This window comes from Hoplias malabaricus, chromosome 7 (assembly GCF_029633855.1).
Source record: "Hoplias malabaricus isolate fHopMal1 chromosome 7, fHopMal1.hap1, whole genome shotgun sequence".
Lineage (NCBI taxonomy): Eukaryota > Metazoa > Chordata > Actinopteri > Characiformes > Erythrinidae > Hoplias > Hoplias malabaricus.
In genome coordinates, this window is record NC_089806.1 from 18,356,480 (window position 1) to 18,634,473 (window position 277,994).

Consider the following 277,994-nt stretch of genomic DNA (forward strand, 5'->3'; position numbering starts at 1 on the left):
TCCTTCATTGCACTGTTCACTGTACCTCTGAGATTTTGTATTATTTTAAAAGTATAAATTTTTTTTTATTATTTAAAAAATAAATAAATAAATTGGCTCGTGCATTCCACTTGGTCTCGCAAGCACTTTCACTCGCTCTTGCGCACATTCCACTTGGTTTCGCGAGCACGTTCTCACTCTTGCGTCTTCGCACAGTTTTGTCATAATTGGCGCTTCATCAGTATCAGCTACAGAAAGCACCGGTACCATAGGTGTGTTGGAAATGGCCCACTGCTGACTATTCCATACATGTAGTACACAGGGAACTTTTCGGGACACACACATGAAGCAGATACTGATGCGCATGCACGCCGCTAGATGCAGCTCAATTTAAAGTTGAGATTATAAACAGACTGGGTATTTCACACTACACAACTGTTTTTATCTAAAACTGTTTTTAGATTTTTACTGAGACTGGAAATATCTCACACACTACACGACCCCAAACTCCCCAACCAAATATGCAGCTCGCATTTCTTTAGAGACACAGATAAATACAGAGGTACAACTTGCTGTGGTTACTGGTTGTGCTGCTATTTGTGTAGATCCACAGAGAAAAAAACATGTAAAAATGTTTTGGGTCATAGATGGGAAAACAGTCAGCGTGGTCTCTACACACTGCAGCAGGAGTTGGAGATTAGTAGCACATAGTTGTGGCTAAGTTTTATTAATAGTTAATGGTTCAGAAACAGCGCCATAGCACGTGCCAGTTTGCGTCATTTAAAGTAGAATGGCATGTTTTGTGGCTCACTATGTTCTCCTACAGGTAAAACACATTATTAGGTGACACATGCATCCAGCACTATGTAATATATTGTAGTTTTCGTGATTTTACCGTTTAATCAATTCTGTTCTCTGTTCTCATTGGTTGTTGAAGGGGCTCGTTCAGTCTAGAGTTGGTGGGGAGTTTACACCATGCGACTATGTTCAAGTTCGGGTGGAAAAAAATCAAACGTTTGATATGCTGCAACTGGTCTGAGAATATATTTGAGTTATTCAGTTTTCGGGCTAAACTTTGTGTAGTGTAACTCCAGCTTAAGGCATGTCAAAGAACACTGACGTCATTCAAGCAACCACAAAGAAAAGCACACTAACACCAGTCAGCAGCAGTCCTTAGAAAATGCATTTCACAGTTGTGACAACTATCCTCAGTGCAAAAAGCTGTTCAGTCAGGCTAGACTGTCTTCCTACTTGTAGTGGTTACAGCTTTGTGGAAATATTGATTATTTGTTTTGTTTTTCATGGCTCTAAAACTACATTTTTAATGTGCAGTTAATAAAGAAGTAAATGTTCATTCAAGCTTATTATATCTTATTAGCGATACAGAACACTGCTTTAACAAAATAAAATCTGTAAGTATAGCAATATAAATATAAAGATAGAGTTGCTATTGATACTCTGTACTGGCCGATACTTGAACGTGAAATATCGATATTGTATCTGAAAGGAAAATGTGGTATCGGTGCATCCCTAATTTTAATTATATTCACCTTCTAATCAGTAAGCTGTTTGCTATTAATGATTTACCTTTGGCTGGATTAACAGTAGTTACATGTGTATGATACATTCTAGTAAATGCATAAAGAGCACACTAAACAAATTTTAGATTCAAATGCTTTAGAGCATACTGGTTTTTAATGTAACCACATTGTTTCCTGGATAAAAGTCATGGTGAGAAATCCTTATCTGTCAGTTCCCTGCCTGAATGAATAATGCTACAATAATTATTTACACATTTGTTTTAAAAACACCGGTAATGTTATGTAACTATTTTGGTAATGCTTTAGTAAACTTACGATATTTGAGTCTTGTAGTAATTATTTAGTTGTTGCATAACATGTAGTTAATCAGAATATGTCAATTCTCCATGCACAATTTCTCACTCAAAAAGATTTGGTAGGGATTAAAAAAATGTGGACACCAGCATCTGCCATGTGTACTGGCCTAAATTACAGGAGGACACAGATCATCTCTACAGCTCAGAGGAGTGTTTGACTCATCAGAGTAGACTCATCTGAGAAGAAAGCCATTCTTTAGCGTGTCTTCATTCTCCAGTGTGAAGCTCGCCACGCCGCTGTAGAACGCATGACCTCCAACCTCAACAATTACTGCCTTGAAATTCCCACACACTGTCTCCTGAAAACACAGGTTAAATTCACTTTGGTAAAGATACATCAATGTACTGGTTAAACATTGCTGACATGTTTAAATTTAATGTAATCTGTCCATATAGTTTACAACTGTATCAGATAATGGTTAATTGTGTATTAATATGTGACAGATATTGAGGTTTTTGGAAATTATTAATATCACAAAAAATCAATACGGCTGAGTTTACTATTCTCTGTATTATCAGCAATACCTTCAGGCTAATGAGTAGTGACCATGCAGTCCCTGATTGATTGATAGCGTACCTGTACTGCTTTTCCTGTAAATACAGCTCCAGTGGTTCCACTCTTAAAGCTCCTGGTCTGGTTCAGTGGGATGAGACCTTTGTGATACTGCAGAGCAATGCGGGCAGTCACACCTGACCCAGTGGGGCTCCTGTCCACCTGAGAATACAATAAACAATAAGTTACTGATAGAGCCTTAAAGTTTAGTATCAATTCAGAGGCATGTATCAAATAGTATATCTAATAGAAGACTGGGATGCAGTGATGGATGGAGAAGGAGGTCTCACCTGAGCATCAGCAAATACACAAATGTTGGTGCTGGGCTCATCTGAGAAGGCATCTTTACCATCAGTGAGGATGGTGCCGTAGAGGAAAGCTAGGTCTTCACTAACAGGATGGTGTAATTTCACCTGTTTAACAAACACTGAAGTCAGCTTGATACCAATCTAATAATGTTAGCCCCATTTCCACTACGCTAGTAATGTTGCTCATTCCTAGATTGTGTGTGTACCTGAGATTTGACTGCATTAGTCACAGCAGTAGCCACATCCACTAGATCTCTAGTTCTGGACTTACTGACATTGATTCCAAACCTTTCAGCATTCACAAATGCATACAGAGCTCCCCCATAGCTTATGTCTACTGTTATTTCACCATATCCAGGTACAGTCACTTTCACGTCTACAGAGAGAGAGAGAGAATAACATCATTCAACCCTTTCTAGATATGAAAAAAAAACAAGGTAAACATAATATAACTTGTAAATATATTTGATAAATTATTAAATGATTAGAGAAGCTATGACATACATTTGCCCTTGTGTTTGAATTATTTTAGAATTTAAAAAAAAAATCCTATTGTTAGTAAATATTTAGAAAACAAAATGACTGCAGGGACTATTTTTTTTAACTATTTGTTGCCCTTTCAAAATTAGGAGCTTAACTACTTTATGATTCTGTAAGCTGTTTATAACCTAATTAAGATTGTTAATTAACTTTATTTCCAGTTCTGGGGTTGGAAATTGTAGGTCTTCACCTGTACTGAAAACAAAAGCTGGTACACTCTGAAATCTTACTGCTCCTGTTTTGCCATTGGAGTACTCCACAAAGGCCTTGACCAGGCCACATGGACAGTGTATGTTTATCTGTGTCTCTGGTGAAGTAGGGTTCTTGACCAGGCCATAGTCCACAGCGAAGCGCCCTAGGGCAATGACAGCGTGACCACACATGGTGCTGTAGCCCTCATTATGCATGAACAGAACCCCAAAGTCTGCCTCTGCAATTTCACTCTGGGTCAACAAGGCTCCGTACATGTCGTAGTGACCACGCGGCTCAAACATCAGCAATTTCCGCAGATGGTCAAGATGTTCTTGTGTGTAGCGCCGTTTGTCCAGAATGGTGGCCCCGAGCACTTCTGGATACCCACTCACTATGATGCGCAAAGGTTCTCCTCCTGTGTGCATGTCCACCACGCACACCACAGCTCCGTCATGAGGAGGAAGCTTTGGAGAATCCATAAGACCTTTAACAAATCATAAAGATGTACATAAAGAGGCTGACAGTAACAGACTTCTACTCTTTACACTGTGTCTGATATAAGAAACAGGGCTTTAGTTACATGTACTGAGGGATTTGTTTGAAGCATCTAAGCTGCCAAAGTAGAAAAAATTGGTGAAAAAACCATGGTCATGGTCTCTTACTGAGAATACAATAAACAATAAGTTACTGGTAGAGGCTTGAAGTTTAGTATCAATTCAGAGGCATGTATCATATGTCTTTTATATGGGTGTTTCCTTACATTTGAGACACCCTGTACATATATTTGGAGGCTGTAAGGATCTGAGGCTGTTTTATCAAATTAACAAAATATTCTATCAATATAATAAATAGTTCCCTCGTTTTAATACCCTCCTTTAAATTATTATGCTTTCTCAATTGAATAAATTGGACCCTCTGTCTGATAACTGGATCTCTCACTTTAGGGGTGTCTGACTTGATTTCACAATTCATTCATTATCTGTAACCGCTTATCCAATTTAGGGTCGCGGTGGGTCCAGAGCCTACCTGGAATCACTGGGCGCAAGGCAGGAATACACCCTGGAGGGGGCGCCAGTCCTTCACAAGGCAACACAGACACACATTCACTCACACACCTACGGACACTTTTGAGTCGCCAATCCACCTACCAACGTGTGTTTTTGGACTGTGGGAGGAAACCCACGTGGACACGGGGAGAACACACGAACCTCCTCACAGACAGTCACCCGGAGCGGGAATAGAACCCACAACCTCCAGGCCCCTGGAGCTGTGTGACTGAGACACTATCCTGCTGCACCACCGTGCCGCCCAATTTCACAACAATGTACATTTAAATTAGGTTCTCCAACTGTAGGGGGAGCACATGAGCAAAGATATTACTTTTGACCTAGTATTCCTTTAAATTTGCTGTTGAGCTCTCACCAAAACGCGGGTCCAGCACTGTATCTAACTGACAAACCCAGGCAAGGAAGGAGTTCTTATGGAGTTCAGGCAAGGACTTCAAATGTTCTTAGGCAGCCCACAGCTTTTTGCTTAACAGTTTGTGGGTTGGTGGGCTCCAGATCCACAAACACCATGCATGTGCACTGAAAAACTATTGTAACCTCTGACTAGAGATGATGCATTTCGCTTTAGTGCTGAGAATATTGCAAGGCAGTTGTATGTACAATCAGGGGTGTGCACTAATGTGTGTCAAACCTTTACATTTGTAAAAGCAGTTATTGACCAATAATTTAACATAACGTTTTGTCCTAAAACATGCAGCGAGGGAAATATAACATTTGGAAAAAAACGGATACTAGTCATTGTTTAATGTTTAACAGAGAAAAAGAGAATTCCAGACTGAAAATAACAGCTTGAATAGTGACAACACGGAAAACACGTCTACAGAAAGTTACTGTATAGTTTTTTTGTTGACTCCTGCTCCACACTGTGCACGGACTGTAACGGTTAAAAGATTCACGACCGTTTATTGTCTCAGAGAATATGAATTCCAACGAAACCGGAGAGCCGCAGCTTACCGTTAAATGTGAAGAGACCTCGGTGGGGTGTTTAAACTTAAAGATACCGGTAGGTGCAATGATTTTAACTTCAGCATAAACTCGTGTGTGTGTGGTTTGTTAGTCTGGAGCTGAGAGAGGATCATTACCGCCCCGTACTGGCGAGGACACACACTGAGGGCCCTGACTGTCAGCAGCGCAGTGACCTCTAGTGGAGGAACTACACACCGCACCTCGGTCATGTGCCAAACTGTGACAGCGATGTTCTTTTAACATCTGTAGTTATTTCATCACCTCATCTTTGTTTCTACACTCACTGTCCATTCTATCAACTCCACTGACAATATAGGGGCACGTTGTAGTCCGATAATTGTATATTGTAGCCATCTGTTGCTCTGCATAATTGGTTTGTGGTGGATCATTCTCAGTGCTGCATTGTCGCTGATGTGGTGGTGATATGCTAATGTCTGTTGTGCTGGTATGACTGGATCAGACACAGCAGTGCAGCTAGAGTTTTTAAACCCCTCAGTGTCACTGCCAACAGTGTCCCGTGGACAGTCCTGGGTTCACTGATGAATGACTAGAAGACGATCAACACAAACTGTGCAGCAATAGATGAACTACTGCCTCTGATTTTAAATCTACAAGTGGACAGATGTATGTGCATCTAACAGATAGAAGAGTGAGTAAATAGAGTTTAAAAAACGAAGCACAAAGAAACAAGCAACATTGAGGACCATACAAGCAGTGGCCAGCCAAGAAAAAGCCAGGAAATACACATCATCCTTACTTCCCTTCAAAACAGTAGATTTCCAGCAGTAGCAGAACTAGCAGAACACAATAAGACCCTGTTACACACACTTCAGAGAAATCTGTATTTCAGGGAAAAAAGGTATACCTTCAACATGGAAATGAGGCCAAGCAACTCAATAAAACATAGTGACTGGAGTGAACAAAAAATGGCAGCAGATCCTTTGAATGGATGAGTCCAAATTTGAATAATTTGACTGTAACAACAGAGGTACAAAACTTAGTCTCTGCAGGCAACAGTGAAGCATGGTGGAGGTTTTCTTGCAGATTGGGGACTGCATTTCAGTAAATAGAGGTTGGGATTTGATCAGGATTAATAGTGTCCTTGATGCTTAGAAATATGGGCAAACCTTATCTATTGGCTCCAAATTTATTCTGCAGGAGGACAATGAGCCGTAAGTGTGAGTGTGTGTGTTGCTCTGTGAAGGACTGGCGCCCCCTCCAGAGTGTATTCCTGCCTTGCGCCCAACGATTCCAGGTAGGCTCTGGACCCACCGCGACCCTGAACTGGATAAGCGGTTACAGATAATGAATGAATGAATGAATGAGGAGGACAGTGCCCCCAAATTGGATTACATTGAGAGAGTGATGGAGATAAATTATTTAAATATAGAAAAGGTCTGATTTAATTTTTAAATTGAGATTATTAATTTAAGTATTAATTATAGACATCTTCATAAAATAAGTGTAACATTGAAAACACATACACATTACATATATATATATATATAGAGAGAGAGAGAGAGAGAGAGAGAAGGATCTGGCAGCTCGTATCTACATAAAGGTATTTTCTAATGCTTGACAGAAATGTCACAGGTGGAAGGCTGTTCTTGAAAAATAATGATAAAGAGGTTCAGAATGTCCGTTTTCAGAAAGAGGTGTCATCCCAAATTTTGGCATGCACGTGTTATATTTAGGAGACGGTGTGTAAAGAAGGAGGGGCAACTGAGCCCTAAAAGACTATATGTAAGTGAAGTGGGAATGCTACTTTTTAAATCATTGTATAAATATTTTGTAAAATGTTATATATTTTCTGATGTGCCGTGCTGTGTCAGATCCACTCATACCAGCACAACACTTACTAACACATCGCCACCACATCAGTGTCACTGCAGCACTGACAATGATCCAGCAAGCAAACCACACCTGCTCTGTGGTGGCCCTATGGTCCTGTGGGGGTCCTGACCTTTAAAGAGCATGGTGAAATGGGGATAATAAAGTATGCAGAGAAACAGGTGGACAACATTCCGTAATTCTAGAACTACAAAGTGATACTTTATGGTCAGTGGAGCTGATAAAATGGACATTAAATGTGGATCCAGCGACTGTTCCGTATAATTATATATCTTAAAAAAGCTTTTATTGTGTAGAGATCATGAGATCATGTAAACTCAAATGTTTCCACATGAGATAGTTTATAAAAAACTCAAAGATGCTTGTAGGTCTTGTAGATGGCCCAGTCATGTTTTTATGACAAACGACTGGTTGTATTTATGCTGTAGATGTTGAGGTCCCTGGTACCTTTCCATTCACCACTAGTGTAAGATCTTAATATGTGACGCTGGAATGTTTTAAAACCAGGAATTGGTTGCCATTTAAGATTTCTACTTTTTCATGTTGAATACAGTTCGTATTTTCCCTCTAAATTTAATTAATCACATAGTTAATATGTGTATGCACTCTACAACAGGTCGGGGAGGACCGCCCCATTAATTTGGCTCCGCCCTCTTTGGGATGTACTCTGTAATGTGTTCCTTCTGGAGCAGAATTTTCCATCTTTTTCTCTCCGTTTAGGACGTGCTTTCCTGTTTTAAACTCTTTCAAATTGGTCTTTGAAGCTCTGACCAAAGGCTGTCCGGCAGAGGGAAACCAAAACAGTAGCAGTCCACCGGAGTGGCGCATCAGCTTTTTTCTTAGTTTCGACACGCCCCTATGCGACCTTGGTTGCATTTTATTAATTCGCTTTTTTCTTAAGTAATAAATATATTTTGTAATATGCTTGTCGGTTTATGTATAAAAAAAACCGATGACTCACCACAGTGCAAGAACGTAAAATATGTATCTCGGCCTGGACGGAGTAAAGTCTGCCCCGAGGAGGGACCCTGCTCACCAATCACGGCGCAGAGAGGCGGGTATTTTTCACAATGTGGGTGGGGTTAACCGCGTCTGTCATTAAGGGGGCGGGGTTGTGTTTGTAGTCGGCGCGCTCGTGACAGCGCCGTGAACGCGAGTCCGTGCTCTTGTCCCTCTCCGCAGGATTTCAGCAGGAGTTTGGAAACAAGTCTCCCTCAAAAACAAACCCACAGCGCGACATTACTGTAAGTAGCACTGGCTCCTCCAAGGGTACGCCCGTATAGAATGCTCTTTTAATGATTTCTGGTTATGTTTTGGTAGGCCTAATTCTGGTGCTGCGCAACGTTAGACTTTCGGAGGCTTGTTTTCTCCTCCACGAGGTGCGTTTAGCCCCTGCAATGGTCTGTTATTCATTCGCAGACAAAATTTCGTTTCTGCGAATACTGAACCTCACAATTTGCCTCACAGGGCTTCAGTCAAGCTTTAGGATAATCTCCATTAAACATCTCTGTCAACACCTCAGCATGAGAAAGCTGAATGACATTGAATGTACTCTAAAGATTGATTTATTTTCAATGAATGTAGAAAAAATGTAAATGTACTATCTTCCAGGTTTTAAAGACTATGTGGGTTTCATAAAGTGCCATTACATCTCTTTTTCCAGAAGGAAATGTGAATATGTGTACGTTTTCATAACAGCATGTATACAATTATTATTAGAGCAAGTAAAGAAAAATCCCAGAGCTGAATGTAAGAGATGTAAGAAATAAATGCAACTTAAAAATCTAAAATTTGATATGATACAAAGTTGTTCACTGATTACGGTCCTGAAGATGGACTCTTGAGGGAACCACTAAAGTGAAAGTTATTCTTGACCCTTTGATTCTGCTACTGGAGCTGGAAAAACAAGCATTCTTTAATTCTGTACTCAGTTAAAGCAATACTAAACAGAATGTGTGTTGAGAAATTGATAGTCAGAAAATATTAACGGTGAATGATTCAATCCTGTTTTAGTAATAACATTTGAAAAACATTGATTTATTTTCCCCAAATCTGCTGAAATTGTGGTGGACAAATATTTTGAAAGTATCCCAAGGGTGGAAGATTGATGCTTGTGTTTATTATTGTATTGCACCTGGCATTGTTGCTGTACAGGGTGACATGTTAGTGTTAGTGTCTGCAGACATCGGTAGGATTTTTGCTAATATAATGTTTGTTGTTTGCAATTACCGTTTAATCAAACCTTTACTGTGGCCTGTTAAAGTCTGTGCTCAGTTCATACCTGACACTAGAAGACTTATAATTGTGCCCCTTGGCCTTGACCTGTCAACTGTAATTTGGTATGGTTATGTATAATGAAGTCATATCTGTAAGGGAAAGTGGGATGGAATGTCTACAGAACACTAGCTCATGGTATGTATCAACATTAATCGGTCATTAACTTCTAAGGAGGGAAAATGGTAGAATTGGCAGATGCGTTGTCAGTTGCGAAATCTTTTACATTTAGTTGTATGTGTTGTTACAAGCCTGCAGTTTGCAGAAACAGGCCCATACCCAGTCATTTAGGCGAGTAATGTTTCTTTTGTGGCATGATAATCAGTCTCTTCTCCACCCATGTTTAGACTGAGCTGCACCTAAAAGAATTTGGTGTAGTCTTGTTTTGTAAAAGACTGTCAGCTTTTAATAGAGACATTGTTCTAGTCCGGTAGTTTGCATGGTATTGTACACAACCCCACCAAAGATGTGTTCAAGCATAGCACAAGTTGGAAGGACTACTGCAAAGGCTAAAACATTGCCAATAGATACCTTTTTTTAAAAAGGGAACACCAAAAATGCAATTGTAACTTTCATCTCCAGTGAGGAGACTAAGACTCCATTTCCCGTATAGAGCTGAGGGCCTGAAATGCAAACTGTCTCTGAATGAGAGTGCCAAGAGGAAAGATGAAATAGCATCACAAAAATGAAAACCCGCTTCACCTGGAGCAGTGTGATCAGATATAGTTTCACCCTTGAGCAAAGGCTTTAACCATGTTAGTGTAGTATTATTGGACAGGATTAGTTTTACCTGTGGAGAAGTGTCTCAATGATTTTAGTCCCATCCAAATAATAGAACGTTTCAGTCGCTTTTTTGGAGTGAGTGCTCCAGTATTAGGAAAGATTCCAGAGCCTTTTACCTACTGTAAAATGAGCAGTAAAAATGATTAAAATCAGGAAATTGATTTCATTCATTCATTCATTCATTCATTCATTCATTATCCCTAAGTGCTTATCCAGTTCAGGGTCGCGGTGGGTCAAGAGCCTACCTGGAATCATTGGGCACAAGGCGGGAATACACCCCGGAGTGGGCGCCCAGGTGTAGAATGCTGCACCTCACTGAAGACCACGTGACTCATAGGAGTGACACTTCTGCCAGCTATACACAATGGCAACCTCCAAACGTGATATAAACATGTATATGAATCATCAAGTTACTACTTTTAAACAGTTTATAACAGCAGTTATAATTTTGTGAAGGATTATGATTGAGTACAATAAAGATTGAGTTGCTATAAAGTCAATCATTTTATTATGAAGGACTAGAAGATAAAGTTATTGAGGGCTGTATATTGTAGGTTGGTGGGCTGTTCTCACAACAGCATGTGTCAGTCCACTGGCAACTCCCATTTGCTATTTACACAAAGATTTTTTCTCCAGTGCGAATTCATCAATAACGTCAATGATGACCTGTGGTAACTGTTATTGAATATCACACCTGTTGCATAATGCTAATGTAAACACTGGGGCTATGTAGTTTCCAATGTAATAATGTGGGGAAATTGTACAGCTACTCTCAGGTTCATATTGAATAGTGCCTTTGACTCTTGTTTTAATTCTTTAAAATACTTAATTCTTAGTGTTAATCTTCCCAATACAATGGTGTTGATATTGAGCAGCTTTGTGATTTACTTTCCTGTCACTGTGTTATTGATGTGCAGTCATGTGATGTTTGGGAATACTTGCTCAAATGAAGTTTTGCTGTTAATCAGGAAATAAATTGTTCACTAAATATTACAGATTCTGGCAGAGCATTTTCCCCTAGTTTCAGACACCAGAATGATGTCTTAAAAACATTAAGACAAGGTTCTGACCACAGATTTTGTTTTTAACCTTACTGACAGCCGGGTTAAACCCTTTAAAACATATGCTTTAAAAGTCTTGGCTGTACAGCTTACACGCACATTTCAGCATCACATTGCTATGCAGTCAAACAATGCACAATACGGTAGACATGCTTGCTAAAGGTAATTAGGGTAAGTGAAGGTGATCTAGACTCATAACACACACGTACAGCCACAACAAATGTTGCCTGCCACTCAGAATCTACGTGGTAGATCAGTGCATCCTATTTTCAGACACCCAGATTCCTTCCAGTCCTCTCTCTCTCTCTCTCTCTCTCTCTCTCTCTCTCTCTCTCTCTCTCTCCGTGTGTGTCTGTGTACATGTCATTTTGCATGTGAATGTTAGAGGGTACATGATCTACAAGTTATGATCACTGTGATGTCATGGTACTGGCCCTGAACTCTCACCCGAAAGTGTAGACTTTCCCTGTTCACCTAAGACCTTACAGGACCTTTCCATGTTGGACTGGCAAAGACTGGAGTTTTAAAATCCCTTCTCACAAAAGGTGTGTGTGTGTGTGTGTGTGTGTGGGTATGTGAAAGAGCCAGTATTATTGATCATGACTACATGAAAGTATTAATCTATTACATGATAATAACGAATAACCATATACTTGGAAAATAATTTATCTGAAAGAAATGGTAAACATTAAATATAAGGTAATGTAATAACATATTGTTCCATTTTCAGTTTGTACCATTTATATTAGTGTATTTGCCTTTAATCTTTCATTTACTGGAAGAGCAGATATAATAATTACAGAAAAAAAATATTATGAAAAATTTAAGATTTTTTATTTATTTATTTATTACAAATTATGTAAATGTTTTACAGCTTCCATTATTTCCAGTAGAAATCCATTATTGTATTAAATCCGAAGCATGTTTATGCTGGAAGTTTTTTTCAGTTCAGTCTTTGAAGTAGCTGTTTTGTGGTTACTTTTGCATAATCACCTCTCTCCTTTTTGTCTGACTTTTGGAATTATTGGTCTTGACAGCTACACATCCTTTCAAACCCATTACATTATATTGTCTTCTCAAAATGGAAGGATGTAAATCAGATAAATAAAAGGTGGTTAATGATTTTTTCACAACTGTAGAAAATATAATGTGAGAGAAGTATAACTAAAACACACAGGCCATTTGTATGTTAGATAAGAGCATTTGCAAATACTCAGTGTTTACCAGTAAGTCTTATAATGTTGTTTCCACTCACTGGAAATGTATGCTGACATTTGTATACAGTAGAGTTTATAGTAAAACCCTTAGAATGCTAGTTGTATAGGATTATTCCCATAAGGCTTTGTGGAGTTCAGACTGGAGCCAACCTCACACTTATCACACACAATCACAAGTGAGGTATACAAAGTGCTCCTGTTTAGCAAAGTGCTTTATCAGCACTGCATTTATTACAGACTGCAAAGTGTTTCCTAAAATACAAGGATATAGTTCTTGTGTAAACATTTAAAATTAAAAGAAAATTTTCTTCATACTTCTACCTTTCAGCCTTCCACAACTCTGCTAAAGTTTTGTAAGAATAGACATGGGGAGATGTGGAAGATCTGCTGTTATTTGTGGTCAGATATGCTAAGGCTTTCTTCTTTAAGTGTTTAAACATGTGTAGCAACGCAATGGTGGAACAAGCAGAACTATTGCGTTTTTACTGCCTATTTTAAGGAAAGGAAATGCCCAGTGCCCTGATCCCAATGGCACATAGTTTTGCAACATTGCCCTATTTCAATTTGCATAGGCCATAGAACTGCAAAAAAATAACCAAACTCAAAATATTATGTCCTTAGGCTATTGTGTGAAATATGAATTATAATAATTACACCTTAACTGGCCCATGTCCTTGATTTTTTTTTCAAACGCAACCCTCCCTATCTGTAATTATTACGTTTAAAACATAATTCAGAGTGGCACAGTGGTGCAACACGTAGTGTCACTGTCACACAGCTCCAGGGTCCTCGGCGACTCAAAACTGGCCATGTGTGTGAGTGTGTGTCGCCCTGTGAAGGCACCCAGGGTGTGTTCCTGCCTTGCGTCAGTGATTCCAGGTAGGCTCCGGACCCACCGCGACCCTGAACGGGATAAAGAGTTACAGATAATGTATGAATGAATGACTAAATGAAAACATCATTTATTTTTCCTGACCTTACCCTAACTTTCTTTCTGCTCTTTCAGTCTGTTTTGTTTGTTAGGGGACTTTCCTACTTTCTAGTGAGAAAGATTAATCATTAAAAGGGGAGGGGTGCAGTAATAAAACAGAGATGCAAACACACACATGTACAAGAGCTTTTTTCTTTTGTTTGAAAAATTATATGTAAATTGTCTTTATATGGTACTCAGAATGTTTTTAGTTAGACTTATATTTTCTATGTGAGCCTATATCTTATGTAAAAAATGAAAAGTTATAATGTATGTTTTGTGTTTTCATTTCATAGACTCCATTTCACCATGCATGGACTGAAAGACTGAGTGCTCCTCAAGAGAAGAGATGGCATCTGGGGGAGACCCTGATATTCCCCCTGGGGATGGAAAGGCTGTCCCTTTGGATATTGATGAGGTCCACATGCTTCTACAAGGTCAGCATTGTTAATACTCACAAACAGCAAATTTACAATTAAGTCATTTGGGCAGACACTCGTATTCAGAGTTACAGATTTGGGTAAATGTTGCAATATCTTACCTATAGTATGATGTTTCTGCTAGAATGGTGAATCTAACCCCAGTCGGAAGGACAGCTGTGTTACCCACTATACTGCATCTGTTGTTTGTAATAGTGTTTCAGTTAAAAAATCCAGAGAATGTGATAAGGTTATTTACAATCTCAAGCCTCGTTTTATATGTCTCATAAAGAGCCAAGCTTGTGTTGACCAAAGGTTATTTGTTCAGAGGTCAGTAACTATGGACTTGTCTGATTCTTTAATTCACCTCCTTTTAATTCACCCTCTGTCCATTCATTTTGTATCCTTCAGACTCTGCCATGCTGTGTTTTCAGAGTGTGGGAAGTGCAAACTGCTTAAACTGCTGATTCACTGCTCAAGAACTCATTAAACAAAACACACTGAGAGGGTGTGGCTGCAGTGTGGTCTTTTGTCTGTGCACTGTGTGGTTATGTTGTTGGCCTCCTGTGGTTAGTGTTCACTTGGTAACAATCTTGTCATTGTGTCTGCACTCTTACCAATAAATTTGCCAACAGAGTTGTTCGGAGCCCTAAAATGAAGCTTTTATATATATGAAACACCTGATAGAACTTGCTTGAAACTCACTCACTCTCATACATACAGGCTCTCTCATGTTGTTCTATCCTTTACATCAAAGACCATATGTGTCCTTGTTAAAATTTAAACAACTCAATTTACATAATTTAAAGGTAACATTCACCTTTTGGTCCAGTATGCTAGGCATTTGGAGTGTTTAGACAACGGAGAGAACTCCAAACACTGAAAAGAAGGAACCGAGATGAGCATATTATTTCCTCAAACATACTCTTCCACTTTAAAAGATGTGGAGCTTCTGAACATAAACAAAGAAGAGAGAATAATGTTTCCCTACATTCCTTTAAAGGATATTTCAAAAATATCAACCAAAACAACAAGCATTAAAGATCATTACTTTATTTGCTGAATACAATAAGATCATCCCAAAAATACTTGATAAGAGCACAAAATTCATCATTGCTTATATTACTTAATTTATATTTAATTTACAAAATCTGTAAATTACCACGTGAAGGTACATTACCACATTGTTACAATGTTACCATATAAATGTAAATGTAACCTTATAAAACACTAAAACAACATCCCTTTTACCACAGTTATTTTGCAGTGATGTAATATAATTACTGTGTTGACATGTTACAAGGTCATTGCTGAACTAATCATTTGTGCTTTATAGTACAAATTAGATCTGTTTTGTTTGGTAGGAACAGATCCTCAGACGGCTCATGTAGCCATATTTTTGTGTTATTAGTCTCCTAACCCAATAAATTAACATCTGTTTGATTCTCTCTTCCCCTCTCTCTATTTCGGCATCATTTCCGAGCTCCTCAATAGCTATTTTTAGACAAGGAACAGTTCAAGTGTCAGTCACGGGTGATATGGACCTGCATGCTGAGCTGAAATTGTATTTATGGCTCCAAAGCTAGCGTAGCTGTGGTTGAGTCAGTGCAGTCATGCTGTGTGTGTGTCATGCTGAACTTGGGAATTAGGTCATTTTTGTAATAGAGTGGATAAAATTTCATTAGGCATTATTAAATATCAAGAGAACTCTTGAAATGCAAAGCTCAGCCTTTTCTGTATTTTTTATTTTTGTTGCATAAAGAAAGACTTAGTCTTTAAAACGTATACTCCAACTGGAAATTTGTAACTCCATTGCCCTGAGTAATACGTTACAAAAGCCAATTCCAAACAGACACCCTTGCCACATTTGGACTTGATGTCTGTCTCTACTGTGAAATTGTGTAGGCGTCATTTGTGTGTGTCTCTTGTATGTTGAAGTCTGTTAGACTCATCTGTGAGAGCTAGCTGAGGTCTAGAAAGACCTGCTTTTTGGTGTGTGGTATTCAGGCTGGAGACTGTTTCTTATAACTACAAAAGAGTAAATGACAGTGGAGTCTTCTTGAGTCATGGTTGTCTCTGGAGTGATATTTTATTGGTAGCTATAAGATATGATGCTATTATTACAGCTCTAGTGGAGGTAGGTCTTTAGCTGGGATTTAAAGGCAGAAAATGAAGAGCAGAGACGAAGACTTTGCAGTAAAGAATTCCAGAGCTTGGAGTGCCATAACACTGAATGATCTACCGCCAGCGGTAACTAATTTGAATTTGGGTACTGGCAAAAGACCGCTCTCAGAGAACCTCAGCGATCTTGTAGGACAGTAGGAGTGTAAAATTTCAGAAAGGGTTTGTATGTGAGCAGGAGAACTTTAAACTGAATATGAAGTGAGACAGGTAACCAGTGGAGCTGATGAAGAACAGGGGTGATATGAGCTGATTTTTTAGAATAAGAATGGACCCAAGCAGCAGAGGCCTGAACACACTGAAGGGAGTGTATGGTCTTAGAAGGAAGGCCAATGAAGAGAGAATTACAGTAGTCTAAACGGGAGGAAATGAGTGCATGGACCAGACTTTCAGCATCCTTAACAGAAAGCAGGGGACGAAGGCAAGCAATATTATGTAAATGGAAAAAGGATGTTTTGGTTTAGGCCTTAATATGAGGTTGAAGGACAGAGAGAAGTCAAGACGTACACCTAAATTGCGAACAACTGGAGAAGATTTTACAGCCACACCATCAAAGTTAAGTGTGATATCAGAAATTTTTGATAGAGTGGACTTGACTGTATTATAATTTGTTTTGGCTATTAGTTGAACTCAGTGGACATTCTATGACAAATATATCTCTGTCAATATTAATTCACATTGTGCTTCATGACCTTCCAGTTTTAGCATTAAAATGGTGCTTGATTTGTGACAATATTTTTAAAAATATATTTTTAAAAGAGAACGTTTGCACACATTTAGTAGAATTTTAGATACAGTCAGAGAAAGAGACTCCCCGGGTTTGAGAAGTGTGCCAGGTGTGTCTGTAAAGATAGTTTCAGGACCCGCCCATGCAAATAACCTGTAATACAGGAATCCAGGTGTGCTGAAAAAATATACTCAATTCATTTTCATAATGTTCTTTTGTTAGAGAAAATCATTTTCTCTATGATTTTTCTTGATGTTTCTTTTTCTTGATGTTTTGTACTTGTGAGCAGTCTTACACATGCTGAAAAGTGTACAATGAATGTTATAATCACAAGTTTATTGGAGCTATATAATCTAGAATACACAGTTACAGAGAAGTTGGTTTAAATGATAAGGTTTAAATTATGAGGTTTAAATTAAAGTTACATGTTTTTACCTCACACCATTGAATGTGTTGGAGTAACATACACCTAAGGTGCTTTATGAGGATTTTTTGTTGTTAAATCCTGTGTAAGATCAATGATATATTAGAAGAGACATTTCTAATGTTGTGGCATCAAGTCTAGCACCCTTCAGGTTTGCTGTGCTTCTCAAAGTGACTCACCCTGTTCTGTCAGAAAGCTTCAGTATACCCTCGAGTCAAGGATTCAGTTTGCCTTGCAAAAGATGAATTGTTCAACCCATACAATACATGTAACAACCTATGGATGAATACATTTACTGGAGTGCTTGAGTGTCACCTAGGAAGTGAAGTCCTTGTAATGTTGCAAGGAGAGAAACTCACTGAAGCTACAACTGTGTGAGCAGATGTGCAGAAAAAATACCTAGTTCTGTAATGAAACCAACTTTTAAACCCATTTGCTTTTTAAAAACTCTTAAATTGTGCCAGCTTTCTGGTGGTTGAGCCATTTCTGTATAGAGCTTAAAATAGTCAGGATATGCCTGAAATGTTAAAGGATTTTATCTAGGAAACCACAAAGCTCAGTTTTGGCAAGATATGTACATATTTCTGCGTGGATGTATTCAGCTTTAGTGCCAGAGGAAAGCTTCCCCTGACTTTGAGAAATCAGAGAGAAACCACTTAGCATGTTGAGAGTTCCCAGTTCAGGCCTCCTACACTTTGGGTTTTATGTAAACTAGTCTTTTTTGTTCCTCATTGTGTCCGAATGTACATCCATAATTCCAAACAAAGACAATATATTTAATGTTCAAACCGATAAACGGTTTGTTTTTTGCAAATATTCACTCATTTTGAATTTGAGGCCTGCAACACGTTCCACAAGAGTTGGGGCGAGGGGCAACAAAAGACTGGGAAAGTTGAGAAATGCATAAACATTGGAACATTCCACAGGTGAATTGGAAACAGGTGAGTGTCCTGATTGGGAATAAAGGGAGCATCCCCGAAGGGCTCATTCGTTCACAAGCAAGAATAGGGCGAGATTCACTACTTTGTGAACAACTGCTTGAGCAAATCGTCCAACAGGTTAAGAACAATGTTTGCAAGGAATTTAGGGATTTCATCATCTACAGTCCATAATATCATCAAAAGGTTCAGAGGATTTGGAGAAATCTCTGCAAGTAAGCAGCAAGGCCAAAAACCAAGATTGAATGCCCATGACCTTCGATCCCTCAGGCACTGCATTAAAAACCGACATCATTCTGTAACGCAGGGGTGCACAACTCCAGTCCTGGAGGGCCAGTATCCAGTAAAGTTTGGTGATTCCTTTGCTCACACACACCTGATTCAACTCATCTGTTAATTGACAGGTTTAAGGATTGTGTTTTAGCAGAGGAATCACCAAACATTGCAGGACTGGAGTTGTGCACCCCTGCTGTAATGTATATTACCACATGGGCTCAGGAACACACCATTGTCAGTGAACACAGTTTGTCGCTCTGTCTACACGTGCAAGTTAAAACTCTACCATGCAAAGTGAAAGCCCTATATCAACAACACCCAGCAATGCTGTTGGCTTCTCTGGGTCAGAGCTCATCTGAGATGGACTGATGGAAATTGGAAAAGTGTCCTGTCCACATTTTAAATTGATTTTGTAAATCATAGACTTCGTGTCCTCCAGGCCAAAGAAGAAAAGGACTGTGCGAATTGAATCGATGCAATGTTCAAAAACCAACATCTCTGATGGTATGGGGGTGTGTTAGTGCCCATGGAATGGGTAACTTGTACATCTTTGAAGGCACCTTTAATGCTGAAAGGTACATACAGGTTTTGGAGCAACGTATATCCAAGCAACAACTTTTTCAGGGACATCACTGCTTATTTCAGCAAGACAATGCCAAGCCACATTCTGCATGTGTTACAACAGCGTGGCTTCATAGTAAAAGAGTGCGGGTACTAGACTACCCTGCCTGCAGTTCAGACCTCTCTCCCATTGAAAATGTGTGGTGCATTATGAAGCGCAAAATATGACAATGGAGACCCAGGACTGTTAAGCAACTGAAGTTGTACATCAAGCAAGAATGGGAAAGAATTCCACCTACAAAGCTTTAACAATTAGTGTCCTCAGTTCCCAAACGCTTATTGAGTGTTGTTAAAAGGAAAGGTGATGGAACACAGTGGTAAACATGCCCCTCGCCCAACTCTTCTGGAACGTGTTGCCTCATATTAAAAAAAACAATAAAGTTTTCCAGTTTGAACATTAAATGTCTTGTCTTTGTAGTGTATTCAATTGAATATAGGTTGAAAATGATTTGCAAATCATAGTATTCTGTTTTGATTTATGTTTTACACAACGTCCCAACTTCATTGGAATTGGGGTTGTAGCTTTGTTGTTTCTTGTCTTCTGCAGTGGAACAGGAGCAAGTTCAGAAGAGGACCTTCACAAACTGGATCAATGCTCAGCTTTCAAAGGTAAACGAACAAAATCTGCAAATAAGCTGCAATATATTCGTAGGCATACATTGCCACTTGGTTTGTCCACTAAGCCAGTGTTAGATTATTTAAAAAAATGCAGTGACCCTGGGCAAAATACTGACTTGCTGCCTGGTGTGTTGTCAGCTCCTGCTGCCATAAGGTCTTCAAGTAAATGAGAGGGTTTATTTATATTTATTGAATCCAGGCAGGGGCCTACTTTGATGGATTGTAATATAAGATGATGGCCTCCTCTATTTCAGCTAGACCCAATTTCAGCTGACTGTGTGTGATAATGTATGCATCTGTAGTAGTGCTGCTTCTATAAGTTACTTATTATTATTCTTTCAAAGCATTAGACATGACTGTAAACATAAAATACAGATATAATCATCACATGAGACAAGATGTGATGAGACGAGATGGGTCAGACTACTTCTTGATTGCTCATTGACTGAGAAGTAATCACTGCAATGTTATATATTTGTCTTCCAGAGGAACTCTCCATCCTTTGTGCAGGATCTCTTTACAGACCTTAGTGATGGAACTCGATTACTGGACCTGCTGGAGGTCATGAGTGGCCAGCGCATGGTAACTGTCAAAGCATACATAATATGAGCAAGACACATATAGCACCATTTTTTTGGTCATCATTTTTCTATTTTACTGTAGGTGAGTTTTTAAAGCGCTACATGACACACACAATCTTTTCTTAAAATGTAGTCTCTTTAACGTGGCTTTGATACACTGTAGATAGCTTTGCTTCTTTTAAGCATCATTTTATGTTATTTCTTGAATTAAGAAAATGATCTGCCAATGGAATTAGACACTTTCTGTAGATAAAATTATTTAAAACAGGTAAAAATAAGTTAGAAATAAGTTGAATAATCTTATTATAATCTTACCACAATTTCCAAATGAGTAATACTAGATATTTAGACTAGATTTTAGTACATTTTACTTGCTTAGATTTCATTTTTGCAGTGTTCCAAGTTGACATCCCACCCAATGTCAGATCAATTCGACTTTATATTCAGGTGTTGAGTTGTGTCATAACATTTCTGGGGTGTGAAATAACAACCACATTGACACTGCTGAGGGGGTGAGGACAGGTTTTATAAACAGTAGAAAGAAACTCTACCTAAATGCTACAGGAAAGGCAGACTCCTCCAGTCAGACAGATGTCATACTAATAACATTACAAAGATAGATAGATAAATAGATAGACAGACAGACGGACAGACAGACAGACGGACGGACAGACGGACAGACGGACAGACAGGACAGACAGACAGACACACACACACACACACACACACACACACACAAACACACATACACTTACTTACTTACTTTATTGATCCCCAGGGGAAATTCAAGGTCTCAGTAGCTTACATACATCACATACAACAATCACTAACAGCAATGGACTAATCAAGTAAACAAAACATCACCATGTTCAGTGACATACACTGTCTTTACTCCCCAGAATGTGACATGACATCCTAATGTAAGAAAAATATCACATGACATAGATATGTCAGCCTGAAATCATGCCAGTTTGAATAAGGGTTTTAAAATGATTTATATAAATTAGTTATTTTGTGTGTATTCTGAACACCTCCCATGAGTAGGAGAATCTTTCAGTGCTGGGTGATACTGAGGTTTTTTTTTTGGTCTCCCCACAGAAACGAGAGAAAGGCAATGGACTTTTCCAGCAGAGAGGCAATATTGAAACGGCCTTGAACTTCTTAAAAGACAAATCAGTGAGAGCTTTGTGATATATCTGTAGAATCATATTACTGTAGATTTTCTGTGTATGTGAAAGGATGAAGCCACTTTGGAATAATGTATAATATTTCCTGAACTTGTTACATGGTTCTTATCAGATCAAACTGGTGAATATAAACATCCCAGACATCATAGAAGGGAAACCTTCCATCATTTTGGGCCTGATATGGACTATCATCTTACATTGTCACGTGAGTATCCTTTATGATTTTAGTCAATTTTACCTAAAGGGCTGCTTAGTGTTACTCATGTTTCTTGTGCTTGCTGTAGGGTGTATTCTAGTCTCGCTCTATTTGCAGACTTATATATCAAATATCATTGTGCCATTTAGAGAAGCGTACGTGTTATTTTATTCAGCGATCTAGGTTGGAATCCCCTGTAGAAATGTATGCTTTCACTCTATCAAAAGGTTTATTGTGAAAAATATCTTTGAGTGCACTGTGAATAATCTGGGTCAGGACACTAGGGATAAAATTGGTTATTCTATTCATTCTGTACAAAGAATATATGCTTGTTTTGTGAAAGCCACAGCAGGGGCATTGTAAAAAGAACAAAACATTGCTGGTGTCACATTAGCATAATATTATGGATCATGTTGGGTTTTTTTTTTATTTGTCTTTGTTTAAGTTGCTGAATATAGTTAAAGAAGTTTGAGCCTAATAAACTAACATGTATATCATTCACTGTGTAGATTTTTAAAAGCGACATTACCCATATAAATCTCTGTTAATTTTGCAGATAGAGGAGTTAGCCAGCACTCTCTCCTTTGGCTCACGTTCCTCCTCTCTTGAGTCTTTGTCCAGTCAGGACTCAGCCCCTGGGTCCCCTGCACGAGGAAGCCCGGTTCCACGAAGAGCTTCACCCCTCCATGCACGTTTTCGTCTCACTTCTAAAAAGGCCCTGCTCCTATGGGTGCGGGACCAGTGTCGGAAGTAGGTCGCTACCAGTTAATATTTACAGTCATAATAAAAAAACTATATTTGAATTTGTTATATTTCAGGTACTGGTCAATGTTATATGAATTTATGCCTTAACAGATCTTTTTACAGTGTTGTGCAAATGTGAGAGACCACACTTCATTTAATTAAACCTTTTTAAACTTATTTATTTTTAAAAAACATAGTATGTTTATAATTATATTTATATATTTCTATTATATTTATATTGTTATATTTAAAGTAATTTATTAGGTAGGTGTACAAATACATTTTAAAGCATTTTGTAACAAAATTGTTATTTGAAATAGAAAAGTTCTCCCGCTCTTTTGTCATTTTATGGTAACTGTTGCTTAGTATTTAAAATTACATTTGTCATTTTATTCAACAACAACAGAAAAAAAACCTAAAAGATTTGTCGTTTGAAAATGGGAAGCCAGAAGAACATATTCGTCACTGCATATGTTATGAGTTCCATCAAGTTCTTTGAAAGCATATGCATTGATTTGTTCTAGTCTTGGGATAATATTGTATCCAAAAGTGCATGTGAGTGTAATTTTTAAAAAAAAATTAAATATTACATAACAAAATAACAAAAGAGCAGGAGAGTGATTTTATTTTGAATTTTACACTTAATATACAGAAGCCGTAACATCTAATAACTTATAATATAATATATTTAGTACTTAGCGTGTCCATCCATTGTTTTGCTGTCACATATATATATATATATATATATGATACACTATTTTATTCCAGTTCAGTTTTGATCATTTCTACAAGAAATGTCCAGACGTTATGAAGGGTAGATGGTATTTTAAAATGGTAAATATTTAAAAAAAGTTATGATATGACTGTAATAATTTACCTTTCTTTAACATTCTGTTTGTAGAGTGGGCTGTTCCGTTCGAGTAAAAGACTTTAAGTCAAGTTGGAGGAGTGGGGTGGCATTCCTGGCCATTCTCTGCTCCCTGAGACCAGACCTAGTGGACCTCTCCCTTACAGAGACGAGGAGTAACCTCCAGAACCTGGAAGAGGCTTTCCATATAGCTCAGCAGGAGCTGGGAATACCCAGACTACTTGAACCTGCAGGTTGGTGTCATGTAACACTGTGTGTTTCTAAAGTTAATTTGTATAATTTTAATATAATTTATAAATGCTAAAATGTTATTACATATTACACAATATGTTTTAATATGTCTCTTTTCTCAGATATTGATCTTAATAACCCAGATGAGAAGTCAATCATCACCTATGTGGCTCAGTTCCTGCAATATTCCAATGATCTGCCTTCAGGCGCTGATGATCTTGAGGTATGTTTTTGATGCAGGTTTATGACAAAACTATCTAAAATCTATGTTTTCATTTGACTGTACAGTTCAGCATGTGCCTAGGCAAAGTAAGGCAAGTTTATTTTTTGAGCACCTTTCGTACACAATGGAAATCCCTAGTGCTTTACAAAACAGTAGAGCAACATTACAGTAGAAGAATTAAAAGTGCCCAGTGAATTGTTAGTCTCTCTCAATATCTCAATAATTGTTAGCTCCAGTGGTGGGAAAATAAAAAATAAAAATCCATTCCAGTTTCCTGGCTTCTCTAAGCATCTAAAAGTTGCCTCAGGGCAGTTAAAAATATAATTCTGGGAAGGATTTTTTTCATTTCCGGACCTCTGGTAAGCTCCTCGTCTTTTCCCATATGCAGCTGCACTTTTTCTTATTGTTTTCTGTTCATATTTCCTCTCTTCCAGGCTTTCGACCTTTCAGTCTTACCTCTAACATGTTCTGTCACTTCTTTTCTACATTTTGCTTGTTATTTCTTGACTGTAGCTCCAAAATCTACTTTCTCCTTCGTACCTTTATCCTATCAACCTTCCCACACACCTCACACCTGCTGTGTTGGCTTCTCCCTTATGTCAGGTACCGATGTAAATCTGCATGTGTTTTTATACCTCAAAGTCAAATTATGGTAAACATTATATCATATTAAACATTATATTATAATGTAAATATTTTGATAAATATCTCTCATTCTCTTTGTTTTAAATCCACTTAGGTATCACCCAGTGAGAAGGTCAGAGAGATGACCTGCTGGCTTCAGCGAGCCTATGAGGAACTGCTAGATGTGTGGTCTTCAACAGAGGGTGACGGGTACACAGAGAGGTACCAGGTAAGCCCAAGCACTGACAAGATTTACACGGGATATTTTTTTCTCAGTACATAAGATTTGTGGTTGATGTGTACTTTGCTCTGTTATAGGTATTCCAGACTTTTTTAGGCTCATTCTATGAAAAACGACGGCCTGTTATGTCAATGCTGAGTGCAATGAAGCGCATTGCAAATCTCAGCGAGGAGCAGCTTTCCTTGAAAAAGGCATGGGACCTTATGGAGGAGAGGGTGAGCACATTTAGAAAAGCATTTGAAACACTTAGGGCTTTTAAATAAATTAAAAACCATTAAAATGTAAATGGAGTGAGAGGTATGTTCTTATGAACATTTTCCATGAGCAAGATTTGAATTTGGATTGTTACGTTTTATATCAGTTTACATGCAAAAACACTAAAAACCTTGTAACAATATAGAAAATTTAAATGAGGACATCAGAAAGGAAAGACGGCAGAGTTCTTCGAATCGTAGTTTTTGTTATTAGAACTTAGTGTTTAGTGGCAGAAATATGTGTTCTGTCAGTGTCTAAACATGTAAAACATGTTGCGTTGTTGTTTTTATTATTAATTTTTGTGTGTGTGTTAAGTAAAAGCCTGTCCATTGCAGATACAGCAGTACAGAAATGAACTGGATGCAGCTTTGCCAGCTCCTCTTCAAAGTCTGAGTAAATGGCTACAGAATATGGAGAGAATATTGTCTGAAGAAGAGAGAAACTCTGAAGATCATGGAAGAGCAGCCAGAGATGCCAAAGAAAAGCAGGAGAAACTCAAGGTTTGCAAAGCTACTATTTGGAATTAGTTGTTAATTACATCAATGCTGCATAACTGAAACACAGACAGACCAAATATAGACTTCATTTAAAACAATGTGTACAAACACATCAGTTTGAAAACACAGCACATGTTGGTACAATGAAAACTAAACTGTGCTGTGATACAATGGCAAAAGTATTATGATAACATAATTAGCTACTTTACTGGCAGTGACGCTTTAGAAAAGCTAGTGAAAAGCACTGCCATTAGAAAAGGGTGTTCTACTGTATAGCAGTGACAGATGAGGATATGGTCATTATGCCCAAATTCTAGTGTCAACCAAAAGGGTCTAAATGCTCAAAGCAATGGAATTGCTTTTGAGATCCAGAGCTGTTTATCCAAGAATCAACACCTGAACTTAATAATGCTTTGTAATTCAGTTCAGTCAAATGCTGATGTCCTGTAAGTTTACAGACTTTTGCTGTAGTAAAGGGAAAACAAACTCCCTGTTAGTACCCTTGATTACATGAAGAAATTTTGGATGATCATATGTCTGCAGACTTTGCAGTATTTAATACTTGTATAATTTCGATTCCCTTCAGGAGTTGCTAGGGGACATGAGTAGACAAATGGACACACTTCAAGAGTTCTGTAGCACGGAGGATGAAAGCACCTCTCGAGTCCCTGCTAAAAAACTTGATGAAATGAAGAGACGGTATGCATGTCATTTTTACAATTTTAATGGCTTCTGAGTATATATGCCTTTTTGTACACTCACATAAACTGTCATCTCCATAGTTTCACCAATACTAGGGTGACAGCAAAGTATCATAGCATCAAACTGGAGTACCAGGAGCAGTGGCACCATGTGCAGGAGATCTTAGGCCATCTAAAATACAAGTTGAAGATCTGGAAAGGACCATACGGCTCTCAGGAGGCTGTACTCTCCCTGATGCAGGACTGGCACGTAGGTTGCTCTGCAAAAATGAAAAGTTTTTATCCCCCTATATTTTGTGAGGTAATGGTTAACTCACATAGGGCAGGTTGATTAGTCAGAGAGTCTTACAATTTGAAAACGTTCATTAATTCATTCATTCATTCATTGTCCATAACTGCTTATCCAGTTCAGAGTTGCAGTGGGTCCGGAGCCTATACAGAATAATTAAGTACAAAGTGGAAACTCACCCTGAACGGTGCAGCTGTCCTTCACGGGGCACCACACACTCAGTCACACACTCACACCTATGGGCACTTTTGAGTCGCCAATCCACCTACCAACGTGTGTTTTTGCACTGTGGGAGGAAACCGGAGCACCAGGGGAAATTCATGTGGAGATGGGAGGAACACACATTTGATTTGCTAATAAATGCTAACTGGCTGTTTATTCATTTCTATAATAGCTTGCTACCCTCATTACTTCACTTTGAAAAAAATATTAAACAAATTTCAGACGCCTAACATATTTGTGCCAATTCAATTTTGGGGAATATATTCATGCAAATTTTATTTATAAGTTATTATTTTGTGAATTTATTATTATTTAACGATACATGTGTTATTCTGTTCTCAAGAGAATGAATGAAAATCTCTTTAATCATGTTACATTTTTAATGAGTTTTAGTTATATTTATCAGTTGATATATTTTTTGTTGTATGTTGAATCAGGATAGTATCAACACACAAGACTTGCTTTCCATGCTAAAGTCCACTTTCCATAAGCTGCAACAGACTGCCAGCATATACACTAACAAGGCAGCCCTGGGTAAGTAAATATGCTTAAAAATATTGAGAACAATGTCATTATGAGATACTATTCTATGAACATGTCAGAGACCACTCTTCATTTTTTACAATTAAGTTGTTTCTTTCCATCTACCAACTGCGAGAAGACCATTGAGGGTCTGAAAAGATGTATATAGATTTCAAGAACATGTAATTGACAAAAAAAATAATATTATGACAGACATTAAATAAATATGGTGCTCTCTGAATTGTGCAATCTTCTGTAGGAAAGTTTATGTACTGGTGCCTTTCTCTTTTTGTGCAGCAGAGGACTCTGGGACAGTGAGCAGGAAGGTGAAGGAGGCTGAGAGGGAGATAGAAGTGAGCTCAGAGGCAGCTGTTGCTGTGAGGTACACTATGGGCCGTGTGCTTGCTGAATGGGAATGCTACAAAAACTGCTTAAACTCACTACAGATCTTCCTGGAGGGACAGATGCAATCTGGGAAAGAGGTACTGAGTCAGCTGAATAGACAAGAACGACACAGTGTGTGTTTAACACATCTTGGGCTGATTACTCAACGCGTGTGCTTTCCATGCAGTATTGGTGGATGTCTGGGAGCCAGACTGGTTTATAGTAGAATTTAACCATTATGAGCCCTGGAATAGTGTATATGTGTTGGAAAACTAGCAAACCACATGTGTACCAGATGTGGAAAAGTTCTTATTAAATGTTTGCCATGCTGTGCAAATGTGTGGTGAGCTGTCCTTTCTTTTTCCTTTTGTAAAAATGTTAATGTTAATGAAGGTGTTGTAGTTTAAAGGTATTGTGCAAAGGTCCATGACCAAATCATTTATTTTATTCCCAGTCAAAAATGCTATTTATTTTTTTGTCAACTGCGTGTTCTTTTTTAAGGAAAAAGAAATCAAAGAAAATCAGAAAGTTACACATTTTCTGTATTCTATTGTTTATTGTTTCTTAGTTCTTTTCATATGTATTAGATTAATTAAAGATGATTGGTTTCATTTATCTACTGTGTCTTACTTCTGTGCATTACATTGAATTAAATTTAACTAATTAATGCGTTTTTTGTATTTAAAATGAAATTTGTACTTGTGTCTATTTTTTTGTGTGTGTGTCTGTTCTCTCTTGCATTAAGGGAAGCAGGCTTTGTATCATGCCCAGGCATTCCCTAGGCCTGAGGCCGCTAACAATTTAGGCTTCTGTTGAATTGATCTCTTTTTTTTATTTATATATCTATGTTTTGTGTAATTTATGCCATCAAGGGATTTACCTTTTAAAGCACTTTTTAGGATTATGTTTTTTTTTATCTCCAAGTTTCTAATATCAGATTCAAATTTAGGCTCAAAATAATCAATTTTTGGTCATTATTTTCTGATTCATTATTATTTCATTCTTAGTTTTTCAGGTACAACTTCCTTTAAGGTCCATAATGTAGAGTTGTGTTCTTAAAGTAGAAGGATAGACAAACCCCTGTGGCTGTATTGACTGGAAGTTTTATGAATTTATAAAGTATGTTCTCTGAAAATGCAGGATACCTTTCTATATTATGGAGTTTCCATTTGTCTTTTTTAAAATAATAAACAGAACACACAGTTATAATAAACAGTATTGTTATTATCCCATAAATTAATGGTAGGTCTAAATGAAAGGTTATGCTGTTAAAGTGCTTCTGTTGTATCTGTTTTTCAATCAGCAGGCCTCCTGTGATCTGTCTGAATGGAGCTCCTGTCAGGCCAGGCTCAATGAAGCAGGCAACTACCTGATTGATGTGACAGACCACTCTACAAGCCACTCTCTGGCAAATGAGCTCAGTAAACTCAATATAAAGTGGGCTGACTTCATCAAGAGGACCAAGTTTGTGAGTACATAGAGACAGGCATATCTTAAAGCTCCCTTCAAGAGGTTTTGTCCAATAGAAACTAAATTAAAGGTGCAATATCTAACATTTTAAACATTAGAAAAGCAGCAAACAACTAATTTCTGTACAAGGCAATAGTGGAGTAGAGGCATCCCGAGCAGAGAATGAAGTCACACACTTTGTGTTGTGCTGTTATCAGCTCTGTGTTTTCATAGCTGTGACATGTAAGTTATTCCCGTCCTGTGGAAATTTGGACCCTCCCTTGTTCAATTTGCTCTCACCAGGTAACAAGTCATAGCAATGTGCATGAAAAATGGCAGAATGCAGCATGAAATTTTCAGGTGAAAGAGACTGCCTGGGATTCACATACTTCAGCTAAAAACACCTTTTGACAGAGAATGACCCAAGACAGTAATCAACACTGGGCTGGCTTTTCTGAGAAAGAGAACACTAAGAGCGTTGTTACATTGTATGCATTTGAATGTGTAATATTTGGTTTATACTGCAGTTTAGTGAATGCACTAAAGAATTAAAGAAAATATTTGTTGTGTGTCTGTTTATTTACCAGCTACTTTTTCTCAATTTTAGTTCCAATTTATAAGGCTGCACTTGTTACAATGGTTCCACCTTAAAAGCCTGTACTCGTGGTATTGGTCCCAATGTAAATGGCCAAAATTTTGTATTGGTTCGAAAAGGCTGATCTATTTTCATTATCTCTACCTTAAATGGCCAAACCCCTTGTATTGGATACAAATTAAATGGCTGAACACTTTGTACTGTCTGGGTCTCAAACAACATGCACTTACACTTTAAGATTTAGACTGCTGAGTACTCTTTTGATAATGATGCAGTATTCTAAAACCCTATGTAGTGTGCTACTCTTCAATTTGGAAAATAATGCAATGGGAATTGCATTTGTTTAAATTTTACTTTATATTTATGAGATTGGAGAAAGGTGTTATATGTTATTCTCCCTGGTATACAACTCTGAATGTTAAAACATTCACAACTACTGAGAAAAGTATGTTCACTGTGGACGCAGTTTTCGTTTAAGCATGGTATGGTTATGGTAACAAATTTACAGTTAAAGTAAGGGTTTTTACATGTTTTCGACACGTTTACATGTTTTACATGTTTTTTGAGGGAAGGCAGTGAGTAAATTGCCTCATCATGTCCATCCCAGCCATTTATACTTCCTCAACTTCCTGTAAGTGGTCCAAAAGACTGAACCATACCAAAAATAGTGCAAACATTTTCAGTCTTGTTCCTTTGGTCCAGACTATGCTCCAAGGCAGCTTTCATGCCTGCTGTTTTGTTTCAGACCAAACAAAGTAGATGTTAAAGCACCCTAAGCACCTGCTGAAGGCCTCCAAGATAATTCTGAACTGCCATTCCTTCTCCTCGATGTGTACCTTGATGGCTTAATAAGTTTCCATGTCTGTTTTAATGACTGACTGTCTATAGTGGGCGTGATTTCTTGTTGTTCAGTTCAGTGCAGTTGTCTGCTTGAGGGGAACAGGGAGGCTTGGCTGTATATGAAGCCTTTGTTTTGATCTGACATTCTGGGGCTCTGACAAAAGTTTGTTTATTGCACCTTTAAAGATTATATCACTAATATAATGTTTTTATTTGTTATTAAGTGTATACACAGACAGAAGATAGGTAAATATGGTTTTAAAATTGATGTACTAATTGTCTGTTGCCTGGATTCAATAAAATGGCAGAATTTGAGAAATAATGTAAAAAGATTTGGCCTTCTAAGCATTCATAGTGTTTTAGTTTAGTTTAATATACTGCTTATTTTTTATCTGTTGACATGTCATAATGGTAACCCAGACAACATTTAGATTTTTAATAGATGTTTGTAAAGACATTAGAATATGAATTCTTTACTATATTCAGAGATATGTGATTCTCTTCATTTTAGACATGTCTACATAAACATGTGCTGATTGATATGATTATGCAAATATATATAATTGTAGGGAAACGTGACCAAAATAATTTGATTAATTGAGTACCACATTTATTTACACACTGTAGGCAGTAGCACCACAGCAGCCTACCTCTTTAACGCTGTGTGCACAGGCCACACATACGCTGCTGCAAGAATCTAGCTGGACCCTAAGAGAGGCTGTGGAAGTGTCCTCTGGAGCTCTGTGCACTTATAGAAAAAGACTGCAGGTACACTATGCCTTCATTATCTCACATACTTGAGCTTAACACATAAATTATTTACTGTAGACATTCCAATATCTGCATATAACATTTAAATCTCTTGTTCTTTTTTCACCCTCTGTATGTCTCACATACACACATCAGATGATAGTAAAGAAGATATCAGAGTTAGATTTGGACAGTTTATCTGCATCTCCAGAATTCAGTGAGGAGGCACTGCAGAAGCTCAGACACACTCTTCCAGAGGTAAAAGCTTATGCTTCTCAATAAAACTACAGTTTTAAAACTACTCACCCTACTACAGACCACTTAAAATATTATTCCTAACCTACTCTCAGCCTTAGACACTATGCCCAGAAATAGACAGAGAGTGTAATATATTCAGTTTGTTCAGCAGGCCTCACAGTCAGGATTCTACCAGATGCCTTATGATTAGCTATCTGTACATGTATGTGTATGCACTTTTGTGTATCGTTTTGTACTTGATCTGACACTGGTCAGACACGAATCCTAATCTTACACACCAAATAGCACAACAAATACCAAAATAGCAGACTTGAGATTGGTCCTTCTGGGTGTCAGTCAGATTTATTTTCCTGTAGTTGTAGGTGGTTCTTGGCCACAGTAAATGGCGAAAGGTCCAGACTGATCCAAACCCTACAAAAATCTGATTATTCATGCTTGGTTTTAGTTGCATTTGAATGGATTTGGACAATCTATTTCTAAACATTTGTTTATTAAAAAACTTTATTGTCATTTGTCATATTGTCATTTACTGTGACAGTAATAAAATGAAAATGGCACAATTGTACAATGTCAATAAAGTTCTCTCCAGCCAGATTGCGATTTGCCAGTTAGGATTGTCCTAGCCTGCATCCCAAATTTGATGGCCTTTGAAACTTTCAAACTTAATTCAAACTTAAATTTACATAGGTGCTAATAAAGATTTATTTGTATTTCTTTTAAATTTTAGCTAATAATCTGATATTATTAATCTGATATATATAAAATTTTAGCTAATAATCCGATCATTTTAGATTTATGTAATTTACTTATTAACTTATAGTGTTCTTAGGCTAGTCATTTTTAGACAAGATATGGTCAGATTGTGATCGGCTAATTTTGCAAATGTTGTGTCAGTTGTGTCAGTTCAATGAAGAAAGAATTAGGATTAAATAGAAATTTTAGCTATAAAAAGTGTTTACATTTTTATTAAGCTATGTGTCCTGTTAAAATGAAACATTGTGGGTATGTGACTGTGAGCAGATGAAGGAGACTCTGGGAAGAGTGGAACAGGCTTGTGAAGGGTTGCAGAAGGGGGTGTCTCTGCTGGAATGCAGGCTTGCTGAGCTGAGTCACTGGAGCACAGAGGCTACGGAAGTATGCTATCAGCTGAAAGAGTGGCAACACAAGCATAAGGGGCCTCACCCCAGAGCCAAAGTAAATATGAACATCAAAACATTTTAATGCCAAACTTGTTCTCAGGTCTTTCTTCCACAATATAGAACAGATTCTGGCAATATTATATTCTGTTTGTAGACCATGATCAGCAGAGGGCTGCAGTTGGAAGGCCAGGTAATAACGGAGGAACAGAATCTACAGTCTCTGCTAGAAACTATGCAGAAGAGCATCTCTCTGCCATGGCTCAGCATATCTGCCCTACAGGACAGAACCAAATGCACAGTCAAACACTACCAGGTAACCATTGGATACAATTGTTTTACTCTGTTAAACCCTAGAGCACAGCCTTAGTGAGGTGTTAGAGTTAGGTTAGAGAAGTTAGCTTGAGGTCAGAGAGTTGTTGGCTCAAGTCCTAGGACAGGCAAGAGAAAGTTAATTCACAGCTGAAATGCCCTTGAGCAAGGCACCTACACCCCAAACTGCTCCCTGGGTGCCAAGGTGGTTGGCAGCCCCCTGCTCCAGTTGTGTGTGTTCACTGCCACGGATGAATCAAATGCAGATAAGCAATTTCCCTTATGGAAACAATAAAGTTGCTTCTCCTTCTTGTATTACATATTTATTTGTCATATGTTTATTTATGTGTGTGATTGAAATATTATGAGGGCTGTCCCAAATAACAGGAAGGATTGAGTATTCGTTTTGTCATCATTCATGTTTTCATGCAGCATTCCAGAGCTTTGTGTCTGAGGCTGTACTCTAATACTCTGATGGATTTAATGTTTTGATAATAGTTTTATTCATTTTATAATGGCTAATTACACATTTAAATATATTAAAATTGGAACCTACTTATGTATCATTTGTAATATCTTGGTTTGCAAAAGTTGTTCTGAACTAAATTCTCATCAAATGAAATTACATTGTAGTAAATCTGTCTTTAAGCATCTTTGGGACAGTTATTGTAAAAAGGCACAAATTAAATACTGGAATGTTTTATGCAGTGAAAATGTGCAATGTAATTATTATTATTATTATTATTATTAAGGCTAATATTGAAAGCTAGTTTTCAAGTACAACCACAATTGCAGTGAAGTTGGGACATTGTGTAAAACATAATATGATAATTTGTACATCCTTTTCAACCTATATTCAGTTGAATACACTACAAACACAAGATATTTAATGTTCAAACGGATAAACTTTATTGTTTTTTTGCAAATATTCACTCATTTTGAATTTGAGGCCAGCAACACGTTCCAGAAGAGTTGGGACAGGGACATGTTTACCACTGTGTTCCATCACCTTTCCTTTTAACAACACTCAATAAGTGTTTTGGGAACTGAGGACACTAATTGTTGAAGCTTTGTAGGTGGAATTCTTTCCCATTCTTGCTTGATGTACAACTTCAGTTGCTCAACATTCTGAGGTCTCCATTTCTGGGTGTTGTTGATATATGGCTTTTGCTTTGAATGGTAGAGTTTTAACTGGTACTTGTAGCTGGATGTACAAACTGTGTTCACTGACAATGGTTTTCTGAAGTGTTCCTGAGCCCATGTGGTAATATCTGTTACAGAATGATGTCAGTTTTTAATGCAGTGCCTGGGGTATCGAAGGTCACAGGCATTCAGTGTTGGTTTTTCGGCCTTGCTGCTTACTTGCAGAGATTGCTTCAGATTCTCTGAATCTTTTGATGATATTATGGACTGTAGATGATGAAATCCCTAAGTTCTTTGCAACTGTACGATGAGAAAAACTGTTCTTAAACTGTTGGACGATTTACTCACGCAATTGTTCAAAAAGTTGTGAAACTCGCCCCATTCTTGCTTGTGAACGACTGAGCCCTTTGGGGATGCTACCTTTAATCCCAATCATGACACTCACCTGTTTCTAATTAACCTGTTCACCTGTGGAATATTCTAAACTGGAGTTTTTTATGCATTTCTCAACTTTCCCAGTCTTTTTAGTTGCCCCTGTCCCAACTCTTCTGGAACGTGTTGCAGGCCTCAAATTCAAAATGAGTGAATATTTGCAAAAAAAAAACCCAAACAAACAATAAAGCTGATCCGTTTGAACATTAAATATCTTGTCTTTGTAGTGTATTTAATTGAACATAGGTTGAAAAGGATGTGCAAATCATCATATTCTGTTTTTTTTTATGCTTTACACAATGTCCCAACTTCACTGGATTTAGGGTTGTACATGTTTAGAAACAGTAGTAAGTATTTTAAAACCTATAAAATACTGTCTATGCCAGCCCTAGAAATTAAAGTCTGTTACAAGACCATGACAAATACAGGCTTATATAGTCTTTCTAGTTAAATCTACGTTGGCGCTCTCTCCATGGTAAGGCCTTTAAAAAAATGAATAAAACAAGCACGCAAAAAAATCTTTTCAGTTATTCACTTTATATTTTATGAATTACATAAAACTACAGGAATGCAAGTAATAAGTTTGAGCCTGATGATTTGCTGTGTGAGCCCACATGTAAGCCATTAAGGTAACAATTCTGTTAGTCAAAGCTGTGTTTTAAATAATAATAAAACAAATAATGTTTCTCTTTCTCTCTCTTTAGGAGATTATAGAGACTTTAAGCTGTAAGGGACTAAAACGTGAGGGAGAGACTGAAAGCAGTCAACCCCCTCCTAAGGTTATTGTTCACACGTACTCCGCACAAGAGCCACAGGCCCGACCTTTACAGGAACAAGAAGCTCAGTCTTGCAAAGCCCCTGAGGAGACTGTTAATCAGACTGAAATCCAACAGAGATATGGCTATTCTCATGTAAAGATAAAAATGAAAAACAAACCTGAAACACAACCACAAGAGCTTCAGAGAGATGAAGACATCCAGCTGAAAACCCAAACAGAGCTCTCTTTATTTTTGGGAGAAAGGAGCCTGAAGGAGGGTGAAACTGAGGTTCAGGTTTTAACTATAGACCCAGGTCAAAGCAGGGGATTATTGAAGACACCTCAACAGTCTGTAGGCTCATCCATCACTGACAAAAGCTTTCAAGACATGTCCAGTGTTCAGCCAATGGCTTCAAAACAAAAACATACCAACACTCAATCCAAATCCAAGCCTCAAGCCACAACTACTACCCTAAATCAGCAGCATAGCCTTCAAGCAAAGACTCAGCACTTTCCCCAGTCTCTAGAGATATCGTGTACACATGTCAAAACGCCACCACAAGCCCAGACCAAGCTGCCCAAGCAAGGGGACACACCCACACACGCCCAGCTTGGTATCTCAATCCAAGCTTCAAAACAAGCCCAGGCCCAGCCAAAAACTCCAACTCAGAGAATATGCCAAAAACAACATGGCCAAGTTAAAACTTCAGACCCTGCCAACATCACTGAGGTGTGCCCTAGAGAACAGGCCATGGCTAGGAGTCAGATGGAGAAGGCCAAAAAACATCTGGATGAACACATTAAGGAGGTTATCACCATCTTCAGCAACAAAGTAGTATCTGAGAAAGAAGCCAGAAGCAAACAGGTTAATCCACATGTTTTGATTTCTATCATTTTTGTGTTTTTTGTTTTAACTATTATTAGTTCCAATAGTGATCCAAGTGCTCAAAATGCATTGCAGGTTGCTGTTTATGGGGCTACATGCCCATACTGACACCTTCACTCCGTTGCACATCATTGATCACTGGTTATGCTTCCTTTGATGACTTTTTAGTAGTTACAGTTGTGTTCAAAATAATTGCAGTCCAATATGACTAACCAGATAATCACTGTTTTTGGTATAAATTATATTACCACATGACAAACAACGTAACAGTTGGTGCAGTAGATTCTTAGAAAACCAACAGACTCAGCATTCATGATATGCGTGCTCTTGAGTCTGTGTATGTGCATAATTAATTGAAAGGGGTGTGTTCAAAATAATAGCAGTGGAGTTCAATTAGTGAGGGCAATCATTCTGTGAGGAAACAGGTGTCCCTTATTTAAGGGTGAAGCCAGCACATGCTCTACATGCATTTCTCCTTGAAAGCCTGAGAAAAATGGGCCAATCGAGACATTGTTCAGAAGAACAGCTGTTACCTGTGAGTACTGTGACAGTTAGAAGACACCTGTGTGAAGCTAATCTATTAGCAGGAAGTCCCCGCAAAGTCCCACTGTTAAAAAAAAGACATGTACTGAAGTGGATACAATTTGCCAAAGAACACATCAACTGGCCTAAAGAGAAATGGAAAAACATATTGTGGACTGATGAAAGCAAAATTGTTCTTTTTGGGTCCAAAGGCCGCAGACAGTTCGTCAGACGACCCCCAAACTCTGAATTCAAGCCACAGTACACTCTGAAGACAGTGAAGCATGGTGGTGCAAGCATCATAATATGGGCATGTTTCTCTTACTATGGTGGTGGGCCTATTTACCGCATACCAGGGATCATGGACCAGTTTGCATATATCAGAATACTTGAACAGGTCATATTCCCTGAAGAGGAAATGCCCTTGAAATGGGTGTTTTAACAAGACAACGACCCTAAACACACTAGTAAACAAGCAAAATCTTGGTTCCAGCCCAACAAACCAAACCAAATTGAGGTTATGGAGTGGCCAGCCCAATCCCCGGACTTTAATCCGATAGAAAATGAATTGTGGGATGTAGTCAAAGCATCCTGGGCTGGAATACCAGTTGACAGGTGCCAGAAGTTGGCTGACACTATGCAACACAGATGTGAAGCAGTTCTAAAAAACTGTGGTTATTCAACTAAATATTAGGTTAGTGATTCACAGGAATGCTAAATCCTAAAAAAGAGTACATATTTTGAGTTAGTAAAGACAAATGCAGATAATGCTTTTGATTTGGAAAACAGTATGCAATGTTCCCAATGCATGGAAATAAAAACTACTATTAAGATTTTGTGCTTAACTAATGTTTTTAAACACAACTGTATTTATTTTGAATACTGTATTTATTTATTTTGAACACAACTGTACTTACCACTGCATGCAGGCAAGACCTCACAAAACCTGTTTTTTGAGATGATTTTACCACAACCTAAAGGCCATTACAATTTGGCCTTTGTCAAAGTCACCTAGATACTTGCCTAACTTGCTTCCAACACATCAACTTCAAGAGCTGTCTTTTCACTTTCTGCCTGATATAATCCCAGCCCTTGGCATGTGCAATTGGAATGAGAAAACCTGTTTGTTTTACTTGAGTTGATTTAATTTGGTTGCTTATCATTATGTATTTTCACCTTGTAGCAGTTGTACATTGGCCCTTACATACTGCTGCTGCTACTGTTTGTATTTTAATTGAATTGAATTGAATTGAATTGCATTTATTGTAACATACAAAGTTATACAACTACAACTTGCGGCGAAATTACATTTCCATCTTTCTAATAGTATTTCTAATAGTGTTCACTATTAGAGCCCTAATGTTATCTGAAAGTTCTTCAAATCTTTACAGTTACTTTTTTCATACACACAGGTATTTTTCCCTGCACTGGAAATTGTTCTCTAATACATCTTTTTAATTAAATTTATTTTTCAAATTAGACTGAAACATTTTGCCAAATATCTCTGTATAGTGAAGTTTAACATGATTTGATCTTTTCTCCCTGTAGAGGGCACTGCAGAAGCTAAATCCAGCAGTGTTAGAGGAGTTTCTGAAAGCTGTAGAAAATGTAGGAGCCTTCTGCTCGGAAGCCCAGCTCAGAGACATGGAACGATCCTGTCTGTCTGTTAGAGCCCAATGGGAGGTAAATAAAATAACAATTTGCACCTCACTCAGCTTTACTTATTTACATGATGTACATTAGTTCTAATCCTTATAAGTGTTTTGGGGTGATGTGCACATATCCCTGAACTGATTGGATTCCAAAGCATCAGTGGATATTAGTGATTGGTTTAGGCTGTTTTTGCAAATAAATGTTATCATTCTAGTGCACCCATTACTGTAAAATAGTTGTGACATATTAAAAGTAACTAAGAACAGGTTAGTGCAAATTTACTATCCATATCACGGCTGGATGTGGACATATGCACAAAAATCATTTTGCTGACATATTAACCTAGCAGAAGCATGGCATGATTTGCTTTCATAATTATTCATGTCAGGTGGATTCCGAGGTGAATCTGAAAAATTCTACTGTGTCTTACTGCCTAGGCTGTGCGTTCAGCAATAGAATCCTTTCTGCCTGATTTGTGGCGAGAGGTTCAGCGAAGGGAATCGATTAACGTGGCTGTTTTGAAATGTGAACTAGACACTAACAATGCCTGTGCTCCAGACCAAGTGCACGGTGATCAGGTACTTAACACTGCATGTCCTCATCTGCATGCGCCTCATCAGATTGTTACCAGCACCACTGTTTCTGCTTACTTTTCTCTAAGTAAAGTAAAAGTGTCTACCACAGTACCACATTACAGTATGTCTACATGACTGACAAAGATCTGTTTACAATTTTAACCACATATTCCAATAGAATAGACAAGACAGAAAAAACAGATAAAACAGCAATAGGATATACATTTTTGATCCAGAAAAGAACATACTGCAAATAGTGCAGTATACAGTACATGCAAATTAATTCCTGAATGTGAATCAATAGCTCAGGGAGTTTTTGAAGCTGGAAGGTATGTACTTTCTCAAAAACTGTCTCTGTGGGGGTAGCTTTTGCTGTCACTTGGTGGTGGTACCCTCCATCTTCATTACTTTTAGTTAAGGAACATAACTGTGTGTACATGTGATGTCTATATTTTACTACAGAGATAAAGAAAATGATTAAAAATGACTAAATATTTAACATAGCTTATTTTATAATTAAGAATATGAGATGTTACCTATCATAGCAATGTAAAATTAAAAACCAACACCATGGGAAAAAATATAATGTTCCTTTAGGGTATTTCTGGAATTCCTCCTGACTGTAATTACACATTTGGTAGCAATGCCAAAATCTGTCTTTTTGATCATTAAGTTATTCAGAAATGGGCTAGTGCAGTTGTCGTACATACCTGCTGTGCTTGTCTGGGCAGATTTTAGGGCGTAACACCTTTGCGTCTTTTCATAAGTATGAAATGAGCTTTGCTGTCTAATCACATATGGTTTGCCACATTAGCAAGTCGTATTAACTCTAATGAGATTTTCACCTCACTTTCATAATGACTAAGGTACAGGCACCTCTGCACAAAGCCCTGAGTGAGCTGATGTGCAGCTGCTTGCTATAAGAATGACACATTTCAATAGCAGTTTACTGAAATGTTCTGAAACATCTTGTTCATGAACCTTGATTTGCAAACCGGGACCTAGACAAACACATTTTCTTTATAGAGACCCTCTACTGATTATACTGATTTCTTTTAACCAACCACTAGGATTTCAGAATGAGATGTCTCCATTGTTTTAACAATGCTTTGGTAAATGTTGTGCATTTACAATGGTTCTTATAGTGTAGCAGTTCATAGCGATACATTTTTGCAGATTTAATTCTTCACTCAGGCAAGAACACCACACTATACCAATGAGGGCCTTTGGGCAGGACTCCTTTCTGTACACTCCACTCAAGATTAAAATCCCTGGTCAATTCCTGAATGTAAAAGTAAATGTATCTCCAGGCATGTTCCTCTATCGTGGAGCCTGGGGAGCGTCTACAGGCTCTGCAGGGGCTTAGAGAGACGCTGAGACCTCCAGTCAGCTCCTATGTGGCTACCACCAATCTGAGGGAGAGCAATCTGAAGGACAGGCCAGAGACTGTTCAGAATCAGATTAACACAGCCAGCAGCATAGAATCACACCAATATGGGTAAGGCATGGAGTGTTGATTCATTTGTATATTGTGCAGTAGTGGGCCAGGGAACTAATCCACAAAGCCCAGTAGGAATGTGCCACTTCTTCCATTAGGCAGTTGTTCAGTTTCTGAATGTGCAAAACTGTAAAACATGATTTGTGATAGTGTGTATGTGAAGGTATAAGTTGGGCCATTTTCTTTAATATTTTGACTTATTACATAATTTACAGCTGTAGTGATAATTAATATGTGCCTTGAAAATCTAAATATTTTGAAATATGCTTTTGCACATGCTCTCTCATGCAGTCTGCATGAACCTGATGACCTGGCTCATTGATTTGGTGTAGGTTTATATGTGTATGTGTGTGGGTTCTTAGCAGGGGGGAACAAGCCCAGGACAGCACCCTGCTGTTAGAGTCCGGACTGCCTGCTGACCAGTCATTAAGCCAAGTACACTCACAGGTACATGTGCCTAGACATGTCTATTTGTGTGTGTGTGTGTGTGTGTGTGTGCATGTGTGTTTGTGTGAAAGCATGATGCTACTTTTGAGACAAATGTTATATTTCCAAAATGATAATCAATGTAATGTAAAAAAATAATGTTTCACAGTGAGAATATTCTTCTATAAAGCATGTTAAAGACATTGCACTTACTTTTCGTACAGTTTGCATAACTAAGTAGTTGATTTGTAAACAAAGTAGTGTGGTTTATATTTTGGTATTTTTAAGATCTATATCACAGAACATTATTAAACATAGCAGTTACAGATCTGTTGTGTGATGTTAGACACTTTACAGTAATTTTATGAGAAGATTTTGGCCTAAACATTTATTTAAAATACATTCATAGTAAAGAGACCTTTGCAGACCATTGTAAGTCAAAGACAGCATTAACAACAATGCCATTAAAGTTTTTCCCCTTTTTGTTTCCCCTTTTATGGCAGCTGAAAGTATTTGCATGTGGTGTAGTACTGTGTACACATATTTCAGTGTTTACATTCCACGGATGAGTAAATGTGCATGTACCCATGCTTCATAATACCTGATGGTCCTTACAAGAACCTGCTGTTTCTGATTGGCTGAGGTTGACCCTCTTAAACTCAGCAGCAGCTTGTTGAAGTTAATCCACTGTAATTGGATAGGGTTGGTGGATAGTACACTGGTTTGGTTTGGATGTTGGTGACCCTGTATATCAGCCTCACCTCATCCCACTCCCACAGGGCATCACCCAGGCTGACATCGAGGAGACGCCTGGCAGGATTGTAATTCACACTGGTCAATTACTGGAAGAGGGGACTACTTCACAGGAAGATCCCAGCAGGTAATTCCATTTTGTATCATCCTGTATGAAGGAAGCCTTTGTTATATTTCTAAATGCATTTTTGATTTATTAACCCCTCTGTTGAAAAAAGCACTGATTCGTTGTGATGAAAAACAAAGCAAATATTTTTAATCTGTGCATTACTCAGTATAAGTCTTTGGCTTTGCTGCAGTGAGATTTATTTGTTTGTTTTTATTTCAGTTACACTGCTGACCACTCAGCTTTCTGCCAGCAACTACAGATGAATAGTGAGAAGTTGAGAACAGAGTTCCCCACAAGCTCTACCCTCACACCTGCATTCTTAAACACTCACCTCCAAGAACTTCAGGTTCTCCCTTAGTCATTGTGAAGTTTTCTTTGGCAGGTTTTTATTTTTATTTTGTAATTTATTTTGGCTGTTTAAATACAAACCACATTTCCTGAAATGTTGGGATTCTGTGCAAACTGTAAATAAAAATATAAGGCAATAATTTGCTAATGATTTAAAGCTTATATTAAATTAAAAGTAATACAAAGAAAATATTAAAATTTTGAAACAGGTGGGCATAAAATCACTTTGATGGTGCACACACAATCACTATATATATATATATATATATATATATATATATATATTCGTATTCTAAATCGTAAATTTAGTTTTTAAATCTGATTTTTTTTTTTTAGTTTTTTTTTAGTTTTTTTTTACTATAAGGTGTGGATTTTATGTATTTTTTCATTATTTGGTTCTGCTGTGTTCTATATAGGCACTTAAGCAGCAGACAGAGGCTCTATGTTTGGAACTTAAACTCCATAGCTCTTCCGAAATGGAGGATGGCTGCAAAGTTGACTCTAAGAGAATGCAACTCATTCAGCAGTGGAGGGGGCAACAGATCTGCTTTCAGGACAGGTAATGTACGTACATACACATACACACACACCAGTTCAATTAAACTGACACTGCAAGCTAATTCTTTTCCTCATTCAATAGGATAAATTCACTAGAGAGTGCATTGGAGCTGTCGGAACCAGTTGATCTTCGTATCAGACTGCTTTCTGATCAGTTGAACCAGCTGGCTCAGAAACCTGTGAACATCACTAACTTTGCCCTCACTGATCCCAGAGCTGTTTATGGAGACATAAAGGTATATATAATTAACTTGTTATTAATCTTGTGAACTTGTTATGCAGATATTAACAATGCAACCTGATATTGCAAAGCCATTTAGGGACCAAATTTATTTTATATGTCAACACTATTTCGATGTCCAGAGTTTGAATTTGAAGTCCATCTTCTGCCAACTACCCCAAATAAACCTGGTTACTGCTCCTACCTACTGTTTTCATCTGCCTCCCCAGCTTCTCAGTGAGCACATCCAAAGAGAATTGAAGCTCCTGACTGAGAGAACGGTGTCCAGCTCTTCAGGTCTGACTGAGGCTGAGCTTCAGGCCCATCTGCCACTGCAGCAAACCATTCAAGCCTGTACACATCGCCTACTGCATCTGAACCATTGTTTGGTAAAGGTACAGTCAGCTCTGGAGGCTCTGGAACAACATCTACCCAAATTCCAGTGGTTGAATGAGGAGCTTTCAGTGACATCGAGTAAACCTCCATTAGGAGCATCGATAGAACAGAGGCTTCAGCAAGCCAAGAAAGATGCTGCAGAATTGGACAGATTGCTGGAGGATGCAGGGATGAGCATAACAGTGGACACTATGAGAGGCAGCTGTCAGGACATGGTGTGTACCCTGGTCAGGCAAGCAGCAGAAATGGAGTCATTTGCAGCTGAAAGAATGAAAGGAGCAGAGGGAAGAGCTCAGGGAAAAGAGAAGGAGGAGCAAAAGGAGCGAATTTTGAGGAGAAAGGGGAAGACGCTGCTGGCTACAATCAGGGAGATGCAGGGAACCTTAGCGAGACAAGGTCTTAAAGAGCCCACCCGGCCTGCACTTCAGAACAGGTGAGAGATGTAGTGTCCATGCTATAGTTATTTCATCCTATTGCATTAAGGGCGGCATGGTGGCGCTGCAGGTAGTGTTGTAGTCACACAGCTCCAGGGTCCTGGGGTTGTGGTTTCAAGTCCCGCTTCGGGTGTCTGTGAGGAGTTTGGTGTGTTCTCCCTCTGTTCGCGTGGGTTTCCTCTGGGTGTTTAGTTTCCCCGAAAACAAAAAAAAAAGTCCAAAAACACAAGTTGGCAGGTGGATTGGTGACTCAAATGTGTCCATAGGTGTGAGTGTGTGTCTCTCTGCAGGGTACTGACTCCCCCTCTGGTGTGTCCCGCATTGTGCCCAGTGGTTCTGGGAGGACTCCGGGCCTGACGCGACCCTGAACTGCATAAACGGTTACGGACAATGAATGAATGAATTAACTTTACATTAAGGAATTCTTATTAGTTACAAATTATGACTTGTGTTCACATAGCTTGTATAATTCAGAATGCTGAATACAATCCTATTCTCAAAGAAATGTTCTAAAATCTTATTTAAAAGCTACAGAGAAGAGATGCAGCATCTAACCCCCTATTAATACTCTTGATATCAAAAGCAATCTTGGATGAAGGAGCAAACACAAATTTGGCCAATTCTTATTTTCTTATTTTTTCACCCTTCTGTTACATTTTTTGTTATAACATGCCTGCAGGGGTGGCATGGTGGCGCAGCAGGTAGTGTCACAGTCACAGAGACCTGGAGGTTGTGGGTTTGAGTCTCGCTCTGGGTCTGTGAGGATTTTGGTGTGTTCTCCCTGTGTCTGCGTGGGTTTCCTCCCACGGTCCAAAAACACACGTTGGTAGGTTGATTTGGCAACTCAAAAGTGTCCGTAGGTGTGAGTGTGAGAGTGTGTTGTCCTGTGAAGGACTGGCACCCCTGCCTTGCGCCTAGTGGTTCTGGGTAGCTTCCGGACCCACCTGAATTGGATAAGTGGTTTCAGACAATGAATGAATAAACATGCCTGCATTCTCTCTCTCTCTCTCTCTCTCTCTCTCTCTCTCTCTCTCTCTGTCTATGACATTGTTCTTCAGGGTGCGTTTTTTGACAGATATGGAGAGTCAGCTTGATGCACTGCATTCTGAAATCCAGAGTCTACAGGATGCATCTGCAAATACAGGGGGTCTTACAGAACTGGAGACACATTGGAAGGAGACATACAGAGCTTTGATTGAAAGGTAAGAATAAACCAAGGAAAAAAGTGGAAAAAATAATTTCAGTTTGAATACAGTATGAACATAAAATCCTTAATTTCAGTGCTGTAAGTAAATAAGGAGAATACATGCTTTTCTTGTTGCCTGTAGTCGAGAGGAGTGCTTTTCTCTGATGGAGCTGCTGAAGAGGTTCCAGAGCTGCCGCGGCCATCTGGGCGGCACCCTGCAGAGAGCAGAGCAGACCATCAGTGAGCAGGCCTCATATATGGGCAAAGAAAACCTTCAGCGCCTCTTTGAAAGAGTATGGGCTTCATCTTCACACATTGCTTGAGTGGCTCGAGTGCAGTAGATGGCAGCATTTGCCACTTTATGCTTGTTATTTCGTCCTAGTTCATTTGTACACTTTGTCTCAATGCATTCCCAGTTATGCAAACTATGTATAATGCAAGATTATATTTTAGATGTTAATATTGAATCTAAAAAATGCTAAAAACTGATTATATATGATACTATATAGAAATAGATATTAGATTCTATATTCTATTCCTTTCTTCAACAACAAGGCTTTACCAACAATATGCTGAACTGAAAAAAATCTGAATAGTATTAACCAAATATGAGCTGAAATCAGGCTAGAAGTAGAAAGTTTTCTGCACAAATAAACGTATATGTTTAAGTAAAAATAAAACTTCCCAGAGCTGATCAATTGAACATTTGTACCTTGAAACCGGACATAAAACTTCACACAGCTGGATATTAGAGTGAGATTTGAAGTGTGGACACATAATCTTTTGTAACTTAATGGGGTTAAAATGAGTAGAGAAATACTGGTTGTGTAATGCTGTCAGTGTTTTATGTGTTTGTGTGCAGGTGAGCAGTATTAAATCAGAGCTGAGTGCACTGGGAGATGGGGTGGAGGAATTCAGGGCTGTGTGTAGGCAGCTTCATTCTCAAATGAGGAAGTTTCCAGACTGTCCAGATGCTTCTTTTGAAAGCGAGGCAGATGCACTCATGGACTGTTGGCTTGATGTATGCTGTTCTACTTTGTAAAAATGTTGTTGTTATTTGAAATGACATTTAAAGCCACACCCATATTACTCATTTTCCATTTCACTTTGCTGAAAAATAATATGAATTGGTATGTGATATTTCTTTCTCTTTATTTACTCTCAGGTGACAGAGAGAACAGATAGTCATTTGGACAACCTGCAGGTCGGTTTGTCCCTTTGGGATAAGCTCCTCCTTCTGGCTGGGGAAGTGGATGCTTGGATCAGCTGTAAGCTAATGACACTTGCCCAGTCACAACCTTTTCAGACAGAAAAGGACATTGCTGCTTTGCAGGTAAAATTACTCATGGACTCATTGTTGACAGATGAACTGTATTTGTGCCAACTTCATACCATTTTCTTGATATTAATTTCACCCTAGCCAAACTTGAAACTACTGAAGCATTTCCTTCAGCTTCCAAAACTTACTACACAGGCTGTAAATGATTACATGCTTCAACAGTGTGTTATTTACTGTGTAGAAATTGTACTCTACATACATCACCTTAAATTAATACGAATGGGACACATGAAATAGGTCTTACTTTCAAATGTAAATTAATTTTAAGGCTTTTTTGTACACAACAGCAAAATCGTGCTGTATAAGGGTGAGCACATAGTGGTAGGTTAGTGTGGGCATTTTCTTCTAAACTAAAACAGCTGAGATTGGCCGTATGGTTGTATGTGGGAAGTGATTTTATGAGGTTACTTTCTGGATCTCCACAAAGTTAAATGTAACTGTCATTTCCAAATGCCTTATTTAGGAAGAGCTGAGGATCCAAGAGGAAAACGTAAACCATTTCCATCACAGGTTTGCTGAGATCCAGGAGCTACTGCAGAGCAAGGAGCAGCCTTTAGAGTTACAAGTAATTACAGAAACAAAGGGCACACTTGCTACTGTTGTTATTACAGCAAACGGCACACTTTTTTTGTACTACATGTATTTATTCTGCTCTGGTTTCCAGGTGATTGAAAGCCAGCTGAGAAAAAAGATGAAAGAGGTGAAGGAGCTTTTCTCTGAAACCAGTGATGTTTTCAGGCAGTTAGAAGCTGCAAAGGCCCAGGTGGCAGCCAGAATGGCAGAGTGTAGCTCCTCAGTACACACAATACAAGATGCCTTGAATGCACTCAATGCTTCTGAGAACCCACAGTTTTTACAGGACATTCAGGTGATTCAAGATATTACATTGAAAAAAGCTTTTTCATCTAAATGTGTAGCATTTCAGCTGGGATATATCCAACATTTTAAACATTAATATAGCAGCAAACAACTAATTCCTGTTTAAAAATGAAGTGGAGTATAGGTTTCCTTATCTTACACTGTCTTACTCTGTGGAAAGATTTGCCCTCCCAATGAGAAAAGACAGACTATATATACTATACTATATATATATATATATATATATTTAAATAAAACATATATAATAGTTCAGGGGATTAAGTGCAACATGCTTTTGTTATCCTGATGAGTACAAGACTTGGATTAATTATTGAATTTCTGCTGTTGAGAACTCATGACTATTTATATTTACAGTGTTTATCTGAGAGACTGCAGGAAAAAGCAGATGAGGCAGATGCTATCCTTCATTATGTTGCCATGTTGGCCAATGTGGCAAGCCTAGAGAGCCTCAACACTCTGGGTGAGGCTGCAGCTCATTTGCAAGAAAGCATCTTCACTGTCAAAGAAATGATTGTACTGAGGAGAGAACAGGCAGAGAGTCTTAATATATCACAGGTGAAAGATGCTGAAGATGTGCAGAGACAGGATCTGAATTCACAAGGCTCCAAGACCCAAGAAATTCCACTCAGGCAACATAACCTCAGAGACACTCGGCATCCCCAGGATCCATCGTCTGTATCCTCTCGCAAAACAGAAGTGTCACTTGAGGAGAGCTCTGACCATAATCAGCAAGATTTCGAACATCTGCCAGAAAGTACTACAGCCTTGGCAAGTGGACTGCAGATGGACATTCTGGAATCAGGAAAAGAGAAGTCGCAGGCCAATCCTGAGGTGAAAGGGAAAGGACTGCAGGCAAGAATTAAGTTATGAACATTACAATATTAGACTATACCTTACCAGCTTCTGAAGGCTAGAACAACAGAAGAGTATGCTTTGCTGTATTTACCTAGATATCATGAAGAATAGTGGATGTATTATTGACTTTTGGAATTTTCCAATGAAAATGCTACAAGCATCATTATTTGAAATAGTTGAATTAGTTCTAGACAATATATATACATATAATGTTTCAGTACAAATTATATGATTTTTCATACACATTTTCAATATTTCAGTATATATACAGCATCTGTCACTGGCTTCAGTTAATTGCACTGAATTTTAAAGTTCATATAAAAAAAATGAACATTGAATATTGACAAATCTAGGAGGTTTTTGTTTGATGGTGATGTCATGTAGCTTTCAGTTCTTGGCAGTTTTTCTGTGACTTTTTTATTGTTCATATCGATACTGGAATCATATCGTATTGACCAAAGTTAAGAAATATATTGTGATATAAATTTTGGCCATATTGTCCAGCTCTAACTTCAAATTACACACACAAACTATCAAGCCTTCTTTGAAGGCCTAAAAGACTCTGGTGGTTCTCCATTATTGAAACTTGAGCATCACCTTATTCTAATATACACTGAACGAACATTCGATTAAGGACACATACATTGTATCTAGACTCACTGTCCATTTTATCAGCTCCACTCCTCAGTTCTACAATTACAGACTGTAGTCCATCTGTTTCTCTGCATGTTTTCTTATCCCCATTTCGTCCTCCTCTTCATTGGTCATGACCCATATAGGACCACCACAGAGCAGGTGTGATTTGGGTTGTGGATCATTCTTAGTGCTGGTATGAGTGGATGAGACACAGCAATGCTGCTCAATTTATTATGGCCATCAGTGTCACTGCTGGACTGGTCTTTTTCTAGTTCTTTAACTATAGTTCTTTTCTAGTTCTTTTTCTGGTCTTTAACTATAACCTTCCCACATGCAGTTCTTTTTTTTCCAAGCATCTCAGCCTATTAGCCTTTTCTTTCCCATAGTCCTGACATTAGCCTTGCAGCTCTGATTTATTTTATCTTGATCGTTCAAGAAGACCTGGAAGTACCTGTAAGAAAGGCGTGTCAGAAATGTCTCATTTTGTAGCTCAGAACATGATCATCTTTATACTAATCCTGTTAAAATTGATTTTCCAAGATTGAAGACAGCAGTACTGCTTAACAAATCATCAGTTCTGTCAAATAAATGTTTTAAACTATGTAATGTTTTTGTTTAATCAGGGCTCTTTGGTCCTGAAAAATGAAGAGAGCAGTGCCTGTAAGGAGGTGAAAGTCAAAGGTCAGACTCTGCTCCAGAAACAAGGTGTAGGCAAAAGAGATGGCCAGGATGTCCTACACGTACTCAGTGACAGAAATAAACAGAACAGGTACAGTATAGGCATAACTTAAATTATACTCAAATCTACTGATCACGACTGCAAGCCTAGCTTGACTTTCACTGTTTCTTGTATTTGCATTTAATAACATGCTTGATAAAAAGTAAAACACTGCAAAACTATAGGTCCAACAAATGATCCAAAATATGTGTCAAACTTAATCCCTTGTGAGATGATTAGAAAAATAATTGCTCCATTTGCCCTCAATGCACCTCAACTGTTACATAAATGTATGGGAAATTTACACCACCTCATAATTTGTATCAATTTTTGACATTTTTAAACTATCACAATTACATGACAAACAAACCAATATGTTGCCTCCACTGACCTGTTTCATACTTTGGAACAGCTTTTGTTTTGTTGCCTGAATGTATCTGAAGTTCTGTTTTAAAAATGGACGTCCCTATGTTGTGGAGTATAAACTAGATAATGCAGGGACATCAGGAACTGCACGTTAAAGTTATTTTTGCAAATAATAAATAATTTCTTTCATAAAATTGTTTCATAGTTTTGAGAGTTAAAAATGAATGATTACTCTTTAAATGTTCACTTATATTTTTGGTGTGAGATATGAAAATTTGAACCCTCAGGACAATATTTTATTTCAGATATAATAAAAACTATATATCATCATCAGCTATGAATCTCAGTAAATACATTCCAGACCACATGTATTAACCCATCCTAATATCTATACCCTCCATGTGCTAGACTCCTGCAGGGTGAAGTGGGACATTCCTCTTTCTCTCATGACCAGTTGCAGCAGGTTGAAGGCAGGTTGCAGCAACTGCAAGAGGAGAAAGCAGGGCTGCCTTTTCTTTTTCCCTGGACAGGACTGGTGGATAGGCAGAGAGCTTTGGAACAGGCTAGAGGCTTTCTGGAAGCAGCCAAACTCCTGGGTTTTGAAACAACAAAACTGAGATGCCAGATGAAGGAGCAGACTCAGCTCATGGAAGACGCTAGTATGACTGAGTTGCCCTGGGATAGTCTGGAGAACCGTGTATCTTGTCTTATTCAACAATTCAGTGTAAGCACTTCTGATTAAGAATACGTCAAATTTGAATCCTTCTGTAGTTATGCCATGCCCATATTAGGAATTCTAAGTTTAGAGGTCTAAGTTTGTTTTATGAGCACCTTAGGAGGTCTGTTTGGTTTATGAATAAGTGTGATATCAGTTCAGTGGACAGAAGTAGTAGTTTGCTTGTAACGTTTTTTCACAGCTAAACAACTGTGTAATTTATATTCAATAGAAAAATCCTGTATGTATCCACATTGAGTTTTGAACTGTATCTAAAATATGATGTAACAGCAGTCAGTTGATCCCCTTCATTATCATTAATTCCTCTGATTTATAAATTACATGTGAACCCATCAAATTAAGGCATGACACTAACTACAGGGTACAATTTCGGTGGGCTACAGTCAACCCAGTATAACCTTTCATAACAACCAATATAATAACCAGCATTAACTTTACATAACAAGAGTGTAACCTGTTTCTGTCATTTAAGATCATATATGTGGGGTTTTTTTTCGTACAGGAAATGTGTGAAGGCCTGAATGAGAATATTGAGAAAGTCCAACACTGCAGCCTCATTCTGAAGCAGTGCAGTGAGGTCTTGGACAGCTTGGAGAGGAGAATTAAAGAAGAAGTCTTCATAATCTCACATGGAAAGGGCAAGAAGCCTGATCTGGAAAGTCTAGAGGTAAGGATGCTTGTACAACGAGGGTTAAACCTCAAGTTATCAGCTAGTATTGCATATGGTTTCCCATGTCACATTTTTCAATTACTATCCCAATCCAGCTGAGGCTGTTAGCTGAAGACCTGTTTATATTTTGGCATTAACATCTGATCACAATTATCAAATGATAATTCGAATTAAGGCACAGTTCACATTTTCAAATGTAGTTTTGTATCCAAATTCAGACTGAATCTTTTTCAAAACATTTTCTTGCAACAAATTTAAATTAAATGCTGTGCTCCACAGCCAGTTATGTTCCATCTTCTTAGCAAAAATGAAAGTGGTGAAAACAACATTTGAAGAATAAGGAGGAACTCTAAAACTAAGTTTTGTTTGTACACACATGGATACAATCACAGTGCAAACTCCACTATATTGGCATTAAGAGCTAGATCACAATTATGGATAAACTTGTCTTTAAATTCATAGTTGGGCAACATTCAGATATAGGCTGCATCTTATTTTCAAATGTAAGCACGGACTGAATATTCAAACGTGAAGAAAGAAATAAATGTGACCTGGCAGAGGGCTCTGCTTCAAATGTTTTTTTTTCATAAAAACAATAAATTGATCTATCAATATAGGCCATGTTTCAAGCTGTGGGTCAGGAGGATGGCCATCTTCAGGAGGCTGAAACTCTGGCTACTGCTCTGCTGAGGAGCTGCACTACAGAGGGTCAGAGTGTCTTGTCTCAGGACCTCCGGACCCTGCTCAGTAAGAGCCTGATGCTAACAAAGTCCCTTTATGAAGAACTTGGCCACCTGAAGTCTGAGAAGGTTAGTAAGAAGTTTTGAGTTAAGCAGTGAAGAAACACTTCTATCTATGACACAGAACCAGTCCAGGTTTTTTGCACAAAACAATTACAGTGGGCCGTAGCTAGAACTGACTTGCTTTTTTTTCTATGATATGAATCTAATGCTGTTACATTCATAAGGCATATGATGATTCTGATTTGCTGTTTGAAACATTTTCATTCAAAAAGCCTATTTCTACACTTAAATATTGTATTTAATTTTAAAACATACTGAATATTTCAAATATCTGTCTCTGAAACTTGCTTGAAATTGTTTGTTGTCTTCCCTCCTCTGACACACCTGATTCAGCTTATTTGGAATGGCAGATATTGGAATCGCCAAACTGCACTGTGTCAGAGTGTCATTCATTTCTCACAATGCAACTAATCTCAAAACTTCAGTTATATATAGGTTCTCTGATGGCCAGTCTATTGTTCTGAGGACAATGTCTATTTCTGTGTTTGTGTACAATTTAAGTAATAGCTTCTTGACAGCTACACATCTTTTCAGATCCGTATATTTCACGGTGGAAGGATGCACAGAAACAGATTTTTAGCAAGTGCATGATTTACTCTCTCAAAAACAAACATCTGGTTTTTATCTTTTTTGTCTTATTATCATAATAGTTATGGTCCACTAGGCTTTGTACAGTTATGCAATAATAATTAATAATTTTTTCAACTCTGATTTTGTAAATTCCTCTTAATTTGATTTCCACTTCTTTGTGTTAGAATCTTAAACCTAATACCTCCTCCAGATACATGTTTTGACTGTAAATTAAATAATGATGCCTGACCTTTGCAGAGTGCTGTATTTATAATTTAATTATAGGGCCATGTAAGCTGCTTTTTGTTTTTCTTCACCAGACAAGCAAAGAGAACAAACAGTCTCAGAGTTAGTTTGCAGTGAGCCTATTATGGTCTGACAACACTGTTACCATGGCAATGTGTGAAGCACCCAACATAATAAGAATAATGCAACCAGTCTGAATGAGTACATCATGTTGCTAATATTTGCAAGCAGTTTCTGAGTTTCACTGATTAATCATGTTAATTAATCATAGAAAATAATTTTCAATTGTATTTTTGATGTCAAGTGAGCCAATCATTTAAATGTATCTGCCTGTTCTGCTAACAGCATTCTAGTTCTTTTCATTCATTCATAAGTTATAGGAATGTTTCAGCCTGGAGTTTCCTAACAAGCCATGATTCAAAGAACAAGTTAGAAAATAGAGACACTTTACATTTAAATATGATTCATTTAATATTTTTCTTTATCTGCTTCATCCTAATCAGCCTGTTTAATTCATGATCATATAATAAAGAATAATGAGACAATCTGCAGTACAGTTAACTGTAGGATACGGGTATTTTAAAAACTGAAATCAGCTTAAATGTTATATATATATATATGTTTTTTTTTTTTTTGTTATTGGATCTTATTGAGAACTCATGTGAGATTAAATGTGTTGTAACATTGAAATGCAGATGTCTGCTGATAGTTTGAAGAAGAACGTGGATGCAGATAATGCCCTGTTCAGAAAGGAACCACACGAGATGTCTTCTTCAAACCAAACCCTGCATTCATCTGTATTGAAAGACGTGGCTTGTTCTGCTGCTTCTCCACTTCAACATCATCCTGGTGCTCAAGTGTCTGACTCCACTATAGTTCTACACCCTGGTCTTTCCAAAACCAATCAAGAAAAAACAGTAAAAGATTCTGTGAATTCCACTACTCAGCCAGATGTGTCTGAATGTACTTCTTTTCCAACTTTACAACATAAAATCAGAAAAACAGGAGAAGTGCAAGAATACAAAGTCACCACCCACAGTGTTGATGTTACAGCAAGCCAACAGTCTGCTAAAAGCTCTTCTGATGAGTCAGCTCCAAAGAAGGTGGCAAAAATTATTTTAGATTCTAGTACTTTAACAAATCTACCACATTTTAAACCAGACCAGCAGGTGGGTCTTGTTGAAGTTGAGGAGTCCAATTTTGAAAAATTGCCTAGTCCCTCCTACTACGCTAAAGCAGAAAGGACAGAATCTGAGGGATCACAGTTTATACAGTCCTCAGATATTCCAGAGGGAATGCACTTGGCCATGCATGCAAGAGTAGTGCAACCAGTGCAGGATGAAAACACTTGTATTCAACAAAATCTAACGAATGTTTTTACAAGAAGTTCCACTGAAGAAGCTGAAGTACTTGAAACAAGTCAGTGGTACACAGACAGTCTTCAGACTAAGAATATTACAGAAGAGGATATACAGACAAATTTAAGAGATGGCAAAACAAGTTCCCAAGATTCCAGGTCTGTTTCCTATCAGCATATTCTCATATCTGATACAGTGATCCAGAATGACAGGATAAATGAACCAGACACTGACAAGGCAAAAGCTCCAAATAGTGAGTATTCCAAGCCCTCTGTTTCTGGAAAGTTGAGTATTTTGGACACTACTGAGAAAAACATTGACGATGAAAGGACAAACCAGACATCTAGCTCCAAACAGACGGTATCAGCCAGCTCAATGTATTCTCCTACAGCTAACACAATGTGTCCAAAATCTACAGACACTGCATTGACTACATCCACAGAATTCAGCCAAAAAGATAACGCCGAACCCATGGACATATTAATTACAAGCAGTCACCAAATTGAGGCATACAAAGAGATAAATGACCCAGACAGTGGTCAGGCAAATTCTCAAAATATCAAGTGTTCTGAGCCTTCCAATACTGGAAAGTCAAAGATATTGGATTCATATGAGAAAATCACTGAAGATAACAGGACAACAGAAACACCTAGCTCAGAACAAGTGAAAACAGCCAGCTCAGTACATTGTCATATAGTTAACAGAAAACATCCAGACCATACAGACTCAGCATGGACTAGGTCTACAGAAGTCAGTTGTAAAGATACAACAGAAACCACAGCTGTCTTAGTTACAGACAGTGAACAAATTGAGGCAAACAAACAGATAAATGAACCAGATGCTGGCCAGACAATAGTTCAAAGTAGTGAGTGTTCAGAGAATTCCAATGCACTAAAATCAAGGGTTTTGGACACAAATGAGAAAACCACTGAAGATGACAGGACAACAGAGACATCTAGCTCAGAACAATTGTGTGTAGGCAGCACAATGCATCATCATATAAATAACACATCACATCTGGACACGACAGAAACACTCTGGATTGTGTCAACAGAATATAGTTATAAAGGTACTGCAGAAACAGAGGCCCCCCAAAAGATGGACGCTAAACTAGAGATATATGTGACAAATGCACCAGGCTCTAACCAGGTGGAAATTCAAAGTACTGAGTATTCAGAGCCTTCTAATACTGGAAGGATGACGACTTTACATTCAATACAGAAAATCAATGAAGAAGGCAATTCAGTGGAGACATCTAACTCCGATCAAATAACTGCAGTCAACTCAATACATTATCACACAGCTAAAACAAATGTTCCAGGCAATACAGACACGACTTTGGCTGCATCCACAGAATTCAGGCAAAGAGATGCCGTAGAGGAAAAGGTTTTCTTAATTACAGATGATAAACAAGTTGTGGCGAAGGAGACCCCACAAAAAGAAGTGGTAAATTCCCTACAAATTGAAAATACAGGAAGTCAACCTACTGCAAGTTCTTCTCACATGGACACTACACATGCCTGTGCCATAGGTGTTAATTCATCTGATATACAATCAGCAGACTTTAAACACATCATTAAGAAGAAAGTTCCTGATTCTGTGACAATGAATCGACAGGAATCTGAATCAGAGGTTACTACTACATTGACATCACAGTTGGAGTTCCTTACAGAAACAAGCTCAACAGACCAGTCTCATTTAGACACCAGTGTTTACTCACAGGTATCTGCACATTGATTGACATTCATATTCCTGACATTTTTATTACTCCTATTAAACAGAACTGGCAAATCCTGATTTTTTTATTATCCATTGTTCACTGTGCCATGTCACAGCTTGTATGCTCAAGTCGTCATACCGAGTAGTTCTTAGGGCTTGTCAGACTCAATTCCACAGTTTCAAGTTCCCTGTTAAACAAACCAAAGAAACAGGTGATTTTTTTGCAGCTTTACAGTACAAAAATTTAAAATATTCTTTCTGGCATATAAAGGTAGAAAACTGTCCTCTTACAACTTTGACATTTTAAAATGTTTTAAAATGTATTTTTAGCAGATGCTATTGTAGGTTTAGAAAATCTCTCTGAAAAGGTCATAACAGGAAAGGCATGGCATTTTGGTGTTTAGAAGTAAATTAAAACAGACCTTTGATAAAACCACACCCAGAAGAGCTTTTCTGAGGTCAAAGGGGCTTTTTCTGCTGCACGCCTTCTTTGTAAATCTAAGGGGAAAACATATGTAATCCCTAATTCTAGTATGTCCAAATAATCACATCTAAACTTGAGAGAATGGATACATTCTTTTAAATAACCATTAATTAATGGTGTAACAAGTTATTTCATATTGATATATAATTCACTGCACATTGTATCAAAGCTATTGTAATGTGTGTTTTCACCTTAGAGCCCATGGGATGATGTTTTGATGATAATTTTTGTTTTTTTGTAGTCTTGACATTTCTGCGTGTCTGTATTCAAGTCATTTTAACTTTAGAATTAAACATCTGTCGGGTTAGTGGATGAGCTATTTCAAACCAATTCCACTGCGTAGTCAGCAGCTGCTGAACTTGAGTGAGTTCCTAGCCTACTCCAGGGCATTTAGGTACACCACGCCCCCAGAGGGAAGGCCTATCTCTCAACCGGCCTGCATTCCTACTTCAACTGCCACCAGGACTTACTCTTGCTCACACGGGTGGAGATATTTTTCTCCTGTAAAACAGTCAGCTCTAATATTTGCTGCAGATGTTTGTATAAACGTTTCTGAAGTGATCTTGTTTTTGTGCTATAATTCTTTAGAACAAGGAAATATCCAGATCCAAGTCCAATTACTCAGGAGATGCAGAAGCTCAAGGTTGGGAATCCAAAGACAAGGGGAAGGAAATGAGGAGAAGCAGCAAAGACAAGCCAACTGGAACAGGAGAGTGCATCGCGTTATTGGATATCATCACCAATGTTCAGCCACTAATGGACACCAGCAGTCTTTCCACAGTGAGTGTCAAAAAAGTAAAATAAAATACAGTGTTTGCAATATTGCATAAAGAAGAAGAGTAATTTTGGTTCCATGAACAGGCTTTCAGTTAATAGTTCTTTCAAAAATTAATTTTACATTTGAAAGAAGCTTCACATAAATTAAAAGCTCCAAAAATACATTTCATTTATCATAAGTCAAATTAATGTTAAGACAAAACTTATCAGGTTCTGCTACAGAATAAATTAAATGTTAAGCTATTTTTCTTTTTTTTGTAATTTTTTTTTTTCATAGAGCACTGATATTTTTATGTTCTCAGAAAAGTTTAATAAGAGTTGGCGTCATGCTGTAGTTATCAGATAATGCTTATAGGCTTTGAAGTGACAGTAATGTTGTTGGCTGTTGGAAACTGCACAGGAAGGAAGCTCAAGCCAGTGGGATTTCCTGTGCTGTCCTGGGATGCTTAATTTACTCAAGCTATCATTTCAGGCTTTAAAATGTCATGTCTACCATATATTCCATGTCTTGTCCTTTCCATTTTTTTTTAATTAATGAATTTATTTTGTTTATAAAAGAGTCAACCCAGAAGTGCAACATGGTTCTTGGAATACTCACCATCAGACTCCGAGAAAATACTAGAGCAAACTGTGCTTAGGGTTCTGAGATGTCGATACAAACCAGCCCAGCTCAACACTGAACTTATGACCCAGCAACTTCAGGAAGCTGAGGTAAGTTTGTTTATGGTGCTTTTCATGTTAATTAAACAGTAAGATAAGAAAAGGCCTTAGGGTTTATCATAATCAATTTTAATTGCGATTGCTTGGGTTGTTATAAGCAGAAAATAACCACAGACCGTCCTAAATTTAGTCCTAAATTTACAGCACAGCTGAAGTGCTGCTTTTTTTGTGTTCTGGTGATGTGAATATTCAGGCTCTTCAATATTTGCTTAATTTTGTATTGGACGATTGTAATCACTATAACTTGAAACTCAGTTCCAAGGGGCAAGGTAATACTTGAAAACAAGGGATAGGGATAAAATTATGTCCCACAATAATATGTAATGAAATATGTAATAAATAGTAGCACATTATATAATAAACATTTGTGTACTGTGCTCTGTTTATTTTTGAGGCTTCTGTGTAATAGGTGTTAAAGGACCTTTTTTTGACTCAAAAGTAGCCTGAATAAATTTTATGGATTGGTCTGCTTGGGCAATACCATTTCGAGTGTTTCACACCAGGTGTGTGAAGAAACATTGTATTTTCCATGTACAATATCATATATTCATGGGCAAATGATGCAAATATCCATCAGAGATGTTCTGATTTTTATTTCTGTAATGTTTATATTGTTAATATTTTGTCTATTACCCCTTTCAAGTGGACCATGCAGAGATGTCTGCCACAGTATGTCTTTATATCTCTTTCCACCACTTAGCAGCCATTGCTGGCAAACAGAGTGTGCAATGGTGCCACAATCCCTGTGGAAAAAATATTTTTACTTGAAAAACATTCCTTCATTGTCTGTAACAGCTTATCCAGTTTAGTGTTGTGGTGTGTCCGTGGCCTACCTGGAATCACTGGCCGCAATAAGTTAGAACGAGAGGAGGAAAAATATATATATTTTTAGAAGAGTGTGTGGACTATTTAAAACAGGGCAAGAAATGTGTACAAGGCCTTCAGGAGGTTGCCTGTGCATCCTCTGATAAAATCTGAAGCTCAAAATTATCCACACATGCAAAGAAAGGGTCCCAAGCCCTGTGAAACCTATTCATGGAGCCCAACATAGTAACCGTGATCTTTTCCATCTTTTCCAACTGATGTTCTTCAATATCCCAGTATCAGATGTTTCTCTATAAGGGCAACTGATAAATATTTCAAACCAGCAGTTTGAGAATAGAGGACTAGAAAATCTGAAGTGAAGGGCAAGACCAAAATATATTATATAGATTAACTGGGGTTAAATGACATCTGTCACACCAGGGAAAATACCATTACCAAAAATCTTCACCAGTTAAGCCTTTTTACATTTTCATTTGACCATGTGCATTGAATGTTAGCATACCTAGCACTATTGGAAGAGGGGTGAATTTGGGTTAGAATTTCCTGCCAGATTATTTTGGTGTGGATAAAGTTTGTGTGAATGCGTGTGTGTTGCCCTCCAGGGTGTATTCCCGCCTTGCGCCCAATGATTCCAGGCAGGCTCTGGAGCCACCGCGACCCTGACCTGGATAAGCGGTTACAGATAATGAATAAATGAATGAATATAACAATCCGCATTTTGGTTCATGCTTTTGGAGTTCTCTCCATTGTCTAAAAAAAGAGTGAGTGAGAGAGTGAGAGAGTGAGACTTTCATACCAGACAGAGCCAGTTTGTTTATTTACTCATTTACACTGTTCATAAACACATTAGATGCACGCAAACAGACTGGAAAGCAGCAAATGGCGAGGAAACATCATCTGAATTTTATAAAATGTGTTTGTTGATTACAATCGTGAACTATGTCATACTATGACCATAAAATCTGAATGTCTTGTTACGTTTTCATAGCTGAAAGATTCTAGATACCCCAAGTTATAGAACATAAACATAATTTTCCTAAATCTTATTCTGTGTCTTCAGAGCTGCAGACAGTGTGTTGTGGAGCAGATAGATGCACTGTCCCAGTGTGTAAGCAGTGGTCACTCCCAGCACAGTCAATGGATGGAGGGGAGATGGAGTGCAGCACTGCTCGATGCCTCAGCCACTGTACAGGTTAAAGAGGCCCAGCTCCATCAGGTTTCACAGTATCATCAAAAAAAACAGAAACTACAAGATACTCTAATAGAACTGGAGGCAAAGCTGAATACCCTTAGTCTGTGAGTTAAAGCACCCACACTATCAACCATAGCATTATGACCACCTCTTTGTTTCTATATTTACTTTCCATTCCCTCAGCTTTACTGACATGTACTTTGTAGAAGCACTTTGTATTTCTACAATTACAGACTGTAGTCCATCAGTGGCTCTGCGTACTTCATTCCCACACCACTTTTACCCTGTTCTTCCGAGTTCAAGACCACTTCAGAGCATTTATGTGGTGGATCATTCTCAGCACTGCAGTGATGCTGATGTGGTGGTTTGTTTGTGTGTGTTGCACTGGTACAAGCTGATCAGACACAGCAGTGCTATTGGAGGTGATCATAATGTTAAGGTTGATCTTATTATATCTGTTTTCACTCAGAGCCTATGCGTATATTTCAGAGAGTTATAAACTATACATTTTGAAAAGATTATACTGCACTGAAATAAAATGGACTCTTCTCTCTGCCCTGCAGGGATTCTCTGAAAAGCAGTGCTGTCCAAGCAGAAAATGTGCACGCATTCCTTAAGACCATGAAGAAGAAGAAAAACTTGTTGGAAGAATTGTTGCAAACATGCTGCCAGGTATCAGTCCATCTAGGAGAGGCTGAAGGCCCAGTGGCTTGCCTACTCCCGGTGAAGAACTTACAAGAGAAGTGGCAGATTTTAGAGGCAACTGCAGATCAGAATCTGAGATACACTGACATTTGTATGTCAGAAGCTTCAGTACTGCTGAAGGATGCCAGTGTGCTTCTGAGTGATCTGAAGAATCTGCAGATAACTCCATCACTCACCTCCCAAACACATGTTCAATGCCAAAGTGCCATACAGAGAATTGTCACATTATCTGACTTTGTGGAAATGAATGAACGCTATATGTACCTGCATGAACTTCGTCAAGCTCTTTTTCAGTGTCCACTGGGGGAGAAAGAGAGGGAGGACATTGAGCAAGCCTTACAAAGTGTAAAATCTCAGCTGGATTGTACTCATGAGAAGCTTGGTACTCACATTGCCAATTCCAGTGATGACTCCATGACAGAGATCACTGAGATAATGAAAGACTATTTCACCTGGGCAAAACAAACAGAGGGCAGACTGACCAGAAGAAAGAAGTTATCTCTCTTTTCTGAGGAGGCTAATCAGCAGATTAACAGCATGAAGAAACTCCAGGGAGAAATATCATCCAGGAGATCTAAGTTTGCTTTGGTTGTAAAGAAACTGAGAGAGGAGATTGCTGGATTCAATGAAGGGGATTCCTCGGTAATGTTTTCTGCACTCGAGACCATGGAGAACTTGTACAGTAAGATTGCAGAGAAATCAGACTGCTCATCTTTAGAACTCAACCAAATGTTGCATGCACGGCAGAGACTGGAGAGTCAGATCATGGATAATAGCACTTGGCTGACCTCACTGTTAGACAAAGAGTGTGGTAAAAGTGCAGCTGTAGAGCTTGGAAGCACCATTGCAGACCTAAAAGTCCATCATCAAAGGCACCAAGCTATCTTGAATGAAGCTCAGAAACGTTTAGTTACCATTCAGACACTTCTGGACGAGATTAAAGACATGACTCTTGGTCTTAGTGTGGCAGAGAGCCTTCACCTTATAGAAAAACTTGCCTTCTTGCGAGCAGAGATCAGTGGGGTTATAAGACGTAAGCGAACCTCATGCTGGGAGCTAGAGGAACTCTTGCATGCCCAGGAATCTTCTGCAGAAGAATTTGCTGCCATTCAAAAACATTTACGTCAATTGACCACAGACTTTGAAAGGCAGAGGTATCCTGTAACACGAGAATCCCTTTCAGCTTTTGAGCCTATCAGACATATGCTAATGGAGCATCTGTCTCAAGTGCAAGAAGCACAGTACTGCCAGGGACATAAGAGGAAAGATCTGCTACGTACTATCTTGAATTTAAAGGGGAGAGCAAAGCTTTTGGACCAGCAGGCCAAAGAACATGAGGAGTATCTGAACTTTAAGATGCGTTTAGATACCTCCTGTGAGACAATAAAGAAGACAGTTCCTCTGGTCTCAGATACAAGCATCGAAGCCAGAAAGCGTTTCAGACTGGGCCAGAGTCTGCTCGCGGAATTACCAACATTGAAGATTTACTCTCAGGAGACTGCTGACAAACTAGAGGCTCTTTCCAGTGATCTATATCCATCCCAGCTTAGTTCAGAGAGGCAAAAGATCCGCAGCGTAGTTCAAACCCTTGCTACCTGGGAGCATGTTGTTTTCAATGAAGTTAAAGACCTTGAGCACTCTCTAGTGGAGGGTGTCAGCAATCCCATGGAGCCAGCTGCACTAACTGAACAAATTATGAAAACAAAAGATCAGCTAAAGCAGAGCAGTGGCCTGGAGCCTGATGACCAAAATATTACCAAAGAACTACGTAAGTGCTGGACACTTCAGAGGACAGTGGATTCTGGATTGAGGATGTTGGAGGCACACAAAGATTGTACACCAGTTGATAGTTACAGAAAAACTTTTGAAAGCGGAAGAAACATTTTGAAAGAATGCAAGTTACATCAGGTAAGTGCTTTTACTGTCAGATTTAAAGTTATTGCCAGTCTTGACGATACCGAATGAAATCTGCGGTGAAGTATCATTTAGTGTAACGCTGGCATCAGTTTCACAAAGGTTAGCAAATAATGTTTAGCAGTTATTGAATTTTTTACTTCTAAACTGACAAGCATGCAAAATATTCATTTATTTTACATGTATTTAGTATTATTGTGTAATTTGCATACATTAATATTTGTTTGTCTAGGAAAACCTGCTCCAAGCCAAAGAAGCCCTGAAGGGATATCAGTGGGCTGTCCAGGCAACTGTGGGCTTCCTTCAGCAGATCGAGCTCAAACTACTTATCCCTTCAGCCAGCTTTAAAGATCTTATGGAAGAACAACAGCATTTTAAACAAACACTTGCAAGTCTATCAGAAGGATTCCAGACTCACATGGCTGAAATCCAGTCCCAATTGCCCAGACAAGTGTGCTTTTCTTCCAGTCTTATTGAGAAACTCCACATCCAAGTCATCAGCCAGCTTCTTGTGAGTGATGCTGTACTGGAAGCACAAGCTCAGCTTAAACTGAAAGCCCTTCAGAGGTAACTAGGACCTTTAGATGTGTTCTTCTAACAGCAGTGTTTTTTTTTTCATATGTAAATAAAATCAGCATAGGAAACGGAACCTCCTTCTGATGTCTCTTAAATTTGTGGCTTATTAATTAATCTTTTTGACTCTGACCCTTTTTTCAGGTGCTTAGCCAAGCAGTCCAATCACAGTAGACTTCATGATGAAGTGATCCAGTTTCTGAGAAATTCTGACTCCAAACTCTCTGAAAGCTTCAGTAAAAAGCCAGCTTTTTTGGAAAAGTGCAAAGAACAGCTCCAGGAAATGAAGGTGCGTTTGATATTCAAATTAAATCCAAAAGTTTTATTTATTATTCTTATTACTAGTAGTAGTAGTAGTAGTAGTATTGTGATTAGGACATTTTGACACAGATTCAGTCTTCCTAATTATTTTCATGTACACAATTTGCCTTAGTTGACTAACTGATACAATTAACATTCTTTATATATAGGAGTTTCAGAAGGAGTTAGAGGGTATGGGTAGGAGACTGGAGGAGCTAAGAGAGAGTTGCGCAGTTCAAGGCTGCAGTGTAGCTGCTGATCGGACACTGGGGAATCTGTGGAGACACTGGGCCAATCTGCAGCGCAGACTAGATGCCTTCAAGTCGAGAGTGGTACACTCAGAAACAGAATGGAAGGAAATTACGTTAAGGGTAAAGATGTCACTGCATCATCTATGAATTGTACTGTTTCATATCTGTATTTTGACAAAGTGCTGTTGATACTTTTTTGTCTGATAGATAACCAAATCCAAAGAAGTTCTTCACCAACTTCATGGTAGACTCACTGATTTCTCCAAAGTGGAAAGATCTCTGAAGAACCTTCAAGGGATCCTATCCCAAACTGAGCAACTTCAGGATATGCTGGACCAAGAGCATTTTACCCTGGTCTCTCTACAGCGCTATGGACCAGGATCAATGCAGGAGCTTAGCACGCCCACTGAGATGAGTCAGGAACTGCAGTATCTTCAAAGTCACTGTCGAAGGTATGGAGATGCACCCTTTCTGAGCTTTTTATTCCTGCTGTGCATGGGTGTTTAACTCCGGACCTTTAATAGTTAATAGCCTTGACAAGTTTTGACATTGTAAATGCTTGCTTGCCTTCACCATCTGATCAAACAGGATGGACACCAAATGTTATTTTATATAAATCATTTAGCATATATATTTTCTTTTTTTCAAAACAATTTAAAGAGGAAAATAGATAAAAAAATATAAAGCAAACTTGACTGACCACTTAGTGTTTTATAATAATGATACACTGTTACTGATACAGCTATGAAATAGTGCTGTTATCAAATATGACATGACGGGTAGAAAGGTTTCACAGGTCTCACAGGCTGTTAAAAATGTTATGCATCTAAATTTTCAGTGTGTTTTTGTCCACAGCCTAAGGGAACAGATCAGTGAGGTAAGACGTGGTGTGTTGTCAGAGCTTCAGGAATGGGGTCGTTTACAAGAGGAGCTGAAGGCAGTACAGCAGAGGGTTCTATCACTCCTGTCTATCCTAGAGAACCAGTCTGAAGCCTCACACCTACAGGTTCGTGTTTATCTTGCGATCAGAGAATGACAGATTATATTGCATATTTCTACACTCTTAAAAAGTATGGTTCTTCAAGGGTACTTTATTAAAGGTTCTATATAGAACCCTGAATGTTTGCAGAACATTTTATATGATTAAAGGGTTCTTTGCATCATGAAGGGATTCTTCAGATTGATGGAGAATGTGCTATAGATGGATCTATACATGACCTTTTAGAAGAAGGGTTTTATATGACACCAGAAACAGTTCCTTTATTTTCACAATGTCAAGCTTTGTACAATAATGGAACCGTTTTTGGTGTCATACAGAACCATTTTCTAAAAGGTGCTGTATAGATCCATCTATAACACATTCTCCATAAATCTGAACAACCCCTTCATGATACAAAGAACCCTTTAATCATGCAAAATGTTCAGCAAGCGTTCAGGATTCTTTAAAGAACCATTCAATTAAATAAGGACCCTGGCAGAACCATCATTTTTAAGTGTGTAAATTACTTGAATATGAATTACTTGGGTATTTGCTGTGTGAATATTGTTTTTGAATGACAATCCCAAAAGCAGTGTCAGCTATTTACTCAGCTGTAAGTGAAATATACCATTTTTGATTTAGCATTCACTGTCACCATGACAGTGATATATGTTGTCTACATGCCGTGACATCATGAACAAGCCATGCATTATCTCTTTGATCTACTCTTAGGAGATGAAAGTAGAAGTGGGCTCTCAACAGGCAAGACTGCAGGAGATAATGAAAAAAGTGAATGAGAAGAGCAGTGAGCCACCTCAGGAGATTCAGAATCTACACAAGGAAGTCAGTCTCTGTCTGCAGAATGTAAAGGAGAAGGTATATAGAAGTCTTGATTTTATTCTTCAGATATGTGAATACGACCGTACAACTGGTGGAATTTTGGTCTTCGTCTAACATCCACAATATATAAATGTACACACAACAGTTTTGTATAGCAATACTCACTGGATAATTAGAGCGAGTAGATGCATTTACTCATTTGTGTGTGTTTTAGGTGAAGCAGGCAGTGGATCAAGCTAGTCCTCTACACAGAATGAGTGAGCAGCTGGGTGAGGTGACTGTGGGCTTAAACTGTGTGCAGGCACTTCTTCAAAAGAAATGTTGCACTGTACAAGAAGCTGAAAACACCCTGAAGGTGTGTGTGATTTAGAGATTTATTCATATTAAACGAGCAGTATGTCATTTTTACCACCAAAAAGTAGTATATAGTATGTGTAAAGTTAATTTTTAAATATTTTTTTTTCTAAATGAGCTATTCGTGTAAGATGGAGAATCAAACTACTTTGTAGCCTCTGAACTGAACAGATGTATGCTCCATAGATTCTGTCCCCCACATGGTGGCGGTATGTTTATCATAGGCTTAGTACAGAATCTCCTGACACAGTTCAAAACGTGTATTGGAATGTTGATTGGCTTATGCAAAATTGACAGTGTGAGTGTGTGAGCATCCCAGTCACTGGAGGTGCACACTCTTGTGCACTAATTGTGCTGCTCCCAAGCCCAGATGAATGGGACTGTTGAATTCAAAAGGGTATCCTGTGTAAAACTTGAGCCAAGTTAAGTGTGTGGACTGTAATGATCCACTTTAGTGGCCCCTAACAGCTGAAAGATGAAACTGTTGACAGGATCCCTGATACATCCAGGCCACTAGGTGACAGTATACTGTAAAAAAAAAAAACATTTGAGAAAATGACAGATTGTTCCTTTAACACTCTTATAGGAAATTATTATACTTTCACTTTTATATATTCATATATATAAATCTGCATGCTTGAATTTGTGTGTTTTTTGCACGTACAGCGAATATGGGACGAGTTAGACCAGTGGCACTCTCGGATAACAGAGCTAGAAGCGGAGGTTCAAGAACTGGCTGAAGAACAGCCAGAGAGGGCGCATATGCTCATGGATGACCTCACCAAACCACTGCAGTTCTACCAAGCTGTATCCAAACAGGCAGAGCAGAGGACCGCCTTCATTAGCAGAGTATGTCTAGTGCTATTGTGTTATTTTAATTTTATTTATTCTTTTACATTTTTTGTTCATATAGCACGTCTTGTGTTACTAGTAAACTGCACCACTTTGTCCTAGTCAGACTCATGTTTAAAAAAATTCTAAATTGTTAAAAGAAAACTTGAAAACAAACTACAAACATACCATAAACAGTACATAAAGTTCTTTTCTTTTGGGGGGTTTATCATCATTACCCTGGATGTTAAAGCTTGTCCGCATTTCTAGTGTTATAAATGTGTAAATGGCATTTCTACATTTCTATTCTTATTTTTTGCATTTAGATTCCTCCATGTCTACAAGAGTATGAAGATATTCTCCACAGCTGTACACGCTGGCTGGCTGAGGCTCAGTCCTGGCTGGCCACCCCTCTTTCATACACCACTGCCAAGTGCCTTCACGGCCATGCCAACTCTTTACAGGTCTCGTACACTGAACACTCTTTTAAATGGACTACTGACTAAAGTACTTACTGACTAAAATCTTTCCAGAAATGATTTTACATAGGCTGTCGTTTCCCAGACAGGGACAATTGGTTTGTACATGTGCCATAGTGAGCAGCGTTTACTCACCGTAGCTTGTATTAGTTATGTCTGATGTCTGAGAGGCTGTTTAATGCTGTTTGATGCACAGATGGTGCTGGATGAGTCAGAAGGGATACTGGGTGCTCTTGAAGCTTTTGGACCTGCACTGGAGGAGATCTCAGTAGTGTGTGACACCAGTTCTCAACAGCAAAACATTCTGCAGGTCCACACCAACATCGTCAAAATGCAGCAGCGTGCTCTGGAGCCACTCACCCAGCTCCAGCATGCAGCAGCTGTAAGCACCCGATCGATGTTGCTAAATATTTGGCATGTGGTTTCCATCAGAGACATCACTTTTATATACATTTTCTATAGGAGATGGACGCCATTGAAGCAGAGGTGAAGGCAATGGAGAAAAATGTAACAAAGATCAAAGCCATCTTATCCACAGTGGACACAGATAATATTTCAACAGAAGAACATCTCCAGAACAGACAGGCATGTTTAATTAAAACTAGAGTCATGTGAAATTTTACCAAAGACTGTCTTTTTTCTTGCTGTGAAATAACATTTGAGATATTTTTTCATAAATATCTTATTTTGGTCACATTTCACAGGTAATCCTGGACAACCTTCAGGTGATGAAGAGGACCATTGCTGAGATTGAGAGGTGCAGGGCTGGCCTGGGCCTGCCTGCAGGAGCAGAGCACACCTTGTCAGCTTTTCACAGAGCACAGCAGCTTCAGCAGCCCGTTCAAGACCTACAGCAGCTAACTGAAGAACAAAGGGCTGCACTCAGGGTCTGTATTATTATCCAGTTCACTTTGCTTATTTTAGATTGGTAGTCATCTTGTGGCTATTACACTGACAGAAAGATAATTTGTTTGAAGACTACCTCAGTTAATCTTTCTGTTTGCACACTGTGAATCTTAATAAGGACAGTTTTAAAAAATGTGAAAACAGGGTTCTTTTTAGACAGAATTTTCTGTTTGATTTAAACAATATAGAGTACTAGAAATGAAACAATGGAATATCAGAAATGAAAGACAATTAGGTGTCTGTAGCTTGTTAAGTGAATGGAAATATATCACACTCTTTATTTTTATTTCTTTATATAACAGTATGAAGCACTCATATGATTATGAATTTCTGACAAATTAATACCATTTTATGCCTCCTGCCTGTTTAGCTGTTGGGGGAATTTCAGACAGATGAGACTGGCAGCTCCAACTCTAAGATTAATAATCTGAAAATAAACTAAAATATAACGCTTGCGTCTCATTTTTCAGGCTGCTGTTGGTCATCCTGTGGATCTACAGTCTCCCTCTGAGCAAGAAGTGTCATCCAGCCAGTCCCTTCATTACCCTGGATATGTGAGAGTGAGTTTAACACCCACATTTAATACATATTCAATTGGACAGTTGTTTTTCCCATATGCAAAAATATTTGACATGATTGATTTCATCACAGAAAGATAGATTTGAGTTCAGTGATGGCACTGACTTCAAATGAAATGTTTGAAAATGTTTGAAATCTTTGGCCTTACAAATCCCTGCAACTTTGAAACAGGAGTCTGTGGAAAAAACCTGTGCTGAGGAAGTGGAGGAGGAAGATTATTATGAGGATGAAGCCAGTCATTCTTCTTCTTCTGAGACTCTCACCTGCAGTGTTCCAGAGGTAGTGAAGACACATAATTTTATCTTCAGTGAAGTGTCTCGAATTTGTGACCTGCTAGAAATCTTTGGTCCCAAATTCCTTCCGCTCTTTGGTCTTTCCAAACAACAGACATATTTTCAAAATACAAGCAATTCCAACACTTGTTAAAATTTGTAGGTTCTATTTTTCATTGCTTTTATTCTGAATGGAATATAAGAAATTAAAGACAATGAGGTGTCACTAGCTTTTTAAGTGGCTGTAAATATCTCACCCTCTTTTTATCTATTTTATTATATAACAATATGAAGTGGGCAGCAGGTAGTGTTGCAGACACACAGCTCCAGGGACCTGGAGGTTGTGGGGTCAAGTCCCGCTCCAGTGACTGTCTGTGAGGAGTTTGGTGTGTTCTTTCCATGTCCACGTGGGTTTCCTCTGGGTGCTCTGGTTTTGTCCCAGAGTCCAAAAACACGTTGGAAGGTGGATTGGCGAATCAAATTAAATGTGTCCCTAGGTGTGAGTGTGTCGCCCTGTGAAGTACTGGCACCCCTTCCAGTGTGTGTTCCCACCTTGCACCCAGTGATTCTGGGTAGGCTCCGGACCCACCGTGACCCTTGACTAGATAAGGCGTTACAGACAATAAATAAATAAATAAACAAACAAACGATATGAAACACTCATATGATTATGAAGTTCCTACAGATTAACACTAATTTTATGCCCCCTGTCTGTTTAGCTGTTAGGGGATTTCAGACATTTTAACTGTATATCTTTAGTCTCTGGCATTTTTATAGCTGTTGATAATGTTTGAGTTGCTTATCTTTCATGGAAATAGATCTGAAAGAAATGACCTTCACTGCTGTTTATGGGGAGATATTAAGGTAGTGATTAATGAGAAGCAGTGAAGCACATCTCCGAAACTAACGATAACTACATAATTGTCCTGGAAACCTGTTAATTAATGTCAGAATTATACATTGTTTAAAACCATTTTGAATAATCTGAAGCCAAAATATAGGCAGCCTTTTCTGTTAATAGTTACTCCCTTGAGAATTTCTTATCTTTCTCATGTCCCTGGCTCTATAACTGTGTTGGACCACAGTTCATCATCTGAGTAAATGACACTGAACGTCTTAAATCTTACACCCACATGACCTTATGTTTTGCTCTCCAACTCTTTTATGTCTGTTGGAACAAAAGGAGTTGACCATCCCTTGGGTTGAGAGTTCAGTGAAGGGAATCTGTGGGAGCCATCTCTGCCATGGCTAAAGAATCTTACTTTTTTGCTACACCACTTATTTTCTGTCCATCCTGTCTACAATGTGACCACTGATTAGTAAGGCACAATAACCAATGGTTTTACCAATCAGAAAAAAATATATAAGCATACTGCTGTATCAGTGAGTGTCTTTTGGTTAATTCTTAAAGTAACCCTTAAATCATGATTCATGATTCATTTTTTTTAAATCTATGTGCAAAGTTACATTGTGAATTATTTTATATAGTATTTTTATTCCCGAAACATTACAGGTGTACAGTAACAAATGAGCATAAGTATATTCCTGGAAATGTCTATTTGCACTGTTACAAAAATTGTATTCTCCATGTAACCTTTGATAAGTGGGCGATGCAACCCACTGTATAAAGTTCTGCTAAATACAGCCTAAGCAAAGTTCAGCTCCAACTATAAGATTAATAATCTTAAAATAAGCAAAAATATAAAGCTTGCGTCTTATTTTTCAGGCTGCTGTTGGTCATCCTGTGGATCTACAGTCTCCCTCTGAGCAAACAGTGTCATCCAACCAGTCCCTTCACTGCCCTGGCGATGTGACAGTGAGTTTAACACCCACATTTAATACTTATTTAATTGGACAGTTGTTTTTCCCGTATGCGTAGATGTATTTGACATGATTGATTTCATCACAGATAGATGAAATGACTTGATGAATTTAAATGATGTAGTCAATGTTTGAAATCTTTGGCCTTACAAATCCCTGCAACTTTGAAGCAGGAGTCTGTGGAAAAAACCTGTGCTGAGGAAGAGGAGGAGGAAGATGATTATGAGGATGAAGCCAGTCACTCTTCTTCCTCTGGGACTCTTACCTGCAGTGTTCCAGAGGTAGTGAAGACACATCTTTCTATCTTCAATGAAGTGTTTCTAATTTAAGTGACCTGCTGGAAATTTTTGGTCCATATTTCTTTGCTTTTTTCCACTTAATACAAATATTAATGTGCCTTAGTTTTTTCCTCCTTTCTCCTCAATGTATACCACTCACCTTCAGATCATCGCACCTTCCAGCTCGACTAATAAAAAATTGCAATAACATAATCAACAATTTCTGCATCTCTATATTTTAGTAATTTTCTAAAAATGCATAGTCTCACTAATGAAAGAAAATGTCAGTGTCACTGAAATAACTTTAAATGGGTAGGAAAAATGGAGTTTGCTTATAACAGTGAATATTAGAAAATGCATAATTTAATTTTCAACTATGTAACTAAGTAAAAGAGAATTACTCCAATGTTTCAAATGTAGGGTCAATCAGAGTGGCTTAATGCAAAATGGTGTTTTGTAGAGAAGCTTGATTTCTTTATGCTATTGATAACAGTCAAGGGTCATACTACAAAGCCAATTTTATAATTTTATTTATGTTCCAAAATGCCAGGTTTTGCCTCACGATGCCCCGAATGAACCTTTCATCTGTGAATAGATTTTTAAAGTATTTTTCAGACTAAACCTGGTTTCAAAACGGCCATAAAACTAAGAGATCTAAGAGAAAGAATTAATAATGTATCAGATTTCTGGTTCTTTTATTATTGTTGCTAACATTACCAGTTCTCTAATCACTCTGAATAATTTTGTTTACATATTAACAGTTTAATAAATCAAACACTTTTTAAAATTTTTGTTTTATTTAAAAACATAATCCACATACAAATACAACAAATCCACATTCAGCAATCCATATCAATCTGCAATTCTAAATGTAACCTACTTGGTCCTGTCAGATCCAGCTGACTACTTCACCCTTTACTCTGAAACACCATCTCTCAAATCCATCCGATCTGTTGTTTAACTCCCTGTTCTCATTCTAACCCATTTATACCAGGACCCAGATTGTACTCTAATGGATGAGGAGCAGGATGAAACTATTGCTGCCACTGTGGTGCAAGTGTCTATCACTAAGGTAAGATTCACTTTTCCTTGTAAATAAATTTTAGTTAAATAGTTTTTTTCATTTTTCAGCCAAGGTCCCATGTGCTCTATGTTCTTACTTTCAACACTTGACTCTGCAGGAAATGTCTGTGACAGAAATAAAGAAGCCCATGGAGTGTGTACCCTTGAAAACTAAACTTGAGAGTACCCTTGAGACTAAACCTAGAAGTTCTGATTCACCTACACAGCTTTTAAGATCCATTTCAGCTACCACAGATAGTAGCTCAGTGCAATATATTGATTCTATTCCTGCCATCGCTACCCAGCCTGAGTCACTGATACCATTGACTACGGAGTCTACTGTACAGCATGAAATTAGTCATAAAGAAAACAAAGAAATGCTCAAAGACCCCAGACAAGCAGAATCAGTACAGGAGCCTGCGGGACCGAGAGAGAGAGATTCAGTTAAATCAGAAGAAACATTTACATCTGCTGCAAGTCTTGATGTGGAAAAGAAAGACAAGATGGCCACTGACATGAAGACCCAGCCAGACACACAGGAGAATTTAACTGACCAACATGAAGGGTCCAAAACCAGAACCACAAAGAAAGAAGACACATGCACATCAACCAATGAGGTCCAAAAGATATCTACTCCAGTCAGTGAGACATTGGAGACTACAGTACCTGTGCTAGTTCTCTCTCATCCAAACACAGAGACTGGTCCACAGGACAACACAGCGCTGATTGTACAGAAATCGTCTCTAGTAGAAATACCATGTTCCATGGACTCTGTGCTCTTGAAAACTGAGACTAAAGCTGGAAATACTGTTTCATCTGCACAGCTTACAAGTTCCATTCCAGTTCTCACAGATAGTAGCTTGGCTGCTGAAAACACTGGTCCTGTACCTGCCATCACTGCCCAACCTACTGAGCCATCAGTGCTATTGACAGTGGACGCTAATTTACATCATGCCATAGCATCTGAACTAGGTAACAAAGAAATGCTCAAAGACATCAGCCAATCAGAGACAGTGGATCAGCCTGTAGAAACTGAGAGGAAAGTGAGAGATTTAGTAAAATCAGATGAGACTGAGACCTCTTTAAATCATGAGGAGGAGGATAAAGAAAGGGAGGCCACTGACAGGACAACCAAGTCAGACGCACAGGAAATATTAAATTACCAGCTGGAAAGGTCTGCATCCAAAGCCAGAAACAAGGAAGACACATGCACGTCAGTCAGTGAGGGCCAACAAACACCTACTCTGGTCAGGGATAAAGTGGAGACTACCGTGCCAATGCTCATCTCCTCTCACACAGACACCAAGAGTAGTCCTCAGGACAACACAGCACTGATTGTACAGGAATCGTCTCTGGAGGAAATACCAAAGTCCATGGACTCTGTGCTCTTAAAAAACGAGACTCAAGCTGGAAATACTATTTCACCAACACAGCTTACAAGTTCCATTCCAGTTCACACAGTTAGTGTCTCAGCTTCTGAAAGCACTGGTCCTGTATCTCCTTTTCCTGTCCAATCTACTGAATCATCAGTGCCATTCAAAGTGGGGGCTATTTTACAACATGCTGTAGCATGTGAACTTGGTGAAAAACAAATGCTGAAAGCAGATGCACAAGCAGGAAAATTAGATGAACCTGATGGACTGAGAGAGAGAGATTTGGTTAAACTAGAAGAGACATACTCATCTACAAAAATTAATGTGAAATATAAAGACAGGGAAACCACTGACACAAGGACAGAGCCAGACACTCAGGAGACGTTCAGTGCACAACAGGAAGGGTACACCTTAAAACACATAATGAAAGAAGAAGACACACTAACATCAGTCAGTGAAGACCAACACACAGCTACTCCGCTCAGTGAGAAAATGGAGACTACTGGTCCCCAGGAATCATTCCCTGTAGATAAAAGAAAATCCTTGGAGTCTGTGCTTTTGAAAAATGACACTAAACTTGGAGATACTGTTTCACCGACACAGCTTATAGGTTCTGTTCCAGTTCTCACAGACAGTGACTCAGCTGCTGAAAACATTGATCCTGTACCTGCCCACCTTGCCAAGGCTGCTGAATCAACAATACCAGTGATATTGGAGTCTACAAGCCAACAAATTATGACATCTGAAATTATTTACAAAGGAACTAAAGATATCGTTAACAAGATCAGACTAGCAGAAACATTGGAGAGGTCTGAAGGACTCATAGATTCCATTAAACCAGAAGAGAAATCTCCTGATACAGAAGATATAAATAAGGAGGACACTGACATGATGTCTCAGTCAGACACACAGGAGATATTAACTGACCACCAGGATGGGTCCATCTTCAAACCCATAATTAAAAAAGACACATGCACGTCTGTCAGTGAGGTCCAAGACATAGCTGCAGTGGTCAGCGTGGGGATGGAGACTACAGTGCCTACGATAGTCCGGTCTCACACAGACACAGAGATTGGTCCTCAGGACCACAATGCACTGGTAAAATATAACTTTATTCAACAATATCAATGTGTGAAAATAAGTTCTACTGGGTTTATAGAGTTGTTTGAAATATGCTGCAAGTATTCTGGAATCAACAGAAATAACTATGTATAGATTATAATTATCCTGTAATCTGAGGTCTGAGACTTGCCTTGAGATTTGATCACATTTATATATAAGGCAATCTAGATATTAACCTTGTTGATAACTTAATTAGTTAGAAATGTCATCCAAATATTTCAGTCATTTTTCAGTCATAGCTAAAATTATTATTGATTTTAGATTAACCTCTAGTGTCCTGCTTATTTTTAACTTCTGACATTTAGAATATTATCATTCTTTTGTACATTTTTCTACAACAAAATGTCCTGATACATCAGACTGAGATACTAAGATACAGAGTGATACCTGTTTTTCTTCTGTAAAGTAAATGTGGTGCATTTGGTTAATTTTTTCTTTTACTCCAGCAGGTTCAGAATGAGCTGAGAAGGCACAGAGACCTGATTGAGGCTATTGCTCGCCACGGCAGTAGCTCTGATCTAGAGCATGAGGAGAAGACAGACGCAGAAACACATGTGGGGTAGGACACATTTCATTATTTCATAACTTTGCTTGTCATCATCTCTCTTAATCAACAGTGTTTTATCATATAAAAGCAGACCAGGTTTTCCATGTCCAGTGTCCAGTGAGGGACCTTTGATAAACATCCTCAAATTAATGGTGCTCCTCATTCTTTAGGCCAAGTGCTGTAAGTCTCTCTGATATCGGACTGCCAAGGGAAAAAGCTACAGCCAGAGAAACTTGGACTCAACTTCTTCTCAGACTGCAAGCTTTGCAGAATTCATTAAAACCGGCACAGGACATAAATACATCAGAGGTAATCAGAGAACTCAAAAGCTTATTTAGAAGAATTTTTTCTTCCAATGTAAACAGAATGATTCTCATTATTATTAGTTTTAGTGTGAATATAGGTATAGCCTTTTTATTTACCATTATACAACTGTTAGCCCTAAATGAATTAAAAAAGGCAAAAAGATTTTAAGCCTGTTTCAAGCATGAATTGAACGTCTGTATGCATAGATAGGCACTACATTTTTTATTAAGTTAGGTTAGGTACATTTGAAATAAGACCAACACAAATGATTATGTTTTAACCATAATAATAATAATAATACTAATAATAATAATAATAATAAATAAATACAATTAAGGGGCAGCACGTTGTGGCAGCAGGTAGTGTCACAGTCACACAGCCCCAGGGGCTTGGAGGTTGTGGGTTCGATTCCTGCTCCAGGTGACTGTCTGTGAGGAGTTGGTGTGTTCTCCTTGTGTCCGCTTGGGTTTCCTCCGGGTGCTCCGGTTTCCTCCCACAGTCCAAAAACACACGTTGGTAGGTGTATTGGCGACTCAAAAGTGTCCGTAGGAGTGAATGTGTGTGTGTGTCTGTGTTGCCCTGTGAAGGACTGGCACCCCCTCCAGGGTGTATTCCCGCCTTGCGCCCAATGATTCCAGGTAGGCTCTGGACCCACCGCGACCCTGAATTGGATAAGCGGTTACAGATAATGAATGAATGAATGAAATACAATTAAAATCTTAAAAATAACCCTTTAAGCTTTAAAGCTATAGACTGCTGTGTTTTGTCGCTTCTTCTTTTTCTCTACAGGTGGCCAGAATATCTGAGTTTGAGGTGGAGTGTGATTTAGGGCCTTCTCATACACAGCAAATGCAAGGATATGCTGACCGACTCCAACATATTTGTCAAAAAACACACAGCATGGGCACTTCGGTGAGCTTGAGACTGCTGCATGATGTCCTGTCCAAACACAGAACAATGCTTCTTAAATTCAGCCTAAGTTAAATACAGCTGAAGCACAGAGCCATGCTGAAACCTGAATTCCATTTTAATAGTTGTTATAAGTAATTCAGCATGTTTTAAGGTAGTTGATGACTTAGGGGTTAGTGCATTCTGCAATACTACTATGGGGCTTTTGACTCTAAATTGTTAAAACTTTGAATATTCAACACAAATTCACCAGTGCTTTATTAACACTATTAGTGTTATATTAAAACTGAGAGTGTTTAAGAGTGTAACACATAGTGTTGAAGACATATTTTGTTAATTTGTTTGTCATACAGTTCAGCTGCTGTTCTGTTCTTGTCCAAACCATTGCATAATAATCTTTTGTTTCCATGTCTTCCTATCTTCTTGTGATTCTATTCAGGCTGATGAGGTGGAGGAATGGAGAGCTATCAGTTTTGAATTATGTGATATTCTGACCGGTCTGAGTGACTCAATCACCAGCATCACTCACACACTGCACGCTCCATCATCGCGAAGCAAAGAAGGCTGCCAGCTTCAGCTGCTGAACCTAGAGGTATCAAATGAAGCTCAATAGGGTTCTGGTGTACCGTCTCAACTCAATGTTTGATATTCTTTTCAGAACATCACTAACACACTTACTGTGGTTTGACCACATTTTCTCCTTCTCGTAGTGTCTTTCATCACAGCTGGCTTATGTAGGCAGTGCGATAAGCAGTATGGGCCCAGAAATCACTGAGGCATGTGGTCCAGAGGCAGCTGATGTGTCATGCTGCCTAGAGTGTGTCAATAGCTGTATAACCTTTACTCAGAGAGCCCTATCATCCCACGAGCTGCTGCTAAGCACACAGCTGGGTCATAGACATCAGCTTCAGGTTATTTTCTATTAATAAATATAATTATTGGTAAAATAATTTGTGACGTTTTAGAAAATGTTAATTTCAGTGGCAAAAATTGTCAGCACTAAGTTTCCAATAAACAGTAAACTGCACAAAATAATTAAGTGTGATTAATTATTTAAAATATCTCTCACCAGCCTTAAAATTAAATATGGTAATAATAAAACTACAGTAATCATGGCCTGACACTATATTTAAAGATACAGATCAGAGTACTATTTTTGAATTGTGAATAATTAGCACAGACATGAACCGTTTTTTTTTTCTTTTACCTTTTGCACAGACTGGTAAACAGCTGCTTGAATATCTGTTGTCTATACTGAAGGCCAAAGAAACTCAGCAAGGTGACTCAAGAAGCTTAATTCAGGATGAAACTAGTCCAAAGGTAAATTGTATCCTATATTTTATCTCATTTACCAACAGGCTACAGTTGTTAATTGTTATTGTAATATTAACCTATTGTAATATTGTGTAGTGCTGAAATTATTAATACATTAACATTTTGTGCTATGAGCAATCTGACCACCTTTAGATGTCCAAGGATACCAAATCCATCTTGGGCACTGTCATATGTGTTAACTTTCTTCTGTGCAGGGCAATGTGTGGAGTTCTATGAGAAAGCTGCAGGGATCAGTGACAGAAAATCCTGCACAACACCGCTGCTTTCAGGCTGTTTTGCAAGACTTAAAAACTTTAATGGAGTTGGGCTCTGAACGACTGCAAAGCAGCCAAGGTGTAATTCCTCAAAGCTGCAGTGAAATCCAGGGTTTCCTCAAAGGACACAAAGTATGTGACCACAGATAAGCTTCTGTCACAACCAAAATCATTATTAAAATGTAACTGACATTTCTGCAAAAACTTTACTGGCCCTTTATCATTGTCTAACGGCAAAAAGAAAACACAAGCACATTCAATCATGAGCAATACAGATATTGGGCAGAGACTCTTCAGATTATCATACAATATGTGTGGCTAAAATCAGACCCACGTTTATGTGTGTTTGTGTCAGTCATCTATTGATTTTATTTATAAGTCTTTTAATTATTGTGCTGACAGAATTACTTCCAGAAGTTTAAGAGCTACCATATGTTGATATTGCATCTGTCTGAGAAGCTACCTGAGGAGATACAGCAGGGTCTGGGAGAAGTCGAACAGTTGGTCACTGAGTTACTCTTAAAGGCTCAAGAGCAAGGTGTTCACATGCAAAACAACATTCAGGTGTGTTAGTGACAAAGCCTGCAATTTTTAAGTTCTATTTATTGTTACCCTGTGAATTAATTATATTTCAACTGTTTTAACACCATTGTTCAATTTACATTCTTAGTTGATTTTCTTAACACATACTGTACTATACTGGGAAAAAAGTATTTAAGGCATTTGTGAGTAGATGTTGCGTAAGTTAAAATTAAATTATCTAAATATAATATATTGTATAATAAATAAATATAAACTGTAAAGTATTTTTTCTATGATGTTTAATTTAGCCATATAATAATGCATGGCATTGCCCAGAAAATCTGGCAAAATCTTTAATGTTTTCATTTATAAAATAAACAAAATTTTTATTTTTACTGGGGATGCCAGAATTCAAACTGTTCAGATCTGAATTTGAATTTAAAAGTCATTAATAAATAATTTTTACTTTTGGAAGTTTGGAAGGGGAAAAACAACAAATAAAAAAACATGACCATATCATTTTATATAATTAATGATGTATTTAATAATCAAAGAGTTGTGTGCAGTATGAACCTTCATTCGGCTGCTATATATTGTTTTCAGGAGTGGTCTCAGTATGATGAAATGAGAGGAAGATTGTGCAAACTGCTGGAAGAGCTAGATGCAGCAATGCCCAGTGAAGCCGTGGACAGTGAACCTGAAACACTCCTCGAAGAAAGACTGCAAGCCTACCAAGTAAGATCTACTTCTTAAATTTGTTCAGTTTTAAAAGTAAAGTTTGAAGCCGATTTTTTCATCATTTTGTTCTAGATTGGGTCTTACATGTGTGGGATTATGTGTTCTGCATGTGCACCTTAATTACCCAGTTTTGCTTTCCCCTTTGAGTGAGCGTGATGGCTGCTCTCCTCTCATTGCCTTCTTATCAGGTTTTGCTCATCTATCTGTGCGCCAAGCTCATTAGACTCAGTGATATGGAGAACATGAGGAGGTCCATCCTGTTCAGACAAGTTATTTGGCAAGCCCTCTGATGAACTAGCACAAGCAGCTTTGGTAGATGAGGCATGAAGGAGATGGGGAGGAGGGCTTTCTCCTTTGTTAAGGATTCATTGGCTGTGGGTTGCATGGGACTCTTTTCAACACACTCTATTCCAAATCAAATTACTGGGGAATATGGTTGTCATGTCTGTAGAACTCCATGTTCTGCTGGCCCGCTTTGGCTGCTCTTGTACTATTTCTTTCCTCACAATTACGGAAGCTCATTTCTCAGCCCAATTGACTCATGCAGAACAGTGAACAGTGCCTATTGGATGGGGGTAATAGATTTACGCAGAGCTCATTCCCATTCCATAGCCTGGTCTTCAAGAGGTTGAAGTGGTGGGGCTGATGTTGCCATAGCACTGAAGGGGATGGCTTGGATGCAGGAGAGTGAGGTGTGCAGCTAGGCCTGTGTAAAGGTCCTGAAAAGGCAGTTTTTCTGTCTTTGTTGCTTGCTTACTTTCTTGGCTGTTGTTTTTCATTGTTACATTCTCTCTGAATTTCTTTTCTGCTTTCTGTAACTCATAGGGGTTACAAGATCTCCTAGAGGACAGCAGGCCTCAGTTAGAGCTGCTTCAGGACTGGGTATGTAAGAACCAGGGCAGATGCTGGGAGCAGGTTGGACTACAGGCCAAGTGGTGGGCTTTCCGAAGACGATTGGGGCATGAGATCCAACGCACACAAGACTTGAGACTCAACTATGATAGGTGTGGCACAAATGCTTAAAAAGATAAACTAGGTTTAGTGGGTCATAATCCTGGATCCTACATGTACCTCATATATTTGTGTTTTAAAATAAGTACATGTTATATGATTTCATAGTTCAGCACAGTTTAGTGATTTCCCTGAACAAATTTATGTACCAACTTCCTGAGTAATGTTTTATGTTTAATTAGGAAAACCACCTAACTGTGTTGGAGTTAGACCCTCCAGGACCAATGCTGAAAACACCAGACTCAGTTCATAAAGGTCTTGATAGCTAAGGGGTTGTTTAAATATTTTCTCTTAAACAGATTCACAACAAAAAGCAGGTAACTGGAAATGAAATGATTACTTTAATAAGTCTAGTCAAAGATGGTATGGTAGTGTTGAAGAAAGTCTGTACTGCTATATCAGTAGTTTCCAGTAGACTGTACTTCTATATCAGACATTTACACCACAAGTGTAAGAAAATTAAGTATATTTTGTAGTATACTTGAAACTAATCTGCATTTCTCAACTGTATGAAAAGGATCCTTCAGACTGAAACAGAATTAGACAACCTAATGATCTAGAAATCAAAGCAACTTAGACTTCAGCATTACATTGATCAATATAGTTCAACAGTAACTTGTAAAATATTTCAGTTGCATGTTGAAAGCTATAGAAATTAAATTATTTTGCTTGTATTTGTTGTGTTGGGAGCTAGAGAAGATTTAAAATGTACATGACAATGGTATTCCAGGAACAGAATTGAGAACCTCTGCAATTTGCATCTTCATATGACTTTATATACTAATTTGCACTCATGATTTTGTAAATGCAGCTTTCATGTGTGTGTCTTTGCTTTGTAGGTTTCAGAGAAGCTCTGCCGAACTTGAGTCATGGATGGCTATGGCACGTCCACAAGTGCTGATGTGGACAAACATATATGATTCTAGTCCTGAGGATTCAAAAATCCTTCTGCCCAAACTCTTGGTAATTGTCAATCTATCTTCTATTCAAAAGAACAGTTTGTGTGGGGAAAAATATTACAGAGATAGTTAGATTGCTGACATAATAGTCTTTACTTTTGCATTTGAGCTATGAGGCTAACTAAAGTGAACTAATACTGAGAATTTTATAGATGTGCCACCATCATATACACTCAATCTGACATACGGTTATCTATACAAATAAACACAAGTATGTGGCTACAGCTAGCAGTAATAGTAGCCATCTTATGCCCTAAAATGGAATTGTTCTCATTTAATAGATAATGTATCATACGTTGTAAGAAAACACATAAGAAAATATTTACTTAAATGCACAGTGTACATTTTCAATGCAATACACTCTTTGTAAAATTCATCAAATATTTGTTCACAGTTTGCTGGTTCTCTGTGTGCAAACTGAAAAAAACGTCAGGTGACCTGGCTCCATGCAAAACAAACAAATAGGCTCAGACCAAGGAACAGCATTATTTCAGCCAGTCTGCAACAGGGAGTGTTTATTCTCATGAATATATTGGAGGGAACAGAGGGGTACTTCCAGTAACATTACCTTGTCAATACACATGCATGTATTGTTTCTTGGGGGAGGGGAAAGGGGTGGAGTTTCTGAAATAGGACTGAAAGAAGCGTTGTGCTTATTCAAACATAAATAGTCATTCTCCAGAATCATAGACAGCACCTTTAAAAAATCAACATGAAGACTGTGACTAATGATAGAAACAGTTCATTTGCACAGTGCTAATTAGTAGCTTATAACTTTAATTTATTACTACATTAGACTCCAGTGTGGCCTTAAAAATTCTTTGAACACCAAGCATGTCTTCTGTGCTCTAAAATTATTATTATTTTTTTTTTTCTGATCGACTCAGTAAACATAGAGCAGAAATAATGTGTAACGGAGTTTGAAATGTGGTGTGTTGTAGGAATTCTACAGGGAGTTGGAGAGCAGGTCTTTACAGAAAGCTGCTGCAGTGAAAGCAGGTACACAGCTCCTGCAGCTTTCAGACAATAAGGCTCCTGAACTGCACAAACATTTAACTCAGCTTGAGCAAGACTGGGCAGAACTCCATAATACTCTACCTACTATTCAGAACACAACGATAAAGGTAGGCCTTTCTCTTCTCTTCTCTTCTCTTCTCTTCTCTTATTTCTTTCACTCTACTCCTTTCTCTTATAAGCTTCGTTCTCTTTCTAAGCTCTCTCATTAAAGCTAAATTAACCTTTTCTTTCCACCACACCCTCCCTCCTTCTTATTTTCCCATCTCTTCTTCCCCCTTTTTCAATTTAATGCCTTCCATACCTTCCTTCTTTTAATTCTTATTTTCTACCTTTTTCTCAGTTTCCTTTCTGATATCTCCCACTCTCTCTTATGGCGTCAATGTTGTCTATGTATGTTTTTTAATGTACATAATTGTCCAGGTGCTTGTATTGTATTGTTTGTATGTTTTGTGTGAGATTAAAGATGATGTAAGTGTTACATCTTCACTCCAGCAGTAATTCTGTGGTAATTATTGGGCAGGAAATCAAAAGTTACAGCTGCTGTTAAAAAAATGTTTGTTCTGCACCTGCACTAGCTTTTGGAAGTCCTGGACCATGGTGAGGTCATAGCTGAAATGACCTCCTTGCTAGAGCAAATGGAGGGTAGACTTGAGGAGGAGCGCTCCAGAGAGCACTATGTCCTGGATTCCTCTGAGCTCACCATGCTTCTGCAGCAGATGAAGGTATTCCTCTCCTCATACATTCAACACCTTTTTTTCTTTTACTTCGCTTTATGATAGAAGCTTTCCAGCTCATTCAAAGTGATGAGAGGAAAATGTGGAATTAAAGTCATAGTTTGGCAAAAACCCAAATGAATATTTAAAAATCGATGAGTTTTTAAAATAACATTTAAAACCAGTAGTAAAAAAATAGTAACAGCACCAATTGTTATGACAGTTGTTAAGATTTGTTTTATTTTAAGATATGATCATTTACATATACAGTTTCCTTTTATATGTTAGTTATATTGCAGGTTTTGTAGATTCAGTCTAAAACAGAACAATTAAAAGTTGGATGACATATATGTAGGCTGAGCACTGAGAAATTTAAAATAAAATTAAAATATAACAGTTAATAAATAATAAAATAAAATTACATTTGTCTGTCTTCTTCAGGACTTTAAAACAGAAATTGCATGCCGGCAACCATGTATAGACTTCCTCAACCAATCTGTGGAGGATGTGGGCTTTGTGGACAACCCGGCCAATTGCAACAAGCATTTGTTCCTCTCTGAACAGCTGGGAGTCCTCAATCACTACTGGATTTGCCTGCAGGGGAAGATTGACAGCCAGGTAGGAACTGCTTCATTTATTCTTTTAGGAAATGCTCCTGTCTTGTGACTTACAAGATGTGCATGAAGTGGAACCCTTACCAAACACGGAGAAAATCAGCATATATTTATCTTATAAGACATAGCTGTTTCACAGCTGGATCTAGTTAAAGGAGTGTCCCAGTATAAACATCTGTAATATGTTATTTGTTAAGTATGTACTAATCGGTAGCACAACAATATGAAAATCAAACTGACAGAAAATTATATAAATATGTAATAAAATTTATTTTTATGTGAATTGTCAATTTTATTTTTTCCAATTTTCATTTATAAAAAAAACAATGTATAGTTGAAAATGACAGATGTCAAAATGACACGTGAAGGTTTATCTGTAAAATGTTAGTGTCCCTTTAAATAAATCCAAATTTACAGCATATGGCATTTTTACACCAAAAAAAAAATTATAAAAATAAAACTCAAACTTTAAATGTAGATATTGTTTGTGTTTGTGCACTCATATTAAGTTTTTGCTGTTTGTCTACAGATATATGAAATGGAACACAAAAAGCAGGACTGCAAAACCAGAGAGAGAGGTCTGCAGCAACTGCGCAACTGGATCTCAGAAAAAGAAAAGGAAGTAAAAGCTAATGAGAAGCCAGCTAGCTTCACAAATATAGAACAAACCTTAAGGGATCACAAGGTTTGTATGAACCTTCAATTGCATAGTAATGAATAGCAGATTGAGAATAACTTTTTACATTGTTAGTATATCATTAATGTGCAGGTGCTTATGAGAAAAAAAAAGAAAACATGTCACAGTAAGTTTGTTTGCAGATGGAGGAGGAGATGGTGATGCTGAAGTCTACTGAGCTGCTACAGTTCAGAACCCTTCATGTGCTGGGCCAGAAGGATGGGCAACACCCTGGAGATCAAGCATTCATCTCACAAGTGGAAAACACCATTCAGCAGTGCCAAGTTTTGAAGCAACAGGTAGCTTCTCATTTTGACACCACACTTCAACCTGAAATAATTGAAAAGTTTTCCAAATGCTAAAACACAACTCAAACTCCGAGGAGCTGCTCAGTCTGTGAAAAATGTTTAATTGTGAGTATAAACAAATCACTCACAATCAAATCAAATCAAATGTTTGAGCAGGGAAATCACCAAACAAGGCAGGACTCAGGACACAGATTTTAATTCTTGGCTGGTTATATAATTTTATTTGCTGTTCTGCCTAAAATGTTCTAGGCTTATGTTTTATTTTTATTATTTTATATGTAAAAATGTGACTTAATGTCTGAAAATCTGTATGTATTTTATGTAGTGTGTTTCACGGTACGGTTTGTTTGAACAATGTTAGACATGTGCATAAGACATAAATATAAGAAGAATATACTAAAAATATATAGGTGCAGGTCCAAAGTGATCTTTGTTATTCACTATAAAAAATTGCAATATTATGTGACTGGAAACAGCAGCAGATAGAACACAAAGATTCCTCAGATTCCACATATTTATACATTTTATTGTGGCTAACATATATGCACTCAGTTGCCTCTTACTACTAAGGGATCAAGTAAATAAAACACATAAATAAATGATGATCTTTTTCATCATTTATTTATGTGTTTATGTACTTGATTATATATATATATATATATATATATATATATATATATATATATATATATCCTTTTCTCAGGTAGCCATTATTTTCCTAATTCTGTATGACAATATTTTATTTTCCAGATGTGTGCTGTACAGGCTACTCTGGTCTTGTTAAAAGAGCAGTGGGCTTGCTTTGACACTGAGCTGAGAAATGCTGCTCTCCACATGGCCTACATGAGCTATAAGCTTGAGTCCAGCAAAACACCCCTGTATTCAGTAAAGCAGAGCAAAGAACATGTAGAAAAACTTCAGGTGAGGACTTTTATTAGAGTTTAGCTCAATGCAACAGGAATTGAGCTTGACCTCTTCTCCAGTTCTTTATCTTCTTCTCATTTATGCACCATTATTTTGTAAAAAAGTCCAATACAAATCCCTTTCTCATTGTAATCCTGACAGTGATGCCTGAGTTTTGTTTGTTTGTTTGTTTGCTTTTTTTTGTCATGTGAAACTGGTCTGGTCTACAGGAGCTTCAGATGGAACTGGAGAATTCTGAGGAGACTTGGACTAAATTATCCAGCCTTCACTGTGACCTGAAAGACAAACTGCACCCTCGTACAGCTCTGTGTCTGTCTGAGTGTCTTGATAGAGAGAAAACAAGGTCCGTAAGCTTTCCTGCAGCACAGTAACTTCTGCTTTGGGTATTTCAGGCAAGATCAAAGAAAACATATCCACACAACTGAGCAACCATTTCAGACAGAGAAAAGACTGAAAGCCAGAAACTGAGAACAAGACACAAGCTCAAATCACAGAGTATAACAGACAGAAAAACACTAAGTATGCACTGAGAAACACAGGAGCAGTACTTGGTGAAGACAGGTTCACAGTATTGCTTGTGGATAGTACTCTGGCAGATTTGTCAAGTAGAGGCAGTGAGACTCCTTCAAGAGCATGCTGGGAAATGTATATAATAATAAAATATTTTCTACAAATGATCATAGAACAGTTTGGTATCAGCACATTTAATGGAATTCATTCAATGATATCAGCATCTTTCTGAAACAAAGATACAGTAGAGATACATTATTGTCACTAAATTACAAACAATGTCAGTGTACCATTAAAGGTACAACAGTGGTTTTAAATCAGCAATTCTAATTAAAAATATCATATAGCAGACAAACACAGTGATATTTGAGAAGTGAAATGAAGTTTGTAGGATTTTACAGAAAGTATGCAATAATTATTTAAACAAAATTAGGCAGGTGCATACATTTGGGCACCCTTGTTGTTTTATTGATTTGAATACCTTTAGCACTAATTATTGGAACACAACATTTGCTTTGTAAGCTCAGTGAACCTTGATCTACATACACAGGTGAATCCTGATCAGAACAACCAATGATTTATAAAGGAAAATTCAGAAAATTATCAGGGGTGCCCAAACTTTTTCATACCACTGTGTTGTCAGAGAAAGAATCACACAGATGCATTTCAGGTTTTAACTGCTCTCAAAATGTCACATTTCATTATTTTGACATATTACACACAAGGCTAAACCTTAATAGACCTGCTCACACAGAAGGCATAGAAAGTGAGAATAAATACGTGGGTGGGAAATTTAAATATTGTTCTCTTATGCTGAAAGATCAGGAGAAACATTTTACTAAAAACATTTACTACAAACAGGACTCACTAGTATGGCTCCAACCTTTCAGTTTCATTATTTGATGGGTAAAATATGGTTGAAAAAATGTAAGAAATTCAAGCCCTCTCTCTTCTTCTCCATGTGCTGAACCATGTTTTAGGAGACGCTGGATTTTTAGGATCTCCTGAAGTATGTGTATAAAGAAAATGTCAGAAAATGAATTTAGCATGAACACATCAGAAGTGAATAACCACTTTTTTAAACCTATGCATAAATATAATCTTATCACTTATAAAAGTAATAAATATTGCTCAGAGTAAGGACACATTTCTGTGGATGATGCTGTAGTAAATGTCCATAGGTAGATATTTTTTTCTTTCTGTGATTGACATCGGCAGAGGTGAGAAGAGAAATTATGTGCTGATAGAAAGTGTCTCTGTGTGTGCATTTAACAGGTGGTCTGTGATGGTCCAGGAGCTTGGGGGGGAGTTGCAGAAGGCTCAGACATTGCTGTGTCTCTGGCAGGACTACAGGTGGCTCTATGGAGACTGCTTTGGGAGCTTGTGCCTCCAGTGGCAGCAATATGAGGTGTTGCTCAGCCTCTCGGACATAGAGGAAAACAGCACTGAGCTGCTTCACCATAGGCTCAATGCTATTAATGTGAGTGATTCACCAGCACTCAGGAGGCACACCAGGAAAACAACACACACTGGATAGCAACACGAACACAAATACAGTCTAAAAAATACAAGCTGTTTTATGCTGTTTACAGATACCAGTAGTTATAGGTAACTAAACGATGCTTTTAAAGTTGCACAAAAAATTTGCGTAGATTAAAATTAATTGATTTCTGCAAAATTATTGCTAGATCATAAAGCACAGGTTTGCAATAAAAATAACTTTTTGTTTTAAGACCTCAAATATTTTTGGGATATAGTCTATTATTTTAATAAGCCATGTTTCTTTTAAAACTCAGGGAACATTGAGTTCTGAGTTAGAACATGGCATTTCTCAGAGTGCTAAAAATACCTTCAGGTGTTATGCTCTGCTTCTCTGGAGCTAACCCTAGGTAGCCCTCCATCTTTTTTCATAAAGAATGAGAGATTACTTTAATGCAGATCATTCACTTCCCTATGAACTGAGTTCAAATAAGCATTGTGACTAATATCAAAAAATTATATGCTCTTTTGTTATTCAAACATGGTCACATGGAAGCATTTTTTAAGAGAATGAAGGTTAAAAAATGTATAAATAAGTACAATGTTTTTGTGAAGGTGTCTCAGAAATTATTCCAAATACATCTGTATCTGATGACGCATAAAAGAGTAAATATAATACCATTTCAAAAATGTTTGAACACTGGGCAAATGCAATGATGTGCAAATCATTTAAATCCTGTATATAATTGAAAATAGTACAAATATACAGGTTTTTAATGTTGAAACTGTGAAGGTTTATTGTATTTAAAAAAAAAAAATATTAGCCCATTTTGAATTTGATGCCAGCAACATGTTCCAAAAAAGCCATTTGGACTATATTGAAAGTGAATGAATAAAAGATTTGAGCTATTCCACAACTCAGGGACTCCATTATAGTATTTCTTTATTCCATAATGCATAAATTGTGGTCAATGGATGACAGATCTGGACTAGTTTAAAACCTGGAATATTTATTATTATAGAACCATGCAATTGTAATCCATACAGAAAAGACGCTATGTAAGTTGGCAGCATATTTCTCCAAAACCTGGTTCATCTTCCAAAATAATAATTTTACTGGTGAAGGAAAAAAACGTTCAAAATTTCAGTGGAAGGGTGAGTCAAAAGTCGCAGGGCACACTTTTATCTGAATACCTCAGCTAGTAATGAGGGAAAGGGCCTATATTTTAGGCTATGTCCGGAACATGGCCGCCATCTTGAAAGCCACCAAATTGGATCAAGGGCGTTTTTCCAATGGGAATGTGGTCATTTAGCAAATCAAAGAAATGGAAGGGTGTCCGATGACTTTTGACTCACCCTGTATAGCAATTTTATTCCAATTTATTTTGGAGCATATCTATTGGTCCATTGATCATGGATTCTTCATAATTTTTGATGTATTCAAATAATTTAGTAAACTAAACACTGACAAAAATGGAGATACAGGTTTTGAATTATACAAAAACAAGATGCTCAAATCACCCATAACATTATGGAAGCTGGCTTTATAACTGTCCAATGATCCATCTCCTCTTTAGCCCACTGTAAACTCAATCATATCACTGACCACTTGCCAGTTAAGTTATTTTATGATGGCATTAGACAACTGTACAAGTTATTTGTTTCCCTGTCCTTTTTTTAAACTGGGTTGCAGGTAATTCAAAATGGGCAAATATTTTCTAAAAAGAGTAAAATTTATTGGGAATATATGGTTTAATTGCATTGATATTATTTACATTTTATCCAATATCCGAACTATCTGAGGACCTACATGAGGTTTGTAGATATATTCAACTTTATTTTCATTACAAGGCAGTACAAGGCGATTATACATATAGTTATACATATATCAACTGGCCTTCCAGGCCATATCCAGCCACACTGGGACTGTGAATATATGCTCAGTGCTACCAGTTTCCTATGGGATTTACATACAGCACACAACAGCCAACAGCACACAAATCAGAGCTGCCCTCACACAGCCCAATACAGAAGATCCATACTAGCTACCCTAGTGGCTCTGGCCAGTAGTGAATGTCATTTTCTTCAGGATAATAGCTCCACACTTGTTTGTATTTTCTTTCCAGTCAAAACAACTAAATATAATATAAAACATTTCTACATTTATTGCATCCAGATATGTCTTTATAACAGTGTCCATTATTTTCTGATGAGATGGTGTTTTTTAGTCCAGTCTTAGAAGTTTGCACCTTCCATATATTTTTTCCAGGTTTTGGAGAATGAGATGGAAGCCTTGCAGAATACTGTTGCTGAAGTAATGGGGGCCTCTAAGCTTCTCATTGCGCAGATGGAGTCCCAGGCAGCTTCCCTGATCCAATCAGAGACTAGGCTGCTTTCACGTGATCATGTTCTTCTGAGCCAGGTGTTGGATAAGAGAAGGAAAAGGCTTCAGGTGATGCTTTTATGCATAATAACAAATACACATTAATTAATGTATATTAATTACAAAATCCGTGAGGCCTGGATGTTGTAAAACCAATAGTTTGTATGACTTTTCATGATATGTGTTTCACAGGAGAAGCTAGAAGAACATACCAGGTTTAATAATGATTTAGAAGCACTAGAACAACATCTGAAACGCTATGAAAACTTAATTATCTCAAGTTCTGCAGACAGAGAGTGCCTAAAGGTGAACCAGTGTTTTTATAATAACAAGCCACATAAACAGTTATGAATGAACAATAATAGAAATTTTTTTATTTTAAAATATAAATTTTATAAAAAAAATATAAATTTTTTTTATTATTTTTTCTCTCTCTCTCTCTCTCTCTCTCTCTCTCTCTTTCTCTCTCTCTCTCTCTCTCTCTCTCTCTGTTAGTTGGCACTACTTGAACAGAGTAGTTTATCACTATACCTTGGCGATTTGAATAATCTTAGTCTCACACTGACCCTCAGTGCATGTGAGGCCAAGCACCTGCATGTCCTCAATACAAAGTGGGTTCAGGTCTTCTCTCGGGCCACAGCCAGACACAGGTGCGTGCTGATAAGGTTTATATATTCTTTAAAGCAGTAGTGATCAGTTATTTTAGTCTTATTATTTCCAGTCTTGTCATTTGAGATGGTTGTCAAGAAGACACCAGGCCTAGACTACCTATGCATCTTTGGATTGCATTTGCTGTTTTTACACAGTTAAACTTGGCTAAAAGATCTATGATTATATTCTGGTTCTGTTTTGAAGAAGTGTGTAATAATTTGTTTCGTTTGTTAGGGAGATGTACAGTGAAGAATTGTGTACTCAGAGTTTCCAGAAGAAGTGCCAGGCGTGGATGGATTTATTGGAGAAAGTGGAGTCTGGCCTGTCCAATGAGATTTCTGGGAATGATTCTTCAATAAGAGAACAGCATGCTCTTCACCAGGTTCATTTTCTCTCTGTCCTCTTTCAGATATACAGTATCTAGGAAAAGAGAGTCGGTAATTCTAAAAGACAATATTTACATCAAAACTAATTGCTAAGATCAAGTTCATTTCATCCATGCCCATTTCTGTATACTGACACATAACATGACTGTACATTATCTCACTATTTTATGTGTGTCATTTTAGAAGCTAAAGATGGAAGTTCTGGTTGGTCAGCAACTCTTGGATATTGTGGTCAGTGAAGCTTTGAATCTTCTGGAGAAAGGTCGAATAGTAGACAGGTGAGAAACAAAGGAAACCTTGCTGTATTAGAGTGAGTTTTGTCTGCTTTTGCTTAGAAATGAAAGCGTGAGATACTTCAAAGGGATTTCATCTGTAGCAATTAAAATAGTGGTTTTCCAGCAGATTCTTTCCAGTGAAACCTAATAGATGGATCCAGCTGAGACCATAACTCAAGGAGCAGGAGTGCCAGGGAGTTTACCTCTGAAACAAACTGAATTACTTTCAGGAAATTAAGCAGTCTGTTGCCAGTAAGGACATGAGACCGTCATACTTGATATGTTTTAGTCTGCTGGTGAGCAGCTGCTACAGATTTTAGGTAAAAATACATATTTTGGAGTATATCTCGTGTGTCCACTCTTTATTAACATTTATATAACTATGGCTTCAATCCTTCCCTGGACATTTGCTGCAGGAACTTTTTTCAAAGTTCAGCCTTAGAGGTTGATTCCATTTCCAGCTTCTCACAGTGAAGTTATCCGCCATGATGTTGTTATTTATGTTTTAGCTGCTCATCTTTTCAGAACCCCAATTAAGTTATCACAGAAGAAGGATCGATTGAAAATTTATTTTTTTAATCTAAAGCAGCAGTGGTCCTTGATTTGCTCCTGTTCACAAAGATGAACGTGTTAATTATTGTGCATGTGATATGAATTTGAATAAGTAAAAGATGGTCTTTGCCTTTTGGGTATCAATCTAAGCATGACTGCCAACTTTGGTCAGAGTACGGGAGGGACATTTTCTGGTGTCAGGCGTGAGACTGGAGTGAGATTTTCAAATGGGCTTTCATGCATGATGAGACTTAGAATTATTCACTTCTTTTTTTTGTTAATTTCATTTGTTCATATTCGTTTGTAATAGTATTTGTAAAATATGCTGGCAATATAGGCCTGGCCCCATGGCTATTAAGCTTTTTTTAATGTTAATTTTATTCTATATGCATTCATTCATTCATTCATTCATTCATATTTTGTTCGGAGCCACTTATCCAGTTCAGTTTTGCGGTGGGTCTCGATTGTACCCAGAAATCACTCGGTGCAAGGCAATTTTATTTGTATTTTTTCTGTAAAATAAACTAATGAAAAAGGTTGTTTTTGCACTCTCAGAAAAAAAGATACAGTAAATGCACAATGCCCCCTCCAGGGTGTATTCCCGCCTTGCGTCCAATGATTCCAGGTAGGCTCTGGACCCACCGCAACCCTGAATTGGATAAGCGCTTACAGATAATGAATGAATGAATGAATAAATGCACAATATTTGTCACTAAAGGTACAAACTGTGTAAAGGTACCTTTAAAGGTACAACAGTGTTTAAAAGTCCAGTTTTCTTCCTTAAAGTTACATTACATTCTTTTCTCCAGAAAGAGATATACATATTTGTAATCTTTCATTATAGAACTGTGTCATATTAAAAATCATATTATAAGTTCTGGAGATGAAAGGGAGCATATGAAATCAACACCACAGTGACAAATTTTCTGAAAGTGTATGTTTAAATGATCCAGATAAACTAAATTTATCTAGAGTTTATTACCACTGGCTATAGAAATGCTTTGTTAACAGTATTTAAACACCTACACCAATGAAGTTGCTTGAGCTTTTTAAAATGATTGGACAGTCACTGTCCAAACAGAGCTCAGTCATATGTATGTAACGTTAACTGGACATGAGAAACAACCAAAACCCAAAGAGTTGCCCTGTTCTAAGTGTATGAATATGCTCATCGTTACACCAATAATGTTTTGTGTTGTTTAGGAGAGACCTGATCATGAGGTTGACACAGTTAAAAGAGCGATGGCATGGCACACTATGTAGGGTCCAGCGGCGCAGCAGTAGTTTAGAACACTTGACAGATAAATGGAGGCTTTACAGCACAAGCCAGAAAACACTGTGGAAGCTTTTTGGAGACTTAGAACCTCTTCTGCCACCTGCTGGCTTGGCGCTTTGCAGCCTTAGGCAGATCCAGCAATCTATTCAAGACTATAAGGTAAGAATATAGAGTAATAAGTAAAATAAATAAATAAATATATAGTTTTATGTGAAATAAATATATTATGCTCTAAGTATGTTGTTTCACTTCGTTGTGTGATGCCAAGAATGACATACATCTAAATTGTATTGAATTGTCTTAAAGGGGGCTGAAGATCAGCTGAATTTCCATGAAGAACTCTACACTCAGACCATACAGACAGGCAGACAGATCCTCCCTCTAGCAAATGCCCAATGTCAGGTGAAACTGAGTGCCGAGCTGGAGGCATTGAGAGATGCCTGGGAGCAGACTTGTGCTTTGGTGGTGAAGAGAAAAAATCTTACAGAATCTGTCATTCAGGTGTGTGAATAAACATCATGCATTGGTGCTCATTGTAGGCTAGGATGCTGCCTAGACAGAATTACGTATGTAAAGACAATAATGTAAAATTAACTCTCTTAAGTGTTTTGAAGTATTAAATAAAATGAATCCAAATACATACTTCACCTAAAATGTCAGAGCAAATCAAATACATCAGGGCTAGACATCTCAGACACAGCAAGACTTGCATCAACCTCATTAACAGTGATACCACTCCCTGCATTGGAAATCCACCATTCAATCCTTTGTTCACCCTGCCACTCTAATGGTTTCCATGGAGGACTTGTTTAGCTGCCTTTGACCTACATACTCAATTTTACTGCATTTGTAGCAGTTGGCAGATAGATCAGACATAATCCATATATGAGGCAGCTGGGTTCTGTCACTCTGTGAGACTTGTGGAAATGGGGAGTTATAGACAATTGTAGCAAGCCAGCATTTTAATGTGTGTGGCCAACTCATGCACCTGCAAACACTTCAGCTGAGTGAGATTTAGAACATAATAAATAATCCTCTCTAAGCACAGTACACTTTCAGAAACCATTTTAGACCTTATTCTTGACAGATACACTTTGTTTCAAAGCCCAAATTGAGTTGTTCTTTCACAATTGAAGGATGGACTTAAATTGGAACAAACCTGGAGCTCAATTTTCACTTGTCTCTCAAAGAAAGATGTTTTAAGTATTCTTTATATGATGGTGGCAGTTTGGGAGGTTTCCGAAGTCTGTACACAATTGTTTGGAGTCCCTTTATTTTCATTTTTTATGTTGTCCTTTTTTAATGCATGTTGATTATCTTATATGCAAACTCTTCAGAAATGTGTTTCTTTCACTTAATGGCTAATTGATTGGTAATTAAATATAAGACAATCTAGCCAGTTACCAACTTCGGACAGATGCCTGGAGTGACATTTTCTGGAGCTTATATATATTATTTAAAGATTTATAGATATTATAAATTAATTGTAACACCAGTATAAGCAGTGTAATCTCAAACTCACACCAATAGTTCATCAAAATGAGAAATAATTAAAAAATACTGAATAAAATTCAAATGGATTTTTATTCTCAAATAAAGGAATTAGTTTCTCCAGAAAAATGGATTGCTGAACACACAACCCAGATCTCAACATAATTAGATGTGATTAGGATTACTTGGATTGTAAGATCCCAGGATTTGTCTTTAAGAGCCTAAAATTAAAAGCCTCAGAGTAGGCTTTTAAACTGTAATAAAACAAGTACTAAATGTTCATGGAATACAGAAATATTTCAGTATTCTATTTGTCTATTTATGTTTTTTCTGTGTAATTTATACTATGATTTTATTTCTAGTGATTGCAGCATAATGACTGTTTTCACTTATTATTAAATAAATAAATAGTGGCCTCTGACTACTGCACAGTATTTGATCTGCTTCATGGTAGAGGTGTAGTGTGCTGTATACTACTGAGGTTAAAAAGGCTGGTACAGTTTACAATAATGCTTCCTGGTGTGTCTGCACTGTGTAGGACCTGAGTTGCTAGTTGAAATATGAACCACATATCCCTTCTGCTGTAATTGAGTTGAGCTGTAGTAACCCTCTATTTGTGAAGCCTAAATGTGGCAGTTATGATGTTTACCATGTCAAGGCCCCCTCAAAAAATTTATCTCTGATTGGCTTTTAGGTTTGAGACAGTGTTTAGCAAGAATGATGACCTAACTCGTGTTGACTGTCTGTGGGTAGGGCATTGACCTGGGGCTCACCCGAGTTGCCATAACCTTACAGAAACAACAGATTATTTCCAGGGACAGCAGCTGAGTCCAAACAATTCATGAAATTCCTCCTCTCAATAGTGGGATCAAGTCTGAGAAAACACTGGAGCACTGGCACACCTAAAATATAGCCAGTCCTGCTGTATCCTTGTTGTTAAAGTGGTTAAAATAATTATCGTGTGACACAATCTTTTAATAAGCATTCTTTTTTTTTCCTGTGTTGTCCCAACTTTTTAAGAATTGAGGTTAGGGTTATGGTTAATTAATTCATTAATTTGAATTTCTCTTGATATGTTGCAGAACTGGAATACCTGTGAGGCTCGACTTTCTGACAGCTCGATCAGATTGAGCAAGATTAATATCAGACTAAATCAGCCACTTCCAGACAACTTAGAGCTTCAAGAGAAGCTCTGTAAGGTAATTGAGGTCCAAATGAAAAAGTATATTAATACATTGTAGAATACTAGACACTTATGTACTGGTATGCTCTAGGGTTTCAACAGCTAAAATAACATGACGTTATATTAAATAGCAATATCCAGTACTTATTAGCGGTGATGAGTAAGACAATTTGCACCTCTTCTATTTGGTGTAAAGCAAGTATTAGATAAGTGTTAGCACAGAGTGCCTCCAATCAGAAAACACCTGATTTGATGGAATTATGCAGCTTTGGAACTGAGCTAATCTCATTTGGGTGCTGTGTTGATCAAGTCATTAAAAGGAGGTGCTAAGGCATAATCTGTCATTTGAGAAATAACATCAAATCAAGTGTTGTACCAACAAGTTGTGTTTCTCCCCCATCTGCTATACAAAGCTATTATGGTTGTAATCCTAGCCCCTCCCCTTTAAACTCCACATTTTTACTCTGCCCCCTTTTCCCCCTCTCTGCCTCCTCCCCATCCCCCGTTCCAGCCAGCAGGCCTTAATCCTGCTGCTAGAGAGAGAGAGAGAGAGAGAGAGAGAATACCGGTAGCAACAGAGGGGGCTTGACTTTGTGCTGGCTGATGTGTTATGCAGGAGCACGAGGACTCTCTGGAGCTGTGGAAAGAAGGGCTGAGGGATCTGGCCATCATGAAGGCAGACGTATCCCAGTATGTTCTGCCCACAGACACTGCATTGCTCCAGGAACAGGTGGAGGAACTCCACACACAGTGGGAAGAACTCTGCCTGAAGGTGAGTGAAACTAGAGTGGGGAAAATGGAGGGAAAGGGGAGGATGAGGGCAGGGGGCTGGTATTCAGCTACACAATACTTTCATCACCGTGTCTTTTGCCTCTGGAAATGTGGGGGAAGCACTTTACATGGCAACTTTGGAGGGAAAAAAAGGGTTGTTAAAAGCAGCTAAAATTCAAACTTTGTGTCATTACCTAGAGTATAATGTGGGTTGTTCTCTCTTGTATAAAACAGTACTTAAGGATAATTGTGATATTAACAATTCATATGACGTAGAACAATAGCATATACCATGCTGACAAGTGTTGGTAAGGTTTGGACAAGTGAAGAGTGTGTAAAGTTTCTTTTAGTAGCTTGTGAAGTTTGTTGTGCATGGTGCTTATTCTGTATTTATTAGACCGTTCCAAGTAAGCAAAACTGGAACACAGCACATTTAATTGCTAATACATCCATATTGAGAAGTTTGGATTTTGATGTCAGTCAAACTGAAGAGAAGAATTACTCTGATTCTGTGTGAATTAACTCTTTTGTATTGTTTTACCTTTATATAAAATAAATTTAAATACATGTTTTTATCACTCTTAAAGGAGTACACTGCCAGAAGATGCTTTCCATTAGTATCCAAGTCATTTTGGAGTTTTCTGTTGCATAATTTCTAAACATTATATACGTTATATTTCTACACATTGAAAAGGACAATTGGTATTTTCTGTTAAAACTAATTAAACCAATAAAAACATACAGCTAAAAAGCATTGTTCTAAGGCTATTTCATTTTCTTAATTTTAACTGAGAAGAAAATTCATGAATACTTGTGGGTTTGTTCAAGCACAGACACATGTTTTGACAGTAACTTCATTTAAAGGGCAGGTGTCCATACAGCTGGACCATGTGTGAATAACTCAATATCATTTGAATGCAGAGGAGACACTTGAAGTAGAAATAGATCACTGGAGCAGTTAATAGAGTAAGGACACAGTGCTCAAGAGGCCTTCAGGCCTGAGTTATGGAACCTCTCAGTGGATAACATAAAGGCTTTTTCTATAAACGATATTGCTGTCAATTGTTTAGCTGTCGTGTTTTTGGCTTGTGGGTAACCATGGCCTAAAGCCACATTAGTGTGTTTATCAGAGGACAACAGGTTGCAGGTGGAATCAGTCACTGGAATGGGATGGCAGATGGCTAGGCAGGGCCATACTCAGTCTGTTAGGCTCAGATCCATTGTGTGCTTTGAGGGAAACACAGGTCCTCCTGAGCCTTCAGGAATCATAATAGAACTCAGAGTCCTTGGGGAAATAGTTAACTACTATGTTAAATGCTGTGGCCCCTAGCTCATCAAATCGCTGTAAAGGCCAGAATGATTAAAACAGTGGGTGTGAAATGAGCCTAGTTCTTTGACCTTTGTGAATAAGGAGACTCAATTTACTAGGCAGTGAGCCATTGTAAAAACTTACCTGCTAAATTTTAGTCATAACATGAATTCCTTTGTGATTCCCTTCAGTAGCCCCCAGCTTGTAAATACTATGCCTGTCAAACTGTCATTTTACTTTCTTTTATATATCAAGGTGTGGAGTTAATGGAACTATGAAAAAAGGGTACACTCAAGCCCTTACACTGTCTGACAGACACTGGGGCCAGGGGGAGTGTAGTGAAAAAGCTTCATTAATGTCCCCTACTGTGCTATGGTGTTTGGGCATGTTAATAAAGGAACTGTCGGACAGTGCTTGTGCTTTACAGCCATATAGTCTATACCTTTTATTCATAGCTTAACACTTCTAACTCACCATGCCTCATATATAAGACACTTTTGGCTTATTGTAAAAGTTAGGACTCACACCATTAAGTACAGAAATGCTCTGAAATGTTTGATTGTGTAACTCACATTTGAATTGGTTCAGTGCTTTGACCTGTCTTCTCCAGAGCCTTTAGCACATCAGTAAGTGGTCCCCCTTAGTTCTTTGTATGAGTCACTCTCTCCCCCAAAATATCAGGGCCTGCAAAATTGGGCCCATTCATATTTACTGACTGAAATCCATGTAGTCCAACTCTAACATAATACTAAGTGACTGTGATGCTCTTGGTATTAAAGGGCTAAGGATTTAAGTCTAAGTTATTAAAAATGTGTATTTCTCTAACCTGCTGCTGAATGTCAGTTCTGTCTCATTTCTTTTCTCTGAAGGTGTCAAAGCGTAAACAAGAAATTGCCGATCGTCTGAGCGCATGGATTATTTTCAACGACAAAAACAAGGAACTTTGTGAGTGGCTTGCACAGATGGAGAAAAAGGTTACCCACAGCAATGAACATCTTAGCATTGAGGAGATGGTGGAAAAACTTAAAAAGGTAATGGTGCCTTTGTTAATATATTTTTTTCTTTTGCTATTGCTTGCTGATAAATGAAATATTGTAGAGATGGGGGATGTGTAGGCCTTTCACAATCTGGAAATTTTAATTGACAGTTAAATTCAGTTTAGCATAAGCACAGATAACAATTTATTTGTTCTTTGGTTTATTATATGCAAATATTAAATCTCAAGCCTAAAGGCTTTGAACTGGCTGATCTCCTAGCTGTCAGCACTTGGTAGATGTAGATCTCAACTGAAAAAAGATAAAAAAATAAGATTCTGAGTAACAAAACTTACTCAGTGCCACTGTAAATGTCTTTAGCAGGAGTCAGTGATGAAACAATGAAAACACACCAGTTCACATTCTGTATGTTGTGATATAAATAATTAATTGTAAATGCTAACAATATTGTGCAGCTTTCAGCTGAGGGACTTTTCAAATAATTCTGAATCTGGTGATTATATAATAAATGTTGACAAGCATTAAAATGGACTTTAGATATACAACTCTAAATACTATTTGAGAAAAAGTGCTTGCTCTGTTGTAATCTCTCAGGCGGTTTGCATGGCATGTGAATGAGAAGGATATTAGGTCAGCTGTGCAGTATTATGAGTATCCATGTAAGGATTATGAAGGGACCCAAATGAGCAACACATCAACACTTTCCCATGTGAAACCTCACATGCTACATTTCTGGCTACGTTATTAAAAATACGTAATTATTTGATATTTTTATCTGCTATGTAGTACAAAAGCCAACTTAAGGGAATTTAGTCCTCTTACACTTTTTTATTATTTCAGATAATGAGTGTGAGATTTTTCATTATAATTATTATTTATATTAGCATACTATTTATATTAACAGACTATAGTGTATAGGGCTTAACCGTTTATTTGTTTACCCCTTTACTTAATAGTACAGTTACTCCTTTATCATTTAATAATGTTTCAGCCTACAGTGCACAGTAATTAGCACACCGTTTATTTCTAAGAGTTTTTTAGGTTTAAGAGTGTTAAAATAATTATCACAAACCACAAAAAAGCGACTATTGTTTTTCTACATCATTATCATTGTCGTCTGCCAGTGGCTGGTTGAAAATAGTGAGTTGGGTCAGAACAAATAGGTGAAGCCACAATAAAAGCTTCCTTATTTCAGAGGGAGTCTTTGCCCCTCCAGATTCAAGTGAACAAAAACGCTGCCCTGAAAGACACCTCAAAAAGTGCCTGGCTTTTAAAGAGGGACCCTGCTGAGTGCTAGGGTATGGTTTTGACAGCTGCTTTGCATACAACAATACAATGTGTGGTTAGTCCAGGGTTTTGTTTGAGGTAGATGTGTTAACGAGTAAAACATGCAAACCGCTCCAGCTGAATTGATGGAGCACATTGTTATTGTCTCTGTAGGACTGCATGGAGGAGATTAACCTCTTCAGTGAGAACAAGAGCCACCTGAAGCAGCTGGGGGAGCAGCTCCTTTTGGCTAGTGACCGCGCCAAAGAGGCTGAGATCCACGGGGCGCTGCATGATGTCAATGAGCGTTGGCAGCACCTGTTCGACCACATTGAGGCCAGGTGAGAAAAACAGGGAGTCGGGCACGTGAGTACAAATGGATTTGGACTGGCTTGCTATTATGGACACTTTTCAGTTTTGTAAACAAAGTGCTGGGGTCAGTTCTCCTTTCATCCTTTCAGCAGATACCACTATATTTCAATTGTTCTAACAGCTGTAGCCAGTATAGGTATCATTGTGATTATGGTGAGAGGGTTGGAGTCTAAAAAGAGGAATTTTTGTAGCTTATTTCACAAGAAGTAAATGTCAATTTCTACTGGACATAACCTATGAAAGGAAGGTTTTGCTAAGGTAAAAATGCTATATTTTTACTTTTATATGAAGGTTACTTCTTTAATAAAAACAAACCCTGGCTTATTTTTGTGGTGCTTCAAATTAATTATCACTTATTTACTATACAGTATTGTATGTTTCGACATTTGATATTGTCTATATGAATGCATGTGTATGCATGTGTATTCAAGTAGCTCTTGTTGCTTGCTAGGCTACCATTGTAAATAATGACTTGCCTGGTTAAATTAAAGGTTAAATAATAATAATAATTAAAAATGTTAGTGCGGGTTATATTCAGAGTTCAGAGTTATTACGTCCTAGGGTACTTTTGTTTGGCTTTGACTTTTGTTTATATTCTTATTTTACAATACTGGAATATCTTATTTACAAAGTGATCTAAAGCAGAATATTATAAGAGTTTTTCAGGTGTGTCTGTCTTTTAAGAGTTTTACACCTGAAACTCCTCAACAAGGCTGTCCTATTCCATGTATATCTTCATGGGTAAAGCTCAAATCCATGACATGGACAGAGACAGGCAGATGGTGCTAAGAGTAGAAGCAGGGGGATTTAGCTAGCCCTTACTAGTGCTGGACACTCTGGCTTTGCCATATGGCCAGTAAGAATGTAGCGGCCAGTAATCAGCCCTTTGTACAGCACACTTGCTTATGTGTGTATGTGTATTGTGGGCATTGGTTGGGGGGGTTCTGTCATCTCTCATTAGCCATCATGTTAAGGGACACAATAGGGTCAGGCGGTCAGTGCAGACCCTGCTGCACAGTGGTCACGGCAGGCTGCCTCTAGGTACGGCTGGCCTGTACACTCATGCTGTCATTGCTCCTCCTAACAATAGGATGAACGCCTTGTGATTTTGTCATATAAATGATCTGCATAATCCTTGTGTAGGACAAAGCATCTGTCCACAACCAGCATCTGTCTTTTGCTTTCATGCGAATGGAGATGATAAGAGTTTAGAGACAAGCGTAGCGTGGTAGATTTTTTTTGCCCTGTTATAACTCATGCAATCAACCTCAATTTCCCAAAGAAATATTTAAAGAGAATAAAATTTTACTTCCTAATGTTGGTGTTTTTCAATTCCTACCATTTATCAAGAGAGATAGAAAAATAGAGACATCTTTAATACGAAAAAATGTTTTGTACTATGCTTTATGTGTATTGTACAATGTATTTAACATAATGGAGCAATTAATGTACATATTTCTTGAAGTAAAATAAGTGAGTGCAGACACTCTTCTAAAAATATTATTCATGCTTCAACATCAAATTCAAGAGAAGGGAAGTAATGTAAAAAATATTTTACTTTTATTATTTAATACTCTAATAAATGTATTCCAACATTTATTGTTTTTTTTTCACTGAGTGGTGACCAGAGCAGATGTCTTATAACATCATCCAAACAATGGAGACCAGGGCTTATTTCCTACTCAAAAATACCATCAGAGAGAATCTTTGGGCAGGAGGTCTAATGTTAGATTAATCTGCCACTGTAAATAGCTCTTAGTAAATAGCTCTAAGTCTGAGGAACAGCATGTAATTACCAGGAGTAATTCCAAGTTATAGATCCATCAGTCCCATTTCTAAAGCTTTATGTATGTATAACATCTGCAATCCATGAAATGATTGTGACAGCAAAATAGCTATTTATGCTCTTTTTAAATTTGTCTACACTATTGTCCTACTATGGCAACTTTTTTCTGTGGTCAGTATCTGAAGTGAGGTAGCTATGGTTACTTGTTTAGAGAAGGGTATTCACAGAAGTGTGTTACCATGTTACCATGGTGACTTTTGAGAGATGGGTGAGATACCTTGGGGTGCGCTGTAAGAGATGAAAGCTTTTTAGAAAGACAAGGGGTAGAGAACAGCAATAGAGAAGCTTTAAAATATACCTTCCTTTAAAACTGCATTTACTTGACATTAGGAATTGTAAAGTCAGTGGATGTGTACAGTAAACATTTTCATTTAGTAAAATAACTGTACTTATACATAGATGCTGTTCAGATGCATGTTTTTCTTTGAGACACAAATACAGTAAAATACATTATTTATTTAAAAATGTACCTACAGGTTTGTGTATATATCCGTGCTTGTGTGACTATATGTTTGCGTCATTTCTCACTTCTCTGTGTTCAGAGTGAACAAGTTGAAAGAGACTATGATCACAGTGCAGCAGCTGGACAAGAACATGAGTAACCTGCGAACCTGGTTGTCCCGCATCGAAGCTGAATTTACTAAACCAGTGCAATATAGCATCTGCCATGCTGATGAGATCCAGAAGAGACTAGCAGAGCACCAGGCAAGCAGCTACTGGATTTTTATTAAAAACAAAATTGTGATTACAAAAGTAATTTCTTGTATTAACTCATTCATTACTGGCTATTATTTAGCTCTTAAATCTGAGGATTATTATTGCTTTTTTAAGTTTAAGGCTTATTATATATTCATTCATCCATTATCTGTAACCGCTTATCCAGTTCAGGGTAGTGCTGGGTCCAGAGCCTACTTGGAATCACGGGGCGCAAGGCAGGAATACACCCTGGAGGGGCCGCCAGTCCTTCACAGGGCAGCACACACACACACTCACTCACACCTACGGACATTTTTGAGTCGCCAATCCACGTGTGTTTTTGGACTGTGGGAGGAACCCGGAGGAAACCCATGCGGACACGGGGAGAACACACTAAACTCCTCACAGACAGTCACCCGGAGCGGGACTCGAACCCACAACCTCCAGGTCCCAGGAGCTGTGTGACTACAACACTACCTGCTGCGCCACCGTGTCGCCCCGCTTATTATATAGTTACTGTTTAATATACTCAGTAACTGCACTCTTAAATAATATTGGCTAAGAGCTATTTTATGTACTTTATTAATTTGATGTCACAGCATAAATATTGCCATTCGTATTGTAATTACATATATGTATTAGAGTAAAAATCTAAAATATTTCTAAAATGTTATTAAGACAAACCACATATATATGGACAGTCCACTCTCTAATCTCTTCTAATTTAATAATATTAAGTAATAAAATATTAATGTTGAATCCAACATTTTAGATTCCTAAATAAAAAAAAGTTTAACTCCCAATACGCCACATTTATGCAGCACTGTGCTTTATTTACAGAATGCAATCAATTTCTGTTGTATTTCTACAGTAAAGGATCATTTTGATTTCTTAAACTTTCAGTGGAATATAATAATTGTAAATCAATGTGTGAATGCAATGAAGCATATTGAAGTTAAGAAACAAAATACATCAAATTGTTCTTGACAAATTAAAAGTTATTTCCTAGAACTAGACCACTTACTTATCTGCTATGAATCTGTCATTAATAGGAAGTAATTAAGAGAGAAAAGGAAGCCTGTACCCACTGACAGATCATTCAGGACGTTAACACTGACTACAAAACACCTGGAAGGACTGAAAAGGTTAAGTGTTATGGTAGTAACATGTGGTTGTGCTTTTTTTTGTGTTCAGGAGCTGCAGCGGGACATTGAGCAGCACACTGAGGGTGTAACATCGGTCCTCACTCTGTGTGATGTGCTCTTACATGATGAGGATGTCTGCAGCAGTGACAGTGAAAATGATTCCATCCATTTGACTACTCGCAGCCTTAATCAGCGCTGGAGAAATATCTGCTCCATGTCCCTGGAAAGGAGGATGAGGTACATTTACAAACCAACCAAAAATAATTTACAGTGACAGATGGATGTAATAGTAATTGCCCAATACCATGCAAAATGAACTGTGATATATTTAATAGCATTGATATAGCATCAAACAACTAATTTCTGTTTAAAGCTGTATAGGAGCAAATATGTCCTGAGTAGAGAATGAAGTCACACATGCTCTGTGTGCATTGTTCTCTGCTCTACGCCAGCATTTTAATCACACTTTGCGGAAACGCTGGCCCCACCCCATGTTTAATTTTGCCCTACCTTAGAGACAGGATAATGACCAAGCACAGCATTGTACATGCAAAATGGCAGAGTGCAGTACAAAGCTTTCAGGTGAAAGCGACCAACCAAATATGCCTCCACCTCAAAAAACATGTTCATCAGCTAAAAAGGCCTCTAATTAAAAGTATCATTTCTCAGTTGTGCTTAGCTGTGTTTAGCAGGTGCATTCTCTAGACACCATTATATTTATACCTGTATAGCATGAAGAAGTCTGCCCTGCTGTCATTTTGAAGTTCAAAAAAGTGTGTCAGCCTGATGCACAATACAAAGCATCCAATCAGAACTAAAGACAGTACAGTAACAGTACACAGACACAGTACCAAAAATATCCTATGTCATTAGGACTAAACAGACTGTATATTATGACTTTATATTACATAATCCTGCACAAATGTTGGAAGTGGAAAACAGAGAACAGAATATGTTAAAGATATTAGATATAAGCCCTTAAAGATTTAAAAGCCCTTTTTCTATAACAGATACACAGAATATATAAATAACGTGTAATGAAATTATGTATTGTAATTCTAACCTTAACCTAGGATTGAGGAAACATTGAGGCTCTGGTGCAAGTTTCAAGATGACTACTCGCAGTTTGAGGACTGGCTGAATTTGGCTGAGCGCACTGCAGCAGAACCCAAATCTTCTGAAGTTCTTTACACTGTTGCCAAAGAAGAGCTCAAAATATATGAGGTTGGATTTATGCTTTTCTGTATTTTTTCATCAACTGATACAACTAAAGTTCAGATTGCAACATCACCTCGTATAAGAACAATAGCCACCATACACCAACAGACTGAGCACACTGATTTGAAATTACATACAAATTTTACAAACATAATAATTTGTATTAAAAATAATAATTTATTTTACTGTCATACATTTTTGTAGCAATTTATTTCCTGTCATATTCTCTAAATACATTGCTATGTTATGCTACTTTCTTTCAGGCTTTCCAGAGAGAGGTGCAGGAGAAGCTGACCCAATTAGAGATTATTAATAAACAGTATTGCCGCCTGGCCCGTGAAAACCGCACTGACACAGGCAGCAGGCTCCGGGCCATGGTGCACCAGGGCAACCTGCGATGGGACACTCTACAGAGAAGAGTAACGGCTATTACTCGCAGACTCAGGGTATGTGACATCATCTTTGTTTTTTCATCATCTTTGAATTTGTTTTTTTATTTATTGTTTAAAAGTTTCGACACACTGGACTGAGCAGTAATCGAACTGTGATTTAAATATATTAATTAGTATTTGGTGTAAATTATTCCAGAATATAACATCTGAATTTTTAAAATATAGAGTGATTCATACATTTAAATTGGTATGTTACCACTCTTTCAGAACTCTGAATAGTTTGTATTTTTGAACATATCTGAGCTACTCAGATATTTCATTGTGTTGGGATCTGCTTTGCACAAACCTCTTTTCTTCACTTCACAGCACTTCACAGTACAGAGAGAGGAGTTTGAGAGCACACGGGAATGCCTGCTGGTCTGGCTAACTGAGATGGATCTGCAACTGACCAATGTCGAGCACTTCTCAGAAAGTGATATTCACCAAAAGCTAAAACAACTCAATGTAAATCAAAACTTTGCATTCTTTTTAAGTTAGTCTAGTGTTCAGAATAGTAGGTAAATCTTAACCTCTTGTTCACACAATAGAGTCATGTTTATTATGCTTCTAAATTGTAATTTCCTCTTATGCTTATACATTTTTACAAATGCTGTCTGTGTGTGATTAAAGGGCTTTAAGAAGGAGATCACTCTAAACACAAATAAGATCGACGCTCTCATTGTGTTCGGGGAATGTCTGATTCAGAAGAGCTCTCCATTGGATGCTGTTATTATAGAGGACGAGCTGGAGGAACTGCATTCTTACTGCCAGGAAGTGTTCAGCCGCGTGTCACGCTTTCACCAGCACCTCACCAGCCCTCGACCTGTACGCCACACCCCACTCCTTTCACTATATAACATACATGTTACACTTAGAAATGTGTGTTGATGTCTTGTTTTCTGTTCTTATGCACCTGTTCACGGTCTGTGCAACTGGGAAAAATGAGAGTAGTTTTTGAAAAGCACAAAATTGTGCTGGATTCTAGCCCTCCAAATACTGGATTGAATGTATCAATTTTTTTTAATCTCTTTTTTTAATCTTATTTTTTTCATTCTCAGTTGTTACAGGAGGATGCAGAGCTCTATGGCTGTGAGAGCACTATCGACATAGAAGGCTCTAATCTGGCAGTAACGAGTCGGGACCTTAGCCAGCCGTCCACGTGTCTGCTGGCTTTGCCACAGGAGCACTCAGGCCGTGAAACCCCAGTCAGCGTGGATTCCATTCCCCTGGAGTGGGACCACACGGGAGATGTGGGGAGTACCTCTTCACATGAAGAAGATGAGGATGCCAGCTTCTTCAGTGGTCTGTCAGGTGATTATATCAGCTGCTGTTTTTTTATATATTTTATTTTGGTACCACTTTAAAAAAACACTACACATATAAAGGTTTATAATTGGTTTCAAAAACCTGTTGATGTTAATTAGGTGTAAACACCTTTAAGGTCATTAATACTAATTTTTAACACAGAAATAAAAAGGGAAATCTTTTTTGTCTAATATTGAGTGTCAAAACTCCCTGAAAATGCTGAGTTAATGAATGAACTAAGATTTTAAAATGTGAAATTAGTCATTTAATGGTGAAATTAGTGCACCACATTATCATCAATGTCTAAAAAAAAGAGATTCTATTAGAGGTTAATTGATTAAACTCGGTTGTTAAAGGAAATAATTAAGAAATATGTGCTGAAGCTGACAGGATTAATGTCGACTGATGGAGAACCCAAAGTAAGACAAGTATCCAGAGATCTGAGATTTAACAGTGTAGATGGATGTGGGTTCACTAATTGGCAAACTGCAGGTTACTGTGGAACTTTCATTCTATGGGTTATAAATGATTAATAATGACTTTAAATGCATTTACAACCTACCGAATATCCATTAATAAACATACTGTGGACCATTCATGAACATGTAAAGTGTAGTCTTGTTTTAAAGTTGTACCCTTTTTTAATTTGTTACTATTATAATATCAAGATTACATATGCAGAAGTTTATAATATAAAAATGTTTTTCACTACCACCCAAAAATATTCCTTGGAACAGAACATACTTGAAATCCATTAAGAAAACCTGTTTATTAAAAGTATGAAATCATAAATAAAAGAGGATTTGATAAACAGACTAAAAGGGTATTTAGTTATTAAATTCAAGAGGCAGGTCTTGCCGAGAATACCCGCTGACTCACAGATTTTCTGTTCAGGATAACCTGGACCAGAGCATTTCAAACTGTTTTTTTTTTTTCATCCTACACATATTTGCTGTTTTGCCCAAATAGTATTATAAAATTCAAAATATTATTGAGAGATCTATGGATATCTGACTTCTTAAAGACCACAAAGAGATAATAGACCAGCCAAGCTGTCACCACAAGGTCATCACAAAAAAATGAACAACTTGATAAACATTTTGACTGGTAATTACTGTGCTGTACTGTTCATTATACTCGTTCCTTATCAGTCCTTGATGAGCTTTGATGTGCCTTTGATGTGCTTTGAATCGGATAAAGATGGTGTCCGCCCATTCTACTTCTCTTCTTCCAGGTGTGGAGGTCACAGAGAGTCCAGAGGCATTTGTTAAATCCACTGTACAGGTTCTGAAACCACCCTTAGGTAGGCATCTGCCCAGTCTGCAGATGTGCAGCTTTAACAGGACACACCACCTCATCTGCTGTGGACTCCCACACCTCTCCTCTCTCTCTTTATCGCTCTTTTCTGTGCTGTTACTGCATCTTTGTGCTGCATGCGTTTGTGTGTTAATGGGGAGGGCACACAGCGCATCAAAGGCCTCATATTTGTATTCCCTCCATTCCTGGGCTGTCTTTTTCTCTCATGAATCAAAGCCTCATCCAGTCCCCCTTCCCCTCCCTTGGCCCAGCTGGCTCAGCATTCACAGCATGAAAGCCTTGGCTCCTTGTGAAGAGGAGGAGCTGAGAGATGGTTTTGTCCAGGAGACAGAGTGGAGAAAAGGGCACAAAGAATTTACACTCCCCGCACCCCTCTCTTTCTCCTAGCAGACTTGCTCCACCAGCATGTCCTCCCACTCTACTGCCTCTGCACTTTCTGCTGCATGGCACAACACTGGAATAATGCTAATCTTACTAACATGTTTTCACCTCAGGGATAAAAAGAATAAAGAATATATGCACAATTACATATGTGGTTTAATCAAGGATATCTCTTTATACTCATTCTCTTTAAGTCCCGGGTCAGGACATGGCAGTGGATCAGAACTGGAGCTCACAGTCTGTCCCAGAAAGGACATCCCTCAACCCAGACCTTCCTGATAAAGACCAGCCATCACCTGCACATGCCAGCACTCCCTATAAACAAGGCTATGTATGCACACACACTCATGCATGTGAACACACACACACACACACACACACACACACACACAACAGCAAATTTTATTAAATTTTTTAGGTTAATGTGTGCACTTGCTGGCCATTTTATCAAAGAGATCCACCACAAATGTGCTCCCTATTTTTTGTAGCACCATTTTATAAGCCAACCCCTACTATGCACAGTTTCGGAAAGGGACTATTACTGACCAGACCACTGACATAGTTTTGGTAGTGACATTTACACATAAAAATATAAAATGATGTGGGGCATTTTGTAACAGTGACACATGAGCTTAAGATTACTATGTTTAATGCCAAGAGTTTGCATGAGGTTTATAAAGCCCCCAGACATTGGGTTGTGGTGCAGTAAATTTACATTCTTTGGGTGTTGGAGGTCTATCCAATACTTCTGGGTTGAACTGGAGTGGCATTTGTGATCCAGAACAAATAATTCAGCATCAGTACCTGCAATAAAAAAGTAATTCTCTTGCAATGGAATGCTGTCAAATCCCCACAGTGTAATTCTAGTTGAAACATCACAGCAAACTGCAGCAAAGCAAGACATACTGCGTAAAACCCTTGCTTTCAGAAGGAATATTGAGTATTTTAATACATGCCATTTAGTTGTATCAGATGTAGCAGGTGACATGGATGAGTGTTTGACACTGGGCTGTGCTTGTGTAACAGGTTCAGCTTATGTCTAAATGCAGTGGCAACATTAAGAGTATGAAGAGAGTTTCTCTGATCCAGGATGAGGAAGAACAGCAGGAGGACCATGGCCTTACTGGACTTGCCACCGCAGACAAACAATCAGGTAAACCAGCTAAACACATGGATCTCATAAACACTGGCTTCAAAAGATATAATGCTAGTAGTTCCTATACTAATTTAGTTATTAGTACTAAAGTACCACACTATATATATTCTAATGGGCTGCTTTACTGCCGACGTCTTATACACACAGCTGTCAACGTAGTCTGCACTCTAAAGGATATTAAAATGCTGTAGTTTGACAGCAGCAATATCCCTGTTTGCTTTACTACTCTCATCTTAAAAAGCAAATCCTGTACCCTGGGATATCCAAGAATTAGGACAGCCTACTTTTCAGGAGCAAGCATATGATGAGGTAAAATGCTGGCTGTGAAGAAAGCTCACTAGGTTTTGAGACAAACCCTGTGTAGCATTTCCCCATGCTACATTATACATGCTCATAATTCAGTCCCCATGTCCCCATTTGTAGTCCTGATTAGACAGTACACAGAGCTGTATATTTATGTACATGCTTCTTTTGATATATTGATGATAAAGTGGTGCTCAATGATCAAGTACAGAAAAAATAAATCACGTTTAGTACACTAGACTTATTTCCCACTCCATAATTAATAGTTTTCTTTTCTTGTTTGCGGTGCTGTTTAGGAGTAATTGAGCGCTGGGAGCTGCTGCAGGCTCAGGCAGTCAGTGAGGAGCAGTGCAGCAGTAGAGACCCTCAGAAGCTGACCTCAGACCTGCAAGACATCATGTCATGGTTGGGCCGAGTTACGCCTGAGCTGGAGACACTCCAGAGGACTGAGACATCTGTCAGTTTGCAGATCATAGAGTCCAGGCTCAAACAGCTTAAGGTGTGAGCTGTTTGCATTACATTTACCGCTGAGTAATATATACTCTATCGGTATATTTGTGTAATTTATTAGGATGCTAATTTCTGAATTCTAGCGTATGCCCTTTGCTAAGTGCCTTATAGTTTCAAATACATAAGGACACCATAAGCTGATTTCCTGTCTGAGAAATGGGATTTCTGGGTGGTTACTGTTTACAATACTGTATACATTTTTAAGAGAAGCATTAAGCACCATTAGGAGGCAGGGGTTTATTAATTATATCAAGGCAAACCTAAATGTACTCTTATACTATGGTAGAGTGATATTTTTGGAAGATTGTGATACACTCTATAAACATATGTTTGTTAACCCATTATAATTAGTGAGATCAGCTACTTTTAAGATGAACCTGTTGTGGACAGAGATGTGCATACACAGCTTGTGGAGATGTGGACAGATAACTTGTGCATACACAGCTTGTCAAATCTACATAGAAAAGCAGGAAATTATATTGGATGCCTGGAGCAGCTGCACAGGAGCCTTAGGTAAACAGGCCCAATTCCAAGCTGCAGCAAAGTGTCTGTTAGCACAGCAAAGACTTCTCTGTGACACAGACACACTCCCTATTTACACTGTTCATTTAATTAGACCTCGGCTGAGCAAGTGAAACCTCTGGCAACCTTTATATTTTTAATCAACCAAATTTGCCCAGCACTAATTAATGATGCATGCAGTTGTCACAAGGGTTAAATATTCCATTTGGATTCACATAAGTGAATAAACCATATGTAGTGTACAACTTTGAACTACTTCATTTAATGTAGGTTATTTATATCAACGTTCTCTGACCCTTCACTTGTTTATTTCTTGCAGGAAATGCAGAAGGCCTTTGCTCGTTATAAGACCCTGATGCTGTCACTGAATCTGGGTGGGAGCAAGTTACAGGGTGAGGCCAGTACTGAGATGCAGCAATTACAAGATGGCCTACATAGTATGAACCAAGGCTGGACAGAGGCCTGCACGAGTCTGGAGGGCTGGGAGAACAGTCTGCGCAATTTACTCATTCGTTGCCAGGTCAGACATCTTAGAAGTTTGATTTAGATGGCATAGCATGTCCACATCTAGTTCGTGAAAATTTTAAGATATGGTTAAAGCTAGAATTAAATGTCCAATTTCCGCAGATATCTACACTGGTTTGGTGTTGATTCTGACACTGTATAGTGTACTTTTATCTATAAAAAATGGAGCAATGTATGTTGCAGCGATAAAAAACATTAGTAGCACCCATCTTGAAGAGTGACTTTACTCTGAACTCTGAATCATTTTCTCCATGTCTTGGCTGATTCACTTAGGTTTCAATTTTTAAGCTGGGCCAAACTATCTTTTATTTAATTATACTTCAGAATTATTTTTAGAGTCAATCTGGACAAAGATCTTAGATGTTCCTCTCTGAACTTTGATGTCTGTTCTCCTCTAGGAGTTCCATGAGATGCTGCATTCTCTCTTGTTGTGGCTGGCTCATGCTGAGAGTAGGAGATACACTGTAAACATCCATGACCCTGCCCTACAACTCTCCAAGTTGCAGGAACACAGAACTGCACTAGAAGTGAGATAAAACGCTGTTCAAACTAATATCAGACAACTATAAACAAGTTTTGCATGATGTACATGGTATAAATGACAGTTCTGGTAGCAGAGACTACATACCAATGTTTACTAAAAAGAGAAGAATGATAGCTACTGACCAGTGAAACCTAAAAGCTCCTCATATAAAATGAATAAGGTGTTTAAAGTTCTGTATTTTGCCCCCTGATGGCAGGGTCTGGAAGAGGAGCTGAAGAGCAAACAGAGGCAGGTGGGCTCTCTGCAGGAGATCGCCTCCGAGCTGCTCCCAGAATCAGATACAGAGGAGAGCTCTGAAGCCAGAGAAAAACTCCATGTCACTGGCATAAAATTACGCCTGTTACTACGGCAGGTCAAGCAGGACCTCCAGACTGTTCAAGAGAAATTGGTAAGGAACAAACTACTGAGATTTAAAATAGCTTCCACATGAAGTATTGAAATAATTAGCATGGTTATCTCAGCACAGAATGCTAACCCTACTATAACAAATAACAGTCACTGCATATTATATTAAACTTGATATAATTTTACAATTTCATTGATCAGAGTATTTTAAGATCACCATAAGGCTGTTTGTAAGTAACGCTACTTCTAATTCCAGTCAATCCACACATTTGACCTAAGCTATGCTTTCTGAATTAGTTCAGACCCCATTTGTATTTAAGCTCCTATAGTTTGTGCAGTATGTGGGCGGCACGGTGGCACAGCAGGTAGTGTCGCTGTCACACAGCTCCAGGGACCTGGAGTTGTGAGTTTGGGCCCCGCTTTGGGTGACTGTGAGGAGTTTGGTGTGTTCTGTGTCATTCTGTGACCGTGTGGGTTTCCTCCAGGTGCTCCAGTTTCCTCCCACGGTACATACATTGTCCAGAAGATTGTCCTTAAGTGTGATTGTGTGTAGCTAGCCACTGGAATGCATCGCATTTTAGTGCTGGTCTCAAAAGCCCAGATAAATAGGGAGTGTTGAGTCAGGAAGGGCATCTGGTGTAAAAACTGTGCCAGATCTGCAGTGCACTGTGGAGACGGGAGCAACCGAAAGAAGAAGTTTGTGCAGTATCTCTACACAAATCATTTGATACAGACAGGATTCATCTTTTTTGGTACTTCTTTTAGGATCAGTAGAAAATGCTGTATTTTGTCCTTATGCACTCTGGGGTGTAAACACACTATTCATGTGGGAACCAGAGCTCAACGCAGTTCATTGCTGTACACAGCCTAATTAAAAAATTGACCTGTGAGAATGAATGGAAACCCTCAAGATGAAGGAACCTAAGAGTCAGGATAAAATCTTTTGGTTTTACATTAGTCTTTTAGTCAGTCAGTCCACTTTCAGGGGAGGGTGATTACTGCATTCTGAGAAACATGTTGAAGCACACATCACTCTCAGTATTTCTTAGAACAAGTTAATCTGAGCTACAGTTTGTAGGCTGTAAGATGAAATAAATATGTGCTATGAGTGCTATGATCTGTGGCCAAAGGTTTGTTTGTGTTTCTTTTACATTATATAGACATTAGATGGAATATTTCTGTAAAAAAAAATGTTTGAATTCAGCCACAAGAACCGTATAGAGGTCAGGTTCTGATGTTATAGTTCTGGATCACAAACCCCACATTTGTGCATCACAAATCCCATAGGACTTCCACGTCTCCAAAGAACATAGTTCCCCAGTGTTAGTAAACACTGGTGTAAATTTGGTTTGTGAAGTGTTCACTGAACAAAGTGTCTTCAGAGAGTTTAGTCTTGGGTTGATATGAACATTTACAAGTATATACACATGTAAATGCAACGTGTTTTTAATTTTTACCCACACATTCTTATTTTTGGCCACAGGTGTGCTGGAATGGCTAGGGCAAGGGTTTATATTGTGCACCCCTACATTGTACAACAGCTTTGAACAAACATTACAGGCAGACCATGGTCCAGGTGCAGACTCAGACGCTGTCCTATCCCGACCTGGAGCTGTAACTGATAAACTATTAAGAGCTGTGTAATTTTGAACAGTGTTTGTTTTAAATGGTGTTACTCTTCTAGTCTTCGAGCGCTGTGACTTGAATGACCGGCGCATACTCAGGGCAGGGTTCCAGAAGCCGCTGTCCTGGGGCCAATAAAATTAGCCAAAGTGATGTCATAAAACCTCATTTGGGACACTTACCTGACGACCGTGTTGTTCGAGTTAAAACTAGAAACTTATGATAAGGGAACAATTATGGGTTGAAATTCTCATAACTCTGATCATGGATTCTGTTTACGGATAAAGTCCTGTTTTTCAGGATAAAGAGGCAATCAGCTTGCTGGTTATGGAAAAGCAGTAAAATCAACTGCAAGTACAAAAGTCATTAGGGACTTTATGGTCCGTGTACCTTTCATTAATTTGTTTTCCATTTCTAATCCTGCAGTAGAAAAACGGAAACAACCCATTTCCCTATTTTGTGTTTTATCAACAGTACCAGAGAATGTAGATTAAATTTTTTTTTTCTTTTTTCCAACGCATCAAAACACAAATAGAGAGAATATTGGAAATGGATGTGTTTTATTTTAGTTCACTATAAATTGATATTTTGTTTCTTCATAGATAACAGTAAGATTATAACAGATATAGCTAAGTGTCACATAAACGTCACCATTCTGCTGCAGTTTCACAAACTTATATTAGACTTAGAACACCCTCTCGGACACTTATGTCCCCAGTGTGCAAAGAAATCTCAGCATATGTTCCCCGTCCTTGACCATATTTGTAATTAAATCGTGAAATGGGTCAAGGATGTTCATCTTTAATCTACCAGCAGAATAAGTTCCTCCGTTTCAAAAATATAAACTTTAAACTATTACAGTTTAAAACTTCCGTTTCTGGCTCAAATCTGCAGCTCAACCCATAACTAGCCACTAGAAGGAATTTTAAAAACTACTAATTGGAAAACCAATTAACGAAAGGTACACGGATCCTTTATGTGATTATTTTTTCCAAGATCAGTGTTTTATTTGTAAATTTTACTTGAGTGTGACACGGTGGTGCAGCAGGTAGTGTCGCAGTCACACAGCTCCAGGGGCCTGGAGGTTGTGGGTTCGATTCACGCTCCGGGTGACTGTCTGTGTTCTCCCCATGTCCACATGGGTTTCCTCCAGGTGCTCCGGTTTCCTCCCACAGTCCAAAAACACACGTTGGTAGGTGGATTGGCGACTCCAAAGTGTCCGTGAGTGTGTGTTTGTGTTTGTGTTGCCCTTTGAAGGACTGGCGCCCCCTCCAGGGTGTATTCCTACCTTGCGCCCAATGATTCCAGGTAGGCTCTGGACTCACCGCGACCCTGAACTGGATAAGCGGTTACAGATAACGAATGAATGAATGAATTTTACTTGAAATAGGAAAAGGACATTTTACTTCAAGTATTTGTTATTTATAATTATTAATAAATCTTGAAATATATAGAAATGTAATTGAAAGTGTAATTTGAGTTGATATTCAGTTGTTAACAACATAAAATGATGCTGTATTTATAAGGAAATTTTAATGTACAAGATTTGGCACTGATCATAATGCAAGTTATAAATTATGTTCCGGACCTTGGCTTAGGAAAATTTTGGTAACTTAATGCATATTAATTCATTACCCCTTCACTATCACCTTGACAGCTGTCCAAATGTAACGGTGCCAGTAAAACGTTCTTCACAGCACACGATATTGTACACAGTAAAAGCCAAATATAAATAGTTCTATGTGTCTCTATCAGTATTTCAGAAAGTATAATCATCATTTCCCCATAACAATAATCTGCTGCAACTTCCTGTTTTATTTGTTGAGGGGGAATGACCGTCATGTGTAGAAAAGAAAGCAGAAGTTCTAATGTGAACCTAGGAGTAGTATTTGCTTCCTTTGCATTAGTAGAGTGACTTCGGGTGTCATTCAGCTTGTCATTTATTCCTTACCAGTTAGTGGGTCTGAGAATAAAACACCACACACAAAACAGTGATCCTGTGTCTTCTTTGTTCTAGGACTCTTCTGAGGCCACAGCTCTGAGTAAACGACAAGATCCTGAACCTTCAGTTACGGTAGGCTCCAACACACACTGTACATTCTCCAACTAAGGCAAAGTTTCATTAAGTATATGCTATTTCTTTTTGACAGTACACAGTAAAGAACTGAGCTCAACTGTCTCTCTCTCTCTGTGTGTGTGTGTGTGTGTGTGTGTGTGTGTGTATGTGCTGTAGCAGGAGCTGGCAGCAGAGGGTGGCACACAGAGCAGATCCCTAGGCTCTGGCAGGTATTGTACAATTTGAGTTTGAACACGTGTTTCATAAATGCTTATTTGCATGTATTAATTTAAATATATATATATATATATACAGGGGTTGGACAATGAAACTGAAACACCTGGTTTTAGACCACAATAATTTATTAGTATGGTGTAGGGCCTCTTTTTGCGGCCAGTACAGCGTCAATTCGTCTTGGGAATGACATATACAAGTCCTGCACAGTGGTCAGAGGGATTTTAAGCCATTCTTCTTGCAGGATAGTGGTCAGGTCACTACGTGATGCTGGTGGAGGAAAACGTTTCCTGACTCGCTCCTCCAAAACACCCCACAAAGTGGCTCAATAATATTTAGATCTGGTGACTGTGCAGGCCATGGGAGATTTAACTTCACTTTTATGTTCATCAAACCAATCTTTCACCAGTCTTGCTGTGTGTATTGGTGCATGGTCGTCCTGATACACGGCACCGCTTTCAGGATACAATGTTTGAACCATTGGATGCACATGATCTTACTGGTGCAATGTGCAATTAATGAAGATTGGCCACCAGACTGCTCCAATTTAGCCATGTGTTAGACAGGTGTTTCAGTTTCATTGTCCAACCCCTGTGTATATATATATATATATGTATTGCAGCTAAGACAAAACAACATTTAACTATGTAAGGGGAGGCCAATCAGAGAGATAATTAATCAACTAGTTACTTATTTATTAACCGGTGGACTTCAAAACAGCTAAGGTATCTAAGGTAGCTAAGGTGGTTTATGTCGTATTGTCCGTCCCTGTATTACTGCCTTCATTTTAAAAATTTATTCAAGTTAAAAACACTTTGTTATGTAACAAATGATTGTGATGATAATAAAAAGTATATCAGTGTTTATTTGAGTTGTTGTCGTTCCAGGGTGGATAGGACGGACACCTCACCACAGCGTTCTTTCTTTGCTCGTGTGCTGAGAGCTGCCTTCCCTCTGCACCTCCTCTTTCTGCTGCTGCTGGCTGTAGTCTGCCTGGTGCCACTGTCTGAGAACGACTACAGCTGCACTCTCTCCAACAACTTCGCTCGCTCCTTCTATCCAATGCTGCGCTACACTAATGGCCCTCCTCCCACATAACACAGACTCACACTCATACACTCGCACTGACCAACAGGCTGGCCTGCTTCCAAAGATCACCCCTCCTAACTCTCATAGCACCAAGGTGAATGAGAGCATGTTGCTACTGTCCAAAATTTTATTTTTAACATTTGTATTTATAAATTATTTTTTAACTATTTATTCCCCAATGAGAGCTATACTACTGAGAACATTTTTAATGCATAACGTAAATCCAATTCAAAATCCCCTCATGTGACTGTCACTGACTTACGTATGTTTATATCATGAAAAACACATTGTTCTGAATAAAAGAAACTTGTTTAGTCTTTATTTTCTACTGTTTGATGCCATCATATTATGAAGTGGCAATTTCTTTATTCATACTGTAAGTTCTTGTAGTGTGAAAAGAATATGGATCAATGAGAGTGCACTGTAGTCTGTGAAGAGGACATTTGTGTGTATTGCATTTTTGAAAATTAATTTTACGTATTCTCTTATTTTGGCAATAAAAGTTTTTATTCAACAGCCAGTGTTTTATATTCATTTTCACCACATGATTGTAAGGAAATGGACGTAACTAACAAACGCTGTAAAACTGGTTTTATTACAGCATCTCACAAAGCAAGCACAGGTGGAGAGCAAGGCACTGATGCAATGTTGGTGTACAATATTTAGAGCTGGACAAACACCATAATGCTTTAAATTACTGGCCACAGGGTATCACAAAAGTACCAATATAAAAACAAGTACACTTTTTAAAGATGACAGTTTATTCAGTGAGGTGAGTCTTCTAAGATGAACAATTTGTCTCTTATAACATTGTTATTCTCCAGTTTATTTAAAAGGGAAAAAAAAAAAGATTTTCATGATACACAAGAAATCCAACCTGCGCACATTCAACTCCATACACTTTCCACATTCGGTTAGATTTTAAATCAGTAGCTGTCATGTTTGTCTGCGAACTCCTGACTCTAGCTATTGATGGTGTTATCTGATAAAAGCACTGCAGCAGACATTGGGTATAAATGAAAGTCAATGTAAAAAGTGTATAAAACCTTCATAATCTCTGCAGAGTCACTACAGGTGAATGACCTTTCCCCCAGAAAAAAGAAAATATGCATTATTTTATTCATCTAAATGTTCCCAGTTCAGTACATTCCTCATGAATTTAATATTTATATAAAAAAGCCAAACAAATAATGAAACCTTGGCTTTGTTTGGCACAATATTCTTGCCACCAGTGATTATTCTGATGGAGAACAGCTAAGAACAGCACAGTAGATCACTCAACAGACGCCTGCAGGCCACAGATAGGAACGATTATTTCAAAAGTGTAAAAAGATTTTAATGCTGATGTGTCAAAGGTAGAAGCTGCCAAGTGTAGTCTTCTATGTCCCCAAACACACACTGAAAGTGTAAACCAGGACAGTGATGTGCCTCTCATTTAAAACTATGTGCATTTAATTGTTACACTGATCATTTGGCTTGTGTTACAACCTGAACTTGTGGATTTCTCACAGCAGCATCATTGCTTCGGCTGAGAATGTATTGTGAGAAATCCAGCTGAAAAATTATATAGCCATTTAGCATGATTAAAAAAGGAATTATAGAGATGCTAAGGGATCAGATCTCAGTAGTATTAGGCTGCATGGCATAATTATTCGTTCATATGTTTTTTGTAATTACTTTATCCTGTTCAGGGCCATGGTGGGTCCGGAGACTATGGGGACAAAGCAAGAACACATAGTCCATCTCTCTCACACACACACACACACACACACACACACCTACACACCTATGGACGCTTTGTAAAATCAATAATTGTGGGAGGAAACCAAAGAAACTTGGAGAAACACACACACACAAAACTCCTTGCAGACAGTGACCAGAGACAGGGACTTAACCCACCGCCCTGGACCCTATGTGAGTGAATGTGTGTGTGTGTGTGTGTGGAGCTTGTGTGACAGTGACAAAACCTGCAGCACCATCGTTCAATGCAGGCGCTAATATGGAAAACTTTATTTGACTATATGATTAATAACTTTTTAAATGGGAGAACCAGAATTCCATAGTTTGTCTTCTAAACCAGCTATAGAGTACTTGCATACTGTACCGTCTTTATTACAAAAAATTACATTCTATGCACCTAAAAAGTATGAGAATTTGTTTACAAAACACTGACCACTCTCGTGTGGAGCCAAGTGACATGTTTTGTTACTTTACTTTGTGACAAATTAATTCATCCTCTAGAAAGAACTCAATCATTTAAAGCACTAAACAGTTAATTATCATTGTAGATAAAAAATAAAACCTAAAATTTGGTCTGTGGAAAAAGGCATGGCACATTTAACATTTTGGTTTATTTTTTTCTGATGTGTTACATAAAAACTACACACAGATTAGAAGTAAACTGGCACATACAATTTTGTGTTTAATTAATTTCCAATTTAAAAAACAAAACAAACAAACAAAAAAATTATAAAAAATTGTCCACAAATTGTCTTTTGTCCACGGGTATCCAAAGGTTTACATGTGTCTGTTAGAATTCATAAGTGCATATTCGGCAGACTAAAACAACAGAGGTCTTTGATTTACCCTGTAAATAAGCGTCTCAGTTATAAAGCCTCAGAATAGCAAAATACACAGGCACAAGATGGTGATTACAACCTGTTTGGGGACCATAACTCTAAATGTTACAGTGCAACTGTAACTCTGATGTCACTTTTATAGAAGTGTGATTCAGACATAGTCAAGACTGAAGAACACCAGCAGAAGAGGAAAGCTCAGCTTTGTGAAGGTTAGAAAAGAAAGGCTCAGAAAGACTCACAATAAATGCTTTTAGTTTTGCTTCATGGTATGCAGAGTTCTGTGAATGTGAAACAACTGAAAAGGCTTCCAGCAACGCTTACCTCTGTCATCCTCGTTTTCACAATACCACACAGGTTAAGGCTTTGTACAGGTGATCTGTGTTCAGTTCATAGAGCCTCCATTCTCTCCATGTGGACCTTATCCTGGTCCACAAGTAACAAGACTGGGAAAAACATTCATTTTCTAGGCTCTTTTAATCCATCTTCACAACACTAAGGTCACTTTTGAGCACTAGAAAAAAAAAAAAAGAAAGAATTGAGAAGTATAAAGCAATACAACAAAAAACATCTCACTCAGACACATAATAGGACTAATCTGAGACTAGTGTGGAGGCATGGTGACGCAGCATGTAGTGTAGCAGTCGCACAGCTCCAAGGACCTGGAGGTTGTGGGTCCCACTCCGGGTGAGGAGTTTGGTGTGTTCTCCCAGTGTCGACATGGGTTTCCTCCGGTTTCCTCCCACAGTTAAAAAAAAAACAAAAAACATGCTGGTAGGTGAATTGGCTACTCAAAAGTGTCCGTGAGTGTGTGAGTGAATGTGTGTGTGTGTGTTGCCCTGTGAAGGACTGGCACCACCCACCACCCCAAGGTGTGTTCTTGCCTTACAACCCTGAACTGGATAAGCAGTTACAGACAATGAATGAATGAGACTAGTATGGGTTCATGCTTAGCAATGCATCTTAGCCCAAGACTTCATCCATGTTCAAGAAACAGCCCCAAGTTTTTTTTTCTTTGCATCACAACCCTCTTAGACAATTGCTTACCAGTGTACATACAGAACACAAGCCTGTACAGTTATGTTCAAAATAATAGCAGTCCAATTTGACTAACCAGATAATCACTGTTTTTGGTATAAATTATATTACCACATGACAAACAATGTAACAGTTGGTGCAGTAGATTCTTAGAAAACCAACAGACTCAGCATTCATGATATGCGTGCTCTTGAGTCTGTGTATTTGCATAATTAATTGAAAGGGGTGTGTTCAAAATAATAGCAGCGTGGAGTTCAATTAGTGAGGGCAATCATTCTGTGAGGAAACGGGTGTGAATCAGGTGTCCCTTATTTAAGGGTGAAGCCAGCACATGATCTACATGCATTTCTCCTTGAAAGCCTGAGAAAAATGGGCCAATCGAGACATTGTTCAGAAGAACAGCGAGCTTTGATTATAAAGTTGATTGGAGAGGGTAAAACTTATAAAGAAGTGCAGACAATAATAGGCCGTTCAGCCAAAATTATCTCCAATGCTTTCAAATAGAGAGGAAAACCAGAGAGACGTGGAAGAAAACGGAAGACTACCATTCGAATGGATTGAAGAATAGCCAGAATGGCAAAGGCTCAGCCAATGATCAGCTCCAGGATGATCAAAGACAGTCTCAGGTTACCTGTGAGTACTGTGACAGTTAGAAGACACCTGTGTGAAGCTAAACTATTAGCAAGAAAAAGTCCCACTGCAAAGTCCCACTGTTAAAAAAAAGACATGTACTGAAGCGGATACAATTTGCCAAAGAACACATCAACTGACCTAAAGAGTAATGGAGAAACATACTGTGGACTGATGAAAGCAAAATTGTTCTTTTTGGGTCCAAGGGCCGCAGACAGTTCGTCAGACGACCCCCAAACTCTGAATTCAAGCCACGGTACACTCTGAAGACAGTGAAGCATGGTGGTGCAAGCATCATGATATGGGCATGTTTCTCTTACTATGGTGCTGGGCCTTATTACTGCATACCAGGGATCGTGGACCAGTTTGCATATATCAGAATACTTGAACAGGTCATGTTGCCTTACGCTGAAGAGGAAATGCCCTTGAAATGGGTGTTTTAACAAGACAACGACCCTAAACACACTTGTAAACGAGCAAAACCTTGGTTCCAGTCCAACAAACCAAACCAAATTGAGGTTATGGATGGGCCAGCCCAATCCCCAGACCTTAATCCGATAGAAAACTTGTGGGATGACATCAAAGATGCAGTTTCTGAGGCAAAACCGAGAAATGCAAATGAATTGTGGGATGTAGTCAAAGCATCCTGGGCTGGAATACCAGGTGACAGGTGTCAGAAGTTGGTTGACACTATGCAACACAGATGGGAAGCAGTTCTAAAAAAAACTGTGGTTATTCAACTAAATATTAGGTTAGTGATTCACAGGATTCACAGTACATATTTTGAGTTAGTAAAGACAAATGCAGATAATGCTATTTTTTTTAACAGCCCAATGTTAATCGTTTGGTATTTTCTGTAAAGTAGTTAAAAAGTATTTAAATTTCTCTTCAAGTTTTGATTTGGAAAACAGTATGCAATGTTCCCAATGTATGGAAATAAAAACTGCTATTAAGATTTTGTGCTTAACTAATGTTTTTAAACACACTGCTATTATTTTGAACACAACTGTACATCTGGCCAGACTATTTTAATTACTGATCACTTTCATCAACAGAGTTCTGCATCAGATGCCCATAACTATCATTCAAATACAAGTCCACCGTGGAGAAGACACTGACATAATTTTACACTGTTCATCAAATGTTAGACTTGTGTAATCACTGCTGAACTCTGGCTGCTGGCACGTTATCTCAGCACACACTGTTCAACTGGAGAAACTCAGCTGATGGGACAACACGAGCATTGCAAGTATTTTAAGTATTTTAGCAGAATTTGTAAAACTTTGATGAACTGAACAGACTGCTTGACTGTGGTGAAATACATGTGCTAAATTTGTCCAAAAAAAAAAACTGTTTGGAATGGTGTTTTCAGTCTGAAGAGCCAAACCTGCAAGATTTGACAAGTGACCAGTGGCCTCTTAATCCCTAACAGTGCACAAGATGATAAATTACAACACAAGTACCTTTGCCCAGATAAGGCAAAAAAATGGGATTGCAGTAAAACAGGTATGTACGGTTGTACCGTCTTGATTGATGGCAATTAACTATATAGCAATTCTAATAATAAACTGCAATGACTGCAATAAGGAATTGCACTATACTATACTATTAATATTTATGGAGTGTGCTGGTTATCTCAAAAAAGCAATACTTTTCATACAGGCTAGAGTTAGGTTAAGTTAACTTAGGGTTAAGTTGAAAATGTAATGTTTATACACTAGACCAAACTATATTTTTATTGAAAAGACTGTAACCAAACTGTTTACCAGTTAGCTAGGCTCTAGCCAATTTTGGATACAGTTCCTCTTCCATCCTTTTGGGGTCAGTAGGGAGGTAACCTAGGACTGTGTATAAAAAGAGTTAGCCAAGCAGGAAGCAGGGAGAGAATGGTCTTCATACTGTCCATGCTGGTAATCTCCTGGATAGGAAACTAGGGTGACCAGACGTCCTTTTAACACGACATGTCCTCTTTTTTAGACTTAGTCCGGGCGGAATTTCACAAACGACCAGGATTTAGTTTTTCTAGAGCTTAGATAGAATTTCGAGAAGCGTTTCGTTCACAAACCAGTCCCGCCCTCCCCTACTCCGATTGGATCGCTTGACTAAGAATGGGGAGTGGTGAAGTAGCCTAAAATCTTCGGATTGAATGGTCTGACTGTAGAGTGACTGACTATCCCAACTACTACAGAGGCCTACTATAAGAAACTGCAAAGTAGCCTATGGACCTTAACCACTTTGTATATATTGAGTGTTTTTGTGTTGACTGTTGATTCGGGGTTTGTCTGTTTGGTGGCTTTGTGTGGGTGGGGTATTGTGAATTACTTTGCTTGGTGTGTCTGTTTGTATAACTATACAATATATTCATATTTGCATTCAGATTGTGTATTTCTATGCCTCAGAAGACTATTAAAATGTACATAACTTGCCTCTTAATTGCCTCAAACCATACAACTGATACAGTCCCGGGTGATGCTCCTCCTCATAGATCTTTGTAGCTGTCTTATTAGGGGACATTAGTCTACCGGTTATAAGATGACACAAAGCCCTTTTCCACTGTTGGACACCTACGTGGCTCAGTGATGTGTAAACCTTGCAGAATATTGATTGGCCAGAGAGCCTTGTCAATTATAACTAAATGAAGACACCCGGCACAAATTAACCATCTGTAAATTCTCCATTTTACTGCAGTGAGCACATTGGTGTTTATCAGACCCACACCAGCTCATAAAATTATCTTGTGGTTTGCTGAAGAGGTTTAAGCCTCCTTCATTTAGTTGGTGGCCAATGAAAAAGTCCAGCGAGAGGCACTGTTCTAAGCCTTCTAATAGGTCAAGTGCAAAATGTTTACAGTTCAGTACTTGGAAGTGTTTTATATAGTTTAAAATCTTTATTTTTTACTTCACTTTTTGCTTCTTAAAACCCTTGAGGTGGTATCGTGAGACAGAAATCATGAATATATATATATGTTTAAAGTAAGATCATATAGCCTATTTTATTTTAATTCACAAAATTAAGATGTTTCAATGAATAAACTATTGAGACACTTTAAAATAAACTCACAGCACATTGTGAAATTACAGGCATCTCTCCTTCAAAAGGATTCGCCTATTTCTTTTTTTTCCCTTTAAATATAAAAACAAAATTACTCGCTCTAAATTACATTTAGATGAAAAAAAATTTTTTTAATGGAATTCATGAGGGAGATTGCTCTGAAATTTCTTATCTTTTGCAGGCTTGTTAGGGGTCAGTATTTATCTTTAAATATAAATACATTTTAGATGTAAACAAATACATTAGCAAAATATAACACTTGTGATTTATGTTTTGATATATTTAAGATGAAGAAGCAAATGTTTATTTTCTCTTCAGTCCTGCACAAGAAACAGGTCCAAAATGGTCTGACATAAAATTACAGATCTGGTTTTGTGACATCACAAGCTACATTTTGCAGGGGAGCTGTGCAAATGGAGCAGTGAAAAGTCACCAGGGTTGAACAGCACATTGAGGCATGCCGAGTCAATAGTGCGAATGGTGTCTCTGATGCAAACTACTGAACAGCAGCACTTGTGGAGTGTTTTGTTTAATGTGTTTGAGTTAGCACGTATGTTACTGAGTTAAGTCAGTTCAATGAGATGATTCACATATAAAATGTTTTTTTTAAATATAAAGGACATAGGAAAAGGCACTTGCTGTAAGATTCTTTAAAATAATAGTTTTTAAAGTGTGTGACCTGTATACTCTGTAGTAGGAGTATTTACCTGTTTGGCTGAGCTCCACTGGGCTGTCTACATCAGATTGTGACCACTGCTGAGAAGAGCAATTGTAGGTGTCTTGTACTTGGGGGCTGACACTGGGAACAGAAGTCTCTCTAGGGCTAGACTGAGGCAGACGTGAGCTGTGCATGATGTGAGCATCAAGCATCTCCAGAAGCAGGTCGTATAGCGGCACCATATTCTTCATTTTCATGCAGTGGAGGTGGTCCATACCTTTGTTGCTGTGGTGAAAGAAAATAGTGGTTGCAGACAGATTACTCAATCGGTGCACATTATTAAACAGATTAACTACAGAAAAACAAAGATGAGAAAATGAAACAGTTGAATTATCAAGACCTTTGAATGTTAAACTAGATTACAGAAAGAAATCTGGGCCCAGTTTCCTACAATTTAATTATAATCTTAATTCTACAAATCCTTTGGAAAATCCAGCTCTGAGTGATGAGGTCTGATGACAAATAGAACTGATTTACATGCCCATGTTGATAGTCTAAACACTACAATTATGAAAGCAGCACACTTAAAAGCAACATTGATGATTGTTATCAAAAACAATTTTTATAAAATTCATAAAATTTTATTTGCTAGCTCTCACTGGAAACCAGTCTAATGTTAGTAGATAAGTGAAAATTGTTTTCTTCCTCAAACGTACCATTCTACGTTAAAACACAAAGCACAGTAAAAAAACAGAGAGAACAGTTCCCCACAGTTGTAGACAGTGTGTTTAAGAATGAGTTATTTGTCCCAAGATATAATAGACAATAATATCTATTTTAACACAGAGCATTGTGTCTAAATGTCTAAAGGCATAGCTCATGTTTGCAGATGCATTAAATTAATAATAATATCTATGTGACTCTCATGCTCATTCAGACAAATTCAATTAGGTGTATAAAAACTTTTTAAAAATCCCTGCTAAATGCTAATCAATATCAAGAGCATAAAGAGCTTTCAATAAGAACCCATTGGAATGTTCTTAAAAAACTGACTGAAATCCCTTAATTGTAAATATTCTTAAAATAGTTTCTAATGGTTTAGACAATTTAAAGATGGTGATTTTGATGTTAGAAAACATGAATGTAGCATATTAATACATCATTTTTAGATCATTGGATTTTTTACTAGATCATTTTCATATTTAATACTATGCCACTGTAACTGTAAAAAGGCATGGTTTGAGAATGTTTGAATTTTGAATAACGATTACATGGTACACAAAATAAAAAAAAATGTAATAAGCGGTTACAGATAATGAATGAATGAATGAATTTTAACACCTAAACTCTCATGGTTTCCACTGCTTTAAGCAGATATATATATTAATGGTTAGGCTTCTTCTAGAGTTCTAGCATCAATAAAAGATTAAACACACATATTATGGGGAAAAATCCTCTAAAATGCACTACAGATTTTTACAAGTTAATTAACATCACAAGTTATTGTCATTTTATCAACCAGTTCAAATAACTGCTCTTTTATCTTCTAGGAGTGTGGCAGACGTGTGCTGTACCTGACATGGCGTATGTGTGAGAGCAGCATGAGCAGGTGGGCAAGGCGTGTGGAGCGTTGCTGAAAGCTAAGGCCTGTTTTAGAGATAGCCCACACCAATGCATCAGTCACAGAGTCTAGCAGCTGCAACAGCCTGGTTCTGCTCTGGGGTTCCTCTCCTTTTTCACCCGAACTCAGACACATGTCTGTAACAGCCACACAGTCAGTTACACCAGAGTAATGTACTTCCTTCTTAGAAAATGCTAATACAAAGCCCAAAGGATTTGCCAAGTAAGCAGAATAAATATATCATGTTTTGTTTATTCTTAAAGTGTCACTTGTACTGATAATGAAAAACAGATGGTGCAGCTTTACAGGATCTCAGTGTAAAGCACAGAGCAGTGCACAAGAGACAGACGAAAAAGGTTTAGAGGAATCACAGAGGAATAAAACAGGATCTCTCCAAGATACACAACATTATCACAGTACTGCCTGTTACTCATTTATGCATTTTAAATGAAACTGATATACATGTTCAAAGAGCATCAAACCATGCATGTTGTACTCATTAGACATTTACAGTGTGTGAGTGATCCTCCTGGTTACCCTGGCCAACACTCCCTTCAATTAAAGACAGAATAACAGTAAAACATTTGAAAGATCTATGGGCCTTGGCTAAAGACCATTTGTTATAGAGCCATGGTAGAAAGCCAGATTCCACAGCACACTGTGATCCCAAACACACACACGGCTCCTCACTTTGTGTAAAATACTATCATGCAATTGCTTCTCTTAGTCGTTGTTAAAATTATATGTATATGTGTAGTCATGTGGGCAGTCAAGCAAGAGCACTACGCTGCTAACCTTCAGATGGAGAAGTTTTCAATCACTTTTATCCATGAACCTGTTTCAAAAGGTGGAAACAGTAACTCTTTTTAAAGAAACACTAGGTAAGATTTTGTATTTTTGCTCTTGGGCTCCCCCTACAGCTGCAGTGTATAAGTCACTTTACGGCACTGTGCTGAAATCAAGGGGGAAGGGGGAGGAATTTCTATGTCCCTCTTAACGTTACATAGTGCAGTTTCTGCAGTGCTGAATCCAGAGTTACAATGACATCACAATAATTTTGAGGCTGTCATTTTAAGGTAAAAGTACTACCTAGTCTCCCTTTAAAGCAAAGAAATAAACCTTGCACTTATGTTCAGAAACTTGTTCAGCTAGCTTGTTCCAACATTGGTATGGTTTGGTTACATCCAGCTTTACATTTAAAAATTAGTTCTCTAGGGTCTTTATGTGCTTTCATCAAAATGCCACAAAAATAAAACAGCACAATTCTTCCCCTATCTGATCAGCTTGTTTCAGAGCCACTGTGTACCCTAGCAGGAGTACCCAGGAGTGAGAAGCCAGCAGCAGAGGCTGTTTTTTTAGGCTTTGTCACTCTTTATTTTTAATTGCCATTTTAAAAACTGTTTCTTATTTCTCTTATTGTTATTTCTCTTCATTGGTTGTGTTTGTTTTGCTCTGTTTAACCTCCTCTTTGTAAATGCCAGTCTAGAGTTGTGACTGGGGAAAGCAAAGCAAAATTAGGACAACAAATTTCACTCCATGTTTTCTGATGTTTAAGTGGAACCCAAAACTGTCTAAGGTGTCTTCGTTCACATTTTGTGTGTTGGAAGGTGCTCCAGATATATTTTCATATAATTTGACCCATTTAACCATTTACTGCTTCTTCTTCAAATAGTTTAATATGCTATGTTAGCATAAAAGGAGGATTGATTGCAGCCAGCTACCACTATTAGGTCATAAAAATGCTTTCATGTTTTGATGAAACCAATGTCAAGCAGTCAAACTAACATTCATGTTTCGTGTGGGAAAAATTCTTTGCTTGTAAAATGGCAGCAAGGCTTTATATTTATAGAAAAGAAAGACTGCAATTAGGCCCATAATGGTCCTTTTTAATTGTTAACATTAGTTGCACCGTATGAGCTTTATAAATAACAGCAATTACCAATCTGTCCATGTTTATTCATTGTGTGAAATTATTAAAGAACATGTGCTTGCTTGTACTGCTATCAAATTTTCTAATTCAGTAATATGGACTGTTTTCTGACAAATAATACTCTTTTATATAAAAGGCAAATACACACAATTAATAAATGATGTAATGAATAATTAAATAAATTTAAACATAATTAAAGCATGCATGCACATTCTTCATTTAAGAATAATCTCAGAATTTGTTTATGTTAGGTATCAGGACCACACACAAAACTTACTGGAATTAAGGAGGATCATGGCCTTGAGACAAACATATTCCTCTCTCTGCAGATTCAGCTCTCTGAATCGGGCCGTGGCTGCCAGCAGCATGTCAAAAATCTCCACAAAGCCTTGCACACAGCTGCTTTCATCCCTGCTCATCAACAAATAATCATCAGCTTTAAACATGAACCTGGACCTCGCTATAGTTTTAACAACGGCGATGTATTGCTTCCTTGCAACCTCTGTTTTTTAGAGTCTGTATCATTTTGAAGATGCAGTCTTCACATTCTGGATAAAACTAATAATGACCCACAGTTCTTGAGAAGTACCTTTTGAAACAAACAGTGATACTGATATTTTAACACTGCATGCCTCAAAAACATGAGCAGAAAATGGCATCTTTTTCTGTGTATGCCAATTAGATCTGAGAACAACTATTAGTGAAGGGTCCATCAGAAAAAAAGGTGCAGTGTGAGTGCAGAAAGGAGATGTGAGTGTGTGAGCCATAACATCATTAACAGCTCTAAGAAAAGAAGAGAGTTGCAGGGCAGAGAACACATTTAAACCTTTCAAGTCCCATTTCTCTAGGAAATAGCTTTTACAAAGAAAATAAATATTTTGGTAGTGAGAAAATGTGTTAAGCTGTAAAAGTGAGACAAGAATCCCTTCGGTATTACCTGAAAGAGACAGGTTATGAATGCAGTAAAATCATTTTACTATGGATTTTATAATTTTGACAAATTACCTGCATAAAAGAAAAGAGCATAATGTTTCACTTTCACTTTACCAGGCCACTGAGTTACACTACCAGAGCGTAGAAAAACAGCTTAAATTACAGTTTGGCCAGATTGTCAAATGTAATGAACAAAAATGAGCAGGCTAAAAAACAGCAAATCTCTCTATTGAAATACTAAGGGCTTGGCATGTAGCAGATACTGGAAAAAAGATGACTGATGTACTGGTTATTTTTGACATATTCATTTGAATCATACAACCTTTCACCCACACAAAGACAAACACTGAGAGAACTGTTCTATTCTTTGTTGGCTCTGCTATGACCTTCAATCTTGTCACTATTTAAACAGAAAAACACTGATCAAAATCCAAAAATCCACTATTAGATATCAACTAGAGCTCCACATTAATTCTTGTCTGCCTGTCCAGATTTCTGTCAGACCAGTGAATGATGAATCTACTTGTCAGATTCAAAACACAAGGTTAAAATTACAATCAGATTGTCAAATGTTACACATATTTAAAAATCAGATCATTTGCATATTTAATTTAGCACATACCGCAAACGTGTAAGTTTCGCATTACAGAAAACTACTGAGACTTGTGTATAGTGGTTACAAGCACTGAATGAGTTTATATCTTCATCTTCTTAACTGGTCGGAATGTAACCACAACAAGTTTATTGCCCACATGAGAGTACAAAATATTTTTGTCTTTCACAATGGTCAGATTTTGCAATAATACTTCCATATATTTTTGCCATATTTTGGAATTCTCTCTCTCTCTCTCTCTCTCTCTCTCTCTCTCTCTCTCTCTCTCGCTCTCTCTCTCTCTCTCTCTCTCTCTCTCTCTCTCTCTCTCCTCTCTCTCTCTCTCTCTCTCTCTCTCTCTCTCTCTCTCTCCTCTCTCTCTCTCTCTCTCTCTCTCTCTCTCTCTCTCTCTCTCTCTCTCTCTCTCTCTACCCTGAATCGCTCGAGAGCAGATTTAAACACAGTGTACCTGTTGAGGATGAGATCAGGGCAGAAGCTGAGCTTTCCCAGGATGATCAACAGATCTCCACATTAGTCCCAACATCAGCACCTCTAACCAGCAACACTCTAAAAGGTGAACTTGGTCAAAGAGGCTGAGCTCCACAAATCCTACACAGACAAAAACACATTGATAGAAAAAACATTTACACACATTTTGTAGACAGCTAATCAATTTCCTCCAAAACCATGGATATTTCCAGGGATCACCCAGAACCCCTTTCTAGGCGGTGCTGCAGGCCTGCGTCCGGCCCTGCACTCTGGGCACTCAACACATTCTCCTCACAGCACGGCTTATTTGTTGTCGGTTCACCCATGTCATCATCCCACCCTCCCCTCGTCCCCCCAGTCTCTAACCAGACAGATTGTGTGTTTTGTGGATGTTCGTCCACATTGCAGCTGTGCCATACCCAGCCTCTAACTTTACAACTCTCACTTTCTCTTTTCAGGTGCTCTCTCCTGATATGGACCTTCATCATAATCCCCTCCACTTTGCGGTTTTGCTGCACCCTGCCTCTACCTTTACAGCCCATCAGATTGTGCCGCAGACCTTTGCTCCCACCATTCGCTTTGCAACCGCACCGCCCCCTTCGCAGCTTGTGCTCTCTGCTCAGAAGTTGCTGTGGACCTTAGTCCTTATGCACTCTCCTTCACAAACAAGCAGTGTTATGCATCTACTATACTGCTCACAGTCTCTCCTGCTGTGGATCTTATTTCCTGCCTCCCTGCTTCACAGCTACGCTGCTTCCAGCCCTAGTTCACACTTGCTCCTACCACAGACCTTCAGCCCATCCTTTTTCCTTGCAGGCTCTGCTGCTCCCAACCTCTACGTTTACAGCCTCAATTCACCCTCTCACATGCTGACTCTCATCTGGCACCTGCTTTTCACCATCTAGGCATCTCTGCCAACCTTCTTCCAAGTCAGATTTCTCCCCTGCCACCAGGCTTGAGCTCCTCAGCACCAATCAGATTCTGTCTCTTTCAGGGTTTGCTCCCGTGTGACGAGCTGCCTTCTCCCCTGTCTTGCTGACTATCAGTTCCCCTTTTGGGGCTTCCTCTTTTGCCTCACCTGTCATCCCTCTAGATAACCCTTTCTCACCCCCCAAACACTTTGCTTCCTTTTATGCCACTGGAACGGCACCGTCATAATATACATGCCAACTAGGGACATCTCAGTTCATTAATGCCACCCTCTGTAGTAATCAATGACTTTCACATTAGCTTCTAATCCACTTCCTGCTGGCCCAAAGACCTTAGCTGTCTTAAAATCAACTCAGATGACTCGATTGCATTGCTCAACCACTACCCATTTATTGCTGCACTTAGAAGACTCAAATTATCAATCACGCCATCCCTCTTCATGCCAGAATTTCCGTCAATAAAGGATGTTCAATTGACTCAACCTAATGCTATTCCTCTACTGTCTCACATGGCACTCAGTAATGGACCAGTTTACTAAAGGCAGGTATCTTTGGACACACTAACCCCTTTTCGTTCACCTACTCACAATCCAGGGCACCAACCAAACCCTTGACTAAACTACCTCTCAACCTGACCATTCTGTAGCACTGAATGACTAGCATTCTGAATTCCTTTGCAAAAACTTCTGAAATCACCTCCCCGTTTCAGGCTTCATGGCGTGGTCTGTACTAGCAAATGTAGCCTTTAGATACAAAAGTTACAGCCAACACAAAAATTCACTCATTCATTTTGGACCATGCCCAAACTCCTCCCCTCAGCCTTCCCAATTCTGCTTATCGAATGACAGGGCAAAACTTGTCCATCACAGGGCACCACACACTCACACCTAGGGACAATTTAGCATGGCCAATCAACCTAGCAATGTGTGTTTGTGGACTGTAGGAGGAAACCTACGCAGAGACGGGGAGAACACACCACACTCCTCACAGACCAATGACCTGAGCTGGGGCTCAAACTCACAACCTGGAACTGTGTGCCAACAAAATATTATTACACATAAATAAAATAAAATATATGAATAATAAATAGAAATAAATTATAGCAAGTCAAGTTATCTACCTCATTCACCTCAAGTTCTTCGTTGTTGATATTGATGCTAATAGCGCAAAGGTATTCAAACCATACATCAAATTCCTATAGTTTGCTCTGTAATTTTCTAAGTAAATTTTTTTCTACGTACGCTGGAACATCATATAAACACAAACACTTTATCAGAAAATAAATGGTCACTAGAGCATTGATTATTTGAAGTACTTGTCAGACGGAAAGTACATAAACATAAATACCACTCCAAATGGTGTCATTTATGGGGGGACATAAATGCAGCAGTTTCCAATTTTGAGCGGGACACATGCAAGTTGAAAAGCCAAATGCCATTCCAATTAAACACTAATAGCTTTCTCCACTCATTTGGGCGTGTAAGAACATTGTAATATGCATCTAGCAATGTTAAAACTAATACATTATTATATGAGTATTACAAAACAAACATAGGCCGTAACTAAATGATTATTTCTTTAAATAAAGCTAATTGGTACAGGACTTACAGTAAACTAAACACTGAAAAGAAAAATCCATAGAACATCCACTTGTGGTTCCAAGTGCAAGATGGAAGAGAAGTCCACAAAAAGGCAAACATATAAACGCACCTGGGATCTTTTTGGCCCAGGTGATCATATGGACGAGTTCTTTGTCAGCAAGGTTTGTGAGAGACATCATGACACTAGCCTCAGTGAAGGGCTTCTTCATGTCTTTCATCAGATAAATTTCTGGTGGCTCCGCCTCCATGATGCGTGCGATGAACTCCTCCGGGTTCAGTGTTGTAGTAAAAACCTCTTTGACTCTGATGGGTGGAGCTCCTCTCCGCTCTGCTTGTCTGGCCGTTAGTGCTCTGGCAGGAAAACGCATCACTCTCCTTTGTTGTGAGCCTCCACGACTATAACTGCCACGGTCTCGACGCATACCTATCATACACAAACACAAACGCAAATAAATCTGCTTAATTTTTACCACCCAATAGTACAAAAATTTATGATGAAATATGATTGGGAATATTATAAAAAAATAAAAGGAACAAATGTAAATGATCATTCTCTGCGTCCATCGGTGGAGAAGAAAATATATTCCATAGACCATAATTCTTTATCAAACTGCACTAAGAATGAAAGCTGGCAGATAAAAGCATAGCACAGGCAGCGATGGCAACAAATCCATCTCCACAGCAACAGAGGTTTAATTTAGCTTGGAGCTAATGAATTATTTTTATAACTGAGTAATCTATCTCAGATATTCACCTTTGCCACAATGTTCTATCCACACATTTATAACAAAAAACAAAAAAGTAAAATAATAAATATATGAATGAATTTAAAAAAATCACATTATTTATTTTCATTCAGGACAACTGCATGATTTATTTGTGTGTGTGTGCGCACCATGAATAATAATATCAATAAATAAACAATTACCATATCATCATTCATAGGCCAGTATATTGCTTTTTAGAATTGCTGACCAAGTTGACAAAGTCCATATTTTAAGCTTGGACTTCATGAAACATAGTATGAGTTAAAATAGAGAGAGTGGAGAAAGACAGACAGACAAAGAGCTGCAGACTGATCAACATCAGATAAAAACAGGTAAATAGATATACAGGCACATAGATTTGATTATCACCAAAAATATTTGGACACATCAATCTTTGGTAAATTTTAATAATCTCCTTCTGGTTTATTTTTGAAAAGTTGAATAAAACTGCATTAGTTTCAAATGAATTCAAAATTAATGTTAATTATGGAATGGATGGATCCATAGCTAGACTGAGAGAGGAAGAAAGAGAGACTGAGAAAGACAACTGCAAATAAACGCTTACCACATTTCATCATTCCAACTTCATAACATTTGCGAAGTCTGCAGGCCTGGCAGCTCTTGCGACGGTTCTTATCAATGGTGCACTGGTTGGTTGCAGGGCAGATGTAGTCATTATGGCCTTATCAAGAGACAGAATATGTGAGAGCAGTGGCATTCACTTAGACCTACCAAAAGAGATGAGTTGAAGAAACATTATATATATATATATATATATATATATATATTAATTTATTGTCTGGTACAGATATTTCTAACTTCTTTCTATTGTCTTGCTGCTGTGACTGCTAAATTTCCCCTCAAAGTGGGATAATTATAATTATTATATTTATAATGTTAGAAGTTTAGTTTTGGACCCCAAACAACTCTCTGACACATCCCAGGGCTATTGGTCCACTCCAAAAATGTAGTTCCACAGCACCATAACCAAATTTTAAGGTGATTTAAACCCCCCTAGGAAACAGTTGGCACTGGGCAGTTTGATAATAGACTCATGGGCAGCTGCACCAGAACGTCCCATTCTATTCACAATGCCTTTGGTTTAAGATTAATCAAGCGGTGTGTGTGCAAAATAACATCTGTGTCAGCAATGCATTCATACTGAAGTAGCAGAATTTACTAATTAGAACGTGTATTTGGAGACTTTTGTATGTATAGTGTGTCTAGGATAAAAGAGCACAAGAGCTAAAGAGTAACTCTGAGAGAACACCTTTTCAAAACAAACAAAAACAGAAAACAATGTCATTACTGGGTAAACTCTTAATAGAGAACACAATGATGTGCTTCTTAAAGCCCTTGGGGCTGGAAACAACATGAAGTTTCCAGACAGATAACAGCAGCACCTTATTAAGACAGCTGAGGTGTGGGGGCAAATTAGGACAATGAGTTCTCAGTTTGTGTGATGTGTGGTTGTGTGAGATTGAGTTTTATTATTCATTCATTCATTCATTCATTCATTCATTTATTTAAACTTATTTTTGTTTGTTTTATGTAAAAAATGCATTCACTTAGGGTCCTAATCAGAGGAATTGGTTAAAATATAGAAGTTGCCAGGTCAGTGTGACAAAGATAACCAGTGCAAACAAACCCATCAGGGTTGAAGGGGGAGCTTGGTAAACAAAACAGAGTACAGTTTTTGTAATGACAATGAAAAGGGTCATCTGTACCATGAACATTAATGTAATTAAGCACATGTGTATGTGCAAGTTTGTCAGGATTTGCATGCAATTATTAGAGTTTGGTTTTCAGTTCTGGTCAAAATGAAGGGAAAAATATCATGTTACAGCACAACTAATGGGGCAGTGGGATTCTAACAATTCTATCAATATGTAATCCATAAGCAGTTGTACAATGGCTATTGCAATAACAAGCCCTGGCACTGACCTGCATTTTCCATTTTAACATCAGTCTGAATCACACTGTTTAGTCTACCACCCTTAGTGGCATAGTTCTAAAAACTGGTATTTTAGCAGTTAATCAGACATGTTAGGCCTTCAGCTCAGCTCTTGAAGTCCCAATGAAAGAGTTAGATTTGTTTTAACTACTATGAATTTTGATTGGACAAAGTTTCTATTTTTAAGAGTTTAACCATGTTCTGACACAAACCTAAGAATGAAATAAGATTGCTACTACAATCTGTAGCAGAGCTGAAACACATAAAAACTTAAAACAAGGCTCTGAAGGTTTCCCACTTCTCTAACAAGTTTCATTCAAGAGCTTGTTACCTTGAATACTTCTTTTGAAGAAGGCTTTGCATCCTTCACAGGACCAGACGCCGTAGTGGTAACCAGAGGCATAGTCACTGCATACAGCACAATAGTGCATGTCTGTTTTATTCTCCACAGAGCTAAAGTTCTCATCACACTCCACTGACCTTTTTCCTATTGGTTTGCTGGAGAAGAGAGAAAAATAAATCATGTCAGGGAAGGCTCGGTTTACATTATTCTTTCAAAGCAATATTTCAATGAAAAATCAATTATATACTATTTCCCCAATTTGGTCTTGCAGCCAAGACAAATAATGTGTCTTAAACGTCCTTCGTTAGTCTTGGCTGATTTAGTAGGACAATGGGAAAACGCTTCCTTTAAGCTGTTCCTTTAAGTAAGGTCACAAATAGGAATTAGAGGCTGATATTTATATCAGATAAGTTTCATGTGTCTTCCCATGCCCATACTGGTACATGTGCCTTACACAGATCATTCATTCATTCTGTAACTGCATGTCTGTTCAGTTTCACGGTGGGTCTCCTGTCTACCCGGAATCACTGGGTGTGTGGCAGGAATACAATCTGGATGGGGTGCCAGTCTACCACAGGTTACACAGGTTAGCATTACAAAGAAATGGAACACTATGTTGTAGGGGTAAAATGCAGGGGGGGGGGTGTTCATTCAAGGAAACATTATGTCCTGTAAATAAGATTTAACACAGTAAATGTGAACAGGTAAACAATTTTTAAATGTAGCACAAATATTCAATAGTTTCTTCATTTCAAATATTGTACTGCAACTCTGAAAAGAATGAAGTGATTACAGAAAGTGGCTCAATGGATGAATAAATGAATTGTGTATTGCACATATGTCCAAATATCGAGATAAAGTTTTTTGCTACAGCACACTAAGATAAACATTTGCTAATCCAGATATTTACCCCAGTTACCACAAAAACGTGCATGTCCAAAATGACAACACTGAATTCAAGTTAATGAAATGATTTCATTTTTTGGACTTTTTCTATTGTTCAGAACAATTTTACACGGCTAAAAGGGCAAATTCAAATATCATTGAGCATCCCTTGAATATGTAAAGAAATAAAGATTTCATGTTGTAGGAGGCAGCGGTACCTGTTCTCCTCAGGTGGGTAATCATGGGTTGTGAGCTCCTGCCAGGCTCCACTGCTGAGCTGGTTCTGCTGGACGTGTGTTTGTGAACGGTGCAGGGTCAGTGGGGACATGTGACTATGAGAGGTCCAGAAGATAGTGGGGCTGAGAGACTGCCGTACTGAGGGGCAGTCAGAGAGGCTTCCGCTGCTGTAGCCCAGCAGAGTGGGACTGTAGAAAGGCAGGGTGGGGAAGTCATGGTTGAGGTCTGTGTATGGCGAAGGGATACAGACAGGGTGGCTTTCCATGGGCAGAGAAGGGGAGGAGTTAAAGACCGGTGAGAGCACCTGCCCTCCTACTTTGCTAGACTCCACCTCCTGAAGTTGCAGCAGGGGAGCATCTCTCTCTGGGGATTCAGACATGTTGCAGCAGTTGAGAAGGTCTATCACATCATCAGTGTTGATTGGCAGGAGTAGTGAGAGCAGGAGAATAAGTCATTCATGTGTAATGCTGTGCAGGAGGAACGCTGACCAAAGGACTACAATGTCTTCCTTACACTGCCCTTCATCTAGAGTGTGGGAGAAAAAAAAAGAATAAGTGGAAGACAGATATGCAGGCAATGTAAAAAGAACATGTGCACAAAAGATTTCTTCAGTTCTCATTGGTTGAGCTCATTAATTTTATTGTAAACACACAAAGATAATTAAATCTGAAAACGGACTGCATTAGTAATAAGTAATAAGTACTGATACCACTTCCTAATCCTAGGTCTATCACAAAATAATTAATGTTGCATTCACAATTTTTTAAATGATAGTTACAGGAGAAATGTTTATAAATAGGAATGTGTATCAAAACCTGGTTCCAGAACATTAAAAATGTTTTTATTTGATTCAGTTTATTGGTTCCACAGCCAGGACCAGTGAGTCATATAATACATTACTTGGTTTCAATCTGATATGCTGTTTTCCAGCCCAGTTAGCATATTAGCATTCTTATACAATATATCTAGAGATATTTTGGCTAACCAGCTGATCCCTGCATGGTACAAGGTAGAAACGTCAAATATAATTACAGAGCTCAGTACTGTTAGCAAAGATTCCTTGACCAGTGACAACTGAACAAGTATTTCCTAAGATCATTAACTAACAGTAACAGCACACTATGTCAGTGAAGGGGAAAAATTAGACAAAGTACTAAAAGTAAAAGCAGTCTACAAAGCACAAACAGGACCAGAGGTAGCTGAAGAAATGAGTGACATTTTACATGACTTTGGATAAAACTCTTGACAATTCTGTAACAATAGATGTGTCAAACAAAGAAGAGTATAACATTCTTGAATCACACATATCCTGTACACTTATACAGCTAGCACCTATGTTTTTCACCAAACTTGAATCAATAAGAATTATTCATTTATTGTCTGTAACCGCTTATCCAATTCAGGGTCACGGTGGGTACGAAGCCTACCTGGAATCATTGGGCACCTACGGGCACTTTTGAGTCACCAATCCACCTACCAATGTGTGTTTTGGGACCATGGGAGGAAACCAGATAACCTGGTGGAAACCCATGCAAACACGGGGAGAACACACCAAACTCCTCACAGACAGTCACCCGGAGCAAGACTTGAACCCACAACCTCCAGGTCCCTGGAGCCATGTGACTGCGACACTACCTGCTGCACCACCGTGCCCCCCTGTGTTACATCATCTTTGCCATAAATTACACTTTTGAAATGTGTGGGAATAGAGGATGACAAATTGTTGCAGTTTTGGAAGTGGAATATTTGTACATTTCTTGCTTGATACAAGACTTGAGCTGCTCAACAGTCCATGGTTAGCACTGTCCAATTCTCCTCTTCACAATGTGCTATAGGAGACAGATCTGTCATTTTGTAGTTTATTACATGATTTGAACATAGCAGATGTCCTTCACACGGTGTAAAAATTTCACAAAGAATAGACCAATTGAAATGATCTTTTTACACTGACAAGGTTTTTCCTTCTCCTGTAAATGTACTATTTTTTAAGATGTGTGTCTTTAATTAAACATCGATGATATGCAAGTCACTCATGCCGCGGTCACTGATGAGCCAACAAAACTATGACAGATGTTGACTTTTACACCTTTGCACAGAAAACTTTTTCAAAAACACAAACAAAATTCTGCTGTCATTCAGACCACTTTTGAGTAGCTCAGAGAACACGGCACCATTTCTGCACTGAATTAATGTATGGCTTTCTCGCTATGTAACAGAGTTTCACGTTGCACATGTTAAGTGACAAAGGATTTGTGAAGAATTCCCATTCCCGTTTACCATAGTAGCATGATAGTTCCTCATGCGATGCTTTTTAAGGGGCTAGAAGGCCATGCTCATTTAAGATTTCTCGGGATTCCCTGAGTCTTTTCACAATATCATGTATGTAGCATGTATATGGTGAAAAACCTAAACATTTTTTAACTCGCATTGATTAAAATGTTCTTTTTGAACTGCTTACTCATTGCATGCAAAAGCTGCTAAGCCATGACCCATTTTTACTTGCAAAGACTGAGTTTCTAGAGAATTGTTTTTTAATGCATTTCACAAACTTTCTCAATTTTCTGGAAATGTGCTAGAGCTGTGAATGATAAATCCAAGTCATGATTTTCTTCTTCTTCTTCTTCTTCTAAGAAACCCCTGTTAATAATATAAATAATGAGGAAGGTTGTATCATTGTGCAAATCTTTCCCAAAACTGCAAAATAATATACCCTAATGCTGAAAGCTGCCAGTCACTTAATTTTCCATGCACCGCTGGCAGCTGTAGGTATAGAAATTGTTAATCTAAGCAGAGGTTCAGAGGAAAACTGACTTTCCAGTTTCCTTGCAGTATATCAAATTAAAGCAGAGTTATAATGTAACCAAAGACTATAGACTAATTCAAAGAGACAGAAATTGGCATAAGTAATAACTTCTAAATTTAATCATCAGTGTACACGTGTGTTACTTATTGAATAGAAAATGCTTACAATCAACAAGAAGCAAACTGATCTAAGGCTGCCAAGGACTTTGGAACCTGTAAAAAAGCATGTTGAGGTGTCAGGCCAAAATAGCTCTAGCCTTCAGAAGAGCTGAGTTCCATATTCAATACGTCACACAGTGAGGTGAACACTGAAAGCAATTTCCTGCTAAGTGCTTTCAAATGCAACTAATCTTCAGCGTGCACACAGCGCACACATGAAAAAAGGAATTTCTGCAGCATAAATCTAAAAGGAACATATACAGTCAGACAATATATTGGCCATTGTTCACTCTCTTACACTCTTTCACTTGTTCTGGCAAATAATATGACATACCAAGATATGGCTGAATAAACAAAGAAGAGATTCATAATTACTGTGTCCAGACTTGTTTAAAGTTTAAGTATTCAGTACGTATTACATAGCTTTTGTTGTTTGTTACAACAATACCTTTACTGTTTATTTCAACTGAAAGAGTAAATAATATGTGCTTTACATGTTTAAGTTTAGTTACTTTTGTGATAAAGTACATTATACCCAAATTACAGTGAATATTTGAGTTAGGCAAAAAAATCTTCAGTTATTGTTGCATAAATAAATAATATAAATATATTTGCAGGTTTGCGATTTCAGGTTTTGTATTACAAAATGACATTCTGAATTACTGTAGGTGGATTTAATGGGAGATGTGGAAAATATTTTTTGATTTTTTATAGTGATGCAAGTGTCTTAATAGAGCAATAACCATTCGTAAAGCACACATTAACTCTTACACTGGTTGCTATTCCTTTATAAATGTGGTTTGCTTTGTGATGCAATTCAGTCCAGAGCTGCATCCCTCATGCTGCTGGACACGCCCACCAGTGACACATCATCAGCAAGGCAACTGGGCAGTTTTATCACTTGTGGTGTGCAAGCACACTCAGAGGTTTTCTTGAATTGAAGGCATAAGTCAATAATCAGTTTTACATCTACATTCAGGTCTACATTCAGAATACACTCTGCAGAGAAGTATTCAGACACTCCTCCATAAGGGGAAATTCAAGTACTGTGTGTTAATTTTGTCTTCTTCAGATGTTAATATGTGCATAATGTCTATGAGAAAGCACTGATGGCAAAATGGCCAGAGGGACAAACTCAAATTAATATAATCATTGCATTGTATTTTCATTAACTAACCCTAACCTACATCTTACTTTAATGGATTTTCTGTTCTCTTAAATGGAAAAGACTCAACTTGACTCAACCTACCCCACCCCCAATGGCAATTCACACTAAATGCATTCTGGTTTAATTTGGTGCTGTAAAAGATGTAATTTATGATGGGTGCTACTAGAAAAGTAATGACAAAAATCTTCATTAAAGTCTTACCAACATTTAAAAACGGCTTATATTTGGTTCCTTCTAATTAGTATATACATTCACATGAATAAAATATATTTAAGCAACATCATCATTTATGCATAACTTTTACATAAACATTGCATTTATCTCCAGCTCCAGCTTTCATAAAATGCCAGCATTAAAAAGAAGATAGTTTAGTTTTAGACTGAGGAAACTCTGCGTTGCATACCAGAAACAAAAGCCCAAGGCCATGGTGCTGTCCCCCACTCCAGCTTCCCTCACTCCCTTTCTCTGAGGCGGAAAAAGGATAAGGGAGAGGCAGAGAGGGAAACCATTCCCTGAAGAGGAGGACTGGGAACCAGACCTACAGCACTTCCAACCCTGATGAGAAAGGTGTGTCACATTCCAAATCTTTTAGTTACTTGTAAGCATCAACCAGTTCTGTTCAGTTTTATTTGTGATTATCTGAAAATGTATAATAATGTGAAAGAAGTGAAAAAGAGAAGATAACATCACTATTTTAATAGGGGTTCATAACTCACATTCTTGATTCAACTGCAAACAAATAATCACCTATTAAACTGTAATGACACTGTCAACTGAGTAACAAAGCACAATTTTAAAAATGTTAAGACATTCTATAATAAACACTTTGGCAGCATTCATCATTTACCGGAAGATGCACCATGCAGACCACAAAAACAGTTCAGCCTAAAGCATCGACCTTCAGTCTATTTTTGTCAGACAGAACACCTCTATGAATCAAGTATCTTGTGTTCCAAGGCAAAGGGAATTTGTATGATGTCCAAAGAACAGCCATAAATCAAGATGTTTCAAGGCAACCTAGGCATAATGGCTTACAGTCTTTAATTTAGAGATATGTACTGTTCATGTCGTTTCTGTGCAGTTGATTGAATCACAATTCTAAAGTATAAAGTACTACACAGACACAATGGAAATTACTACACGATGATAAAATGTGTTTGTCACATGAAATCTAAAGGAATGGGGTGTGCTACTATATGTGGTGACTTAGAGCACAAATGGCAGTAATAACTTTAGGTTATACTAATTCTACAACAGACAATGAAATACTCAGATTTAGTCAGTGAGAATTAGGGTTGTGTCCAGTAGAACTGTGATTGTTGACAGCATGTCTCAGTGAGCACAATGACAGTGAAAGTGGACTCTAGGCATGTTTCAGCACACACATGTATTTTTTTTTTAAAAATAGTAACTTTCAGCAGTAGCCTATGTTTTAATAACAAAAGAAACATGTTTTATGTGGTTTGTAATGCCATATTTTATACACACTTAACAATTATTGTATTAGGAACATGAACCTTGTATTTACCCTCATTGTCCATTGCATGAGCTCCACTGACCATGCAGGAGCAAGTTATAGCTCTACAGTTACCCACTGTAGTCCATCTGTTTCTGTGCATACTTTCTTATCCCCATTTCACCCTCCTCTTTAGTGGTCAGGACCCCAAAGAGCAGGTGTGTTCGGGTGGTGGATTATTCTCAGTGCTGTAATGACACTAGTGTGTTAGTGTGTGTTGCGCTGGTACTAGTTGATCAAACACAGCAGTGCTGCTCAAGTTTTTAAACAGTGTCCACTCACTGTTCACGGTTAGAGACACCTACCTCGTTGGTGCATCTTGTAAATTCAGAGACAGTAGCTTATCTGCTGCTGCAAGGTTTCTGTTTGTCGTCCCCTATTCCATCTGTGAACACACGATGCTGTTGGCTGAATATTTTTGGTCGGTGGACTATTCTCAGTCCTTCAGGGACACCGTGTGTTAAAAACTCCGGCAGCACTGCTGTGTTTGATCCAGTCCTACCAGCATAACACACACTAACACAACACAATACAACCACATCAGTGTCACCGCAGTGCAGAGAAGGAATCATACCTGCTGTGTGGTTGTCCTGACCATTGAAGAACAGGCTAAAGTGGGGACAAGAAAGTACCCAGAGAAGCAGATGGACTACCATCTGTAATTGTAGAACTGCAAAGCTCTCCTGTATGGTGATTGGAGCTGATACAATGGACAATGAATGTAGATGGACAGTGAATATCTTTCATTTCTGTACCCCTCTTTATTGTCTGAGTGGAACACCCTTTGGACAACACAGGGTATGAAAGGACAGCATGGAAACTTTATCGTGATCAGTGAACTTTCTCAGACCAATAACGCACTAAAAGAGTAAACCATATAATCAATCACAAAGTGATTTGAAATTTGAAATTTTGAAACTAACAGTATTCTGCAGATATTTAAAAATTGGATCTTGAATTATAAATAATGATGGTATTTCAGTGCCCAAGATATTATCGCATGAGTTGAATAATGTGATAAACCTTATCTTAAAGCTCAAAGAATTAGGAGCAATCAATGAATAGACGTCATCTCGATCCATAACTCTATAGCACAAAATTATATTTCAGATATACTTATAAACAAGCAGTTCATGACAAATATCCCGTGTGAGTGGAGTGCAGTGTGATATAGCTTACAGTAAAATATGTTTATAAATCAGTCAATAAATCAATGTCATCTGTATCAATAATTAAACACTTGTAGGAAGCATATTTTACAGATCACCTTATAAATATACATAGCCGTCCACAACAACACAGAGTGAATTGACTGTAATGGTAGACTTTTTATTATTATTATTTAATGAAAATATCTGCTATATAAAAGCGCTTTAGGAACTATGTATATTTTTAAAGCAGTTTACGAAGGGATTTTAATCTATGCTTAAAAGTATAGTTCAGGATAAAAACATAGTGTTGGGCTTCTAAGAGAGCAGAGCAGTCCACGATCAAAAATCGTGTGAGTTGAATAACCATAAAATCATATCAGTGTGGTACAGTTATAAAGCGTCTCATGGACACGACTTCAAAAACTGTCAGTAAACTTAAAATAAGCTTAAATCAGAGAAGAACTAACACCGCCGTTCACCAGAACACTGTGAGGTGAATATCGCATAAGATGTCTAGATTCAAAGTTCAGTAGTTTAAATTACAGATAAACGCGTTATAATGATGAATTTCGCACGCACACACATCCGTCTGTTTACCTGGAGCGTCTGTTTCAGTGACATAAACAGGCGGCTGCTCTTCTCAGTTCCGCGGGAAAATATTTCGTGCCGCCAACACTTACTTCACCGCTGCGTTGTCGCCTTTCACCAAACAGAGAGACTGGGGGAAACAAAAACAGCCGACCTTCACCACTACCCGTTTCCGACTGTTAGTGATCTGAACCGGGGATTGAGCAGCTCTCTCTCTCACATTAGCGCTCTACATATCCCCCCGCGCCCTGCGTCACAGGCCCCGCCCCCACACCGACTCCGACCTTTACCTCCTAAAACAGCGACGGCGGCGGTTAAAGCACACGACGAGTGAAAGAGCAGCGCGGAAACCGTGAAACCTGTGGGAAATGTCAGTTAAACCCTATCATAAGATGTTCCTCGAAAGGGCTGAACAATACAAGAGACTAAATTACACTACAGTAATCTCTGGCTAAATCAGCATAAGAACAAATTCATTTCTTTCATACGTTCAGCAGCTATGGAAGGCCATGTCTGCAACTTAGATGCGGCAATTTAAGCAACTAGAAGCTTTCCATCATGGATTTAAAATTATTATAACAATGAATAATCGTCTTATATTAATGAGACCCATTAGTTTGAGATGCTAAGGATGTCCAAATTAATACTGCAAGTGAAAACAATATACTATGCCATAGCTACAGGAGAAAAGTTTGTGAACAAACTTTGAGTTTGGCTTGTCACATTGCTAACATCGTTGCAACGTCAGCTTGTACATGGCTTAATAGCTATATGGTTAAATCTGTAGAAAAATCAATCCAATACTACCCTTAAAATACTACCAGTATATTTTAAAAGCGACCTTTAAAAAATTCCACATTAAAAAAAAACATATTTAGACCTCTGCCTTTAATAAATGACCACTTCAAATAATCCTTAAAACATTGCCAACAAACTTTTAGACTACCACCTTAAAACATAATAACCTTAATTAAATGACCACCGGCTCCAGGGTCCTGGGGTGGTGGGTTCAAACCCTGTTCAGGTGACTGTTTGTGAGGAGTTTGGTGTGTTTGCATGGGTTTCCTCCAAAATAAAAACACATGTTGTTAGGCGGATTAGCTACTCAAAAGTGTCCATATGTGACAAGTCAAAAGAATTATGGGAAACTCATTACTTTCAGAAATTTCTGGTGGCAAGGATAGCTGACTGCCAGGTGGCACAACAGACAGCATTGCTGTCACAGTTTTTGCTATTTCTGTTGGTTTGAGCACCAGCTGTTGATAGTGCAGGTACTACAATGAAAATTAATTGATGTCATGTGTATTGCATTGTGATAAAACATGGTTCAAAACCACTATAACAAAAAGTGAGATGGAATAAACTTGGATAGTGTTGTGCAACTGATCTGGAGGCCTGGATAAAAAGCTGGGTGACACAAGAAATCCTTTTTCCCTTCACCTTTATTTACACACCAAGAGTTTGGATATTTACATATTTACAGAAGCGCACTCAGGACAAACAAACAAACAAAAAAAAAACAAAGATCAGTGACTGCGAAATTACAAAGACATCACAAAAACTGTTTAACACTTCTCTTCCCACTACCTTGTGTACAAGAGCACATACAGCACAAAGCAGTCTTCACACCTTGACAGAGAATCAGAAAGTTCTCCTTTACACGTGATGCAGTGCCACTTATATACAGGTAACTCCTCCACTTGAAAATACCATTTCTAAAGCAAGTAAAACAACAGAACATGGACACAATGCATGACAAATTCTAAATATTCACAGTTCAACATTCACATTACATTCATGATGTCATCATTATTCCTCAATTGTACAAGTGTACATTCATTTAACCAGTTTCTCTCTTTTTACAGGTATTGTACCTCTATATATCTACAGAGGATGGCCACATCCAGATTTCCACTCCTTACTCTTTTCAGTCTGTAAAAAAGCATTCACTTTTATAAATACTGTTTTGTACTTTAAGGCTGATATATTTCACTGAGCTTTAACAAACTGCCCTATTGAATGCCACACTGGAAAAAGGAATCAAGGCGCTAAAAATCCTTGTAGATTAAACTCGTTATATTTTGTGAGAAATACTTAATGAGTTGGTTCTTACAAATTGTGAACTATATACCACATTTTTATTTATTCAAGATGTACATATTTCAGTCAAATAAACTAAATGTAACAATTTATAAAGAGCACAGAACACCACCATAATTTCACATTAATATTGAACAGCACCATTTCTAAACACAAAAATGAATAACTATTAATACTAAATCTGCTAAAGAAACTGGCCACATAACTCCATCTTGTTGATCTTGCAAAACAATTATTTTATCCAAGAGTTTAGACACCCCTCATAATTAGAATACACTTTGTAAAATCTCCACAGAAATGCATTAAACACACAGGGGCCCTTTAGAGCAGCTGTACATGAGATAATAATCACCATACCTCAGCACAATGACCACAATGTATGGCCTTTATGCCTTTAAAAAAGTTTTTAAAAAGATTTTTTTCCAAACGTTGTGGAGGTATATGAGTGTAACACACTGAGATATGGGATATATAGCCTGATGAAGTATGTGTGCGATTGTTCAGCTGTTTTAGAAGCAATTAGCAAGATTAACAAAAAAAAAATGTCACAGTAAAGAAAATCAAAAGAGCATAAACTGTGGATGCCATTAATGTTTTAAATGAACAGAACGACCTAAAAAGCTATCCATGAATTCATAGAGTTTAGAAGTATGTTTATAGTTTGTAAAGGATGATGGTAGTTTATGTACAACCTATAAAACCTATAAAATCTAATCTTATTCTTCAGATTCATTCAAGTCTGTCTTGTCCTACCCAGAACAATGTAATTCCAATGATGTTCACTTTTGTTGAACACCTGACCTTTGTTTTTTATTTTTTTTATTGTTGTGCCAAACTGTAAATTGCCTTGTAATTTGGAAACCAAGAACAAAAAGACACTCTTAAGAGTGCAAATGGTTAAATGGATAAACAGCTAAATTAACCAAAGGGACAAGGTACAGTGGTGTTGGCTTCTCCAAAGCCCTAGTTCCAAGCACCTTGGTGATGATTTGAGGAGGTGAATGGCTGCAAATTGTGCACCTCTCATGGGCTAAAGATGCTCTGTAATGACTCGGTAAATGTGGCTGGGCAGAGCGTGCACCGCAGGAGAGCCAAGCTTAACACAGCTGCCGAGATGAGCTGCTGGCTACTTCTCAGCCTCTTTCTCCTCTCCTGCATTGAAGACGTCCAATAAGCAGGCACCTGCCTGCTGGGATGATTGCTCTCGTTACCTGTGCATCTCCCAGAGTTTGGGCTTTTAAAGTTCAGCCAATATGGCAATGGTGATTACCACCAACTCCCTAACCACGGAAACCGTGCTACTGGATGTTATATATCGTATAAGATGTAATCATTGCAGAGGCTTCAGAAGACTCTGGGTTGAGAGGAGAACTGAGACGGCTATCAGGAACAGTGAAGATTACACCCAGCAAAGACACCAAAGGCCTGAGTTATTGAAGTCCAGAAAAGAATTCAGCACTTGGTCACAACTGATAATCCTTTGCCTTGGCAATATTCATGGTGAAAGTTAAACTTTTCTTCTTTTTTTTTTGGGTGTGTCCAAATCTCAAACAAGAGAATGTAAGTAAATTTCATACCATGTAAGAACTTCATACCATGTAACAGCAACTGTTCTTCAATGGTCAAGACCCCCAGAGGACTACCACAGAGCAGTAGATCATGTTTGGTGTGTGTTGTGTTTAAAACCACTCAGGGTCACTGCTAAGAATAGTTCAGCAACGAAAATTATACAGAAAATAGTGTCCTGTGGGCAAGGAACATTGAGCACTCATGAAACAGCAGATGAGCCACTGTCTCTGACTTTACATCAACAAGGTGTATCAAGGTAGGTGTGTCTAACAGAGTGGACAGTGAGGGGACACTGTTTTAAAACCTCAAGCAGCACTGCTTTGTCTGATCCACTCATATCAATTTAATACATATTAACCCACCACCATGTCAGTGTCACTGCAACACTATGATTGATCTACCATGCAAAATTACTTCTGTTCTGTGGTGGTTCTGTAGGGGTCTTGACCACTGAAGAACAGTTTGAAAGGGGCAAGCATAGTATGCACAGCAATGAAGAGTGAGTGCAGAAACAAGGAAGTGATCATAATATTATGGCTACTAAGTGTATTAGGATAATATTTTGCTTTGAGTGCCGAAGACCACAGCCAGTTAGTACTGGTTTTGAGGATTGTCCCTTGTATATAGGGATTTCTCCAGATTTTCTAAAACTTTTAATGATTTAATGTTCCAACTTTTCTCTAAATGGGGTTGTACAGTCAGGCAGGAAAATTATGCATCTTACATTATTATAACACAATGTGAGTGAGCCATTTCAGATGGAATATACCTGCAATTATTTTCAACTGATACAGGCCCAGTACAAATATTATGTATCAAATCAGTGTCTCTAGTTTTGTAGCTGTCTTTAGATTTTTCCAGTAAAGAGATGTCTGCACTCACACTCAAGTAGAAGTAGTACTGTTTAGTGAAAGTTTTTTTTTTTAATATTTTCTTACTAAGTAACTTATATAACTGCAGCAGAACAACTTAGAATGACCATCAGAGAACCCAAGCTTTGTTAGGCTCTAGTGTTCTCTTCATGTGCTCTTGAAAAAAGGTGGTTAATCTAAAAACAAGACCAAATTTAAAGCCCAGATGCTTGTACCAACCTAATATACATAAAATCAGATACATTATTAAATGCAAACTATAATATCTGGCTACTATCTATCTCTACCAGTTAAATTATAACATGTATTAAATGGTTGACCTGACAACAAATGCAAGAGAAAGTGCCAGTAGCCAAAAAACTGTCAAGTACTTCCTCAAAGAATTGTAGAGCACATGCTACAATCATCCTCTTAACAACAACAGTATTCCTTTCTAACTTTGACAAAGCTGCCTGCTGACCAGCTGGGTTTTCATCTCTGAACATTTTGTAATGCTTGTGTGACAGTTCCTAAAACTATCTTATACATGTTCCTAATGACATAACAAACAAGACTGCACACTTATTGGCTTTGATTCATGCAATGTGATTAAACTCATTTAACTAATGAACAAGGTCTTTGTGGAGTCACCATGACAGGGAATCCAGTTTGGAGAGCCAAAACATTTACAATGACCACTCACATATTCCGTGTGTCACTTTGTCATCCGCTATTATATATACCTAGATAGTAAATCAGGTGAGAGTCTAAAACATTTTAACCAAATATACTGCCTGCGGTAACGCTTATTCTTATATGCAAAATACACTCGTACCATAGTCTTGCAGAACTTCTGATTCCATGGGTAGTGGGGAACAGCAGATGGGAGAGAGGATGATCTTGTGCTTGTGCAGATTGGCTGAACTTGTTTATGGAGCATGTCTCTGAAAAGAAAATGGAGATACTAATTCAAGGCATTGCGTCAAAGAATCCTAGTGAGCTTAATTATTTCTAAGAATATAATGCTCCAGAGTTTTTGCTTCATTGGGGGATGCCTCTGTTAAGAGTCATTCTTGTATTTGTTTATAGTAATGATTTGTCCCATTCTGCTTATTACTGCACAAAAAACACTTCTGTGGAAAATTTTAGTTCTTCTTTTTCACTGCCAGTTGTTTCTGGCTCAGGGGGTGTTTGATGGGGGAAGAGAGGAAAGACCACATCCGGTCTAATAGGTAAAACTGAAGATACATCTATCTATCTGGTCTCCTCAACGCGGTGGCGGCATGACTAGTTTCCATGTGCTAAATCTAATGAATTATGATGATCTAGGTTTTTATTGATTGATTAATGTCAGCAACTTGTCAACAGTGATGACCACAAGAAATTTAAAACATTTGTTCCTACAGATTATATAAATTTAGTTTTTATGTAATTTTATGTAATCAAACCTTTAACACAACTGTATTCCCGGGTGAACATTAGATATAAAAACACATGCGAAGATAGAAAGAAAACAACATAAAAATGATTTTGTACTGGAATCAAAAGGACACAATTCTTCTTCATGGGGTTATAAAACTTCATGAGAAAACCAATTGATGCATTCATGTGTCTGGGTAGCAGTAATGTCGTTTTATGTCTTCCTCAAGAAGCTCTGTTGCAGTGCAATATATTATAGAGAAAAAGAGAGATCACATCCTGCCAGTTGGTTTATTAATTTTTCTCACTTCTTTTTCAATTATGTTAGTTGTGATGTTCGAACATTTGTTATAAATGCTTAGCAGTTCTCATTTTTCCATTTACTGTTTCACATTTTAATATTTATACAGGATCTGAGCGATCCCAGTTTGTGTTACAGTAACTCTTCTGTGGAACTGGACCACAAGGTCTAGCCTTCGCTCCCCTCACACATCACTGAGGTTTGTGCCCATATGACCCTGTTGCTGGTTCTTCAGTAGTTATTCCTTGAAGCACTTTTGGTATGTACAAACCACTGCTTACCAGAAGCACCCAATCAAGACCAGCTGTTTCTGAGATGCTCTGACCAAACCAACATGAACATCATAATCTGGCCCAAGTGTGTCATTAAAGGCCTGACAAACATTAAAGGTTATAACCATCTGCTTAATCAAGACTTTAATCTCCAGAGATGAAGCTTGACATTGTGGCTTGACAAGAAAGAAAGAGAGAGAGAGAAGAGATAAAATGAAGGAGAGGGAGAGTTAGTTTGTGGAGCAGACCCAGGGTCCTCTGAGAATTGCTAGTTTCCTGTTAAAAGCAGGAGGATTTATTGTTGTGTCATGCTTTGCATTCTCTGCCAGTACACTCTGTGACGTGGGAGTGGAGTTCTCATGGCAAAAGCAATTAAAACCACCATGCTTTTAACAAATAAATAATATAATGCAATAGATGTTAGTTTTTCATTCATCCCTCCAGTGCCGCATCTTAACATTAATCATTTAGTCCAGATATTACAAAAATGCAGCATATCCTTTTCTACCCAGAAGAGAAGATCAGGTCATGGTCAAGGCTGGTGCAGTAGACAGGCATTGGCAAGGCCTGTAGATGTTAGTCACCTAAAAGGTGTGTTTTGTTCTCCAAGCTTGTAAAACTACTCCCTTCTGCCATCTGGGCTGCACAGTTAGATACATTCACCATCTTTATCAGCTCTTATAGTTCCACAGAAAAAAAGTCATTACCATCTGTAAGATTTCAAACAATCAGAACAGTCCAGTGCCTGTTAATCCCTGGTGAATGCTAGTGTTTTTTCTAAATGGTTATTGCTCAATTTATAATAATAAATTCAACTTATGTAGCGCCTTTCCCAAACCCAAGGACAATTTATGTAAAGGGAAAAGGGAAGAAAAAAATCCCAAAGAAATAAGTTACTGGGAGTAGAATGTGGAAAAAAGAAATGTTTTTAGCAATGATTTGAAGGAAGATAAAGTTGAACAGTTGTGAAGAAGAGGAGGAAGAGAGTTCCAAAGTTTAGGGGCATTCATTTATCCATTATCTGTAACCGCTTATCCAGTTCAGGGTCACAGTGGGTCCAGAGCCTACCTGGAATCATTGAGCGCAAGGCAGGAATACACCCTGGAGGGGACGCCAGTCCTTCACAGGGCAACACAGACACACACACATTCACTCTTGAGTCGCCAATCCACCTACCTATTGTGGGAGGAAACCAGAGCATCCGGAGGAAACCAACACAGACACGGGGAGAACTCCTCACAGACAGTCACCCGGAGCGGTGTGACTGCGACACTACCTGCTGAGCCACCGTGCCACCCAGTTTAGGGGCAGCAGCACTGAAAGATCTGCCACCCAGGATAGAACATTTAGTTGACGGGGCAGTAAGGAGACCAGAGGTTAAGAAGCAGAGACAGCAGGATGGACAATACAAAGAAATTAGTCCAGAGAGATATGAAGATGCCAGACCATGTAGAGCCTTGAAGGTGAGAAGAAGCCAATGCATCTGCTGGAGAAGAGGTGTGATATGAGCTTTACGCTTGGTGGAGGTAAGGACCCTAGCTGCAGAATTCTGGATGTATTGAAGACAGTTTAACAGTTTGACTGGAAGTCCAAAGAACAGTGAATTGCAATAATCAATACGTGAAAAAATGAAAGCATTCACCAACATTTAGCATTACTGTCACTAAGCATGGGACACAAGCATGCAATATTCTGCAGATGATAAAACGCAGTTTTATTGACTAGATTAACATGAGAGTCAAGAGACAGACTCGAATCTAGGAGGCAGCCAAGGTTCTTAATGGAACGGACCTGGCTTAATATCAACACCATCAATATGAACTGAGAAATTTGATACACGAGAAAGTGATGTTTTTGTTCCAACTATTAAAACTTCGGTCTTTTCTGCATTTAGCTCGAGGAAGTTGTTCTGTAACCCTGTAACCAGTTGTTTAACTCCATAATGCATGTACTCAAAGCCTGGGCAGAGGCAGCGAGGGAAGACGTACTAATGTAGATTTGGGTATCGTGTTTGGGAAAACGTTACATTGTCTACATGTCAATTTATTATTATACAGTGGCAGTACCACCCACATGTCAAGAGACCAGCTCACATTTATTGAATGAATCTTCAAAGCTTAATAAGCGCTAGGGGAATAAACTAACAGAATCCTCAATAATTAAATATAGTATCAAATTTTAAGAGGGAAATGCTTTCAGGTTTTTAGAGACATCTGCAGGCTTATTGTTACATATTTCTAAAGCGCAGCCTATATATTTGTTGTGTATTTTGCTGCTCACTATCCGGGTAATTCCAGGTAATGATGTTGAAATAAGTAAATAGTTTTTTTTAATTTTTTTGTGTGCTACAACCTGACAGATTAAGTGCTTGTAAAATGGCCCACTGATGGCTTGGCTAAGGCTGAGGACTTTGAAGTGATCAACAGCTGAGGTTCATTTCAGTGTGAGCCTAGAAGAGAATTAAAATCCACCTAGCATCGTTTCCATCACCTACAGCAAAGATATTTTCAAATTGTAGTGTGTAAATTATTTTAAAAGTACTTTTATACTTCCTCATCATCATCATCCTCCAGAACTGACCAGCCAGAAACCCATTACCTGGATACAATGTAAATACTCCACGCTCAAAGGCATTATTTCATTACAATTACTAATGATAAAGTTTAGTTTTAGCATCAATACAAACATTTAAATCTAATGTAGATCAACAGGACAATCACAGATATTCTGTAGTTTTCATTTACCCTTAGTATGCCAGCTCTGTATGCTTTCTGTGCTTTGTCTTATCTGTGGAACACAAGATAAAAACAAGAGTGAAGGTTTACTCTGTCTTGTCTCTCAAAGATGAAAACTGTTCATTTGATGATGACAGTTTTTGGTAATCTATCAATAATTGCAAGGTACTTTGAAGTCCCTTTTTCTGTCTTTAAATGTCTGGTTATTTTTTGTTTGGGGTTTTATGTGCTGATTATTTGCATCCTTGGCTTTTAAAAAACTTGGTTGTTTTTAGTTGCTTAGCAGCTTGATCTTGCACCATAACTATTAGGAAACAAAACTTGTCATATACCCTTGAACTGTGGCTTTGAACATTAGCAAATAAAATCATTGTGAAAATGTAACTAAGGTCACAAAGGTCTATAAATTATTTAATAAATAGTATTATACTTATGGAGTTCTTACAGTAAAAACTGAGTATGCAACTTCTAATAAACATGCTTATGTTTATTTTATACCTTATTTTTAGCAACAGTTCAAGTTTACCATTAGTCAATGTCAGTAATATTTTACTTTTGTAACGGTCACCTTACCTGTTAACTTGTGATGAAATGATTCGTCGAATGAGGAATCCTTATTACTGAGGTACAGTGCAACAGCGCCCTCTCCTGTTTCCAGAGATATAGCATAATCTAAGGCACTGAAAACTGAATCAACTCTTGCATTCAGCCTTTAGGAAATAGTAAATTTTTAAGCTAGATATTTTCACCCAAAAATGATTTACAAGTACTGACAAGATGTTAATTAAGAGCTTGTTGCTTCACCATAAATATAACAGTTTGATATTTATACTGTGGACTTTTTTCAACACTGATAAACACCTCCTTCAAATTTGGGTGCATTGTTTAGCCCGTTTGTTGCTCTGGGCAGTGGTTCTGACGCAGGAATAAATAAAATGGCCACCCGCTTCTACATATTCATGTCTGTAAATGTTCATATTGTGAACTGTGCTGAGGTCAGTTTCTGACTGAACAGGAGAGGGCACCATCTACAAACAAAAAAATAAACATTCATTCTATTACTTTAAATCTGGCTCACCTTTTTTAGAGAGTACATAGTTAAAAGGACAGTATTAAATTCGATTATAATATACCCCCAACAGTGTAATAATACCACAACCTCCATGTTTCGACACTCACTATCCATTCTCTCAGCTCCACTGATCATACAGGGGTTTGTAGAGAGAGAGAGAGAGAGAGAGAGAGAGAGCCTAGGATACCTGACAGAGACCCTTTTTAATTATTATTTTACCCCTTTACTGACATTGGGTGCTTGTAAACACATTAGACCAGTTTCCAGTCTGCAAACAGAACTAGGGGAACTAGCAAATGGTGTGGAATCATGTTAAAAAAGCGCTTTTTTTAAATTAAAATCGTGAATACAGCCTAAGGTGTAGTTTAGCATTGCCACACATTGAATCACATAGAGAGGATTAAACAAAAGAACTATTTTAGAGCAAATAGAAGACCTTATGGGTCTGTATGTGGGCCCACTTGGTTTCCTCACCTTTTTTTTTCTTTTTTGGTTTATTTCTTCTACACTCAACGCTAACACTGGTATTTGCGCGATATGCAGGCTGTGTGAACGAGGGTGTGATTGCGTGTGTTGAAGAATGCAGCTGGCTCTTGACTTCTATCAGCCAATGAAACTGACCACTTCCATTGTGACAGCCGATGATCTGTTAATAAAAGAGAAATCTTGTGTATTTAACTGAGCTGCAGGGAGTTTCTCTTTTCCTGTAGAGACAGGCAATGCTGACGTGAAACACAAGGAGCGCCATCAGAGTGCCAAACACGCCCAAACAGCGGCACGCGCCAGTCTAACCACACGTTACACCCACACACAAGCCTAGAGAAACCACACAGCAACATTCAACCCCTGAGATACAAATATTTTATGTAGATACACTCTTCAATATAAAGGAAAACCAGAGTGTTTAGAAGAGTACCATGCAAACTCAAAAAGGGTTTCTGGTCTCTCCTAAGTAATGGAACTACCTTGGAACTACAATGATGCTATAGCCACCTGTGGCCAAGGTCCATCAGAGCATAATTGGCCGCAGTCTTTCTGGGCCAAGGTGGGACATTGGTTCTTGGAGGATGCCTTTACTAAATGGAGAGGGTTCTAATTGCTTGCCTTCTTAATGTGTTTGAGACCATAACTTGGGTTGTGCAGAGGTAGGTCTGGTACACCATTCTATACAGTGATTAGCTGTATTCCAACAATGACTAATGAGAAGATGTGTCTAAACTTTTGACAGGCAGTGTATAACAGATGTAATAGGTTGTGAAGAACAATAACAAATCAAAGAACTGAATACTTGAACTGAGTGATTAAATAATACTTATCTACACTGTAAAACCTCTGGTAAATGGTTTAAATCATTAAAGAAATGTTAATGATTGATAAACTTCATGTTTGTAGTGGACCATTGCAGGACTTGAGTCTTTTAATGTGTTAAAATTCTTCTCACTTGTACATATTAGTAACAAAAAGAGCCTTTAGGGAACCCATGTTTGTCCCTTTCTGGTCAATAGTTTCTGATTCCATTCCTGGCAGGAGGGCAGCTGCTCCTGGACTAGGGCAAGTAACCACTCCTGATGGCAGAATATCAAAAAAAAAACTATGTTGATTGATGATTCCTCAGCATGAGTTGGACCTGTCTGATAAACTGCCTCAAAATCTCTTTGAGTGACGAAGAGCATAAATAGTCAGTGTGATGATGTCAGATGAGTGGCTAATAGCCGAGAGGCTGTGGTTTGGATGACACTCGTCTTACTCGTGATGCGAACGTGAATTCCCAGCATTTACAAGTAGGAGGGAGGGAGGGGGAGAATGATGGGTTTAATTTTTTGAGATGGAAAAATGGGGGTTCATTTTAGGGGCTCTTACCACGAGATTCATAGATGCCTCAATGCCCCTGAAAACTTTGGGAGGCCTAATGGAAAGCAGCTGGCTGCTCACCGTAGTGGGCCTGGCGGAACACCATAAGCTTTACACTGCCTTTGCTGTGGTGCATTAGGGCACTGGGTGCTTTTTTACAGGGGGTTTGGTGCCGCTACTCCACAAAAGCTGCCGCCTGGCACCACGACCCGGCTCCATCAACACTGTAAATCCTTGATCCAGCACAAGAACTTCTGATTCACAGCTTAGAGGGGCTCTGTAAACTTCACATACATCACTAAATATTGTTATACTCTGAATCATATTTTGTTTGTCTTTTGCGTTTACATTTACTTTGACATTCACAACACTTCTCTAATGATCTTACCCAGGGTTCTAATCAGATTGCAGATAATTGCAGTGCTGCCCAAATACTTTTTCAGGTTTAGTGTGGCATGCCTACCTAAGCTGGGAATTAAACTTTAGTCTGGTGGGTAACACTTATTCAATGATATTATCCACTAACCCAGTGGTTCCCAAAGCTGGGGACATGACAAGGCAAATGAGCTACACATGTTGAGCACTGCTAGCAAAAGGTGGAAAAGTTTGTGAGCACTAAACATGCAGCAGAGTTTTTGAAGCCACATCTTCCAAAAGGAAAACAAGAAAATATGATGAGGCATATCTCAAAACAAGCTCATAGCAGTCACTTAAGAGATGAGGGGATTAAATGTGTCGTTTGTGCAGGGAAGCAGTTAGGAGCAAATATGTTTAACAATGACTGTTAAACACAATAACTTTATTTTTGTGTTTTCTATAAGTATTTTTGTATGAATTTATAAATGAATTCCAGTGGAGCTTGGAAGTAAAAGATGTGTACATGTGTCATTATTGGGGGTGTGGGGTTGGGGGGTGTGAAAATAATCTCCTCTACAAAATGGGGGCACGACCTTTGAACTTTGAGATTACGAATGTCTCTAACATGCCTTTATGACAAGTTTTCACATCTCTGAGACCCTAGGCTTTGCTGCCAAATGCTAGAAGGCCAGATCCCACACACCTATACTTCCAATTAACAAAGAGAGATAGGATGAGGAACAGGGAGGAGGTGGGAGTGAATACTTGGTCTTATAAAGTAGATGTTTAAAGGAAGTTACACAGGGAAGATGAGAAGCTTTAGGCGTGGCTATTCTCACAGTCATTTATTTCATAACTCTGTTATGTCGTCTAATGCTGTCATAACCACATCATTTGATAACTACTGACTATTCAGTCCCTTGAAGTAGATTCTGAGAAGTAAGTCATAAGATGAATAACTTCTTAATAACTCTTGTGTTCAAGACGTAAACATATTAGGAAGGTTCATGTCCCCAAAACAACTTATCAGGAGAAGACAAAAACATTGTCATCTGTTAATGTAAGGTCAAGTAATGAATATTTCAATTCCATTTTCAAATGATCAAAGGATTATTTTAACAAATGTTAGCTGTCATAGCATTTCGTAGGTCGAAACTGACTAAAGAAGACTTTCTGACATAAGTCACTTGTTGCAGTAAGCCCTTATAGATATTTATGGAGGCATATAGACAGTAAATTCCCCAGTGTTAAATCAACACTATTAGTGTTAAAATAACACTTATAGTGTAATAATCTAACGCTCTCAGTGTTAAGTTTACACTAATAGTGTTGATTTAACACTGGTGAATTTATTATGTATACATAATAGGTGTCATACGGCCTGACGAACAAAGACCCACATGCCTCTTACCCAGTTCATGTTTTAGTGGTGATTTAATTAATAGACTATCAATGAAAATATATACGAAATAGGTATACATACTAATGTATTGATGTATTATTATAGAGGAATTTTTTACAGATAAGTCACAAAGGTACTACACTGAGGAATATTTGGGACCATGGACAAGAGTTAAGGAGCTAATAACTTGCGCTGATATTGCTGATGGTTCTTAAGCAATATATTGACACATAAGGCACAGCCACAGGGCTTGTTTTTAGAGACAGCCGTGATGAGATGAGGAACTTTCAGTCTGAGCAAGCAGTGAGCAATCCTGATCCTCAGGCCACTTCATTAGTGCTCAGAGGGAGCTGTTCTTGGCAGTGTGTCCAACACAGGCTCAGGTCAGGCATGCCACTGCAGGGTTTCACCACGAGCGGTTTTACAACACACTCCACTGGAGGCAGAAACGTTCCTCTGTGGCACAACAATGAACTCAAATACTTCTGTTTGTTGCATAAGCATGATGTTTTTCCCCAGCTGACTGAAAATAGCTTGCAGGAATCTAGTGAATGGGGTAGTATCTGCTTGAAACTATAAGTGACTACCTACAGGGCATTGTAAAAGCAGAACACACACCAACTGGACATTTTGAAGCCCCAGGGTAGAACCAATGAGAAGACGCCAAACAGGACAAACAGTCCTCTGCTTTCCACAGGCACAAACCAAATCATCTGATAATCCATGCAATTATGCAGTAAGCAATATTTTTTACTCCAGCATCAACTACTTCAGGCAGAGTTTGCATGAGATGTTTCAAGAAGGGCCCTGGTGGCCTGGTCTTTTGGTTGCCAAAAATTGAAGAAATGGTTTGGGCAAAAATTAAATTTACACAACTTTCTCCCTGCCCCAAATATAATCATCTTGTCTTGAGTTCTGCAATAATCATTATCTTTAACAGTGGGGAGGGGATTTCTTGCTTGTGTTGCAGCCCAAAACACACGTTGGTAGGTTGATTGGCGACTCAAAAAAAGTGTCTGTAGGTGTGAGTGTGTGAGTGAATGTGTGTGTGTTGCCCTGTGAAGGACTGGCGGCCCCTCCAGGGTGTATTCGTGACCCACCGTGACCCTGAATTGGATAAGCGGTTACAGATAATGGATGGATGGATGGATAAACAAAACAAAACAAAAAAAAAAAACAGTTGAATGACATACATACATCTCTCACATTATTGATTATTGTTGCTGGGTTTGTGATGAATAGTAACATGTGTAGCTTTTTGGGAACAAACCGTTCTAGTTTTTAGAAAGGTGAAACTAGTTAAAATGTCAGGGCATGTCAGATCACCTCAGACATGGCTGAAAATCCTCAGTCTTCAGTGGGTTAATAAAAAATTAAATCTTGCCATCTGTTATGTATTCAATTTGCACTCAAGGCCTTAAAACCCCAGTGCAAAATTAAAGATGCAAATTAAACACCTGCATTTGCTGAGAGGCTGTTTAAAAAAATAGGAAAAGTGAATAGACACTTCTTTACCACATCTTTATCTCAGCATTGTGTTTATAAAGAGTCCCTGTGGTTTAAGGTAGTTTCCCAATCATATTTACAAATTTCATGTCCTTTAATATTTTTTTATTGTTTTTTTTTTCTATAGCTGTTTCCAAATTGTTAAAAGTGAGAAATCTTGGAAAAGTGAAAATTTGTGGGAAGAGTTGTGGCCTGCACTGTGAAGAAGAAAATGTTGAGTCAATATTATATAGTATAGCACATCGCAGATGATGTATGTGATCCTGTTGGAGGTCCAAATCAAATGGGTGGGCCTCAGTATGGAAAAATATTTTCTCTGTGGGACTTGACATATAATTTCTCATTTATTCTTTCTAGCTCTCTCTCTCCACTGTGGAGTGCACCAGATCCACACCCTTATCCTTCCATCTAAAGCTCCTGACATTTAGCCTGGCAAAGACTGGGGCACGTCTGGCACGATCAGCACAAGTCCTGGAGTAATGAGTCATGACGAGGCTTCAAATACAGGCCTGCATGCTGCATGGATGAAGTGCCTTGATTCCTGTCTCCGTTTTCTGGGTAATGGTCTTATTGTCGCCAAGCTGGCAATTGCCAGCGCACTCAGTCGTGTAAAATACTACAAATGAAAGATCATACTTCATACTTCAGTGTTACAAAGACAATTTTACAAAAATAACTATTCTTAGACCAAGATGTTGTTTGTTAGATCTTCACATCAGTTTTAAAGGGATACTGTTTAATAGCTAGCAACCATAAAACCAACTAGAGTGTGACCACAAAGCTGAGACATAACAATGGCTCAGGAAGTTTTAATTCAAGTGTTTATGATCCGAATAAAAGAATAAATTCAACCCTTACTTATCTTAATTGGAAAAAATGGTTTCAACCCACCAGGAGCCCAGCCTGACTTCCATTTGCCTTCTCTCAAGCTGCCTTTCAAATAAGTTGTCATAGAAATCACCAAAATATTGTACCATATGTTTGCCTTCCAGTTGGTGCTATTACTCTATATGATGACTTTCCCCAAACGAGCCAGTGATTTTCTTTTTTTTTCAGGTGCTGACAGACACTGATGCTGAGCAATTTCGTCTGGCAAAGACAGGGTGCTTACAGAACACAGATAAAAGAAACGTGTCAAACGAAACTTCACAGTATTACTACAAAAGGCAATTAAACATTTATGCAGCAGGTATGTTCCTCTTCATCTGAATGACCCTCCCACCACTTTGCCTTTTCATAATGCCTTTTTGCACTCATGTATCTCCCCAGGCTGTTGTGGAAGGCTCAATGGGATATCATAATCCAACATCCCACGCATTCACTCGGTGGCCCTGACGCCTCGAAAGCAATGAATGTCTTTATTACTGTAAAAGAGCCAGGCAGATTCATTTAATAAATATCATTCATGTTTGATTACTGCAATTAGGCTGCTTCAATATTAAATCCCACTATCAGAGGAAGGATGAAGTACAAGCTTGTTTCCATGTTGTTGCCCACCCACCCTACTGTCCCTAAAAGCCTCTGGTGCTGTTTTGCAAGCCTGGACTTTATGTTCCTCTGACATACATGTGTGAGTTACTGTAAAAACCCCATGACATCACCCTCAAGGTCCCACATCACAGCTTCAGAATGAGTCGACATGTTACTATGGCACCAGGATGTGCTAAGTCACACAAACATGACCCATAATACTCTACCATGTGTGATCTTCTCTTGAAAGTAAATCTAGCTTTAGGGACATAGTAAAAAACAAAAGCTGCCCTATAAGAAATAACACTCAACATTTTACCTTAGAGCAGTGGTCATAAGACCTTAACCAAGATAAGTATAAAAACTAATTTCAGTAGGAGTCATCTGTCACTGAGGCTGCTCGTCACCACTGAAGTCAAAACAGATAGTGTCATAAGAGTGGAAAGTGAGGGCTTTCAGCGAAAATGTCACTGAACACTTCAATACACCTGGAGTAGAACTTCCTAATCTTTTTACATCAACTTACAGAAGTCCGGGTGACTGTCTGTGAGGAGTTGGTGTGTTCGCCCCGTGTCCGCGTGGGTTTGTTCCGGTTTCCTCCCACAGTCCAAAAACACACGTTGGATTGGTGACTCAAAAGTGTCAGTAGGTGTGAGTGTGTGGGTGAATGTGTGTGTGTGTCTGTGTTGCCCTGTGAAGGACTGGCGCCTCCTCCAGGGTGTATTCCCGCCTTGCGCCCAATTATTCCAGGTAGGCTCTGGACCCACCGCGACCCTGAATTGGATAAGCGGTTACAGATAATGAATGAATGAATGAATGTATACACTGGCATCATGGATGCACAAGAGGTATCCAGGGATCTGGGGTTGGGGTTTGAGTCCTGTTCTGGAGGAGTCTGTGAGGAGTTTGGTGTGTTCTCCCACAGTCAATATACAAAGGTTGGTAGGTAGATTGGCTACTCAAATGTGTCCATAGGTGTGAGTGAATGTGTGAGTGTGTGTCACCCTGTGAAGGACTGGCACCCCCTCCAGGGTGTGTCCCTGCCTTGTGCCCAGTGATTCCAAGTGAGCTCTGGACCCACTACGACCATGAACTGAATGAGTGGTTACAGAAAATGAATTTGAAATTATATATATGTGTGTGTCATGAATCTTTAAGGTGTGTGTCATGAAGCTTTAGGGTTACTAAAATAAACACAATATTTCTACTGAAAAGAGAAACGAAAAAAAGGAACAACAACTCCCTGGGCTCATCCAGTAAAAAGAAGGAAAAATGTATCTGTGTCAAATGTTACTGTTGGATAAAGCCAGTATGTGTGGGCAGAAGGTGGGCTGTTGCAAACAAATTCCTAATAATCCACTGTCATCTTCTGCAGGAGCTTTTCTGTGGTATCCCCAGCTCTTGTGTGAATGGTGCATTTGAAGAATTGCTAAGGCAATAGAGGAGTGCAATAAATACTGTGCTATGGCATTATCAAATCAAAACAAGGCTTATCCAAACAACACAGCAGCCATAATCTTGTAAAGCGACACCTAGACAGCAGAATGCAATATTCCCATTCTCAGATTGAGCACTTGATAAATGACCAGTGCCGAGCGGGTCAGTAAGTGTCAGGTGAAATCAGCTTAGAGCCTTGTGGTGGCTCAGTATTTCACCCTAATAATGACATCAACACTCAGCACTAGCAGGTCAACTTATACACGACCATCCATCACCACCACATCTTAACCTCCACCCATCCACTCATCACAACCACCAACACCACCCGGCCTCAAGAGTCTAATCACTTTCTAATGATTTCTAATCAATTAGAGCAATCTATAAGAAAGAACTCTGGGAAAGTACTGCACACTCACATTCACTCTTGTGCAAATTTTTGCATCTCACATTTTTAAATTTTTTTTTGCTTTGGTTTTATTTGTAGTGATGCATGCTATACTGACAACCAATATATTATTTGCAGATATGGAATTTTTTAGCTATTGTTATAAGTCCAATATTGGAATTTTAGCCGATATTAAAACCGATTACAACCGCGTGGACATTTTTCACAGTTTCTGCAGAGAACAGTTTCAGGAATTTATTTTTTTCGTGGTGAAAACTAATTTAAAATATCAGCGACGCTCAGTACATGCACACGCAGATCGCGGTGTAAAAGAACACACAAACACAGCAGTTTAAATGACGGATAGATACTCTCAACCACCTAAAAAGATTAAATAAAAGCACAGAAATGTATAAATGCTGAAGAAAAGGCTAGTCCTATGACAACCAATGGTAAAAATGACTTGTGTCCAATGTGAAATCGGCGACTCCAAGGTGCTATTTATCAGTTATCGCATCGGCCCAAAAAGTTCAAAATCGGTGCATCCCTAGTTTTTTTAGTTTTGTAGATAGTTGTTTCATTATTATTATTATTACAAACATTATATATTTTGTATATATTTCTTATATTATTATTTAAAAAAATAAACAAACCAACAGACAAGCCTTAAAATTACACAGAAACAAAAATTGTGGTATATTTTTTCCCTTCTCCTATAAATTTGGTAGTTTGGAGATACTAGGTATGGTAGGTATGGACATATATATATATACTTTACATTACTAGCTTTTTTGGGGGCTGGTACTCATACATGTAGGGGCTAGTTTTCTCAGACCCATTTTAAGGCAAATCCAAACTAATAGTGATTCACCATTAGAACTGCAGTTTTGTCCAGGACTGTGCTTAGGGTGTTTTCACACCTATAACTATATATTTAGAAAATATTCTGTTCACAAAATTATGTTCTTGGAGCATTTTCCCCTAAGTTTAGCTGGTTTTCACACAGTGATAAATCCAAATGCCAACTGACAATTAAAACAAATAGGCACCTTGTCCGTTTTAGTTTGCTGAAGTATATAGATTCAGTTTTAAAGAGTCTGTGCTTGTTTTAGGTGACGCATGTTAAGTGGTGTGGCTAATCTGACCTCGGCTACAGCTAACATTTGCCTTTCAGAAAGCTGTCCAACACAGAGACGAGCTAGGCCTAAAGGCCAGGACAACTGTGAAGCAGCCTTTGACCTCGGCACAGGCCTCAGGTCAGACAATGAGATCAGATTTCTGACCACACCATGCTGCACTACATCTGTCCTGTCTATTTAACTCAACCTCTTCAAAGAAAAAAAAAACTCAGTCAACAGTCTGACCTATGAAAGCATTTTAGACACACTTACAAGATAAAGAATGCTTACTGATGTAGCAGCAATGGTACCTAAACTGGACCTTTGGCAGACCCACACAGCAGCAAGAGGGGGAAGGACAAATTGATTTAATCGGGTTTCAGTTTCAGGAGATGAGTTACAGCAGCAATCCATCTTAGTCATAAAGTATTATGAAACACAAAAAACTTAAAATATTTTTGGTATGTTGATGACCTTATGACCATGTGATAAGCTCAGAGGACAGCACATATCGCAAAGGATGAAGCAATATTACAGTAAAAGGCAATCACAACCCCATGAACAATACATGATGAGAGGATCATCATTCCTCCTGCTATTCCATCTGCCAAAGATGTTTCACTAAATAAGCTATTAAATGAACTATTTTATTTAATAGCTCATAGTAGCCATGTTTTGGTCAATATATTGATCAAAATAATCTACACCCATGAAAATGCAATGAACTTTTAACAAAATCAAACAGTTATTATAAAGGTTCGGACATTTAAAATGGAATATGAAATTTTTTATATATCCTAAATTAATCATAAACAAAATTAAACTGCTGTTTTGAAACAATTTTACACAAAAGCTCCAGAACAAAGAGATCTGAGAAAACCAGGGAACAGACCAGAGAGAGTGGCTAAAATGTTAATGACATTCATTCTTATGTAAACAAACACTAAAATGAGAGGAAATATTTATTTCCATATAATCCATATTTTGTTTGCTAAGCAGACATAGCAGAGAGGATGTGTAAGGGGCACTGCCAGAGAGGATGGCAGGATGCTTATTTATTTATTTTATTTAGTTAATTAATTAGTGCTAAGAAAGTAATATATGAATTCAAACCTTTTTTTACTGTCCATTGCTTAGTAACAAAGAAACCTGCAATGATTCATTGTACAAACTAAGCTCATGTAGTTAGCTACAATGTATATTATACATTATGAGAACATAGTGCCCTCATAATCACACTTTAGGATTTGGGAACACAATCAGTATTGCCCTAAAAAGCCTATGTGTAGAACTGTAACTTATGATGTCTATCACGGCGTTAAAGATGCAAGATGCTTCCTTTATTTTTGGTTGCACTGTGATTATTCTAAATGAGAATGTGAGCATGAAGAAAATGCTTTATCATTTAACTACAACAAAAACAGCAAAATTTGAATTTGGTTAAAAATTTTGAATTAAATTGAAATTTCTCTGGGACAAAAGAACTTCACATTGTAATGTATAATAAAGAATAAACTGTAATTATTCTACAGAATCCGGATTTTTAAGAGTAAAGACATTTGTATTGGGGGCATTTTCTCATTCTGGACATGCCATATCTCTTGCCAGGAAGACTGTAAAAGAACTGAGAGATATATTCCTCAGTATGAGCTCTCTGCTACAGTGCTACAAGTTAGAAATGCTTCTTTGCCTTGTTCCTCTTCAAACTCTCTTTTCCTTGATTGATGGCCACAGTCCCTCTGAGCTGAAAAGGTTGAATGGTCTGTGACAAGGGCAGGACTCCAAGGGAGACGCGAGTTCAGAGGTCATGCCAAACCGCCGGCACTGTCACACTTCAGAGGCCCTATGTAGTACTAGAGGCCACACGTCTCCATGCTGGACTACTATGGGTTTCAGCACCAGGTTGCAGACCTTAAACTGACATAATTCTCTTGTTCTCACTCTCTTAGGACACGGCTGTGGCCAGTCAACACGTATAAGGGAGGAAGTGTGGCTCAAGGTCAAAACAGACTCCATATCAGATTTCTTGTCACTCCTATGAATGATTACCATGAAGGTCATATCCCATCTCACCTTCTCATATCAAGAGAGAAATGATCTCATATGCAATCACTATATATATATATATAGTTCTGATGACGGCACCTTATACATCATTGTGAATCCTCTGAATATATTTTGTACAAACATGTTTTGTTAGCACAATATACTATTTGATAAACACAAAATAATATCAAGTGAGCACTAAAAGCTTTTTTTTTCCCATGTAAGCCAAGGTTCAGTCAAATATCTTGTAAATTCATATATAACTGTGTTTTGAGTGTGTCTATGTGTCCAACTGGGAAAACTTGCGTAATTGTGGCTTTCTGTCTCCTCTCCTGCTGCGGCCTATAGGGTTACACTATGTAGGAGGCCAAAACAGTTATGGTGTTCACTGGCTCACAATAACTTGTTCACTCTGGCAAAACTTGGCCAGAAAAAAAAACAGTCTGTGAAGTCCAGAATAATGTTAAATCTCATTCTCAAACAAAGCATTATAAAATTCTGTACCCCTTATGCATTTCATTGGAACAATGAATGTCTAGAAAAGCTCTTTATTTGACACAAAGGCAAAGTACATATTTCAACAGTCTTACATTTATATAATTACAATTGCACAAAATTATGCACCCTTCAGCAACAAACAAGAAAGGTACATGCTAATTGCACTAGCCAGCTTCGCGCATTGGCTTTAAATATAACAAATATGACAAAATACACTTTTTAAACAAGCATTAAACGTCAGAAAATAAGTTCTATTACTAAAGCCCTTCTTCTAAAAAATGTAATTGTGGCTCTGGTTTCTAACTGTGAAAAAGATTTTCTATTTTAACATCTAAAGAGAGAACACCTTCCACAGGGAGAAACTGCAAAGTGAGGGAAGGGGGGAGAGAGGGAGAGAGTGAAAGATGTTTCACATATACCTTGATTCTTACTGTTCTTTTAGACTGCTGTTTTATTAACAATATTTTTTAAAATTGTTTTATATTATTTATTTATTTTTAAATAATCAGTGTTGTATTAATGCTTTGGCAATATTGTATCTTAATGTGGTCATACCCATAAAGCTTATTGAATTGAATTTAGAGAGGGAGAGTATTTAACTGAATTTAACCCTTTCATGCACAGTGTCCAATTTAGAGGGTTACATTATATATATGAATACATTATTTTGTACATGGACAATATTTAAAAAAATTTTGTCTGGTTAAAATGTATTGTTTCATGCTGGTATTTTGGGCCTTAGTGGACCCCATTGACAACAACAAAAACAATAATAAACCTTAGCAATAAACATTACTAAAACATAACTATCTGGGTCTAGTTTCTTACAATTACCTGGTAGAGAAAGTGTTCAGTGTAATGCTCACTTTACCATTTACTAGTAATTTTACTACTGGAAAGTCTAGAACAGATAGTATCACGTTCAGTCCACACCTCAGGTCAATGAGTTAGGTTTGTTCTTCTGGTGTCTGTATGGGGTTCCTCTAGGTTCTCCAATTTCCTCCCACAGTACAAAAACACATGTTGGCTGTGCAGAGTTGCCCATAAGTATAAGTAACAGAGTGAGTGTGTGATGACCTGGGATGTACTGGCACCCCATCTAGTGTGTTTGCAACAGCCTTGTGCCCCATGATTCTCAGCAAAGACCCACTGAGACCCTGAACAGGAAGAACCGGTCTCAGATAGTGAGCGAATAAATGAAGGACAACAAAATCATACACACATTATCTGTCATTCTAACTGCCTGTGCTGCAAGGAGACAGAGGCTGATGATATTTGTCTGGGTGGGAAAGCTAGAGCTGAGTAAAGGGAAAGCCATGGATCTCCCATCCTTTGTTCACCCAGCGGCTGTGTGGCAGGAGAGGGCGGGAGAGAGGAAGGCCACTGTGTGGAGGCTGTAAGCCCACAGGAAATCAAGACCAGGAACAAGAGATCAGCAATCCCAACACCCTGCACCCAGCCAGCGGACAACACTGCCATGACACAAATCCCACTGACAATACACTGCCTTTGAAAACACATACACACAGCACCAAAACCAAGAAGCTCAATCAGCATGGTGACCCCAGCTAAACTACGTCAAACTATGTCAAATCTCAACCTTACTCTGATTTCTGATGCCATCTAGAATAACTACAGTACCCTCCCTAATGCTGGGGGTAAAGACATAATGTTTATCATTTGCTTCTATATATTGGTACTCAGAAATTCACATGAGGTTTAAACACACAGCTCTCAGATTTTAATCAAGGGTGTTATATATATTTTGATTTTGCAACAAAACATTAGCACTTTTTATATGCACCCCTCCTCCCCTATTTAAATAGACCATAATATTTGGCACATACTGCCCCCATGTCTTCATAATAATTTGTGTGTGTTTTAATGGCATTAATTTGATCAGATATATGAGAGTAAAGTCTACAAGACAAATAAAGCCCTTTGACAAATAGCAGGATCAACAAGAGACTATGAACAATCTTTTCATTGCCCCCAATGAAACAACCTTAGGCTTCAGCAAAATCAGCTGTTTGGTACATTCTTATAAAGAAAGAGTGGACTGGTGAGCTTAGTAACAATAAAGGATTTGGTAGATCACGAAAGACCACCAAAGATAATGAGAAACAATGAATCCTAATACATGTGTCCAAATCATTCGTGACCTCTAGCATCTAACACAGCAAAACTTTTTTTCCATGTTCTAAATGAATAGGCTGTATTTACTGTAAGGGTCAGTAGACAGCACTAATGCATAGACAAGTCACAATTGGAGCCACATTATTTGGGAAATTACCCGAACCCAACCCCTCGGCTCTTCTCAAGTGATTTAATAGGGAGTTGAAGCTGCTCTGGGGAATAGAAAGGAGGACAATGTGGAGCTGAGGCTGATAATGAAGGGATGAAAGAAGAGTGGCAGATGAATGTCAGGTATTGTAGGAGCCGATAAAGGGAAAGGCCCTGGACCGTGAGGAAAAGGTCAGTCATTAGCCATGTGGAACCTTGATCCATAGAGTGGGACGCTGGGGTGGGGAGGGGGACATTATGCACAGATCAGCACTCTTGCCTCGCCAAAATCAGCCCTACTCCAATACAAGGACCCAAAGGAAAAGAGCACACAATGGTCACAGAGGTGCTCGGACGGTGAAGGAGAGGAGGAGAGGTCAGGGAAATGGATGTTTCAGGGAGGTGGATGGATAATGATCGTAGACAGAAGGAGATATAGAGGGAACGGCTGAGGAAGGTCAGAGGTCAGAGAGGTCAGGGAGAGAGAATGAGGGTAGGAGACAGAGAAAAAGTGAGGGAAAGAGAGAGATAAAATGAGGGAGAGAGAGAGAAATCTGTCATTCTCTCATCAACCTTGCAAAGTAATTATATTGTCAGGGATCCCATTAGCAGGTTTGCAGTTCAATGAATCCCTCCTTTTTGATCAGCATCTGAGAGCTGTCGCAGCAGCTGAGAAGCGCAGAGTAGCTGGAGGTTGGTCGGAGTAACTCTGCTGGAAAATGTGACTATAATCAAGTCATGACACAAATGTCAATTTAGCATACATTATGAAATCAGAAAAAATAGTATGTAGGTCTGTATTTATTCATCAAACAGTGTATATGCAAATTTAACACTGCTGCTGGAGAATTTAAACACTGTGCCAACTCACTGATCACTCTGTTGGCTCTGTGAACCACCTCTCTTAGTCCACCTTGTAGATATAAATCTAAGACAGTAGCTCATCTGTTGCTGCACAGTTTGTGTGGGATGTCCAAGTACTCCTTCATCAGTGGTAACAAGGAGCTGCTCACAGGACAGTGTTGGATATCTTTGGTTGGTGTAATATTCTCAGTCCAGTAGGCGTTTAAAAACCCCAGCAGCAATGCTTTCTCTGAACTACTTGTACCAACACACAAACACTAACACACCACAACTACGCAGGTGTCACTGCAGACCTGAGTATGAGCCACCGCCTAAAACATACCTTCTCTGAGGTACTAAACAACAGGGTGGTGGTGTGATTTGGGTGGTGGATCATTTTTAGCTCTGCAGTTACACTGATTTCGTGGTGGTGAGTGCTGTGCTCGTACAAGTGGATCAGACACAGCAGGCCTGCTAAAGTTTAAAAAAAAAACAATAACAAAAAACATCCCATCCAGCCAGAAGGACTAGAGGACAACCAACACAAATTGTGCAGCAACAGATCAGTAACCGTCTCTGACTGTACATCAATAAGGTGGACCAACGAGGTGTCTAACAGAGTGGACAGTGAGGGGACACAGTGTTTAAAAACATGAGCAGCACTGTTGTGTTCTGTGATCCACTCGAACCAGCACAACACACATTACCAGTGTGTCAGTGACACTGCAGCGCTGAGAATGATCCACCACCCAAATCACTTCTGCTCTGTGTTGGTCTTGTGTGGACCCTGACCATTTGAAGAGGAGGTTGAAATGTGAATAAGAAAGTATGCAGAGAAACTGGTGGACTAGAGTCTGTAATTATAAAACTACCAAGTGCTCCGGTATGGTCAGTGGAGCAGATAAAATGGACAATGAGTGTAGAAATAAGGTAGTGGTTCATAATCTAGTGATCAATCAGCGTGTTTATACAGGGTGAGTCAAATGTCGCAGGACACCCTTTTATTTTTTTTGATATGCTACATGACCACATTGGAATAACTTGCCCTTGATCAAATATGGCGGCCTTCAGCATAGCCTAAAATAGTGGTTCTCAAACTTTTTAGACCAAATACCATACATTATCAAACCAAAACCTCCAAGTAGTACTTATGATTTTTACGACAGAAACATCTGCACCCCTGGTTCTTCCTCTGTTTCAAAGGCATAAGGCAAAATTCTACTTGAAGATTGCATGTTTTTGTTGCTTTTTATTTACTTGAAATTTGCATGCTTAATATAAAGTTATCAAGAATAATTACTAAAAATGCCCTGTGAAGGACTGGCGCCCCCTCCAGGGTGTATTTCTGCCTTGCGCCCAATGATTCCAGGTAGGCTCTGGACCCACCGTGACCCTGAAATGGATAAGTGGTTACAGATAATGGATGGATGGAATTACTAAAAATTATAGAGAGACTACAAAAAACTTGGCCAAAACTGGATGTTTTAAACACAATAGTACATTTATGAGAACATATAAAATTCATCCGCAATAATTCCATCCATTATCTGTAACTGCTTATCCAATTTAGGTTTGCGGGGGGTCCAGAGCCTACCTGGAATCATCGGGCGCAAGGCAGGAATACACCCTGGAGGGGAGGCCAGTCCTTCACAGGGCAACACAGACACACACACATTCACACCTACGGACACTTTCAAGTCGCCAATCCACCTGCAACGTGTGTTTTTGGACTGTGGGAGGAAACCGGAGCACCCGGAGGAAACCCACGCGGACACAGGGAGAACACATCAACTCCTCACAGACAGTCACCTGGGGCGGGAATCGAACCCACAACCTCCAGGTCCCTGGAGCTGTGTGACTGCGACACTACCTGCTGCGCCACCGTGCCATCCCTCATCCACAATAATATTTATTTGAAATGAACAAATAACAGAGTGGCACTTGGGGCAGGTGCTAAAAGCGGCTCTCTGTGCTTGTAGCAGTAGGTGAAAGGGGGGGTGCTGTGTTAAACCTTGTTTTAGGGCTGTAATGATGCAAAGAACAGCCATGTTTTTCTTCAGCTGAGAGTTTTTTCTATTTTGTCGTCACGTGTACAGAATTCTCATTTTTTCTCTATTTTTCTTCTGGATTTAGTCCTTCTAGGCTAGTATTTCTCTGGCTTGATCTTGGCTTGTTTTTATTGTTTTTTGCTTTGTCCTTTTAAAAATAAAACCCAAATCGCTCTCATCTGTTTCTAGCCTTTGCTTACGTTTCTTTACACTGATTTCTCCAAAAACTCATGTTCCCTCCCTAGAAAAAAGTGGAGGAACGCTGTCCACCCCCACCCGCCATTCCTTTACAGACTAAAAGTATATGCAAATCATGTTGTATTTTACAACACAAATTCATTTCATTGGAGCATAATTATGAAAACTGTGAAAGATTATGTAATTTACAACTATAACTTTAGATTTTCAGTTATGAATAAATTCCATAATTAAGTAGACATTTTTCAAGATCATTTGGCATACCACCTCTTGTTGCTTCATGTACCACTAGTGGTATGTGTACCACAGTCTGAGAATCACTGGCCTAAAAGATAGGCCCCTTCACCCATTACTTGAAAGGGTGTTCAAATAAAAGGGTGTCCTGTGAATTTTGACTCACCCTGTATTGTGTAAAAGCAACATAAGCAGCTAATCAAACAACAATGTGCAAAAGTGAATAGGACGACACTGCTTAAGTAGACATGTTACCTCAACAACACTAATTCTGAATGAGCTCAGGTGTGGTAAAAAGGGTAATACCCCAGATTTCTGAGCTTCCTGAATCATGTCTAAACCAGCCTTCAGTACAGTTTCTTCAGAAAGCTTTTGATGTGAATAAGCATATCATTAAACATACCTACCTCACAACGCTGTGTTTGAACCTGTGTAGTCTGACAAGCATGTGTATATACACGCTGTGCACATATGGGTTGGTTGCTGAGTAACAGGGTTCGATTCCAGTATCACTATAATATATTATATCTAGGGGACACAATACTTGGCCTTCCATCACAGGGAATATTTCAAACTAAGATTAATGCACTACTGTACACTATGTTCAAAAGTTCTTAGACACCTCTTGCAAGATATGATTTTATGGACATTATGGGGCACCAGTTACTGACAAGTGGGTCAGCTTGTATTATCCCCATAGAAAGCATTAACCAATAGACTGGGACACTGGAGCAGCTCCAAATAAATCTTAGGTCATCGTGCCCAATGTCAAGCATTTGCTAGAGTGGTATAAAGCACCTCAGCAGAAGGCAGGAGAACATTGGAACTACATTTTCTGAAGATAAAGTTATTGAGCAGATTTGGAGTGTTATCCAGAAAGCACCCACTTCACTACCCCACTTCCAACATCACTATCATTACCAATGTTTATAATACTACATGCAATCAAATGCAAACAGCAATGTTCCAATATCTGAGGCTTTGAAAAATAATTAGAGGCTATATCAACAGGAAGGTCAACAAACAAACATATTATACCCTTAAAAGGAAATATCGGTTAAGTGGGTTTTTATGAACTTCTGGTCACATGGTGCAGATCATCAGTGCACACAAATAAAGACAAACAAATAAAAAAAAAAGTCACAGTTTAAAAACTACACAGGGGGTACCTTTACACCAGAAGAAAAACATTTGTAATGGAGTTGTATGTAAAAAAAATATTTTCCAAGTAATTTTGGATAATTTACATTAGTCCATCAATCATGAACATTTTACATAATGTGAAGAACTGTTGATATTTTCAAATGTGTAAGTGTTCCAGGAAGTAAACAGAGGCCAAACTGAGCAGTAAGATGGTTTAGGCCTTGTCTACACTTGATTGGCTGGCGTTTGCTTGCTCAACTAGTAAAGCAATGACCACTGGCAGGCCACTCTGCCCAGTATAAGCCCTTAACGCAGTGCCAGCACCACAGGGCCCAAGGGTCCAGCGACCCACTCCTCCCTCAGTAATCTACAGGGCAAGAGTCACACAGTGACATTGTCTTGCAATGTCACTAGATGACATCACACACTGATTTATAACACCAGCCTAGAAAGGAATTCTTTGTGTTCACACAAAAAGGCTGTAAAAGTATGACATGTCATTAATTGGCTTTCACATTGTGCCTGGTAAAGCAATGCTGCTGATCTTAAAACAACATCTTCAGTCAGATCTGCTGGAAGAGGCTCAAATCTGAGGGAAAACCTTTCCACACTTATCTCAGTTCTTCACACTGTGTTTGGTGTTCCTGAGATTTTGACAGCGCATGAATATAAGTCTCCACTGCTGGCAGCGTTGAAGGTATATTTGGGGAAACTTTTTGTGAAAAGCCCTGAGCCATGCGTGTCCAAACATTCCTGAAACAATTCTCGCACAAATTCTTTGTAATTCCCTGCTACACTGAAGCATCTTGTTTTACAAACTCTAGCATGTACAAAATAGTTATGGAAAAGTCTAAATAGACTCAGGCCCCTCCTTTTTTATTTCTTTATTTTTTTATTTATTTTTTACTCATAATACATAAAAATGTGTGCCTTTTTGGTGGGCTGTACATGTTGTGTAGCTTTCCCAGAAGGGGCACATGACTGACTGTGTCAAAATAATTGTACAAAAATGTGTTTTTAAAGGTAGCAGTAGGTGATTATTTACAATTATTTTCTAATTAGTACATGTTAAAGAACATGATTTAAAAATAGCACAAGTACATTCTTTACCTGAGAAAGTCTGAAACACAGCAATCCAGCTGCTTTTCAACAAGGCAAATTTGGTACCTAATTTACCTGGTACCTAAAACCGGGTACTTTTTTAATCATGACATGAAAATCTTGGAGAGCACTGATCGGCCAGAGGGATTTGTCAGTCACAATGCAGACATCCAGCACAAACTGTTTGTAAAATTTTAAAGCTACAGTAGTGATCACGTTTGTTTTATCTGTCTCTATGTCATGGTCTTTTAGAGCAGTACAACGCTCCTTGGATTGGTGGCTGATGAAGGAAGTCAGCAGGAGCCAGCTGGAGCAACAAGGAAATAAAAAATTCCACTGATCTGTACAAACGTGGGCACAGAGCTGTGTACAGTCCAAAACCTAAAATGAATAATTGGTGAGTAAACAGCACTTAACATTACCACCGCTGTTGTTGTGATTTCCAAAGTCTGCAATTCCAGTAAGAGACTGTGTTTTGCGACGTCACTTGCTATATTTCAGAGAGTAACCTGCTAGTGGAAAAGCAAATAGAGTCCAGGTATCAAATACGAGTAGAGCAAAGTAAAGTTGAGTAGTGTAGATACTATGCAGTGGAAAGGTTCCATGGCACAGTAAGGAACGCCAGTGTCTATAATGAGTTCTTACATCATTTTATTTTTCTAATGAAAGACTATACATTGTTCACACACACACACACACACACACACACACAAACACTAGTGATTAGGGGTAGTGAATATACATACACCTGGAGTGGCAGGAACCAATCCCACAGGCCAGCAGTGGAGTTCAGGTGCCTTGCTCAAGGGCGCTTCAGCCATGAATGTCAAGTGGGGAGGAAGCACTGTTTATTTCCCCATTCCTCATTTTTCCTGGCAGTCTTGTCCCGAGCCTGCTTCTCAAACCTTTAGATCAGTGCAGTCCTATTTTATGTTTTCCAATACTGCATTATAATTTCATATACTGAAAATAAAACTCTACCAGAAGTAACCACCCACCTCATGAAATGCCATTTTAAAACATGTTAGCCTCTGCTCTTGCCAAAGCCTCCACTCACTATTGTTCACAAAGGGCAAATTGTTGTAAACCCTCTCATTACTACTGAAAACCTCAGGCTGAAACTGCGTTACATTCTCCTCTGTCTGTGATTGTGTTGCTGTGTGGGAGTGGATGTTGGTGCTGCTGTACTGCAGACCCAATGGGAGACGGCAGGCGGCAGTGTGTGTGTACGTGTGTTCGTGTGCGTGTGTGTGTGTGTGTGTGTAGGCATCCTGTAAGCCTGAACACCCGCAGCACATGGCTGCCACTCACGCAGAAACCCAATACCACACAATCACACACATCCACACACAGGGCATGCCCACACTGCCGACACACTCCAACTGAGTCTCACATAAGACCAAGGCTCCAGGGCAGCAAAGTCCTGCACCTCATTTGCACATTCTGTGGGAGAGCTCTTTCATCATTTCCCTGATGGTGTTGCTGCCTGGACTGGCTGTTCAGAGGCGTTCTGCAAAGGCCGATGAGTGAATCTATCAAATACTTTCTCTTTCCTTCTGTAATAACCACCAGAAAATGCAGTTCAGACATAAGGCGCCTGAAAAATACATCTTAAAGAGCACAAGAGTTCATTATCTTGTCACTTGATCCGGGATTCACAAGGTGTAGGGCTGTGCAGCCTCTTGTGCAAAACAGCCACTGTGTTGTCCTTGTAAGAGTTTTCCATCCACTTCTGGTATGCACATTTTTACAAAATATGCAGAAAAAAAAAATAGATATGAAAAGTCTAAATATCAAAAAAAAAAATTAATTAATTAATTTTTGTCAAATGATGACAAAGATGGATATTTCCTATACATCTGACAATGCACCACATGCATTTCAACACATATACCTTATATACAAATAAATATAACTTCAGTTCCCAAACCTTCTCTGCTCTGAACTAATGTCAGCTCCATCCATCAGGTTCAGTGCTGGCAAAGCTCCCCTCATTTGGCAGGAATCTGCTTCCTACTCTGCACTTGCTTGGCACAGTTAAGAAGGTCTGCATCCTATTCTTGTCCTTTCAGAAATACCCGTTGCCCCACATCTTCCAGTTCCAGACTTTAGGCAGCCCCTCAATCACTGTTCAGTGTGGAGAACTCTCATCTGCCGAGCAATCCATGTGCCGAAGTGTCAGTTCCTCCGGAAGAAGACCCGGCTCTGGGATGACTCGTCTCATTTGCAGGATATTCGACACCGGGACTGAAACCATCCTCCCCACACCCTCTTTTATGGGATCCATTCTTTATTTACCCTGTTATTTATTTATCCGTGTTTCCGGCCTCTTTCCTGGTTGCAAGGCCAAAGGAGTTCTTCTTAGCAACCAAAGCCAGTACATAATATTCCTTCCCTACCGCCAAGAGCCCACTGGCACTCAGTTAACACCGTTAAACATGTGTTAAAGTCATAGGCTGAGGTCTTCAAATTTAGGGCGCACCCTATTCATAATGCTATCAGCGTTTATTAGTCAAATGCTTACGATGGAATAATTTGATTTTGTTTACACTGATATTGCACAAAAAAGGGATTTATACACCTCAGAATGAAGCTTGGAACAGGGAATTATGATGTTTGGCTCATGTGCAGCTGCTCCAGAGCATCCCATTTTGTTTTATGCTTTTCTATGAAGATTATGATGAATTTATTGGCACAGATTGGCTGCTGTTTGATCATCCAGGTGGATGTGGCACATATACAAAAGTTCCAAAGAAAGAAAAGTGCATTGAGTGTCTTGAAAAACACTATGTAAGTGCAACAATCATTCATTTTTTATTCATTATTCAAACTTGAATATTTGTGTCCACAATGGGTATATTCACTTTAATGTAGCAACATTTGTTAACAAATGACCCTACAGGCTCAATAGGCCAGTGTCTGATACCTGAACCTAAGAGAGGTATAATTAAGTAGTATAACTTTAGTGAGCATGTATAATTAACATGCTGTTCACTCAAGCACTGCACGGCCCATAAAAGCTAATCAAGCCCTGAAAGTTCCAGTTACAAAACAGCTGTGACACAGAGGGTGGAGTTTACAGTAAAATAATGTCACTCATACTATGATTTCAAGAGAATTCATTTTATCTGTATGATCACATAACTGCATCACATGGTGATGGCTCTGATGCAGAGGGGATTTACAATAAACATACACTTTCTAATAGTACTAAAAGGTAAAACACTGAGTGTTTCACAAATGAAGGGATCTGTGCACACTGATGTTTCTATCTTTTTCTAATCATATTATGACATTATTTATAGAAAACTAATATGTTCATTTTTTAAAAATTACATTTTCTCTGCCAATTTAGTCAGTTCCAATTCCACCAAAATTTAAAATTAAAATTCTAATTGCAATTTAACATTTCAGACAACAGGTTAACCAGAAATGTATACTGAGTTTGTTATTTATTTTGATAATTGTTATAGAGAAAGTTACTGAATACATTTAGGACAGTGTTTTCAGTATTTAGCCATTAGCCACTTATCAAACTAATTCTTTTTGGCTAAATTTGTGTCTGGGGAGAAAGTGTGTAAATTTAAATTTTCAGACTATTCCTGTAACGTGGCTGTGCTGCAGCTGTGTGTAATGGTTTTCTCAGCTCGGTGAGGGAAAGAGGCACACGTCTCTCATGGCTTTTGGCACCTCTTCTCTTCACGCTGGTATGTCTGTCACAGCTCTATATGAAGGTGGCAGCTCAAGCAGCCAGTGTGTCAAACGGGTGAGAGAAGAACGCTGTCATGAGCGGCAAGCTTTAGTGGATCAGGAGAGCTGCCTGGTCACACATCTCACATCCCAAAATGTCTGCTGCCTGAGGCGCAGCCATCAGCATCAGAAAGTGTGAGATATGAGCCATGAGCTGCTGACCACATTCAGTAATAGCAGCACGCTGCCCATTGCCATTGTTTTTAAACTGCTTCATGCATAGGTCAAATTGTAGCATTAACAGAGGCCTTTAATAGGAGTGTGTTCATCAAATATTCAGAAATAGTGGCTAGAGTTTTCTGAATATACATTCACAGCAAAACATATTTCAGATTTTCAAAATTTTGGAAGCAGAAATAGATGAATTTTCTGTTTGATAACTTTTCTATTAGTGATTTCAAGTAATATTAAATTGCTGACACAGACATTCAAATGTGCCTAATGGTCACATATCTGTGCCTAAGGTCACCATACCCAAAGCCAGCTGTTGGCTAGAGAGGCATAAAGCCCTCCAGCAATGGACTGAACACTGCAACTGTTCTCTGGAGTGATGGAGCTCAATCTAATACCTTTGGGTCTGTTCAATATATCACTGATACTCAATGGGAAGACACAGTTCTGGGTCCAGACCTAAATGCAGTTTATTACAGGCCAACAACAAAGCATCAGAGCAGCATGACACTCTCCCTGCAATCCGTTTAAATTTTGCAAGATCTCTATTTTTCATACAAATAAATCGCAGGGCAAGTAAAACTATTTTTGCACTACTGACAATGATGAAATCACATAGCAGGCTGTAACTTAGTGAACTTAGTGACAAATGAAGTCTAACATCACACCCAAAAACTAAAATGGCATCTTCTGAGTAGTTCTGTACAAAGAAAAGGTTAAAGATGAATGGATGTAAACATTTGAATTAATATGTGTCAATAATTTGACTCCTCTGGTCCCTCAGTTCTGTTTAGTAAACTTATAAAACTGTGTGACCTCTACACAAGTTTTACAAGCCTAATCCATCTTGAAAACCAGGATGATCTCACACTTTTTCATCAGCTCTCTTTTTTCACCAAATGTCTTATTGTCATAAAACATTACAGGATTAAACAAAAGCTAGGTATTACATAAACAGTGAGTGACATCTAGCCACAGGCTTGGATATTCACAATCTAGGGGAATGAATGAAGCCAGTGCAAAATCAGCTAAAAGCAAAACAGTAAATATTACATATTTGGTGCTTCTCATGCGACACTGTGTAGAATCCTGTATAGGACACAAGGGCTTTTTAGCCTACATTTAAATAATGACACAATTGGCCTCAACAAAGAAACCTAGCAAAAACTACATTGTAAAAAAAAAATTTACGGTAAAATACTGGCAGCTGTGGTTGCCAGAATTTCACCGTAAAATATACGGTCACGTTTTTGGCAATCATAAATTTTACATTTAAGAACTGTTTTGTTTACAGTACATTTCTGTTAAAAAAACAGATATACACTGTAAAAACATGGTATTTACATAAAAAATAACAAAGAAACGTTGTGCTATAAAATTAACATGTAAATTGTGTGACAAATTAGAGAAATGAGACTGAGATATAGCCATATTTAGATATAGCCAAACTGCATCCTGTATTCAGCTCTTAAAAGGAGATATTGCTGAAAGGACTAAAGAAATGTTCGGTATCTGGGTGCCACACGCGGAACACAAGCTGATGGTGAACTTTCCTGACCAACACACATCTCGACATAATATGCACAGAAACACAAACACACACAGTGATCACCCCAATGCAACTCAAAATCAGTAAGTCTCAAAGACAGAAAAAACAAAGAAACTCTCAAAATCACAGAAAATATGAAGAAGCAAAGCATGCTGGGAGCTCCCTAATGAGTCTCAGCTCCTCCCAGTCCTTGGACACTTGTACCGTCCCTAATGGTTTGTGTGTTTAACAGTGAAATAATGTATATTTTACAGTAAAGAGATGTAAAAAATTGTATTTTGGCTAATAAAAATATTTACGGTATTTCACTGTTACAGAAACTGTTTTCAACCTTTTTAGAGTTTACACTCATTTACTGTCATGGTTTTACAGTTTTCCACCGTAAAATTCACAGACATTTTTTACAGTGTAGGAAATCCATAATTAACTGCCAAACCATTTTCTCATTCACTTAAATGTAGGCTGGAATATCAGCCCAATTGTTCTCTTTATCAGACTGGTTGTGGTACTTCTTACATAACACATTATAGAGATACTTGATGCTTGCATTTGCTAATACCTGAATCACTTGTCTGGTTATATCACTATCTCACTGTACAGGTCTTAGGAATGTCATAAAAATCAAAACATGGAAAATGAAAACACTGGAAAGACTCCAATCACACCAGAGCTAGATCAGACAGCAAAATATTGACCTGTTCTCGACCCAGGCTGCCTTTCGCTGTACTAATCACCTCAGACTGTGCTCCTGAGCAGGAAAATCACTTCAGAGTGTGATTTTTTTTCTTAAGGAGCATTCTGGGGTGAGTTTAAAAATCATGTATTGTAGGCCCAGCTTAAATCCATATTTGAGTATCCCTGCTATATATCAACACTAATGATCTAGCATCAGCCCCTAAACTCATTTAACATTTAACACAGAAAACATCATTTTCTATGGCTGTTTGCAAACTTTTGACCACAGGCCGTTCTTAGTTACTAACCCCCTCTGGAAACTATGGGTGATAACGTTGTGTTATTCCTCTGTAAGGCCCTCTACTGCTCTGCCACTCAATTCCCTCGGCAGAAAGGTGCCAGAGTCAAGTGGCCCAGGCTACGAGCTCAACACCCACACACCACTGCACGCCTCTTTATCAAGTGTGAGCTGAGGAGCTGGGCGTCTGTCACACGCTGCACAATCCTTCATTCTTTCCACACACAGTACATCTGCTCCAGAGGTCCTCTGGGGGCCTAAGAACACACACATACACATTTGTTTTTCTATCGTTGAGATATAGGGTCATCCATACAGCAAATGCAAATCAAAAAATATCTTGCATTTTGGACTAGCCAACTCATATAAATGATCAAATTTAATGTAAATATTTAAGTGCACCTATCTTCTTCACGTACATATTTCACCAGCCTTGCTCCACTGATATTTATCAGGTTTGTTGCTCAATCATAAAATCACTATGATTTTTTTTTTTTTTTTGGGAGCATGCATCACAATGATTTGGTGTTGCATGCTCTGTTGTTCCTTCATTTAGACAACCCAAATCTAACATTGAGGAAGTGAGGATGCAAAGTTAGTGTTAGAAAATCATGTGTGGGATGATGGCATGACATCTGTATCACTTGCATGAGCCTCACACTCAATGTGTGAGAGTTGGCTGCTTAATTAAATATGTCATGAAATTTTGTATGTGTAAAATAAACCTATTGTTATCCAGTGTCCTGAAAGAAATATTTTTACTTTTTCAGTGTTAAGAAATCAAACTTTCATCTTTAAGTAAAACTTTTTAGAAAACCTGTTTTATGGTGCTTGTCCTCCAAATGTATGAAATCAAACAAATGCACACGCACACACACTGACTGCAGCATCTCCTGTGGAACATGCTCTATCCCAAATCTGATCTCAGGCGTCTGCCACCGCCTCGTACTAGCCGCAGTAAAATCAGTAAAGTGACGTGAGCAGCTGTAAAAGGAGGTGGAGTGGGGATGGGGGGGGGGGCAGCAGCTGTAGCTGCAGGACAAACACAAACTCTAGGACACTAAACTGACCCTGATAGTCAGCAGCCAGCCAGAACCAGGAGGTCTGCATGATCACACAACTGCTGCTGTCACACCACTGAGCTCCTGATCATTACTGCAGTGGGAATAAAGGCTCTTGCACTCAGGCCAGTATTTCAACATGTCCAACAGAGTGGAGTTTGTCAACTGGGAAAGACTGATGCAAGCCAACAGCAGCAGTTCAGAGTGATAAAAGTTGCTGGAAGTTGTGGTGTCCTCTGAGTAGACATTGGAAATAAAGAATGGAAAATTGTTTGAGCTTTTATAGTTTTATTGCGTATTAAAAATACCCTTTGAGAAACAAGGCTGTTAATTCTCACTGGTGTGGGACTCTCAAGTGTTCATCTTCAGTTAATTTAGTTCTTAGTGAAAATAATTGTGATATATTGTTGTGAACAAAGATTAATTGGAATGTTTCTTCGCAAACATTTCTTCTTTAGTCATATCCAAAGAGAGTTGGTTCTGTGCTGTACTAACACACACACACACACTAGGCTGGCAACTGGGATATAGAAATAGTCATCTGACACCAGTACCTGAAGCAAACAAATTCTCAGAACAATGTTCAGATATTTAGTAATATACTGTAATTTCTAGTGAACAGTTTTGGTCTCTGATGAAGCTTTGGGTCGACTAGGTAAATGTTTGGACATATAGTGTGATATTAACAGAAATCCGGGCTCTGAGGTAAACTAAGGATATAAAGACAAATAACACCAAATGTAATCAAAAGATACATGACATGGTGATCTGTCATGTCGGAAGCTATATTTGATCTAAGCTGTGTGAAATACAGCAGGATCCCAAGGATGAAAAAAGCTAAATTACCACTTGTGCCGGGATCTATTGTCTAACCTAACCAAAAGAGGATGTGGGGTTTTGGGGAGTCTGGGGTTTACCTCGCCAACCATATTATCCATATTATCCATGGGGAGACAAGCTTTAATGTTCTAATTTTCTCTAATTCTTGTCAGCCAGAATGGGAGAGCATGCAAGTACCTAATCCTACATTGGTCTTTCATGTCTCAGACGCTCTCAGACACCAATTATTAGCCCTGATTTGAAGCCATACTCAGTGCGAGAGTCTCAGCCTGGGACAGTGATGGGCGGGGCCTGGATCAGCGTGGGAAAGCGGACATGAAAAGGCAGTGTTAGGCAGGTCGTGATTACGGCCTTAGATGCACTGTAAGTGAATCAGGGCAAAGACAGAGAGAGAGAAAGGAAGAAAGAGCAGGAGACCTACAAACACGCAAAGATGCCATTCACTGCTCAGACGGGTTGTTTCATGCACTGCATTACTGACCATCACTGGTAATTAGCCACTGATAACAAGCCAGGAAGGCCATCAGACTGTGAGGCAGACAGCCGGGAGCAGCAGGACCGTGGAACTAGAGAACAGCACTATTGTGAAAGCATCACACTAAAACTGAACTTCTACTGACACGGAAGATACAGCAACTACCAGATTTGTCTAAAGATTATCACACAAGGGTGTCATAACAGGATTTTCTTAGATTGCTTATAAGGTTTTAGCTCATTTTTTTTAATAATAAGAATGAAACACAGAAAGAAGGTTAAGTGAAGTCCAGGCTCATGATAAATTAATTTTTGCAAAGTAAAATATTTTTTTGTACTAACCTGAAAAAAAATGAAAATGATCTTTTTCTAAGATTGAAAATATGAGAGACATCAAATGTATAATTTAATTAAATATTGTCAAAACAAAATTGTTATCACCATCTATGCTACCAACATTTACCTCTATATATATATATATTAACAAGCTGTATACATTTTAAAATGGTAATTGCCCACATATATATTATTTAATGTTATTTATTTATTTGTTTATTTTAAACTGTTTGTTTTCCTTCATATATCAGACAATGGCTTTAAAAGCATGTACAGGCCTTACAATATCCACATTCACTTTGAGGGCAACAATAAAGAAATAGAGAGAAAAAAAGTAGAAGCAGAAGAGAAAAGGAAAAAACAAGAACAGCAGTAAAGAACTTTCTTGGAAAAGGAGGCAAGCAAAATAGGGAAAGACATAAAGCAGCTTGTCTTGCAAGTTATGCATCAGCGCTTCCCAGGCTAAGTGATACAAGACTTCCAAAACCCTTGAACTCAATGATTAAAGCCTTGTTCTTGGTTCTTAGTTCCAGGAATCAGATTATCCTGGGAGGAATTCTGAATATCCTTAAGAAATGAATTCATGTACTCATACTCATCTCATTACAGAAAGAAAAAGGTATAGATATGTGAGTATATTATGTATGGTAGTATATCACAGACAGAAGAATAAAGTGTGAAACTTTTGTGATGATAAATCTCTGGCCTGAATATATTAAAGTTGTAATTGGGACATAACTTTTGATTTAATTTTATGTTATTTGGTAAAATGTATTATTGAGGTGTAGTGCACACCCGATGTAATGTTGTGTTACGGTGACCAGTCATTATGTCCCCCCACCTGTGGCACTACCTCAGGCTAATAGCCACCCTCTGTAGGGGCATGTCACTAGTATAATATGCTGACATTAACAACAACATTGTCATTCTAGAGACATAATAAGTGAGGAAAGCATTCAGATTTTGTCCTAATTATGCCCCAGTGACTATGAGTGGCATGTCAGCTGTCTAGTGAAATCACTAGTGGCTGGCTAATACTAAATCTGTTAAGCTAACAATGTAGGGACCTTGAGCATGAATAATCTGTGGCGGCATTGTCTGATATTTACAAGAGGACATAGAAAGAGAGGATTAAAAGCAAGAATTTGATTGCATTCAGTCATAAGAGCATTAGCACCATGTCTGCAAAGTGCACATGTAAGAATGGGTGTGTGTTGAAGTAGCTGAAAATTCTAATCAATTATAAGGCATCACTTTTGCTTTTCCTGCATTTCCTTACCACTGCGGTTTTAAAGGCTGTGAGGTGAGAGAGTTCATCTTGTAGTCATGCAGGAGAAACATATTAAGCAATGTGGGTAAGTTTATCATCGTTCCTTATATGGTATTAAACAAGTTAACACCAGCTCTCAGTCCTGTTAGAAGTGTTCTGCACTTTTGTATCTACAAACCGGATTCCAAAAAATTTGGGACACTAAACAAATTGTGAATAAAAACTGAATCAGTTTTTACCACTGTGTGGCATCCACCCCTTCTTCTTACACTCAACAGACGTCTGGGGACAGAGGAGACCAGTTTCTCAAGTTTAGAAATAGGAATGCTCTCCCATTCATGTCTAATACAGGCCTCTAACTGTTCAATCGTCTTGGGCCTTCTTTGTTGCACCTTCCTCTTTATGATTCCCCAAATGTTCTCTATAGGTGAAAGATCTGGACTGCAGGCTGGCCATTTCAGTACCCGGATCCTTCTCCTACGTAGCCATGATGTTGTGATTGCTGCAGAATGTGGTCTGGCATTATCTTGTTGAAAAATGCAGGGTCTTCCCTGAAAGAGATGACGTCTAGATGGGAGCATATTTTGTTCTACAACCTGAACATAGTTCTCTGCATTAATGGTGCCTTTCCAGACATGCAAGCTGCCCATGCCACAAACACTCATGCAACCCCATACTATCAGTGATGCAGGTTTCTGAATGGAGCGTTGATAACATCTTGGTTTATCCTTGTCCTCTCTGGTCCGGATGACATGGCGTCCCAGTGTTCCATAAAGAACTTCAAATCGTGACTCATCTGACCACAGAACAGTCTTCCATTTTGCCACACTCCATTTTAAAAGACCCCTGGCCCAGTGCAAACGTCTGAGCTTGTGGGGCTTGCTTAGAAATGGCTTCCTCTTTGCACTTTAGGGTTTCAGCTGGCAACGGCGGATGGCACGGTGGATTGTGTTCACTGACAATGCTTTCTGGAAGTATTCCTGAGTCCATTCTGTTATTTCCTTGACAGTGGTATTCCTGTTTGAGGTGCAGTGACGTTTAAGGGCCCGGAGATCACGAGCATCCAGTAGAATTTTATGGCCTTGATCCGTAATTGTTCCAGATTCTCTGAATCTTTTGATGATGTTATGCACGGTTGATGATAATAACTTAAAAGTCTTTGCTATTTTATGCTGTGTAACACCATTCTGGTATTGCTGCACTATCTTTCTGCGCAACAATGGTGGAATTGGTGATCCTCTTACCATCTTGGCTTTAGAGAGACACTGACGCTCTGAGAAGCTCTTTTTATACCCAATCATGTTGTCAATTGGCCTAATTAGTGTAAATTGGTCTTCCAGCTGTTCGTTATATGCTCAATTTTCTTTTTCCAGCCACTTATTGCTACTTGTCCCAACTTTTTTGGGAATTGTTGACACTGTGAAATTTTGAATCAACATATTTTTCCTTTAAAATGTTACATTTACTCAGATTAAACTTTTGATCTGTCATCTATGTCCTATTACAAATAAAATATTGACATTTGCCATCTCCACATCATTGCATTCAGTTTTTATTCACAATTTGTTAAGTGTCCCAACTTTTTTGGAATCCGGTTTGTAGTAAGATACAGATTACTTTAAAGTAGCACATTAGTTTGAGGATCTGGAGCCTATCAACTCAAACACTATGAAACAAAATGATCCATTCTTCTTTTTTGAAGACTGGTGACGTCAGAAAACATGGAATAAAATGAGTAAAGGCAGTGGGGCTTAAACTGGTCGTTCTCAACGAGTTTAGCCAGGGAAAGAAAAGTGCTGTGCTGTTTGGTACTTGTGGTATTTCGATATTTCAAAGCATATCACAAGTTTCATTAAGACCCCTGGGCACTGTGCTGACGTGGAAAATGGATAAATTGTTTAAATTGCTGTTACATACAGAAATACTCAACCCTGCTTCATCAATCACAGGGAAACATGCACATGAGTGTTGCCATATGCAATTTAAAGGAGTGTATTATGAAAAAAAAAACTTTCATTCATTCATTCATTCATTCATCCATACGTCCACTCACTCCTTCACTCACTCACTCACTAATTAATTCATTCATTTGGAGATCCGGAGCTCCCACCAACCCAAAATCTGTGGAATAAAACAACCCAGTCTATTTTGTTACAATCTCCTTATTCCTGAAAAAATTAAAAAAAAACCTGAGTTGCTGACTTGTCTTACGTAGATACCAGGCATTTCTCTAATCTCTAATCACGTCACTGGACATATCTGAGTCCTTCCAAACACATAGCTGAATCTGTATTTAGGTAAGGGCACAAAGACTAGCTTCAGCAAAGCAAAACAGATACAATGTGCACAGTGAAATAAGAGTACTGATTGAATATGGTGAAAAGCCAGCTTTTCTCTTTCTTGTATCTAACTAAGCTGTTTATTACCTTAAAATCACAATTTCAGAATTATCGTGAGGCTTCACTCATAGGAAGAATAGAGCTTCTGCTGTAGCTACTCCGGGTTCAGCACTGCAAAAACCGCACTAAGCAACTTGTGGGGATGATAAAAAACTACCTATCTCTCTCTGTCTATCTTGTTTTCAAGACAGTACTGTAAAAATTTAATTCATTCTGCAAATTGAGTGTCTGCCCAGGAGCAAAAATATTAAATCTTACCTAGTGTTCCTTTAAGGCAAAATCCCTGGGTCAGTCAGTCAGTCAGTCTGCCCATCAATATTATATAATAGATAGTTAAATGGATGGATAAACAGACAGATGAATGGATGAAAGGGCAGAAAGAATGATGGTAAACTGCAAAATATTTGAACTGGTTCCTTAGAACTACAGGGACCACCTGTAGCCCCAGGGTCGAGCAGCAGGTTAAAGCCCCTTGGGGTGAAGACTCACCTGAAACATATCTGAGCAGACACGACTGATCATGCTCCTGCTCACACAGCACTGACACACCCCTCACTGCTCTTACACTCTTACGCCACACACAGTTGGCAGCATGTACGTGTGTGTGTGTGTGTGTGTGTGTGTGAACCAACAGCTCATTTCCCTCAGCGTACTCCTGTTGTCTTGGAGATGATGAGCAATGCTGACGGGTGGTTTCAGCAGTGTGTGAAGGGATAAGACAGCTGCCTTGGGAACCTCTCTCTCTCTCTCTCTCTCTCTCTCTCTCTCTCTCTATCTATCTATCTGTGTCCCCACTACCTCACTTTGTCTCTCTTCTCTCTGCCAGTATTTCTATCTGCTCCCCTACTGACCCCCCCACCCATTCACCCACCCCTGGCTGATGTATCTAAGCAGGCGTTTTTGCGATGCTCAGTGATCTGGGCGTGGCAGTGATCTAAGTTTAGTAGCTATACTTCAGGACAGAGAACAGAAGAAGAATGTGCAATCCAGCACGAAAGTGCTAAATTAAAGGCATACACCTGCAAGGAGGATTCCACCAATATATAAAAATTGAGATGAAAAAAAAAGCCATGTGGAATGGTTCATTATAGAGGAACCTACCAGTGTTAGTAACATCCAAGTGATTCAGTGACTATAAGGTATGGGTTTTTATATCTAGTGTTTATGCTTGTAAAATAGTAGTATTTAAATCTAATATTTAATCTAAATCTTGGATACTAATGTAAAACAATGTCTCAATCAGACAGTAATCATAACTATTTTATGTAATAAATTCCTAAAATGTGCTTCCAATACATTCTTCAGTCATCTGGTTCCTCTCAGCACCAATAATATTACAGATATTTGGCTTGACATTTATCTCCTAGTTCCTAGTTTCAGAACAAGTTTTATAACCTAACTTCTGTGTTTGTGAGGTTTTCTTTTCACTACTTAATTGAAGGGAAGCTCATTTATGTAATAACTGACTATGTGTTATCTACACATTCTAAGTATTGCATTATACATTTTGCATCATCCTTCGAGCTTTGGAAAAACAATGAGCTCATTTAGAATGGACTTCCTGTAACAGATCCACATTTAAAATGTTATTACGATAAAACGATAATATGGTGAGTGTTTCTGATAGTGGATAGGGAGCGTACAGCTTGTTACTCAGCTTCCCTGCAGTCCAACTGGAGCAGATCTATAGTGGTCACTACCCACTCCCTTCTAAACCGCCGCCCTCGGTCATTCGATCAGGTGTTGAGGGGGCGCTGTAAACATCCAGCCGGGAATAGCAGCTATTTTTAGAGTGTCAACATGGAACACATTCTAGAACGTGTTCCAAAGAGATGGCTGGCCTTTAACTTGCGGAGGACTGTCTGCTGGATCAGACCACTGGCACAGATATAGTTCCTATTGTGATCCAAATGGAAGGAAATCCAGTGCAAAATAATAAAAGACCTATTGAATTATGTATTGCATGGACTTGACATGTTGTATTAGAAGAAGTTAATAGTCTACAACAAGTGGCTACTTGCCTGAGGCTGGGTTAATTCGGCAAATGCATAAGCAAAAAGAAAAGCTGCACGTCTATCCTCTGTCAATATCCACAGCTTTTATCTGTTGTCTTCTGTGTGGAGCTGGGAGTATTGAGTACAGAAAAGTGCAGGCACAGACAGGACATCCCCAACACGTTTCTATGGCGCCATTCAATGGCCCGGCACAGCGTGGGGCTCCATCAAGTTGCTTGCAGACACACAGACAAGCTCCTTGGCTTCTCTCCACTCTGCCGCAACAAGTCTACAACACAGTCCTGCTGCTGCGAGTTACATAGTGGCCAGTCCTTCACTGATCTCATTTCACTGCTCTTTCAGCTTCACTGGCTTTCTTACTACTCTCTGAAGGGTTGGTCCAAAAACTGCAAACCACTTTATATTCCTATTTTTGTGGGTGTTTGTGAGTGAAAGTGAAATGTCATCGGTAATGAATGGTTATGGGAAAAGAAAAAATACATAACCACATCAAAGGACGAAGCTTTGTTAAATGATAAAACATGATCTTAATGAACCTTAAACAAAATGGTTGCCTATAGTTTCACAGAGCTGGGCCAAAGTTTGCAGACATGCTTTCAGTAAAATATATATATATATATATATATATATATATATATATAATAAATGATCTGCCCACCACTGACCTCAGCATCTTTGTTTTTTTGGGATTATGCTGAATGAAACAAGCAGAAAATACCACCAAATTCTGAGATGGAACTTTGAAGGTGTGGAAAAATATCTCTGAAATATTTAAATAATTTTCCCCAAGAAGATACACTGTGTCCGTTTCTGTTACTTTATATGGACAAACACGGGCACTTGCTCAGACAACATGATTTTTGAAATGAGGGATATTAATATAGAATTGCCCCATTTCCCTGCAGTCATAGCCTCTACTGTTCTGAGCAGTCTTTACATAGATTCTGGAACACTGAGAATTTGTCTGCATTCAGTCACATTAACATGTGAGGTCAGCTACTGATGCTGGACGATTAGTTGTGGATCACAAAAGCCATTGTAACTGTTCTCAAGGTTACTGAATGGTCAAGGATAAGTTGCATAAATGGAACAAATGTCTTTAAATAAACACGATCACTTTGGAAGAACTCGTGTGGTTACATGAACGTCAGAAATACAAAATAGGAATCATATTTAGATCACACATGAAGCGCATGTAAGCAGATCTTCATTAGTGGTGGAAAAAGAAGCAATGACTCGCTCTGAAATCTTGCAGTAAGGCTTGAAACTGTGTTCACTGGGAGGAATTTTCTGCTCTTTGATGCTTATCCATGCTCTGCTATTTATACCCCAACACTTGTTCTCCTCTGACTGAAAGATGTTGTTTTCGCCCGGTGTCCAAACGCACATAAACACTACTTGGCCACGAATAGCCGAACAGCTTATCAACAGGAACTCAGAGTTCCTACAATGGAAATGTCATTGTTCTCTTGCTACAATACACATTAAGGGACTTTCTGTAATCAACTTTGGTCAGTTATGGGAGGACAGAGGCTGGGAGAGAAATTTTCTCCATTTGGACATTGGGGGGGCGGGGTGAAGGGGTGCTTTTACAATCAGAAACTCTGAGGGTGCTTCAACCAAGCCAAACAAAGTCATAATGAACAATGGTTCAGATCTGGAAATGAGCTGCAAGGGAAACATTACATGATTCAGTACTCCAGATCAGCCTTCAATTCATCACTTTGTTCTATTTGATGTTGATCAAAGATTATTAATCATTTGTCTTGCTTCCTTTGCCTCCAAAGCTATTCCAAAATTCTGTGAAAGTGGAACACAATAGTGATTGAAACTTGCAAACTCATAACTCAAAACATAATAGTAGTATATTTATCTAGACAACTGCAGTGAAACAGTATAACAGTAGGACATGATTGGATACAGTATTAGTATGAAAAGTTTGCATATGATTAATTTGTTTAAACGCTAGACTAAAGATCGTCAGCCCTTACTTTATGGTGTAAATCAAATCCATTGTACAAAACTACACTACACTGTACTGAAACATACACTATATTTCCCAAAGTCTCTAGAATTACTTTTATCATTTATATATTAATTACATATTACATGTAATTAACATATTACATATTAATTTAGTTATTTTAAGGTGCACCTATTATTGTGGACATAAGCAATGAACAAACTCTCTAGAAAAGCACTTACAATGGAATGGATCACTCTGGACCAGCCTCACATGACCCAAATTTTACCAATCCCTATGTAAAGCATGGCTAGAAGAGTATTTAGTCCACAGCATTGGACTATGGAGCTATTGAACTGGAGCTCAATCCAATACCTTTTGGATGGCCTAGAGTAATGTGACCCAGATCTAATCATTTAACAACAATACCTGACCTTACTGTTGTTTAGGTGGCTGAAAGCTATCAAATCCTCAAATCCTCACAGCAAACTTGTGAAAAACCAGGAGACACTTACTGCAGCAAAAAGGGGACAAACTCCCTATTAAAACACTTATTTTTTAATAATTGTCTCTGCATGAATTTATTAAAATTATAATTTTTAAAAATCAAATGCATTCTTCTAAATAGTAGGGGACCACCATGAGTGTGAAATGCTTCATAAGAGAAAAAAAAAAAAACTTATGTAGGTCCAAACTATGACTGGTACTGCAATGTTGTTGTTGGATAGAAGAGATGTTCTTTGAGAGGCACTCATGAGGAATATATCCTATTCAAAACAACACTCCTTGTACTTCCTTGGGTGCGAAGATGAATTTGGAAGTCTTCCATTATTCGGGCGTGTTGAGGACAAGATGAGCCTCAGTTGTGTCTCACACTGTCCTCTCCCTTCCTAATCATTCACCTCGCAGCTACAGCCTGACAGCCTCATTAGAGAATTAATGCTTTTACTGAGCCTTTTATGACAGCTTGAACTCCATTACATCTCCAGAACGCCTGTATCACATTTCCATAATCAGGAAAGGTGGCTCAAATTGCTGTGATTTGCTTGTCAGGAGATTGTAGAATTCCTCTCTTAACCCAGCGTTATTGAGTTAGTGGAGTCAGACAAACAAGCTACTTTTACAGAATGATCAAATAATGGCTTTGACGCAAGACTTGTGCCTAGAATTATCTGCTTCTAAACTTTTGGGCCTATATGTAGAGGATGAACGGATATACAGATATAATATAATACAGATATAAGTTAAGAGCACTTGCCAAATATTTCTTCTGATATTGAGGGTATATGCAATTTAAAGAAGTAGCTAGCTACAAATAGCAAAGTTGATAGCATAACTATTTCAACAGTGTTACTGTAAACTAAAAAAGAATGTAATTATTTCCACAGTTAGCATGTCATGTAGAATAGTATATTTTTACACACAGAAATAATATATGAATGCAGTGATTTACAGGTGCTGCAGGGATACCTGCTGATATAAATGGCTTTCTGACCAGCCCCTTCCCCACCTGTAACCTTCCACTCTCGCTGACTACTTGAATGCATTTGATGCTTTTCATTTAAAATATTGTATAAACTGCAATGGGATAAACCGTTATGTGTTATGAAATCTGTGTGTCGATCGCATTCCTATAAATTCTTACCAAATATTTGAATACTGCCTATTCCTATAGTTCTTGCCTATTGCATTGGGTGCCTATTGCATGTTGCTAGCTCTGTTTTTGTGTGTTGCTTGTGGGCAGATATGATTACTAAAAATGATGACATGCGGGATCTGAGGGACTATATTTCAGCAACCTCAATCTTTGAGTTATTACTGAAATATTGAACCAACTGACCTGATTATTGGTTTCTTAAGCATGTGTTCTGGCTTATGCATGTCTTTTGGGGGTATTTTGGAGTAAAAATGTGCAGCCTGTATAAATAAAATTGTGTTTGAAGGGTATAAAAAGGGTCTAAAAACACTGCTTCAGCACATAATATCATTCTAATAAAGGCTAGAAATACTCAGTCTCTTTCACAGCCACAGCTATTCATTGAAACCCATTCCAGGTGACGACCTCGTGAAGCTGATTGAGAAAGCAAAAGGTGGCTGCTTTGAAGAATCTAAAGTATAAAACATATTGTGGTTTGTTTAAAAGATTTTGTTTACTACATAATTCCATGTGTTCCTTCATAGGTTTAATGTCTTCCATATTCATTTACAATGTAGAAACTAATAAAAAACTAATAAAAAACATTAAATGAAAAGATATCCAAACTGATATATAAAAAAACTTCTGAGGACATAGTTCCAACACTTCACTGCCCAATTTTGAACTATCAGAAAAATTGTCACTGTTGGTGGTATCCTCAAGGGTATATTCAGTACCTTTATTTAGGGAAAATAACTTATTGTAATTGTAGACTTAAAATTGTGTTGATTTCATATGCCCCATTTTATCTATCATGATTTATATTATGTTGTTTTATTTTACTCATTTCTGTAATGGAAGATTACAGATATTCACCTCTTCTGAAGAAGGAGAGAATGTATTGTACCTTTAGGGAATGCAACTGAACTTTTAAACCACTACTGTACCTTTAAAAGGTACATCTACACTGTGTATATCTTTAGTGACCAATTATGTACCATTAACATAACTTTTTTTCTGAAAGCGTTCTGAAAGTAGGTTTTATACCTCTCTAATCATGGTGACCTAAATCTTGTGCAGCTGCTCCAGTGCATCCTGTTATCTTGAGTATCTACACATTTCATAGAAGTATATACAATCTCTCTATGGCCCATCTGTGTCAGCAATAAATGCACCTCGTTGTTGTCCAAAGAAAAACATCTCTATATTTGTGTGAAAATTTCAGGATGAATGGACCAATAGAAATGTTCCAAAATTACTTGGAATATAATCTTTTCCGATTGACTTCCATTCAAAATTAATAAGGTTTTTTCCTTCTCCTATAAAGTTACTTTTTTGTTTGTTTGTTTTATGACAGATTTATATCTTTGAATAACAAGGATGTTGAAGTAATTAAATTCACTAAGCAGAAGGTCTTGTTTACTTGTTTTTGTTACTGTAAATACAGTTCATTAGGGTGCTGTAGAATAGAGTGTACCCTGGTATGGTCTGGGCTGAGTTTACTCAGTAACACATCCTCCTTCATTCCTCTCCTTCATTCACAGAGGTCACTTTGTAGGAGCTGCTGCACCAAGACTCCGCCCACTTTTCTCCTGTCTCCTCCCTCGACTCTGCAGACAAGCTTCAAGACAGCACACTGCTACTCACTACTCTGCCCTCCATACTAATACTGAAATTCTTTAGCCACCACTGGGGAGAGGGAGGGCCTAGTGATAGTGATATGAATACTCATTAAGTGATTGAGACAGGATTTCTTGGAGAAGGTCAGTGATAAAGAATCAATTTAGTGCAATATATTTAGTATAAAACTAAACTGCAGTTGTAATATATATATACATACATACATACAGAGATACACAGAGAGAGGGAGAGAGAGAGAGAGAGAGAGAGAGAGAGAGAGAGAGAGACAGAAGGATCTGAAATAAAGAGAGTCTTGGGGAGAGGAGCCAATACTTTGCCCCTGAATAGATTTATCTTTAGCACTAATCAATAGCGTGAGCTTCCTGATCTCTGCAAAGGTTCAGAGAGTTTCTTGTGTTTTAACCTGTTCTGTATGACACAAGCTGAGTCAAAAACTGAAGATAACAACCTCAATTATTTGCTGCCCATGTTGTCTCATGAGTCAGTACCTTACAAGGGTGCATTTTGACATTGTAACTGAATCACATTTGAGGCACAATTCAAATGTAGCAATACATTACGACATTGTTAGGATACAAATAGTTAACATTCAGACCTGACTTGTAGCCTTCCTTACTTACAGAGTGCTGCAGAGCGCAATACATTACGACATTGCTAGGATACAAATAGTTAACATTCAGACCTGACTTGTAGCCTTCCTTACTTACAGAGTGTTCTCTAGACAACTTAATAAATGTTAAATCAAAGTCTAGTCCACTCCAACAATGTTAAAAATCTGAAATAAAAATGCAGAAATAGCTAATACTCTTCAGGAAAGGCTTTACTCTGCAGATACAGGCATAATACGACTGCTGTTAGCTTCTGCTAATTTAGAATTATTTAATCAAAAAGGTTATTTCTTTCAAATGCATCATCAAATGAAAAAGTTAACTCTAGGAAATAAACTCTTTTCTAGGAAGTAAACTCTGTTTACCTTCAGAGTACAGCACAGCATCTGGCTTCATTGTAGTTAACGCAATGCACACATTATTTTAGCCTGCACATGCTCATAAGTTGCTCCCAGCAAAAACTTAACACAACTTGCCTCCATTGCCCATAAAGTGATCTTCCGCATCTCCCAGTGAAGCCATTGGCCTTGTTTTGCCTGTGATGCTGCTGTTGCACACTGTGCTTCTATATAAATAGAGAATAAATCTAGTCATCATTTGCCTTCTCTCTTTTTCCACAAGTCACCTGACCCAAGGCTTCCTCTTCTGGCACTGCTGTTTTGCTACTGTATCTTTTGATTCTGACAAAATCATCTCACAACTCACATTTGCACATTAAAATTTCTTAACTAAACTTGTAAATGGTAATTCCAGTACCCCTCTCCCATACCATGCCACACTAGTTAAAAACTGTGACAACCCAAGCCACTTTCTTATAGCCTTGTTCATAGCCCTTTCCAGCCTTTCTAATTCTGTGATCAAAATACCATAAACTGTAAATGGCCATCTAATAAGAGGCATAAAGCTAAACTGCAAGCAAACCTGGCAAACATGATTTATCAATGATATTAATAGCCTTCATTAATTTGGCCTTTGGTCCCACAGCTTGGTCTGTATCATTTAGCGCTGCACTATACCATCTACCTAAAGTCTTCACTGGTCTTTCCAGTACTGTAGGGATAATTTCTCCTTCCATCAAATAATTTTCCAGCACACCTTAGATTAGCCAACCTTAGATTATCATTCAACTTCCCCAGCAACCACCACCATCTGGTTCGTCATGTCCATGTAAGCCCTATTTGGGGGGAGTAGAGTAACCGTCATGCAACCTCTTCTTGCCAACGACCCACTTAGAGGCCCTAATCACTACCTCTATTGCCATCGTAAATGCCAAGGGCATAGATTTAGCATGGATGGAAGTGACATGTCCCCACTAATATCCAGCAATTTTTGAATTATCCCCACCAATAATTTGATCCCCTCAATAAAAAGAATAACATAAAATAAAATAAAAAAACTATCTGTCAACGTCTCATCAGTCCTAGAGGTGCAGAAAGTGTTAATCATATTCTGTACTAGGGTCCTACCTGCCCGTAACACATAGCCAGTGTGATTGACTGTGCCTTTCCCTGATGTCATGTGAGACTTTGTAGCTACATTTTGTTGTTAGCAGCACCAAAACTGGAAGGAAAACTTTCCAGTCATATGTGAGACTTACTGTGTAAGACTCAGGTGCAATGTGGGTGACACAAGGGTGTCAAAAGTGGGTGACGATGGCAGCAAAAAATGAAGGTGAACAGTTTGGAAGCTTGGAAATTAACTGCACAACAAACTGCCAACTGTTAATTCTCTTACAGTCTCCCAGAGTAGCATGTCTAATTTCAGTAGAAACTCTCTTTGTCAGAGAAAACTGCAGCCTTGTGCAAGGATCTGGATGCAAATATGTCTTGTACTTTCATTGACACATTGAGAGAGATTTTTTTTCTGTGATTGTTACTTTGCTGGGCAGCATGGTGACGGAGTAGGTAGTGTCACAGTCATACATCTCCAGTAACCTTGAGGTTGTGGGTTCGAGTTCCACTCCGGGTGACTGTCTGTGAGGTGTTTAGTACGTTGTCAGCATGGGTTTCCCCCCACAGTCAAAAAACACATGTTGTTAGGATGGATTGACAACTCAAAAGTGTCCATGTGTGTGAGTGTGTGTGTCACCCTGCGAAGTACTGGCTTCCCCTCCAGGGTGTGTTCCTGCCTTGCACCCAGTGATTCCAGGTAGGCTCCAGACCCACTGCAACCCTGAACTGGATAAGCGGTTACAGATAATGAATGAATGTTACTTTGCTGGTTTTGTGGTGATTATGCAGTGCTCCATCTACTTTTATAATTTCTGATGTATGAGACCTGTTTCATTTGCACTATAGGTGAAGTAAACTTATTTGTCAGTCATTAGTTTAACATTAATTTAACATTATACGATTTACTAATTAAATTACGAATTGTTATTAAGAGCAAATCTACACCTTTGGTAAACGTTAATAGTGAAATTTTACATCCAGCCATTATACCTATTCTAATTGCTGCCATGATGTCGCAAATTCCCCTGTACTAAAACAAAACTGAATGTCCTCAAAATATGCTTTAACAAGCCTAGTGACTTTATCTGGCACCTGAAAGAACTCAAAAGCTTTCCACATGAATTTATGCACCACTGAGCCAAAGTCATTAGCTAAATATAGGAAAACATCCCTACCCTCCTTCTTTGCTGTCTGAATCTGATGCCAGATTATGCTGCTATGTTTCAAACATCTGGCAAAGCCAGAAACCCCTGCCTTTTGTACTTACATATCAATTAATTTATTTGCTTTTAAATAAGCACCAAGTCTCCATGCTGTCACACTAGAGCAAATCTTTCCCTCCACTTTAAGAAGACTTATAGGCTGAAACTGTTCTATACCCACAGCATCTTTCTCCTTTATTATTATATATTGGAACCTTTCTGTGGTGATTTGTTGTTAGGTTAATAGATATGAATCACATACACTAGTCCAGCTAATCCCTAAGGTATTTGATTGATGAGATCCATCACTGTGCGATGAGAATGCAGTGTGCATGATGTTCTTAGGCTCATGTGCTGCTGCTTGTCCTACTGTTCATGCATTTCTATGGATAGCATACCTAGATTGTATCTTGGGACCCTAAATATATATGTGTTGGCTGATTTGTAATAAGGAGATTACTATGTAAATGTCTTGACCAGCTATTGCTCTAACCTTAATGTCTCACAAACAACAGGATTAACAGCATGGTCTAACTGGGTTTTTTGGGGTAATACAGTCATATTTTAGATTTACAGAATGACAGCAGACATATCCTCTTTCTCCTGCTCCTACACAATCAAACACACACCTACAAATACACACCTCTTTGACATTGGCCCTTCCATTGTCAGCCAGAGCTTTGAGGCAGTGGGTGATTAGTGATGTTTAAAAGCTGCAGTCAGCCTACTCCTCACATCTGTGATCAATGTGGCACTCAGCCATTGCTCTGAATATGATGAGCACAATGGCAGACTGCCATCTCTCTCTCTCTTTCTCTCTCTCTCTCTTTCTCTCTCTCTCTCCCTCTCTCTTTCTCTCTCTCTCTCTCTCTCTCTCTCTCTCTCTCTCTCTCTCTCTCCTCATTATCACTTAATACCACTCACTCCAACACATACTGCCAGATAACAATTCCAAAATGCTCAGGAGAAATACCATTAGACATGAAACATAAAAAATATAATGATTTAAAGCTTAATAATTATTAAACATGTAAAATATCTTAGTTTTGAATGAGAAATAGTTGGGCAATGTCTTAACAATTTTTTACAATTCTGAGGATATTTCCTCACCATTTTATAGCTCTCCAGTCTGTTTGTGTACTCAAAACTGATTTAATGTGTTTGCAAAGCCCCAGTGTCTGTAAATGGGTAAACAAGTGTCTTTGTCTTGTATGGTAGATTTTCTCTCTCTGCCTATACAGCAGAAAAGTGGCATTTTTGGAGAATTTTAGACAATGAAGAGATCGCCAACCATTGAAAAGCATGAACTGAGATGAGCATTTTGCTTAATTCCAGCTCCATAGGTGGGTAAAATGGACTTATTTTTGTTGTAGATGGCAGTGAATTAAAGTGAAGTGAAATGAAAGTAGTCAAAGACCTAAAGTACTAAAAAACAAAACAACTCGAGTACCAAATGAGATTCTGTGGTAAGTCAAACAGTGAATAAAATCTTCAGCCACATAAAAACAAGTCACAAGTCAAACATACCGTTCCACCTTAAAATACATGGAGCTTCTGAATGCAAACACACCAGAGAACAGCATTTCCACACATTTGTAGACATTTGTAGACCCTTTAATTTCAATTGCAAATAAAGCACTCTCAAGCACTACAGGTGCTGGTCATAAAATTAGAATATCATGAAAAAGTTGATTTAATTCGGTAATTCCATTCAAAAAGTGAAACTTGTATATTATACTTATACATTACACACAGACTGATATATTTCAAGTGTTTATTTTTTTTTAAATTTGATGATTATACCTGACAACTAAGGAAAACCCCAAATTCAATAACTCAGAAAATTTGAATATTGTTAAAAAGTTCAATATTGAAGACAACTGGTGCCACACTCTAATCAGCTAATTAACTCAAAATACCTGCAGAGGCCTTTAAATGGTCTCTCAGTCTAGTTCTGTAGGCTACACAATCATGGGGAAGACTGCTGACTTGACAGTTGTCCAAAAGACGACCATTGACACCTTACACAAGCAGGGCAAGACACAAAAAGACATTGCTAAAGAGGCTGGCTGTTCACAGAGCACTGTGTCCAAGCACATTAATAGAGAGGCGAAAGGAAGGAAAATATATGGTAGAAACAAGTGTACAAGCAATAGGAATAACCCACCCTGTGGATTGTGAATTCATTCCCCATTCAAAAATGTGGGGAAGATTCACAAAGACTGTACTGCAGCTGGAGTCAGTGCTTCAAGAACCACCACGCACAGATGTATGCAAGATTTGGGTTTCAGCTGTCACATTCCTTGTGTGAAACCACTCTTGAACAACAAACAGCGCCAGAAGCATCTCACTTCCAAAAAGGACTGGACTTCTGCTGAGTGGACCAAAGTTATGTTCTCTGATGAAAGTAAATTTTGAATTTCCTTTGGAAATCAAGGTCCCAGGGTCTGGAGGAAGAGAGGACAGGCACAGGATCCACGTTGCTTGAGGTCCCATGTAACGTTTCCACAGTCAGTGATGGTTTGGAGAGCCATGTCATCTGCTAGTGTTGGTCCACTGTGTTTTCTGAGGTCCAAAGTCAACACAGGGAGTTTTAGAGCACTTCATGCCTCCTGCAGCTGACCAACTTTTATGGAGATGCAGATTTCATTTTCCAACAGGACTTGGCACCTGCACACAGTGCCAAAGCTACCAGTATCTGGTTTAAGGACCATGGTATCCCTGTTCTTAATTGGCCAGCAAACTCCCCTGACCTTAACCGCATAGAAAATCTATGGGGTATTGTGAAGAGGAAGATGCAATACGCCAGACCCAACAATGCAGAAGAGCTGAAGGCCCCTATCAGAGCAATCTGGGCTCTCATAACACCTGAGCAGTACCACAGACTCATCAACTCCATGCCACACCGCATTGCTGCAGTAATTCAGGTAAAAGGAGCTCCAACTAAGTATTGAGTGCTGTACATGCTCATACGTTTCATGTTCATAGTTTTCAGTTGGCCAGCATTTCTAAAAATCCTTTTTTTCTTGATATTCTAATTTTATGACCAGCACCTATGTGATACTTTACAGAAATCTCTAGTCAAAACTAAAGTGGAGGCCTAAGTGAGATTTCTGGGTCCTATTATCTCAGGAAAAAATATCTGAGCAACAGGAAACATAAGTTAAATGTCCTTTTTCTTTCCATCTGATCTCTTGGTAATTCAGTAGAAAGTATAGATATATAAAGGAGATCTCTTTCCTCCTATTGGCTATCATGAATATGAGAGAAGGAGTTAACGTGGAAGCTATATCTACATCTGATCATGATCACATGATCAAATTTATCACTTCATCTTGTCACAAGAATATAACCTCACATTAAGTACTGGATTAACTGATACATGGATTGTACGTGTACAGGAAAGGAAGCAAGTACACCCTGCGCTAGTGTAAGTGAAATTTCAGCAGGCTGACAGGATGGTTTCTCATGACCTTGGCTAACATGTCCAGTCTAAAACCAGCAGGGATCCCCTGCTTGTTGGCCTTGTTCATGTCTGTTTTAAAGACACAATGACCCAGAAAGCCTGAGCTGAAGCTGAGGCTTAATGACTTTGCCGTGCTCTGTAGTGTTCTAACCTCCCGTCTCCCCATCCCCCTCCTGACTATTTTTGCATAATCATTGGCAGAGCATTACAGTGATACATGCTAGTGTCCTAGTGTGGCTCTTTGAAAGTGTAATACTCACCCATCCTCACTCACAATCTACTCTCAGCTTACTGGCCCAGTTGGACACTGTTTCAGAGAGTAAGATGGCCACACTACCTTGCCAAATTCTGAATGAAAATCAGTGATTTCTTTTTAGAAATTATTTATTTTGATGGTTTACTGTAGAGGATCCGGAGATGACCTTTACTAAAACTCTGTCTAACCCTATTCTTAACATCATGCCAGCATGTAATTCTCTTCCAAACTCAAAACCCAGCACTGGTCTGGTAGGCAGGTCCACTGTTATATATCCTGCTAGCATCTGCTGGTAATTGCCTTCTTTTTGCCACCTTCCTTTGCAGTAATATTCCAGTGTAAAGTTAATCTGTAATGCTTTGCACCAAAAAGACAGAAAAAACACATAAAAAACAACTATTAAAATGATTTATTTAGCATGCAAACTCTAATAATTATTACGAGACGCAGTGCACTCCCTGCTCCTGGTTTAGCAATGGCAAAAGAACCAGGCCAACCAGGTTTATTAATGCAGTGAGCAATTAAAACAACCAGATTTTCTGAAAACACAATTGTACATTGCAGGGTTAAGCTATAGTAGGCCAATTGAGATGAACCTGTAAAATATATTAGAAAAGTGGAATAATACAACAGATTAGAGGGAAACTAAAAGCCAGAAAGAAAATCAGACAGACAGATGGAGAGATGCAGAGGATGCGAGCTGTTTTGGTGCCAGGTGGGAAGCACACCTTCCCCTCAGCTTGCAGCAGATGACAGCCTATGGGGGAATCTGGGCATCAGCAACAGGCATGTGTTTTGGCAAGGATCAAAGAGATGTGCCTTTGACAGCTGGGCATGGTGCCAGTGAACATGGTGACATGCCAACCCCAGCTGATCATGCCATGGCCAGGTCTTTGGAGTCTTGGACTGACCTTTCGCATTGCAACTTGTAGCCTTATGGAGGGTCCCTTACGTCACTGACAAAAATCTAAACAGCATTGAAACTTAACATATCTGTACAAGAAGTAAATGTTTGATTCCCGTTCCTATCAGACAATATTTAATGAATTTAGATTGTTTCTACAGAAAAGAACTCTTCTCTCAGAGGGCCACCACTCCCCAACCTTTGTAAAACAGCTCTGACAATATGCAACATCTGCTGGAGTTGACTCTGGAGGCCACAGCTCTGTGGCCCAACCCTGCTTCGGCATGCGAGCAACTCCTTCATCTTTATTCACCTCACACAGATAAAGTTCCTTCTGAAGTCCTTCCCCTCTTGCACAGAAGAACCCAATGGACAATAGGGCATGAGAGGACAGTTTAAAAAAACAAAACAACAAAAGTGCAAAGCCTTATAACCAAGTCTGTATACTGTATCTCAGAGAACTGGATGCTGCACTCCTTTCAAATTGACAGTTACATAAACTTTCTGGTAATCAGCAGCAATACACACAGGCTAACAATAAAAAAAGAAAGACATATTGAAGGGAACAATTTCCAAATTTCTGCTAATAATATTTCTGGGTCGAGGTGGGTCTGGAGCCTGAATCATTGGCTGCAAAGCAGGAACACAACCTGTACGCAATGCCAGTCCATCACAGGGCATCACATACCCACCCCAAGAAACCAGAGCACCAAATAGAAACCCACTCAGACACAAGGGGAACAAAATAAAACCTCTCACAGACTGACCCAAGGTCTGGATTAAACCTACAACCCTGGACCCTGGAGCTGTGTGACAGCAACACAACCTGTATCAGAGTCATTGTGTCCAGACACAATTAAATTACACACCACTTTGCAACTGTTGAGATATAGTTTTAGAGTAAAATAGTTTAAGCATGAAAATTACTAACAGTCCATGCAGAACATTGAACGTTTCTTACCATGCACAATTTCACATCAGAACACTCTAAAATGATTTGGACAAAATCACCATAATTGAATTATGTTAAATAATTGCAAAACTCCCATTCAAGAACAATACAGTTTCACCATTACAATAACTTTGGGCTTCATGGTAATACCTTGACCAAATCTGCAGACATATTGTTATCCCAAGATCATCACATGGCCAGCCACATGACCTACAGCAAGCCAGGAGCATGCAAACTTGTAATTTATTAGTCTTTTATTCCAATTTTTTTAGGCTTTGCTTTTCCTGATAATAACTTTGGAAGCTTTAGTTTATGTAAGTGCAAGGCAATTGGAAGACATGCCCAAACTAACACAGGAATGTGTTATTACAAAATAAATTTTTTATGGCCTCATTTAGCTTCCTGAGTGAATTAAACAAGGTACTGCTGGCTTACAAATAATGCAGCAAACTAAGATAGCAAGCACAAATTTAGGAAAGAGGTATTTCAGTATTTTTCTTAGTCTGTTTTATTGTCTTGGTTCCCGTTTTCTGAGTTAATTTTGAGTGAAATTAATGTGATTGCCAGTTCGTTTTGTACAAAAACCTAACTTGCCTCTGCTGTGGTTCTGTGAAGAGATAGAAAGAAGCTGATCTATTCTCTACTCTTGAAACATTTACTCTACACTGGGGAAAAAAGACAGTAATATGAATATTTTTATGTTTTTGGTCCACTGAATGTTTGATATTTTATCGTACCAGCATATACCCACAAATCTGTGACTATAGATAACACTTTACTGGCTCACAAGAGGAACTACTTACAGCAAATATGTTTTTACCTTAGAGAGATTAGATTTCCATGAGCTCATCACAGTCAGCCCTAATGGCAGGCTCTCACGAAGGTATGGCAGGAAAAAGGAGCATAAAATCATATCTTCAGGCAAAACAAATTTACTAAGGTGTGTACATACTGCAGAGGAGAAACCAAAAGGCCAGATGATCTGCTCATAAACAAACTACAAACTACAAGTTGGAAAACAGTCAAAATAATGTATCAAAATAAACAGAGAAGGCAATGATGTGAAAATCATTAAAACCCATATTTAAATGAAGACATTCATTCATTATCTGTAACCGCTTATCCAGTTCAGGGTCACGGTGGGTCCAGAGCCTACCTGGAATCATTGGGCGGGAATACACCCTGGAGGGGGCACCAGTCCTTCACAGGGCAACACAGACACACACACACATTCACTCACACCTATGGACACTTTTGAGTCGCCAATCCACCTACCAACGTATGTTTTTGGACTGTGGGAGGAAACCGGAGCACCCGGAGGAAACCCACGCGGACATGGGGATAACACACCAACTCCTCACAGTCAGCCACCCTAATTGAAAACAGTACGAAAAAAAAAAAATCCAGTTCAGGGTTGCAGAGTGGGTCAGTGGTTCCAGACCCTACCCGGAATCACTGAGCATAAGGCAGGAACACACCCTGGAGGGGGCACCAGTACTTCACAGGGCAACACACACTCATAGATTCACTTACACACTCACACCTATGGACACTTTTGAGTCACCAAGCCACCTACCAATGGTATGTTTTTGGACTGTGAGAGAAAAAACGGAGCACCCGTAGGAAACCCACAGGGAGAACACACCAAACTCAGACAGTCACCCACAGTGGGACTGGAACCCATAACCCCAGGACCCTGGAGCTGTGTGACTGTGATACTACCTGCTGCACTACCGTGCCGCCCCATTTAATGTGTTAAAAGTTTCAATCAAATAAAGTGATTAAATGATATGCGCATCACTGCATTTTGTTTATATTTACCTTTTATCAGAGCACCTCAAATTTTTGAAAAAGTTTGTCAAATAAAATGAATTTCTGGCATGTAATAATAGACATTATTATTATTATTATTATTATTATTATTATTATTATTGTGCCAAAATTAAATTAATGAGCCCCTGCAATCCTAGGCCAAACAATCAAGAAAGCACAATCTGCCTCAATGCTCTAAATGGTTAGGTTGACCCTCACTCATCACTCCATACAATGTTGGTTAAGGCAACAGAACATAACAAAATTAGGCTGCTAGTAATCTCCTCTTTTAAGTGATGCAATTACGTGGTATTAGAAGATAAAAAAAATTATGTGCAGCGTCACATGACTTGGAAGTACCATGTGCTTGACCCTCCCCTCTTCTTGGGTGGGACTGTGACACTGGGGGAGAGCTAGATATTAAGTGTAGTTTTGTTACCGACTGTGCTGAGGAGAAAAAATGTGAAATACATAATAGTAAATAATTAGCTTGTAACTTCTGCCCAATACATCTTCAAATTAGCTAAATAAAATATGAAAAAAAATCCATTGACCTTCTGGAGACCAAGTAAAGAAAGTCTGATCAGACAAGACCAACAGAACAAAGAACACACATGGGAGTGAGAAAAGTTTGCTGAAATGCACTAGAATCAGAAAAAGGAACTCAAACGATGAATAAGTTACATCAGGATCACCAAGTCTCTTTCAAGTTGTGTTTGATGTTCAAGTGAAAAGAGAACCTGTGGATATTCGAGAGGCCAATCTGACATAAAGTGTATATTTTGGAAGCTCCTCTCTTTGATGTCTGCTGGGCTGCTTCCATTGACCAAGACAGTGGTCCCAAGTCGTTTCATTTGGACTTTGAGAAAGGCATTAAAGTTGCATGTCAGCTGACTGTAAAATGGGGGAGATGTGGGCTGGGGAGGAGGAAATGGAGCAGACCAAAGTCAACAGCTCAGCAGAGTGCCCAAGTGGACAAGGGCTCTACACTGGCCTTTCTGTTCTTCTTTTTTGGCTTATTTATCTCTTCATCTGTAACAATAACATCTCTGCAGGTCTCTGGCAATGGGCTACTCTACTGGCCTGGAGTCACCATTTGGCTTTAGCTGATAATCAAACTGGTTGCATTCTGCTCATATTCTAACTGTTTGCCATTGTTTTTCTATTTAGAAATACAAATAATTTCTAAAATAATGGGATGTGATGTCTGCATGGGGTCCCATGACCTTTACCATGCTGCCAAAGCACACACCAATGAGACTGGTTTGCATAATCCATGCCTAATCTCTGAAGCAAAGGCCCCTGGGTGGAACTCATCTGCTCAGGCCCATGTCCTGATGGAGGTAAATGGGAATAAAAGTACAAATGCACATTTGCTTGTTCAGAACAGCCTTCAGAACAGAAATCTAGACGCTTAATTATCTGATTAGTATCAGTGCTACATTTTAATGTAAATAAATGTATATCATCAATGTTATATCTCCAAAAATTACCTTTCAAAAAGAAGTTAAAAACCTGATGGTGTGGTTTTTGCATGGAATGGAAGGATTAAGTTGCTTTCAAGATCGTGGGCTTGGAATAGGAGAGCAACAGGACCTGTGTGCTATGTTACATCCAGCTTAATCTCAGAGCAGCAGGCACAGCGGTTAGGTTACGTAGACAAACATCCAACACTCTGATGAATTGCGGCACATGTGGAGAGGTTAAAAGCCAAAAGGGGTATCTAAACAGGCTCATGGTGACCTCTCCTCTTGGCAATCGGCTCCCTACTGGCTGAAGGCCAGCACATATGTAGCAGCTTCTTGAGCTATGACAGTTCAGCTCAGAGCGGATTCTACTACGTTTTTTCAGCAGTCAGTGACAATAGACAGCTAGTTAGGGAATAAGGAATGAATAGGAACTAATGTTTTTCAGTCATTTTGATTTTTCTGTTCTCTTTAATTTGTTTACAGCCAGAAGTTCTGTGTCTTTTAAGGTGGAAAGTTATATTTGAGGAAAAATATGACAGCAGTTTAACTTGTCTGTTAGTTTTTATTCACTGTTTGAATTACTACAGAAACACATTGTAACTTTGTTAAATCTGTAGCACTTTCAGTCAGTGTTTATTTTCATGCAGTAAGCTTCTCTGGAATTTAAAGTCAGTTCCACCTTAAGTGATCTGAAACAGTAAAGCATTAGCATGAGAGAGAAACCTAGCATGTTGGAGTGAGCCACGTTGTTTTTTTACTCATTTACAGACACTTGGCTTTTGTAAAACCAATAGTCCAATTTCCAGCACACAGACAGATTGGAAAGCTAGTTCTGATTTTTTTTTTATTTTTATTATTAATATTGTGAATGTCACCTTTAATATATTTGGCACACTCTATGACACATGTATGGAAAAAGTGGTCTGTGTGAATACTGGGTGAAATTGATCAGATTTGTTTGCACTACATCATTTACATTTTTAAACCTAACTTTGCAGTTACTTTGCCACCTGTGTAATACAAGGCAATAACGGCCAAGTGATCAGAAATGTCGTTTTTCACTTCTCTGTGGTTTATCTTACATTTCTACTGTTCTATTTCTAAAATCTCATTGAGACAGCAAAACTGAATACATTCATCAGAATTCAACATCCACAAAATTCATGCACTTTTCATGCTGTGTCTTCTACACAGAATAGAGACCAGCAGATTTTCATGAATACTACCTTTTTCATCTATGTTTATTTTCTAGTACTAATACATTTTGTTTTGGTTTTAGAAGCCCATGATCACCACAATGTTTGTGTACACCTTTTCACCCAACGTTCCTTCTTCTCTAGATTTTAGAAGATTATCCTGCTTCCCTGCAGTAACAGCTTATATTCATCAGGAAAGACTTTAGAGTAAATATTACATTTCTGTGAGAATTTGTTTGCACCTAACAATGGGAACTTTACTGGGGTCAGGTAGTGATGCTGGACGATTAATTATGGATTACTTCAAGTCATGCAAAAAAGTTATTAGAAGGAGAACCACCTTCTGAACACTGAACCATTGCTCCACAGTCCTGGGATTCCAATGCTGGGAGTCTTCATAACTATCTAGCCAGCACCAGACACTGAGCATTCACTTGGTTACTGCTGCAGCTTCAGGTCAACCCATTAAATGTAGCATTTTTATAAAGATTGTACAAGCTGTTTGCGCAGTTGAACATCTGTGTTCAAAATGGGTGCACTGTCCAGAGGGTGAAATCCCAAATTATTAGTAATCTCTACAAACTTTTGGATGTACAGTGTATGTAGCACTGGTAGCACTGTTTGTTAGGCTACACACATGTGTAAAGTAACAAGCGTCTATGCTGGTCTGACAGGTGCGTTACTCAAGCAGCTGATACCTGAGATCTGTTATGTAATCACTGTAGTGTTGATATGGATGTCAGTTGGTTGCAAAGGCTCATGTTCAAATCCACCCCCACATAATCAAACTCACAACCTGGGCTAGCTACTACCAATAACACGTTTTACTATGTGCTTTATTTTATAGGGTCAACCACTGTTAATAGTGATCTTCCATTGATCAGCCAGTACATTAACATGTGAATTGTTTTTGTTACAAATCTGTAAAAAGATGCATGTTTTAGAGTTCCATGAACAACTGGTACTGATGTACAGAGTGTGGTATAAACCTTGACCAGTCAAATGATACATTGACCAGTATAAAATGATAGTTGTAACAGATTGACTATGTTACAGTAGACAATCTACATAATTTTAGAGCAAAATAAATGTAGCCTTATAAGATTAATATTTTTAAGTCTGTCTGAAAACAATGCTTGTATTGAAGAGTGTGTTAATTAGTGCAACAGTGTAAACTGAACCATCTTGTTTCTTGTTAATTAGCACATTACATTTCACAGGTAACATTTAATAAAAGTTATTGAAATGCATCTTTCCCTGCTCCAACATTAGAGGTAGGCATGTGGGGATATGGATGGATGGGATTTTAGAACCTCAGTCTTGATTGCCAGTGACAGTGGGAGTTATTGGCAAGGTACAGGTGCATCCCAATAAATTAGAATATCATCAGAAAGTTCATTTATTTCTGTAATTCAATTTAAAAAGTGAACATCATATAGATTCATTACAGAGTGATCCATTTCAATCATTTATTTCTTTTAATGTTGATGGTTATGGCTTATAGCCAGTGAAAACCCAAAAGTCATTATCTCAGAAAATTAGAATATTATATAAGGCCAAGTTAAAAAAAAAAAAAAAAAATATATATATATATATATATATATATATATATATATATATATTTAATATAGAAATGTTGGCCGACTGAAAAGTATGTACAGTACATGCCTTCCATACTTGGTCAGGACTCTTTTTGCATGAATTACTGCATTAATATGGCATGGAGGCGATAAGCCTGTGGCACTGCTGAGGTGTTATGGAAGCCCAGGTTTCTTTGACTGTAGCCTGCAGCTCATGTGCATTTTTTGGGTCTTATTTGTCTCTCCTCTTGACAATAGCCCATAGGTTCTCTATGGGGTTTAGGTCAGGCGAGTTTGCTGGCCAAACAAGCACAGTGATACTGTGGTTATTAAACCAGGAATTGGTACTTTGGGCAGTACGGACAGGTGCCGAGTCCTTTTGGAAAATTTAATCCGCATCTCCATAAAGCTTGTCAACAGAGTGAAGCATGATGTGCTCTAAAATTTCCTGGTAGATGGCTGTGCTGACTTTGGACTTGACAGTGGACCAACACCAGCAGATGACATGGCTCCCCAAACCATCACTGATTGTGGAAACTTCACACTAGACTCAAGCAGCTTGGATTGTGTGTCTCTCCACTTTTCTTGACACAAGGAATGCGACAGTTGTAGCCCATGTCCTGCATACGTCTGTGTGGTGGCTCTTGAAGCACTGACTCCAGCAGCAATCCACTCCTTGTGAATCTCTCCCAAATTTTGAATGGCCTTTTCTTCAATCCTTTCAAGGCTGTGGTTATCCCTGTTGTTCATGCTCCTTTTTCTACAACACATTTTTCTTTCCACCAACTTTCCATTAATATGCTTGGATACAGCAGGAGGGTGTATCTGCCAAGTCAGCAGTCTTTCCCATGATTGTGTAGACTTCTAAACCAGATTAAGGGATCATTTTAAAGCCTTAGGAAACATTTGCAGGTGTTTTGTGTTGATTATTCTAATTTTCTGAGATAATGACTTTTGGGTTTTCATTGGCTGTAAGCCATAATCATCAACAAAATAAATAATTGATTGAAATATATCACTCTGTTTGTAATGCATCTATATGAGTTTCACTTTTTGAAATTACTGAAATAAATGACTTTTTGGTGATATTCTAATTTATTGAGATGCACCTGTATTTCAACAGCTCAGCTTTGTGGATTTTGGAATAAATGCGACTAGGAAGCAAATTGAGACATTTAGATTATTTTAGGCCTACACCACTGGTTCTGATTATTCTTGGTGGGGCAAGGCTTATTTGATGTAGGCCTTTACTGTTTATCATATATATTCATATTTAAAAATTGAATTTCACATGTTATTATAAATTAACTGTAGGTATATTTTTAAGAAAGCCACCGTCTGAAAAACCTCTGGATACCGCTCACAGTACAGAAAGAAAGTAATTGCCTTCCTATTTAACCATAGGGAGTACAAATCTCCCCAGCATCAGGAACTGTATATTATGAAGTAATCTAGCTCCAATAAATACATTTCAGATGAGGTGGAATGTTGTTTGGGATCCAGAATTCATCACCATAAATCAGTATCTGGCCTATATTTGTGGTTAGATGACTATTTAAGCAAGGCTTAAAACTTCTGCATGGTCCTGTCCTAACAGGCACTGCATGTCCTAACAGTCCTGGAAGAAAAGTTACAAGACTAGAATGAGCTGGTGAGGTATCTTAAAAGAAAAATGATAAAATAAAAATATAATTATAAAATGGGTGAAGTGTGGCTCCTGTTTAATCACCCCACTGGTTTAGTACCTGCAATGCTTCAAAGCCTCACCATGCCCTGACTCATCCTAAATTATTTAGTCTTCAGCAGTCTCTCTCCTCTGCGTTTTTGACAGATGTTTCTTGTAGTAACTTGCTGGTGTGCCATACCCTAGAGACCTCTAGAAGTACAATGCACTGTTATCAGTCAAATAAGCAACAAATAAAGACAGTACCTTTCTTAGCTGAAGGATCGGACATCATAGAAAGGACTAAGACGGGCGTACCTGGCATTTCAGGTCATCACAGACCCACAAGTGTTTATAAATGCACGCAGTGGTCAGACGTCCTTGACTGCTGCAAGACACTCCAGGAATCCGGTGTTACTTTTCAGCCACATGCTGTAGTTTCAGCCATGGGGAGACATGGAGCAGCATTATGGATCTGTGGCTCTCTGTACATGTAGGTCAGCCATACTAGTGGGGAACATTCTGGCCTGAGAAAATCATAGATCAGGCAGAACCAGGACTCACACTAGCAGGAAGGCTTTACTTCAGTACCATATTTCCCAGATGATATTCCTAATTAAGTGTTTGTGTAAGGCTACAGAGTACAGTTTTATAGCCATTTGGCTGCAATAATATTAACTGTTAGACTCTCATTTGGCTAACAAATACGCTAATGATAATAGTTTCCCATTTGGCTAGCAATGCTAAATATGCTAGCATTAATCTTTTACCAGAGGTGCTATGACACTTAGAAATCAAATTTTTTTTATGTCCTCACAAGCCAATTGCTCGGATTAATACAGTGGAACCTGCACACATTTTATAACAGTAAAATTAATGCTTTTAATTGATGGTTGCGTAAGAGTTTCACTAATGCTCGTTTGGTTGTACCTTGGTTAAATTCACTTGATGAGTGTCTAGGTTACCTCTGTATTACAATACATTTTTTTTTATATATTTGCTTAAAAGCGATGTTCACAATTGTACTAAAATAAAACACTTTGAAAATTTAGATGCTTCCTCACTGTTTGCTATCTCTTCAGGCTGTTTGCATGCTCCAAACCAGTCTAATGCGTTCACAAAACCCCAGTGTCAATAAACGATATAGTATGCTAGTCTCTCTCTGCTCATGGCAGAGGCATCTAGTGTTTTTACCGCAACAGATAGAACCCCAAATGAGGATTGCTCTATTCCTGCTCCACATGTGGGTAATATTGGCTTATTTTTGCTGTTTCTGATCAGTTAATGCAGTAATGTCTCCATATTCAGGAGACAGCTAACTGCATTACTGAAAGTGCTACAAAATTAAACTCTTACAAATTACAAATGAGTTTCTGTGGTAATTCAGACATTGAATAAAAATAATTATGTTTAGGAACGCTGTTTTTAAGAAACAGAATTTTGAGCTACTATTATGAAATACCCAGCCTGTTTACACAGACATTTCTCCAGCATTACCACTACAAACGAAACAAATGCCTGTATGGAAGCACCTACAATCTCCAACCCCTCCCCTCTGAGATGTGTAACCTGAGACCAGCGCTTCACCAGACTATCTTCCCATTAGCTGCAGTTTCTCATGGGACAAAAGCATAACTCCCAGCATCATCATAAGCATACTCATGAAACATTCAGTGCTTGAAGCCACATGAAACCAGAAGATCCCATTGGTCGGTGGGCAGTCAGCCGAGAACAGGCGAGCCGTTGCCATTGGCTACTTCGTCCCAGGGCCATCTTGACTGGAATGGAGAGTTCCTGTATTGATCTGCTAGATCCTGGCTTCTGGCAGCAGCAAGGGCAAGGTTTATTTATGAATATTACAAAACTAAAACCAGAGCAAGTTTTCTGCACTATGGCCTGACCACTGGGTTTGTCTTTTGTCCTGCTACAGTGGAAATGTATTATTGTAGATTAAAGCAAGCAACATTGGTGAGGTATTTTTACAAAATGGTGACTGGTCAAGGCACAGTTTCAAACTAAACACCAAAACACAGAGGTTTTCTTGAGCAGATTGTTATAAAATGCTTTAATAAATAGTTTGATTTATTTCTAAGAACAAACATAAATTCCACTAAATGAACCAAAACCTTTGTAGAGCAATTCTTCTGTACAAAAAATTTTTTTTCCATTAAACTTCCTCCAATCCCACCCCATTCCTTCCAATAAAGCACGTCCAGCTTTGTGTAGGTTTTCTTATTTTACGAGCTGTTCAGATTAATTCAGGATAAATCAATTCGTTTATTTTGAATCCTCCCATGCGCGGAAGTGAGAAGCTATCCACGAGAGTAATATCCAACATGAAAATGAAAGGAAGGGTGAGAAAAAGAAAAAAAAAAATCATAATGAGCCACTTCTGAGGTAATCCATTTTCGTTTGGAGTTGGTACCTCGAATACAAAATGCTTTACAACAAAATTGTTCCCTTCATGAAGCCTCAACCCAAAAAAGCAGGAAAAAGCAGATGGAGCAAGGACACAGTTTCACATCGTATGAAGAGACCGGCATGTTGGGTTTGAATGGCCTCCACACGCTTCAACAGCTTCCACAGGTTTCCAGAACATTATATGACAAGGAAGGACAAGCGGAAAGGGGATAAGGATTATTTTTTTTCTTTCTTTTTTTTCCTTTTTTTTTTTTTCCTTTTTAAACACACACCACGATACACCACACAATCTTAAAGAATTACTTGCCTTATAAAGTGAAAACAAACCAACAACATGAAAAATATGACCTGTTTTGATAACATTACTGTTCTGACTGTGGGACGCTGTATACTTGTTATAAAACCTGCCTATGTCAACTGGCATAAATAAAAGGAATGGCGTTGTAAAAAAACAAAACAAAAATAATCATAATAATAATAATAACAATAATAATTTCAATCATAATTATAATAGTAATAAAAAAAGTGTGACTTGTCTTAAGTTACTAAATTCAAATATACACAGCGACTCCTTTACTATATACACATATTTACAGATTTCTTATCTTTCTTTGATCAAATACCTCGATGGTAGAATGGGAGGGACTCTGGAGACTCTCCCTTTGTAGTGATCTAACTGGGGTCGATCTCGGCAGCGAGAGACGCAAACAAACAGGCTCGTCAGAAGGCACTTGCTACCAACTCAAAATACTGCAATCCTTTTTTTTTCTCTCCATTAAAGAGCGTTCAGCCAAGAAAACAGACATGACAGAAAAAAAACAAGGCCACTTCGCAGGTACTGACCCACGAGCTTGGTAAGGCAGGCGTGGAGAGAGGAGAGGTGGAGAAGAGGCGGGTGAGTCGGGGTTGGGGGGTGTATTTAAGAGACCGTATTCTCACTTCTGACCCCAGAGCCAGTGCACCTGACTGGCCGCCTCATCCAAGGTCTGTGCCAAAACCACGGGCCGCTCACAATGAAACAAAAACCACAATCATCTTGTAAACAACAACAAAAAAGTCTTTATACAGTTTATATTTTTTCCTCTAGTCATTGTTTTTCTGATCTTTGTTTTTAGCAGTACATTTTTCAAAAAAAAAAAATATATATAATAAAAAAATTAAAAAAAGACAAAAAAGTAGGCATCTTTAGCCTTTTTATTATAAAGTAAAACAAAATTTGCTTCATCTGTACATAAAAAAATAAAAATGTGTCAAGGAAAGAAAACTTTCTCAAAAAAAAAAAAAAATTCTCTTTTTTGACTCGAAGCATCTCAGCATGGGAAAATAAAAATAATGTGAAAAAGAAAGAGGGGTTGGGGGGGGGGGGGGGAGTTCGGTCTCTCTTTTTGAACTCAAAAGCCTTTGTCTTTTTTTCTTGTCAGGGACAAGAGAGCCTTCTCTGCATGTGTTGCCCAGTGTCTATACGCACATCTCATTGGTGTCTTGGCCAGCTGGTGCACTGTTGACATTTTTCCAGCGGTTGTCTTTGGGGCTGTGGGCCGTCCTGTGCGGGGCTTTGAGGGAAGCGGAGCTGCTGCTGCTGCTGCTGCTGCGTGTGGTGCAGATCAGCTCGCTGCTGAGCCGCACTGTGGCCTTTGAGTACTTTGGGATGGGGCGCTTTCCACCCTCGCTCCCACAACGCCACTCCTCTGTGAGCTCTAGCTCGTCTTCCTCCTCCTCTTCCTGCTCGTGCTCCTCCTCCCCATCTCTGTGAGCACGATCTGGGGAGCCCATGAGCTTGGCTCGCTCATACTCAGCATCCCGGTTGTCTTTGTGCTGCTGCCGTGCCACCGGCCTCAGCGGTTCCCACTGATTATTGACATTTTCCTCCACTGGGGCATGCCTCTCACGCTCTTTTCGCCGCTTGCGTGTCCACCACACGCACACTATCACACAGAAGATCCAGAGGGCACAGAAGATCACACAGAGCACAGGCACCAGATAATCTACACAAGAAAAAGGAACAAGCAACAGGATATAGTTCAGAACAGGTCTCAAACTATTCATATCTACAACATTTCTAACAAAAGTAGAAATCGTTAAGTCAAGAGCTGTACAACCTTACAGGACATTTGATGTGGTACTGTGTGTTTCATGAGATGCCAGTTAGTTGAGAAACTTTTGGTCAGACTCTTGTTTACAGTCACACTGTTGCGTATGCCTTCAACAATGGTCAATTTATTCATGCTATGGGCACAAATACTCCCCCATACCATGACAAGCCATGATTTTGTTCTTAAACTGGCAAAAAAAGTGTGCATAAATAAGGTGAAAAAACGAAAATAAATTCATAATTTAATTTTAAAAATGTATTCATAATATATTAAATATTAACAGCTTCTAAAATGTACTTAGATTTATACTAAATATGCTACAATGAAATGTGAAAATGAAGGAAAAACCATAATGTTTACATATTTAACAATCCAGGATGGTGTTTTGCACGGTGTTATGACTGTCACAGCACAGACATATTGCCAACAGGCTTGTTAGAACTATGCCAATATAAAAATCACATATAACTTATCATCTGAACACATCTTTTTCCGAGTTCAAGTTGTACTGTTTGAGCAGGGAAAACAATACAATGGCAAAGTCACTGGTACAAAAGAATTGTTGAATTTCCCAGACCAGGTCTCTTAACTCTTAGTGGGCAAATTACTGTACCTCCCACCAGAGTAGGCCTTGTCATTTACGGCCCTTTAAGAGTAATTAGTGACGGGAAGTATGCAGACAGTGACTTCTACTTAGTCATGCTCTTCACATACATTACCAGCAACAATGAGAAGAAAGAGGCAACATGAAAAAAAGAAGGATGAATCACAGTAGTTTACAACTACCTCCTCAGCTCACTTCAAGAGGTTTCTGGGACCCACCTTTTCAAGACCATTTTAATATCTCTTGAATAAGAAGGGCCTGTATTTGTGACCACACGTTAACAATCACTCTCATTACTACAAAATTACACAAATCAACCATAACATTATGACCACTTCCTTGTTTCTAAACTCTCAGTTCCACTAATAATACATTTTGTAGTTCTACAATAACAAACTGTACTCCATCTGTTCTACATTCTTTTTAACCCTGTACTTCAAAAGGCCAGGACTCCCACAAGACCACCACAGAGCAGGTATAATTTGGTTGGTGGATCATTCTCAGCGCTGCAGTGTCACAGTGTTAAGCTAGTATGAGTGGATCAGACACAGCAGTGCTGTTAGAGTTTTTAAACAAAGTGTCAACTCACTGTCCACTCTTTTAAAAACGGCAGTATGTTTGGTCCACCTTGTAGATGTAAAGTCTGAGACAGTAGGTCATCGGTTGCTGCACAGTTTGTGTTGGTTGTCCTCTAGTCCTTCGTCGGTGGACATAGAATGCGGTTTGTTGGTTTTTGGTTGGTGGACTATTCTCAGTCCAGCAGTAACATGAAGGGCAGCACTGCTGTGTCTGATTTACTTGTACTAGCAAAACACACACTAACACACCACCACCAGTGTCACTGCAGCACTGAGAACGTTTCAAAACCTAAATCATACCTGCTCTTTGGTGGTCGTGACCCTTCAAGAATAGGGTGAAAGCGGACAAATAGGGTAAGCAGAGTTGGACTACAATTTGTAATGTAATTTGTAATGTAGAACTACAAAGTCCTCCTGTATAGCTAGTGAAGCTGAAGGAATGGACTTAGAGTGTAAAAACAACGAGGTAGTTATAATGCTGTGGTTGATATACAATAGTTTTACACATGTAAATGTAAATAAAATATCTTTTTATTCAGACTGAAGAGTCTAAAAGCCTTTAAATCCAAGTGGGCTAAATATGTGTAAAAATGTAATTTAATCATGTATAACTGATCATTTTTTGTGGAATAATGTTTTCGAGTGGGATGTTATCTTTATTTATTAGACACCCTTAGTTGTTGGCACAGCAACAACTAAGATTATGAAATCCCAGTGTCCCAGCAACTAGAACATTTTGAATGAACATGTTTTCATCCTCCTGCTTTGTCTTAAAGTGGAGTTCAATAATTACAAAAAACACCCTCATTTAGAGTGGTCTGAGGTGAATAATCTATTGTAGACAAAATGTCCAAGGTACAGCCTGGGCATTCTAGGGGGAAATAATTCCCAAATCATAGTTTCATTTTACCTTTATTAACATTAAATATAAAGAATTCAGTAAAACTGTAAGTATTATGGTAATGTGTTGTGTATCAGACACTGTGACCTATGGTTCCATTGTCCATCACTGTATAGAAAATCTGATTTGGTAAGTTTCTGAACAGTGCACCACTTTAAAACAATTTCAATAATTTCTCAAGGAATGAGAACAAAAGTTAGAAATATTCTGCTTTTAAGGGTTAACTTTATAATTTTGTGGACCTTGTGTAAATGTTTCTTGGCTGTGGCTGTTCTAAAAGCTGCTCCACTTACCCACTGGCTGGGGCACGAGCCGTGTCTCCACTCTGACCTCAATGACGGCCTGCATGATGGTGCTGTTGTGGCGCTTGGACAGAGTGCTGACGATGGTGCTGGCCGCCTCCTGGATCCGACTGTGGTCAGGCTGCTCGTCCTGCTGGAAGGACTGCAGAAAGCCAACAATGGAGATGTTATTAGTGTGTGTGTGTGTGTGTGTGTGTGTGTGTGTGTGCGCGCGTGTGTTTTTAAGTGGGAATGAATGTGCAGCAGGGAAAGTGAAAGACTGAAAATGAAAGCAAGGGAAATTGCATTATATACTGAACAATGTATTACAGTAAAAAAAGAGGGAAAGTAGGAATTAATGAATTCTCAAAATATTGCAATGTTTGATCCTGCAAATGTGTGTCTGTGCATGAAACTAATAACTAGATACGAAATCACAAGGGAATAACCACAAATCAAAGTCACTATTCCCAAATTTCATATCCGTGGAGAGAGGAAGCCCAAAAAGCAATCTTATAATGGGCCAGAAATCATAGTGGTTGCCATCATTCTCTTCATTCATACCTCCATGCCTTTGGTTTTATTCATTCTGTCAACATGCAAAGACCTGCAGTAGAACATACCTGAGCAGCTTCTAAATCCATGAGTCAGCTTATTATATTGTTTATGTGGATTTAGATCACATTGTAAATGTACTTTAGGAGATTTTACCAACAATCCCCCCTAAGCCAGTATGACTCATAGAAAAGCTGAAAATCGACTGCAAAGCTCACATGTATCCTACAACTTCTCCAACATGGGCTTTTCTATTTACTAATCATGACCGAACAAGAACGGTCAAACTACTTTATCTAGGTTGGCTTATCTGATAAAGCTCTCCCCACTGACTGAAGCTGATGGAACATGCTCCATTTGTGTCTGAGCCTGGTTCTGCAAAGAAGAATGCTGCATTGTGGGTGGACCTACTGCTGGTCAGTCAATTGAATCTTGTTACAGCAAAATGGGCAGGCTTTTGGAAGGGGGTACAGGCACTAGCGCATGAACCACCACCAAGGCACTGCATGCGACTCTGCGAGAAATTGAATTAGAAGATTTTGAATCCATTACATGACTCGCAGAGCACCTGTGTTTTTTTTTTCCCCCCATTTCTGCTGGAGAGAGAGCTTAGAGGTCTGTATTACAGAAAGCTGCAGAAAGATACAGAGCTAAAGAGAAAGTCATCAGATGAAGTGCTGCATCTGTGCACGTACTAGGGCCACTTCTACTGAATCCTGGTTGGAGTAGGAGAGCTCACAGAGAACCAATAGGGCATCTTCTTTGGCAAGGTTCCGTGTCGCAGGCAGATATCGCAACTCTGAGCACATGTTCTCCACTGTGGTTCCCTAGGAAAAGAACCAAGAAATTAATAACAGAACGTTCAAAGGTTTCCATTGAAATCAAAGCTACCAATAGGTAGTATGTACCCCTTCGCTGCAGTAATGGCCTGTACTCTTCTAGAAACTTTTCAGAATAAATACTGATACACTGCTATTTGACAGCATTCACCCACAAGAGCATTAGTAAGGTCAAGTTCTGCTGTGGAATGATTAATTCTTGATCACAAAAACACTCCAATCAAAGTGGTACTGAATTGTGTATAATCACTTTGTGGATTTGGTTCAACTGCAAACAGCCCTGGTATGGGGGCTTTATACTGCTCTAGCCCACACTGGGTGTAGCTGACTTGATCTCATTCTGTTAGTCAGTACTTTTCTATGGATACTGTAAACGCTGCTTGTGCACAGTTGAACACCTGTGTCTGCAGTAAGTGCACCGTCTTCATTAGAAGTGGTGTGTACAAACTTGGTGTATCATAGCATCCAAATCTATTAATGCCACATTTTAATTTTATGATCTTAAAAAAAAAAATTGTGGAATAAAATCTATTGTGATTTACACCTGTTGACCGTAACGTAAATAAAATTCAGTGCCACTATGGGATAGCTTTTAGCTGTATTCTCAAATCACCACTAATAAGCTGAAGAAATACATGGTTTAGGCTATACAAAAATGCTAACTTGAAGCCACACAATCTGAATTGCATTCGATATGCGACAATTCCTCAACTCACCAACGGTAGTTTTTCTTTGTTGAAGATGAGGGTGATGCGGGCACAGCTGTTGTCCAGGTACCCAGTGTTGGGCTCACACTTGCTGTTGATTGGTGGGACAGCTTCCGGGCTGGAACAGAAGCCCCACTGATGGCAGGGGGGAGAAAGACAGGTCAGGAAGCTGTGCTCCAGGCACTCCCGACCACCCGGGCAGGAAAAACGCTCCCTGCCTGGAGCTCCTGGCAGCAGACATGGCCGCCGGCCACACACCACCTGAAAGGCACAGGAAAAAACGTTTGTGTTACAAAATGTACAAGATACAACACAATTAACTCAGTTTTGTTTTAAACCCTTAAACACATTTTAATAAATATAGCCATCTATAATATCTGTACATACAGAAAAATTAGGTAACATCACGGAGATGGTGCACCTATGGGCACAAAGCAATATAAGCTTTTTATTAATATAATGAATGGAATGTTAACATGTGTGTTCATATGTGTTCGTAGACTTAAAAAGGTTAGATGGGTCTGTAGCTAGACAAGTCTGGTGTTAGGGCATAAATTCCATATTACCACTCCTGATTATGGTGCTGATGTGTGTGCATGACTTTTACCTTTGTGCACTCCACTTTGCCGTTGACACACTGGCAGGTGTTACAATCCTCCTCCCAGCGGCTGCCATGAGGGAACTGTAGTCCAGCATAATGACATGTCTTCCCAATGCCTATAACTGCACCCAAAAACCAGCATGAGCCATTTTTACATTTGAGAATCAGTCTGGAGTATCAGGTCTGGACAGCTCCTAGAGTTGTCCTTTCACACAACCAGAGCGTTTGGTGTCAGACACTTTCTTACTACAGGAAATATCCTGCATGGCTCTGGTATAGGGAGGCGCCAGTGTAGCGCATGAACATTACTGTGAATTCACTGAAAATTTAACTGCTCTATTCACTCACTTGGACATTAGCAGGGTTTTGTACTAGGGGACAGGCAGGATATAGTCTGGGTAATGTCTGGTAAAGATTTGGATTTTTGCATGCACACATACAGGGTATCCTTTGGGTAACATCCAGAACGGTTCTGGGTTACTATACATGTCTGAAATGGGCTATAGAGAAACTACGAGTCGCATGCTGACGCTTCACAATATTACACAAGAATGTAGTGAGCTAACAGAAAGCTAGAAAGCAGCAGACAACTCACACTCTTGGCATCGAGGCCCAGAGCGTCCGAGTGGACAGATGCAGCGAAAGCCATTGATCTCGTCCACACACGTAGCTCCATATGCACATGGCGAGGACTGGCACTCATCGATGTCTGGAAGAGGAAAGAACAAACACACAGGTTTCTTACCTACTTGCTGAAGTCCATTTGTAAAGTGTTGAGAAAAACATTCGCCTCTCTCTGAACCAATTTACATTTCTGAACTACATCCAGGATCTTGGAGGCGGCTCCCCTGGTAACTCGCAAGAAATTAGGACAAGGAAATGCATGGAGCCCTTAAAGCTATTTTCTAAGTAAGAGCCAGATCAACAGCCAGATGAGACAAAGGGTCAGCTCCCAGAGAGTAGTGAGGAATTTTTCCACAGCCTGAATAATTCATCCCTTCTGTCTGTATGTAAGCAAGGGCTGACCTCTGCCCTATGGCAGGGTCAAAGGGCACGGGATGCTCAGTAATCTGGCATTTCAGATGACACGCCACATGCACCCCTTTTTTCGAAGCATTATCCCTCCTACTTTTCCACATCTGAATACTCACTGATGCGGCAGTCGGGTCCAGCGAAGCCTGGAGCACACTCACAGCGGAACCAGTTCACTCCATCCACACAGATGCCTCCATTATAGCTGTGCAGAGGAAGACAAAAGTGATTAAGGTGATGTTTAGGACCAATGGCAGGCCCAGACCTCACTTCGCTTTACATACTAGCTTCAAAGTAGTTACTTAACAATACATATTAGTTGCTGAAGAATAAGCCCTACGATTAATAAGTGAATAATTAGCCTAGAGTTTAAGGGGTTATGTAAAAGTGTACAAGGCCTTAACATGATGGAAGGATAGCAAGATGAAAGGGTGCTAAGAAAGAGACGAAGACAGAGAAAGAGGGACAGAGAGGGTTACAAAGACCTCGACCCGTTCATCAATACCACACTTTTCAGATGCTAATCCCTGATGCCCCCTTGCTGAGATGCCCTCCTGCCCCCCTCCCCAATCCCCCTGCTTGCAGGTCAGCAGGGCAGAATGGCAGGAGGGCAGCGAGGCCTTGAAGAGAAAGAGCTAGCCCATCCCTCCTCCTCCCAACCCCTCAACCCCTCACCGCTGGGGGCACTCTTTTAGGGCCTTTGGCGCTATTGTGTGCCCCATTAAAACTGGCCCGGGGTCTCCCGAGCTGTCGGATTTAGGGGGTGATTTAAGGACATCTTCCCCTGTCTTTACAACACCCATCTCCACCCCTCAGCCCCCAGTGTTGCCGCGTATCCGCTCAGAGAGAATGGAAAGGGGGTGGGGATGGGGGGAATTGGGCAGAAAGCCATGCGAGAGGGGCTATTCACAGCCGGTGGTGTTGTACAGGGAAGGGGAGGGTCAGCATAGACAGCAGGAACAACAGAGCCACCAGCAGCCCTGGCTAGAGTAGAGTAAATATGCGTGTGTGAGTGCGTGTGTGTCTCAAGCTCACTTACCAAGGGTGAGGGTTGCAGTCGTTGATGTCTGAAAGAAAGGATGAAACACTGCTTAACATCTCTACAGCAAAGTACTGTATTAAATCAGCAAATCTCTTGTCTTGGAGCTGTTCTTTTAGCATCCTTGTTAAGCATCCTTGAGTTTGTGAAAGGCATAATATAAGCTGAACTAATATATATATATATATATAAGTATATTGGAATACATGATAAGATGCAGCAATAATACTCACTCTGAGCACAGGTGGGCCCTTCCCAGCCATCCTTACAAATACAGGTGAACGTGTCCCCAACACCCACGCAGGTTCCTCCATTAACACACGGACTGGAAGCACATGTGCTGTTCTTTGCTGAAGCACAGACAAAGATACCATTTAGTGATACAAATATAGATTGAAGTGGCCCATTAGGCCTCCACTGGATCCATATACTGTTGTAAAAGGTAAGAGAAATCTCAGCACTGCTTCAAACGTTGTTGTTTTCCCTGTTTGAATACATTTAAGACAATATCCTAACAGGAATTAATGTCACACATTCAAGACTTGGATCCCAACTGTTCGAACAGAGAATTAAAAACAACCCTTAAAGCCTGTGGAGGGTAATGTTTCAAAATCATGTTTGAAAACACTAGCAAAATCTGCACATAGTTGATAGTGTTTGGCTCAAATATATAGGACAGTTTATCCCACCTAAATCAACTCATTAGCTGGTTAACAGATTAACAAAGGCAGGGGTGTTCCAGGAAAGGGGCTAGAAACTATTGCTCTCTATAGATAAATATGTTCAACATTGATCCTGTCAATGGGTAGACGTTAACAGTCCGAACTCACCTGTGTTACAGGTGCTTCCCTCCCAACCAGGCGGGCAGGCACAGCGGAAGGCATCTCCGTGATCATAGCAGGTGCCTCCATTGCTGCAGGTGCTGGAGTCACACTGACTCTCGCGTGAGTGGCAGGTCTTGCCTTTCCAGCCATTGGCACACTCACAGTAGAAGTCATTGACCAGGTCCTGACACCGGCCACCGTTCTTACATGGATTCCTGCTGCACTCATTCACATCTGAAGGAGTAGGGAAGAAGGGTTAATAGGGATGGACGGAGCAGAGGACACTGAGGAGAAAGAAGGAGGCAGACTGCTTCAGAGGGTACTCACTGAGGTCACAGAGGTCCCCCTCCCAGCCATCAGGGCAAAAACACTGGAACGAATTGACATCGTCAATGCAGGTACCACCATTCCGACACGGACTGCTCACGCAATCGTTCACGTCTAACAGAGGAGAGAGGAGAGGGAACAGTAGATTAATGTTGCAAAGCAACTTAAGAGGACAGATTAGCTAGAGTCCAAGAGTCTGGAGTTCTGGAGCTAAAGTTTCAGGGCATGATCTGGGTTTAAAACACATTCCAAGACTAATGCCCTGTAAGATTTGTTGACACTAGGAATTGTGTAATCTGTTGCACACTTATCATGACATTTCTTATCATTATTGACACTTTTACACACTGTACAGATAAACGTGGGAAAATGGGTTCTTCTGTGTGAACCACTTTCAGTGCTCAGTTCTTCAGAAAAGAACCTCATATAGACATATGAAGAACTTAGAAATCTTTTTTATTTTCCCCTCAGAGGACCACAGAGCCAGGCCAAGAACCATTTGGGTACATTAAGTTTAAAGGTTGGATAAGAACAAGGATACTTTGTAAGGAAACACATTTAACAATAAGCAGTCAAAGTGTAAAATAATAATAAGTAAATAAAATGTATCCTAAAAAAGCAAGCCTAAATTGCTATAGTGTGTGAAGCTTAAACAAAGAAAAGTAATAGTGACACAAGGTCTGTGGTTCTTACTCTCGTGGCAGTAAGTTCCAGTGAAGCCCGGCTCACAGGTGCAGGTGAAGTTTCCTGTAGGCTGACTAACACAACGACCATGTGGGCCACAGACATTGGACGAGATGTGTCTCACCCCGCCGTCCGAGCTGTTATTTGCTACTGCAATTGTGCAGCTGTCAATCACTGTGAGAGTTAGAGAAGCAAATCCTTAGTCATATGTTTCTTAGTGCAGCTTATCTATAACAGTTCAGATTTGATATGAGCTGTGATAGGAAAAAGGACAGAGCTACTAAAAAGCAGTTACCGAAGTGTAAGTGAATAAGAATGTAGAGAGATATGGTGGAAGATGGTGTTTATTACCTTGGCATGGAGCAGTCCTGCAGTGATCTTTACGGTCCGCACAGGTCTTCCCCTCATAATCTTCGAGACAGGCGCAGTAGAAATCTCCCAGCAGACTGTGGCAGGATGCCTCGTTCTTACATGGACTGGGCTCACAAGGGCTCGAGTGGCTTTGTACCTAAATACACAAGAGCATGTTATAGCGATTCATCCTGGAGGCACAAACACGCCCTAGATGGGGTGGCTGTTCATCAGAGTTTCACACATTCACTCATAGCTATGGACCCATTTGATCAGTCCACCTAATGATATGTGGTTTTGGGATGTGGGAGGAAAACCAGAGACCCTGGAGGAAACCCATGCAGAAATGGGGAGAACAAACACATCCCAGGCTTTCGTTCGAACCCACAACCAAAGGACCAGTGTGACACAATTTATTCTTTAAATGTGCACATTTTCTGAATTTAAATTCTAAAATGAATATGCGCACACACACCCCCCCCACACACACAAATTAAAAATTCTGACAAATTATTAACAAAGAATTTAATACACCTATTTTATAATCACAATAATACTGCACAGCAAAATAGTTGTCTGCTTCTGATTCTACAAAGCCAAGGGTAAACAAAAGAGAAAGCGAGAAAGGGTAAACAAGAGAGAGGGAGAGGGACCTCAGAGAGAGCGAGCCAGCAAAGGCTAGTGAGGCTTTGGGCTTGAAGAGCTAAGGCCTTGAGTAAATCAATCTTCTTAAACTACGGAGATAAACAGAGTGGGGTAAGCTGTGGAAGCCTGTCAGGAGCTTACAACTAGAGGAGAGTGCACCACTGCCCTCACACAAGAGGAGAAAGATCACAACAAAATGTAAAGCTAAATTTAGTCGTCCTTTCTGTCTTATTAAGCAAGATTCAGCAGGGACGTGAAACACTTTCACATTTTTCCCTTAGACTTGACTTTGTTCTTGCTAATATTTTAGGGCTTGGAAGAGATTTCAAACTCACAGACTGAGGTTAGGCGCTCTTCTGCATCCCATAATATTTAGGTATTCAGGGCAGTCAAGTGCCCTGGATATAAATCATGTCCTCCCGAGCTAGGCCACTAGCTCCACACCACTTCAACAGTTCGTCTCCAGTCTCCATTTTTTACACAGCGTCTTTAAGAGGGACAAACTTGAAGAGAATTTAAACAAGTCTGTAAGCTGAACTGATCATGCCAGTTGCCATGTAAGGTGTTTTGTGCAGCTCCAGCCTGGACCTTCCTTCCCGCCGTTCTCCCAGTCTATTTATTTTATTAGGGATGTGCCGCGTATACAGTGGAAGGCTTGGGCCCGTTCACCACTGACGGTGATGCAATAGATGGGGACAGCACAGAGACATGAAGTTGCTCAGACAAGCTGAGCTAAATGGAATTCAGTATCTGTCTCAACTGCATCTTCAATCACCCGAAGCTCATCATTATCTGGCGGTTCTCCCAAAGGGTATCGGTTTAAGGCAAGGCTCTCGCAAGCCTCAGGTTCAGGCTCTAAAAGTAGACTCAGATGCAGGTGTTCATGAAGGGAGCTATCATAGATCAAACACTTGGCCCATACAGCGCACCATCCGTCTACTAGGCCGGAGCCCTTGTAGGCTAATAGAAGCGCGATGGTATGTCTGGCATGAATCGAACGTAAAAATCAAGGTCTCCTCGTTCCCGGGCCACGCGCAGGCATGCAGCCAGTCAGCCCAAATAAGAGTTGCCTCATTCACAACGGCCTTTATTTTTAGCCCATACAGTGAGCCGGGACTGGCCAGACCAGCTCGTAGCACTTCCACAGACATCCACTTCAAATCCTCTGCTGGGCGGCAACTGGCCTCCGACCAGATTATTCCGCTTTCCCATCCAACAACAAGAGCAGCACGGCAGGAATAAACCCCTCTGCTCCAGTTACCCAGTCACACCTGTGCCGATCTGCCCCACACCAAGGCTTCAAACAAACATGCATGCAAATGGGAGGAGGCCTCCATATTTAGCTGCAACAACATGGGCTGGGCAAGGCAAGGAAAAGCAAAGCAAATATGAATGGAACATAGAATCTGATTTACGTGAAAACATGATATTTTCAACAATCTTGGTGACTAACACACAATGCTTTTTGCATACACAAATACAACGATGAGAATAGCGAGATATAAAGTGTAAATTAAATTTTAGCTCAACTTTATATGAAAATAAAAATGATATATGTTGAATACACTGACTATATGTCATTATACTCATCTTATTTGTGTATACAAACAATTAAAATTTAGATGTACACACACACGAGGCTAACATTCCAAATTCAATGTGATTGAATTAGAACCTTCAAAATAATGCAGTAAAGATGCAACAGTCACAGCTGCAGAGATTACCTCTCCATTTAAGCATTCATCATAACACTAACCTCACACAGCATCCCAGCAAAGCCAAGTTGGCATTCGCAGACAAAGCTGTCCAGTACAACGTGGCAGCGTCCACCATTCTGGCAAGGACTGCTGTCGCACTTGTTCCTCTGGATCTCGCAGTGGGTGCCAGTGAAGCCTGGTGAACACTGACAGTGGTAGCCTCCCCGTGCTCCTTCCTGTATAGGATTATTGGCATTTTAGAACTTCAAAACACAATAGGTGAGGTTTATGCTTTAAGCTTGTCAAGAGGTAATTTGCAGAGGCTTGGCAATTTCCCTGATAAGGGCCAGAATAAGTGCTCCTGTGGCTGCTTGTATCATTAGTTTCAGATCATTACAATTAATATTAATATTAACATTTTTGCTACTAACATGCATCAAATAAAACACTCAGCTACTAATTGCTGATTTTAACATTCCTATACCAGAGCTGATCACAGAAGAAGAACTGGAGAGACTCTACCTTGCAGGTTGCTCCATTCTGGCACTGTCCATGGCAGCCATTCATGTCTGAGAACGGGAGGGAATGAACAAAACAGTAAATTAAGTGCTTTACTGAGAACAAATCAGGGTACCGGCTGTTACTAGTTAATTGCATGCAGTAAAGATGAAGGGGAGGAGTTAGAAAGCCAAATGCATAGTCATTAGTTCAATCAGCAAAAGTCCAGAGGCAAGTCAGAAAGAAGCAGCGACCCAGCATGCAACATGAGCTGAGGGCTATGACACTGTGTGTGGTGTTCGTGTCCTTGCAGAGTATCGGGTATCTAGAGAGGAAACCCTGGCCACAGTGCCTGTGTAAGTAAATGTGTGTGTGTGTTTGTTTATATGTATGCACTCAGAGAGAAAGAAAAGAAGAAGGGGCACATCACTGAAGAGTGTGGCAAAAAGGGCCCAGTGAGGCAAGGAGAACATGAGGAGATACTGACTGATGTCACAGTTCTGTCCGGCCCATCCTTGAAAGCAGTCACAGTGATATCCACCAATCAAGTTTTTGCAAGTGTAAGCGTTAACGCAAAGTTTCCCCTCACACTCATTCACATCTGTGGATTAAGGGAGAAAAAGGAGGAGGGATGAAGGATATTTGTAGAAAACGACCAGGAAGGAAAGAAAGAAAGAAGGGAAGAAACAGGGAGGGCAATTAAGCCGAAGAGAAACTGGAGCTCTCACTTTGTATCGCCACCACCATTAAGTACATTGAAACGGCTCTCTGCCTGTAACTCTGTACCAGCTTTCACAGACCAGCAACACTTTGGCTATTAGACTTTGTTCCCTGCTGACAGCAGGTTCATCCACATACTCCTCCTAATTTCAATTCCTCTCACATCTCTTCTTTGAAAAGCTCTCCTGGACCTTTACACCAGAACCTGTACTACTCCCACACACATTCCACTACTACAGCTCACTCAAAATCATTTCAGTAGAAGATTCTTTTATAAAACAACAATGGTCCGGTTTTCCTTGAGGTCCCTTCAAGGAACCTTTGGTACAATGTAGCAATGTTACTCCTGCCTGGACAAAGAATCAAATATTCTGATAATTTTATATAGGGTGGTGATGTTATCCACTACACTGTCCGTCTTTCGAAGACAAATTGAAGAAAAACTGGTGCCATGACCCTGGCGACCCTGCTGTGGAAGAGCTGGAGCTTATTAGATAGTTAAAAATTCATTAGGGGCCCCTGGCAAGGTGTGCACCGCTCCCCTGCGCACCTGTCCTGCAGGAAACCTGACTCTGGGCTGCAGCAGAACCGCAACGCGAGCTGGCAGCTAAGGTTCGGCCTGTAAGCCGAGTGTACCGGCTCTGGTTCCCTCACCCCACTTGTTTACAGGTCATAATCCGCTTCCTCTCTCATGTCATGAACTTCCTTTGATGAGAAGACGACAGGGAACGAAGGCAGAAAAATGCCGTAGTGACCACGGTTGAGTGAATTCCAAAGTTATAGATCTTAGATCTTGCCATTGAAGAATCTAATTTCAGAAGGCTGACCATCTCTGGTTTTGCCCAAACAGAGACTTGCATTTCTCAGTTTATTCTTCTTCTTTTCCTCAGGAGGCCTTGACAAAATCCCACCAGGAAACCTAGTTCACAATACGAGTTACACGCATGCATGCACTTGCATGCATCAACAGCCATGTTTGTAAACAAAAAACAGATGCAACAATGCACACTGTAATCAATAGGTGCGTCATGGAATACTATGACCTGATGAGTAATTGAATTATTGAAACATGAGTGGAAGCAGCTTGCACAGCACACTTTTTTTTCGGTCCAGGTTTTGAATATCATAACACAACAGACATATACTATCATCTTAAGAATAAGGAAAACAATTATAAAGGCGCAATGGGTCTCAATTTTCAATAAAGACATAGATCCCAGTAAACATATATGTTATAATACAAAATATACATATTTTGCATTGTGGGAGGACCTAGAGAAAACCCATGAGGACACCAGACTCTTCAGAAGTAGTGACCCAAGTCCCTGATCTTGTCCACAGAGTAAGTAACATGTCTGATTACTGATTTCTCTACAACATTAAATAAAAAAAATATGGCCACACACTGTTCAAATCTATAATATGCTTATTAAAGTAAGATAAGCTTCTCTCATACTGAATTAGTCTCTGCATACAGAAGAACACATGGGCAGTTTCCTCATGATCACAGCTCTGCAAATTCAGCTTCATGAGTCAGAACTGTGAATTTAGCTTTTTTTTTTTAAGCTTCTCTCCCTTTCCTGATTTGATGTCCAAATTTGTCTTACATAGCAAACAATGAATTCCAAGCCATTCCTTTAAACATAAAATTGCAAACATGCACATGTCTTACCGATCTTACAGGTCTTCCCAGTCCATTGCGGAGGACAGAGGCATTCAAAGCCATTCTCCTGATCAATACAGGTCCCCCCTTGATCACATGGATTGGAAGCACACTCGTCCATGTCTGTAAAACAAAGAACTCTACTTACAACTGTGTTAAGAATAAGCCACTGGAAATATTTTAGTCCAGAATTGTTCTTTCAAAACAAAACATTTTACCATTAAAGCCATTAATGAGGTCAACGTTCAAAACGGATTCAGATGAGCAGGATTTCACTGCCCAATTTGTGGAATAGCTTTCCATATAAAACACTCAAACTGGGCGATTATGCCGATTACACTCAAGCTGTGGGGGCTGACAACCACCCACTACACAGAGGGGACTTGGAGAGAGAAAGTGAAAGAGAAAAGAGATTTGGAAATGAAGTCTGAGTAAGAGAGAGTGGCCCTGCTTTATACTGTAACTCGATTAGTGTTCGGTCTAATCCAGCCGGCCAGCAGATTAGCAACCATTAGCCCTCCAATCCTCACACTTCTGATACAGGCATAAACACAGACTGAGCACCAAGTTAAGGAGCCTAATAATTTTGGAATGAAAAGCTGCGCATACTCTTCTTTCTTTTGTCTTTCTCTTTGCCCTTGTGCATCTATTGAGTGCATTTATAAAGTAGAAAGGGGACAAATTGATGGATGAGTACACATGTCAGGCTAATGGTGTTTTGTAGGGCCCTGGAAACAAAGAATGTGCCAAATTCTAGGAGACCCTCTTGTCATTCGAATGGTAACATAGGCATGGTGGAACTGGCAGCCACTCAGTTTGGCAGTGTGGGCTGTGGGGGCGGTGTACACAGTCAGGAGAGAAGGAAGGGGTGTGTTTAGAATAAAAAGAAATGGAAAAAGGTGGAAACATGGTGAAAGAAATGGGGGAGATTGTGAAGCAGCAACCAAGCCAAAATCAAGCAGGAGGTCCAGCACAGAAAGGTGGGCTGGATTTGGGATTTGGGGAAAGGAGCTAAGCAGGAGGGCACCATGCCGTGCTTCTGATTTGCTGAGCCAAAAGCGGGTTGGTTCAAAGTTAAGGCAGGATTATGCAAATCCCCCGTCTCAGTGATCAGTATCACTGTGGACTAATCCCGACCCCTACAAGTGCTTGGCTGGGAGCAGCCCACATGTGGACCCCACTGTGAGGGGTCAGAAGCCCACTATGCCCTTACTCAATCTGAAACCCCCAGCAGGAGCCCAGCTTGGCTGCAGCATCTGGACACGTGTGAAGAAGGGAGGTACTAGCAAAGCAGGAGAAAACAAGTGCAAGACAAAACCAAAGATAAACGCAAGCTTTTATTTATGTTTAAAGGATGAAAAAAAAAATAGGGCAAATAAATAAATAGGGCAAATAACTATTTTGTTTTTAGAATGTAAAGTGTATTGTAATTACATTTACAACATTCCACAATTAACTTATATTTACCCATTGCTCTTTCTTGAGATTTAAGTATTATTTTTCAAAACCTAAAGCACCTATATATATTTTTTGTGTAGAAATTCTTGATATGTCTAGGTAGCCCTTTTTTATAATGAATGAATTAATTAATTTATTTAAAAACAAATATGGAAATCATCTTAAAATTACAATTTTCTATTAAATTTGGCATTTGGATAGTACACCTATATACAACCAGCATGAACAAACCCTGACAAAAGCAAACACTCACCTTTAGCACATGTGGGACCCTCCCAGCCTGGTGGACACTGGCATTCAAATCCAGAGGGAACCTCATGACAGGTTCCACCATTGGCACATGGGTTGGAAACGCAGGCATGCTCAGCTGCAAAAGAGAGTTCCATCTTCAATTAGCAACTCTCACAAAAAGGATGATTCTGAATTCTTTCTGTGGCCAGCAGGGCAAAATACTTTGTCATCTGATCCATGTTAAATGACACTGAGCATCCACTGATGCATACAATTTGCCTCTTACCCATCTCGCAGTTCTTGCCCGAGTAGCCTTCAGGACAGGCACAGTTATACTCGTTTGGTTCAGAGTTAATGCAGGTGCCTCCGTTCACACATGGGTGATGGGTGCCACAGTAGTTCAAATCTGCGTAGGGAATAACACACATTACTTTCTGTTCATAACTCAAGCTGCGGCTGACGAAACAAGCTGAGCTTTGACGGCTCTACAACCAAGAATCTGACCCTTTTAGCACTGCTGACACTTCTGAGGACATCTCTTTCTGGGAAAGACAGCTGTCAAACCACAAGAGAGGGCCTGTGGGCTAGCAGTGTGCCTTATAAGGCAAGGCTTTGCACATAAATGTCGTTAAATAAATAACGATAGGGCCACAGTGACTGGCGACCTTGCGGCCAACTTGCATTCCTAAGTGTCTTCCAGGATGAATGCCGGCCACTGGTGACAGGATCAGATGTCCCAGCACCACTCTAACCACGACATCAATATCCAGCGTGTGGCCGGCTGTGTGTGCACTCCATCACATGATCACAAAGCTATGCTGACATGGCAGCCTTCAAATCGAATAAAGCCAGGTATGGATAATTCCAACTGATGCCTCTAAGAAATGTGCTGAATATGTAATAGTGGAAAAAGAATTCAATTTGGATATTGCCAAGTCCCTGATGTGCTTGTCCATGCGTGACTGTTGGTTTGTAAATGTAAACCTAGATTACCTTTATCGCATAACAGTCCACCCCAGTTCTTCTCACAGTTGCACTGCCATGGATTTTCACAGGTGCCATGTACACAGCCTGGGTAGGGCAGACATTCATCACAGAACTGACCGGTCCAGCCGTAGTTACACCTGGAAACCATAAGAACACAGCCTTCAGCTCTGAAAGGGTTGTAGAGCAACCTCTGACATCTTAATGACAAGAACATGACTCCATGAGGTAGCTTTAAGCTAAAGAGCAACTGAAGTGTCTGCAGGCACCTAAGATTAACAGAAGACGTCCTTGCAAGGCGTCAAAGGTTACGAACACTTCGAAGCACATAAACACAAGCTTCCCCTATGGGTGACTTGGTGAGCGCCAGAGGATATGTGGAGTAGCGCCGGTGAGGGGTTAGCTAATCATTGGTTTACAGCAGCACTCTGCTATTCCAAGGCCAGTGGTTTTCTCTCCCTCTCGCTCTGTTTGTCTGTCTCAGCTGTCTTGTCATTTCTGAACGAGCTATTTTAAGACGCTAGTCCTGTAGGACAAGCATGGTCAAACTCCAGCTCCCTGTTGCAGAGATACAGCTTCCATGGCTGTGCCTCAACACAGGAAAGCAGACCCTGAATTAAGAGCAGTTTGCATTTGATCCATGTAGTAGAATAAAAACCATTAAAATCCATTAACCTTCTTTTGACACCAAGCTTGAACATGAAAAGAATGACTCCAGCTAAACAGGATGCGTTTGTCTGATGGGACATGTAGACCTTGGAGGACCTTGGCTATGCCATTCACTTCTAAACCCAGAGATATTCTTCCAAATTTGCTTCTACAAGCTTTGGGTGAGCATATCGACTTCCAGAGACCTAAAGAGAGAGAGAGATTGTCTTCCTTTACACTAAAGGCTCTCAGCTCTTCGTTGCCCAGATACAACATTACTACTAGCGCATGAAATTGTGTGTAGGCTGCCCAATGTGCGCGAAGAGAATCTGAAACTCATGCCAGCTGAGAGGCATTTAGCTTTGCCAGGCGCTGCCAAACGTAAGCCTGCTCACTCCAAAAAGAAGCAACTTGGCAAGGGAACCATTATGTGCCGAGACAAGTCCACCACAGCCATTGTGAACAAGGCTCCAAAACCCATGTGCTGGTACTTGCAGCTCTGCCTGTGGCACGAGGAAAACATGAGTTCACATTCTTGTCCTGTTGGTCTACCATGTCACAAACAAAAATCAGTTGAGGATAACTTCTCTGAGATTTAATTCCAACGAAAAGCAAGGTCTCAGATTCAGAAATTCCCTAATTTTAGTGTTTCCTTCCTCCTGACAACCAACAGGAATGATGACAGTGGGGCAACGAGTCACTGCATAGAACTGAACTTGGTCCCCTCCAGTATGACTCATATCCTGCTTTTGCAGGTACCACTGGGCTTTGTCTGGGTTGCATTACATGGACAACAAAAATGTTCCACGTTTATATTGACTTTGAACGTTGTGTATGTTATATATCTGCACAAAACAAGCCTTCTGTAATATCAATAGGTCACTTAAAGTAAATACTGTGCAGCCCTATAAATCCGGAGAACTGAACCAACACACTGACCCTTCATGTGGCCTCTGCTTGAATAACCCTCACCTCTTCTAACCTTCCGAGACAAACCACAAACCAAAAAAGTAGCTGTTATTTTTGAGGATGTTGACGATGTTGAAATGCTCCTGCTGCTCTTTTCTTTGGATCTGCACGCTTGTCAGATTGCTCAGAGGAGGCGGACAACAAGAGCACATGGGGCCGTCTGACTACACTTCTGCCTCTGTGGGGGGGGGGCTCCTTCATGGAGGAGACCTTGATGTTGGATGTCAAAGAACATTCAACACCCTCCTCATCAGCTCAGTATGAATTCCTGGTCTTTTTTTTTTTTTGCCTGGTCTTTAACTATAGGCTGTCACACAATGCACTAGGCAGTGCAAGGTGAGATTGTTGAGCTTTTCACAGGGACAAGATTGAGGGGATTTAGTGGGGTTTGGGGGAGGTTCTTCCTGTAGCTTCGGAAGCATGGTGAGCCAAGTGCAGGCTCAGGGCAGGAAGAGGGACCAGTGACGTTGGAGGATTCCTCAGCAAGCTTCAGCAGAGGAAGAATCACTGTTTCCTGTGCCCTGAACAGAGATACGCTGACTTCCAGTTTGACTAATGTCTAATCGCACATGCATGAAGTTAAGGAGAGACGTCATGTTTGACCGCACCAAGCCTGGACTGTGATTTGACGCAAAAGCAATCTCGACTTAATTTAACAAAGCATTAGACAGACAGATTTCCAGCTTATCAAAGAACAAATGACCCATAAGTGTTTAAGGCATATGGGTAGTCCTCAAACTTTGTTTTACAAAATTTTCAACTATTTTATTCCACTTATGGTGAAAATAAATTGGGCAAAATGATTGTGAAAACCATAAGCAGTGTCACACAAGCCATTATGTCTGTCGTGAGGACCCTTGTTTAATGGGTGGCCATTTATTTCTGCAAAGAATAAATATTCCACACACTGCTTAGGTCAGAACCTGACATCAAGTGTATTATAGTGGTTGCTCTGAAAGAGAATGGCCAAGAGAATCCCCAACCACAGGCATATTTGGACCTCACAAATCACTACCAAGACTGCTCCAGATTTCGTTACTTCTGCTTCACTTTCGGCATTCAAAGTCCCTAACAACTTCCTAGAAAAGGAGCCTGGTAAGAGGAAGGATTACCCGTCATTCCAGTCATAATTCTAGTCCTGTGCAGAACTGCCAATGTCAACTCGTGCCGAAGGTGTGCGTGTGTGTGTGTGTGTGTGTGTGTATCTGGGCATTTAATGCATTTGAAATATCTTCTCAGCTTGGGTTAAATCAAAAATAATGTTTAATGAACATGACTATGGATGATTTAAACATGGCTGGACATTTCCTTAGCTGGATATCTATGTAGAAATTTCATATATTTAACCGTAATTTTTTTTTTAAAATAAGTGTCATCACGAAGTTATGGGACTTCATATTTCAAAAAATGAGAAAATCAGAGGATTGAAAAAAAGCAAGTCCCATAGAAGCAATTGAACAACCAAACACTTTATACTGTTGTTACACCTATTAAGTATTTATTGAGACTAATGACAGGATGCACAGATCTGTTATAAACCCACCCTCAGGCAAGATCTTGGGGTATTCCCTGTGGAGATATGGTCCGTTGTCGAATCAGTAATGCCTATAAAGAATAGCACCAATAGAGCTGTAAAAGGAACTGTGGCTTTTTAGAGACCTGTACCAACTGTAGCTAGCGCCTTCAATGAGCTGTCCATTAGTAAATGCAGCCTGGTGCATCAATATACATGGAAAAAAACAGATTGCACAAAACACCAGCTTCAGCGCACTGATTAATTAATGGTAAGGCAAATAAGTCAAAGCCCCTTATCAGCATGCACACATATGGCCTGCTGAACTTAAGGAGCCAGATCAGCTGGGCTAAGCGAGCATGAAACCACACTCTGCCACTTACATGCATTCCCCGGGCACTGAGCAGCCTCCGTGAATCAAATTACAGCCCTGCTTACAGATAGCTAGAGAGAGAGAGAGAGAGAGAGAGAGAGAGAGGGAGAGAGAGGGGAGAGATAGAGGAGAGAGAGAATGAACAAAACAAAAAGGGAGGGGGACAAGAAAAAAAAAACAAACAAAAAAAAACAAACAAAACAAAAACAAAAAAAACAAAAACAAAACACGAGTCAGCCTTGTTTGTTTGCACTGACCCATTACACGCACAACAAGATGTGAGAATTCATGGTGTTCCCTGGAACACAAGACACATTTATGGCCCAGCATAAAGACTGCCTCCCACCGCCCACCACCTCCTTATAGCATTGTTGTTCAGGTCAGCCTGGTGATTTAGTATCTAATGCCCTACTGCCCCCTTACACACAGTCCACAATCACACAAACAGCCCAGAGGCTCCCTGATTTGTTTATGGGAGGGCACTGTGTAAATGACATCATGTCTTGCATGAATTGGGCTAACAAAGCTAATGGAAAGTGTGACTCCAGGTTTCTGGAGGTATCATTTACAGAAGATCTCACTCTAGGCTGAGGAAAGAAAGACTACTGGGCTGTGAAAGCACTGAGAGCAGGTGCTAGATAGAGCTCATGGTTTAAAAACAGGCATTCCTTCATAAGACCCCTAACCCTAATGCACAAAATTGTATTGAAAACATGCTAAATCTATATTTTCTAGGAGATACAAAGGAGGTAAACATGAATCATATGCTACTACATACATTGACAGGACATTGCTTACCACTTCGGCAGTCATGTCCCATCCAGCCCTCGAGACAGACAATATTTCCAGATGGATCACATCGAAAGTGACCAAAGTAGTCATCGCGAGGTCGGCACTGCTTGTTGCATTTGCTGCCATAATAGTTCTCATCACACTTCACACGAATGCGGTACTCAAAGCGGGCTGTGGCACCCGGATGCAAAATGACCTGCCAGTGGTCCCCAGGATTCACCATTCCTGTGTGGGCATGTCGTTCAATCAGTAGATCTTCACCTGTAGGGACAGAAAGAAGCGTCATTACTGTCTCCGGTGTTGAAGTGGACAGAGTGCAATCCGTCCTTCCTATCCACCCCCACATGGACCATGCAAGGACACAGCTATGAACAAAACATACACAACAAAAGGCAGACCACCATGTCAGACAATTGCAGGGGCAGGTCCTGACAAAGCCATAAATCTTCAAGCTGCCCCAGTGACTAAGAAATTCCAGCTTCTGCCAACTGGCCAAGTCCTTACTGACGAACCAATACATAAAAGTACTGCAAATAAACACACTTGACCAAGAACACCATCAAGACAAAAATGGGATTTCTGGACAGGACCACCGTTAACCAACAGCATGCCCTACTGCATTCAAAAAAAAATTTTTTTTGGACAAATATGCTGACAAGGGCAACCCTCCACTCCATATGTAATTAGCCTTGTCAACAAAAGTGTAGCCTAAAACAGCACTACAGGGACCTACATACAATGAAGTATGGCAAAGCTACAGTTCATTTTGTAAGCTTTACACCTCAAATTAGAACTCCAGAAGCTCTAGTTTATTCGTGTACACTCTGTGCCCTTAGTGGCACCGTGTATGCACAAGTTAGCGAACGACTCCAACTACTCGGCATGTGGAACCATGCTGGGAGCCCCAGTGCAGCCTTAATTTTAAAGCGGGCGCTGATTTCTGAACAATAGAGCTGGCTCCATGTATTCTAAATACCCTTAGTTAGCAAGTTAGTGAGCAAAGCTGTGCTGGAGAGAGGGATATTAAAATAGGGGTCGAAAGCAGATTGTGTTAATGACAACAGTATACACCACCCCACTCCCTGAATATTCAAATATTCACCTAACAACCCGGCTGAAGCCCTAAAATGGTATTTGGGACAGCCCTAATATTGAGACAGGCCTACCTACCTACTTGACTCTACTCGACTCCAAATTCTTGGTACCCTACCCATCCCCGGAACTGGAGCCAGTGACGTTGCAAAACAGCGTCTCTAACAGGAAATGCAGGCTTTGAAAACCACAAAATTGGCAGCGTTACCATTAAGCATTGTTTATTCATTGTGTATTTACATGTTATAGTTTTTAGGACTGAACCCATTTCAGACAGAGCAGTAGAGTTTTTCATTCCTTGCTGCACCATCCAGCCCTCAAAGATTTTTTTCCCCATCAGCAATCGATCCAAGGAGCATTTGAACCTCTTCAAAAGACTGCAGTATACTTTGATCAGCTGCCATTGTGACAATAAACATGATACCTATTGTATATTGGCAATTTTACAAAAACAGTTTGTGCTGGATGTCTGCATTTCATTGTGATTGCCAAGTTTACCTTTTCACTTTTAGTCCCTACATGGCTTGCTTGAAACCAGGATTGAGCAGGGACTAAACAAATACCCAGTTCCAGGTACCAGATTTGCTTAATGGAAAAGCAAAAGATCCAAGTCGAGTGGAGCTGCAACCGTGCAGCGGAAAAGCACTACATGAGTGCTGTTACCAGGGAGAGCTGTGCAGATGGGAGGGGATACATGCAGTCCTCTCAAGAGCTCAGGACTCCCTGACCTTCAAATTGCAGCTTCTAAAAGTCTTTGAAGGATTTACGCATTCTTCCCCACCTAGCCTTTGGAATATTCAGCCTTGTCCTTCAGGACACAAGCCTCAACCAAAGTCTCCTTCTAGTGCCCATGAGCACTCACTAACTTCTATTTTGCCAGCTTCCCTTGCCCTACGCCAACTCCAACAACGAAAGCAATCTTTATCACAGTGGGATCAGAGACAGCAAACAATCACAGTGGAAGTAGGGGGCCTGTGATTTCCTCTGTCCTGATGCTTTTACTGTGTGCCCCCCGCCCACCACCTTCTCCAGAATTTACCCATTGGCTCACACACTCATACCTTCCTCTGCATCCACTGACATTGTCAGACGAATTAAGCAACGAAAACTGAAATAGCCCTGGCGCTTCCAGATAAAGAACAATGGAACAAGCTTTGCTGGCTGCTCTGCCCAATGTCTAAACACTAGCCTGTCCAGACCCCTTCCTGCCATGTAAACACAATGCAAAGGGACCTTTCCTTAGGCCTTTGGGGCCTTATTGCATACATATAGATTGCTCACATTCTTTACTGATGCAGTTAAATTAATAATTATAATATGTTGTCATACATGTCATTTCAGATTTTCTGTGCATCCTATACACTAAGAGACTCAATTATTTTGCCCCGTGTTTTCAAATTTCCAACTCTGGCTGAGCCAGACTGCTTACACGGAAGATATTTTGTATTGTTAACCAATGCAGTGCAGGGATGAGCGAGAGTGAAAGCGAGAACAAGACTGAGAGCGAGAGCCAAAGATCTTTGCCGTCAGCTCCTTGGAAGACAGAAGATTACATGCTGGAATGTGTCCCGTCCAAAGAAATCTTAACATCACACTGCATGCCGCAAACTCAGAGCCTTCACACTGAATACTAAACATGCACTATCAATCAATATTACAAAGCTCATTACAAAGTTGGGCCTGGAGAGGCCAGCAATGCTGATTTTTGAAGCTGTGCTGCATTGCCAAAGCCTGTGTGAGGACACATACTGCAGCGAGCTTCGGCAGACAGGGCTTGGCAGTGGTCTCCCACTATGACAACATTATTACTGTCTGGCACACAGCAGGCACTCAGGTTGGCTTCTCAATTGAGTGACAAATGAGGCCACTGTCTCAGAACAGCGGGACAAACTCAAACCACCTGAGAGGACATCCATTTACAGCATTATCAGAAAGCATCACATTGCCAGCATGGAAGCAGAGAAAGATTGGAGGTGAAGATTGATCAGGCATTACCAGTACTAATACAGTGGAACACAAGTAACTAAGCATTTGACAAAAGTGCCTGTGTTTTTTTTTTCCCCCATCCTAAAAGACACTAGCTAATGCTGCACTTCATTTAACTGGTAGATCAAATATCAGAGTTGGGAATAACAGCAAACCTGAGTATTCGTGTTAAACATTCATAAAAGCACTATGAACTGGGTTTTTATTGTTAGCAATACCAGTTGATAACAGCACATTATGCAATATTTTATGCAACTTAACACCATGGAAACGCATACAGCAGTACGACAGTAGTGTGATTATGACTGACATAACGAGTGAAAATTAGCTCTGATAACCTGTATGATACTACTGCTTTAACACATTGTAGATATGTGGGGAGGCATCTTGGATCCTCAACTAGGGGTAGGTGAGGCTCCTCTTACTTTCTAAGTAGAAAACCCAACTATTAAGGGGTGTTCCTGCTGAAATATCCTACTTGGGACTAAAAAATTCCAACACCCAAGTTCAAATAGAATGCAACATAAGAACTCAGTGCTTCCTAATCTGGGTAAAGAAACAACCAGGGTAGCTCTGAGGACAAGAGGAGTCAGGGGTGAGTGATATGGCATGGCATGAGTAACTCTAAAGCAATATTAGGAAAGCCTGGTTTATCCAAAGTGCTTAAATAGCTTAGATTTCTTCTCACAGTTATTCAAAAGTTCCAGACATTTCTCCTGATTTGTGCAAAATTCAATTGTTGCAATGAAAACAGTCTTTCACCACACTGTTTAGAAACTCCCTAATTTTGGTAAATTGATGGTGGTAGGAACAGGTCTCAATGATTGAATGCGTACATGGGAGATATTAGCCCATATTTACAAACGCTATTACCAGTACAGTTACTGCTGGACACCCAAATAGCTCTGCCTACACTACATGATGTCCCTTGAAATCCACACACATGCAAATCTCAACACTAGGAAAACAGTCAGGGACAGTGACTATTTCTGGCAATTCTACTGACTGATCTGGGAAATACATCACTTAAAGTCCGTCTGAAGTCTTACTAGCCACATGGCCAAACTGTTCCTCAGAGAGGACAGGTCTACAATGCCCTGGACCAGTGTGAATGGCTTCTCTCCAGCATATTCCCATTGTCTCAACCCACTGCCCAGGGAGAAGATGGAAGGGGGAAAACAGGATGCAATGACTTCACGCCGCAAGAGAGGTCCATGTTTGCCTTTGGCGTCTTCCATAGGCCGGCATGTACAGTCATCCAACCGATCGCATCCGCACATCAAAGATGGGCCCCCCTTCCACGCCACCCTTCTTGCCAGCCAGCGTCCACCTTCTCTCGCATATGTTAAATTCTTCTGTTCGACCCCCTTCCTCCCGACAATTCCTCAAGCGAGACAAAGGCGGCGGGATCGGCAGCCGGACAGGCAAAGGAAAACAGGATACAGCTGCGGCCTGATGGCGCCCACAACCATTCCCCTAGGACTCCAAACAGTGGAACACCGTATGAAGGCCCTCAGGCCTCCCTACATCCACAACTGATTCAGGACCATAAAATGTTATGCTCATTACAAGTATTTGCACAAAACAGGTCAATAACATCTATGGCCCACTGTGTATAAAATACTTCAGGAGAGGAATCGTCTGGTTTGGTCACACTGTAGCAACTGCTAAAGAGCCATTAACAACAACAATAACAACTGTTAAACATGTGTCTAAAACTCCAGCCAGTGTTGTTAAAACATTGGTGAGTGTTTGCAGTCAGTATGAATGTTTAAAGTGTGTGTGTGTTGTTCGCCTGCACAGGCCTTGTGATTGCCTAAGGGATCTAACCTTCCTTCCTTTTCTCTTTGGAACGTCCTGGAATTTTAACTGATTAGTAGAAATAATAGAATATTTATCAACTTACTAAAATCTCACTTCATGTAGCCTCAGGGACGTCTAGCTAAAAGTCTTCCAGACATTTGTACTGTCCCGCCCATGAAACCACTGACACCTGTGCTACTTGGAGCCTATGGCACAAGCTTCAGTAAAACCACCCTTTATGATTAATCAAAAAATGTCCCTTTTGGCAAACCCCATGGCCCTTCAGCTGTTAGAAAACACAAGCCTCGAAATTGTTTTGTCTTTTCTGGAGACGTCAACAGACCAATTGTGCACTGCGGCCATTTGCCTTATGGCCAAAAAGTGCCATTCCAACAACGACATATCCACATAATATGCACAAAAATATCCAATTACACTTTCCAGCTAATGCCTCCCATCACATCACTTTAGAGTTTCTGTAGAGAACAACAGGGAATACTCACTGTTGTGTGTGGTAGTGTTGTCCCAGTCCCAGGCCTCCAGGACGAGTGTGTAGGATCGCTGCAAAGAAGGAAAAAAAATAAAACTGTCAGGAAAAGAAAGTAAAGAGAGCAGGGGTTCCTAGCAGCAGCACCTGTGTGACACATTAGGTGGTATTGACCATGTCACTGATCTAATTTTTCATCTGATTAAGTTTACTAAGCTCCCCTTTAGGCAGAGTTTGTTAGACTATAACTATAGCTATATGTAAATAGGTGTGTGGCAGTAAGAGTACATATAAAGTGGTTGCTTAGTGGTGGTAGAGACAAAGAACATTTAACTAGAATTAAGTTGTTAACTGATCATGGCACATGACTTTGTCGACCCTTTTAGTATTGATTTAATAAGTTGTATTTATGTGATTATGTTTTTTTAGCTCAGGACTAACTGCAGTGCTCGGAAAGAAACGTTGAGATATTACTGTATGATTATTGCTGTGTTTGTTCTTAATTAGTCACAATTATATAACAATATAGTCAATACTAATTCAGTAGAAACTGATGGCTGAAAAAAAAACACATGGAAAGTAATTAAATTGAGAAATAATTTTAAGGTAAACAGGGACACCCTATATTTTGCACAATCAATTTTCAGTTTGGAAAGATGACAAAAGGTTTGGAATGAAAGGTTTCTTTAATACCTACAGGATTTTCACTTTTCACATTACATCACTTTAACACAGTGTGGGGTAAGCAATCATCTTTATGAAAATGTCTATCAGACTTTAGAAAATATATCATTAGGTATAGAATGTAAATTATTTTTACAGCATAATTAATTCATCAGTAGCATCCAAAGCATGTGACAACACTTAAATTGTCCATTCTATAAATTGAATAAGTGTCCAGTTATTGTTGAAAGAAGTGTCTTCTTTTTGTTCTAAATTGTTCTTGCATGTTCATTTTCCTCCAAAAATGTTCATTAAAAATGCACCATTATTGGAATTAATGATATCCAATATTTCTAAAGTACAAGTATTCCTTCACTCTTTCAAATCCTGTATCCACTTGTGTCAATAACACTGGCGTTATAAATGCAGTAAATAAAATAAAAAGCAGACATTTTTGCATGGTAGCACAGCTTCACCTATTCAACTATTTTACAATAAATCCAAATTGTATTGAAAATCCTTAGCCTAATTTATCACATTATGAATTTAAATGACCTTATAAAAGCGCCTGACTTTTGTCATAACCTGCTCTGGAAACTGACTAAAGCAGCTTCTATGACATCTAATGATTGTTGTTCTAAATCTTGCTATTACTCCATCATAGCCTTGCGAATGACAGAGTAAATGCTGGCATATTTAACTTTATACATTTGATGCATGACCTTTTTTCATACTCCTCAGGGAAATCATTTAAGTAGCCAGAACAATATATGACTAACTTAGTTAACACAGAAAAAGCATACAATCCTGAAAAGTCCATCTCATTACCAAACAACCTTGCAGGGTAATTTTCACACCCATCCTTTGCTAAGTTCTATGTTTAAAAGACATCAAAGTCAGCCAGGATTATTCATTTGCTTACAGCCAGAAAAAACGTTGCCATTTCTCACCTTTAAAAGGCCTACGCTCACAAGGGCAAGCCACGATTCGTACTGTGTTATTATTAGCCACTTAGCAAATTACTCATTTAGGCCACTTCTGAGTGTGTTTTATGTTCCATACATTTCCTGTGGAGAGAGAGAGAGAGATCATCTCCAAACTACATGAACACCCTATTCAAAGGACTCAAAACCTCCAATGTAACTAAACCCCACATAAACAAATGAGACAGTGGGAGCAGGCGTGGTGTGCCTCTGAAGGGACGGACCAAAGAGAAGCTGCACTGAGCTGCTGTGCTCTTTAATCAAGGGACAAAGTGTCTTCTGCAGCTTTGATGGCACACCTCTACAACACCAAAACAGTTGTTTCAGGACTGACTGATCTGTGTGTACCGCACACTACAGAATGTACAGCCATGGCATTATGGGGTTTTTACACTTGCACTAAAACCACTGCAAAAACTCTGTTTTCAGGTGTGTGTAATGCGTGGACGAGAAAATTTATACTCAGCAAGTATGAGGTGTATAACACCACAAAACATTGTGTGACTGGAAATTTGATTGATTGAAAGCGTATGGACCAATTTTTAAGTTTCTTTAAAGAACCATATCCATGACATAGGACAGGATTTTAAAAACAAACAAAAAAAATCTGCTTGTGATAGCAATATCCCAACATGCCACAGCACTGCAAAAATGACACTTACTGCTGTACCAATGGAACCATATCCTAAACTGCAAAAACACACAGCACTCTACTTCTTTGAAGACCTCCTCATAAAAAGCTTGTACAGATTTGTGAATCCAAGAGAACCCTTAATATTTATCATTCACACACACACAGATGCCATTCTGATCTCCAGAGGTGGGGTGGGAGGAGCTCTGAGAGACGGAGGCAGACAGTTTGTAAATGTGTGTGTGTTGTTCTGACATGGGGGGGATCCCACTGGCTGGTCAGGATGATGCAGTGTGGGATTAAAAGCAATAGCAGGTCTGTCTGGGTGGTAGTGGGAGTGGTAAGAAGGGGAGGGGAGGTTTCTGGCTACACAACCATGCAGACGCACAACAGATGCGTCTTAAAAAGATGGATTATTTCACATGGACGTGCATCATCCCACGACATGCAGTGGGGCTTCTGACCTCTCTGCCCCTCCCCCAGCCTGTGGGTCAGCCTCCCTGTCTGTGTGAGTGCGTGTTTGTGTATGCCTCTGCATGTGTATTAGCATGGTCTTGTAATGGTAAGCATTGATGGATGCTTGCAAATGCATCGGGTCATGGCCTGGATCTCTAATACACGCTGCGGCACCATTCAAAGCTGCTATCAGTGGAAAGGTGGCAAAGTCCGAACATGTGACAGAGTAGTACAGGGAACAGTCCTGTTCCCACACACCCTGACTCTGATTAGCTGGATTATGTGACAGCTGCCCAAAAGGCTGGATGGGGATAAAGGCAGTGGGGGAGGTGGCCAGTGAACAAAGACCTCCATGCAGACCCCGAAGATTCCGAGATTGCCCATCAACCAGAGTCTCTGGTCTGTCCAGCAACATTCTCACCCAAGCCAAGAATAGCTGCACCTACTGACACGTTAGAGACACGTCACCACTCCGATTTAAAAAGAGCAACTTCCACGTCTGTGCACTTCATCACCCTTTTGATTAGCAAGTTTGATAATGAGGATATATATACACACACACAGGCTGAGAACTAGCTAAAGACCTACTGGTATGGCTGTGCTCAGACTCAGTTCTATATCTCTCACCGCAGCTTTGCTTCTGCGCTCGCTGTCCCAAACCAGCAAAGAGCCCAACTAGTGACCAGCAACAAATGTGTAATCAAACCACAGCAATTACTGCAAGCATTATAATAGTGACAACCAATAAGCAATAGGAGCAGTAGAACCACCAACGCTTCTCATAGTGTACTGTGATCTATTTGCATAGTTTAGTGTGTCTCTGCTTCAACACCCCTCCAGCTCAGAAAAGACTTGTTAATTAGCCAACCACCTCGAAAATTAAGAGTTACACCAGGTGTGTCAAAGCATAACACCCAAATGTGCAAAGGAATTAGGGATGGGCCATCTAGCATGGAAATACAGTATCACATGTTCAGGGATACACTTTTTACATCTGTACTTTATAAAAGTATCATTGTCAGCAAAAGCTATGAATTCCCAAATAGATTAATTCCTAATGACGTTATCTTAGTACATAGAAGCTGATGAAATTTAAACGGTAGCAATGAGGTGCTCTGCATCTACAAATACATTGTGTTCAACAGTTCATGTACTACACTGCACAACATATGAGTACATTACATTATTCAGTTAGTTAATATTCAATAAGCACTAATGATATCCAGGGCACATTGCCACATATAATGACATAAATTGACATGATAATGATAAATATGCTCATATTACAACTCCTCTAAGGTAAGGGACACATAACGTCATAGTGACAGTGACTGGTCAACCTTGTCTGCTTAATATTCCAGCACTTTTTAAGTTTGGAGGACAGAGGCACTGGGATAAACCTCTAGGGCATTAGGCACAATCACCTGTACCAACTCTGTTTACTGTCCCAAAACTATGAAAAGTGGCGACCGAAATGGATGACACTCAGCCGTGCATTTATTTAATTATTAAGGTAATTATGTGTGTGTACGTGTGTGTGTGCTTTAGTATGTGTGTGGTGGAGAGTGCTACAGGTGCAGCTTCCCACGGTAGGGGGTTGGGCAGTGTAGAGGGGGGATTTTAGGGCAAGGCTGAAATTAGAGGGGGCTGTAGGGAGTGAGGCTCTGGCTGACCCTAGAGACCTCTCATCAGGGATCTCATCTCTTCAAAAGCCTCCCGTGCTGCACTGCTAACCTGCAACACACACACACACACGGCCAACTGCAACACAGCCAACTTGGCCACAGCACATCCACGGAGGGAACACCGCACTGGCTTCCTACGCATTATGCAAAACATGAGCCTTTATCTGAGTTGTTACATAAACGTAGGGATGTCCCAACTAAGTGTCTTATCTGTAACTTCTATGCAAATGTTCTGTACCTTCTGAGAAAAGGTCCCATCAGGCATTTGTGCTATAATTAATCATACAGCTCCACAATGCACAAGTCAAGAAAATCAACGTTGGGCAAGCTTTTCAATTTAGGCAGGACACAGTCACTGTTGGAACAAAAAAATAAAAAATAAAGTAAACAGTAAGACAAAAGTAGAGACAATGTTTCATATTGGGATCAGGCTTAACACAGCTGATGAATTGACCATGTACACAGATACATACATGCCTTAATGGGCTGGAACACTGATCTTTCCAGATGACATGGGGGACATACCTAGATGAAGGTAATACAAAGCATGTCCTGCTCCAGTCAAAAGGAGGCAAGGACGCAGCTGTCACTACCAACTGACATTCAGTTGAGTGCTCTTCACCATGGTGACCGCATAAAGGTCATTCTGACCAAGTGGAGCACTAGGTGAGGCGACCCAAGAGCTTTCACACGCCTTAACCACAGCAGGGAGCTGGAGAGCCTGCAGCAGTCTACAACAGCCCATTCCTGAAGATACCCTGTGAAAGAGGGGGCTTTATAGAGTGGGGGTAGATATAGAGAATCTTTAACAGGGCAAGAGGGAGGAGAATAGAGATACCACTCCTAATAACCCAGTAACCTTTACCAGGGTAAGAGCACTTCATTTCCTGCACTCTTTTAGCAAGAGGAACTAAAGGAAGATACACTTCCCATGGAACACATCCCCCTTCCTTTGCTCTCCACCTTGCTGCACCCTCCGTCCAATGCAATTTCCTTTATTTTGGGAATTCTATTTATTAAGCACTTGGACAACTTGACTCCAGTCATCCCTGGTGAAACCAACACCTCCCACCAACGTGTGATGGAGAAGAAGCTAAAGATTGCTTGCTTGTTTCGAGGGAGAAGGCAATGCATAATCACTGGAATGCAGCATTACAAAACTCCTTAAAAAACATCAATGTTTTCCCAAAACCTATGCCTTCGGTTATATTACTTTCTGTAGCAACATTAATAGGTTTGCAAACTTGGGCAAAGCTTGATTTCTTAGCTCAATAACATATCTTAAGTCTAAAGACAAGTATATCCAAGAGAAAAAGATGCAAATGGCATTCTACTGGACAAATCTCAAGTTTGTGATTAACTTGTTTGACTGAATCTCTGGCGAAGTAGCCCCCAATTATTTCACAAAGCAGGATTTCTATAAACCAGATTACCAAAGTCTAAGGTCAAGTCTGTGAACTACGAGACAAGCTGTGGACCATGATTAGTAGGTAAACCTAGGGAAGAACCCATTATTCATATAAATCAGTTCACACGCTGAAAGCAACAGGTACAGGCATATAGTGCTGTTTTCCTGAACTGGAACTGAGGCATCCAGTCTGATAGATTGCACTCAGAGGGCAGTGTGCCTCATTTATTCATCCCACAGTGAGTAACTCCAGAGTATAATCTGCATTAATCTTGCACGTCAATCCAGAAATTCTGTTTTTTCCACGGCCTGCTAACACAGACTAGCCGTCGAGCTTGAGGTGGAAAAGCCTCCGGCCATCACCAACCACAGTAATTACAGCCAAATGCAAGACATCACCAAGCCAATTACAAGCCACTGACGAAGTTTGTGTTGCCCGTTCGAAAGAGTCTACAGCATTCCCCTGTTTATTAGATGACATCCCTGCAAACATGCAACTGAACAAATCTCAGATTTTCAGGCTTGAAAATCTAAACCCAGATTTTACCAGGATGTAGGAAGGTATATTTCATGAGATGTCAGATGAAATCTAATAACCAGGGAAACCAGGTCCACAACTCCTTATCAAAAGACACATTTTGTTCTTCTATAAGATATGCGCTTATTTTCATTCAGAAAATCAACAAACTGTCACTTGAATAAACCTTTCCATCTGACCATACTTGCAGATCTGAGACTGTAAATCAACAAGCTTGTTTGTTAGTTTAGCAAGCTGAGGGCATTTGGTTAATTTAACATGTTTAAGGCAGAACGCCCATGTCCTTTGTCGAGCAGGGTGCTGTCCTTCAGAGATTTATGGAGCTCTGGTCACGGCACAGGACGGCCTCTCCGTTCTCCCCAGAGAGACAAATAAATCCCTCCCAGAGTGCTAATGAGAACACTTTGTGTTCTTGAAGGAGGTGATACCAGCCACACAACTATCTCAACAAGGGCCACATTTGTGTTAGTTGCGTCTAGACTCCGTGTTAGAGCAGAATATGAAGCGACTGTCTGGGTGGTGCTGGGGGGGGGGGGGTTTGGTACAGAAGCTAGACACTGACAACGTCAAGCCTTCGATGGTGGGAAGAGAAGAAAAAGGCTAGCTGTAATCAATCACTGCTCTCAGAAAGGTGCCCTCTCCTTCCATACACGCACACACACAGAGGTCCCCACTGTGCACCACGCCGGGGGGCAGACAGGTTGCCCTGACATTCATCTTCGAGGTGCCACAAAGGAAAAGAATGGCCCACTTTGTGACCAGCATCTCTTTGCTATCGCTCTCTCTCCCTCACTCACACACACACACACGATTAACCTGCATTTAATAGCTTTCAGTGTTTAAACATTTCTGATGACATCTATGAAGAGTCATTTTTTACTTTTTTTTTTTTTACCAGCAGTGTGACAGACTGCAGTTAGTGGCAAAAATCTATCATAAGGATACTTAGATATTTCCTTATTATTCAATATTTATCTCAATATTTCTTTTTGATTTTTGCTAGTTCTCTTTGAACCTAGCAAACATAACCTGTCATTCTAAATTTAAAAAATACTTTAGAACACTATAAATACAATGATTTGTTGTTTATCACTGCACAAACTGCACTACATCAAATCCCATTAATCAATAAACATATTAGGATCATATCTGCATCACTAGATCTATGATTAAAATTATAGGCCAGTGCATAATGTTTATGTAATGTCAGGCTTCTGTTTGATTAGGTTTGCATTTTATCCAATTACTGAATTCCTATCCCTATTTTAAAAATTTTCCTGATATTGCTTCCCAGGTAGACCTAGCTCCAGTTTCAACATTCGGAAAATGCTTATGCATCAGCAGATACACATGATTTATTAGGTATTAATCTACAATGAATTGTGGCTGTAATGGAAAATTTGTTAGTCCATACTTTAGCAGGTACATACTGACCTCTTTATTGCAGGACCAACTGAGATGAATAACCAAATAAAAGGAGTTGTTAATAGAAATAACTATTAGTTATGGCCCCATTAACAGTCTTCCCCATATCTTCAGAAGATTTCTTCAAATTGCAGCAGGATAATTTATACGTCTGCAGCAGAGTGCTCCTGTGGCTCAGGTAATAACAGGGCAAGAGCAGAGGGGAGGGACGGGGTGACATCAAAGTAAAATGACAAGCAGTAATGGCTCAGGTCAGTCTTATGGGAACTGAGAAGAGGAGAGGAGAGACCTGTGTCTAGGTCTTCATTCACAGAGCATGAGAAAAGGCTTTTCCCAGCGGCCAGTATGACCTAAAGGCAGTGTTTGGCCTTTGTTTCTTTAGCTCTTTCCATGATCTCCCCCACCACTACCATCATCCCTGCAATCCTCCCCAGGGGAAGCCACAACACAAACACACACATATATACACACATACACGAGCAGCTCCGTTTCAGAACAGCACTGGATGCCAGTGGTCATTCAGCTATCGGAAACCCTCTCACACAGTCCAGCTCAGCACAAAGCCGCTGACCTCTCTGCGAACGAGTTCATTTGACGTGACTCTCGTTCCGACTCCGACAATTGCCATTTTCCGCAAGGCTTCCAGTGCACAAAGGCTGACAATAGCTTTGTTAAGGGGCATTGTGGGTCTGGGAGGCAGGGAGACACAGCCTGACATGCACTTTGGTCCCTGCAGCCGGTAAATGATATTCTGCCATCAGGAGCCTCCCATCTTTCAGAGTGGAGTTGAGTTCCTCTCGCTACAATGCAGAAGAGCAACAGCGCACCAAAATGCAAGGTGTTAACTTCACCCACAGAACCCGGGGGCAGGGCTGAAGGCTCATTAAAGCGAGATTTGCTCAGATTTTTCAAAACATCTGCATAATTGCAAACAGTCAGTTTAATGTGAAATGGTTCGTTTTTCTACATTACGACTTGACAATGGCTACCATTTAATGCAAATGTTTGCTTGTTAGCTTTAGTTAGTTTAACACTTCAGATGTCTAGTACCAAAGGCTGGACAACAATATCAATATATATTCACAATATCAAATGTTTTCATAACAATGATATGACTTGTAAAACATGCTTGCTAAATTTTAATATGATCGCTGACTGATGTTCATTACAGGGCATGGCCATCCATTCACTGCTCTCAATTTTAAAATATTTATTTACATTATTATAGCCAAAGCCAAGAGGGCAACAGTGTTACTGTCACACAGCTCTAGGGTCCTGGGGTTGTGGGTTTCAGTCCTGCTCCAGATGGGTGTGTTCTCCCAGTGTCCACACAGGGTTCCTCCGATTGCTCCGGGTTCCTCCACAGTTCAAAAAAAAACTGTGCTGCCCTGCACAGGACTGTGCCCCCCCCCAGGGTGTGTTACCCACTCGCACCCAGTGATTCTGAGTAGGCTCCAGACCCACCACGACACTGAACTGGATACACAGTTACAGAATAAATGGAAGCCAAAAGGTTAATGTTAGACAGTGATGACATGTTTCTTGTTTGTTCTTGACAGTTTTTCTGTAGCTTTTATATTGTTCATATTGATACTGGAATTATATCATATCGACCAAAATGAAGTGATATATATATTTGCTATGTTGTCCAGCCCAACTCCATACCCATCACCATCACTGTGAAGTGGTTAGAGTCTGAATGCAAAGCTGACAGCAAAGAACAAGCAGGTGTGCTGCCTACCATCAGGAGCTTGACAAACAGAGCATACTGCAGGGGTGTGTGTTTGTGTGAGACCACATGTAGCCCATTTAGCATTCCGCTACTATGCCAACAAGCTCATTGGCCATGTACGCACTAAACAACCTTCTCCTCCCCTTCACTAATTAAGCAGTTATAGACAAACACACTCACACAAAAAGGTACTAGAAAGTTATCAAACCCTCAAAGATAAGGAGCATTACTGAAATAAAAGGCACTAAATAAACAGCACACTGTTTCGGTGAGAGAGTGACTGCCAGAGCACAGCCCGAGATTTTTGTTTTTACAGTTTAGTAAGCATTTTTTTACTATTTTCTGAAACAACAAAAAGTGCTTGAGGAAAAGATGAGAGAAGCGGCTCTTTCTCTGCTTTACTGCAGTATTCTCAGCAGCTGGGAGACAGCATGGCCACTCGAGCTGCATGAGAAACAGCCTGCCAAGCTTAGCACTGCCACAGCCCAGTGGGGACAGCTCACACAGCTCCCTGAGCAACCAGCCTAGTTCAGCTCCACACACACACACCATTATTCATGTCTCTGGAATTGTAGTTATCCTTAAATGGCATTAACAATATACCATTAAACTAATGTCAGAACCCCAACGCGGAGTGATTATAATTCCGCAAACGGCCGGACAGGCGATAATCCACCTGGCAACCAGCCTCAGAGTTACTACAGCGAGACTGCCATTTGATGCCCTTGATAACTAGATCAGCGGTAGCCCATCTGAAAATCCAGTTGACTAGCCCCATTTCCAGATGCCATTTTTCTGATTAACCCAGTTTCATCCTCACCGACTAACCCAGAAACAGCATCTCCAACCATGCAGCCTTCTCTCATGCTAGTCTAGTGGACGTCTCACAGACTAAAAGCTAGCCCTAGTTACAGTAGCTTTGAGCAGCCTGGTTACAGCCCCTCTGACGCCAGCCAAAGCACCATTATCATCATTATCATTTCCAACAGGTTCAGGGGTCAAGTGGGAATTAAACTGGCCGTGCACTAATGCACTTTAATTACAGTGTCACACCTGCTCTGTGTTCACGTCCCCGCAGAGTGGCGCAGGAAGAATCACATGCAGCATGCATTAGTAATACACAAACACACAACCCTGAGTACACAAGCAAAAAACCAAAACAGTCCCAGCAAAACAATCAGGCTCCCCTAGAGCACACACTGCAAAGGAAAGAACAGTGTTGAAGACAAGGAAAAAACAGCAATGCAGATAAAGCATTCTGGGACCAGGAGAAGGCAACAGAAAGGACTTAACACTGTAGGCAGTCTTCCTGAGATTGACCAGAGCTGCTCAGAGGCTTAAAACAGCTCCAGCACTTTTGGTCAGTTACCACTCATTCTCACACCAGTCTTTAACATTGCTACATTTAACATCAGGACAACGGAAATACAAAATCTCATAGCTTACTACAGTCCGAAACAATGCCTCACCCACAACCGCCAACTCTCAAAGGCGTCTTCTTAACAAACCTTGTTTGAACTCATGGAACCACATCATGTTGGATTTTTTTCCCCTCCCAACAGTGACGAACGCTGTGGCGTAAAGCAACTGAAAACACGCTTAATCGATTGATAGTGCCTTGGCAAGGGCTAGGACAATGTCTTGCCAAAGACAGTCTCTAAAAGGACAGCTTTTTGTTTTAGAACAAACACCATGTAGGAGTTGAAGAGTGGGAGGTGACTGGCCAGTGCTTTTCAAAATCATCCAAACATTCTCTCTCTTCACTTTCCTGTCTTTTTCCCCCCTCCCCACTCTCAAACTAACAACTGTTTTACTGCATTGCAAGAGCTTGAGCTGAAGACCATAATACCAGTCTAAACTGCTGAGGGATGGCTGATGTTCTACATGTGGCTTTACTGTTAAACAGTTATAGGACCATGGCAGGAAACATCCACCGACCCACAGAGATAAAAGAGGGGGAGGGAGGGGGAGAGTGTAGGTGGCTGTTGAGTTTAAGTCACCCTTGGGCGCATCGTCTCCTAATTGGCCCAGTCTCTTCACTCCTAAAAATATCTCCCCCATGACTGAAGCATTCAGGGGCAAGAAAAATGCTGTCTTTAAGTGTGCTTCCCTCCATTTCATGGGAAGACAAAAAGGCAGCACAGCCCCCAGTCTCAAGAAAGAAAATGTTTATTGAGGTGGCAGAACAAAAAGCTATATTGTTCAGGCCACAGAAAAAAGAACCAGAAGAAGATGAAGAAAGCAGCTAGTAAAAGGGCTACACATTAAGTTAGAGATTTGTACTGTTAAGTCACTCTGAACCATACTCCGACAGCAACTTAACATCAATTAAATATCTTCTTGCAACATCATAGAAGTTGAACAAAATGGCAGAAATACAAAGAGAAGTAAACAAACAGTTTAGGAGCACTACAGTAATGTCTACTGCATAATACGTTGACTATGCTGCTCATAAATAATATAAATGTTACACTTGGGGTATTAAATTCCTCGTTTGCTTGTTGACTAGATTCAGCACGAACGTGAAAAGCCTCTTGGTCTTAGAAAAGTCATGACATCCACTGGAAGAAGAAAACTTGGGGTGGGGGAAAGACAAAAGGGCAGACACAGCCAAGTGGGTGATCTTTAAGACCTGCCAGACCCATAATCTATAATCAGGCTTCATCAGCAGCCACCTGCTCTAATTCTGAACTGGACAATTACTGCTTTTTGTTGGCTGGAGACGTAGCCAGCTGTGACCGGCTAATTACACAGTCAATAGTGTAATCAGTAGTGTGGCTCAAGCCCTTTTTTCCCAGGTGAGGCCCGAACAAGTGGCTGCACTGAAAGACCAGCTTAAGGGGGAAGGGAGCTCAGAGGGCCACAGATAATTGTTTACTAAAGGCCCATGTAGCCGTCGCTTAGCAACCGCCCAGCAAGCTCCCAATCAGGTGTAGCTGACTCTGCTGTTTAGCCTTGAAGCGCAGCAGCCCATAGCTTTGATGGACGGTTGCAGCTGCTTTTTCTAACGTAAAGACGCATTCTACAACGTGGCCAGGGTGAGTGTGAGAGAGAGAGAGCCTGATATGAGCAATGTCTTTCAGACAGTATTCTGTAGAAAGTAATGGAGAAAGTCACTACAAACATCTAGGCTTATCACAATCATGAAATTTTAGCTGCCAATTAATACCCTTCCAAATAATTAGCTGTGATTAACAACTGATACAAGGCCAAACGCAAAAAAGTGGTTTGTTGGCCCAAGTTTAACTTGTCTGTAAGTTTTTGTCCACTGTTTGAACTACCTCCAAAATGCAGTATTTCTGCTATGAGCAGAGAGTGCAAACCTAGCATCCTGGGCCAAGACACTTTGTTTTGTACACATTTACAGACACTGGGGCTTCGTAAAACAATTAGACCTCTTTCGAGCACACACAAAAAAAGTGGAGAGCTAGCAAACATCCTCAGAATAGTATACAAGGTTTATTATTATTATTAAAATCATGAATGTCACATATAATACATGCATTTTATGCCTTAAAAATATTAATTATCAATAATATTTTTAATAAAATTATGATATTTCTGATAGGCCTATTAATGGTCACGCTCCAGTCTTGGAACCCAGTGACTGAGATGCACCCAATATCTGTGAGATCATTTCAAACCACAAGTGGAGAGTAACTAGGCAATAGAATTAGAAAAGGAAGCACATGGAAACACATATGCACAGGAACATGCACCGTCTCGCACCTCTAAGGTAACCCAGCTTCTTACATATTCAGTTACAGTAACTTCTAAAAATGATAGCTAGCCCATTAATGAAGTGAGACATTGCCTGGGTGTGCAGAAGGCAATCTTATAGCCACACCAAGCACAGCTCGCCAGATACTAACCTCTGGCGCCATAAGAGGCAAAGCAGAAGTCAAGAGAGGGCAAGGAGGGATGGCAAATTATCTCCTCCGACAGGTGGCAGATTCACTGCCCGAGACTGGGAGAGGTGCTCCATATCTCTTTACAATACAGTGAGGATGCAGTTACACTGGGAGCACATCCAATGCCTCTCCGGATGTGGCGGTAAGCAAAGGCACATTCCACTGGCAATTTCATTAGTTTTCATGGGACTGGCCGGAACTGCAGATGCAGCAGTGTGAGTCAAAAGTCAGGAAGACACATGAAATCAGACAGATCTAAGCATTACTGTCTTGTACTTGGGTGTGACTGGTCTAATAAATAATGGGAATGATGACATCTAACACCATCTTTAAGATATATGACTGGGTTCCTGATGTTTGACTCACTCTGTACAAGTCTGTGTAGAACAAAACTACAAATAAGGCAACTACACCAGCCTGGAGACTGATTACACAGGATGAGTTGCACAAATCTGGTAAGCTTTAATAGATTCGCATTGAAAGAGCACTGCTTTTAACTAGTTACACATTAACTCCTGGTGGCAAGTATGGGTTGGGTGCAGCTGAATTAAAGGAAATGTGTTTGGTTGCTGTAAACAGTTTGGTCAAAGGGAGCGCTATAAGGCACAGCTGAGTGACTCCAGGTGAGCTTCTCAGTATGTCTGGGCTCCACTCCAGAGCTGACAGTCAATACCACACAACATCTTTTTTGTTGTTTGGAGGTGCGACACACACCGGCCGCATACAACACCTCTCTCATCTGATACCTGATATAGACATCAGCAGTTACATCCCATGTACCCATCAAAGACTGCTTCAAATATTAAGCAGAACACTGTCATACAGAAGAGGGAAGACACACCTCCTGTCTTTATATGTATTTAAAAAACCTTAAACCACCTTACAAATCTGTCCTTGTGTGCTGAAAGCATAAGAGATGGGGAGAAAAGATACATACGCACAGTCTAATACCCTGCAGTGGAAAGCACCTCTGAAGCACCTTGCATCAGCACTTGACTGCAGGAGGCGAAGGGCTTTCAGCAGTCACCCCAGATGCACTTATTCACTCACAGGGAGTGAGTAGAGGGATTTATCATCTCCCCTCCACCAGCCTCCCAAAAAACACAGCAGAGTCAAACCTCTCAGAGAGTGAACTATCACCACATTCGGCCTTTTGGTTGAAAGCAGGAGGCAGAGGGCTTCAGTCGTCACCTTACATGCACTTAAAACACTCAGTAACAGAGTATGTAGGAGGAACACCCCCCTCCCTTCATCATTCTCCCAAAAATACAACCGAGGACGAACACTCTCAGGAAAGGAGTGGGTACGTGTTCACCATTTACATTCACTGGTGCAAAAGGAGGGAGGGGGACAAGCTGCACATTCTTGTGAAACTATGTGGGAAAAAATTTGGGGACGTAGGAATAATCTTTACAGAAGACAGCCTGTATTTTTATAGATTTATGAGAGTGATTTTTCAGGGAGTATTTCCACACCAGTGACATCAAGCTGTCACTGTAAGCTAAACCAGAGTGTCAGTGTGTCTCTGACAATACTCAGGCACCCCAGCCTCTATTTTTAAGAGCGTTACATTAACACTGTATTCTCATACTACCTCACATTTGGTTTCTTCGCTGGTCAGAAAATGTCTGCCACTTGAAACACAGTGTGTTGTTTCCTTATATCAGAAGATAAATGTTTTGTATACACACCAATTTTCATAAGGATTCACAAGCTGGAAGACAACGTAACAATCAATTGTGGGCGTTTCCATCTACTTTAATATTTATATCGATTTTGGTCTCTTCATGCTGGTCCTCTCACTTGCCACACCTGAAGCTAGACTAGTGCCATAGGAAGTCTGTAAGACCTTTACTTCTCCCACCATTCAGCCAACAGAGAGTGAGCGCTAGGGAGGGGAACTCTCACCACACTTGCCCTTTGGTTTCTCAGTGGCATGGCTCAGTTTTTGTAGCCAACCACATTTCAACAGCCCAAAAAGCCCTGAGGCTTTACTAAAACCCACTGCATCTTCTCATCACTGTAACAGGATCCCTGCACACATCTGAAGCACTGAAGTCCGCTAATGAACCAAGCACAAGAGGGGGACAGCAAAAAGTTACACTTACCGGCCACGCGAACAGAAAAGGGATGATCAGCTTTCCCGCGTCGCTGATTTTGTTGGGGTTGTTCTTGGCGCTCTTAAAAGTAAATATATTTCCACCAAGGACGCTGGTAGATCCGGTACCGAAATTGCACGGGCCGGTGGGGGTCACCTCGCTTTGGTACTCCTTCAGGCACGCTTTAAAGTAGGTGTCGCATTCGTCCCGCGTGCAGCGCTGGTCCTGCGAGCTCCGCGCGCCGTCGCAGCATTCCCCGTCCCACAACTCACCGTTTACATTCTCCACCTCCATCAGCTGCAGCTCAAAATAGCCCGAAGACTGGCCCACCTAAAAATAACAATCAAACGGGACACCCCAAAAACACAAACGTTACCCAAGTGAAAAATATACATATGAAATTAACAATATCAGCTGAAATGTAACCTGCAGTGTGTGTGTGTGTGTGTACGTTTTATCTTCGCTTGTGAGAAGCCTACACACATTTGAATCTCAGTTGTTTTTTAAAGGTAGGAGGGCGGGTGGTATATTTGAGATTACTGAGCAAGCTAATTGTTGCAGAGTCAATGTGCATTTTCCCCGTGAGCCAAACAAACTACTACTACCGTTAACTCTGGCGCGAAATAAATCTGCACGCACTTGATTTTCTCCAGGCTGAGTTGGAAATGTGAAATAACACTCGTGTGGAGCCTGTGAACTGACAGATCACACGCTCCGACACGACTGACTGCGTGATTCAATTCAGTTCAGTTCATTTCAGTTCAATTAGCGATTAATACCAGTCCAAACCGAGACCAGTTTTCCAGCGCGTGAGCAAAACGAGCAGCTCGCGCAGGCGAGATTGATCAATTCGCTCATCACTGAACGGATCTGATAACGATATCAATCAGAAACGCTCACCTCCGTCCATATCGTTAACAGCAGGCACGCGATTGGAAGCCACCGGTTTATCCTCGCGTGAGTCCACATGCCCGCGGGTTTAACACAGAACCTGCAGAAAGAAACGGGAGGTGGGAAACGGCCGATAACCGGCGACACGCTCCTTCGCTCCGGGCATGCAAAAATCACGATTCAGCCGAGCGCCGTGCTGCTCCTGTCCTCTCCTCGCTCTCTCTCCCTCCGTCAGATCACTCCACGGCAAATGATATGATTTCCAGCCTCTGCACGCCTGAAAGCGAGTGGCCTGATTGACAGCCGGATGGGCCAATCACCAACCCACATCCAGGCGCCTCTAAGCCTATCAGCACGCGGAGGTGGGGCACTATTAAAAAAAAAAACAAAAAAAACTTACGTTGCCCGTGTCACCACGGAGGTGCAACATTTCACAATTGTTGGCAAGTGTTTATTTTATCGTACGGTGCAGTACTTAAGCAAAAGTCGTTAGGTTTACGGTGGTTAATTAGTTGTATTTTGACATAGGGAACGAATAACCATCGCACATTGAGCTTGTATTAAAGCTCTGTGCAATTTAACCTCACAAACTCCTGTTAATTTCACAGAGCATCAGGAGTGAATTCAAATTTCTTGCTGCTCCCTGTGTAGTGTACTATGTTGGTAATAAGCTAATGACCTCTAAATCTAAATAAAAGCATTACGAAACAGATTATATTCAACTATATGCCCAAGACTCCTTGTTTAATGTAATTTGTCCTATTTGTGTGTATTACCCAAGATTCATGACCAGTGCAGTTACTACAAAGGAAGTATGGAGCCATTTGGGACTCAACAAGTAGAATAATGAAAATAAAGGTTTAATGGGTTTTATTCCCAGTATTGTTCACCTGTATTAAATACACATTTAATAGTTGGCTAGTTTAATTAGTGTTAATATTATTTTCAATGTTCTTTCAAGCAATGTGAAACATTTCTCTTGTTCACTGCAGGCTTCATTCAAGAGAATTGATGCAGGTAATAGCGCCCTCTATCGCAAGTTTACACCACAACAGATGAAAATAGCTAAAAGAACAGTGTTATTTCTTTAGATGCTTACTTGTAAAGATGCATTTTCTATATTAAGGTATTTTAAATGGAATATGTTAACATATGTTAATGTAGGCGTGTGTAGAATACAGCAAAATAAGCTGCAATGTTTGTGTATATTACACACATGATTGTGTTCTTTAGGATTTGCGTTTCCACACTTTGGCTCAGAGGAATCTAACCAGATCTGTTTCAAGAATGTGCTCTTTCCAGCCATAAAACCTGCCATTTGTCAGTTGAGTTTACGTTATCTGTCAGTCGTACTCCATGTGAGTGTGGGCTGTGTGTGTTACCAGAGGTATTTTACATTAATGGAAATGAAAGTAATCCTGAGACACGGACAGTGTGGCCGAACAAGCTTCCACTTGCTCAAAACCTTCACATTTTCTACCCCACCAAAGCATCACATCACAAGATGTGGCATAAAAAAGAGCTGGAGGCATCAGCCTCACTTCAAGCATAACATTTCACATGATGCCACAGCAGGCTGATGGAGGCAGGAGTTGTGGGTGCTCACAATGTTGTGTGAGTAGGATGATAGAGGGGGAGGAGTGATGGACAGAGATGGAGGTGGGGATGGTGGGGGGAGGTGGCTCTGGGGAAAGGTAAAGTGGATGCCTCTCCTCATCCATATTTCATGGCCTTCCCTAGGAGGCCTCACACGTAAAAGTATAGCCAACATAGTTATTCCCTTTTATCTTTAATCATTGCCTTGACCCACTTTAAAACCTCTCGCACATTGTCCACATCGAATTGCAAAGCTTCAGTTGTCACTGGCAGCTGTGGCGGTTATAAAAATGATTATGAATACATGGTAATGGACTAACATTAACAGAAAATGCAAAATATATATTGCCTAAGACAGCACTTTTGTACTCACTGACATCATATAAATCAATTTTTAGAATTTTTTGGCTTGTAAATTCTCAGTTTATTTGCTGCAGGGGAATCTCGTTTCCATAGCAATGAATCTGTGATTGACTCTACAGTAAACCTAGCAGGAAATTAAAATTGATATGAGTACCTCTCCCAACAGTGACGATTTATTAATGCAAATACTACCTGGCACTTTCCAATCTTCAGCTGCTAGAGATGCACTCTTGCACCTCTCCAAACCTTTCATTATCGCCTGTTATATTTCCTTTCATGGATTAAAATCATTCTAGTAACTTTCCTCATTATTCAGTGTTCTGGAGTGATAACCAGACCATTTTATGGCTTAAATAAAAGCTGCTCCATAGTTGTATTTCATTGTGGGGGTTGGAAGGTCAAACGCTCAGCTTAGTAACTCTCACATCAGACAGAGGAAGAGCAGAATGTAGCACTCCTTAAACAACAGGAATAAATGCTGTAGGCCTGAGACTGTAAAAATTTAGAAAGGAAATAAAAATAGAACTGCAATGTTTAAAACCCACAGGCATAGTGATATTGAACATTAAAATATAAGTAACAACTCAGTATGTCTCTATGTCCAAAACTATCCAGACCCTTCCTAATTAGTGAACGCAGCTATATTATATATGATCATGTGCCTTCAAGTTACAATTTTAAAAATTCTAAGAAAGCTTTGCCTACTTTATTTTTGCAGTCTGTCAAATTGTCAGCCGAGTCCACCCAATAGAATCTGATTTGCAACATGTTTTAGTATAAGAAACTATCCTTTCAAATGAGCTAATGCTAAGGCTAACTCTAGGGCAAATATAATTAAACAAACAGCATGTGTATTTATATATTTTTACATCACAGTGTTTTATATAATGAATCTGAGCACTGTACTGTCCTATTTAGTCTAACTGAGTTAGCAACCTATTGCATGTTAGCTAAAAGTTGTATTAATAGTTAGACTAATTTACTCACAGGGCAGGTTGAAGATTTTAATTTTCTTAATGGAGAAAGGAACATTTAGAGATGATCATTATGGGTCAAGAGCAATTTCAATCATTAATTTGAAAATGGTCCGTTGTGCAAATAATGTCTGTATAATTATAGAAAAACATAGTCAATACAATATGATGCTTTGGAACAGCTGCACCTGAGAACTGAGTCACCTCACTCAATACTAGAGAGTTGGCTAGAGGGATATAAATCACCCAGCCTTGACCCGACCTTACTACTGAATATAAAATGCAAAGCCATTCCAGAATGATAGAAGCTATTGCTTCTGCAACAACGTAGAGATGAACACTCAGAATGTTGAAGGCTGCCTACAGTCACTAGGACATGTAGTGTCCTTACAACAAGCGCTACACATTTTTCATGCTTAATTTTGGCTTTGTCTTTCTCCAAACCTGACTCATCACATTTAGGAACCTACTCTAATAGAAAGATACAAATCCGGTTTTGTTCCTTGGCACACAGCCTGGGGTGTTGCACACACTGCCATTGTGAATGACAGTCACATTCACCAGGTATGAATTCTTCTGCTACACAGCATTATGGCATTAAGTGTCTAAATCTTCATGAGCTTCAGTATCACAGGTCCACCATGAAAACTAAATACAGGCTAATTATACTGTAATTTTGAGTTTGAGTTAGAATATTACACCTGGGGGAAGTGTATAGACACCTACTTTTTATGTGAGTGTAGGAATGAGGACGTCACACTACTTACCTGCTGAGGAATCTTACTCTTCATGTTCTTGCACAGTCACTTTGAGTGAACCAGTACATATCAACAAGTCAAACATGAACTGTAAGAAACAAAAGATTCTTGTGAGGAAATTTCCTCCATTGAAAATGATATAAAATTTCATTTTATCATATTTCATGACAATAGATAAAGATTGCCCAGTCAAACAATTTAATACAGTTAACTAACATCTTCGTTAGCAAACATTTGTTAGATTTGCTAGAATTTTTTATGAACTTGTGTGACCTCCTTGAGAAATGGTTTCAAGAAAACTTTGTGTAACTTGTGATTAGTCCTGAATACTGATTTACCCCCAGATTCCTCCATACAGAACAGTTTCAACCCAGTAATTTTGGTGGGCTTTGCAAGAACTCCATGTCGTGCAACATTTTTTTATTGATTTAAGGTCTGTTCTCTTGCTCCAACAGTTAGCTTCTGTTGAGAATCAGTTCAGATATGGATGCCCATGCTTTTGTAGAAATTATTGAAACTACCACTGTTTTGGTTTTTTGTTGTTTTTATTGTTATGAGATGCAGTATTCATTCATTCATTCATTGTCTGTAACTCCTTATCCAGTTCAGTGTCAGGAGCCTACCCGTAATCACTGGATGCAAGGCAGGATGCAACACACCATGAAGGAGGCACCAGTCCTTTGCAAGGTGACACACACTTGCACATTTAAGACCTAGGGACACTTTAGAGTAGCCAATCCACCTACCAACATGTTTTTTGACTATGAGAGCAAACAGGAGCACCCAGAATAAACTCATGTAGACACACAGAGAACAACACATCAAAGTCCTCACAGTCCCATAGCAGTGTTGAACCCACAACCCCAGGTCCCTGTTGCACCAGGGTATCGCCCACAGTTTTGTGTACTGAATATTCTGAATATTCTGAAATATACTTTCTTGCTTAAACCATAAACCATTCTATCTATTCTACTTATCCCTGACAATCTACATTGAATTTTTTAGTTGTCTTCAATGTGATCTTTAAGAGACTAAGAAAAAAAGAATTTCTATCTTTGAAGACTCCTGCTTGTAATTGGTTTGGTAAAGTTCAGACTCTCCACAATTTTTTTATGTCCTCTCCCAGCCTATTGAATATTGACAGTTGATATGCAAAGATCCTCTGAAATCTTGAAGACATGAATGAGACATAGCATGCACTCATAAACCAATGATGAAGGCCAGATTTGACTGATGTTTTGAAAGCTCAGGTTCATGATTTATAAATAGGGTAGGGTCACCCATCTCACACTTAATTTTCATCCAACTGATTGAAAGTCTCGACCCTATAGTGAATGCATAAATAAAAACATTTCATGGTGGATCACTTTTTACATTAGTGTCCACAGCTTTAGTTCCACTATAGAAGCCTTACCGGAAAAGTGCATATTTTCAGTGGAGCAGTACATGGGGGCATCCAACACCTGACAGAGTTGTGACTCCCCACACCCTCATCTTTGCCTGTACTTCCTTATCTCTGCGGATACATGGCTTCCTACTCCCTCAAAAGTTCACAAAGGACAAATGGATTCATCTTAGGACAGTGCATGCCCTACAATGTATTTTGTGCATGTACAGGGGGAGGTGCTTTTGATGAACACCCAATACTGAATAAATAACCATCCAGCAACAGATGAAAAGTAATATTGAAGCAGTCAAGTTACAGCTTGTAAACATCACTGAAAGTCAGCAATTCCAAGCACATAAAAGGAAACTAATGCACCGGAATGCTACACTTTCACTCTCATTCAGGAACGTGTGCTGGGACAGGCCATAAGATTAGATCTGCTACAGATTTGAGATAGGGGTTTGTTACACAAGACTGATCCAAGTTAGGAGTGATAGAAGGAGAGCTTTGATTCAGTAACATTTACTAGTTTTACCATATAGAAATTTTATAATGTGTATTTTACTAGTGTTTTCCCCTGTGTCCATGTGAGTCTCCTCTGGGTGCACCAGATTCTTCCCATGGTCCAAAAACACACATTGGTAGGTGGCTTGGTTACTCAAAAGTGTCCATAGGTGTGAGTGAATGTGTGTGTGTATGTATTTCACTCTGTGAAGGACTAGCGCCCCCTCCAGGGTGTGTTCATGCCTTGCTCCCAATGATTCCGGGTAGGCTATGGATCCACTGTGACCCGGAACTGGACAAGTGGTTACAGACAATGAATGAATGAATGAAATGTATTTTATTATTATTATTATTATTTTATGTGGGTTTTTTTTATAGCATACATCAAATGTTTTAAATTAAATGTTTATTTAAATAAGTATTCTGAAGAACCACATTTGGTATGCTTGGCTTTGGTGCTTTGGCACATTATTGTTTGAAATATTGACTTTGGCGAGACAGTGGTGTATACATTTTGCTTGAAGTATTTATGTGGGGTTACAAAATAAAGAAATAATACATTCCAGGAACATTTTGTATGAAAAACTTTCACTGAACAACATGATTGTATTTATGTTTCCCACTGTGTTTCATCATTTTTCCTTTTACACACTTTAATCATTTGGGAACTGAAGATACCAATTGTTAAAGTTTTGTAAGAAGATATTTTTTTCCATTTTAACTTGATACAATACAACAGTATCTGCTCAAAAGTCCTTGGTTTCCATCATCTAATTTCCCATCTAATCCTCTTCATGACAATCATGTGACACATATCTGAACAGGAAGAAAGCAATTCAAGCACACCCATATCTATGAAGCAATACTGTCTTAGCATATACAGAATGAAGCCTGGCATTGTCTTGGTAAAACAACGTGTTCTTGATGGTAGGTGAAGTCTTTCTAAAATCCCAATGATTACATCCACAACAATGGAAACTTCTCACAAGGTCAAGTCACCCACGCTGTGGTTGCTGCTGCACGCTCCCATCAGAATGTGTATTGTCAGAGTGCGCTGTACTGTTGGCTGGATATTTTAAGATGGTGGATTATGCAGTGGTGATACTGAGGTGTTCAAAAACTCAAGCAGCACTGCAGTGTCTGATCCACCAAGCACAACACACACTTAAACACCAAAACCTCATCACAGATAAAAGTAATGCGCCACTCAGTTAAGACTTGCTCTGTGGTGGTCCTGTTGGGATACTGACCACTGAAGAATGTGGTGAAAGTCAGGCTAACAAATTATGCAGAGCAACAGATGGACTATCTGTAATTGCAGAACTGCAAAGTGAACCTGTATGGTAAGTGGAGCTGATAAAATTGAGAAGAAAATAATATAAAGTAGAAAGGAGGTGGCTTTAAAGTTATGGTTTATTGGTGTACATTATGTGAGGGTTCTTGAAACCATTTCAAAAAAATTTCTCACACTCTCATCCTATAAAAGGTCCTTTTGGCAGGTTTATTTTAGAGTGCACACGCCTCTGTGCAGCAAATTGAGAATCTCGCTAAAATCACACTATTGTGTCTGAAAGGCCTGAAGAGGTGTTGCACTGTTCTGGCAGAAACACAAGCTTGAGTAAATCAGCTGGTGGATTGTGGTTGGAGGGCTGCAGAGCCAGAGCAGGTTAAGTTATACTGGTTCACAGAGGGCCCTTGGACAGAATTCTGTTCATTCCCTCCAGTCTTCCCTCCACAAGAGCAGGTGCAGATAGCAACACACAATGGTCTTTATAATTAGGGCTTTTACTATGGGCCTGATCATCCTTGACACAAGTGCCAGGGAAGAGTCAATCCACGGTTTAAAGCAGCCAGGCTGCAGTAGCCTATCCCACAGGGCTAGATATGTTCCTATCGGAGCAATGCAAAATTGTAGATAATCATTCATCATGGAAAGTAGAAGGTTGGCTTTTATGGGGCACTAATACTCTTCTCGAAATAATGCGGATTGAATTCAGATTTCAAAATAATTACACATTACTAGATTGCATTTGCAGGTTTTCAACATAAAAGCAACATTTTTGAAAGTGTGCATGAGTTTGTGTTTTTATGTGTGTTCTCTTCACACTCTTGGTGACTGTTCTACAGCCACATTTTGAAAAATACAACACAGACAGAAAGCAACAAGCCTAGGAAACACTATATTACAGCTAAGTCCCTTAAATCAGCAATACAGACAGAAACCCAAATCTGTCCATGTACATTCAAAACAGTCAGTTTATAAGAAGATCCATATACACAGATGCACAAATTCATAAAAATGCCAATATGCTTATATATACGAAACTTGTACAATAGGGTTAACCACACCCTGGAGAGGATTGTGAAACAAAACCCTTTCAAAAACGTGGGGAGGATTCAAAGCTAGAGTCAGTGCTTCAAGAACCACTGCACACAGACATATGCAAGACTTGAGTTTCAGCTGTCGCATTCCTTGTGTGAAGCCACTCTTGAACAAGAAACAGCATCAGAAGCATCTCGCTTCCAAAAAGGACTGGACTATTTTTTCTCTGATGAAAGTAAATTTTGCATTTCCTTTGGAAATCAAGGTCCCAGAGTCTGGAGGAAGAGTGGAGAGTCACAGAATCCACATTGCTTGAGGTCCAGTGTAAAGTTTCCACAGTCAGTGATGGTTTGGGGTGCCATGTCATCTTCTGGTGTTGGTCCACTGTGTTTTCTGAGGTCCAAGGTCAAGACAGGAAGTTTACCAGGAAGTTATAGAGCACTTCATGCTTCCGGCTGCTGACCAACTTTATGGAGATGAGTTATGCAGATTTCATTTTCCTACAGGACTTGGCACCTGCTCACAGTGACAGAGCTACCAGTACCTGGTTTAAGGACCATGGTATCCCTTGTTCTTAACTGGCCAGCAAAATCCTCTGACCTTAACCCAATAGAAAATCTATGGAGTATTATGAAGAGGAAGATGCAATACACCAGACCCAACAATGCAGAAGAGCTGAAGGCCACTATCAGAGCAACCTGGGCTCTCATAACACCTGAGCAGTACCACAGACTGATCAACTCCATGCCACACCGCATTGCTGCAGTAATTCAGGCAAAAGGAGCCCCAACTAAGTATTGAGTGCCGTACATGCTCATACTTTTCATGTTCATACTTTTCAATTGGCCAACATTTCTAAAAATCCTTTTTTGTTTGTATTGGTCTTCAGTAATATTCTAATTTTCTGAGATTGAATTTGGGGTTTTCATTAGTTGTTGGTTATAATTATCAAATTAAAACAAATGTGTGTGTAATGAATGAATATAATATACAGGTTTCACGTTTTGAATGTAATTACTGAAATAAAAAAACTTTTATATTTGTGTTGCTCACTTATTTTAAAATTATTCAGCAATACCCAATACGTATTGTGTGCGTGCCCCACTCTCCCCCTGGCAAGTTTTTATTATGGATTACATCCACTAGGGCAACTGTGGGTATTGTTTTGAATCTTACAATGTGGTTGAATAAGTGTTTTCAAACATGAATAAATCATACATTATTATATTTCAAAATCCTAATTAGCGCTAGTGCATTGGCTTCAAGAACGTATTCACAAATTCTGCTATGGCACGCTTGATGAGAAGCACGAGTAATTGTAAAATGTTAATGAGCTATGCAGGTAATATGCAATTGGCCCTACTTGAAAATGTTTATGAGTAATGCTTCACCAAAAGAGGCACTTGGTTTCCATTTCATGTGGCTCAGCGCAGAGGAGCGGGGCAGAGACATGTCTAAGCTATTGTGTGTCAACAACACATATATTCTGCTGAGTGAGTGAGGAGCCTCTTATTATCATCACAATTCAAGAGAGATTTAGTAACCACAGTGCTGATAATACAATTAATGGAGATCTAATTTATTTTTTGTGAACATGTCATTCTTCTTTCTCGTTTCCCATGAACCCGTCTGTATCCATTTGGCAATTTATATGACATAGCCAAAAGTATGGACATCCAGCATTTCTTTTAAAATGAATGTAGGCCTATTAATAAGGGTTCTGTTCTCGTTTAGTGCAGTAACAACATTTTAAGTTTCTTTTCAAGGGCTTTACATTCGATGTTGGAGTATTTTTGTGAAGCTTTAACAAAGGCATATTCTGATGATTAAAGATTATTTATATATTACAAACCCCACTCCAACTCATTCCAAATGTATAGAATGGTTCTCTTATGCTTCAGAGAACTGCCTTCCTTAGCTCCACAGCTCAATGTTGGAGGGCTCTAGATCCCACATTTAGCACTTTACTTGGTGCTGCTGGTATATAGAGATGCAAAAGAATAAACTATGCTATGTATACATTTCATAAGATAACACACCTTTAAACAAAACAAAATGAATGATGTGAGCATTCTTTCTTTTATCTGCACCATCCTTGGGTGATTTTTATCCTGCATAAAGTCTTCTAGACTAGTAGATAAGGAGCAGATATGTCATATCTACACCTCACAAGATGGTAATGGGGGTACTTTTTTTCTGCCACTCACTGAACACAGCTAAGTTTAGCCAGAGAGGACGTCCATCCGGTGAATGACCTCACACTAGCCTAGAGTAGCCACAGCTTCTGAAATGTGCGTATCAAACGCCTCATGTTTTGGCTATCCCAGAAACAGCAATGCCACAGAGTCATCCAGGATATCCTACAACGGAGTCGGAACGATGGCTCCCCTGTTTGCTTTGCTTGTTTTTATTCTAATCCAGTCCAAGCCCCACATCCGTCCCACAGTTCAGAGAGGGTTCAGTGAGTCAAAGGGTATAACATGAACACTGTGAAAGCAGTGCCCTCTCCACACTCCAGTGTATGTGCTAAGAGGCTCAGAGAGGAAAGGAGAGATGTGGCCTCTCTTGGACAAGGTGGTTCAGGGAAGAGGGGTTTGTGATACCTCATAAATATTTGCAGGCTCCACAGATAAGCAAGGAGGGGCTTGTGTTCTCACAGCAGGTTTTTCAACCCACTCTAAATCAGGGCCTGGATAATCCCCCTCATCCTGCAAAGTACCACTAGTACAACAGTGCTGGAGCCATCAAAGAACTCAAGCTGGGCCAAGATTCTGCTAAAGTGGTTTCAGATGTGCATTTCTGTTTCATAGCATTTTAAGAATAATAACAGCTGCAGTCAACAATACTTTTAACATATATGTTGACACTATTTTCCACTTAAAGAGGGCGGATATGATTGTGGGGAGATGCTGTTCTCTCTGGTTTGTTTACATTCAGAAGTGATGTGTCTGAGGGAATACGTGTTTGTAAGTGGCTGAAACTTTTGTCTGTATGTTTTTTATTCACTGCTTGAATTGCCACAGAGACTTATTTGTAACTCGAGTTGTTTAGTTCTGTAGCAGTTTTGAGTCTTTAGCTGTCTCCATAATTGAGACATTCCCACTTAAGAAATTAGAAACAGGAAAAAATAAGTCAATATTACTCACCTATGGAGCAGTAATGAAACAATATCCTCATCTTGGTTAATGCTTTTTGATGATTTTCTCTCCTGTGAGCAGAGAGAGAGAGGAAGCCTAGCATACCGGACAGAGAGTTTTTTATTTTTTATTTACTCATTTACTGACACCAGGGCTTCATAAAAAAACATTAGATCAGTTTAGAGCACACAAACAAATTGAAGAGCTGGCAAATGGAGAGAAAACATCCTCAGAATTTTATGAAAAATGTTTTTTATTAAAATTGTTAACACAGGTGTATTCATTCAACCAAGACCTGTTTGTGGTCAGTTAAACTCACATTTCAGATTTACTTTAGTACACCATAGTCACCTGTTTTTTGTTTGTTTGTTTTATTTCGTAAATAAATCTCCCACATCGGTGTACTTTTGCCTCTCAAATCCTTGAAGAAAGAAGTCCTCTGACAAGAAATCAGCAATGGAACTGAAAGTAAGAATGTCACAAAAGGTGCATGTGTCAAGCCTATCAGCACTGAACAAAATAAGAAGTATCAACGCATCAACACTATATACATACAGGGGTTGGACAATGAAACTGAAACACCTGATTTTAGACCACAATAATTTATTAGTATGTTGTAGGACCTCCTTTTGCGGCTAATACAGTGTCAATTTGTCTTGGGAATGACATATACAAGTCCTGCACAGTCGTCAGAGGGATTTTAAGCCATTCTTCTTGCAGGATAGTGACCAGGTCACTACGTGATGCTGGTGGAGGAAAACGTTTCATGACTCGCTCCTCCAAAACACCCCAAAGTGGCTCAATAATATTTAGATCTGGTGACTGTGCAGGCCATGGGAGATGTTCAACTTCACTTTCATGTTCATCAAACCAATCTTTCACCAGTCTTACTGTGTGTATTGGTGCATTGTCGTCCTGATACACAGCACCGCCTTCAGGATACAATGTTTGAACCATTGGATCCACATGGTCTTACTGGTGCAATGTGCAGTTAATGAAGATTGGCCACCAGGCTGGTCCAATTTAGCCATGAAAACTCCCACACTAAAATGACAGGTGTTTCAATTTCATTGTATAACCCCTGTGTTTTGTGGCATAAAAAACAAGCAGGACTGTTTTGAGATTTTGTCATGAGAAGCATTTGTTTTATTGAATAAAACAAACATTTTATTCCTGGATTTGTTTTTGCATAAATAATTCACAACCACATTTTCTAGAGGAAATAATTTTTAGCCAGAGGAGAAACAAATACAGCATAGGGGACCATGGTGGGCATCATTCACATGGATGTTTTAATCTTTTTCATCAGTGTTGCTAAGCATGGGCAGGTGGCAGACAGTCCTAACAGTTTGTAAAAATGGTACTAAGATCATACAGAAATATGTATGTGGCCTTGCTTTTGTATAAAATATCCCTCTTTATGTAAAGTGTCCTTGAGTTTGGGAAAGGTGCTATAGAAGTTGAACTTATTATTATTATTATTATTATTATTATTATATCAGATTACACTTAAAAAATAAAAAATTATGTGGGCCCAATGTCAGCCATTTCATAAAATAGTTAGGGGATATGGTGCATCCCTAAATTAACTTATTCCAGTGCATCCCCAGAAATACATCCTGGTTTTCATTACACTCACACAGACTCACTGATATGGTTTAATATATGGAATAATTTACTATGAACTACATTAACAAGCAAAACTTCACAGCCTGTATTAGGTACACAGGTCTGAATCCTCTCCCCTTCATTTAAAAAAATGAAAGATGCTTAAATTCAGAAGCAAAATCTGGACATGTGTCTTCACTGAAGGACAACATCTGGGGAATGTGAACCTTGTGTTCAATATTGCACCATAAGGACAGCCTCCCCACATGCTAGGTCCCATCCCAGCTCATCCTGTGTTCCTCATGCGATCACGATTAGCAGAACCCCTTGAGCAGCCACTTTCCATAGCTCCCATTATCAAGGCAGAAAGGTCTGACGGGACACTGGGAAGGCCAGTGATCTCAAGTTCCTCTGTCCTCACTTGCAGGCACCCCATTCTCATTTGCATACAGATGGACAGTGTGGTCAAATCATATTAGGTGTCCTGTCTCTTTTTGTCTGTGCAGGTCACAACTCCAGCGGTGGGCACAATGCTCCATGCACTTCAAAGGACTGGTCACACCTGGGAGTGCCGGGAGAAAGGGGGCGGTCACCCGTGGCCAGCCGCACAGATGGCCTCTCACGCTGGAACACAATGGACAAGCTGTAAGTGGTCCACGTGTCGGATTTCACATGAAAGTGCACAGAGGTCTCCTGCCCAAATTTGCGTGCCACAGAGCGAGAGCACACCACATCACTGTTTATCATCATACTGTCTCTTCTATGGAAGAATGTGTGTCATCTTGTGGCATTCAGTTGGAAGTGGAGGACACGAAGGACACATCATTTGTTGATAATAGTACCATATGAAAAATCTTAATCCTTTTTTTAGGAGATGAGATGCTAGTGTTTGCATATTCCAACAAATCTAACATTAATTTAAGGTAAACAGAGGGCAAAAAAAGGATATGGAAGCTTACGTAAGTATGCACACTTGACTACCAGGAAGAGAACAAAGCATTTGTTCTGGAGGTCGTTGGAGGTTAGCAGATGCTTTCACTGACACAGAGGCAGCCAAGCAGACAGGAAGACATGCATCTCATTGAACAACATCGTGAGGGGGTGTTCTGTGACCTGTTGCCATCTCGTTCCCTGGCAACAAGTCCTCAAAAGCAGCAACATTTGTGCTATAGAATTTTTGAGGGATGCAGTAGGTGGATAGAAGTCAAGGCAGACAAAAATCCACCATCTTCCAAAGAGATGCGCCTTTGGATTTTCAGTTGCATCAAGCTAAGTCAGTTCACATCAAGAACAATGATGGCTCCTGCCAGATTTCTCAGGGTGGGTGGGGGGCTTGCCATCAAGACAACCGGCCCATTGCACTGTACAAATTAATCAGGAAACTAACTTGACACTGTCATCTGACATTGAACAGCAATCATTAGATTTACAAAGCTTAAAATATAAAGCTTTCTCTTGATCTACATACTGTACTGTTTGTGAAGAGCTATATCCAGGAATTCATTATCAAGGTCTCCTTTAATAAAGTCGGTACAGTGACCGAATATTCAACTGTGGTCATCAAAATATAACTGTCATTTAGTCACCCTCACAAATATTTTATAGAGAGACCAGCATTATCATTATCCATATATAATTATAGAATCTTTTCATACTTTAGTCTTCAGGTAATATTTTATTTTTGGTGCAGGAGATCCAGAATAAAGAGTATTGTGACGTTTAGTCTATCTGTAACTGACCAGATGACTAGCTGCTCTCTACATGGCTCTGGATTACTATAAAACACTATACAATTCACCACATAGTGAGCAATGTAAGGAATAGGGTGGGGACCATTTGGAACATGACTCATGTTATGAGGAGCCCTCCTGGAACCCATACAGTATGAATTGAAGGCTCTGCAGCTTTAAAATCCTTAATGTGAGAGTCAATGAGAGGGGTAATGGACACCACGATGTGTCCATTGTGTCCACCACAATGTCCCACCATGTTGAAATCGCCCAAAAAAAGGCAGGACAGTACAGAACAAAACCCAACACTGAGTGGACTGTGTTCAGAGGCAGGACAAACTGTCTGGCAGGGCTTGGTTAATACAGAGCTGTGGGTTAATATTATGGTTGAAAGAGGGGGGAAAAAATTGCCTTGGCGGTGCATTGCCCCATCGCCCCAATGTACAAACACCCATGCCATTTCATCCATAAACCTGATCATTTGCTCTCAGCGTGGTGGACTCTACCACAAAGATTTGGCCTGCAGGCAGAAAGAAACTGCAGAACAAGCTTACCAGGAGCATTTAAGTGCAGGCAATTTTTAGCCATGGTCTCAGGAGTGGTCCTATTTGAGACACGAGGCATGCACGAGGATTGCAAACCGTGATTTAAAGTTGGTGTAACATTAAATGGTCATTCTGTGTCAAACTGTGAGGGCTAAGCCTGCAGTGCTGAGAGTCGGGTTGTCTTTAAAGGGGAAAAAATAAATAAGTAAACACAGCTTTCAGCCAAACCACAATCTAAACCATTAACTCCGACATGTGGAGCCAAAGTCAAGAAAACACCAATGTGGTAAAGTACAATCATAAACATCGATTCAAGGAATTTGTAAAAATTAAATAAATAAATAAATAAATAAATAAATAAGAAAATCAGTAAAAAAATAAACAATTAAATAAAGCTTACGTGAAATTGACAGATGGTAAGCACTGTAACTATAAAAAGACTACAGACAGATTTCGTGCCGCAGGCAAACTTTGAATGGTTAGCACTGCTAGAAAATAATAAGCAGGTATGACAGTCCCTTGACACTTGCGGTGTCGTTATGCACAGTTTGCAAGAATTCATTGCTGACAGCGTGCCCTGGCTCCCCTGTCAACATTTGGTTTCAGTGGAACAGCCTCTCCCCTCCTCCTGCCTACATACTTTCTAAGATCTTTTTTTTTCAATTACTAGTTTCTCTGCTTTAGTACAGAGTTTATGTTTTGATTACAAACAGGGTACTGAAGGTGTGAAAGGATAAACCCAGCTAAAGCATATTAGCATTTATTCGAACAAAACCCTTGGCAAATAAACAAAGAAATAAGATAAAATAGTATACAAAAGAACCTTGATCTGACCAACACCATCACTTACAGCTCAGCTGGGGGAAGAATATTTTCAAATCTAGCACCTAACCTTTGGAATAGCATTGCAAATGTAAGCAGGTTGCTTGGAGTAGCTTTCCAAGCATATGCAAAAACATTTATTTTTTCTAATTAAAAATATGCTTAGATATATTCTGGTGTTCTGACGAGTTGTGCTACCTTGTCGAAATGTGCTACTTTGCAGCTCTGCACATGCTCAGACCAAAAGTAAAAAACTATAAATATCATTTCTTATCACAGTAATAATGATATAATTTCTTTAATTTGTGCTGTGCCTATCTCCTGCTTATACTTCTGTAGGCAGCATCTTATGATACACTACATTTAGCTTACTAACTATTTTATTTAAACAAATGTACGTATAAAAGTACATTATGGCAGTACATCTCAACAAGGTAGCACAACTCGTCAGAACACTGGCTCATTTTCTCTTGTTTGTAATTATGCTATTAGTTTAATTTAAGTGTAGTGCATTTGCCAAATGCTGTAATTATTTTTCATCATTTTTACGACATGTTATGCTACAGAGTGCCAGATGCTAAGTCAAGCATCAAGCCCTACCAACCACATGGAACAGACATCAATGCCGGCAATTTGAAACACTACCAGCCAGAACACTTCTCTGGCATGCATATCAACATTGTATCCCTTGACAAACTACTCTACCCTAAAAACCAGAAAAGCAGAATAAAGTTATGAAAACAGCAGAACAAAGGATCAGGCTCCTCCTACTGCTCTTGGCTATTCCAATTTTGGACTGTCACTTCTAGCTGAAGTGTGCCAAATAAAAGCTTGTGTGACTTGACTGCCAGCCTGTCAGACAAAAGCAAAACCTACTAGGACCTGGGTGACCCTGTTTGGGGGGGAAATAAATTAACATGTATTTCTGCCATAAATCTTTGGTATGGAACTTTATCAGTCAAGGTTTGGGCAGTACTAAGGTAGGGTTCAGGGTGGTGATGATGGATGAGGGCTGGGTTTTGAGCAAAACCACAATCATGTTCCTAAAGAGCAATGAGTCAGCGCCGATTTTTTTCATTCATTCATTCATTCATTCATTGTCTGTAACCGATTACCCAATTCAGGGTCAGTGTGGGTGTGGAGCCTACCCGGACACACCCTGGACTGTGCGCCAGTCCTTCACAGGGCACAACACTCATTTTAAAAGCTAAAATGTAAAACGAAAAGGAAGGCCAGACTTACTTGCTAATTCAGGTGAACTATTATATGCACTGCTACATGCAGCAGGTGTCGAGAGTCTAGTTATGGAAGTCAGGTAGCTTATGGTGCTCACAAAAAGACAAGGCGACAAGAGTTATACACTCTAGTCACCAGTGCCATGTATAAGCTAGTGGGGTATAAAGCCCCAGAGCATTGATCTGTGGAGCAGTGGAGGACAGTTGTATATAATTTGGACTGCCATTTGTCATCATTACCTGATCTCACTACTGTTAATGTGATTGAAGCATGTCTCTGCTGTGATGTCCATATTCTGTTTTACTGTTCAGACACAAGAGCCACTGGGTCATTCACTAGTTTGTCAAACTGACCAGTTCTGCTTTAGAGTGAGGCTAGGACCGCCCACCCAATTAACATATACATACAGAAATATAGGAATGTGGAAATACAGAAATAAATAAATGTAAGTTTAAATACAGGAAAGTCAATTCAAAACCATTTTTTCATTATCAAAATCATTAATTAATGTATTGATTTATTATGATAGAATATTTTGCAAGTCTTCAGCACCTTGGATTTTTATTCTTTATTATCTTTTCAATAAGTGTAGTGATTGATTGTGTACATGGCATTAAAATACAAACACATACATAACTACAGAAGTACAATAGTTAAAGTTTTTTTTTCTTGTAAAATGTAGGAGCTGTTTAAATCTCATTTTCTCAGGTGCCTAAAATTTCTGTACAGTCCAGTATCATGTGTGGTTATCAACCTGTACCTATACATTACAATGAAATTAATCATTACTGGATTTTGGTAGAGACCTTAAACCTAAAGTCAGTTTTTTAGTAAACTGATAAAGTAAAGCATAACTTGTATTAAATTGTATATTAAAACAATGTATATGATGTGCAGCATAGACAGAAAAGCTGCAGCTCTCTGTAAACTTGGTTATAAATCATGCCCTCATGGTTCAACATCAGTTTTCCTTTGCCCTCCCATGCACGCTCATTGTCTGCCTTGTTGTGTGCCATGTGGTTGCTATGGCAAAGCTGTGGTAGTTGTACTTAGTTACTTGATGCTATTATTTGTACGCCTTCTCCCCAACCACCTGTCCCACCCCCACAATCCTTTGCACTGGACATCCATCAGTAACACTGTCTAATGATTACCGTTGCACCTAATAGAAAAAGGATGAATACAAACTTTGTCTTGACAACTCACTCTTTCTCCAAGGTCCTAGAGAGTAAGTTCTGTAACAGATATTTTTACACCCAGAACCACTCCAGAGGTAGAGGTGGGGCATCTGTTATATCATGCCTGTTTACATGAATTAAACAC

General features: G+C 39.2%; 4 protein-coding genes across 5 annotated transcripts; 1 reads left to right on the forward strand and 3 right to left on the reverse strand.

Moving 5' to 3' along the window:
- Positions 1-1,825: 1,825 nt before the first annotated feature.
- On the reverse strand, positions 1,826-5,625 carry LOC136701470 (trans-L-3-hydroxyproline dehydratase). Its single transcript, XM_066676031.1, has 6 exons — positions 5,491-5,625; positions 3,468-3,953; positions 2,944-3,113; positions 2,720-2,842; positions 2,454-2,591; positions 1,826-2,175 (listed from the first exon to the last, which is right to left on the reverse strand). Exons 2-6 carry the CDS (start codon positions 3,946-3,948, stop codon positions 2,050-2,052), a joined length of 1,038 nt encoding a protein of 345 aa, XP_066532128.1. The 5' UTR covers positions 3,949-3,953; positions 5,491-5,625; the 3' UTR covers positions 1,826-2,049.
- Positions 5,626-8,471: 2,846 nt separating this feature from the next.
- Positions 8,472-117,408, forward strand: LOC136702691 (nesprin-2). Its single transcript, XM_066677842.1, has 112 exons — positions 8,472-8,597; positions 13,955-14,095; positions 19,792-19,853; positions 20,349-20,444; positions 21,542-21,619; positions 21,743-21,835; positions 22,383-22,576; positions 23,472-23,671; positions 23,792-23,892; positions 24,406-24,495; positions 24,632-24,745; positions 24,835-24,972; positions 25,348-25,512; positions 26,096-26,208; positions 26,292-26,460; positions 27,159-27,255; positions 27,541-27,725; positions 28,931-29,095; positions 31,139-31,279; positions 31,418-31,519; positions 32,540-32,713; positions 32,813-32,971; positions 35,247-36,164; positions 38,256-38,390; positions 40,246-40,433; positions 40,796-40,880; positions 41,639-41,739; positions 41,941-42,067; positions 42,486-42,628; positions 42,710-42,863; positions 43,078-43,676; positions 44,736-44,879; positions 45,006-45,156; positions 45,726-45,884; positions 46,029-46,196; positions 46,666-46,767; positions 46,867-47,070; positions 47,436-47,912; positions 49,196-49,341; positions 50,065-50,380; positions 50,895-51,059; positions 51,680-51,871; positions 53,377-55,761; positions 56,831-57,022; positions 57,578-57,730; positions 59,625-59,860; positions 60,320-62,369; positions 62,608-62,942; positions 63,093-63,237; positions 63,419-63,619; positions 63,707-63,951; positions 64,355-64,505; positions 65,211-65,354; positions 65,533-65,673; positions 66,339-66,521; positions 66,830-66,967; positions 67,179-67,364; positions 67,445-67,567; positions 67,687-67,869; positions 68,359-68,448; positions 68,639-68,746; positions 70,466-70,555; positions 70,731-70,841; positions 71,833-71,910; positions 72,020-74,371; positions 74,842-74,954; positions 75,113-75,251; positions 76,038-76,160; positions 76,597-76,749; positions 76,868-77,068; positions 77,376-77,477; positions 77,687-77,878; positions 78,149-78,310; positions 78,872-79,003; positions 79,832-80,010; positions 80,857-80,980; positions 81,918-82,100; positions 82,569-82,715; positions 83,148-83,324; positions 83,850-84,005; positions 84,140-84,295; positions 85,055-85,225; positions 85,438-85,571; positions 87,014-87,218; positions 89,487-89,669; positions 89,793-89,906; positions 90,096-90,250; positions 90,486-90,633; positions 90,821-90,915; positions 92,668-92,899; positions 93,047-93,241; positions 95,314-95,430; positions 96,031-96,186; positions 98,364-98,525; positions 99,930-100,096; positions 102,516-102,678; positions 103,864-104,051; positions 104,888-105,038; positions 105,296-105,478; positions 105,791-105,928; positions 106,094-106,288; positions 106,522-106,774; positions 108,003-108,071; positions 108,661-108,797; positions 109,493-109,619; positions 110,222-110,424; positions 111,277-111,477; positions 111,881-112,009; positions 112,223-112,414; positions 116,012-116,068; positions 116,231-116,280; positions 117,172-117,408. The coding sequence occupies exons 2-112, from the start codon at positions 14,008-14,010 to the stop codon at positions 117,380-117,382; spliced, it is 24,738 nt and encodes an 8,245-aa protein (XP_066533939.1). The 5' UTR covers positions 8,472-8,597; positions 13,955-14,007; the 3' UTR covers positions 117,383-117,408.
- A 552-nt stretch (positions 117,409-117,960) lies between these two features.
- Positions 117,961-145,206, reverse strand: esr2a (estrogen receptor 2a). The gene is given in 11 exon segments (XM_066677820.1): positions 117,961-120,463; positions 125,376-125,611; positions 126,901-127,084; positions 129,155-129,288; positions 130,872-130,909; positions 130,911-131,011; positions 133,531-133,845; positions 134,754-134,870; positions 136,474-136,640; positions 137,589-138,132; positions 145,001-145,206. Coding segments are annotated over 10 exon segments (1,728 nt in total). The 5' UTR covers positions 137,987-138,132; positions 145,001-145,206; the 3' UTR covers positions 117,961-120,425.
- A 68,674-nt stretch (positions 145,207-213,880) lies between these two features.
- Positions 213,881-259,924, reverse strand: jag2b (jagged canonical Notch ligand 2b). 2 transcript variants are annotated; one of them, XM_066676690.1, is made up of 25 exons: positions 259,698-259,924; positions 258,807-259,127; positions 243,283-243,340; positions 237,905-238,159; positions 237,117-237,177; positions 233,613-233,743; positions 232,906-233,025; positions 232,642-232,755; positions 230,940-231,053; positions 229,035-229,148; positions 228,572-228,618; positions 228,109-228,285; positions 225,708-225,864; positions 225,366-225,530; positions 224,673-224,786; positions 224,352-224,579; positions 223,755-223,871; positions 223,522-223,549; positions 222,602-222,687; positions 222,046-222,159; positions 221,457-221,572; positions 220,859-221,110; positions 219,999-220,130; positions 218,761-218,911; positions 213,882-216,276 (listed from the first exon to the last, which is right to left on the reverse strand). In XM_066676690.1, exons 1-25 carry the CDS (start codon positions 259,764-259,766, stop codon positions 215,750-215,752), a joined length of 3,768 nt encoding a protein of 1,255 aa, XP_066532787.1. In that variant the 5' UTR covers positions 259,767-259,924; the 3' UTR covers positions 213,882-215,749. The 2 variants fall into 2 exon arrangements, with proteins under 2 accessions (XP_066532788.1, XP_066532787.1); XM_066676691.1 differs by lacking the exon at positions 229,035-229,148 and having other exon boundaries at positions 213,881-216,276.
- Positions 259,925-277,994: the final 18,070 nt, after the last annotated feature.

What these genes read in the sequence shown, in the direction of transcription:
- LOC136701470 (XM_066676031.1), bottom strand. Translation starts at nt 3,948, where the DNA reads ATGGATTCTCCAAAGCTTCCTCCTCATGACGGAGCTGTGGTGTGCGTG. An exon ending in AGCTTTTGTTTTCAGTACAG is followed by an intron (nt 3,114 to 3,467) that starts GTGAAGACCTAC and finishes CTCTCTCTGTAG; the next exon opens with ACGTGAAAGTGACTGTACCT. An exon ending in GTGTATTTGCTGATGCTCAG is followed by an intron (nt 2,592 to 2,719) that starts GTGAGACCTCCT and finishes TTGTATTCTCAG; the next exon opens with GTGGACAGGAGCCCCACTGG.
- LOC136702691 (XM_066677842.1), top strand. Translation starts at nt 14,008, where the DNA reads ATGGCATCTGGGGGAGACCCTGATATTCCCCCTGGGGATGGAAAGGCT. An exon ending in AGCAGCCTTTAGAGTTACAA is followed by an intron (nt 46,768 to 46,866) that starts GTAATTACAGAA and finishes TCTGGTTTCCAG; the next exon opens with GTGATTGAAAGCCAGCTGAG. An exon ending in TGCTTCTGCAGCAGATGAAG is followed by an intron (nt 82,716 to 83,147) that starts GTATTCCTCTCC and finishes TGTCTTCTTCAG; the next exon opens with GACTTTAAAACAGAAATTGC.
- jag2b (XM_066676690.1), bottom strand. Translation starts at nt 259,766, where the DNA reads ATGTGGACTCACGCGAGGATAAACCGGTGGCTTCCAATCGCGTGCCTG. An exon ending in TCAGTGCCCGGGGAATGCAT is followed by an intron (nt 233,744 to 237,116) that starts GTAAGTGGCAGA and finishes TATGGTTTCCAG; the next exon opens with GTGTAACTACGGCTGGACCG. An exon ending in TGGACTGTTATGCGATAAAG is followed by an intron (nt 233,026 to 233,612) that starts GTAATCTAGGTT and finishes TTCCCTACGCAG; the next exon opens with ATTTGAACTACTGTGGCACC.